Here is a 288,358-nt window from a genome sequence, read left to right as displayed (position 1 = left end):
AGATCTGTGGAAAATATTCGATGGGTGAGAGGTGATAATGGCCCTTTGTTTTCTGGTATAACCTCAACAGAATCTGTATCTTCTGCTGAATTGTTGACTAAAAGGAACCGTAAGAGGAGGAGACGTATCCAAAGTACAAAAGGGATATCCAGAGAAGATATTGATAAATCTCCTGATGTTTCTCACAGTCTATCTCACACTGGAGATTTTTTTAGAATGTCGGATATTAACTCTCTGAGCAAATTTACCGGAGAAATAAATTCCATATCAGCGGAGCGATATTTGGAAGAACTGAAAACGTCCATGGACATAATGAGAATGCCTATGCATTACAGATTAAAGGTGCTTCCTTCTGTAATGAAAGGGAAAGCTAAAGCCTGGTTTATTGCCAACGAGAGAAGGTGGAAGTCTTTTGAACAGTTTTGTGCCGCGTTTAAAAAACAGTATGCCTCTGCAGAAGCGAAGCAGAGAGAGATCCAGATTTTAAGAAACAGAAGATATTCCAAATCCTCAGGTCTTTCTATGGAGGATTATTGTTGGGACATCTACGGGTCATACTGTAACTTGGTCGAACGTGTGGACCAAACAGAAGTGTTAAGTTTAATTATTCATCAGCTCCCATGCAGAATACGGCAGCTAGTATTAACAAGGGATCCTCGAAACATTGACCAGTTGACCAATTTCTTGGGGAAGTACGAAGCCTCAGAACAGATAGACGGGTGGAGAGGCGACGTAAATAAAGCAGAAGAAAGGAGACCTAACCATGGACCTAACCAACCTCGGGTTTGCAGAGTACAGATGACGACTACTACTAGGAATCCTGGAGGATCCCGTACAGCAGAGAGCGGAAATGAGAAGGAACCAATCACCAGAGAAGGACAGCGATTCCCGGGTGGATGGTGGAAGAATAGAAACTGGACAAGTAACAGACTTTAGACTTTATAGAAGGACTACGCCGTACACAAATAGTTGGAGAACGGATCAAAGAGCTACAGAACGAAAAGAGTGTGCAATACAGACGGAAGAGCTATCTTCCAGTAATCTTAAGAGTTACAGCGTCGCCATGGGAAATTAGCTGCAATGAAGTTCTGGGTTTAGCCCAGCGCCCGTTGTAAGCGGTACTCTTACGCTTGCAATGAAGGGCATGCAAGAACAAGAAAGCGACGAGAGTGAAGACCCATTCCTAACAGAAGATCCGTTAGAAGTATTGTACTTGAATATCGAAGCCACTCCTCTAAATTATTTAAAAATTAGAAAGACAATAATGGAAGAAGATAGGGATAATGTGAAGAAACCTGAAATTTTAGTTGAGGTATTAGGATTCCAGATAAAGTGCACTCTGGACACGGGTAGCGAATGCATCCTTATGAATTATAATATTTGGCTTCAAGTACGAGAGCGATTACCTGGTCTTAAATTGCAGAAGTGTCCAGGTGTAATATTAAACGATTTTGCTGGAAAAGAAAGATCGCGGATAGCTGGTTGTAGGCGAATAAATTTTGAAATTGGAGGTTTTATATTTGAAGATTTGGTATATGTGGTCAAGTGCTTAGAAGCTGACTTATTATTTGGTTATCCTTTCCTTCGAAAATACAAAGCCACTCTGGATGCAGTCGCAGAAAAATTGTATCTGATCAATGGCGGACACACAGTAGAGCAACATTTACTTCCTAACGCTGGAGATTCAGAGAAGGGCGAGTCGCGGGAGAAGACAGCCTTAATACAGTGTACGAAAGCGGAGGAAGAAGCTTACGCTGATGAGTGGACTGCAACTGAATCAGACATAAGAGATAAAGCCTTTGCTTCAGATGTTTTGAGAGTTGAGGAAAAGGAGCAGCTATTTAATTTATTGTTGAAATATAGAAGAATATTCGCCGACAAGCCAGGATTATCTAGGAATTCTATCTGCGAAATAAATCTGGCCAGTGAAGAACCTGTTTACTCTAATCCTTATCCTGTTCCGTTGTCCAAGAGGAAAAAGTTGGAAGGAGAATTATTGAAGTGGCAAGAGAAGAAAGAAATGTTTGATCTATGGAGAAAAAGAAGGAAGAAGAAGACAGTTCAGAAAACAAAAAGAAACCGCTTGTAAAACACTTTATCAAATAAGCTTGCACGTGAAGATGTGAAGTACGTGTTATCAAATTTATATGAAAATCTATCTTTTGGTTGCATTGTGAAGGTTGCATCGTAGAAAGTAATCGTCGAGAGTCCTGCACATTCTTTGAAGAAAATGGATAAAGAAGAGTTTAAAAAGTCATCTAATTATTCAGATGATGCTTGGCTTGTGTACATGATTTGGATACAATTTGAATTTCATTTCCTGTAATGATTATTATCAAACCGAAAGAAAGCTGACGTTAGGTATAATTCCCAGAAGAATAAGAAGTTCACAATGTTGATAATATAGTTCCAGGACGCCAATCTGAGAATGAATGGCGAAGTCGAAGGGAAAGGACAGCCATAGTTGACAATGATAAAGGGCCAATAGGGAACAAATGTATAATTTTATGTGAGACTTCAATGTCAATAATTAAGTTTAAGCCCAGAACAATTTCAGAAGTTAAACGTTTGGAAATGCAAATGTTTAGGAAATGTATAGTTGTATGAAGAATAAGCTGTTAATGTTAAGAAGCTCTTAGAAGATGTGGAAAGGATGACAAAAGAAAGAAAAGAAGTTCTACACAAAGCAAGAGAACAGATATTTCGAAGATTTGTTTTTATGATTAAAAAATGTAGGATCATATGAATTTTCTTAGAGCGAGTTTGCATGCAGGTTTTAGAGTGAAGAGTTCTGAAGTAAGCTCGTAGAAGAATCAAGTTTATTCTATAAAGAAAATTTCCTTCATGTACATTGCGTCAATTTTCTTTGTTTGTATGGGAGGAGAACTTGATACGCCTTGTCTACTTTGGCGATATGTAATATGTTATTTGTTTTCTGTTAATTTCACAGAAACCTGTTTGATTTATTTGTCAGTTTCAATGCTGTTGTTTGTGTTGATTTAAATTTATAATTTTTGCTGTATATTTGTTACACGCAATATCGGAAGCGGAAGTCATTTCCGGTTTATGAACATTTGTAGAACTGTCCAATCTTTTATTGATTCCGTTGCCGGGACAACAGTGCGAAAAAAGGAAAAAGTAAGTTGAGTTGCGTGAGATGATGTTTATTTTGTGAAAAACACTGTTTTAAAGGAAAATCCGCAACTTAATTCAAATGTGATTGCGTTTGTGAATATTGTTGTTATTTTGCAGTGATTGTTTAAAGGTAAAATGGGTTATTAAATTTGTAAAATAGCAAGAAGCTATTTTTTTGTTCAAATCGTTTCGTCCTGAGAATGCTGTGTAGCATAATATTAAGGAGAGTCTCATAACTCCGCCGCACAAGGAGATTGGGTAGTTACCGTGACGTACTTTCAATTGTAAGTTTGAATCGCGGAGAACATATTTATGGAAGAGTTGCAGCAGTCTGCAAATTTTTTTTCGAAAAATGTTGGTTGTAATGAACAAGTTCTTGTGCTCTTTTCTTGTTCTTTAAAGATCACTTTATGCACACATAGGTCAATCTGTTACGAAACTATAATTTAAAATCTGAAAAATTCTGTGCATCCACCGGGTATCGAACCCGAGGCCCCTTGACTACAAGGTGACGACAGTACCGCTACACCATCGGCGAGGCATTAAACCTTATTAAAATATTAACTTGTCTACATCTACATAACACCTCTACACACACACCCACACACACACGCACACCCACCAAACCCACACACCCACAAATATATATATATATATATATATATATATATATATATATTGGAAAGCCAATATCAAATTACTAGAAATCTTGCTTGGATATTACGTACACAAGTTTCCTCAACAATAAACTAAAACAGGCATTGGTTCCTTCTGAAGAAGTTGCAGAAATCAGCGCCATAAAAAAATGCATCGGGTCCATACTACGTGAAATGATTTCTGTAGCGAAAAGGGGGAAGTCAGAATTGACACAGAACGTCAATGGTTTATGGTCACGGCTGACTATAAAAAACTGCGATAATTGTTCCAATTTCGTTCCATTAAGTTCCTTGCTACGTGAAGATTTCCGATCAACCTCAGTCGAAATGAACAAAATTGGAATCGTTGTATTTATTTTTCACTACATTCGGTACGTAAGGGTACCAGCTTGTTTTGTAATTGAATTTACCCCTTCTGTAAGGGAAAGTTTAAGTACAATTAAATCGATGATATTGCAATGGGCTATCAACGTTAAGGACTTGTTTCAAATTGCACCCTTCTTCAACAGGACTCCGAAGAAAAGTATGACGTTACTTTTTGTGGAAGCCAAGGATCGGCTACGATTACGTCACGATAGCTGCCCAATCTCCGTGCGCGGTAGAGTTATGATACTCTCCTTTAACGTAACGGCTTCTATGAACCTGCTCAGGATGTGATGTCAGAAAGATAATTTCTTACTGCTTCCGGTATTATCTTTAATAATATAACCAAAAAACTATAAATTTGATTACAACCCAAACAAAAAATATTGAAGCAAATAAAACGTATTAGAGGAAAGTAACAAACAAATAAAACGTATACATGTTAAAATTAAACAAAGTGTAACAAAGTATTGTGGGTAATTCAAAGATTTCTCCAGAGGAGGGGAGAAGTTAGGGAAAGCAACTAAGTTTAATATATTTTCTTTTATAACTCCATTAAGCCTTGTTTCCATGATTATGAAAAACTAAATATGCTGACCAAGGCAGTAATTTATTTTATTAAAAAACATAAACTAACGTAACGTTTCAACCTTCTAGCAAGGTCTTCTTCAGACTCTGTATCAAGTACAAAAGTAACCAGATACAACAAGAAGGGTAATATATATACACAAACATTACTCCCTCCAGACTATTTAGAAAGTTGTTTGGAACTTTCAAGCAGATGACTTTCACTTTCCAACTTTACTTTCACCTAAAAGGCTAAACACAATTACTTCCATATAGAATGTGGTTGGACTTTTTTAATCTCACGCTCTTTTCCCTTCATAGGGAAGCAGGATAGACTGGACATAAACAGAAGAAGTAAGAAAACGGGCAGGGGAGAATTGGAAGAGAAAGAAAAAGATGAGAGAAGGTTTGGAATAAGGAGTATGGGGAAGACCACAGAAAAGATATGCAAAGTGCTTAGGAAAGCAGGAATTAAAACTTACAGGAAGGGAGGGAGAAGCATCTTAGGAATAGCGAGGAATGCTAACAAGAAAAAGGAAAACAGAGAAGAGGAAGAAGAAGGGATTATCTACGAAGTAAAATGTAAAGAATGTCAGAGTGTGTACATAGGAGAAACGAAAAAAAGGCTGAAAGACAGGTTGAAACAACATAGGGATGATGTACGACTTAAGAGAGAGAGAAATGCAATATTTAAACACACGAGAGAAACAGGACATGACATAGAGTGGGATGAGGCTAAGCAGATAGGAAGGGAGAAGAGAATGCTAGTGAGAAAATGGAAGGAAGCCAAGGAAATAGAGAAGAAAGGCGAAGAAGACACAATGAACTGGAATGGGGGACTGAAGTTAAACAAAGAATGGAAGAAGATGTTGGAAAGAGTGGAAAGGACAAGAGAAAAAGAGGAGAGGAGAAGGAAGAAAAATGAAGGGAAAAGAGCGTGAGATTAAAAAAGTCCAACCACATTCTATATGGAAGTAATTGTGTTTAGCCTTTTAGGTGAAAGTAAAGTTGGAAAGTGAAAGTCATCTGCTAGAAAGTTCCAAACAACTTTCTAAATAGTCTGGAGGGAGTAATGTTTGTGTATATATATTACCCTTCTTGTTGTATCTGGTTACTTTTGTACTTGATACAGAGTCTGAAGAAGACCTTGCTAGAAGGTTGAAACGTTACGTTAGTTTATGTTTTTTAATAAAATAAATTACTGCCTTGGTCAGCATATATATTTTCTTTGTTATTCACGGCCTATAAATAGGATGCAATAAATTTAAAGAAGACGATTTCGAGTTATAACAATGAATATTCCTGCAATTATTCTATTATGCTTGGTAAGAAACCTGTAGGAAGGGAAGGACTAAGATGGAATCATAATAATGGATGGCTGTACACCCAACGGCGAAAGAAACAGTAGGCGAATTGTCCACCACCATTTTCATCCAGTCTGTATTACACAAGTGTGATGACAATAAATTGAAATAATGACTTCAATAAGCAGAGAACAATGGCTGCTTCGAACCAACATAGTTTCATTCCTTAAAACAACACAGGATGTAGAATTAAAAAGTAATGAAAATAGTGGTGGACAATTGGCCTACCATTATCTTTGCTGTTGACTGTACAATTACCTTCTCTATCTGATAGATAGTCTTGGCTGAACTCGAAGATTTGTTCTATAATTTTATACGTCACCCATAAATAGGCTGAGAATTTGCTCTAAAATACCGATTTTGTTCCTTGCGCAGAAAATGTAGGCTTTTGTATTGAAAAACAGTTTCTGGCCATTTCTGAGAGGAAGACGGGAATTTTATAGTGGCTGTTTTGCCTTATATGAACCTATATCAAAGATTACTGCTTTTTGAGTGTCTAATCCCGGAAAATGGTGATAAATTAGTCAATTTTTATTAATTTTAGTGCTTATTTTGTATTTTCGGTGCTTCTTGCCTACCTCTTTTGATATTTTTAGTACCTGTCAGTTCTCATCCTAGTTATAAGCCCTTATCGTCCCTTACTATCATAATAACGATATGACTAATGATAGTGTAAATAACGTAAGACACTATAAAAAGTATCATATTGGAGATGTAACAAATTATCAAGAAATATCTACTTTGATAACACTCAGTCAGTAATTAAATTGTGAGAATTCGTCAGGTGTATCATGATGAAATATTTTGTTTTCTAAAGCACCGGGAACTGTATTTCTAAAACAAAATATACTAACAGACAAATTATTAAGTTGCCTCGAATCCCACAAGCCCATATAAATTGGCTCCATTAGATGGGCATGAAGGAAATTGAAACGTCTACAGTAGATTTTTCTTGCTCAGAATAGAGATAGATAAAAAATAAATGCTTCATTTGCAATATATCTTCAGGTTTAGGAATGCTGAAGAGACGTTCGGGATTACGACGAATAAATGACTATGCTTCACACTTCTACAACACTAAGAATGATAAATTTCGTATTAGAATGTAATCTTCCTACTTGAACACAACGATTGAAAATAATCTTAGGCGAAAAGTGACGTAATGAACTCCAATTCGCTGATTTATTTGGAAATTCTCATATATATATATATATATCTTACTATTCTTATGGACTGTAGCAGACCTTCTTGTTCCTTCATCAATTTCATCATACCAGCACTAATCTTCGTCGTTGCGATTAGCGGAAACTGGAAGAAAGGCCACCTGAAACAACCCAATTCAATCACTCAATATATCTTATGGACCGCAGTGCACCACACCATTTGCTTTGCTCCCTTCAAATTTAATTTCCTTATCCAGTCGAAGAAAAGGCAACACTGATACCGCATATTGATCTTTCTCATAAACCATTAACCATATAGGATTGCGATAGTGTTATTGAGTTGAGAATCTTCTGAAGACGACTGGAGGAGACAGGGAAACATTACCATATGCCAAGCTGCATCACGGATAGAGAACTCGGAGATCTTTAATCAACAGAAGTTATTAACGAATGGAAGTTCAGAAATAATTTTAGACCGTCGAGATTGGATTTTTGTTTCTTTTTCATGCTGCTAGATCACACAACAGGTTCAAGGCTCGCCAATATGAAGTAACGAGAAAGTAATAAACGGGGGTGGGGAACGTACGCTGTGCTGTCTCAGAAGTACGCTTCATAATAATAAAAACAACTGCGTTCTGCTAATATACAACAACTCGCAACGACCATCAGCACGTTGTGTGCGCTCTCATGTTTGAAAATTGTAGCATGCAGTGTTGTAGTGTTAGAGGAAGAGAAACAAGTGAGTACGTTTCGCTTACTTGAAAGGTTTAGAACGTAACGTTATGCGTGTACGTGCTCTAATATTATAGGTATAAAAATACTCAAAATATTATTGTATATTTTCTAAATATTAATTGATTTAGTTTATTTTACTTCGCGTATTGTGCCTCTTGGCTAATTTTCGAAGATGGGGATGAGTGATGAAATGATGAAATTGATGAATGGACATTCACAAACAACAAAGCTAGAGCGGGATTCCAACCCGGGACCCTTGGCGTCGTAGCGCGATGTGCTAACCACTCGGCCACAGGGTCCGGCTCTTAATATTAAACTGGATAAGTAATCCCTGTTTGAAAATAGATAGATAGATGTTTTACATAAACGAATACAATAGTGACGCCTAATTATGAAATCAATAAATTGTTTTCGGCCTTCTACGCAAATTCCTATCTTGCCTCCTTAATAAATCATATCTTGAAATACCAAACATCAAGCATCACTCGCTTCGTGGGAGATAAAAACATTCTTTAGTTTTTCTGAAAACGTCCGTATGAATGACCAACAACAAACATGGCAAACACGACAGCTCTCTGGACATTTTAAAATAGCCATGATGTAGCTACGCGTATTTTCTTATTGAGTACTAATTTCTATGTAATTGTTTATGTCTGGACTGAATTTTATATAGATGTCGCTCTTGTTTGAAGCACGTTTTCTAACTAGGAATTGATTCATCTCCCATGTTATTGATCCCGTGCAATGTTACATGTGTACGTGCTCTAATATTGTACAAATAAAATATTATTGCCTATTTCTTAATAATAAACTGAGTAAATACTGTCCGTTTCACAATAGTTGGTTAGATGCTTTATGTAAACGAATGCAATTGACCTATATTCAGAAATAAGAACATTCAAATATCTCTCATTTACCGTAGTTTTTCGGAGGAAAAATAACCTTCCTTCAAGTTTCCTAGGAACTTCCGTTTCCATGGCCAACAATTGTTTTCAGACAATTTCGCGAGGGCTCGTACTGGATTTCTTTGCCTCCGGGGGTGTGGCTGGGAAAGTGTAGAAGCACAACTTATAATACTGGAGTGCCCAAAATATAATATAGAGAGAAATATACAAAACTATATGTAATTTAAATGTTCAGTTTCCAATAAATTTATCAAGTTTAGTTGTCAATCCGGATGTTCGGATGGGTTATAGGTTATTGTTTATTAACATTCTTAAGAAAGTGTAACATACAATTAATTGTAAAGGGGAACGTTTATCCTTTTGAATCTAATGTCTGTAAAATATGGGGAGAAAGACGGATATTTCAATGTAACGCAATTACCTATATTAAAATGGACAAAAACGGCTTATAAGCTGTTAGGTCGAAAATAAAATATTGAATGAATTAATTCTTTAAGGACAACATTTATGTAAGTTAGTGAGTGAGTGATGGGATTAGGGCTTTATATAAGTTGTATAAATAAGTTATCGACTGGGAAGAGAATGTGTAAGATTTTCTTTTGGCACAGCAAGCATAATGAGAATATCCAGAATTATTCTAGATAGTTCATCCATGTGCGGCAATAGTAGCACATGACATGGTACAGACATTGAACATTTCGTCATCGAACAATCACGAAAGGGAAAATTGTTGCAAGAACTTACCTCCAAGAAGATGCTTCTCCTTAGGATGCTGTTGAAGATCATCGATGTCATTAGGATGTTAGATCTTGATGGCTGATCTGCTTAGGATGAAGAATCAAAGAAAGAGGCATGCCACGTGGAACTACTGTTCCATCTTCCCACCAAGGGCCTCCCCGATGTCGTCGACTTGTAATCAAGAGGTCCCGGGTTTGATACCCGGTGGAGACACAAGTGGTTCGGATTCCACTTTAAACTGTAGGTCCAGTCCCGATTAGCCTCACTGTGAATAAAGTGGACTTAAAACATCAAATGAAACCAAAACACATGACAATTAAATATTAACAATTATCTAAAATACTTCTAAAATAATTGTTACAGAGTCATTCCACATCAAATCAACGCAAAAACTAAGATTTTGACACCCATAAATTCCGATTTCGATGAAATTTGGTATACACCCTTCCTTTATGGTTGAAAGAAACCCCTAAATTTTTTTCACTCTATCTCAAACGGTGTTCATTTTACAGCACTTTGAAATGTCATCAAATCAGTGTTGTCTGTCACTCTTGAGACCCTCGACACAAGATACCCTTGCTTGCATTTTATTTCTTTTCTCCTTAACCAATCATCAGATCTCTTTGAAATTTTACACAAAGTTCAATGAAATAATGAGGATTTCAGAAAAAAATACATCAGTACTCAAAAAATTTTACAAATGCCTATAAAAAGACTAATAATGGATTTGTAGCCTAATTTTTGTGGTGAGAAAACTAGGTTACGAAAATCTGAATTTTCATCATGTGGGTATGATGGAACCAAAAACTTTTGATGATGAAAATCATTGCAAAGACATGCTCTTTCGCTACAAAAAAGAAAAAAATGTTTTTTTTATTCCTTCCAACGAAAATTTTACGATTTTTGGAAATTGCCTAAAATTTCAGGGTCAATCCGTACCAAATGGTCCAGCACTGGTCGCTCGACCATTTTTGAAATTTTTCATTTGTTTGTCGTTGTAACCCCTGTACAAGGGTAGTTCAAAACAGGCATTATTTTTCTAAAACTAGACTTCGTTTGAAAATGGCGGCCACTTTTGTTTCATGACTCGCAACATTTTTGGCCTATGCGGACAGTTGCGATAATTATGAAAACTCAGCTAAGAAAAATTATAGAAATCTGGGGTAAGAAACATTGTTTTCAGTACATTTCAGGCTACTTTTTATGTTCCGTATCTTTTTTCACCACATCTAATGCAAATGGCTGAAATTTAGGGTCAAAACTGACTGATATTCAATTTTGAAGGGAAATCAATGTATAGGATATATTTTTTTTAGTAGGTAAGCAATGAAATATCAGAGCTATAATTTTTTTTAGAGAAAACATGTATATCCAAAGTTTCAGCAGAAAATATTTGACACACAGCCGTACACGCCTTTTCTTTGATAATAGATACTAACGGGCTTTCTATGTCTCAAATATTGTATATCCGCTAGGTGAAAAAATAACATCATTCTTAATATGCTCCCCCATTCGTATGTTGCAATTAATTAATACGTACAATAATTGTAATTGCATGATAGTTAATTAAAAGTAAATAATTATAATTGTAACTAATAACGTAAATTTGTCTGCTTTTACCAAATTTCCCCCTCTTGTAACTTTATCATATAATATCAATCTCGAAATTTTTACAGGTACCTCTTTATGCAGTAAATATCGAATTTTATTAGGTTCCCAACCAGATATTGTTTTCATTTCAGTTTTATGTTAACTTTATGCACGGAAGGCTAATCGAGACTGGACCTACAGTTTATAAAAGTGGGATCCGAACCAGTATGTGCCTCCACTGGGTATCGAACCTAGGACCCCTTGGTTACAAAACGTCGACGTAACCACTATCCCATCGGGAAGACCTTTCGAACCAGACATATATTTGGAGTCCAAATTTTGAGAAAAATGAACATTTTCAAAGAGCTTTAACTTAATGCGAAAACCAGTAACAGAGCTCAAATATTTTCTGCTGAAACTTTGGATGTACGTACATGTTTCCTCTAACAAAATTATAACTCTGATATTTCATTGCTTACCTACTAAAAAAAATATATCCTATACATTGATTTCCCTTCAAAATTAAATATCAGTCAGTTTTGACCCTAAATTTCAGCCATTTGCATTAGATGTGGTGAAAAAAGATACGGAACATAAAATGTAGCCTGAAATGTACTGAAAACAATGTTTCTTACCCCAGATTTCTATAATTTTTCTTAGCTGAGTTTTCATAATTATCGCAACTGTCCGCATAGGCCAAAAATGTTGCAAGTCATGAAACAAAAGTGGCCGCCATTTTCAAACGAAGTCTAGTTTTAGAAAAATAATGCCTGTTTTGAACTACCCTTGTACAGGGGTTACAACGACAAACAAATGAAAAATTTAAAAAATGGTCGAGCGACCAGTGCTGGACCATTTGGTACGGATTGACCCTGAAATTTTAGGCAATTTCCAAAAATCGTAAAATTTTCGTTAAAAGGAATAAAAAAAACATTTTTTTCTTTTTTGTAGCGAAAGAGCATGTCTTTGCAATGATTTTCATCATCAATAGTTTTTGGTTCCATCATACCCACATGATGAAAATTCAGATTTTCGTAACCTAGTTTTCTCACCACAAAAATTAGGCTACAAATCCATTATTAGTCTTATTATAGGCATTTGTAAACATTTGTGAGTGCTGATGTATTTTTTTCTGAAATCCTCATTATTTCATTGAACTTTGTGTAAAATTTCAAAGAGATCTGATGATTGGTTAAGGAGAAAAGAAATAAAATGCAAGCAAGGGTATCTTGTGTCGAGAGTATCAAGAGTGACAGACAACACTGATTTGATGACATTTCAAAGTGCTGTAAAATGAACACCGTTCGAGATAGAGTGAAAAAAATTAGGGGGTTTCTTTCAACCATAAAGGAAGGGTGTATAACAAATTTCATAGAAATCGGAGTTGGTGGGTGTCATGACCTCGTTGAAATGGCGTGGAATGGCCCTACAACTAGGGCTTGACCAATCATCTTTCTCTTGAACCTTGGAAACAATGCTGTCATCATTCAGTCTGTGTCACTTCAGTTAGAACCAGAAAATATTGTTTCTACTAGTATTTTGCATTTTTAGGCCTTGTTTGGCTTAGGTCATTTTTTAGTATTTCTTGCCGCTTTTTATTTCATTTTTCTTTATTTTTGTGGCTTATTTTTCTCATGCCCTGTTAAAAACATTTTCTTGTATAACTTACACATTTAAATTTCCTGACATGGTCCTTTTAACAAGTTCGTTATTAATCTAAAATACGGTCAATGGAAAATCACAAAATCATTTTTTACTTAAATGTTTGGCAATGAATTAAAAAATCAATTGTGGTAAATTTATTTTTCCTCCAGCGAACTTGTAATAATAATTTGCGTGAAGCCTACTTTAAGGATCCCTTGCTGGCCACTATCATCGTTTTAATAGTGATTTTAAAGGAAAATTAGTCACAATATTAAAAAAATACATAACCTGATGTACACGAAGCACAACTGTATTTTCAGATGCTGACAGACTACTGTAACATGCAAAGCCTGTTCTGATAGGAGGTGAATGGTACATGCAAAGAAAAAACTTGCTGTGTATTTTATGTAACCTTCAAGCAAAAATAAAGAAAACTACATTAGCATTTAATTCATTTTACCCACTGCTTCAGTAGTCCGAACCACCAAACAACGGGAATTATTCAAATACTCTCTTGTAATTTATGAAAAATCAAGTTTTCATTTTAAGAGCGAAAATTATTTTTGGTCATTTTTTTAATATTGAGGTTATTTTTTCATAATTTTAGGCTCATTTTGTTGGTTATTTCTTCATACTTTTCAACTTCGAGCTCTACGTATAATAATAACCAAGGAATCTTATTCAACCCCGGGTTCGATACCCCGTTGAGGCACATTTTGGTTCGGATCTCACTGAAAACTGTAGATGCAGTTCCCATTAGCCTATATGTTTTTATTTTTATTTATTTTTCATTCATTTTATTTTATTTTTATGTAGTTGTCTTTTCACAATTTTTGTATCATTTTATTCATACATTTATTTTTTATTTTTATGTAGTTGTCTTTTCACAATTTTTGTATCATTTTATTCATACATTTATTACAATTATTTTATCAACAGATTTTGTAACTAAATCATACAGTTTATTGCACACTGTATTAATTCTGTAATAACGTATGTATAAGAAATGTAAATTTAAATGTAATCGATGACACGGGTTAGGTGGCAGAACAGCCTCAGGCTGAACCTCGCCCACGTAAATAAAGAATTTGAATTTGAATTTGAATTTGAATATGTGCATAAAATTGACTTAAAACTTCTTCAAAAATAATAAACTTTATTCAGCACTTTCCAATCGATAAGAGGACATGACAATATCGCACACAAAATTTTCGTCGTAAAGATTTGAATTAGTCGTCTTTAATTGGGAATTTGGACATTATGCTAAATTTAAAATTCCCCGAGAAATTTTGCTTATGCACAGTTTTCCACACAATGCTAATTTTGCTAAAATTATTGTTTCGTTTAAAATAGGATTTTTACCTCACAATTTCTTGGTGAAAATGCAAAGAAGATGGGAAATTATAGTCTCTCCCAGCAATTTGTGGAAGAACGCCGCGCAGAACGATAGAGAAAGGGAAGAAGGGAATGAACGGAGCAAAGCAGCTAGATGCAGTTGAGTTGTCCCCTCCATACACTCACTTCCTCTTGCACTTGTTCATTGTTGGAGCACTCTCCAGTCACTTCTTGCTCTACAGATCTTCGGGACAAAGCAATTATATTATCACGTGTCCTCCACCTTTCCTGTTGGTATGGCTACTGTGGCATGTTTGTTGTGAATGCAATTTATAATCGATATTTATTGGAGTTTCCATGTGCTTATTGGTAGAATTATCATGTAGCTAATCGATCAAACCAGACAACCATATGGAAAGAATCACGAGAGCGAGTCTTGGTCATTACTAGGGCTAGGATTTTCATGACTTAGCATATTTTTTTTGGTAAGGGTGATGTGTTCCCCAAACATATGGAAATTCATATTATGAAGAAACTAATTAAGTTAAGGCGCCTTTTAAGGGCATATTTTGGCATATTTAGCCATTGTTGCGTGATATAGCATATTTTGATGAATTTTCGGTCATATTCAGCATATTTTTGCATTTTCAAGAAAGATACAGTCATTTTCTAAGTGGATTCGTTCTTACTCCCATGTTTACTCGAGCTTTATTTTTTTGACTGTAGCACAATCTTTTTCATTTTTATTTGAAAATTACTGAAAGTATTCATTGTGCATTGCAACTCAGGACCCATAAAGTGAACAAAATAGTACGTATGTGAAAATATCTCAGAATTTAGATATTGTTTGAAACAGTCCAGTTATAAGGGCATATTTTTCAAATTATAGTGCATATTTTGTAAACTTTATGGTCATAAAGTATATATACGTATATATATAAAATATAGCATATTTTATTTTGCATATTTTGGTGATTTTTAGGTCATAAAAATCCTAGTCCTAGGCATTACAGTGTTAATAGCCACGCGATTTGAGTATTTGCATTATCTTATTATATACTTTGAAACTATCTATCGTTTGGTGCTTCGAGTTTTAAGTCACATAAAAAAACGCTAGCCAATCAAACAATTCAATCGTGAAATCAAGGTGGATTCATTTAAATAACTTTAAAGAAAAAATATACAATAATGTACAAAAGGATTTTGTAGATATAAGAATCACTTTTACTGAAAGTACATTAATCTTGTAAGCATTTAATGATATTTATTAGGCTCTAAGAAAGGAAAAGAAAAAAAGAAAACAAAATACATGTACTGATGGGGTGAAGATCATACGATAGAAAATGTAATCTGTTCTTCATTTTTGATTTGATTTGAGTTGGTGTATTAAGTCTACTTTATGCACAGAAAGGCCAATTGGGACTGGACCTACAGTTTAAAGTGGGATCCGAACCACTTTGTTCCCTCACCGGGTATCGAACCCGGGACCCCTTGATTACAAGGCAACTACACTACTCCTGCGCCATCGGGGAGGCTCAATATGTAAACTGTAAACACACTTACATTTCTCTTGATTCGAAATTAAATATTTTTTGTAGACAAAAATAGCAAACATTTTGTGTGGAATAATTAAAAAAATACTAATGATGTTTAACCGTAAATAAACATGGCAGCTCATATTTTGCAAACTATCGTTAAACAATCGCCAAAATTGAGCTACAAAGACTATAAGAATATTTCAAGTTAACATTTAACAGGCCCGTTTACCAGAAAACGACTTTCTATATACAAAAACATATATCTACGTATATGTGTGGTGCCAAAAACCATGCAAGCAATTTTAGTCGTCTTTTTAAACTAAAAAATCGATTTAAATGAAAAATCCTATTTAAATTAAAAATCATCAATTTTTTTTAAAAAATAAAAATTATTATTTTTATCCACCCTGAGTGAAATTAACCTCCAATGTTTCAAGCACACAAACAATTTCATGATAAAATTTAATATCTGTGTATTTTTTCATTTAGTTGAATGATTCAAATTCCACAACGGAATTGTTGCACAAGCAATTCCGGAATGAGAAAAGGAAGACTAATATAAAATATCATAAATTGGAGGTCAACTTTTCCCATTTTTTGACATTTCTTTCCACTGCATGTAAAGTATGTGTGCATACAATAAAACCCACAACCGCATGACCCATGTGCATTACACATATGATGTTCCGCTGAATGTAAATAGTTCAAGTAGTCTGCAAAATAATTAATGGTTCAAAATAGCTACAAGAAACAAGTTCCATGTGAATAGAAAACTCGTCTAGTTTCGTTTAAACTAATCGTATGTGACAAGCCACAGCAATCCAGTTCGTGTGGTGCCTGAAACCGAAATGCTATTCGCGGCTGGACATTTCTCGGACTGTCTCTGAATAAAGTAGATCTGGGGCTTACCCAGCCTTTAATCAATGGGTACCTTGGGCCAATCCTGTAAGTTAAAGGTGGCCGGGATGTGATGCTGATCATATCATCTCTACGTGTCCACATCGAGAATGTGTGGGTGTCTTACCCAGTGTTTGGAAATAACTATTTACTTGCGATGCAGTTACAAATAAGAGTTACTTTTCGTGAAATTCTAATTGTAACTGCCCGCCTCTATGGGGAAGTGGTTAGCACAGCGCGCTACGACACCATGGGTTCCAGGATCGAATCCTGCTGTAAAAGTTCATCTGCAAGTTGGCAATCATACATGGGTGTAAAGCACGACTCGTGGTCCCAAGACAAAATGTTAAGGAAAGTAAATTTATTCGCAGGAGGAAGGCTGTACAAATTTTTAATCTCAGACACACACTCGAAATACCTACTCAGTTAATCGAGACTGCTAGAATGAATGATGAATTTACGAGAGATGGGTGATACGAGAGAGAATTTATTCTTTCGCACCCAGTCCACAGAGGAAAAATATATTTCTTGAGTGCGAAGAGAGACCGCAACACATGGTGGAAGTTGTCAAACGATTTCGTATTATCGTGGCTCGGCCAGAGGTCGAAGAAATGCCTGCGGTGTCTTTCATCGTGGAAGCAAGAGGGAACAAATACAATGACCACACGTTTGATGTGTACGGTCATTTATCACTTCAGAATTGCACTATAGAAAGGAAACGGAAAACGAAAGATGTCAGGTGGAAGGAGAAATATTTGGGGAGATCCAGATGATTTTACTTCTCGTGGAAGTGGATTTGGATTCTTTTTTTAAAATCATTAATCCAGAATTTATGGTCAAAAACAAGGATTTCCTTGCACAGTCCATTAAGGTAGGTGAGCCAAAGGTGGCCATAGTTAAGCTTCTAGAACAATTTACAAATCTCCAATGAGAGATAAATTTATGACATTTTAAGAAATAACTCTTCTAACTAATTAACAACATGCACCATATAAATATTTAGTAAAATTGCTTGTAACTTTTTTTAAAAAAAATAATTACGAAACCGTTACATCTGTTCCCAAGGTGGCCCACTGCTTAAAGTTTTGTAGAAAATGTTGGTCGTACTCAAGAAAACATATTAATTCATTTTTTATAATCTATTAGAGAAATTGTTAGTCTCAAACCTTTGATTGGTGACATACATTATGTACAGTAACGACGCATAACCGACCTCCGTGGCGGAGTGGTTACTTATTTACGGACCCTCGTATGTAAAATGATTTCCCCAAGCTTTCATCTCTTGTCATTTATGGATTTGAGTTGTCCTAACATTGGAGAACATTCTTGGATAAAATATTTTCTGTAGTACATAATTCCGGGTTGCAGCAAAATTTTAGCTAATTTCACCCAACTAAACCCAACATATTAATAACATTTAGTGATTCATGGAAGTCTATGCGAATTTAACAGTATTAGGTAATCTTTAACAATAAAATGTATTTTAATGTGAAAAAAGTGTAAATTCCAGAGGCGAGTGTAACCTGTTCCCACGGTAGCCCGCCATGGACCACCTATGGAACTCGCCCCTGGACCAAGTTTCTCAACAAATAAGTAGAGGCACTTGGCCGGTTGACAATAATCTTTTGAGGCTCGAATCATCATTTGAGGCTACCCTAACCTACCCTAACCTACCCTAACTAACCTACCCTAACTAACCTACCCTAACCTAACTAACCTACCCTAACTAACCTACCCTAACCTAACTAACCTACCCTAACTAACCTACCCTAACCTAACTAACCTACCCTAACCAAACCCAACCCAACCTAACCTAACTAACCTACCCTAACCAAACCCAACCCAACCTAACCTAACCAAACCCAACCCAACCTAACCTACCCTAACCAAACCCAACCCAACCTAACCTAACCTAACCTAACCAACCTAACCTAACCTAACCTATCAAAGGGCCTGAGGGGTCCATGTATTTTTTATGTCTGGCAACACTGCTGGGGGCCTAGTGTTGGCAATACTGTGGGCCCTTACTGTAGCCTTTTATGAGGGGACTTATTGTCCCCTTTTTTACATTTGGCAACTCTATTGGATGTTCCTCCTTTGAGGCTTGGGTTTTGCCAACCCATCCGAAGAAAATTCTACTATATGATCTTTCACAGGCTAAGCTAACCTACAAATAGGAGTTGGCAGCACCGACTTATAAACCCACTAGCAGTGTTTCCAACTCGTCGTAGTGCAATAAGCCCGGTTCACAAACCGAAAGTGGAGCTCGGTGGAGCTCGCCTTAATGGTTTTCTCTTGTAAGGCATGAGCTCCATTTTCTTGCAGTGTTGCCAACTCCTACCTACACCCCCTTTTTTTACTTGGCAAGGGCTAGAGAAAGAAAAAGATGGATGGATGGCAACACAGTATATGTGTGCGTGTGCGTGTGCGTGTATAATATGTAGCATTATTAACTAGAGAGTGTTAGCAACCCACCTACAACTAAAAAAAAAAGAGAGATGCCAACGTTGCTGTAAGATGAAGAGAGAGAGAGAGACCTATAGCTGGCAACAGTGGTGAGCGAATGCGCCATATCGTAATTTTCCAAGTCCCGGTCAAATGTTTGTATATCGTGACCTTTGTAAACCTCTCTTTTTTTTCGGGAACGATGTGCCACACTCACATACACACACGCGCGCGTGCCTGTATTGTGACGCAAGCAAAAAAAAAAAATAATAATAATAATTGTTTTTTTTTTTTAGGATTTCTGGCCTCTATAACCCCGCCAGGAGTGCGTGGTGCCCAACACCAAAAAAGTTCTATATAATGGTCGTGGGGCTATCAAAGCCGCCAACAATGCCTCTGTAGAGAGTTTTGTGAATTATTATTTTTTTTTTTATTTGCGCACCGAACTAACTTACATTGTATTTTATATAACTTTGTTGATTTTTTTAGTATGTGGCAATTATTTTACGAATTATTTTTTAAAACTGCTCTGTGACCCTCTCGTTCTTCACGTCGTGGACGAAGGACTTCTCTGCGACCAGGATGACGCTGCATAGAGTATCGGCGGGCAGCGGACTGTTGAACTCGCAGACGATCTTGATGTTGGTGCGATCGTTGACCACCACCTGCTTTCTCTTAGATGTGTTGATGACGAACATCGGCCTGTGGGTTTTGAATTCGCTGGGCGTGTAGTACATGTCTACGTTTCCCTCGGTCACGCGTTTGTAAGCCGAGAACGCTTCGTAAAGTTTGAGGTAATCGTCTTTGGTCATGTCGAGGTTGTAATTTTCGCGCGGGAACACTTCGTTCCTACCATTCTTCAGATAAATGTTCTTGATCTTGCAGTCGTCGAACTTGCTGGAATCTTTTTCCTGGTTATTATCGCGCCCGGTCTGAAAGAGCACCACGACGAAATCTGGCATGTCGAACTGTATGTTGTTGAACTGCGTCGTCACGTCGAATTCCATGTGACTTCCGGACGCTAACTTCTGCACGCACTGGTAACCGTGAAAGTGAATCGACACCTGGGGACTTTTCAAGATCTCCGCTTTGTACTTGAGGGCGTAGTTCGTTTCGTATTCCACGATCGGCATTCTCAATTCCATGCTCCGGATGACGCATTTCGCCGCTTCGGGTAATGTGTTGGCTATCGGCGTGCCGTCGGCGTTCAAGTTGGTGTATCGCATCAGTGCGTCGTTGTCGTTGGCCGCTCTTCGAAACGTGACGCGCAGTCCTCCCTTCCACATGATCTCCTTATAGTCGGAGAAGAAACCGGGCAGCAGACGCATGGGAAAGAGCGCCGTGTGACTTGTCGTCGATATTTTGGTTCCTGCTTCGAAGCCCCCGGCCTGATAGTACGCTGCGTCCGTTTTGGATAATTTCAATGTTCCCACTGCCGTCGACGTGATGCCTGGATAATCGATTCTGTCGATGACGGTACCGTGTTTCCTCACCTCCACCTGCGAGAACAGGTGAGGCACGAAGTTGTCCACGAGTATCAAATTGGCATTGGGCGGAAAGGCTTCTCCGCTTTCTTTCTTCACCACGTCGAATTGAAGGTAGAGGTCCGCTCTGTGAGGATGAACGAACCCGTCGCCTACGTCCACATCGTATTCGATCTCCCTGTTCGCCTCGTTGAGATTGGCGAACGTGCGACGGTTGGGAGGGAAAGATTGCAATTCGTAACTTTCGATTTGCTCCATTCTCACTATGTGTGTTATTTATTATACGCTGATCTCCACGATGGCAGTGGTCGTTGCACCTGCGAAATCCACCACCTCTCCTTTCTCGTTCGTCACCACCAACTCTATGTCGTCTATGCGGTTACGACATACTGGAAAATAGATCGGCGAAGAGGGCGTGTAGATGATCGGTTCCATGAACTCGGAACTTGGTTTGAACGTGGCTATGATTCCCGTCTGCTTGTGACTTCCTAACAATCCGTCCGAGGATTTCGTGATCATTCCTTCCGCCACGTTGCAGTGTACGTTCAGAGTCTCTATGGCTAGAAATTTAGGAATATTGACTGCTACGTGCTTGATGCCAGCTTCGAGTTTCGTGTCGTTGTCGAAACCTAAAAGTTCTCCCATGGTGCCAAGGTCCACGGTCTCCGTCGCGGATAGGATTTCCACTCTGTGCGTGACCGAATTTTGAGAAAGGTACGTGCCTTTGGGTAACTGAGCTTGCAAAGTGGAAAGATTGTATTGGCCTGGCGTGACGACGATGTGTTCGCTTCCGACACTAATTTTGTTGTTGTGATGCGTGACGTTAGGTATGAGGTACATGCTGTAGAATGCACGCAGAGCCACGGATTTAGGATAGACGATGTCGTCGTGCAGCGTGAGTTTCAAGATTGAAGATTCGCTCGTGAGATGGAACAGGCCCATCGTGTTTCAGGTTCCACAGTGCTTTCTGGAAATCTTCGATCGTAGGGTTATTTATTTTAGAGAGAAACGCGAGCACGGAGAGGCAGAGATGACCGCAGTTCACGTCTCCGAAATCTTGAATGCGTTCGTCGTTGTAGTATATAGAGGTTTTGTTCGTTTTCAGATAATGGGCTAAATTTGTAGGTGGAACGCCTCCGAAAGAATCGAAAACGAATGCTTTGTTATTGTCATCGTTTTTGTGGTAACATATCCAATGCGTGCCAGGATTTTCTTGATTGTCCAAGTTGACTACTCCACATTCTCTTCTTTTGACGGTTGAAGGTAACGAGTCGGACATGAAAACTCCTCTGAAGTGTTTGATTCGTAACGGTTCGATCAGAGATTCAATGTCTCGGTTGGTGAGTGCTGCTGTTTCTTTTTTTTAAACTTTTTCACCACGCCCTTTCCTCCTTTCTTCTCCATGGCCAGGTTGTGACGTTTCTGTTCTTCCAACTCGGCCTTGTTCTTCTTCGAGTCGATGACGGTTTTCGCGATGGCGGCACTTCCGCCGGCCAAACTTCCAACGGCCCCCAATGCTGCCAGGATGGCCGGGATGCTGAATATGAAACCTCCGATCTTTTGCTGTTTCCGCGAACGCTGCAATCTTTTCAATTGAGGTATGCTGAGCAGCAATTTCATTCCGTGTCCTTTCGACAAGCAAGAACGTTTCTTCTCGCGTTGTTTCTTGGTGAGTAACCCATCGAGGGCACCTAGATTTTTTAAATTGGAGTATGGTATCTGGTACACGACACCCTTGGGCTTCATGTTGATGCTCTATGTGTTATTTTCACGGTATGTTATTTATATATAAATGTTCTGAGATTTTTTTTTTCAATGGATGTTATTTTATATATACTCCGCGTAGCCCCGTTACACAAATTCTATTACATGCTTTGTTTTCTTACCAAGAAGTTCCTTTGTCCCCTTGTACACGATTCGAGTTTTGTTCTCGATTAAGATAGCTAGCTTCTCGTCGGATAACATGCTGGCGTATCGATCTGGTAAAAATAGACTGTATTGTCCGTTGAGCAACAGACGCACCTTGGGACCATACTGGGTAGAAACGATTGAACCAGAAGTTATCGTGTAAGGTTTGTCGACTTCCAATTCCTGAATTTTTACATACTCGACTGACAAATTTAGCATTTGTTTTAATGCTTGGAGGTCACTCATTTTTTCACTCGTCATATCAAAGAGAAATTTCAGGGTGTTAAAGAATTTTTAATTTTTCACAATGTGTGTTATTTATATATATTTTTTTTTCACGAGATTTTTTTTTGTATCGAATATTTTTTTAACAGAGGAAGAAAGTTCGTGCTTCCGAAAACGCGATGATGTGCGTGATGATTTCTTCCGTCTCCTGCTTAGATTTTCTCCAATCATCGGTGCCCCGTCTTCTCCCCTGCCTCGCCTCGTGCAGTTCGTCCAACCTCTCGTTCAATTTTTCCCCTGCAGCCGACAGAAGTGTGTCGAGATCGCCACACCTCATTCCACTGATCTCCCGAAGACGGTCCTTGAGAACTATTTCGCATCCCATGTGAAATGCCGGCTATGATCACAAGTTTATTAACATCTCCGTTAACTACCTTTTTGAATATTTTAGATAGTAGTTCGTGCGGCAAATCAGTTATGCAAGCCATGTTGTTGTTTTTTTTTACTGTATGTTATTTATATACCCCACCCCAATTTTTGTTTTGTGTTCATGGCGATGGTGGTACCCAGTGCGGCGACCCGTTCACCCAACGATGCGTCTCTGCTCACGAACCTTTCGAAAGCTGCATGTTCCAATTTCTTGTCTGCTTCGTGACGTGCGTCCAGATTCGTCTGCGTGGTGTTGTAGGCGATGTCGTGATCTTTGCATGCCGCGTCCAACGGATTCACACCCTTGTCTCCTCTCTCCAATCTTTTCTCGAGTTTGGTACCCGGTCCGCAGTACTGGTAGCCAGGTAGATGCATCTCGAAAGGTAACTTGTTGATGATGTCGTTCACGAGTCCCTTTCCTTCAGCCACGTTCCAAAATTTCGGAGGCAGCGTGTTGATGATTTTGATCAGGTAACCTATGCCCTTGTCGTCGTTCACGATGAAGTTGGAAAGTTTCGTGCTGATCATGTCCACGATGCCAACCTTCTCGTTGTAGAAATTACGATTGCCTGCATTCTCTTCGCCGGCTATCACCAACAATCGGTCCACGAGTTTCCTAACGTCGTCCACCCAAACGAATTCTTTGGGTAACGTGTTGTAGCGTTTGACGGCGCTGCCTGTTTTGACCTGGTTCCAAATCGGTTTGATGAGATTCCTGTACTTCTCGCCGCTGCTCGATTTCACCCTATTCTGCGAGGCGTCGTTGTTCTGGTACAAGGCATCCGTCATGATCAGAATTTCCTTGTAACTTTGGTAATCTTCGTCGGTGTAATCTTTCGGCTGCTTTTTGGCGAAGAGTTCCCACAGTCCCACAGTGCCGGGATACCTGTTCCAACTATCCTTGTCGCCTAAATTGACTTTAATGTCGTTGCCTTCGAAGGTCACCTTCGATTTCCCAATCTTCCACACCACACCGCCGCCTTCGTTGCTTTCCATGCTCGGATACAATCCGAACACTTCATCCTTGTCGAACTTCCCCGTGCTCAGGTAGTCTCGTGCCAAAGGTCCCAACTCGATCTTATCCGAAGACGACGTGCTGCCTATGGCTCGACGTCGTGCCGGTACGTCCTTCAGTTCGAACGGCGTCGAAGGAATGCTCGAAATGGGCGTGGGTACAGCGTAACTTTTAGCTGCGAGTGGTACGAGTTCGTTGATCAAATTTTTATTTTGTTCCGTAACACTTTTAATTTCTTTACCTAGACCGCTGATGGCATCGATCACGGGTTGATCCTGGCGTTTCTTCTCTTCGTAGAATCCGCGATTCTCGGATTTCCAACCTTTGAAGCGTTTCGCGAGGTATTTTCGCAACTTGAGATTTTCGTCTTCGATTTTTCGTTTCGTCATGACGTTATTTATACACGTCGTTTCTCACAACGTTGCAACGTTTAGAAAGTCGTTGATTTTGTTTCTGTATTTTCCGTCGATGGGTTTCCTCGTCATGTCGATCGTCGCGAATCCGAAATCGTCACTGTTCCAGCAAGAAGAGCAGCGTTCCGAAAATTGATTGTAGTTCATGTCTCCGCCTACGTAGTCATCGTACGCGTGCTTGAGGTTGGTGTGATCTTGACGAAACAAACATATGAAATTAGCGTTGTCGCGTAGTAACTGTTTTGGAATTTTGGAAAACGTTTGAGTTAGGTAAAAGCAATCCATTTCTTTGTGACGACCTTGCGTGAAAAAGTTGCGAATTTCATTTTGATTTTCCAGGATGACGTCGTCGAACACAACGACTGAATTTTCACGACAATCGTCGAGTGGTTTTATTTCCGAAGCGAACGTTGCAATGTCCAGACCATCGTACACTTTCATCAGTTGCTGGTATTTGGATTGCTCCAAACTTTTCGAGAACACGTACAGGTGCCTGTTCTTCCAATCTAACCAATTCGGTGCGAGGAGAAAATTGTCCACGAGCAGTGTCGTTTTCCCACACCCCGAAGGACCTACGATCAGACAGCGGATGCTGTCGGGAAGCAACTCGCCGTTCTTTTTTTTTCTCGTTTGACTTTCCGGATCCGGTAGACGCTTCACCACATTCCACGTACTCACAAGATCACTTCGCTCGCGTCGATCCAACTCTTTTCCGGAAGTCCCAGCCATTTGACAAGCAGTTTGTTACCTTTCCTGCGTAATACTTTCTCGATGAGGTACGTGTCGGGGTGTTTCGTTTTAGAGAGTTCCTCTTCGTAAAATCTTCCTTTCAAAATCTCGCCGCTACTATCTTTTATTATATACGTGTGTCGGTTTCCGGGTAGAACTCGAACCACCGTAAAAAGTTCCGTGCTCCAATTTTTTGTGAATCCCTTCTCGAAGGTGCGTTTGAATTTGCTGATCCTCACCTGGTCTCCAATTTTGTATTTAGCTTTTTTTGTCGTGGGTGTGTACTTTGGACAGTAAACTGTAGAAATTAAGCGCTGCTCGTCAGATTTCGTAACGTCAGCTGGCTTCATGCCTATCGTTCTGTGTACCGTATGATTATAGGTGTCGACGAGTTCCGGCAGGATGTCGACCCATTTGTAATTTCCCTTAAGCGTGAATCGTTTCCACATGTGTGTTTTCAAGGTTCGATTGAATCTTTCCACGATGCTGGCTTTGATGTGACTGAAGGTCGAATAATGTCGAATATCATGTTTTTGAATAAACTTTTGGAATACAGCGTTGTAAAATTCCTTCCCCTTGTCCGTTTGCAGAAACCGTGGTTGTCTGCCGCCGCTTTCGCGAAAAATTGTCTTGAATGCTTCCGTGACGCATGTTCCCGTTTTCACCTTCAAAGGTAGAGCCCATGCGAATTTCGAAAACGTGTCTATGACGGTGAGGAGGTACTTGTTGCCCTTGTTCAATTTATGTACGTTTTTCAAATTGCCGCTGCTCATCTCCACGAGGTCGCTTTGCCAGAGGTCGTCGATGCCCTTGGTTACCACAGCCAAACGTTCGTAGTTGCGGCGTGCAGGTTTATGCAATTCTTCGACGATGGCTTGCCTAGACATTTTTTTTAGAGATTACGTTTCAAAAGAAGCACCAGCGTGATGGGATTCAAAGAGGGTGGCACCTCGCTCGTGTTTTGAATGATCAGCTTATCGCCGGCACTCACGTCGAAAACGGTAAGATCTTCGTCTTCGTGTATTTCATATATGTTGCGCGCTTCGTTCCAACGTGCCAGAGGAATGTTTCCTGCTTTCTGGACACCGCGATTCGATATCAAAGTCATGGTGGGAACGCTAGCTTTTCTGCCGTGAGACCAGTACGAGAATTCGTTTATCTGAATCGTGCCATCGAGGAGAAACTTGTAGTACGGATGATAAGGATGCAACATGTACAGTTTGTTACCTTCGACGAACGTGGAGATTCTCTGTTGATTGGGTACGCTGTTGATTTCGATGGCCTGCAGAGAATGCAGTTTAGCGAATTTAGTGTCGACGCCGAGCAGATTACTGTGAACGTGTCCGAGTTTATTTTCGATGGGCAGCAAATGCTCGACTATGGTATCCGTTACGGCAGACAACGACGGTTTGATTTTCACTTCCACGTTCAACTGCTTGTAGTTTTCGTTGAGTTCTTGTAACTTGGCACCGAAAGAAGCCAGCGTCGATTACTGCGTGGATTCCAGCACTCCGACTTGATCTCTGATGTTGACGACGATGTTCTGAAGGTTCTCAACTTGATTCAATTTCGAGCTCTTCTCGGTAAGATCGTTCACGATGCTTCGCATCTCTGTAAACTGCGTGTGAAGATCGGCGACGCTCTGCGAAGTGGGCAGCGTCGAAACCAGCGAACTGATTTCGTCTCGAATCTGTTCCACGTTCGCCGTTTCCGTTTCCAGTCGTTTCAGCATACGTGATATGTTCCTTTTCAAAGCGTGCAATTCTTTGGAGGTGGGGAGATTGGCCACCCTACTCTCGAGATCGCTCAAAGAAATTTTGATGTCGCTCGATTCGGATAGTGCCGTCACCGCCGTTTTCAATTTTTCCAAATCTTCGCTCGAAGGCACGCTCGTCCGTAACGATTCCAAGTCACCCTGTATGTTGTCCAGTACGTGATGAAAATGAGCGAGATTGGATTCGACGTTCAAATTTTCTAAATATTCGATCTTCTGCTGAACCGTGCTCAACGTGTCTTGAATGCTCGTCAACGCTTTCGCTTCAGCGTGAATATTTTTAATTTCCTCGTTGATCAATTCCAAGGACGCCTGAAGCGTAGCGATGGTGGTTTGAATGTGATCGAAATCTCGATAGGCCTCCAATTGAATTTTTATGTTCGCGACGCTTTTACCGATGACCTGCAGTTCGTCCGACGATGGTAGGTTCGTCATGGTATCTTCCAAAGTCTGTAACTTGGATTTAATTTCTTCCAACGTGCCGGTGAATTCTTCTTGTAATTTGGAAACGACGACCTGCAAGCGTTCTACGTCAATATCGTTCACGACGGTTTGAAGTTCGGAGAAATTTTTTTCGATTGCGGAAGTTCGTTCTTCGATTTCGAGTTTCAATTTTTCCAAATCTTCATTTTTCGCTTGAAATTGCTGTAATTTGGCCAAATCATTTTGAAGCGAATCCACGCTCAACTGTATATTTTGAACGTTGTCGTAAGAAGGTACGTCGACATAATTTTTTATGAGCGTTTTCAGTTCGGAATCGATTTTCAGAATGGGGTCGAGACATTGAGTTTGGAGCGTAGCGATTTCCGACTCTAAACTTTTGTTTAAGGTCTCCTGCAAAGCGATCAAATCGGTCCTCAACTTCTTAACACGAACGTCCAACATGAGAATCTCTTCTGCATGGTCTACACGCTTGGTGTTGCCGAAAATGTCGTTAGGCATTTTTGGTTAATGGTTATTTATAATAGGATAGACGATTCGTAATTCTACGAAGAGAGGAATGAGTTTGTCGTAATCTCCGAGGAGTTCTATGTAAAAATAATCTCCTGCTGAAACATCGTATGCAATGTTAGAAAGCATCTTGTCGTGTTTGATTCGAAAAATGTTCTTGCCGTTAGAAATTTTGATTTCGCCTACGTTTTCCGGATTCACAGTGATTTGAAGTTTCCCACCGATCGGAATTTCGTAGAAATGTAAATTGTTATTGAAGACGTAAAAAGTTTTGCCGACGTCCTCATCCAATTTCGTCCAAATGCTGTTGAGGTGAATGATCAACAGACCGTTGAGTTTAGGTAACATGGAAGGTAAGACTTCATGATCTGGTATGGTTTCCATGATGATCTGTTTTTTGAAACCGAACAAATTCATAGGCATGCTGGTTATTTAAGACTACGGTCAAAGTTTTATTTTGTAATGACAGTCAAAGTGTTTTTTTTTTTACTGAGTAACAAAATGTTTTTTTTTTTGAGTTAGTGAAAATTCTTGTGTGTGGCCGTGAGTGCTAATTATTTGCACTGTGCGCAATTCTTATTTATTTCTAAACGACGATGCCCCCAAGGCAATGTGTGAATACCACATTCAAGAATACACCTCTTGTCGTCGTGTGCATCTAGAGCAACTTTCCTAACAATATTAGTTGTAAGCACATGATCAACGCTTTGGATACGATGCTCTTTTTGTAGAATGGGCGATTTTGTTCTGAGGCACTCGAGGTAATCCTCAAACTTGAGGTGCTCCCGAACCACTTGCCTGCTTACACCCTTTGCCTTTTTTGTTACAGAACCCTCAGCCCGGATCGCATAGGCTTTGGCCCGAAGTCCAGCAAACTCCACAATCACATCCCCGTCTTTCTCGTCCTTGAGTTTGCCGGGTATTTTTTTGTTTCGGGGCAGAATTCCATACCGGTTTGGCTGGGGATAGCCCGATGTGTCGAAGAGCTTGACAAGAGCTGGAACTTTGGCTATATCACCATACGCATCGGCCGTGCGAACATGGTACACCAAGCTGTCTGTGTCTGTGTAGAGGAGCGAGATATTGTGGTTGTAGTGTGCACGTAGTACGTCGTAATATGTCTCGAACATGCACAACTTGCTCAGATCCAAAACTGCAGCTCCCACATAGATGGGCTTCTTGAGTAACACCTCGCCCCGGTTCATGTGAACCAGAGACATCTGTTCCTTGTAAATTGTTCGAGATCTGAACAGCGGGCTTGCAACAAGTCGACGACACTGTGTTTTCTTCGTCACCAACCTCACATCAACGCGATTTCGCACATTCTCCATGGTCTTCCCAAATACCGCATTGTTCATTAATTTGAAAAAATCACGATCAAGTTCCGAAATGGCGGCAGTGCGATGTTCGGTGTTCAGTTCGATGTACGACTTCAACCATGGAGACTGCCTGAACAAGAGCACGCGGTGAACTGCTTTGACCGAGACCCCTTGCTGCATTAACCACTGGAGGTTCCGGTAGTGTAGCACATAACGTTTTTTGGGCTCCAAGTCCATGACGAGCTTTGGTTGATCCGAGCCAGGTGGACATTTGAATTCCGGAGCAGGCGAAAGGTCACAGAATGTATCCTGCAGCTTCTCGGGGAAGTCAAGGTCCACCTCGGTAAAAAACCCAAACTTGTCGCACTCTTTAACGATGTCGTGGTATAAAGGATCAACCCACTCAAACTGTCCTGTTGGGAGTGGCTGCATCATGGAGTGCCCGTAAAGGTTGTTCACGTCAGTGTACATGATGTAGCTTGATGGTTGGGAGGGGTCGTAACCAGTGGCCATGTGGTGATTGTTGGCGTGTGCGAAGCGTTGCGACACTTGGACCATGCCGCCCCGGATAGCTCTCTCGATGAAAAGCATGATATCAACATCGAAGATAAGTGAAAGTTTAACTTTAGTCAGCAGGAGCATGGCCGACCATGCCAGTCCAGGAAGGCTGTAAAAATATACAGGGTCCAGGTTGTAAATGTTTATCGCAGTCGCCCGAAACACCTGGAACACATCGGCAAGAAGCGTCACATCAAGCTTCAGGTATGCATCGTGGTAATCACCGAAAGTTCGGCAACCCAACTTGACCCACATAGACTGAGCATGCTTGTACTCCTCGTCGGTAATACCTGAACCTCTCAGCTGGCTGTAGAACTTATCCTGGGGAGGCAGCAACTTTTCTTCGAACTTGGAAGGGTCGGTGACGTATTCGTAGGGGTAGACCCCTTTACGTCTGATGAGTGCGACATCTAAGTTCGGGAAACTTGATGTGGTAATGGCTAGTTGGTCGTCTCTGAGCTTCCCAGCAAGAGCATCCAGGCTTGCCTGGAGGAACCTCAGAGAGTCGAGGAACCGAAGCTCGATGCTGCTGTCTTTTAAGTCGGGGATCGGCACCCACTTGCTGATGCTAATATAACGCTCCTCGTTCTGTGCCAGGACCTTGATTCTCGCATTGTCGTACCCTAGATGTGTGACCAAGTGATGGAAATCATATCCCGAGCCATTGTGAAAAAAGACCGGTATGAAGCGCGGGTCCCTGGCTCTCAAGTTACATCTGTTGCACCACGGGCCAATGTAGCTTCCGGTCTCATAATGGTCATGGTGGTGGACCTTTTTGTTATCGTCAGTGAAGACTGAGTTGCAAACAGGACAATTTAGAGCTATTTCGTGCTGATGCTTGTCTTTGGGAGACAGAGGCAGCATGGGCTTGGGGGCCAACAGCACCTTCCCTATCTTGATGGCTTCCTGTTGCATTCTCTCCAGGAAGTGTTTGACCGGGTCGGGACCGCGATACACATAGGGCTCGGAGGCAATATGTTGGTCTCGCCACACCACAACATAGGAGTAACTCGAGGCCTCGTGGATTTGGAAAGGAATGGTAGAGGATGTTTCGGGGTTGGGCTCGCAGTTAGACAGAGGTTGAAGAAAGGCCTCGAAGTCTGCTACAATAAAGGCAGGATGCTTCACCATAGCACTGTGCATGCGAAAGCTCTCTACTGCACCAGGTTCGGGCAGGATAGTTCGTGCAGGCTTGTTGGTACCACAGTAGAGCATGTGGCGAGCTAGCTTCTCAGCAGCAATGTTGGGTCCTCGAGAGTGTTTGAATTTATATTGTTTTCGGTTGTCGAAAGTGGACAGGCACCTGCGACACACCTCAACATGGTGACTATGACTGCTCCGTTGGCTCGAAACAAGCCGAGAGAGGGAACGGATAAGGGTGTAATGGTGATGGGTTTCGTTTTTGATGAGTAGGAGGTCAATTCGCTGTGCACTATCATCATCTACATCACTTACCCGAATAGGGTAGACGTTGTTTGCCTCGGTGAGACCGTAAACATTGATGGCTAATTGCAGGCCCAACAAGTCACGAGCACGAACCTCAAACTTGCGAATATGCGAGACTTCTACAGGGTAGGCAATCCCGGTCATTGCATCCTCCAGTTCCGACTCATACTGCTTGTAGTGTGCAACATAGCGTGGACTGTTTTCCCAAGGTATAGGGTGCAATGCTGCCAGCACCGACCAGAGGAAGCATTTGGTGTCTTTGTTCTGAATATTGAGAACCGCTTTCCTTGCTTCAACCTCGGGTGGCAGGGCAATATAGCTAGACCCTGCCAGTGGCAGGAATTTGTTAAGTTTCAGACAAAGTTCGTGGGGGTCGCCACACAGCGAACCGCCCGAGCCTTCAGCCTGATGCTCCTCGTGCTTTGCCACAAGCTCCTCGACAAACTTGTCGTAGATGCTGTCGAGGTCAGTGACATCTGCCTGATGCAGTGTTTTTGCTTTTGTGGCATGGAAGAATTTATATATTTCATCAGTCGGTTTCTTATACTTGCAGCATAGCACAGCATAGAATTTAGTGGAGTGTGTGGCCAATACATCGTTGAGGATGGATATTATCTTAGCTCGCTCGCTCTCCAGAAAACTACGCACATCGCAGAAGCTGTCTGATGTTATGTCAAAATCTTCTAATAAATACTCAAACGCAAATCGGTCTGCTTTCTTCGCCAGCTTGACGCGTTTGGCAGGTGGCGATGCATCGAGAGAGGTTACTTCTACCTTTCGCTTGGAAGGTTGCGGTAGAGATGTTTCAGTGCTCTTGCAAGTAAGCTGGTGTCGCTTGAAGTTGGCAATAGTAATATTTTTTCCACACTTAGAGCACAGTTTGGTCGCACATATTCGCTTTCCCGGCACACAAGTACGACAGTGTCTTTGAAAATTTTTACTTGACACAGCAGTTTGGCACGTAGGGCAATTTTTTACAGAACGCATAATGCAGAGATTTTTTTTGGGGTATGTTATTTAATACCGAATGCCGTGCAATGCAAAATATAATTGTTAACTTTTTTTTTTAAAAAAATCTATTTTTGAAATATTCTCTATGACCTTACTTGGTTTTTTTCCGCCAAATTATATGCTTCTAGTCTCCTATACTTTGGTAGAGCCCGTTCAGGTTCTATCCCCAGATTTTTTGGGGGTATGTTATTTAATACCGAATGCTGTGCAATGCAAAATATAATTGTTAACTTTTTTTAAAAAAAATCTATTTTTGAAATATTCTCTATGACCTTACTTGGGTTTTTTCCGCCAAATTATATGCTTCTAGTCTCCTATACTTTGGTGGAGTCCGTTCAGGTTCTATCCCCCGCCACGTGGGTTCCTCTGCCAATCCAGCAGAGGTGAGAAATCAGCGCTGTGCTCCGGCTTATATAGAATTAGACGGCCAATAGAAATCTTGCTTACTTAAACCAATCAGAAAACACCACATATAAATTATTAGCCAATCAAAATCTCTGTTTTTTTAGTCGAGACACTAAGCCAATCAGAAAACAACACGACTGATATGACATCATTATATTACGTAATAACTTGTTGCTACACACTACAACTTACAGGTTGGCAAAATCTGACATGAAAGTAGATAATACGCTTAAGTCTTATTTATATATAATTTTCACGGGCGTACAATATTGTCAACAGTATCATATTTGAGCAGGTCGCTTGTCACCTAAACACTACAGCTCACAGGTTGGCTAAATCTGACATGAAAGCAGATAATACGCTTAAGTCTTATTTATATATAATTTTCACGGGCGTACAATATTGTCAACAGTATCATATTTGAGCAGGTCGCTTGTCACCTAAACACTACAGCTCACAGGTTGGCTAAATCTGACATGAAAGCAGATAATACGCTTAAGTCTTATTTATATATAATTTTCACGGGCGTACAATATTGTCAACAGTATCATATTTGAGCAGGTCGCTTGTCACCTAAACACTACAGCTCACAGGTTGGCTAAATCTGACATGAAAGCAGATAATACGCTTAAGTCTTATTTATATATAATTTTCACGGGCGTACAATATTGTCAACAGTATCATATTTGAGCAGGTCGCTTGTCACCTAAACACTACAGCTCACAGGTTGGCTAAATCTGACATGAAAGCAGATAATACGCTTAAGTCTTATTTATATATAATTTTCACGGGCGTACAATATTGTCAACAGTATCATATTTGAGCAGGTCGCTTGTCACCTAAACACTACAGCTCACAGGTTGGCTAAATCTGACATGAAAGCAGATAATACGCTTAAGTCTTATTTATATATAATTTTCACGGGCGTACAACATTGTCAACAGTATCATATTTGAGCAGGTCGCTTGTCACCTAAACACTACAGTTTATAGGTTGGCTAAATCTGACATGAAAGCAGATAATACGCTTAAGTCTTATTTATATATAATTTTCACGGGCGTACAATATTGTCAACAGTATCATATTTGAGCAGGTCGCTTGTCACCTAAACACTACAGCTCACAGGTTGGCTAAATCTGACATGAAAGCAGATAATACGCTTAAGTCTTATTTATATATAATTTTCACGGGCGTACAACATTGTCAACAGTATCATATTTGAGCAGGTCGCTTGTCACCTAAACACTACAGTTTATAGGTTGGCTAAATCTGTCATGAAAGCAGATAATACGCTTAAGTCTTATTTATATATAATTTTCACGGGCGTACAACATTGTCAACAGTATCATATTTGAGCAGGTCGCTTGTCACCTAAACACTACAGTTTATAGGTTGGCTAAATCTGACATGAAAGCAGATAATACGCTTAAGTCTTATTTATATATAATTTTCACGGGCGTACAATATTGTCAACAGTATCATATTTGAGCAGGTCGCTTGTCACCTAAACACTACAGCTCACAGGTTGGCTAAATCTGACATGAAAGCAGATAATACGCTTAAGTCTTATTTATATATAATTTTCACGGGCGTACAACATTGTCAACAGTATCATATTTGAGCAGGTCGCTTGTCACCTAAACACTACAGTTTATAGGTTGGCTAAATCTGTCATGAAAGCAGATAATACGCTTAAGTCTTATTTATATATAATTTTCACGGGCGTACAACATTGTCAACAGTATCATATTTGAGCAGGTCGCTTGTCACCTAAACACTACAGTTTATAGGTTGGCTAAATCTGACATGAAAGCAGATAATACGCTTAAGTCTTATTTATATATAATTTTCACGGGCGTACAACATTGTCAACAGTATCATATTTGAGCAGGTCGCTTGTCACCTAAACACTACAGTTTATAGGTTGGCTAAATCTGACATGAAAGCAGATAATACGCTTAAGTCTTATTTATATATAATTTTCACGGGCGTACAATATTGTCAACAGTATCATATTTGAGCAGGTCGCTTGTCACCTAAACACTACAGCTCACAGGTTGGCTAAATCTGACATGAAAGCAGATAATACGCTTAAGTGTTATTTATATATAATTTTCACGGGCGTACAACATTGTCAACAGTATCATATTTGAGCAGGTCGCTTGTCACCTAAACACTACAGCTCACAGTTTGGCTAAATCTGACATGAAAGCAGATAATACGCTTAAGTCTTATTTATATATAATTTTCACGGGCGTACAACATTGTCAACAGTATCATATTTGAGCAGGTCGCTTGTCACCTAAACACTACAGTTTATAGGTTGGCTAAATCTGACATGAAAGCAGATAATACGCTTAAGTCTTATTTATATATAATTTTCACGGGCGTACAATATTGTCAACAGTATCATATTTGAGCAGGTTGCTTGTCACCTAAACACTACAGCTCACAGGTTGGCTAAATCTGACATGAGAGCAGATAATACGCTTAAGTGTTATTTATATATAATTTTCACGGGCGTACAATATTGTCAGTTTCCGTAGAGCTCTCTTTTTCCATTCTCCCTCTATACAGTAAAGCTGTAAAAAAAAAAACGCAATTAGCTAACCTAGCATACAACATACCTTCCTAATTAATATGGATATTGTCACACATGCCTCTTATTTTATACTGTTGTAAATGGAAAAAGTAGTACAGGTTGACCGGTTCACAGCCCTCATTTGGAGCTCGAATCATCATGTGGAGCTCGCCGTAACCTACCCTAACCTACCCTAACCTACCCTACCCTAACCTACCCTAACCTACTCTAATCTACCCTAACCTACCCTAACCTACTCTAACCTAACCTAACCTAACCTAACCCAACCTAACCTACTCTAATCTAACCTAACCTAACCTAACCTAACCTAACCTACTCTAATCTAACCTAACCTAACCTAACCTAACCTAAACCAACCCAACCTAAACCAACCCAACCTAACCTAACCTAACCTAACCTAACCTACTCTAATCTAACCTAACCTAACCTAACCAACCTAACCTAACCCAACCCAACCCAACCTAACCTAACCTAACCTAACCTAATCTAACCTATCAAAGGGCCTGAGGGGTCCATGTACCCTTTATGTTTGGCAACACTGCTGGGGGCCTAGTGTTGGCAATACTGTGGGCTCTTACTGTAGCCTTTTATGAGGGGGGACCTATTGTCCTCTTTTTACATTTGGCAACTCTATTGGATGTTCCTCCTTTGAGGCTTGGGTTTTGCCAACCCATCCGAAGAAAATTCTACTATATGATCTTTCACAGGCTAAGCTAACCTACAAATAGGAGTTGGCAGCACCGACTTATAAACCCACTAGCAGTGTTTCCAACTCGTCGTAGTGCAATAAGCCCGGTTCACAAACCGAAAGTGGAGCTCGGTGGAGCTCGCCGAATTATTTTTTAAAACTGCTCTGTGACCCTCTCGTTCTTCACGTCGTGGACGAAGGACTTCTCTGCGACCAGGATGACGCTGCATAGAGTATCGGCGGGCAGCGGACTGTTGAACTCGCAGACGACCTTGATGTTGGTGCGATCGTTGACCACCACCTTTTTTCTTTTCGTGGTATTGATGACGGACATGGGTCTGTGGGTTTTGAATTCGCTGGGCGTGTAGTACATGTCCACGTTTCCCTCGGTCACGCGTTTGTAAGCCGAGAACGCTTCGTAAAGTTTGAGGTAATCGTCTTTGGTCATGTCGAGGTTGTAATTCTCGCGCGGGAACACTTCGTTACGTCCATTTTTGAGATAAACGTTCTTGATCTTGCAGTCGTCGAATTCGCAAACAGATTTTTTCTAAGTCTTGCCGTTTCCAAGATAACCTACTTCCGGTCGCCATTTTGGATTTTCGAGCATAGGTTCTATTTATATTTTACTTACATATAGGCGTACATGATGAATTCGCAAACAGATTTTTCCTAAGTCTTACTGTTTCCAAGATAACCCCACTTCCGGTCGCCATTTTGGATTTCCGAACATAGGTTCTATTCATATTTTACTTACATATAGGCGTACATGACGAATTCGCAAACAGATTTTTCCTAAGTCTTACCGTTTCCAAGATAATCCCACTTCCGGTCGCCATTTTGGATTTCCGAACATAGGTTCTATTCATACTTTTTCTCACATATAGGCGTACGTGATGAATTCGCAAACAGATTTTTCCTAAGTCTTACCGTTTCCAAGATAACCCCACTTCCGGTCACCATTTTGGATTTACGAACATAGGTTCTATTCATACTTTTTCTCACGTATAGGCGTACATGACGAATCCGCAAACAGATTTTTCCTAAGTCTTACCGTTTCCAAGATAACCCCACTTCCGGTCGCCATTTTGGATTTCCGAACATAGGTTCTATTCATACTTTTTCTCACGTATAGGCGTACATGATGAATCCGCAAACAGATTTTTCCTAAGTCTTACCGTTTCCAAGATAACCCCACTTCCGGTCGCCATTTTGGATTTCCGAACATAGGTTCTATTCATACTTTTTCTCACGTATAGGTGTACATGATGAATCCGCAAACAGATTTTTCCTAAGTCATGAATTGGAGGGTTCTATGACAACCTATATAAATTCTCGTAAGAGAACAGAAAACACACAAAAAAAAAAAAAACAATACTGTGGTCATTACAACAAATAGTCTTCTTCAACCCCAATCCAACAACCCAAAAATCACCATCCTAACTAGAACCATGTAACTATCTGCCATCTGTTAGAGGTTTTGTGAACTAAGTGGTGCTTTGTTTGTGTGTAAAAAAAATGCAATGCTTTTTGCACTTGGTTATCATCACCTAACATGTTATTAATTGTTTTTTAAAATTAATTACAACTGAAAACTAATAATTAATATTATCTAAAGTTACTAATTAATATTATACAAGTAATTGATATATTTTTTTTTGTTCATGTTGCTAGTGTTGGGTAATTATAGTTGTTGCAAAATATTAGCTCTCGCGTATGACAGTTTCTGAGTTTTGTTGGGTATATATAGACGAATCGAAATTTTACATGGTATGTTAAATTGTATGTTAGGGTACATGGTAGGAGAAATCATTGTATATTAGAGCGCTCTTTTAATGATTTGCCTATAACTGCATACATGCAGCCGTAAATTTAGCATAAAATATCCTGATCCTGTTTCTTCTAGCATGTGCGACGTTTGTTGTGGTGGGATCATTGGGGGAAATGTGATTCTCCCATGATGTCATCTGACTTACTAGCATATGCGATACGAAGAACAGGTGTGTATGTGGCTTACTAGGATTAGGCTCATGGTAATGAGGTCCTAGTAGCTGAAACGTTGTCGGGGTATTTTGCAAAAAATTTCCTTAAACAGTTAACAAATATAATATATATTTTTTTAAATTCACCTAACCTAACCTAACTTAACCTAACCTAACCTAACCCAACCTATCCTAACCTAACCCAACCTAACCCAACCTAACCTAACTTAACCCAACCTAACCTAACCTAACCTAACCTATCCTAACCTAACCTAACCTAACTTATCCTAACCTAACCTAACCTAACCTAACCTCAGACATTAGATGGATTATATAAATATATTTAAAAAAATAGGTTAGGTAATTGTGGCTTCTACAGCTCGTCGCCAAGCGGGGTGCTCTTACATAAGCTCTTATCAGTCTGTAAGTTAGCAACAAGCAACCTGCGCTAGAGGTAGATGCTCTTGACATTATGAAAAATAAAAGCTTGAGTAAATTTAGCTAATTGCGTTTTTTTTTTTTTACAGCTTCACTGTATAGAGGGAGGATGGAAAAAGAGAGCTCTACGGAAACTGACGCTCTTAACAATATTGTACGCCCGTGAAAATTACATATAAATAAGATTTAAGCGTATTATCTGCCTTCATGTCAGATTTTACCAACCTGTGAGCTGTAGTGTTTAGGAGACATGCGACCTGCTCAAATATGATACTGTTGACAATATTGTACGCCCGTGAAAATTACATAAAAATAAGACTTAAGCATATTATCTGCTTTCATGTCAGATTTTACCAACCTGTGAGCTGTAGTGTTTAGGTGACAAGCGACCTGCTCAAATATGATACTGTTGACAATATTGTACGCCCGTGAAAATTATATATAAATAAGACTTAAGCATATTATCTGCTTTCATGTCAGATTTTACCAACCTGTGAGCTGTAGTGTTTAGGTGACAAGCGACCTGCTCAAATATGATACTGTTGACAATATTGTACGCCCGTGAAAAAAACATATAAATAAGACTTAAGCATATTATCTGCTTTCATGTCAGATTTTACCAACCTGTGAGCTGTAGTGTTTAGGTGACAAGCGACTTGCTCAAATATGATATTGTTGACAATATTGTACGCCCGTGAAAATTATATATAAATAAGACTTAAGCATATTATCTGCCTTCATGTCAGATTTTACCAACCTGTGAGCTGTAGTGTTTAGGAGACATGCGACCTGCTCAAATATGATACTGTTGACAATATTGTACGTATATTGTATTGTATAGGAGACTAGAAGCATATAATTTGACGAAAAAAAAACCCAAGTAAGGTCATAGAGAATAGTTAAAAAAAGTTAACAATTATATTTTGCATTGCACGGCATTCGGTATTAAATAACATACCCCCAAAAAATCTCTGCATTATGCGTTCTGTAAAAAATTGCCCTACGTGCCAAACTGCTGTGTCAAGTGTACATTTTCAAAGACACTGTCGTACTTGTGTGCCGGGAAAGCGAATATGTGCGACCAAACTGTGCTCTAAGTGTGGAAAAAATATTACTATTGCCAACTTCAAGCGACACCAGCTTACTTGCAAGAGCACTGAAACATCTCTACCGCAACCTTCCAAGCGAAAGGTAGAAGTAACCTCTCTCGATGCATCGCCACCTGCCAAACGCGTCAAGCTGGCGAAGAAAGCAGACCGATTTGCGTTTGAGTATTTATTAGAAGATTTTGACATAACATCAGACAGCTTCTGCGATGTGCGTAGTTTTCTGGAGAGCGAGCGAGCTAAGATAATATCCATCCTCAACGATGTATTGGCCACACACTCCACTAAATTCTATGCTGTGCTATGCTGCAAGTATAAGAAACCGACTGATGAAATATATAAATTCTTCCATGCCACAAAAGCAAAAACACTGCATCAGGCAGATGTCACTGACCTCGACAGCATCTACGACAAGTTTGTCGAGGAGCTTGTGGCAAAGCACGAGGAGCATCAGGCTGAAGGCTCGGGCGGTTCGCTGTGTGGCGACCCCCACGAACTTTGTCTGAAACTTAACAAATTCCTGCCACTGGCAGGGTCTAGCTATATTGCCCTGCCACCCGAGGTTGAAGCAAGGAAAGCGGTTCTCAATATTCAGAACAAAGACACCAAATGCTTCCTCTGGTCGGTGCTGGCAGCATTGCACCCTGTTCACTGGGAAAACCACTCGTACCGTGTTAACCACTACACGCAGTATGAGTCGGAACTGGAGGATGCAATGGCCGGGATTGCCTACCCTGTAGAAGTCTCGCATATTCGCAAGTTTGAGGTTCGTGCTCGTGACTTGTTGGGCCTGCAATTAGCCATCAATGTTTACGGTCTCACCGAGGCAAACAACGTCCACCCCATCCGGGTGAGCAACGTGAGCAACAACAACGAGGCACGAGAAATCAACCTCCTGCTCATCAAGGACGAAACCCATCACCATTACACCCTTATCCGTTCCCTCTCTCGGCTTGTTTCGAGCCAACGGAGCAGTGATAGTCACCATGTCGAGGTGTGTCGCAGGTGCCTGTCCACTTTCGACAACCGAAAACAATATAAATTCAAACACTCTCGAGGACCCAACATTGCTGCTGAGAAGCTAGCTCGCCACATGCTCTACTGTGGTACCAACAAGCCTGCACGAACTATCCTGCCCGAACCTGGTCCAGTAGAGTGCTCTCGCATGCACAGTGCTATGGTGAAGCATCCTGCCTTTATTGTAGCAGACTTCGAGGCCTTTCTTCAACCTCTGTCTAACTGCGAGCCCAACCCCGAAACATCCTCTACCATTCCTTTCCAAATCCACGAGGCCTCGAGTTACTCCTATGTTGTGGTGTGGCGAGACCAACATATTGCCTCCGAGCCCTATGTGTATCGCGGTCCCGACCCGGTCAAACACTTCCTGGAGAGAATGCAACAGGAAGCCATCAAGATAGGGAAGATGCTGTTGGCCCCCAAGCCCATGCTGCCACTGTCTCCCAAAGACAAGCATCAGCACGAAATAGCTCTAAATTGTCCTGTTTGCAACTCGGTCTTCACTGACGATAACAAAAAGGTCCACCACCATGACCATTATGGGACCGGAAGCTACATTGGCCCATAGTGCAACAGGTGTAACTTGAGTGCCAAAGACCCGCGCTTCATACCGGTCTTTTTTCACAATGGCTCGGGATATGATTTCCATCACTTGGTCACACATCTAGGGTACGACAATGCAAGAATCAATGTCCTGGCACAAAACGAGGAGCGTTATATTAGCATCAGCAAGAGGGTGCCGATCCCCAACTCAAAAAAACAGGAGCATCGAGCTTCGGTTCCTCGACTCTCTGAGGTTCCTCCAGGCAAGCCTGGATGCTCTTGCTGGGAAGCTCAGAGACGACCAACTAGCCATTACCACATCAAGTTTCCCGAACTTAGATGTCGCACTCATCAGACGTAAAGGGGTCTACCCCTACGAATACGTCACAGACCCTTCCAAGTTCGAAGAAGAGTTGCTGCCTCCCCAGGATAAGTTCTACAGCCAGCTGAGAGGTTCAGGTATTACCGACGAGGAGTACAAGCATGCTCAGTCTATGTGGGTCAAGTTGGGTTGCCGAACTTTCGGTGATTACCACGATGCATACCTGAAGCTTGATGTGACGCTTCTTGCTGATGTGTTCCAGGCGTTTCGGGCGACTGCGATAAACATTTACAACCTGGACCCTGTATATTTTTACAGCCTTCCTGGACTGGCATGGTCGGCCATGCTTCTGCTGACTAAAATTAAACTTTCACTTATCTCCGATATTGATATCATGCTTTTCATCGAGAGAGCTATCCGGGGCGGCATGGTCCAAGTGTCGCAACGCTTCGCACACGCCAACAATCACCACATGGCCACTGGTTACGACCCCTCCCAACCATCAAGCTACATCATGTACACCGATGTGAATAACCTTTACGGGCACTCCATGATGCAGCCACTCCCAACAGGACAGTTTGAGTGGGTTGATCCTTTATACCACGACATCGAAAAAGAGTGCGACAAGTTTGGGTTTTTTGCCGAGGTGGACCTTGACTTCCCCGAGAAGCTGCAGGATACATTATGTGACCTTTCGCCTGCTCCGGAATTCAAGTGTCCACCTGGCTCGGATCAACCGAAGCTCGTCATGGACTTGGAGCCCAAAAAACGTTATGTGCTACACTACCGGAACCTCCAGTGGTTAATGCAGCAAGGGGTCTCGGTCAAAGCAGTTCACCGCGTGCTCTTGTTCAGGCAGTCTCCATGGTTGAAGCCGTACATCGAACTGAACACCAAACATCGCACTGCTGCCACTTCGGAACTTGATCGCGATTTTTTCAAATTAATGAACAATGCGGTATTTGGGAAGACTATGGAGAATGTGCGAAATCGCGTTGATGTGAGGTTGGTGACGAAGAAAACACAGTGTCGTCGACTTGTTGCAAGCTCGCTGTTCAGATCTCGAACAATTTACAACGAACAGATGTCTCTGATTCACATGAACCGGGGCGAGGTGCTACTCGACAAGCCCATCTATGTGGGAGCTGCAGTTTTGGATCTGAGCAAGTTGTGCATGTTCGAGACATATTACGACATACTACGTGCACACTACAACCACAATATCTCGCTCCTCTACACAGACACAGACAGCCTGGTGTACCATGTTCGCACGGCCGATGCATATGGTGATATAGCCAAAGTTCCAGCTCTTGTCAGGCTCTTCGACACATCGGGCTATCCCCAGCTAAACCGGTATGGAATTCTGCCCCGGAACAAAAAAATACCCGGCAAACTCAAGGACGGGAAAGACGGGGATGTGATTGTGGAGTTTGCTGGACTTCGTGCCAAAGCCTATGCAATTCGGGCCGAGGGCAGCGTTACCAAGAAGGCAAAGGGTGTAAGCAGGCAAGTGGTTCGGGAGCACCTCAAGTTTGAGGATTACCTCGAGTGCCTCAGAACAAAATCGCCCATTCTACAAAAAGAGCATCGTATCCAAAGCGTCGATCATGTGCTTACAACTAATATTGTCAGGAAAGTTGCTCTGGATGCACACGACGACAAGAGGTGTATTCTTGAATGTGGGGTCCACACACTTCCGTGGGGCCACTATCGCCTCCAAACTAGTAAGGCCTGCCCAGAGTGCAACAAAAAGTAATAGGCAATGCAAAATGAAAAAAAAAATCAATTTTAATTTACTTCAACTTCCTCGATTACATGCATGGCACAGCAAAATTAAACTTCTGGGAAACTGCTTATTGTAGTTTGTACTTGTGTATATAAAATTCCACATTTCTTATTGTGTGCTATTTTTTTAATTTTTTTTTTTGTATCTAAAACTGTTCAGTTACTCTTTCATTCTTGACGTCATACACAAATGTTTTCTCTGCAATAAGAATGACGCTGCACAGAGTATCTGCAGGCAAGGCGTCGTGGAACTCGCATACGATCTTTATGTTGGTGCGATCGTTAACAACCACCTGTTTTCTTTTAGATGTGTTGATGACGAACATGGGTCTGCGAGCTATGAACTCGCTGGGGTTGTAGTACACGTCCATATTGCCGGAGGTCACTCTCTTGTAAGCTGTGTACGCCTCGTAAAGTTTAAGGTAATCGTTGTTCATAATGTTTAGATTGTAGTTCTCGCGTGGGAAAACTTCATTCCTGCCATTTTTGAGGTAAACATTCTTAATTTTGCAATTATCGAACTGGCTAGAATCTTTCTCTTGGTTATTATCTTTCCCCGTCTGGAAGAGCACGACGGTAAACTCTGGCATATCGTACCGGATGCTGTTGAACTGCGTAGTAACATCAAATTCAAAATGGTTGCCGGAAGCAGGTTTCTGCACGCACTGGTAGCCGTAAAATTGGATGGGTACTTGGGGGTTCTTCAAGATGTCGGCTTTGTACTTGAGACCGTAATTAGATTCGTATTCTACCACAGGCATGCGCAGCTCCATGGACTGGATGACGCACTTGGCAGCGTCGGGTAGTGTGTTGGCAAGTGCTGCACCGTCTGTACCCAAGGTGCTGTAACGCATCAGCACATCGTTGTCGTTGGCGCTTCTGCGAAAAGTGACGCGTAAACCACCTTTCCACATGATCTCCGTGTAGTCGGAGAAAAAGCCTGGAAGCAAGCGCATGGGAAACAGTACTGTGTGGCTTCGAGTTTTGATTTTTATACCTGCTTCGAATCCCCCTGCCTGGTAGTATGCTGCATCGGTCTTGGAGAGCTTCAGTGTTCCCACAGCTGTAGAAGTAATCCCGGGGTAGTCAACCCTATCGATGACGGTGCCATGCTTTCTAACTTCCACTTGCGAGAACAGATGCGGTACAAAATTGTCCACAAGTTTTAAATTTGCATTGGCGTTAAAAGCTTCCCCGTTGTCTCTCTTCACCACATCAAACTTGATATACAAATCAGCTCTGTGAGGGTGAATGAACCCATCCCCGACGTCCACATCGTATTCAATCTCCCTGTTCGGTTCGTTCAAATTGGCGAAAGTGCGACGCTTGGGTGGGAAGGACTGCAACTCGTAACTTTCGATTTGCTCCATGATTGTTATTTATTATACGTTAATCTCCACGACGGCGGTGGTAGTAGCTCCGGCAAAATTCACCACCTCCCCCTTCTCGTTTGTCACTGCCAATTCTATGTTGTCTATGCGATTACGAGATATGGGGAAGTATATCGGTGGTGAGGGTGTGTATATAATCGGTTCCATGAATTCAGAGTTTGGTTTGAACGTAGCGATGATACCTGTCTGCTTGTGGCTGCCTGGGATGCCATCCAAGGATTTGGTGATCATGCCTTCTGCCACGTTGCAATGTATGTTCAGAGTCTCGATAGCTAGAAATTTAGGAATGTTGGCACCGATGTGCTTGATGCCAGGTTCGAGCTTTGTGTTGTTCTCGAATCCCAGAAGCTCTCCAACAGTGCCTAGGTCTACTGTTTCCGTAGCAGACACAATTTCAACTCTGTGAGTTACAGAATTTTGAGATAGCAGTATATTTCTTGGCAATTGGGCTTGCAAGGTAGACAGATTGTACTGTCCTGGCATGATAACTATTTTTTCATTTCCAACAGTAATTTTGTTATTGTGCTCCGTGACATTGGGTATCAAGTACATGCTGTAGAATGCACGAAGAGCAATAGATTTATGATAGATGATGTCGTCATGCAACGCGAGTTTCAAGACCGAAGTCTCGCTGGTGAGATGGAACACTCCCATAGTGTTTTAGGTACCACAATGCTTTCTGAAAATGCTCCACTGAGGGGTTATTTATTTTAGACATGTATGCGAGAACGGAAAGGCATAGGTGGCCGCAGTTAACATTGGTGAAACCCTGGATGCGTTCGTCATTGTAGTAGAGGTTGGCAACACTGAGATACTTCACCAACCTGGCAGGCGGTGTGCCACCGAACGAATCGAAAACAAATGCTTTGTCATCGTCAATTTTGAGGTAGCATATCCAATGTGTACCAGGATTTTTGTAGCTGTCCAGGTTGACCACGCCATACTCCTTTTTCTTCACAGCAGAGGGTAGAGAATCGGACATGAAAACACCCCTAAAGTTCCTTATTCCCAACAGTTCGATCAGAGATTCAATATCGAAGTTGGACAGGGCTTCTTCTTTTTTTTATATTTCTTCAAAGCATCGAGGTTGTTTTTTCGCTTTTTGGTCACACCTTTCCCCTTCTTTTCCATAGCCAGGTTGTGACGTTTCTGTTCTTCCAGCTCGGCCTTGTTCTTTTTTGCATCGATGACGGTTTTGGCAATGGCAGCACTGCCTCCTGCCAAGCTGCCCACTGCACCCAAAGCTGCCAAGATGGCCGGAATGCTGAATATGAAACCTCCAATCTTCTGCTGCTTCCGCGAATGCTGCAACTTTTTCAATTGTGGAGTGCTGAGCAGCAATTTCATTCCGTGTCCTTTAGACAAGCATGAACGTTTCTTCTCGCGTTGTTTCTTGGTGAGTAACCCATCGAGGGCACCCAGTGTTTTCAGATTCGAATATGGTATCTGGTACACGACGCCCTTGGCCTTCATGATGTAATTTTTTTTTTACGGTATGTTATTTTATATATGTTCAGAGATTTTTTGTTTTCCCTCCCGTGTAATTTTTTTACGGTATGTTATTTATATATACTTTGCAGCTATTAAACAAATTCGATTATGTGCTTTGTTTTCTTACCAAGAAGTTCTTTTGTCCCCTTGTACACGATTCGAGTTGTGTTCTCGATTAAAATGGATAGCTTCTCGTCGGATAACATGCTAGCGTATCGATCTGGTAAAAATAGACTGTATTGTCCGTTGAGCAACAGACGTACTTTAGGACCAAACTGGGTTGCAACAATTGAACCAGAAGTTATTGCGTAAGGTTTGTCCACTTCCAATTCCTGAATTTTTATATATTCGACTGACAAATTTAGCATTTGTTTTAATGCCTGGACGTCACTAATTTTTTCACTCATATCGAAGAAATATTTTTTTTGGTCTCGTAGATTTTTTACAGTGTGTTATTTATAGAAAAAAATTTCGGCATTGCCTAATGCGATCAAGTGATCGATGATCCTGCTGGTTTCAGCATTTGAAGCATACCAGTCGTCTGTATATCGTCTCCTCCCCTGTCTCCACTCGTGAAGTTTGTCCATCTTATCAGCCGATTTTTCATCAGCAGCCCGAAAAAAAAAAAAAAGCATAGGGAGAAGAAGAAGATTTTACACCGCTTATTTTTCTCAGATGATCAGAAGTATCATTTCACAGGGCAAGCGAAATTGTGGTGTTATTTTAACTAAATCAATAAGCTTTTAACATCCTCGTGACTATCGTCGAAAGTAAATATAAATATTTTGTATAACACTTCTGTTGGTAAGTCTGTTATATGCGTAGACATTTTTTTTTTTACTGTATGTTATTTAATTACAGCCCCCACCCCAATTTTTGTTTTGTGTTCATGGCGATGGTGGTACCCAGTGCGGCGACCCGTTCACCCAACGATGCGTCTCTGCTCACGAACCTTTCGAAAGCTGCATGTTCCAATTTTTTGTCTGCTTCGTGACGTGCGTCCAGATTCGTCTGCGTGGTGTTGTAGGCGATGTCGTGATCTTTGCATGCCACGTCCAACGGATTCACACCCTTGTCTCCTCTCTCCAATCTTTTCTCGAGTTTGGTACCCGGTCCGCAGTATTGGTAGCCAGGTAGATGCATCTCGAAAGGTAACTTGTTGATGATGTCGTTCACGAGTCCCTTTCCTTCGGCCACATTCCAGAATTTGGGAGGCAGGGTGTTGATGATTTTGATCAGGTAACCTATGCCCTTGTCGTCGTTCACGATGAAGTTGGAAAGTTTCGTGCTGATCATGTCCACGATGCCAACCTTCTCGTTGTAGAAATTACGATTGCCTGCATTCTCTTCGCCGGCTATCACCAACAATCGGTCCACGAGTTTCCTAACGTCGTCCACCCAAACGAATTCTTTGGGTAACGTGTTGTAGCGTTTGACGCCGCTGCCTGTTTTGACCTGGTTCCAAATCGGTTTGATGAGATTCCTGTACTTCTCGCCGCTGCTCGATTTCACCCTATTTTGCGAGGCGTCGTTGTTCTGGTACAAGGCATCCGTCATGATCAGAATTTCCTTGTAACTTTGGTAATCTTCGTCGGTGTAATCTTTCGGCTGCTTTTTGGCGACGAGTTCCCACAGTCCCACCGTACCCGGATACCTGTTCCAACTATCCTTGTCGCCCAAATTGACTTTAATGTCGTTGCCTTCGAAGGTCACCTTCGATTTCCCAATCTTCCACACCACACCGCCGCCTTCGTTGCTTTCCATGCTGGGATACAATCCGAACACTTCATCCTTGTCGAACTTCCCCGTGCTCAGGTAGTCTCGTGCCAAAGGTCCCAACTCGATTTTATCCGAAGACGACGTGCTGCCTATGGCTCGACGTCGTGCCGGTACGTCCTTCAGTTCGAACGGCGTCGAAGGAATGCTCGAAATGGGCGTGGGTACAGCGTAACTTTTAGCTGCGAGTGGTACGAGTTCGTTGATCAAATTTTTATTTTGTTCCGTGACACTTTTAATTTCTTTACCTAGACCGCTGATGGCATCGATCACGGGTTGATCCTGACGTTTCTTCTCTTCGTAGAATCCGCGATTCTCGGATTTCCAACCTTTGAAGCGTTTCGCGAGGTATTTTCGCAACTTGAGATTTTCGTCTTCGATTTTTCGTTTCGTCATGACGTTATTTATACACGTCGTTTCTCACAACGTTGCAACGTTTAGAAAGTCGTTGATTTTGTTTCTGTATTTTCCGTCGATGGGTTTCCTCGTCATGTCGATCGTCGCGAATCCGAAATCGTCACTGTTCCAGCAAGAAGAGCAGCGTTCCGAAAATTGATTGTAGTTCATGTCTCCGCCTACGTAGTCATCGTACGCGTGCTTGAGGTTGGTGTGATCTTGACGAAACAAACATATGAAATTAGCGTTGTCGCGTAGTAACTGTTTTGGAATTTTGGAAAACGTTTGAGTTAGGTAAAAGCAATCCATTTCTTTGTGACGACCTTGCGTGAAAAAGTTGCGAATTTCATTTTGATTTTCCAGGATGACGTCGTCGAACACAACGACTGAATTTTCACGACAATCGTCGAGTGGTTTTATTTCCGAAGCGAACGTTGCAATGTCCAGACCATCGTACACTTTCATCAGTTGCTGGTATTTGGATTGCTCCAAACTTTTCGAGAACACGTACAGGTGCCTGTTCTTCCAATCTAACCAATTCGGTGCGAGGAGAAAATTGTCCACGAGCAGTGTCGTTTTCCCACACCCTGAAGGACCTACGATCAGACAGCGGATGCTGTCGGGAAGCAACTCGCCGTTCTTTTTTTTTCTCGTTTGACTTTCCGGATCCGGTAGACGCTTCACCACATTCCACGTACTCACAAGATCACTTCGTTCGCGTCGATCCAACTCTTTTCCGGAAGTCCCAGCCATTTGACAAGCAGTTTGTCACCTTTCCTGCGTAATACTTTCTCGATGAGGTACGTGTCGGGGTGTTTCGTTTTAGAGAGTTCCTCTTCGTAAAATCTTCCTTTCAAAATCTCGCCGCTACTATCTTTTATTATATACGTGTGTCGGTTTCCGGGTAGAACTCGAACCACCGTAAAAAGTTCCGTGCTCCAATTTTTTGTGAATCCCTTCTCGAAGGTGCGTTTGAATTTGCTGATCCTCACCTGGTCTCCAATTTTGTATTTAGCTTTCTTTGTCGTGGGTGTGTACTTTGGACAGTAAACGGTAGAAATTAAACGCTGCTCGTCAGATTTCGTAACGTCGCCTGGCTTCATGCCTATCGTTCTGTGTACCGTATCATTATAGGTGTCGACGAGTTCCGGCAGGATGTCGACCCATTTGTAATTTCCCTTAAGCGTGAATCGTTTCCACATGTGTGTTTTCAAGGTTCGATTGAATCTTTCCACGATGCTGGCTTTGATGTGACTGAAGGTCGAATAATGTCGAATCTTGTGTTTTTGAATAAACTTTTGGAATACGGCGTTGTAAAATTCCTTCCCCTTGTCCGTTTGCAGAAACCGCGGTCGTCTGCCGCCGCTTTCGCGAAAAATTGTCTTGAATGCTTCCGTGACGCATGTTCCCGTTTTCGCCTTCAAAGGTAGAGCCCATGCGAATTTCGAAAATGTGTCTATGACGGTGAGGAGGTACTTGTTGCTCTTGTTCAATTTATGTACGTTTTTCAAATTGCCGCTGCTCATCTCCACGAGGTCGCTTTGCCAGAGGTCGTCGATGCCCTTGGTTACCACAGTCAAACGTTCGTAGTTGCGGCGTGCAGGTTTATGCAATTCTTCGACAATGGCTTGCCTAGACATTTTTTTAGAGATTACGTTTCAAAAGAAGCACCAGCGTGATGGGATTCAAAGAGGGTGGCACCTCGCTCGTGTTTTGAATGATCAGCTTATCGCCGGCACTCACGTCGAAAACGGTAAGATCTTCGTCTTCGTGTATTTCATATATGTTGCGCGCTTCGTTCCAACGTGCCAGAGGAATGTTTCCTGCTTTCTGGACACCACGATTCGATATCAAAGTCATGGTGGGAACGCTAGCTTTTCTGCCGTGAGACCAGTACGAGAATTCGTTTATCTGAATCGTGTCATCGAGGAGAAACTTGTAGTACGGATGATAAGGATGCAACATGTACAGTTTGTTACCTTCGACGAACGTGGAGATTCTCTGTTGATTGGGTACGCTGTTGATTTCGATGGCCTGCAGAGAATGCAGTTTAGCGAATTTAGTGTCGACGCCGAGCAGATTACTGTGAACGTGTCCGAGTTTATTTTCGATGGGCAGCAAATGCTCGACTATGGTATCCGTTACGGCAGACAACGACGGTTTGATTTTCACTTCCACGTTCAACTGCTTGTAGTTTTCGTTGAGTTCTTGTAACTTGGCACCGAAAGAAGCCAGCGTCGATTACTGCGTGGATTCCAGCACTCCGACTTGATCTCTGATGTTGACGACGATGTTCTGAAGGTTCTCGACTTGATTCAATTTCGAGCTCTTCTCGGTAAGATCGTTCACGATGCTTCGCATCTCTGTAAACTGCGTGTGAAGATCGGCGACGCTCTGCGAAGTGGGCAGCGTCGACACCAGCGAACTGATTTCGTCTCGAATCTGTTGCACGTTCGCCGTTTCCGTTTCCAGTCGTTTCAGCATACGTGATATGTTCCTTTTCAAAGCGTGCAATTCTTTGGAGGTGGGGAGATTGGCCACCCTACTCTCGAGATCGCTCAAAGAAATTTTGATGTCGCTCGATTCGGATAGTGCCGTCACCGCTGTTTTCAATTTTTCCAAATCTTCGCTCGAAGGTACGCTCGTCCGTAACGATTCCAAGTCACCCTGTATGTTGTCCAGTACGTGATGAAAATGAGCGAGATTGGATTCGACGTTCAAATTTTCTAAATATTCGATCTTCTGCTGAACCGTGCTTAACGTGTCTTGAATGCTCGTCAACGCTTTCGCTTCAGCGTGAATATTTTTAATTTCTTCGTTGATCAATTCCAAGGACGCCTGAAGCGTAGCGATGGTGGTTTGAATGTGTTCGAAATCTTGATAGGCCTCCAATTGAATTTTTATGTTCGCGACGCTTTTACCGATGACCTGCAGTTCGTCCGACGATGGTAGGTTCGTCATGGTATCTTCCAAAGTCTGTAACTTGGATTTAATTTCTTCCAACGTGCCGGTGAATTCTTCTTGTAATTTGGAAACGACGACGTGCAAGCGTTCTACATCAATATCGTTCACCACGGTTTGAAGTTCGGAGAAATTCTTTTCGATTGTGGAAGTTCGTTCTTCGATTTCGAGTTTCAATTTTTCCAAATCTTCATTTTTCGATTGAAATTGCTGTAATTTGGCCAAATCATTTTGAAGCGAATCCACGCTCAACTGTATATTTTGAACGTTGTCGTAAGAAGGTACGTCGACATAATTTTTTATGAGCGTTTTCAGTTCGGAATCGATTTTCAGAATGGGGTCGAGACATTGCGTTTGGAGCGTAGCGATTTCCGACTCTAAACTTTTGTTTAAGGTCTCCTGCAAAGCGATCAAATCGGTCCTCAACTTCTTAACACGAACGTCCAACATGAGAATCTCTTCTGCATGGTCTACACGCTTGGTGTTGCCGAAAATGTCGTTAGGCATTTTTGGTTAACGGTTATTTATAATAGGATAGACGATTCGTAATTCTACGAAGAGAGGAATGAGTTTGTCGTAATCTCCGAGGAGTTCTATGTAAAAATAATCTCCTGCTGAAACATCGTACGCAATGTTAGAAAGCATTTTGTCATGCTTGATTCGAAAAATGTTCTTGCCGGTAGAAATTTTGATTTCGCCTACGTTTTCCGGATTCACGGCGATTTGAAGTTTCCCACTGATCGGAATTTCGTAAAAATGTAAATTGTTGTTGAAGACGTAAAAGGTTTTGCCCACGTCCTCATCCAATTTCGTCCAAATGCTGTTGAGGTGAATGATCAACAGACCATTGAGTTTAGGTAACACTGGAGGTAAGACTTCATGATCTGGTATGGTTTCCATGATGATCTGTTTTTTGAAACCGAACAAGTTCATAGGCATGTTGGTTATTTAAGGATACGGTCAAATTTTTTTTTTGTAATGACAGTCAAAGTGTTTTTTTTGTAATGACTAACAAAATGATTTTTTTTTTTTTTTTTTTTTTTTTATGAATCTTCTTCTGTTGAAGATGGGCATATGTTGCAGGTTTTGTTTTCTGCTAAGCGATAGTGCCCCCCACGGCAGTGTGTGAATTCCACACTTCAGAATACACCTCTTATCATCGTGCGCATCCAAAGCAATCTTCCTGACAATATTGGTTGCCAATTTATGGTTGACGCTCTGGATTCGATACTCTTTTCGTAGAATAACCTCTCTCCGAGAACTGACCCCGAGCGTCCATTTTCAGCGAGTTTAGTGTTTTGTAGAGCGAGTTGGCAACACTGCCAGTGAGGTTAACATACATTATCAAAAACACATCGTGAAAGGCTACGTTTTGTTCGGGCACACGTACACTCACACACACACACACACACAAAAAACTAAAAAAATTATACACCATGAAAGGCTACGATGAGTTGGAAACACTGCTGGTGGGGTTAACATACACCATAAAAGGCTACGCCTCGCCCCGAGTTGGCAACACTGCTTGTGAGGTTAACATACACCGTGAAAAACTTCAAAATATCATATTGCAGAATTTTTGTAGAGTGGGTTGGCAACACCGACGAGCATCAAATAATGATTTCGAGCCTCAAATGATGATTCGAGTCTCAAATGATGATTCGAGCCTCAAATGATAATTCGAGCCTCGTCGGTGTTGCCAATTCCTATTTGTAGGTTAGCTTAGCCAGTGAAAGATCATATAGTGGAATTTTCTTCGCATAGGTTGGCAAAACCCAAGCCTCAAAAAAAAAAAAAAAAAAAAAAAAACATCCAATAGAGTTGCCAAATGTAAAAAGAGGACAATAGGTCCCCCCTCATAAAAGGCTACAGTAAGAGCCCACAGTATTGCCAACACTAGGCCCCCAGCAGTGTTGCCAAACATAAAGGGTACATGGACCCCTCAGGCCCTTTGATAGGTTAGATTAGGTTAGGTTAGGTTAGGTTAGGTTGGGTTGGGTTGGGTTGGGTTGGGTTGGGTTGGGTTAGGTTAGGTTGGTTAGGTTAGGTTAGGTTAGATTAGAGTAGGTTAGGTTAGGTTAGGTTAGGTTGGGTTGGTTTAGGTTAGGTTGGTTAGGTTAGGTTAGGTTAGGTTAGATTAGAGTAGGTTAGGTTAGGTTAGGTTAGGTTAGGTTAGGTTAGGTTAGGTTAGATTAGAGTAGGTTAGGTTGGGTTAGGTTAGGTTAGGTTAGGTTAGAGTAGGTTAGGGTAGGTTAGGGTAGATTAGAGTAGGTTAGGGTAGGTTAGGGTAGGGTAGGTTAGGGTAGGTTAGGGTAGGTTACGGCGAGCTCCACATGATGATTCGAGCTCCAAATGAGGGCTGTGAACCGGTCAACCTGTACTACTGGAAAAGATTATGTACGGTAAATGTTTTGTACATTATAGGGAAAAAATGCAAAATATCCCCTGATATTAATTCGATCCACCTCTGAATCGAATTATTACATATCCTCACGCCGGTCCGTATGTTGTTCTATTTTGCTTCTTTTACTTGCCTTGCTTAATTAACTCTCGCTAATTAGCATTTTTTTGGAAGAAGTCAACTAGAACAACATATGGCGGTATGAGAATATGTAAATTAAAGAATATTTTAGTAATATAAGGGCCCTAGCAATTAGCTACGTCGACTAAGAGTACTCTTTTAAACATCTTCAGCTAATCGTATTACTACGTAAAGACGTTTAAAATGTTTGGGTGTTGAAAAAGTTTGACGGCGAATGTTGTGTGCATATGGAAATAGTTCTATTGTTTGTTAATAGATGGCGCTGATAGTACTTCCCCTCTCTCCCCCTCTCCTCCTCTGCTGTATGACAAATAGCACAAACATAAAATCAAGATTTTGGAGAGCAAAACATAAAATTTGCATGCATCTGATGTCGAACCAGGAACTTTATCTTTCGGGGAGTCAACATTATTTTTTTACTCAGTCGTCATATAACATGAACACACGCAAACATTCACATGTGCTTTTATTATTTTGTGTTCGGTAAGTCCAAGTATATTCTTACATAAATTATTGTTTAATTTAATAAATTGTAAACTCGGAGCCTGCTATACTAACATTCCTTCCGTGTTTCATTCGAATGTTGCGTGCATACGGAAATAACACGGAAAAAAAAAGCGAATGGAAGCAATTTAAAATTAGTGGAGCAAGGTTACTATTACGAGAACGTAAAAACATGTGCTTTCATTCAACTTCAAAAAATAAGAATAAATGTGTACATACAGAACACATATGCTTTCTTTTTACAGTTGTAAAATCATATAAATTGTACATGAAGTAAGTTGCGGGAAGGCTCTCTCTTTTATGTCTGTGTATATGTATGTTGTACAATTAGGTACAAGTATTGTACAATTAGGTACAAATTGTTGTACAATTATTTCCCCCAGTTCCCCAGTTGGAGTTGGGGGCACAACACTGGTACTATTTGTACCCACAGTGCTTACTCATGTATTTTGTTTAATATTTTATTTCAAATTCACTGTCAGAAACTAGTGTTGCCAGTTCCTGGATGTAGGTTTACCTATTCTGTTGGTTCTCACTGTCAAGCTCCCAGTATTCGTACAGCATAAAAAGCCATAACCCCCCTCAAAATATATACATTGTATACGCCAAGATGCCCAATAGCCTAGCAACACATCATGAAAAAACATGCCAAGAGGACCCAGTGGGTTTATAAGTCAGTGCTGCCAACTCCTATTTGTAGGTTAGCTTAGCCTGTGAAATATCATATTGCAGAATTTTTGTAGAGTGGGTTGGCAACACCGACGAGCATCAAATGATGATTCGAGCCTCAAATGATGATTCGAGCCTCAAATGATGATTCGAGTCTCAAAATGATGATTCGAGCCTCAAATGATGATTCGAGCCTCAAATGATGATTCGAGTCTCAAAATAATGATTCGAGCCTCGTCGGTGCTGCCAACTCCTATTTGTAGGTTAGCTTAGCCTGTGAAAGATCATATAGTAGAATTTTCTTCGGATGGGTTGGCAAAACCCAAGCCTCAAAGGAGGAACATCCAATAGAGTTGCCAAATGTAAAAAAGGGGACAATAAGTCCCCTCATAAAAGGCTACAGTAAGGGCCCACAGTATTGCCAACACTAGGCCCCCAGCAGTGTTGCCAGACATAAAAAATACATGGACCCCTCAGGCCCTTTGATAGGTTAGGTTAGGTTAGGTTAGGTTGGTTAGGTTAGGTTAGGTTAGGTTGGGTTGGGTTGGGTTTGGTTAGGGTAGGTTAGGTTGGGTTGGGTTTGGTTAGGTTAGGTTAGGTTGGGTTGGGTTTGGTTAGGGTAGGTTAGTTAGGTTAGGTTGGGTTGGGTTTGGTTAGGGTAGGTTAGTTAGGTTAGGGTAGGTTAGTTAGGGTAGGTTAGTTAGGTTAGGGTAGGTTAGTTAGGGTAGGTTAGGGTAGGTTAGTAAGGTTAGTTAGGGTAGGTTAGTTAGGGTAGGTTAGGGTAGGTTAGTTAGGGTAGGTTAGGGTAGGTTAGGGTAGCCTCAAATGATGATTCGAGCCTCAAAAGATTATTGTCAACCGGCCAAGTGCCTCTACTCAAATATATGTACATTTTTACAATGTGATCAAAAAGATAATTAAACGAGCTTTCAAAATATGTATAAAATATTAACATTCGTTAATTTCAAGGACGTACACACACACATTTCTTACATACCTTGAAATAACGAGAACTAATCTGCTCGATCCCTGATACAGTAACTTACATAAAATGGCTGCTGACAGCCCGAGACAGCTCATTTTCTGCATAGTGCACCAGAGGGGGACTGGGTACATTGATGTAGTGCCATTTGTTATCTATGTTAAATGTAATATGATTTTCGTGAAGTGGGCCACCTTGGAAACTATGGTCTCTTTTGGTTCATCTACCTTATAAGTGTCTCATGTGAGCGTTGCTTTGAATAGATTTTAGGAGCTGGATACAAAATACCTACATCCACCAATATTGATTGCATCATGCAAAAGAAAAGGAAAATATATTTGAATAACGTTATCTTCAAACACATTTGTTATAGTGCATTTAATCTTCCTACGAATGCCTCTACAGTTTTAGATTTGGATCGAACCAAGGTAATTGCTTTCTCAACGGAAATCGAACACGAGATAGTTAATCGGGACTGGACCTACAGTTTAAAGTGGAATACTAATCTGTATGTGCCTTTACCGAGTATCGAGTACTACATGATTACAATGCAACAACCTTACCATTACTCCATGGGAAATGTACTGACTCACAATCTAGACACTGAAAGGCGATATTAACTCACTATAAAGCCTACCAAACTGAAGAAATATGTTCAAGTCAAGTTTATGAGCTGTAATACGAATAATCTTTGTATCAAATAAATCAATTCGGTTTTGTCACACCAAAAGTGACAGAAAAGCTACACTAAATAACACAAATACAATGGAGCTTTTCTGCAATTACGCACCTAATGAACATGGAAGAAGTTAACACAGTAGGAAACACAAACAAACAATCCAAAATGCACATGAGACCATGTATGGCAACAATGAAATCACAGCAATTGTTCCTATAGTTTACAGTTGAATACGAGAAAACAAACTTCCGTCTAACATGCTTCCCTTGTAAAACGTATTTGGTATTAACTTTAAGGCTTCGTTGGATAAGTAGATGAAAGTATGACTGGTAGGCATGAGCGTACATATAGTTCACGTAAAGGGGGGGGGGGGGGTTCAACTTTTGGTATGATTAGGGTTGCTATATTTCATAAGTGGTGAAAATCAGGAACACTACTGACCGGAAGCTTGTTGGGGAGCAAGGGGGTGCTGGACCCGACAAAGTTTTGTGTATGTGCATATCCATTATCATATTCTTTATATTTCTTTAAAAAGAACAACAGAAATCCACTTCGAAGTACAGTAAAACCTCGTTAATCCGAACCCCGATAAGCCGGACTTCGCTTAATCCGGACAGGCAAATAATACTAATAATAAAAAGCAGAATGCAAGGTTTTAAATGTGGCTAGAAGTCAACAGAATTTCCCAAAGAAAAGGTAGTAAACCACTGATGAAATTCTGTTTCCCCGCAGACTTTGTACTGTACTGCATAGTGTACACACATCAAAAAAAGTTTGGAAACCTCCACAGAGTACCGGGTATTAGAGAAAGAAAACGAGGTATAGGCGTCATGAAAAATGAATAGTGTATTTGTGGAAACCTTTGACCACAGTACAGTGAAAGACATGACAATCCCAGTCAATTGACAGACGAAAAAACAAAATATGCCATTATGGCGAAAATGGAATAAAACGAGACAGCACATGACCTGATCTCTGCAAAGCACATGGTCCATCTCAGTAGCGAGTAACGCCCCCTCGTACACTTCTCAGTTCACTTACACGTCGTGGCATAATATCGATGAGACTGTCAATGCACTCTTGGTCCATCCTCTCCCACTTGTCTTCTGCCGCTCGTCGGAGGTCGTTTAGTGTTGAGAGAGGTGGTACACGCTTCCGGACAGCCCTTTTCAGCTTGCCCCATACATGTTCGATGGGGTTCATGTCTGGGGAAAATGGTGGCCAGTCCGTTCGAGTGATACCTGCATTGTCGATGAACGCTCCTACAATCCGCGCCCTGTGACGACGAGCATTGTCATCCTGCAACACGAAAGCATCTCCCACAGCAGCACGAAAAGGCGCAACAAAACGTTCCAAAATACAGTCCCGATATTTGACAGCATTCGTAGGCCCTTGGACAGCAACCAGTGGCGTGCGACGTCCCATCATGATGCCACCCCAAAACATGACCGAGCCACCTCCCTGTTGATGCCGCTCCACCACGTACCGAGCTCGAGCTTGGACTCTCGCCACACACGTATTCGACCATTATCAGCTCGCAAACACAGGCGGTATTCATCAGTAAAGAAAACACTGGACCATCGCTGAATGTCCCGGTCGTGGTGTTGTTGAGTCCACCGATATCGCACACTACGGCGTGTCATGGTTAACGGGGTCGCTATCCAGGGACGTCGCGCATGCAACCGTGCATTTGTAGCCGATTGCGAATGGTTTGTGGGGTCACGTGTACACCTGTAGCTCCGAACATGTCATTCCTGAGGTCTGCAGCAGTGCGTTCGGGGTTTCTCCGGGCAAGAATTCGGACATAGCGACCCTGTGCTAGGGTGGACGAAGGGGGACGACCACTGTGAGGACGATCGACAACGCCTCCAGTCCCCACATACCATTTCCATGTTTTGGACACGGCAGATACACTCACACCCACTCGCTGAGCAACCTGACAATAAGAATAACCTTCCTCCACTAAGGCGACAATTCGAACACGATTGTATTCTGATATCGTTACTGGAGGCATTTTTCTACCCAGGCAGGTGCGTTTCACTCACTGCAACACACGGAAACACAATGCATCTTACCGTACTGACAGCTCGGAGTGGTTGTGAGTTGCACTATTCCCACCCACGCCGCACGATGGTTCTGCTATTTCTGTCTGCTCTGCTGGTAACGTCTCGACTGACATCTACCATGAGTCACATGCCAGGCACCGTTCAATATTTCACTGTTTCACTAGTCAACTGGGGTGTTTCCAAACTTTTTTTGATGCCTATGCCCTTTAAATACACCATAATAAACGTGTTTTGTTGCTATAAACGGAGTTTTAATGCACTTTCTGCTGTTCTCTTAGGTTATTTAAGTTAATCCGGACTTTCGTTACACCGCTCAACTTATCCCTCCATTAGTCCGTTTTAACGAGGTTTTACTGTATATCATTAATCTTGCAATTCCTTTTCGGTGCCATAATGAACTAAGCTGCTATGTCACAATATTGAATCTTTATTTGAGAACTTCGGACTGAACAGTGCGGGCACAGTAACAGTAAGCTGTTATGCAACGGAAGCGATTTGCAACTGAAATGAAGTGCTGCTATAGCTCTTTTCAGTTCTTACGGCGGGCGCTCTAGAAGCTGGAAGGGGAAGTGGGGAGCGGGAAAGCGACCAATCCAGGACGATAAGAAACGTAGCGGCCAGTAGAACGAGTTTCACGCAGTACTTTTTCCGGCCGCGTCGTGTGTCTAGGCGCCACTGCTGTTGTCTGGTTGGTCTGGTTGGTCTGTTGCATAATCCCCGCTCCCCACTTCCCCTGCCAGCTTCTAGAGCGCCCGCCGCAAGAACTGAAAAGAGCTATAGCAGACGGCGGCGCTATCGTCAAGTCAAATATCTTTGCAGCATCTTCTTGTAACTCGATAACTCTTGTATTATCGAGAGGGAGCGGTTCAATGTACGTACAGTTAGATTGTTTAGTAAAATGAGCATTTTAATATTACGCATTTAAATATAAACAAAGTTGAGGAAAGTATGGTCTTAATCATTTCTTCTTTCCCATACGATTCTAGGACATTTGTGCATCACGAAGAAACTATTTGGGATACCAGGACAAATGATATCATTCCGGGATTGTCCTGGAAAATTCAGGACCTATAGTATAGGAGATTTTTCACACTCCCCACAGGTTACACAGTGAAGAAAATTCTGAAATATTTCTCTTCTACTAGTAAATTGTAAAGTCTGGAAAGTTAGTACAATTAGTGAATAGAATTCCACAAGTTTATTTAGTATTAGTATTGATACTTTTCTGTTCATTTTGTGTCAAACAACTTGAGAATTTTACGGTGTTTTCCTGGTTTTCTTAAAAACCATATTTCTTTAAGAAGACTCGAGGGGAAAAAATTGCAACTGATTTGACAGTCCGAATACAGTTTCTTATCGCAGAAATCCCGAAACTATCAGGAAATTGTAGACATGTGGTCTGCAGTCCCACCTGGTGTGTGAAATTACGTAATTTCCTTCTCATCAATATCTCATCCTATACGTCTATAATTTAGGAAAATAATATAAGTCCGAAGAATTTTTTTATGAACAGTGGATAGAACAGGTAATCTGGTAATTTTACTGAACCAAAAAGGGAAGGGGGTTGGCCCCATTGAACCACCCCCCTTAAATACGCCCATGCTGGTAGGTCTCGTAAGACAATGCTCACTGAAGCCAGTTTCTGCTTGCAGAATTTGTCAAACGAATTGTGGACGTACAATACAATACCTAGATCACATCCGGGTATAGAACACCAAGTTTACTTTGATATTATGCTTTAATGAAGGATTTTGCAACGTTTGAATTTGAATTTAAAATTTTGGGTGCGTCAGCACTAAGGCTATTTTGCACCCATCACAATATACGGGGTCCAGCCCCTTAGCGTTACGCATAACAACTCTAACGTTGCAGAACTAAAATCATAAAATATTAAAATCTTCTGACTTTCGTTAAAAGCTGAGGCTATAAAGGAGCACTCAGTACGAAGAAGGACAAAACACAGGACAACACAAACAAAATTATACTGGCCATGGGGCCAGTCGCCAGAGCCTAGTTAGTCTGCAGTCCAGGGTGTACTACGTGGAAGTGAGGTTGACTATTGGGTGCACTACGTGGAAGGAGCATCCCTTACACCCCGATTTTGCAACGTTTTCTTAAGTTCAAGTAGGTATTGCAAACCTAAGGTCCCTGTATAATCATATTAACTTAATTATTCTAAACGAAAAAGAGGGCATCTAGACAGACTAAAAAATTTGATAGGGTTTAATGTTATAAAAACTTAATTCAAACCTGCTGACCTAAGGTCCCTGTATAATCATATTAACTTAATTATTCTAAACGAAAAAGAGAGCATCTAGACAGACTAAAAAATTTGATAGGCTTTAATGTTATAAAAACTTAATTCAAACCTGCTGAGAATTTCAATTTGAATTTTCTTGGGTTAATAATTATTGTAACTATGAACTCCGATATATAAGGGAGGGTGGGTTAATTGCAAACACTTAAGGGGAATGGTGTGTTTGGGGTACTTTTTAACAACTAATTTGTTTCGAATTATGCTTTACTTTTTCAGTATTTGGTGATGAATAGTTTTACTGCTCACAGACAATGCTACATTGAATTCTGGTTTAGGAATATTACATTATATGAAATGTGGCAATGTTCGTCATTACCAAATGTCATGGGATAATGGCGAACACATTTGATATTATATAAAACATTATAATATGTATGCAGTTTGATTAATTTCTAAGAGGTCGATTTAACTTATTTAAAGACCAAGAAAACCTAAATATCATTCCTAAAGAACATTTTTGTAACCTTGAAAATGATACGAAACATAATAAAAGCCAAAATATAAACAAAATATAAAACTAACAAAAGTTCAAACAATTCAAACAGTTATACATTTACATAATCATTAATGTCTATCAATGAACATGCTATATAATTATTGCACATTTTTAATAGAGAAATTGATAGTATTATGTCATTTTACAGCGCTAGATAATAGCGAATTGTTGGTCGTTACCTTAAAACTCACCATTTATTTTATCCAGTAATACTGAAGTGACAACCTTCTGTATTCAACGCAAAAAATACACAAACACTACTCTGGCTTCCTACTTTTTAATTCATATGTGAATTCTAGAATGGCGTTAATGTTAATAACATTTACCTCCTTGCAAAATGTATCTTCTACTAACACCAAATCGCAATCACAAAAAAACTGTTCCACTACCGAACAACAGCTTCTACAGTAATGGCGATACAAGGAAGATGGCAGCACCAAACAAGCCTTCTTGAAACTTGACGGAAGCTTTATACACTTGTGTGTTTGCAAATACTCCGCGTTCAGTATTACCCTACTCTCACTTAAGAGCTTAGTAACTTCCACGAATGCTTAGAAGCACATTAAACGAATGCGTGTAATTAACTTGTTATGGTTTTTAACGAATCATGCATCAACTAATGCTTGGAATGAATAACTTGCAGAATCATAATTCCTCTCAGTTTGTGTTCTGTTTACATGAAAACAGCAGCAGGCCTCCTTTAAAGGATTGCCCATGCAATAATATATTGTTCATTTCTCCAGGATAAAGTGACGTCGTGCTGTGCTCATAAAAACTTCGCTTTGTTTTCTTCCGGTGGCCAGAAACGCTGAGAGATCTTTCGCATACCCTTAATGGGAAAAGATGGTCTGCAAGAGAAGAAGGAGCAAGTCAGGCGTGAGGATATCCGAATATCCCTTCGACTCTACCCCTCCCTGCTAGGCAACCCGCGATGCTGCAAATTATTATTAATAGCCATTTACGTTTCTGTTTCGAGGACGGGTAAAGCATGAATATATTTCTCATACGTGAAAAATTTCAGCTCGTCTTCACAACTGCAACTTTAAGTTTTTATTTTCAGAACTGGACGTGAGAGCATATACTTTAATCAGACATAGTAATAATTGTGGATATTACAAGTTTGTGGTTTAAGCTTTTGTTGTTTTCAGATAGGGTGGGCTGCTTATTGTGCACGCGCGATACGTTTCAAGCATTTCACGCCGATCACCATGGCGGAGTCGTTAGCGCAACGCTCTACGACACCAGGTTTCCAGTCTTCGATTCCCGGCTTGGTTATGGATGTTCCTTATGAGTGTCTGTTCATCAATTATTATCATCACTCATACTCATCGTAGCGATTAGCCAAAAGTGGCAGAACAGCGACGTTAAAAAACTTGTTGTTGTTGTTGATTTGTTTTATTTTACTTCGCTTTTCTTTCATTTTTGGCAAATCGCGACGATGATGATGATGACCGATGATATGATGAAATTAATGAATAAACACTAATAAAGAACACGCATGGCCAGGCCGGGATTCCAAGCAGGAACCCGTGGAGTCGTAACGCGAGCGCTATGCTAGCCACTCCTCCACAAAAATCAAACCAAGAGTGTCACAATGAGGGTGGAAGTGATCATAATTATAAGATCATAAATCGAAAAAAATATAAAGATTTGTAAAATTATAAGTACAATATTACAACATTCCGGGAAGACGAATGGGTATCTTTTCCATCCTTACGAAGACATGCAAGACTTGCCAAGTGCCAAAACAAGAAAGTATGTTTGTGAACAAGTATAAAGTCACCCCCACCCCGTTCTAAACCCTAATATGTCTTTCTGTGTGACGGAGTGGTACGCACAGCGCGCTACGACTCCAGGGGTGCCAGGTTCGAATCCCGGCCTGCGCACGGGCGTTCTTTGCGAGTGTCACTTCATCAATTTCATCATATCATAACTCATCGTCGTCGTCGTGATTAGCCAAAAGTAACAGAAAAACCATGGCAAATAAATCAATCATGTGTCTTCCTGGACAGAAGGCACTAAAGCACTCGTCATGCTGGAACCAGACTCAATTGCAGAGTGGTTAGCATCGCCCTCTACGAAGCAAGAGTCCTAGGTTCGAATCCTGAGTGTAGCGTAGACCTCTGTGCTTCGTTATCAGCATCATTATTCAATGAAAGTCCTCAATGTCACGATTATCCTACACAGATAGAAGAGTGGAGTAAAATAACCAAAGTCAAAAAGAAAAAAAAAACCTTATTGAATCCCCAACACAAACATGTTTATAGGAAATAGGAACTCTGTTTCACATATGGAAGCTAAATATATGCACATTCACGCCCAATATCTTTAGTTCTTCACCATAAAGACTGATGATCTTAAACATAAAGAAATATAGTTATTTCAGAGCGGATTAGATATCTACTCACTTTTCGTCAAACCACTACAAAAAAGATAATCTTTTCGATCTTGTATCTTTGTGGCTTCTGTTGTTAAGTTCTTGTGTTAAGTTGTAAATCTGTCAAATGAATTCGTCGTTTAGATCGAAATATAACTAACTCGCTTGCTCACATTGGATAAAGTGAATGCAGTGAAAATTGTTTGAAAGCTCTCTCCGGGTAAGGTATTTCTGGGTAACCTATTTTGTGTGAAAAACGGAGAAGCATTGAAATGTCCATTGTAACAGAAAAAAGGGAATCATTTGTTACAACAAATACTACTAAAAATAAATACGCGTCTGGGACTATTTAAAAATTCCGCACTAACAATGAAAAACAGGATAACATTATTTAATGTGATGGTTAGGACAATTATTACACATTACATGTATGCGTAGTGTGACAACACAATGCACCATCTTACCAGAAATCATTACAAAGCGTGCAAAACAAAGACATGAGAATAATATCTGGAGCAGACAGATGCGTCCCCAACATCCAAATTAGATCGTACATGACTTCATAGAAAGGGTAAAAACTCAAATTCTGGACAAAACAACCCCATCATCCGAATCCTATCATTCACAACTTCGGCCAACGGGATCCTAGAAGAAGGACTTATAAAATGCGAAGACTTAAAACACCGATTACATACAGTAAAACCATGCACGAAAAGTCAAGCAGCGTCACCGTTGATCATCGAATCAGAACAGAGCCCACATACGGTGAAATATAAGTTTATAATTACCAAATTAATAGATTATAATCAGATCTAGATACCTATATCCTGTCTCAGGTATCTCTGTAGCAAGGCCGCGCATAACGGCAGAGAAGGTTGGAAATCGAGTGGACATAGCGAAGCAGTACACCCTGCTGGAAAGACTGGTAACTGCAGTCGCTCCCCCTCCCCCCACGCAATCCTGTTCCGCTCAAGTGTTCATTGATGGAGTGTCACTACTTGCACAGATACTTGTTTACGTTCGCCTGCTCCAGAGATAAATGGGACAAAGTGTAGCCATATATAAGCAAGCCCTAATTCATAATTATAATCTCATTTGCCCAGTATACCAAGACAGTTGTGCGAATGGGAAAATCGACATATAGCAATGAAAACACAAAACAGGACATGAAAAACGACCATTAAAACAAAATAAGAAGGCAGGGCAACAAATGTTACGGACACTTCCAAACATGCAAAAGCGCCAAGATCACGGATCGGATCGAAACAATTCAATCTACATAAAATGCTGTGAATTATCAGATCCAAAGATTCAATTGACTTGCAAAATCATCATCTTTTAAAAACATAATAAATAAATAACCGTAAAAACTGCACCATGACGTCTGTCGTCTCATTGCTACAAAGAAAGTTCGCCACAGAAGCAACAATCACCAGGTTCTGCAGAGAGCAAAATGTCAATCCAACAGGAAATTAGCTTCTTGGTTTCCATCCAACAACCAGGGATTCGAACAATAGAAACTGCAACAATTGAAATCTCCAACTAAAACCCAAGCAATGCCAAGACATTCACCAAGTGAGTCAGAATTTTTATTTCCCAAGAAACTGTGTTAACAGGTCGATTTCTTTTAGTAACACCATGCAATCTATATGGGTCTTTTAAAGCTAAGTTGATTCGAAAACATAGAAATGCACTTAATTATCTTGGTTCCCTCTGCTAAGCGTTCTTCGCAGGATTCTCAGTGGGTGTTAGTTTATTTTACAAAGAACTGAAATTCTTCTCGGATATTCACTGAACGTGTCGAACTGATACTGAATGTGGTTGCCATGGCAACAATGAATGTTGCTTCATGAGGCAAGATGAAAATTTGTTTCATACCATCAATTCAATTTCTGAGCAATATACCAGTTCGAAGGGTGTTAGAGAAATGGACTGTTTTTACATATTCTCTATTGGTTTAATTATTTTACGTCGCTCAACGTTTATTTTTTGAGAAAATTCCAGCTATAGCACAGATGGTCAATTTACACTGAATTTGTCAACAATATGAAAAAGTAATAATAAAATAACACAAACTTGAACAAACTTTTTTACAGATTTACAAACATTTCTTCTGATGGAAGATCGTTTGGCTACACCGCTCGCAATCCCAACATGGCGGCTGGGAAACAACGAATCAGCGATCAGTTGAATTCTCTTCGACTGAAATCGGGCAATTTGGAGTCACAAGGCACCGAAAGTTCCTGGCGGGACAAAACAAATGAGTGTCGGATATGCAGCATGTTGCCAAATGTACTGTCAACCAGGGAGGGAGAGATAGATTTGATCAGCATAGTTACTGGATGAAAGTTGTAAAATAGTACACAAAGCACGAAAAATTAGTACACAAAACACCCAAATACTGTACAAACAAGCCAATAAAAACAGACGCACGCTTGAACGTTGTAACGGGAAAGCGATGTTACCCCTGCAGCTTTTACTTGCCAACTGAGGTTGATGACACTCATCGAGGCACACACCCCCGAGAATGATTAGTGGACAGATACACCTATGTAGCAAAAACTAGGTCAGCCGCCAGTTGGGCTTGCGATCAGTATAATCGCGACGATGAGGATAAATTGAGATGGTCACAAGCAAATATGGGCAAGACACAGAAGATTATACTGGCTGTGTCCAGACGCCACAGCCTCTTTAGTCTGCAAGAATGAGGTCCAGGGTGTACTACACGGAAAAGAGGTCGTCATTTGGGTTCATGGCGAAAGTCATCCCTTCCACCCTCTCTATTCAAATTCCAGTTCTTAATATTGAAGGAATGAGGTTGATATAATATCAACAGGTAGTATGCACTTGGGTGTTGCTTGTGGATGTTATTCAACATAATGCATTTTCTAATGGTACAGTCACGGACAATTCTCGGTTGTAACATTCCATGTCAATGGGGTTATTACAACCCACAAGTGTCCGTGACTGTACGTCTCAACAATAGTACGTAACAAAATATATCTCTGGACAAATTTAAGACGAACAGCGCTACTTAGAGAGGCATATATGGACAGAAGAAATAAATATGGGTTGAAAAGCACAATCTAAGTTGTTCTACCATCTACTCCCTCTGTCCCATAATTACAGTCCCGTATGCCAAAATGGTAGTACAGGAATGACAGACGAAGAGGAAGATGAAAAGCACAATTTGTACTGATCCTTGAGTAATAAAGTTGTATGACTCATTTCCGTGTTTCATGTTCTTCTTAGGGCCTCCTCCATGGCGCAGTGGTAGCGCCATTGCCTTGTAATCAAGGGGTCCCGGGTTCGATACCCGGTGGAGGCACAAGTGGTTCGGATCCTACTTTAAACTGTAGGTCCAGTCCCGATAAGCCTTACTGTGCATAAAGTGGACTTAAAAACAGCAACTCATGTTCTTCTTCTGTATACACCAATGTCACAGTTTGAATATCGGGCAAATATTATGAGACATCCAACAAAGGTGTACCGGACAATAATTATGGGACAGAGGGAGTACAATTTTTCAGATTTTTGCACGTTCCCGCTTTGCCTTACTTTAAATGCTTGCGCACACTCTCCGTTTTCCCCATGTTATTAGAAATTTCCTTGTGCATTCCAATAGCCACTGGCTAATGTAACAAGTTGGATAAAGGGATTCCACTATACTTTCCGCTGTTCATGATATATTATTGCAAAATAATAGAGCAATTTAAGTAGTGTTGTACGAGGGTCAGTCACAATGTGAGCTTCACTGATGTAAATCTCGCGAAAGGTGAGAGAATTTCGTGTATTTTGAAGATGTTTTGTTTGGTCGTTGCGAAAAAAAACTGCAGCCTGAAACCTGAAGAATTTGTCAAAGTTTGTTTTAAGTGCATTTCACGATCAGATTGACTAATCGGGACTCAATCTACAGTTTCAGGTGGGATGCGAAACACCAGGGGTCGAATCCGAGGCCCCCTTGATTACAAGGTGACAGCGGTAACGGCACACCATCGGAGAAACTCCTTATGAAGTGTTGGTGATTCAATAGTGTCCACACGCTTGTCACTCGTTTCTAACTCTCGTGATATTACTCGAAAGGTAAAACGAACGACGCTGATATCCGTGCTGAAATGGTGAAAATTGTATGTGCTGAAATGGTTTCCGTGTATCGTACTCACGCTACACGTTGGTCACAGGAACATCTGCGGAAATGTGAATGCAAGGTTAATATTTTGAACATCGATCGCTGTGTCATGACTTTAGCCCTTAGTGATTTGCACCTTTTTATTAAGCTGGAAATTCATCTAGGACAAAAGACCTTCAAGAGCGAATGACAAAATATGTGAGAAGTCTATTGTGATTTGATTTGATCGCGAAGATGAGGATGAGTGATGATATTATGCACATCATAACGGACGCTCACAAAGAGCAGCAACGTTCAGGCCGGGAATCGAACACGGGACCCCTGCCATCGTAGCACACTCTTCTAACCACTCCTACAAAGGGGTCTTATGCTAGCGTTACAAGCCATTCTAAATATACTGGAGAATTTACTACAATTCTAAAAAAAACTAAATACAAATTTACTTCATTTGCATCAATCAACGTTTTCCTATTCTTCCTTTAATCAAGGTGTCCCGGTGGAGGCATATAGTTGTCCGGACCCCATTTCAACTGTAGGTCCAGTCAAGATTAGCATTACTGTACAAGTGGACTGAAAACACACACTGAATCAATCAAATTCAACCTATTCTTCCTAGATCGGCAGTTGTATTTAACACAGACACAGCATAAAAATATGGGATGAATGTACGATTCCGGTGACATCAATTGCTCAGGTTTGTAAGTCAAGCGCGCATGCAGTGTATCAACGATAAAACATTTTCCCACTGTATCGATTTTCAACTCTCCCCAGTGCAGGCAATTCGTTTGAATAATATTTTGCAATAAGAAATCAACTAACTTCATTTCGCATAGTCTAATTTTACTACTCACACCATATTACATCACCTTGACAACAATGACAAAACGAAAGAATATCAATATTTTACTGTGTCAAGATTTTTTTCAATCTTTACCACACGCACATCATTATATGCACGAGGAGACGCTTGATCAGTCGACAAAGTTTGTTTGAAGTTCGCTTTGTGTACAGATAGGCTAATCGGCACTGGAACTACAGTTTAAATTGGGACTCGAATCACGATGCGCTTCCACCTGGAATCGAACCCGGGATCCCTTGATTACAAAGCGACAGCGATACCGTTACACCCTTGGGTTTTCCCTAGGAATCGCTTGATGTCCTTAGTTTAGTCTAAGGGTGCCAAAAACATTATTTTATTCGTCAGAGAACCTTTCGCATCTTGGTGCTCTGGTCATTTTAAGTGTCTGAGAATAGAATAGAAAAGTCTTTTCCTTTGCTACAGAGCGAGGTTCAGCCTTAGGCTGCTCTACCATTTAACTCTGGAAATTAAAAGTTACAGTACATATGCTTATAACACTACAATCAAACATGAATGAATATAACGTAAATGAGAAAAAATAAATTAAGACAGAATACCATGAAAGACACATTAACACACACACACACGAACACACGTGCACAGGGTGAGCCAAAAGTCCCATTACCCCCTATGTATTTTCCGACGAGGGAAGGTTATGGATATGAAGTAAATAGAGTATGATAAGAAACGAGACATGTTAGTTGAGGAGGTTACAGACAACAATTTAGTCCAGAATGTGTGTGTGGACACCATCATTTTCATAACAGAGAATTATGCGCCTCCAGGTACGGTGTGAAATTCTACGCAGCATTGTGCGAGTGATCGTGGCAAATGCATGCCGAACGGCTTCTTTCATTGTGTGGTAACGCGTGCCGGCAACTTGCTGTTTGATATAACCCCACAATGCATTATTACACGATGAAAGATCGGGACTTCTCGGAGGTCAGTTCAGAGGTGCTGGTAACTGTGGGGAGAACCACGTCCAATCCATCTGTTACGAAACACCATTAAGATATTCTCGCACGGCAATCGAACAATGGGCTGAAACCAGATGAGATCGATAAGTCCTTCGGCTTGCAGTTGAGGGACAAACCAGTCTCGTAACATGGTGAGATAGGTTTCACCGTTGACAGGACCCTGAAAGAAATATGGACCGAAAAGTGATGTTGCTGACATTGCAGCCCAAAGCATAACATGGGGAGGGTTCTTTTCCACCTCCTCAAATACGTGGAGATTTTCTATACTCCACAGGTATCTGCACACTACTACTACTACTTTTTAGAAATACAACCACTAAGTACCTGCGAGGCAATGGGACTTTTGGCTCACCCTGTACATAACACACTTTCCAAATAACACACTTTCCAAATCGAGACAAAAATAACTTACACACAATTTGAAATTCGTCTGACTACCACACTAAAGGTCCCGGGTTCGACCCCCGGCCGGTTCAAATCCGGGAACTTTTCTAACATTGGAAGCGGCCCCGGCGCCCACCCAGCGTCGAATAACATGGATACCTGGGGGAAACCGTACCTTGAGGGGTAAAGGCGGTCAGGGGCGTGATGCTGATCACATCACCCCCACTCACGACCGGATCAAGAAAAAACAATCAAGAAAGTATGGGGTGTTACCCCCAAACCCCCTATACGCCTTCATGGCGTGATGCTATGCACAGGGGAGCACAATTTGAAATGTTCGTTGTGTCAAGTAAATGTTCGCAAAATACAGAGTTTCACCTAGATAAAGGTGTAATGATACGTTTATCTGTAGCTTCACCGCATAGAAATTTGTTTTACTTGTTTTTCCCAAGTTAATCCCGAAGATGAAGATGAATAATGATGACATGATGCATAATTTAGTGGCCAAGACTCTCACCGATACGGTTTATATAATATTACATATTATTCAGATTCAAAAAAGGGAAAATTTTTCAACTGCGTCTAATCAAACATAGCTAAAGATGGCAACTAGTTGAATCGAACTGAAACACTTTGAAAACTCTTCGCAATTTAAGGTTTTACTGTAGTCTCTAATATTAGTAGACACAGAAACGGTGTTATTTATTTATATTTTTCCTTGTTAAGAATAAATTAATTCATGAACCCTGACGTACGTCAGATGTGTTTTGTTCATCTAAAGCCAAAATCTGGGCTTAAAATACGCAAAAATGCACACAAGTGAGAGCTATACGAAGGTATATTTCACAAACAGTCAAGTCGAAAGAACAAAGTAACGTTTGTCATATGATCAAACGTGCGTACATTCTGTCGTGGTAATTCCAGCAAAAATAAACGTGTGTTGAAAATTTCATGTTGTCACAATGTGTAGTTATCCACAGCCTACAGTGTTTGTGTACTGTGCATGTTTTCTAAAAATAGAGATATACACAGCCATAGCACAGAAATCAATATAATGTCCATTTCAGCACAGTTCGCATAATCAAGACTTAAAATTCACTAGCTCACAAGATTCCTCAAGGATTTTTGATCCATAAACTAACACAATTTCAGATTGTTTTACGTTAAATCATGATGTCAAATTTGTTTCACAGCATAAATGATTTTCTGACATATTGATACGGTCTAGGTATTAAGCATATGGCTACAAGGTATGGTCTTTACGGCCAGAAGAAGATAAATCATAAGCAGATGTATTCTGTGTACTGCTTGCTATATCATGGGTTCAATGTATTTGAATGTTTCGGACATAACGTCCAGTTTATATTAAATATGTTAATTGTTCACCGTCTGGTTTTTATCTTGTGCAACTTATATTAATCTATATTATCATGTCCTTCACTCCGAACCTATCAATTTGGCGCTGCGGACAGTGAACAGAGGATTGACAGTGAATAGAATATTTGATGGATTCTAGTCATATCGTCAGGATAACTTCATGACTTTATCGGCACGGGATAGTGACAAGTACGATTTCATGTAGCAAATCAACAAGACGGTGTTTTACAGGTAACATTCAGTTTGCTAATTTTGTTCACGCTTAAGCGAAAGCAAGTTTCAGTTACACATCGTAACTTTTATATTTTCCAGTTATTTCTATCAGTTAATGTAATTTGAAGTTTCGATAACATGGCTCTCAACATTACATTCAGCGAATTTGCTGAAGAAAATGAAGATATCGAGAGTTATTTCATGCGTTTTGATCAACACTGTCTCGCCCAGAATGTGGCAAATGAAAGAAAGTCATCATCGGAGGTGAAACATTGCTAGAATGCTTCACACGCACGTGTGATGTCCTGAATCGTCTGGCCAAACACAATGTCAAAGCGAGCGCCAGCAAAAGCCAATTCCTAACCTCATCTATCGAGTACCTAGGATACAAGATTGACATCAATGGTATACGGCCGTCAGACAAGAACTTGGAGGCCATCCTAAATTCTCCACCCCCTCAAGACAAATCACAATTACGTTCCTTCATCGGGATGATCAACTTTCATCGAACGTTTGTACCCAACTTAGCTTCGAAACTTCACTTTTTGCTTTCTTTACTCAAGAAAAACGTCTCTTGGAACTGGGAGGAGAACTGTCAACACGAGTTCGACAGCATCATGGCGGAACTTTGACAGGTAAATCCTTAAATCCTATTGTGCCTTTCGACCCAACGAAGCCAGTTGTACTTATCACTGATGGCTCTCCTTTCGGCTGTGGCGCGCAATTGTGTCATCGAGTTGAAAGGGGTCTACAGACTATCGCCTGCTCTTCTACCACCTTCAGTGAGACGGAGCGGAGATACTCCCAGGTAGAGAGAGAAGCTCTAGCCATAGTTCACGGTATCAAGCGATTTCACAAATTTTTACTCGGATCCAAGTTCGAGATTGTTACAGACGCACGTGCTGTAAAGTTTATATTTTCTCCGGATCGAGCCATTTCAAAACATTCATCCAATAGATTGATGAGATGGGCTCTACTTTTATCTTCATACCGATATAATATAATTCATTCCAGCAAGGTGGAAGTAGCTGACATGCTAAGCAGGTTGCCTACGCAAACACGTGACGCAATACCAGCTGGGGAAGAAGAACTTCATGCATATTTCGGGTCCATTGAAGACGTTGTAGCTCCTCTTTCTCGAGACTCAATACAGAACGCCACTTCAGAAGACCCACTGCTCTCATTAGTTGTGTCCTGTGTAGTAAATGGTTGGTCGGATCAACTCGACACGTCTACCGAACGGAAGAAGCTCGCACCTTTCTTCGAAAGAAGAGCTCACCTAACGTACGAGCAGGGAACGCTCATGTGGTCGGGTAGACTTATCATTCCCACAGTTAAACGGAATGAAGTTCTTAGAGCTTTACACGATGGACACATAGGTTCAACTCGTATGAAAGAGTTGTGTCTTTCCAGATTTTGGTGGCCAGGCATGTCAACAGAGATTACGGATTTTGTAGCGAGCTGCAATACATGCCGAGCTAATGCTCCTAAGGTCCGCAACGGACCCGATTCTTCATGGCCTCTTGCTTCGTACGTGAACGAGAGATGGCATATAGACAATTTTTTCTTTGCAGGGCGTAAGTTCCTACTGATAGTAGACGCCTTCAGCAAGTGGACAGAAGTATGGCCTGTACACACATTGGACACAAAGGAAACTATCCGCTGGCTTATGCAATCTTGCGCCACGCTAGGGATACCAAATACTATCGTATCCGACAACGGCCCAACGTTCACTTCTCTCGAATTTCGTAACTTTTGCCTTAAGAATGGTATCAAACATGTTACTTCACCACCTTATCACAGCCCTAGCAACGGCTTAGCCGAACGATACGTTCGTACTGTCAAAACCGCTCTTGTCAAGCTTATAACTGACAAACCCAATCTGAGCACGCTTGAACTTGATATGGGGATCGCCAACCTTCTTTTCATCCTTCGGAACACGCGACTGGGTGGAAAAGGAAGCCTGCCAGCACTTTCGGTCTTGAAACACTGACCCAGATTTTGGTGGGAACCAAACAATCTGCCTCTGTCGAGTGAATCTCCGTTCAAGCCGAGGAAGTCAGCAAAGTTTCAGAACGATTCTTCATCGAGATATGGTACTTTCGCCATCAACTCAGCAGTTTGGGTTCAATCACCTAAGCACGGTACTCCAAATTACATCCCAGGAGTTGTCATTCGTCGAATTGGAGATAGTATCCTCTACGAGATAATGTTGGAAGATGGAATCAAACGAGTGGTACATCCCAGGTGGTTGAAGAGACGTGTTTCACGTGACACTGCAGATAACGACGACTTCAACGTTACAATACCAAATAGAAATTCAACAAATCCCGGTGGGACAGTACCAGAACCTACCCCAGGCAGAGCCGGATACCCAGGACCAGGTCCTAGCACACCTCACTCGTCTCCGAGAAGGTCTACCAGGATTCGCCGCCCACCAGATCGATACGGTCATCAGCATACCTGATTTTTTTTTTTAATGGGACACCTGGAGGGATGATACGGTCTAGGTATTAAGCATATGGCTACAAGGTATGGTCTTTACGGCCAGAAGAAGATAAATCATAAGCAGATGTATTCTGTGTGCTGCTTGCTACATCATGGGCTCAATGTATTTGAATGTTTCGGACATAACGTCCAGTTTATATTAAATATGTTAATTGTTCACCGTCTGGTTTTTATCTTGTGCAACTTATATTAATCTACATTACCATGTCCTTCACTCCGAACCTATCACATATGATTTCTTCAATAAGCCTTAAGCAACAATCTTTTATATAACAGGTTTTAACGCGTATCTTTTTATATCTAATCCATTCTCATTAATGTTTGCTGTTATTCTTGAAATTATTATCTGTAATAATTTTGTAATTGTTTCTCTATTCCCCATTGCCATTTAATACCTATAAAGTTTTAATATCTTTTAATGGTAATAAAGCATTGTCACATTATACATGTCTCATTTCGCATCTTGAGGCAATATGTACGTACACTGATCTTTATTAATTTACGTCTTTAGAAACATATAGTTTACCTATTCAGTATCATTGTACAAATTGTAGTTGTGTAATGTCTGACTAAGCGGAAATAAAGCAATCAATGAATACATGTTGTAAATGTATATGATGGTTTTAGCTTCTGCAATTCGATACTTGTCTCAGCTCTGGGTCAGTAAATAAATAAACATTAAAAAAGTCCACTCTTTACGAAACACCCTGTGTTGTAGTAGAATACAGATAAGCGAGAAACAAACCAAACATGATTTATCGATTCGGTAATGGATGCGGGATAAGTCTTAACACCGCTGCATTTTGGTTGTTAAGATAATATTTGGTTGACTCAGCGCAAACACAAATAATCCGAATCGTTTCGTGCGCAAACACAACCGTGAGTCAAAATAGACACGCGGAGAGAACGATATTACCTCTCTATTACAAACTTCACATCCGCTGGCACTTGTTGCACTTGGGGAAGCGACAACCATTTTGCATTAAGGCGACAGATGTTCGTGATGCATTTAAGCGCTCCTTATCTCACTAAGAACACACCAAGTGCCATGATTATCATATGAAGTCCAACCGTGAAGATAATAAACTTCAGTTATTTGGAATATTTCTGATCACTCCCCAAAACAAAAGCAGTTCACAAACGAATATTTTATTTTTGGAAATTAACGGCAGTTTGTGACAGAAAATACAGGGTGTCCGGGCTAGAGGTATACAAAAATACACACATATATTTTAGCATCTGTGGAGTTTATTCACATTCTTGTCCCGGTTTTGTACAACGTAACTCGGAAAGTTTTAATGCATGCTTGTACAGATACACCTCAATGTGGGCACCATTTTTAGCTTGACAGATATCCAAACGATACGCAAGCTTGTGCCAAGGGTTGAGCATTTGAGGCGCTTCAGCGATACGATGTCTGATGTCTCAAATCAAGCAAATCGTAAACTTTCCTCCTGTGCACAACATCTTTAATGAAGCCCCATGCAAAAAGTCTAATGTTGTCAAATCTGGGGATCTCGGTGGACAGGCAGTTTCTGCGATGTGTGACTCGACATCGTCCAAGTGGACTACTGAAACGTAGGAACGATGGTCCATCGACATAGCTTCAACGACACAATACAGTATAAGGATAATTTTTCGCATTTTAAGCAGTTATTTTGTGTACCTCTATCCCTTTATTTATTTCATGGCTACATAAGTGAGACTGTTGCTGTTTATTTCCTTCTACTAACAAGACATTTTTATGTGTAAAGTACAGCGAATTAGTTGCTAACTTGATTACTAGCATTCAGAAGCGCCAACTTAAGATAAATTGGCGGTGGGGGGCAAGTTAAATTGTTTGGGAGTAAGATCGGCATAAACATTTCTACGTGATTTTTGGGGTGGGGGCAGAAAGTGCCTTGCTCCCCCGACGCAAGTCGTCGCATCTGCGAGCATTCATAGCCAAGTGTAATGTAGTACAAGGCAAATTAGACATTCCTATTTTCAATCTATTTCATTCTTTATTTTATGTGTTTTCAGGAAATTGAATTTTGCTTCATTTGCAGCAGAGGTTTCAATTCTTCAACCACACGTTGCGGAAAACAGAATGAGTGAAAATGGAGACAATTTACCCACTGTACAGAAATGTTGATCTGTCTAAGTTATTTTCTGCTTTCAATACGTTCCAACGTAAAATGGCTAACGCTGTATTTGGAATCTTTTATTAAATAAAAATAAAGAAATAAATAAAAAGTGTCGCTAAGTTGGAAACTATGCGATAGAAAACTTTATCTATTTATTTATTTATTTATACCCTTGACCCTCTGTACGACAAATAACATATATACAATCGCAATAGCACCACATAAAACTACACATTGCTTCACTGTAACATATTCCCACGAGCTAAAAACAACTGAAAACGTTCGTAAACAATATAATTTTCATAAGTCATACAAAAAATGTCCACTTCCTAGCGGCAGTAGTGAGAGAGAGGCATGGGTACAGAAATTTCGCACATTCGCAATCATGCACAATAACACGTTTGTAAAATGGAATATTTCTCTATATAAAAATGGAAGTATGTGTGTATGTGTGTGTGTGTGTGTTCAGCAATAACTCTCGAACACCTGGAGCGTTTCAACCAAACTTGGTACGCGTATCACTTGGAACCTGGAAATAAGGTAAAGTGCCCGAAATCCGTCCCCTGCCCTAAATTCGTCCCCCTCTTTAACTTGCATGGAAAGTGTTGCCATCTTGTGAGAGCAGCAGGAAAATCTTCAGAACCATTCAGTTGCCTACTGGCAGTGACGTAGTTGCTTTGTTCTGTTCATTCACGCTTTAATTTTTCAAAAATAGTTTGTCTGAAAGCTTGCCACAGTGTGAAATCAAGTTGAAACAGTTATATTGACGCCTCGCGGTACGTTTTTCATCATTTAGTGATTAATAATTATAGATTAGTACTTTACCATTGAGTTCCAGTTGTCACAGCCACGCAGCTGTAGTCGTTTGGTCAGGAGCATTCGCTATTGTTGTTATAACTGGAGTCCTAAATCCGTCCCCTTTGAGATTCTCAAATCCGTCCCGGGGACGGATTTAGGACCCACATTACGTATCTATCTTGTGATATATTTTATTTTTTCCCTGACCACTTAGACTAGTTTCGATTGATGTATGATCACTTGTCGACCTTTTTATAATGTGTTTAACACTTCTATGCCTTATTTTTGAAAATAAAATTAATGCTAATTAATAAAAAGTATATATTAATCTTAAAGTTCTATGAAGAAAATAAGAAGTCTAAGAATAACATCAAGGGTGGCGCCAGCGGGGGTCCGAGGGGGCACGTGCCTCCTCCTCACTCAACAGACAAGCTACAGCCTTTGGATGTAGCATTTATGTTTCCTCTGAAAACTCTATATGCAAAGGCTATAGAGCAATGGTTGGCCTCTAACCCAAACAGAATTCTGAGGAAACTACAAGTATCCAGTTTGTTCTGTGAAGCGTACCTTCGTGCTGCTACTCTTGAAACGCCGTCAATGGATTTAGGAAAACTGGAATTCATCCGTTTGATCCCGATGTCTTTTAGGAGCATGACTTCATAGCCAGACAACTTGAAAAGCCAGAGGTGCCTGACAATGGTGGGAATGATGACAACCAGAATGCTCGAGCTCCACCTCAAGTGGTCAGTACAAGAGACATCCAGGAAGTTCCAGTAATCCACCACTATCATTATAGCAAGCAATTACGCTAAAAAATGTTTGAGCTTTCCATATTATTCTCTGCTTTTAAATTCTCTATCTCTATCTTCAAATTTTTGCAGAGTTCAAAAAGATTTACGGAGACTTTGCAGAGTTGTTTAATTGTGCAGCTGGCAAGAGAAGTAATAAATTTACACATCTTCTAGAGCCGGGATCTCGTTCTTGGTAACAGGAAGTCCACATAAGATGTCTCTAAAAGCATGTATGGAAAAGAAACAATGGCGGAAGAGCGTCAGAAGAAACAGTCCCAATCAAAGGCCAAGAAACGTCTCATCATTGAAGATAAAGATCAGCTTGGAACATCATCGACAAAATCCTCCCAAAAAGAAAACAAAGAAATATGACTCAAGTTAAAGCGACTCTGGGGATGAAACGCATGTTTCACTGGTGTCCACCGATTACGAGGATAGTTCAAGCGATGAAGATGCGTCATGTCCCAATTGTGGAAAGCGTTTTTCCCAAGACAAGCGAGGGGAGAAATGGGCAAAGTGTTCGAAATGCTTCCAGTGGTGCCACGAGATGTGTTCATCTTCAAGAAAAGTCAAAACCTTTGGTTGCGATTTTTGTCTGGATGGGTAAAAATATGTAACTTAAGTATAAAAATGTATAAACATGATATCATCTCAACAAATTTATTACAAGAGACTTTAACACTATTTTAATCAAATTCCATATAAAATAAATGAGTAGATAATAACTGGAAAGGGAGGACGGAATTTGGACACCTTTTTTGAAAAATCAAAATTTGCATTCCTTTCATTATTTATTTAGTAGAATCACACCATCAGCACTAGTAGGTATGGAGTTGAGTTGCTTCAATCAGTTGTTGAATTATTTCTAACTTTAAACAAATTTTCAGAATTGAAGATTTGGCTTAGGGGGACGGTATTTGGACACTTTGCCTTAATGTGGGGGTAAGACACCCCTGGCACCCCTAGGGGTGTCTTTGCCTTACTGGGGGGTAAGACACCCCTGGTATCTCTAGGGATGTGGGTGGGAAGGCGTGACATGTAAAAATAATCGAGAACCACCGATATTAAATTCCGCACAAACAGTCATCAGTGACTCTATGAAATCCGCACAACGATAGTGTTTCTCGGGTTGTCTAACTTTGAGGCTGTGTTGCGAATGGAATCCATAATTTTCGTGACACTCCCAATGCGGTTCAACTTCAAGTTCATCACCTATCAGCATTGGGGGTGGGGGGCGGTGAGAGGGGGTGAAAAAAAATGCCACAAATGACCTAGATCAGTGTCGAATCCATAGTTTTCGGAGTCGCTAGGCTAATTGGTGACATTCACGATCACATTTAATATTAATTACATTTTACACTATAGTTAGAATTCATAATTTTCATGTCTAATACAAGATATAAAATAAAGCAATAATAATAATATACAAGAAATAAATACCCGGGCAACGCCGGGTAATCAGCTAGTTTTTTTTTTAATATAAGCGACATTAACTGTTGAATTTGCCCCACACAGTGGAATTGTGCACATAGAACATTATGGGGGGGGGGGATCCTCACGGCCTCCACATTCCGATGGTGGGAGAAGGTTATTCATTGTTATTTAAAAATAGGTTTCACAGAATTTAAGTATGGGCAAAGTGGTGAACAGGCCTGCAAGTGTTTGAAGCAATAGGATTCGGATTAACTATTTGATACATGGAAGTAAAGAGTTAATAAATGTTATGTTTAAGCCTCCCCGATGGCGCAGTAGTAGCGTTATCGCCATGTAATCAAGGGGTCCCGGGTTCGATACCCGGTGGAGACACATAGTGGTTCGAAACCCACTTTAAACTGTAGTTCCAGTCCCAATTAGCCTTTCTGTGTATAAACTGGACTTAAAACACCAAAACAAACAACGAACCAAATATTATTTTGAATAATTTCTTCCAAGATAATCTAGGTGTCTCATCTGCTTATTCTGCCCACCCCAACTACGAAACAAATCTAGCAATTCCACCGGTCTGCTCCACCCAAATCTACCGTAACATAATCAAGACTTTGGTCTAAAATGTTCGGGTTGGCAACAGTTAAACGTTCGCACGCCAGCTGCTCGACGATGCCGGATTTCATATTGATTTTGCTCAATTTTACATAAAACAAGTAACAATTCCTTAGTGTTTAGCAGCGACATGCGAAGTGATGACAACATCATGTACCCGGTTACATTTCGTAATTTCACTTGCGATGTTTCTTGCAATTGGCTACAAACGTATGCCAACCCTAGCATCATGTTGCAAAACAAGCATAATTTAACCCTTGCTGGCACCTAGCACTCTGTGTTTGATATAACAGGCAAATCTAGCACAATCTCCAGTCGCCCCTTCTACAAATAGTAATGGTTGAACTAAAAGGAAAAAGGTGCTGATAAAGTAAAAATATAAGTTCCCATATCTCTATTTCAGCAATGGACGCATTTCAAACCTAAGAGCAAACTGAACCAGGGACACTACGATCTCATAAACGCATCTTCCTATAGTAAAACCGAAGCATTTTCGCGAGAAGCGTTTTTATGATAGACAAACTTTCTACTTACAACAATGTTCATCAAAGTAAACTTAACATGGAAACAATTAATTGTTTGAATATCATTGCTATGGTTTAGTTTTGATTCTAGTGTAATATGAAGTTAATCATTACAAATCTACAAAAAAGGCATTGCATTCAGAAATATTAGATGCTTCAGAAATCTGGACCTGCAATGGTGCGAGTATAATAACTTTACCATTAAGTCAATTAAGCACTGTTGTAGAACGTAGAAAAATTCAGTATGGTCACATGAGCAGACATCACAATTATCCCAACGAAATGTACACATGGATAATATTAATTTAAACTAAAAATGCTTTATATATGAAGCCGATTCAATTAATAATCCGTCAAATGCAAATCCCTGATGAGTGCCTCACGTATTTTAATGACAAATTCCCGTGTTTGACCCAAAGAGTTAGCCTGATATTTACTTTATATATTATTCGTCATCTTCCATCAGTATGATTATTGTGATTCATTTAAGGAACAAAAAAAGTTTGAATAACCCAAGAAGAAAGAAAAAAATATAGTTCCTAGATCTTTTACTAAATCTCTGTCTTGAATCTCCAAATGCAGTGCTGCTAGCGGTGTTGATACACTAGTGAGAGGTGTTGGGACGCTATCGAAGTTTTACCAACAGTTCTTCATTCGCCCTCATCGTCATAATTAGCGCACGATGCACAAAAGCGACGTAAAACCAAAAATAGAAATAGATTTTGGGGCGGGGTACAATACAACCATCTGAAAATAGTAACATAATAATAGTAAGTACTAGCACAATTGAGCATTTTTGGCATAATTTCACGATTTGAAAAACACTTTTCGTAGCTGACAAGTTAGCAACGCTGCTGAACACACAACGAGGTTCTTTTCAAATGTAGTCTACAACTAAATGTGTATTGTGTGACGATAACATTTCACTAGAATAGCACGCAGTATACACATTATACGTTTGTTCGTCAGAAGTAGCAACAAACTCAATAAACGAAGACTAAATGCATTCTAATAATTTACATGTAAACAATATCAGAATGTTCGTTCGTACTTACCTTCCCAGCAGTTGATCCTCGTAGCAAGATAGAACAGACAAAAAACGAGCGAGGCAGTGTTGCCAGCGACTTAACCACGAAATACACCGAAGGCACACACTCAAATTGAAAAAGTTCCCATACTCCGCACGTTAAACGACAATATGGTTAGTGGGATACTGTCGATTAATTGATTGATTGATTTACTTTATTTTATTTCGCTCTTCTGTCAATTTTGGCTAATCGCGAAGTTGAGGATGAATGGTGATAACATGAGATGGATGAAGCGACAGTCACAAACACATACGGGAAACACACAACACGGATCCAACGGAGGATTATACTGATCGTGAGTCCAGACGCCAGAGTCTCGCTAGTCTGCAAAATGTAGTCTATGGTATACTACGAGGAAGGGGGGTTTGACATTGGGTGTCTTTGGAAAAGGGTCACCCTTTACATACCAGGATGGCTGTTGAGGTGAGGCTTAATTTCCAGAAGCAAGGATTGGATTGATTTGCTGTTTTAAGACCACTTTATGCAAAGTAAGGATAATCGGGACCGGACCTACAGTTTAAAGTGGGATCCGAACCACCATGTGCCTCCACCCGGGACCCCTTGATTATAAGGCTACGACGCTACCACTGCGCCATCGGGGAGGCCCCAGAAGCAAGGAAAGGAATTTCCATTCTAAAATTAGGAGAAAATAGGGCATTTAAATAATTCAAATTTGGGAAAGAATTCTTGCATTTTTACCGCGGTAATTGTTTCTAGTTTTTTCAGGAAGTCTTAAAGGGGTATGTGGAAGTTAAGTAGAGATGTTAAATCCCAGTAATTCAAAGCTGACATGTGCTAGGCTCTCTGACGGAGTGGTTAGCGCAATGCACTATCAATTACAAGGGTCCCAAGTGCATATCCTTCAGAAAACATGCATTATTACATTTGTATAATTCTTATTTTATGTCGCTTCTCTGCACTTCCATGGCACTCAATCGCCAAGATGAGAATGCATGCCGAGTAGGTGGTAAAATACTCTGAAATGTTATCGAGTTTAACTCTCGAGATTTTACGAAATTGGAAGTTTGATCTCACGATGTTTGCAGGGCCGATTCAAGATGAGATTTTCACCACCACCCCAACCTAAACTTTCTACCCTCGTACCCCTACTTTTCACGTTCCTCCAATAAAAACATGGCCATGTTATATATTTTATTGACAAAAAATAGCCTTATTTTTTAAATACTTCAAGTGCTACTGTTAAAGAACACATTTATTGTAGGCATATGTTTATTTAATAAATACATAAAAGACATGAAAATAAGAGTAATCACTTAGCTTAAATTGCTACATGATATTGCAATATACTTGCTATTGTTATGCACCAGTAACTTCAATTAATTCTTTTCCACACAAATCTCTTTTTAAAACGAATGGTCACGCTTAACCAGAAATAAAGTTTTGGCGCTGCTCAAGGAATACACCGCACAGTGGTCCAAGTGAATGCAAAACCTAGCCACACAATAAGTCCTCCTCCGTAGTCGAGCGGGTTAAGGCGTTCACTCGTCTTGAGATCGTTCGAACCGTAGGTTCGAATCCGGCTCTGGTCGGAATTTATTCGGCCTACGTATTCGGCCTACATCATCGTGAGGAAATTGGGGAGCTCCGAATGAGTGAGCGTAATCCGGTCGAGAAGACCTACTATAACGGCTGGGGATACGTCGGGCTGACCCCCCGACTATTCCAATACTGGTTGAAGATCTCCACGCTTAGAGGTGACGCACGTCAAGCGTGGGAGGGAGACTGGCAGTCGGTAGGTATGCCTTGGCCCTTCATGGGCTGTTGCGCAACGGATTATTATTATTATTATTATTTGTTACACAATAAGTGTCGCCGTCAGTTGCCTAGCAACCCTTGAAGTGTGGCTATGATGTTCGTTTGTTGCAGAAAGGACTTTTCCACGTAGTCACATTTATCGGATGCCAATTGAGGTTTGAAACTAATTTTTTGTTAGTTTTAAGCTCTAATTATGAGGAGATACTTTTGTCATCTGGTTTAATCAAGTATTAAATTGTTAATGTGCCGGAACTCAAGTTGGTGCTAAAAGCCATAGATTTCTTCTATTTCGATACTTCTCGTTGAGTTACAAAACGACTCAAACAAGCTAAAGTTAAGATTCAACCATCTTATGTTAGAATAATGTTTCTAGTTTCAGGATCCAAAAGTAGTTTTTGCCCGTTCTTGGGATGGACATCTTGGCAATTTCAATTAAGCAGAGGGCCAAAGAAGAGGGATTTCAAGATACAGACAATTTCTTCACGTCCCTTGTGCAGCTCAAGATACACTATGAATGTAAGAAACTTGAAAAAGTTTATATTTGACAAAATCTTTGACTTTCACCGACAAATTTTGCTGCCCGATCAGACTTCAATTCAAAAGGGATATCACGGCTCTCACAGAAAAGTGTTATATGCGCTTATGCACTATCCTATAGGCCTTTATCCTATAGGCACTATCTTATGGGCTGGGCCTAGACGTGGTGAAATTTGAGATGGGAACCAAGCAGGAAATTGAGCTGCACTTCTCGCTCTATCAACATGCCAGCTTCAATTCACAAGATACTTGTCCATGGTCCAGCGATTATTTCGACTGCTGAAGATGCCGGAAACAAGCATATAAAGAAGTATTATCCGTAAAACCATACTCGGACCCATTCTCGGTGGTAGGGGAGGGGAGATGATGCATGTAATCCTTCGACTCTTTAAATCCAGTCATCTCCACAGAGCAGTGTGAGATAGACACTTCAGAGCGACGCATTAGACTTCCTTAAAAGTCTCCTCCAGTCACTGGCTGATGTTGAAACCGATCGAGATGGAAATTGTAAATACGTTGAACAACGCATAAGTCGTGGTTTACTGTATGGTGAGTGCAATTGGCATTAAAACATCATAATACTGTCCAATATTGTGTTGCTTCCCTAAAATAATAGAATATGTTTAATAAAAAAAATCTGCATTCTGAGGTCATAGACCAAAAAGTAAATTTTGACCATGTTTTCCATGCATTTGGACCACTGTGCACCGCAGTAAATCTCTCCTAGTTCTTTGTGAAATTGTGCAGTTGAAGTTGCCTGCGCTATTTACGTCAACATCTGTTGCTTTGCGCAAGCTAAATTAGTAATTTAGAAACGACAGAAAGAAGCCTATTATTCTGAGAGAGAGAAGTAGGAAACGAATATTGTACATGTTTCGTAGAAGATTTCTAATTATGTGAAAAATATTTAGATCGGTAAAAGAGAAAAATAACATTGAATGTAGAATTTTATAGATTTTTGTATTTTTAAGCAATCTGCAAAAACCCACACATCGTTCCATTACTCACAAAATAACAGGCACCGAAATTGCAAACATTTTGTGTAATTACACACACACTGGCAACGCTGGAGCGAAAGGAAACTGCGACCGTAATGCCACCATGTAGCAGTTCCGTAAAGTGTTTCGAATTCGTTCAGCAGAAGCGAAAAGCAAAGCTTTCGTCGAACTTCCGGTATAATGGGATGGGATCACATCGTTATGTTGTGAAGTGGGACGGACATTTATTAAAAACCGTTTGGCGTCAATTATGGATCATCGTAATTTACAAATGTTCTGACCGTTGTAATAAAAAGCGAGTCCTTCAAATGTTAAAGGAAAATGATACAAAAAAACTACTAAACTACAGTATCAGCCGACATCCGTGGCGGCCTGCATTTTTTCACATGCAAAATGGTTTTGCGTGTCATTTTATCCACTTATAACCAATTTCGGGAAACTATTAATATTTTTTTACAATTTCAAAAAATGAGTTTCCCACATAAGGGGCATGCTATACAATATGTGTCATTCCATGACAACAAGAACGGATCAATAAAAGTTTGTCATTTTCGTTGTACGGAACGCATTATTTTAATAAAACTGCTACAACTGCTCTGTACAAGAATCCTAGAGCAGAGTAATTTGGCAAAATTTCAAGTGTAGTTGGTTGTGCGTGCCCAGTGAGTTCATGCATAGCTACGCCATGGCTAAGAAAGAAGCAACAGTTGGAAGTAAGCTGTTATTTACAACACAATTATAAATAATAATAACAGTTACTTTTTCGAGTTATCAGTTGCTATTGAAATGTGGAAATGCAACTCAGTTACATTTTGAAATGAGGAACTTCAACTCAGTTACATTTCGAAATGAGGAACTACAACTTGGTTACATTTTCAAATAAGGAACTACATCTTGGTTACATTTCGAAATGAGGAACTGCAACTCGATTACATCTTGAAATGAAAAACTGCAACTCTGTTACATATCGAAATGAGGAACTGCAACTCGGTTACATTTCGAAATGAACTGCAGCTCGGTTACTCGCTTAAAATGAGAAACTGCAACATTGTTACATTTCGAAATGAGAAACTGCAACTTGGTTACACTTTGAAATGAGAAACTGCAACTCGGTTACTTGCTTGAAATGAGGAATTGCAACTCGGTTATATTCGAAATGAGGAACTGCAACTCGGTTACATTTGGAAATGAGGAACTGCAACTCGATTACATTTCGAAATGAGGAACTGCAACTCGATTACATCTTGAAATGAGGAACTGTAGCTCAGATACTTGCTTGAATTGAGGAACTACAACTCGATTACATTTGGAAATGAGGAACTGCAACTCGATTACATCTTGAAATGAGGAACTGTAGCTCAGATACTTGCTTGAATTGAGGAACTGCAACTCGATTACATTTCGAAATGAGGAAATGCAACTCGTTTACATTTCGAAATGAGGAACTGCAACTCGGTTACATTTCGAAATGAGAAACTGCAACTCGGTTACATTTCGAAATGAGGAACTGGAGCTCGGTTACTTGCTTTGAGGAACTGCAACTCGGTTACACTTCGAAATGAGGAACTGCAACTCGGTTACATTTCGAAATGAGGAACTGCAACTCGATTACATCTTGACATTAGGAACTGCAGTTCGGTTACTTGCTTGAATTGAGAAACTTCAACTCTGTTACATTTCTAAATGAGGAACTGCAACAGCCGATTCAGCAGCTTTGTGGAGGACGACAAATGCATGCGAGAGCTCTCACTCTAGATTCAATGCTTCGTGCAATTCTCCTCACCCGAACATACGTATATAACTTCTTGAGGAGCTTGAAGTCAGCCCAGACAGACACTTACGTCCTTGTTAATAGGTGCGAGAAAGAAATGTTCCATAGACTGAGAAAAAAAAAAGCAAACCAGGCATTCATCAAAAATAAATTAGCACAGCTTAGAAATAATAATATTGATCGTTTGAGTTTTTCAAATGTGTATCTTACAAGGTATCTTGTTAACTAGAAGTGAATGGCTTAATCATAATAAATTTGTTAATGTCTATATTAAAATGTAGTTGTTAAGTACATGTGACTCGTTTGGATGTCTATATTAAAATGTAATTTGTTATATGATTACTGACAATTTTGCACAAATCTGAAATAAAATTCTTATTCTTATTGTTAGTTTCCTTAATTGTTACATGCTTTGAATTTGTTCCATTTCTGTCCATTTGTTCCATTTCTGTATGTATTTCCAGAAACTTCCGCTTGGTGCGCAGTTTGTGCTCGGTGCGACACCTGCACCACGGTAGATGCGCAATTCGTGCGAGCCCTTTCTGATTGGACACAGAAGTTCCCTGGTTTGAATCCCGGCCTGGTCATGGGTGTTACTTGCCTCTCTTCATCGCTTTCATCTCATCACTCGTCCTCATCGTGGCGATTAGCCAAAAGTGGCATAAAAGCGACGCTAAATAACAATAACAAAGCAAACAAATGCAAATACATAACTCCACTGAATACAACGTCGTGGTCTTGTAAACAAGGTTTGATGTGCGGTGAAGGCACAAGTGGTTCGGATCTAACTTTAAACTGTAGGACCAGTCCCGATTAGCCTATCTGGACTTAAAATAAATAGTAAAAAAGACACTGAATACAAGTATAATACACACAACAAGAAACATACAGGAGAAAAAGAGAGAGAAAAATCATAAGAATACAAAAAATCAACGAAAGCAACTTACACAACAGATATAGATTGAAGCTTCCCATGACGTACCCTTCCATCAGACTCGAAATGGAGCAGAAGTAGAGGTGTGTGGGCGAAGTAAATTATTCCGTGTGTCCCAGACATGACCTTCTCCCGTACGCAGTGGGTGTGTAATTAAAAAAAAACGGGTTTTCGGCTAGAGGAAGGGAAGTGGCGTGGGGGAGATAGGATATCGGAGATGCTCGTTTTTCAAAGGGTCGATGCACGTCGTAATTATAAGCAGACATGCGAATCTCAAAAGTTAAATCTTTCATTCCAAACCAATCTCAAAAGCTCTCGAAGCTGTCATTTTCTCATTTCTCTTTTTCCTTAAACTGAGACTTGATTTGGTGACGTCAAACTTATTTCACGGAGGCATATCGAGACTCGGAACACTTCGCTATTTCTTCCCCCTAACTTATTTACTCCACAGCTTCAGAAGAAATAATAATGTTTTACAAAAATGTTTAAAACGTTACAACTATTCTGAGCAATATAACACGTTCATAGTTACATTTAAACTGTATATCTCTAATTGTAATGTTATTTAAACTAAAAATTACACCAACATTAGAATTTTCAACTATTATTTGAAACTGGAATTGTACTAAGGGTTATACTCAAATATAAATCTAACGTTTTCTGTACACTTTGCAACGAACCCGTGGGTCTTGCATTTTATTGAGAAAGCAAAAACGCTGTTGGTACCACTTGGGTTTGTCAGCCTGAAAATTTATAGTGGCAGATTGACATGGGTGATTGTTGAAGAACGGCTCTGAGTGTATTTGATTTCATTGTTGATTGGTTTATCTTATGTTGTCTGCGTTTGTCAGTTCCCATTGTTGTTTTATAACTTAGCAAATGCTTTTCGATTTATAACATGTACATTTGGTTATTTCTTGGTTTGGTGTTTTTGACGGTACTATAAAGGGTAAATTAAATATGTTTAGATGGAAACGTGTAAATATTGGAGGTTTGCTACGCGTACCCGATAGTTTCGATTTCGGCCACCATGTTAGAGCGCCACCTTTATATAAGTAGCGTGTCAGGGTCGAGGAGCTTAGTTGATTCCGGGATGACAACTGCGAAGGACCTGGTTCCTGGGGTGCAAGCTCCAGATGAACTTCCCCAACCGGGTTACTAATATGGATGTGTCCCTCCTCAAGGTCTGGTTCCCGGGTTCAAATCCTGGATGAATTTCCCCAGCCAGATCTTCCCGTCCGTTCCCAACTATGGGCGCTCCAACGGGCAAACCCATTCCTCTGTCCGCTCCTGAATACATGCGCACCAACGGACAAACCCATTCCTCCGTCCGTTCCTGAATCCAGGCGTACCGACGGGCATTCCTATTTCTATAACTCCTCTCTATTTCTTGTAAATAAAAACGTTCTTGGTTGGGTTTTCTTTTTAAATTATAGTGGCATCTTGGTTCAAGCCCCATTGCATGTATTAGGTGTTTATATTGCTTTAACAGTAGAATTATTTTAACTCGGATGCAGACCTCTTTCAATCTTAAGAGCGGAAATAATTATTAACTAAGCCTAGGAAGGTGTTTACTGTCAGATATTGATTGTTTTAAGAATAAACAGATAATGTTTATACAGTCAGATGCTTCTGTAGTCCAACGAAAAAGTTGAATGTAAAAATTCCTGTTTTATAGGGTGAAAGTACTGATTTCTCTTTTAAGAACTTTTCGAACATTGTGCATACATCATATATTTCTTGTCTTACCTGTGCAATAAATTTGTTAAATCGAGTTCTGCTTATTGTTCTCACCCAGCAAGCCCTGAGATAAATATGAGAGTTTTCATGCTGCTGAACCCAGCTAGCATTTATGGGTAAACTATGCAACGGCGTCCTCTTTGTTAAAGTATTAACTTTTCTCTTAAAAAAGTTGTAAATAGCTCTGCGCAGCCGGAATTATTATATTGGTTGTGGTGTTGTTAAGGGCGATAAATAAACATATATTCCAATCTATATTGTCCCCATTTGACTGCTATCGAGGGATGTTGCAACTTTCTAACTCTTATAAAGTGTACAGAAAACGTTAATTTATTTATTTTCAATTTAAATTATTTATTCTTTATTATGACTACGCATATACGGTATACATAGATTGAACCTCAGGTTATTATCAGATACATGTAATCTTGAAATCAACTTTATAGATAATATTTTGAATGTCAAAATATATGCCCAATATTCTTATGAAATTGGGCCTAAAAATCCCAGTATGTGGTGTACGAAATTATAGAACAGTAAGATTAATGGATAAAAATAATGGGAAGTAATCGTTTTTACATAATCTAATAACTCAATATAATGTCATTAAGAATAGCTGAGTGTATACGTGTTTTGTTTTGATTTTCTGTTCTTTGTCATACGTGTTTAACAGTGGACTCTTTCACATTACTGTTCAGATTTTTATATCTTACTTGTCCTTGTCAAACATTTTGTATTTTATTGTTATGTTCGTTTTCTTCTTTTACTAAATGACATATGATTATGAGTATATGTGTAAAAGTGCAGTACTTTGAAATTTTCTGTACTCCTTACTATAAATACTGTTTGAAATTATTAAATAAATAAATAAATATTGATGAAAATAATGAAATAATATGTTACTTTTATTCTATGACTTCTATAACAAAGAAATTTCAAAATTCTTTATTTTTTTAAAAAACTACTGGTCATGCAAGTTTAAATTATTGGAGAAGCTCATAGTGTATACTTCAACTGCATCAAACGTTCACATATTACAATTACAATTGGTAAGGGTTGTAATGATGTGTGATACGCACTGATTATTGTCATTTAGTGTCGCTTTCATGCCACTTTTGGCAAACCGCGACGATGGAGAAGTGTGATTATAGGATAAAATTGATGAAGGAACATTCACAAATAACACCCATGCCCAGACTGGGATTCGAACCCGGGAAAACCTGGCGTCGTGGTACCCTGTTATAACCGCTCTGCCACGGAGGTGACTTCCGTGCACACAGAAAACAGAATGCATCGAATTCATCTTATTCACTACAAATGCATCAACTGATGTAACAGTACGCTGCTTTCTTCGTTCGTTGTTGACCTAATCTTTTGAGCATTCAGAGAAAATGAAGTTTTAAAATGAATCCACAGACACGTTGGAATGCATTTTCCAACTTGAATCAACATTTAATGCATTTTCAAGTATTTATGCGTTTCATTACAACGTTAATTTACATGACTGATTTACTTTCCATATATTTTTCTATTTATCGTAATATTTCTTATTAATGTAATTTTTGTTAATTTGTTGGTAAAGATCTGAAAATTAAAGTTCGGAAAAATAGCAAGTTCCAATATCTAATATTTAATGTATTATTCAATATAATTTCCTGCATTCCAAAAAGGAAACATTATTATAACCATCAGGGGAGACTAATTATATTTTAAGAAATTAAAATTACTTAGCTTTGTTTTTAAGTAAATCAAAAATACATTTGACACATTTGACACGGTATTCAAAATTAAAGTACTGTAGAAGTTCAACTACATGAATATCCAACGACATTTACAATATTGGAGTGACTGAATATATAAAAATTGATGTATGAACAGAAGTTAAAGGCGTGGTGTAGTGTTTAGAGTTCTCGACGGGGCGTTTAGCGGTCCCAAGGTTCGAGTCCCCACATGACGTTTTTTTTTAATTCGCCGTTTATTAAACAAGAGCATTGTAACATTATTTGTAATACCAGTGTAAAGTAGCTACATTGTTCTGCATCTGGAATTTACTAAATTATAGAAATAAATGAACTGACACATGTTCAATGCGATATTTTTACGTATAAGATCGTGAATTATGATACACTAATGATAATTGTGTACTGCTTCAAATACATTGACAAATATTAATGAAATAACTATTAATATTTGTGGTAATTACAACTAATTTTATCCCTTTACCCACTCCAGTTCAATGCAAGGATACCTCCGCAAATATCGAATTAAAAGTTTCCATCATGTGCAATTCTCCATTAAATGTTTGCGCCGATTCGTACTACCTTCGTTTTCTTTGTTACAAACAAGTATTCTTTGCACATTACATGTAGGAGGAGTGTTGCATCTACATTTCACATTGGTCAGCTCCTCCTAGCTATTCTCAAGAACGACAGTTTGTAGGGGAGTGGTTACCGTTGTAGATTGTCAACCTTATGTTCGTAGGTTCAAACCCCTCCGGTGGCAGAAAATTTTCGTACGTGTTAAATATATCCCATTGTGTTCATTGTCCACGCAGTGTGAAACGGAATGATTCTGTTTGGAATTAACGATGGGGGAGGAAAAATGTTAAATAACATTTCATAAAAAGAAAGAGAGAGATAGAGAGAAAAAAAGAGAGAGAAGTAAACGCACTAAATAACGTGAATAAAGGCTATAACTTCAAGCAAACGTTTGAATCCATCAGACGTTGAATACGCACTACTCAACTCAATGTATCGATTCTCTTTCCTTCAGAAAGTATTTCTTATTTGCGACAAATGTAATACTGATATTTTTTTTTTGGAGTTTTATACAATAATACTTGGTTTTATTCCTTTCGCGTATTTCATAAATATCTATTGTGCATATGGCAACCCTGAAATTGAGCCTAACTCTACACGCAACCCACCAGCGCCTTACGTGATTTGGGTTGCCTAGTTTAAAATGTCGTTGTTCTAAAATTTTTTAGAGACACTGTACAACTATAGCTCGTTTATAAGCTTAAGGAATCTTCTATAACTTTTATTTTGAACATATTTCCCAATCTCGTCCCTCAAAATTTGCATTCCACCTAGAATTGAAAACGCGTCTAAAAACTTCCCTACTTTTCGTCCTTGAAAGTACGTATACAGCTTTAGTATTATGTAGCATATAGAGTAGGGTCACATTAGGCCCACTAAGGTTTCTTATGTGGTTTGTCAGTACTGATAAAATGTATAATTTTATTTTGAGGAATTATTTTTAGTTTATCCTACATATGTAAAAAAGTTTGGACATCCATCGTGTTCATCTGTATGTTAGAAATAAAACAAACAAATATTGTTCCGAAATACAGGGTGTTTTGTAATACCCCGCGATTTCGGAAGTCGGTTGCTCAAAGGCCAACTCACCCATGGGCATGAGAGCATGTCCGTGAAGAGAGTAAAGATCGAAGGTTGTAACCCAAGTTACAAATATTCGATATGTCCTCCCTTGATGACTTGGCAAACTTAAAACGAACAGGTTGGCCGGGTCCATCGCCTGAGAGTATGGACCGCATACGAGCAAGATACAGAGTTGACGTTTGTTGGGTCACCAAGGAAGGACATATCGAACATTTGTAACGTGGGTTAAAAACTTTGGTAATTAATCTGTTCACTGACATGCTCTCATCACTGCGGGTGAGTTTGCCTCGGAGCAACCGACTTCCGAAATTCCGGAGGTACTTACGAAACACCCGGTATCTATTCGTTCGGGAGTTATAAGCAAATTTCTAAGAGATTGAAATGTTGATCTTGGACGGGGAAGGGGAGGGGGGCGTGCTCAGGGAGGAACCAGCGTCGGACGAGGGGGAGAATTTTGAACACTCTCTTACTAAAGAAGTTTTCACCATAAAAATTCAGCTGATTACTAATTTGTCGCGGCTCAATCTCTCCCTCTACTGGACTATGTTTCAAGTTTCGAGTTAGAATCCTCAGACAAAGATCTCTTTGCTGTTTGTTAACACAAATTTCGCTTCCAATTTCTCTCCGCGTCTGAGAAATCCTTCACAGGACATTAATCACATTGCTGAACAACACGACATCTGAAATCTCTCCTAACGACTGCAGTGCAACGCACCAACAGTGGAAAAACAAGAGATGCTTTAAGGGAATACCAGGTTAGAGGAAACCAAGGTAACACACGGCTCTGTGCAAATGAGATGTAATAGACATCCATCACCAGGTGATAAACAAGGCGAATATGCTAACGAATCCCGAAGCGGAGTAAATGTCATTTGGCCTCTCTGATGGAGTACTGGTAACATCGTCACCTTGTAATCAAAGGGTCCCGGATTCGATACCCGATTGAGCCACATAGTGGTTCGGATTCCACTTTAAACTGCAAGTTCAGTCTATCTGTTCATAAAGTGCCTAAACTCAAAACTCAAATGCGCTTTCATGATTATGGCTCCATCCGGTCCAGTTCATAGCCACGATGATGATGAATGATGATTTGAGACCCATTTATCCCTTAACCGTGATTCTAACTCGTGCTATCATGACGTGATACTCTAACCTCACCGCCAAAAAGAGCGTTTTAAATGTCCATATCGAAACGAACAGATGGTGAAAAGAATTAAATATATTAAGTCTGTCTTGAATATCCAACCACCACATATTCGTCGCGAACTAGCAGACATGACACTGAAATTCTTGCATAAAATCATCAACGGTAAAATTAAAATCGAATTCCTAATCAATCAATTTCATATGTGAGTACCCAATTGGCCAACTCGCAACGTAAAGTCCCACTGCAAGGCTGACCCTTCCACAGCGGTCTCTTTTCTACAGGCTTCTTCGCTTATACAGGGTGTCTGAATTGAAACACCCTAATTTCAACTGTCTGTAACTCCACATGCATTATTTGATGTATCCAAATGAATTATACGGTACATAAATGAATATACACAGTCATAAAATTTCTGTGAGTAAAGTAGTAGGCTAATTAGTACATTTAGTAAATTTAGTACATTTAGTGCACATAGTACATTTCTACATGCGCCCCACGAGTCGCACGGAGGATACCCAGTGTATTACTAGGATAGTCAAACCACACATGCTACAGGCAGCCTGGTGGGAAAACTAGTATCGACTGGGCATCTTCCGTGCGACTCGTGGGGCGCATATAGAAATGTACTAAATGTACTAAAATGTATTAAATTTACTAAATGTACTAATTACTACTTTACTCACAAAAACTTTATGACTATGTATATTCATTGATGTATAATTCATTTGGATACATCAAATCCACGTGGAGTTTCAGACAGTTGCCATTAGGACGTTACAATTCAGACATCCTGTATAATAACTTGCCTCCAAATGTTAACATATTCTTGCAAGAATGCAGCTTCCAACAATTGTTAAGAATGTATGTATTTTTTTCTGTGCCACCTTGAACTTTATTGTTTTGTTGTTCTTATTGTTTCTGCCTGAGAAAATATTGAAGTCCCTTTAAAATATTTCTGTCAGCTGGAACGTAAAATTCAAGTGCTCAAATATCCTTATTTAGCTCCTGTAATGTCCTACAAGAGAGAGGAGTATGTGACTGTTTGAGGCTGATAGAAGGGATATTCTACCAACCTCCTGCGCAGACCAGTGACCTTGGTGACACTGGAAGCACGTTAGCCTAGGATCACTTTACCATTTAAGCCAGGCACACACAACGTGCTCTAAAGATTCAGTCCTGTCTTATTTCAGGTGCAACGCTCGTGTGTGCCTATTTCCGTCTCAAGAAGAGGTCTATTAATGCGTTAAAATCGATTTTCTGTGTCTGGTTCCTGAAGCGTAACACTTAATGCCAAACCTTGGGCCAACCCCTTTCTCTTCTCTTTGTCAATCGCTGGACGTTGGCCTAATCGATTGGAAGTAGCAAGTTTCTTAAGTGACCAAGAGAAGAGCGTCTTCTTGCAAAGGGGTTTCCATTGTGTTCCATTCAACCGTCAAAGAAGCAGTTCAATGAATGTCATAATGTAAGCTTAAGGGGTGTCGTGATCACTGGGGAAAATCAATCTGCAGCGTCATTTTAGACGAGATTAGCTACCGTCAATTTCCAAACTGCTAATGATATGCACGTCCGTTAGCTCTTGATAGGGAGGATGCAAAACAGTGGACATGAAGGTCAAAATTACTCCAATTAAATTATCTTCTGGAAACTACTGTACCTTCAAATCAACTAGATGGATAAGTGATTAGTCTGCCTCTTAAGTATTTTTTTAAATTTTTTTAAGGTAACTGCATTTCTTGTTCAAATGGAGCAGACCCTTACCCGCTTCCATATCGATTTACAGACCTTCTATGCGATCAGTGGTTTGGATTTCAAACAGCAAGTCTTTCAGCTAGACGGAGCCACTCCACACATCGCAATTGTAATCTTGCGTTCATCGTTCATCGAGGAACTCTTTCCGAATAGGGTCGTTTTCAGGGGATCTTATCTTCCTTATCTCACCAGAAGCCCGTACCTCACGTCATGTGATGGTGGAGCATGGTAAAGGAACAGTGTTTCAGCCCGGTACCACATACCCTTCATGAACTGCGTGCAAACATTGAGTCTGTGACAACTTCTGTAACTCCAGATCAGTGTGTTACAATGATTGCACGGATCATTGACCGCATGGAGTACGTAGTGAATAAAGTCGGACACCATGTGGAGCATGTACTAGGTCATCAAATATAACCGGGACTGATTTTTGTTTTACCAAATCCTTTATTGCAAAATATTTATTTGCACATGTCACCCTTCAAAGTACTCCCCTCCAGAGTCCATACATTTTTTCCAACGTTCTGGAAGCCTTTTTGCGTTCCGCAAACCGCATGCCTTCCAAGTCTGTTTTAAGCCTTCCAAACAGGTAGAAATCACTTGGGACCAAATCGGGACTGTATGACGGGTGTGACAGGTCCCATTTCAATTTGCTGAGAGTTGCCATAGTTGTTTTGGCTGTATGAGGCCGTGAATTGTCTTGAAGGAAGGCTACCCGCTTTCCACCTCTCTTCCGCTTGGATCGGATCTTTTCCTTCCCTTCTGTTGCCAGGAGCTCCGAGTAATACGCTGCAGTGACTGTTCTGGCATCTGTAAGAAAGTCTACATGGATAACCCCCTGCCAGTCCCAAGAAAACGTTGCCATCACTTTTCCTACCGAACGGGTCCTTCGCACTTTCTTGGGTCTGGGTGACGGATGCTCGCGGTCGACGATCATACGGTTCATTCTCCACGCGCTCTCTTACAGCACTCAAACATACGGGATCGTGAGAGACACACTTCCCCATACTGTTGCCCGAGCCTCTGCAAAATTTCAGATGACTGGACGTTTTCTCCAACGAGAAATTTGATCACAATGCGTTGTTCCACGCTCCGCGGCACCTTCTGTTCGCTCATCACTCTAGCAACACTCAGGCACGACTGAGCAGGTTCTAACCTGCGCGGGAGGGAGGGTGGGGGTTGTGTCTCCATTCTCCCAAGGACGCACAACTGCTGTGCATGGCAGGTTGTTTTAAAGAAAAATCAGTCCCGCTCATATTTGAATGACCTAGTAGTTGTGCAAGACCGGGCAGAATAAAGTTTTGGTTTGAGTTCTGAGGTTCAATTACTCTTTTTTAAACACCCGGTACTAATTGAATTAAGCAAAGATATATTTCTATTCAATTGTTGCAACGATCGTTTCGTAACCATATTATGTCATTTCAGTTACTTCATTGGTTCATAAATACCTTTAAAGAAAACAGGAAGTTGAAGATATTACTCCTGTGAGTTTACGTATTAGAAATAAGACAATGCAAAATGCACTTCACTTGGGACTCATTTTCGTAACATATACGTACATGTCTGTTGATTTTATTCACTGTAGCAATAGCAAAATTCAAAATATTACATCATTTATACAGCGTTTATCGGAAATGAATAATATAAATCTAATCAACGTTGAACAAAAAGTAATTATTGCACAAATTTTCAACTTTTAATAGACATTTGATTGCTTAATATAAATTAACAATTTTAATATACATACGAGTATAATCATATTATGAGGATCCACAGGACAGTCACATTGTTTTATTGTCGTTCAGTTGTTTCTTAGGTCCATAAAGTTCCAGACAGATATTTATATTTTCCTTCTTCTATCACTATTATTTCGTTTCGCTTTCATTTTCTTTATTTTCCTTCATCATGTTACTCTTAATCTCCTTATACCCTACAATACGGCAAGGTACACTCGCAAGAAGAGTAAATTACGTTTCAATATAAACGAAAATATTTTGTGTGTAAGCTTACACTTCAGTCTTACATTCTGTAGTGTGTTTCATATAACAGCTTATTTCCTTAACTTTTACAAGCATATGTATGCATTAACATGTTTATGTAGTTGTTTAAGCTGTTCTACCTTTATCTTTGGGATTTGGCTACGGGTTGAAATTTCTAAGAAATGCATAAAATGCATCTGGTTATTTGCTCAGTGCTTGTGTCACCTGCGCTAACCAATGGGGAACTACCAAATGACAGATGGTCGCACGGGACGTACACATATGCTATGAGCAAAACAAATAGCAAAGTGACTAAAGTCTGTAAATCAAGCATCGATCTTCACACACGTTTTATCAGAATTATTGCAGTCGTTATCAACATTGTTCTTTCGTTGAAATAGTGACGCAACTCTGGTGAATTAATGTATTTTGCAGTTAAGCAGGAAGCAATCAAACAAGAAGTCATAGGTTATTAATGTGTCTGTTTTGTATGTGTGTGCGTGGTCTCCTAATTCGTGAGCACAAAACATTTTTGAGTACGTGAATTTACACAATCTTCCAACTTCAATCGTCTTAATTTAAAACAGTAAATCTTCAATAAAGACATCTACAGGTTACAGACTGACTGTTCTGGGCATGTTGAGTGGTCGACTCAATATCTCGCCACCGAAGCTTCCGGGTTAGAATCCCTCATCCATTCCCATCGTCACCAAAGAGCTATTGGTTTATTTTACTTCGCATTTCTGCCACTTTTGGCTAATTACGAAGATGAGGATGAGTGATGACATGATGGAATTGATGGACACACAAAGAACAGTCAAGCCAAGGCCGGGATTCGAACCAGGGAATTCTGGCGATGTATCGCGGTGTGCTAGCCACTCCGCCACCGCGGCCGGCTGAATAGCCAGTATAGGACAAAAAGAAAGAATACAAATGCATACATTTAAAACAAGGAATTTATTAAATGTGTATGTAGGATGTTTCCAGTATCGTATTCAGATAATGATTAATTGCCAGATAATCTTAATTCTTAAACGGGAGACAATTTCTATATCTGCTCTGGATGACAAATTTATCTTATTATCCGAATTTGATTGATTGATTTATTTTATTTTACCTTCGCGTTTTGTACCTCTTGGCTAATTTGCGAAGATGGGGATGAGTGATGATATGATGAAATTGATGAATGGACGCTCACAAACATCCATGCCCAGACCGGCATTCGAACCCGGGGCCCCTGACGCCGTAGCGCGTTGTGCTATCCACTTCGCCACGGGGGGCGGCTAAAAATCTTTAGAAATGACTTTTAGAATGACCTTAAAATTATTAAAACATGAGCTAAAAATTTTAAAAATTATCTAAAAAGTGATAATTTCATAAACAACAACAGAAAAGTTGATTTATTCGATAAAACCCGTTATTTGGTGCTTTAAACTACCTCTTTATTTTTACTTAAAATTCACCACATCACCTCCTTTCAGAATGGGACTTCCACGATACAGCAGTCTGTCAGTATCTGAAAATACAGTCCCTAATAGACGTTATAATCTGTTCTAAAAAGACAAAGGTTTTATACATAAATCAACAGTCATTGCCAGGTATATCTGATCATGATACAGTGTATGCAGTATTTGAAGTTTATAATAGTGTAAAAAAATCGAAAACGAAATTTGTCCGTTACCGTGACTTCAAACAACTAGATATCAGCAAGTTCAATGAGGATGCAAAAAATTCAGCCTGGGAGGATATAAAGGGATGTGAGGACGTAAACAGCCAGGTCGAAATGATAAACGATGAAATACTATTGCTGGTGAACAAACACATCCCTGTTAAAACGCGCAGAGTGACAAAGCCTCCCGCGCCATGGATAAACAATACCGCTCGTGAATTTTGGAAGCTTAGGGACTACTATCATTTGAAATACGTAAACACCGGCGATAACGATAGCCTTCTTAGCTACAAATACTTTAAAAACAGAGCTAAAAAGATAGTGCGAAATAGCAAGATTCACTATTATAAATCTGCAATCGATAAGAACATAAATAATGCAAAACAAATGTGGGCGAACCTGCGTAAACATGACCTAATAGGTAGCAAATATGTCAGTCAAGATATTCCCGAAAAAATACTAGATCCAAATAGCATTAATGACTATTTTATACAAGCTTCGCAAAGTGAAGCGGACCAGGATGGCCTGGAAAAAATTTGCAAAACATTTTTGACCCTCAAACCCCTAAATTCATTTACCTTTACTAGAGTGACATCTCAAGATATACGGAAGGCATTCAGCAGGATACGTAGTAAAGCATGTGGAGACGATGGCATAAACTTAACCATTTTAAAATTATTACTTCCATTTTGCCTAAATACTATAACCGTCATAATAAATAACTCCCTAGCACAGGGTATCTTCCCGGAAGCGTGGAAAAAGGCAATCGTTTTACCGCTCGCAAAATGCAAGCCTGTTAAAAATGTGAATGACTTGCGCCCAATAAGTATACTGCCCATAATGTCGAAAATTTTAGAGCGTATTGTACACGAGCAGCTATTCACACACGTAACAGCTCCATCTAGTTTTCCAAAGCATCAATCTGGTTTTCGGCCAAATCACAGCACCACAACAGCCATTCTGAAAGTTGCTGATGATGTACAAAAAGCTATCGATGAAAGCAAAATCACCTTACTTGTATGCCTTGATTTCTCGAAAGCATTCGATTGCGTCAACCATGAAGTTCTACTCGCTAAATTACACAGCATTGGGGTTAACGGCATAAGCCATGATTGGTTTGCATCGTACCTTCCTGGCAGGAAGCAGCGTGTACAAATCAGAGGCAAAAATAACTCTTCCTCTGGGTGGTTAAACATTCGAAATGGAGTTCCCCAAGGAAGCATTCTTGGACCTCTCCGTTTCTCCATTTATGTAATGGACTTACATAAGAACCTCTCGCACGCGCAGTATCACCAATATGCTGATGATACTCACATATAAATACATACAAGGATAGAAGAGTTCTCAAATGCAGCATCACAACTACAAAAAGACCTGAACGCCATAAGTGAATGGGCACAAACTAACTTCCTAAAATTAAACCCAACCAAGTCAAAATTTGTCATAATGGGAACGAAATTTCTGGTAAAAAGGCTTAGCCAAAACACAGATAACATGATTCTCCCCAAATTGAATAGCCATCCGTTAAACTTAGAAAATACTGTGAATAACCTTGGCGTTGTCATGGATTCCCACATAGAATGGTCAGGTCATATTTCGGAGCAGATGAAAAAAGCCAACAAATCTCTTCGAGCACTACATCACTTGAAAAATATTGTAGGCATTGAGGTTAAAAAAAATTGTGCGAGAGTCTAGTTTTATCACGATTAATCTACGGAGCCACTGTTGCTTACAATGCAAGCAGCTCTAAAACTAATAAGCTACAAAAGCTACAAGATGCATGCATAACATTCATTTACAAGCTGAAAAAAAGGAACCACATTTCGAAATACTTATTCAATTTGAATTGGCTTAACACCAAGAATCTCGCGAAATACCAATTATTAACTTTAACAAACAAAGTACTAGGCAACAAACAGCATGCATATCTCTTTGAAAAACTGAACACAAATTCGAGCAGACATGAACATGTAACACGACGAAAAAAATTATTGTCAGTCCCAGTACATAATACGACCACCTATGGAAAATCATTTACCGTAACTGCCACTAAAGAATGGAATTCCCTCCCAACCTCCCTAACATCCATCAACAGCCATAAGCTATTTAAAAAGAATCTCAAACAGTATCTACTGGCAAGGCAGCGAAATACCTAATCACGAGCAACTTTTCATTCATAAAAATACGCACTGTAACATTTAGCAACTGTGTGCACATAAATCTTATAATTTCATAATTTTATTTCACTTCATTATTATTATTATATTTTTCATTGTTCCAGATTACTGAATATATATGAATATGTACTAAAACAAAAGCAAAAAACATTAGATACCTATGTTCAACAATTTATAGGTAAATCTGTTTTTCTTTTTCATTATACATATAAGCGTATATACCTATATATTTAATTGTTCTTATTTGTATTGATATGTAATCCTTTTCATGTTTTATTATTATTATTATTATTATTATTATTATTATTATTATTCTCAATGTATACTCTTTATTCCATTGTATTAATCTCCCAGACAAAGGTCTGTTGTAAGAACGGCCCTAGAGGCCGAAACACGCCCGCTCCAATAGAGGCGATTTTATTATTATTATTATTATTATCAGTTGATGCACCTTCCTGCATCTTTATGTAGCTCAGACAAAACGTTTAAGTGCATCATCAAAAAAGATGCATGCTGGTGCTCGTTTACAGCCTCACCTTTTAACCCAGGTATGGATATTTTAGTCCTCTGACAAGTTTATTTTAGTTATGATAAGGAGATAGGCCCCGTATAATGTGGCGGGTGCAAAATAACAAGTCCTGACGCACAAACAATTACAATTCAATGAATCAATTAACCGATTAACCTTTCTTCGCATAAAGTGAGCTTAAAACCAAACCAAACTACTCATAACACAATAATATTTTTCTTCTCGTGATCCATGAAAAATTCACCGAGGTATTTCAATTTATGAAAAATTCATATTTTGAATTATTTCCAACCCTGCCATTGTGTCATAATGCCAATACATGTCGCATCATTAAGAACACAAAAACGGGTGTGTGTAATTGAGAAGGATGATTATATTCCTTCTAAGATTACGATCCGTTTCGCCTTATCCCGTTTCGCCTTATTACGTTTTCAACCTCCCCCCCAATACAATTTCGCGTGATTTATGTGACACGAACTTTCTAAGGCGAAACGGGGCATCCCATTTCGCCTTATCCTGTTTCGCCTTACACACAAAATATTTCCCACCAGGGAATATTATCGACATGAAGGATCATTATTATTAATGTAATAAAACACCAAGCTACATTGATATACGTGAATTTATCGCGTGTTTCTTGGACTCATACTACAAGTATAATTTACTTCAATTTTCTAGTTGGATGCAGTATGATGCAGCATCTAAATACGCCATTAGGTGCATGTCTCCTCTTGTAAACAATTCTTTCAAACGCTGAAGTATCTGGTTGAGACGCCTTCTAACCTAACCTAACCTAACCGAACCGAACCGAACCGCACGGAGGGAGATTGGCCGAGGTCGGTGCTCCTGGAGGTCTTGGTGGGGAGCTCTTCCCTCCCATTATGAATTACCCTTCAAGTCGATAATATCTTCAGGTGGAAATTTTTTTGTGTAAGGCGAAACAGGATAATGCGAAATGGGATGTCCCGTTTCGCCTTACAAAGTTTGTGTCACATAAATCATTTGAAATTGTATTGGGGGAGGTGAAAACCCAATAAAGCGAAATATGATAAGGCGAAACGGGAGGACACACCTTCTAGACGCGAGACTGAAGTGCACACCCTGCTTGAAGGCTCAGAAAAAAAAACATGGTTATTCATCAACTTCCTAATCCTAGTCCTTGGCTTTTCTCTCTCTCTCTCTCTCTCTCTCTCTCTCTCTCTCTCTCTCTCTCTCTCTCCCTTCCCTCTCTCTCTTTCTATCTTTCCTGCTTTTCGTTATTTCTACAGTTTATGCATTACATGCATCATTGACTTCGAACTTCACTGCTCCCTCTCGCAAAAAATTAACATTTTATCATACATCTCCTTACATAGTCAGAGGAGAATATTCATTAAAATAAAAAAAAAAAACACTATGAAATATTAGATACACAGCGATATCAGTGCATCGCATATAAACATTTACATTAAGCAAGAACTTCACACAAGCAATAGCGTTCGTAATATCCTAGCAGTTGGATAAAACAACGCCTTGTTTTCCTGCCAGTGAATACGATTATCAGGGGAAAAAATATTTTACATTACATGATAACCTAAGCCGAGGTTTACATATAAAAGTTCTTGTAATGCCTTAACACCAGGCTGCTGATTGATATTGCATTAGTGCCTTGTTTGCAAATATATGGGCGCGTACCTGGGAACACATACGTGTGTATACGTAAGCATACCACAGAAGGCTTAAATGAAACAAAAGGATATTCTTGTACGTGTGAGCTAATGAACGTGGATTGTGTTTAAATTTTAATTTGACATGTGCAGGTACAGGTAATACTGTATAGTATATTCAAATTTGTTGGCATAAGAATAATTGTGTGGTTATATCTAGCATAGAAATATATATTTTAGAAAACTAAAAATAAAGAAGTTAGTAAAATGTGATATGCAGTACACCGGGTGTTTTATAAATACTTGAGGGGTTGCAAATATTTATTGCAAGTAAACTATTGAACTTACGTTAATGTAACCAGTCCAGAACGAACGAGGAATTCAAGCAGTTTTTTGTAACACCTACAAATGTTCAATGTGTGGACCACGAGTGACACGGCACGCATCGACACGATAGTCTACTTCTTACCACACTCGCATCATGGGGCTTTCGATAGTGTCTATTTCTGCGATGATACGCTCACTTAGGGTTGCGATATCACGCGGCAACGGTGAGACGAATATCCTGTTTTTCATGAAACCCCACAAAAGGAAGTCGCACGGTGTAAGATCCGGTGATCTTGGGGACCAAAACATTGCACAAAACACTATGAGTGATGTGGGTGATTTGAGTGTCGCCTAGCGGCAAGGATACGAACCCTCAGCTTAACAAAACACACACGCACAAACTGTTTGCGTTCCTTGATCGTTCTGGACTGGTTTCATTAACGTAAGTTCAATAGTTAGTTCAATAGTTGCAATAAATATTTGTAACCCCTCAATTATTTATGAAACAATCGGTATAATATCATGTTGATTGTTTGATGCTTATAATTGTTTGTGTGTCATGTCTACCAAAGTGTGAAGTGGTTACGTCGTCGCCTTGTAATCAAGGGGTCCCGTGTTCGATACCGGTGGTGGGGGCACATAGTGGTTCGTATTTCACTTTCAACTGTAGGTCTAGTCCCGATTAGCCTTTCAGTCTATAAATTGTACTTAAGAACACAAACAAAATTGTGGTCATGATAATACGCTACTTGCATTCGTCACCCAATAAGGGTAGGAGGAGCTTATCAAAAATAAAACGACGGACAGAGCTTTAAACTTTGTTCACTCACCCATAAAAACAGCTTGAGAGATCAGCTCCTTCGCCGCGACTGAAAACAAAGAATACATCTCATGAAAACGTCTGCTTCAAAAGTAAAGGGTGACTCATAGATATGGTTACACGTCTGAAGTAAATGTAGTGTGTTGCTGTACGTACAATGTAGAAGGAAATAGTGAATGGTGTGGCGCTGAACATGCAGCAGCAAGTTACAGCTGCAGAGTGGCCAATTGCATACCAGAATGATCGTGAGACTGGTGAGACGTGATTTGAACATAACATTGTTGCCGCAGACTATGGGAAAGTGGAGAAAACGACTGCTTACATCAAATTGTTGTTTAGTTTAAGTTCACTGCTGTGCACGCTGCAACTGTAACTTGCTGCATTCTCAGCGCCACCTTGGATAATGACGTAAGCTCGGGCACTTGACTCCTATCTGAAATGATAAAATGAAGTTTCAAGTTTAATATACTATTCACCATTTCCCTCCACAATGTACACACCACTTCGAACGTGTAGCCATATTTCTAACTCACCCTGTATATAGGAACACTCAGCAAATATCTGGATAAAAAAATAGAAAAATACGCAACCCTACACATGGTTATATTGATTATAATACAGGAGCTACAACGTTGTCAGCTTCAAAGCATGCAATTGAAGGGTGTAAAGGGGTAAAGAGGGGTTGACTTTTGAGTACTCTTGCAGAAAGAGTAGTAGTATTTACACCGAAACCAGTGCCAGAAAGGATGAGCCCCCCTCAAGCAGATTTGGCTATACTTAAAACTAGCTCAACATGTCCATATGAGTTTTTTACTCAAGTGTGGAACCCTGCCTAATCCAAGATTTTTGTAAAAATGCCCTCGGGAATTTCCCTCAGAAAGGAAGAGCCCCCTCGGATTGATGTGCCTATACTTACAAAAGGCACTTCTGAGAGATTGTTGTCCATAAACTTGTAAAAAATATGCCCCTCTTGATGGCCACACTTAAAACTAGGCCAAAAATGCTCATATAAGCCATCCACACCCACACCCACCCACTTACACCCACCCACACCCACACATATTTACTTCCGGCCCGGATGAGTCAGCTCCGCCACTTCTGTAAGTAGAGTAGATGGAAAATGGCGGAGCTGACTCATCCGGAAGAGTCGTAGTTTTTTATGCTGTATATTTTAAGGCACCTTCATGATAAAGAGATTTTGCATTACATATCAGCCAGTATTGTGAGAGTGGCTGAAAAGTGTGGGTATGTTGTTGCAGTGCTCCTCATATTTTTTAAAATATAGCAGATTTGTATAAATTGAATTTGTTTGATTTAATATACAGAATATTTTATTATTCATATCAAACATATTTACACACACACACACACACACACACACAGCACACACACACACAGCACACAGCACACACACAGCACACAGCACACAGCACACAGCACACACACACACACACCCCCATGCACATGCACACACACATGTAATGCAAGAGCTATTGCATCATGCTTTGCAACACCAGCGACAAAACACGATGCAGCGCCACGGAGTTGTGGGATCAATATTCGGTGCAATTTCTCGGCGCGGCAGGCAACAGGTGGGATCTGATCGATATTGCGAGCAGAACAATTTAGATCCAGACAAATCCGCTCGCCTCAGCATGGAGGCGCTGCGGTCTCGATTGCATGTACGCTCAGCAGAAAAACGGGATGTGCACTCAGGAGACAAAAATATAAGAAAAGGTCTCATGTTTCTGAATGCACCCCCAACCCACCTCCACACACGCACACACCCACACAGCACATACACACACAGCACACAGCACACAGCACACAGCACACACACACACACACACATACACATATTTACTTCCGGTCCACTTCCAGTTTGAGTTCAATTGGGCACCAGGCCCAACTTGCATATCTAGTACTAAGACAATGTAATATGCAGAGGCTTTTTAGAATTGCTCTGTGACCCTCTCATTTCTTACATCATAAACATATGATTTTTCTCCTATGAGAATAACACTACATATGGTGTCATCGGGGAGTGTATCGTGGAATTCACAGATAATTTTAATGTTCGTCCTGTCATTCACCACAACTTGTTTTCTTTTCGAGGTGTTAATGACAAACATGGGTCTCTGTGCTTTGAATTCATCTGGTGTGTAATACATGTCAGTATTGCCTGTAGTGACACGTTTGAAGGATGAAAATGCCTCATATAATTTGAGGAAATCATCCTTGGACATGTCTAAATTATAATTTTCTCTAGGAAAGACCTCATTTCTGCCATTTTTAAGATAAATGTTCTTGATGTTGCAGTTATCAAACTTGCTTGAATTTTTTTCCTGATTATTGTGTCTCCCAGTCTGAAACAGTACCACCACAAAATCAGGCATGTCATATTGAATACTGGAGAATGAATTTGTAGCATCAAACTCATAATAGGTACCAGTGGCGGGCTTCTGTACGCATTGATATGTATAAAATTGCAGAGGAATCTGTGGATTTTTTAGGATATCAGCTTTGTGTTTAAGAGCATAACTGGCCTCGTATTCAACAACAGGGATTCTTAGCTCCATAGTCTGAATAATGCATTTCCCTGCATCAGGTAAGGTATTAGGCAGAGCTTCTCCTGCAGAGTTTAATGTGCTGTACCTCATCAATGCATTATTATCATTTGCAGCTCTTCTAAATGTGATTCTTAAACCACCCTTCCACATAATATCTTTGTAATCCGAGAAGAATCCTGGCAACAGACGCATGGGGAACAGCACTGTGTGGTTCTTGGTTAATATTTTCTCACCAGCTTCAAATCCTCCTATTTTGTAGTATGAAGCCTCGGTTTTGGATAATTTTAATGTGGCCAAAGCTGTGGAGGTAATGCCGGGATAATCCACTCTGTTTATAACAACGCCATGTTTTCTGATCTCAATTTCAGAGAACAGATGCGGCACAAAATTGTCTACCAATCTTATATTTGAATTTGCCGGATAATCTGTACCATCGAGCTTTACAACATCAAATTTGATGTATAGATCTGCTCTGTGGGGGTGTATAAAGCCATCCCCTACATCAAGATCAACCTCAATCTCTGTGTTGGGTTGATTTAAATTTGCAAATGTCCTCCTGTTTGGAGGGAATGACTGCAGCTCATAACTCTCAATATTTTCCATTGTATGTATTTTTATTTAAATGTTAATCTCTATGATTGCAGTTGTTGTGGCTCCAGCAAAATCAACTAATTCTTCTTTTTCGTTAGTGACCATCAATTCGATGTAATTTATTCTGTTGTGACACACAGGAAAATATAATGTAGGGGATGGATTGTAGATGATTGGCTCCATGAATTCAGAATTAGGTTTGAATGTTGCAATGATCCCGGTTTGTTTGTGAGTGCCTATGCCATTTGATTTGGTGATCATACCCTCGGCCACATTGCAGTGAATATTCAGAGTTTCTATGGCTAAGAATTTAGGTATATTCATAGCAGTGTGTTTGATGCCTGCTTCAAGTTTTGTGTTGTTCTCAAAGCCCAACAGCTCTCCTATAGTACCCAGATGCACTGTTTCTGTGGCAGATACAATCTCTACTCTGTGAGTGACAGAATTTTGACTTAACACCACACCTCTGGGTAACTGAGCATTTAGAGTGGAGAGATTATATTGCCCTGGAGTAATGACAATTTTTTCATCCCCTACTGCAATTTTGTTGTTGTGGTGTGTAATATTAGGGATTAGGTACATGCCGTAAAATGCTCTGAGGGCTATTGTTTTGGGATACACTATGTCGTCATGCAATTTGAGTTTCAATATTGAATTTTGGCTGGTGAGATGGAATACCCCCATGATGTTTCAGATACCACAAGGCTTTTTGAAAATCTTCAATTGATGGTTTATTTATTTGAGACATATATCTAAGAACAGATAAACACAAATGTCCGCAATTAACATCTTTGAAGTTTTGAACACGGGTATTATTGTAATAAAGATTAGCTGATTTTAGATATTTTACTAAATTTTCAGGTGGAACACCTCCAAATGAATCAAACACAAATGCCTCATTTTTTAAATATTTAAGATAACAGATCCAGTGAGTGCCCTGATTTTTGTACTCATCCAAATTAACAATGCCACACTCTTTGTTGAGTGGTTGTTCTGGTAAAGAATCAGACATGTACACACCTCTAAAATTTTTGATGCCCAGTGGCCTGATTAAAGCTTCAATATCTTGGTTTGTAAGCGGCTCTTGTTTTTTTTAAACTTATTCATGGCTCTCTTAACACCTTTGCCTTGTTTCTCCATTGCCAGGTTATGTCGCCTCTGCTCATCTAATTCTGCCCTATTTTTCTTGGCATCTATTACTGTTTTTGCTATGGCGGCTGATCCCCCAGCAAAGCTCCCAACAGCCCCGAGAGCAGCTAAGATGGCAGGGATGGTAAATATAAATCCCCCCACACGTGATTTTTTTCTTGATTGCTGTAATTTTTTTAATTGGGGGGTACTAAGCAACAATTTCATACCATGACCCTTTGCAAGACAAGAATTTTTTTTCTTCCGCTGCTTTTTGGTTAAAAGACTATCAATAGTTTTAAGAGATTTGAGACCTGCATAAGGTATTTGATACATAACACCCTTGGCCTTCATTGTAGGTTTATTATATACATATTCACAACCCCCACCCCAGTTTTTGTTTGGTGCTCATAGCTATGGTGGTCCCCAATGCTGATATTCTCTCACTCAAAGAAGCATCTTTGCTTACAAATCTACCAAATGCAGCCTCTTCTAATTTCTTGTCTGCAACATGTCTCTTGTCAAGATCAGAATATGTGTTGTATGCTATGTCATGGTCTCTACAAGCAGCATCTAAAGGATTAACACCAGGATCACCTCTGTTTAATCTATGGTCCAATTTTGTGCCTGGACCACAATACTGATAACCTGGAATGTGTAGTTCAAATGGCAGCTTGTTTATGATGTCATTAACAAGGCCCCGACCCTCAGAAATATTCCAAAATTTAGGTGGTAGAGTATTAATAATTTTTATGAGATATCCAATCCCCTTAGTGTCATTCACTATAAAATTAGACAATTTTGTGCTTATCATGTCCATAATTCCAACCTTTTCATTGTAAAAATTGTGGTTCCCAGCATTTTCCTCCCCAGCTATCACCAATAACCTATCTACAAGTTTCCTGACATCATCAACCCACACAAATTCTTTGGGCAGGGTGTTGTATTGTTTGATCCCACTGCCAGTCTTCATTTGTGACCATATGGGCTTGATTAAATTATTGTATTTTGCTCCACTGCTCGACTTGACTCTTTTTTGTGTGGGATCATTGTTCTGGTATAGAGCATCTGATTTTATTAATATTTCTTTGTAATCCTCATAATCTTGATCTGTATAGCTGCCAGGCCTTTTCCTGGTCATCAATTCCCACAATCCAGGTGTTCCGGGGTACTTAACAAAAGCACCTTTTTCTCCAAGTCGAGATTCTGAATATACAATTATATCATCTCCCATAAATGTTACTCTGAAATTGCCAATTCTATGAATGATGCTACCATCAAGCTCTGTGTCGGCATATAAGCCAAAAACCTCATCTTTATTGTCTTTAGGTGTTGTTAAATATTTTTGAGCAAGAAGACCCAATTCAATAGGATCCTGACTAGCCTCAATTCTTCTAGGAGCAACAGGACTAGGTGTATGAATACTTGAAAGTGGGGTGAATGGATAATCTAATATGTTCCTTGCAGCTACAGGTACAAGCTCTGTGATCAAATTTTGATTTTGTTCTGTAACAGTTTTGATATTCTTACCTAATTCACCAATAGCATCAATTATAGGCTGTTCTGTTTGTTTGTGTTTTTCATAAATTCCACGGTTCTCTGATTTCCATCCCTTAAATCTTTTTACAAGATAATCTCTTAACTTAAGATCATCAATAACTGGCCTTTTCATGGTTATTTATTTATGTTTCAATGTCTAGAAAATTGTTGATTTTATTTCTATATTTACCACTATTGGGTGTTCTTGTCATATCAATTGTGACAAACCCATAGCTGTCCTGATTCCAGCACCCACTGCAAATCTTGGAAAAATAATTGTAGCTCAGGTCCCCACCTACATATTCATCATGTATGTGTTTGAGGTTGGTATGGTCTTGATGAAACACACATATAAAATTGCTGTTGTCACGGATCAGTTGCTTGGGTATTTTTGAAAAAGTCTGTGCCAGGTAGAAGCAATCAATGTTTTTGTGCCGGCCCTGTGTAAAAAAATTTCTAACCTTGTTTTGATTATCCAGTATAATGTCATCAAACACAACAACAGAATTATCGAGACATTCATGAAGTGGCTTAACATCTGGTTCAAAAGTGGCTATATCCAGTCCATCATATAATTTTATCAACTGCTGATATTTTAATTGTTCCAAGCTCTTAGAGAATACATACAAGTGCCTGTTTTTCCAGTCTAGCCAGTTGGGTGCCAATAAAAAATTATCAACCATTAGTGTAGTTTTACCACAAGCGGATGGCCCAACGATAAGACACCTAATATTATCAGGCAGCAGCTGGCCATTTCTCTTATTTTGGTGTTCAGGTTCTGGCAGCCTTTTTATAACATCCCAGGTGCTCATATTATCACTTTGTTTGCATCGATCCAGCTGTTTTCCGGATGACCCAGCCATTTGACAAATAACTTGTTGCCTTTTCTGCGGATGATTTTTTCTATGAGATATGTGTCAGGCTGTTTAGTTTTGCTGAGTTCTTGTTCATAGAACCTGCCTTTGAGAATTTCTCCTCGGTGATCTTTTATTATATATGTGTTAATTGTCCCAGGTTTAACTTGAGCCACCGTAAATAATTCAGTGCTCCAGTTTCTTGTAAAGCCTCTTTTGAATAAGTGCTTATATTTGCTGATTCTTACTTGATCACCCACCTTGTATTTGGCCTTTCTTGTTGTTGGCTGGTATCTAGGATAATAAACAGTTCTGATCAATTTTTGCTCATCAGATGAAGTTACTTCAGAGGGTTTCATGTTGATTGTGGAATGGACCGAGTTGTTATATTTATGTAGAAGTTCTGGAAGAATATTAATCCATTTATAATTACCTTGAAGTGTAAATTGTTTATACATAAGATTTTTTAAGGTTCTGTTGAATCTCTCTACAATTGAGGCTTTGAGGTCACTGTAACTCGAATAATGTTTTATTGCCTGGCTTTTAATAAATTGTTGAAACACTGACTTATAAAATTCTTTGCCATTATCTGTTTGCAAATAGCGCGGGGATCTTCCACTCTGATTGATGATTGTCCTGAGGGCTTCTGTAACACATTTTCCAGTCTTGGATTTGAGTGGCACAGCCCAGGCAAATTTTGAAAATGTGTCTATCACAGTGAGTAGATACTTGTAGCCCTTGTTGATTTTGTCTAAGTTTTTCAACTGTCCACTTGCCATTTCAATCAAGTCGCTTTGCCATAAATCATCTATGCCCTTTGTGACTACTGGGAGTCTCTTAAAATTATGTCTGGCCTGTCTGTGTAATTCATCAACAACTAGACATAATATGTAAACAAGAATATTGCAACTATAGGGTGTTCAGCAGCTGAGACTGCAGGATTTTCTAAATATAATTTGTCCCCTATTTGTATTTTAAATTCCAAAGAGCCATCATCTTCAGCATAAGATGTTTCTAATGTATTGGGATCTGTAAAATCCTCCAACTCTACACTGGTGATTTTTACTTTGTTATCAGCATTTGTTATTGATAATGTAGGGTAGTGGTGTGCCTGTGGCTGATGCCAATATTTGATCTTGATTGGTCTCATTGTGCCCCCAACAAAAAACTGGTAATAAAATTGTGCAGGGGACAGCATATATATTTTGCATCCTGGTGTAAATGGAGAATCATATTCTTTGTTGGGGATGCTGTACAATTCAAGAATTACTGAATGTTTAGGATTCTCGATTATGCCTGTTATTTCCTTTTCTGCTGTGAGCAATCTGCTTGTTACAGATTCAAGATGCTCATTGATGGTCCTAACAATCTCATCGTGCCCAGGCTTGATTCTTATGTCCACAGCAAGTTTCTTGTATTGTTGCACAATTTCTTGTAGCTGGGTGGCAAAAACAGACAGGGCATTTGCTTGATTGGATTCCATGGTCCCCAGCTGTTGCTTGATATTAGCTACAATTTGTTGCAAATTTTCAACAATTGCCAATTTTGAATTTTGAGCAGTAAGATCATGGACCTGTCTTCTGATATCCTCAAACAGGGCATGCAGTTCATTAATATGTTGATTGGTTGGTAGAGTGGCCACTGTCTGAGTGAGTTGTTTGATCTCTGCCTGGATATTTTTGATATCTTCTGATTTCAATATCCTATTCACAGCCCTCTTAATATTTTTAAGTTCCTGTGATGTAGGAAGATTTGACACTGTATTTTGCAAAAATTCAAGTGCCAATTTCACATTGTGTAATTCAGAAGCATCAGCCACATTTTGCATAGCATTTTGGAGCAGGGCTATATCTGCCTGAGAGGGTGTTGAATGTTGTAAAATTTCAAGCTTTGTTTGGATATCATCGATCAAATGATGGAAATGAGATAGTTCAGATTCAGTGTTGAGGTTTTCAAGCTTTGTGATTTGGTGCTGGACACTTACAAGGGTATCTACAATCCCAGGCAATCTGGATTCTAGTACATTTGCCAAATCACTTTGCACTGCTGCTATTGTACCTTCAAGATGGGTTATGGAACTTTGAATTTTTCCAAAATCTTCATATGTTTCAAGTTGCAGCTTAATATTTGCAACACTCCGAGTTATTGCATTCAAAGCATCAGAAGATGGCAAATTGTTCATAAAATTTTCAAGTGTCTCAATTTTTTCTTTAACCTCGGCTATGGCATTGTTCAGAGGGTCCAGATTAGGTATCTGGAGTGACTGAATCTGTTCCTTTAGAGTGGAAATCACTAGATCAAAATCTTCTTGTGATTTTATGCTTTTGACAATTGTTTGGAGCTGTGCCTGAATATTATTTATTTGCACTTCCAATTGTTGTTTCAATTGTTCAGAGTTGGTGGCCTGGGTCTTAAATTTGGCTTGAAGAGCTGCTACAGCTTCTTCCAAACTTTGAAAATTATCTAATGTGGCCAGGTCAGTATATTTCTGAAGCAATAATTTGAGTTCAGAATCAATTTTAAGAAGAGGGTCCATGCATTGTGATTGTAAATTTGTAATTTCTAATTGAAGACTGGCATTGAGTGTAGTTTGTAAAGCTTGTAAATCACTTCTTAATTTCTTGACTCTGACATCAAGCATCAGAATCTCATCACTGTGATCTTCATGTCTTGTATGGCCAAAAATATCATTAGGCATTTTTGATTTAGTGGTTATTTATTATTGAATACCTAATTCTTAATTCTATAAAAAAGGGTATAAGCTTGTCATATGATCCAGGGACCTCAATATATAAGCAGTCACCAGCAGAAACAGTATATACAGTGCCAGAAATCATGTTTGAGTGCTTAATTCTGTAAATATTTCTCCCTACTGAAATTTTAACATCACCCTCAGGGGTTGTAATAAATTGCAATTGCCCACCTACAGGTAATTGGTAATGATTTAAATTATTGTTAAATATGTACAATGTTTTACCTGTTTTATCATCAATATCTGTAAGTATGCTGTTCAGATGAATAATTAACAAGCCACTCAGTTTAGACATTACAGATTGTAAATCAGGAGAGGGTTGTGGTGTTGGCAGGTCCATAATAGCCTGTTTTTTGAACCCAAATAAGTTCATGGGCATGTTTATTTATTCATGCTCTGTAATTGGGCATTGATTCCCATTTTTCAAATAACAATGACCCCATGGTAGAGTATGTATGCCACATGATAAAATGCATCTCTTATCATCATGTGGGTCCAGAGCCACTTTTCTTACAACATTTGAAGCCACTGAGTGATCCACACTCTGAATTCTGCATTCTGATGTTTTGATTGAACTCTGGGTTTTGAGGCAATTTTCATAATCTTCAATTTGGAGATCTTTGTCAACAGTCACTCTGCCAACGCCCTTAGCTTTTTTGGCAACAGCACCACTACATGTCTCAAAACTGTACGTCTTGGCACTTAACCCAGCAAATTTCACAATAGCATCACCAAGTGTCTCATCTTTTAACATGCCGGGTACTTTTTTGTTGTGGGGTTGAATCCTTGTATGCTCGCTGGTATCAAAATATTGAAGCAATTCAGGTTGTGCCATATCTTGATAAACATCTTCTGTCTGAATATCAAGAATAAAACTATCCGTGTCCATGTACATCAGTTTTACACGATCACCATAAAAAGGTTTCAGCACATCATAATACAATGTTAACATATGTAATTTGGACAAATCCAATATTGCAGCCCCTACATAAATAGGTTTATCAAACTTAATCTTTGTTTTTTTCATGTTGAAAAGTGCCATGTGCTCATCATAAATTCTTCTGTAATTGAAGTTGGGCTTTGCAACCAATTTTTTGCTCCGGCTGGGGTCAGTAATTATTTTAACATCGGTATGTTTTCTGACATTTTCTATTGTTTTGCCATATACAGAATTAACCATCAATTTAAACAAGGCCTTATCAAATTGGCTCTTTGCAAATGTTCGAAGCTCTGTGTTTGTATCAATGTATGGTTTCAACCATCTTGAGTGCCTGAACCTCAAAACTTTTCCAACTTTGGTTACTTGAACACCATGTTTCATCAGGAACTGGAGGTTTTTGTAATATATGACATAGCCCTGTTTCGGCTCCAGGGTCATCATGAGCTTCTTCTGTTTAGAGCCAGGTGAGCACTGAACCTCAGGATTTGGGGGCAGATCAGAAAATTTGTTGTGCAAATCATCAGGAAATATCAGATCAACCTCTAAGAATAGACCATAATGACTGTCATCAAAGTCCTTAAGATCCTCAATATTGAAATCTTCAACCCATTCAAGCCCTGCATATGGCAGTTTTTGCATCATGGCAGAACCATAGAGGCTGTTGGCATCTACATACAATATATAATTTGATGGCCGTGCTGGATCATAATCAGGCATATATTTATTATTTGCTCTGGCATATCTCTGAGAACATTGCACCATCCCCCCTCTTATACCTTTCTCTATAAACAGATATGTATCTTGATCTTGGATCAGATCCAATTGCATTTTGGTGTTGAAAAACATTGCAGCCCATGCTAGGCCCGGGGCACTGTAAAAATACACTGGGTCCAATCCATAATTTTGCATAGAAGATTTTCTGATTACCTGCATTACATCAGCTAAGAGGGTCACATCAAGTTTCAAATAAGCGATGTGATAATCACCAAATGTCTGGCATTTTAAATTGTTCCACATCAATTGGGCATGGCGATAATCTTCATCAGTGATTCCAGATCCTCTGATTTTGCTGTAAAATGCTTCTTGTGGTGGCAGAGAACACTCATCAAATTTAGAAAAATCTGTAACATAGTTATACGGATATACACCCTTCCGCCTAATTAATTTCAGGTCCAGATTTGGAAACATGGCACGTGTGATTATGAATTGCTCATCAGATAATTGAGAGGCCAGTGTGGCCAGGCTAGCAGGTAAAATTCTGTAAGAATCAAGAAATCTCATTTGAATAGAAACACCATCAACTTTAATTTTCTTGCTAATGGCAATATATTTCTCGTCATTTTCAGCTAAAATATTTAAATTCTGCTTGTCAAACCCCTCGTACCTGATCAGATGATGGAAATCATAATTGGATGCTCCATGGCAGAATATGGGGATAAATTTTGGTCTCTTGATCTTAATATTACAGCTACTACACAGGGCCTTTAAGAATTTACCATCTGTATGAGAATGGTGTTTCACCTTGATATTTGTATCTGAAAATTCAGAATCACATACCGGGCATTTTTCTGCTTTGTTAAAATCTTCAATCTGATCCTCTGTTAAAGGCAACATAGGCTCTGATTTTAATAAGATGTTAGATGCTATGTCGCGGCACTCATTTTCTATTTCATCTGCAAATATTTTGATGGCATTTGGTCCCAAGTATGAGCGTGGCTCACTAGCTACACCGTCCCGTATAACTATATAACAAAAACTGGAAGGTTCATGTAGCTGGTATGGCGTAATTGAGGAATCTTCAGGATCTGGGCTACAAAATGCAATAGGTTTGAGGTTCAATTCAAAATCACAGACAATATATGATGGGTGTTCCAACGAGGCTTCAAACTTTTTGAATTTGCAATTTTCACTTGGATTAGGCATCACCATATGAACAGGTTTATGATTTTTACAGTATTTTAGATGCTCAATTAACTTGTTTTTGGCAATTTCTGCATTCACTTCACGAACCCCATTCACCATTTTTTGACCATCAAATTCAGTCATGCATCGTCTGCACAACCTGAATACATTGGATTTATGTAGTTGTGTTCTCACCAAAGCTTCAAGATTTTTTATCAGAGTGTAATGGCATGTGTCATCCCCTTCAATTAAGAGCAGATCAATCGGAACGGCGGAATCATCGTCAATTGTACTGATTCTGAGAGGTGCTATCGGGCAATTGTCACGACCAGTGGAACAAATAAATACGTTAATAGATAATTGTTTGATATGTTTGGTCCTTTTTTCAAATTTATCGATATTCTGAACAGACATTGGATATTCTAAGCCCTCCATTGCATCGTCAAATTGATGTTCATGCTGTTTGTAATAAGTTATTCTCTCAGGATGGCTTGAAACTGGATACAAAGCAGCTAAAATACACCACAAAAAGCATTTCTGGTCGGTGTTTTGTATATTGACCACGGCTTGTTTGTTTTTGATATTGTCAGGTAATGGAAGATATGTAGATCCTTGTAATGGGCTGAATTCGGAAATGTTGACATAGAGCTTGTGTGGGGAGCCGCATAAGCTCCAGCCACTCTCTTTCGCAGCAAATTCAGAGTGTTTGATGTTCAATTGATCCATCAGACTGCTTATTATTGTGTCTGAATTTGCATTTGAATGTACAGGTACAGTTTCTGTTATGTGGGGCTGTGTAAATTTTGTGCCGTTTGGCTTCTTATATTGTGCAAACAATTTGAGGGACAGCTTATAAGAGCCATTTTGTGCATTGAGAATTGCCTGCAGATCAGGATTTACACTGTTCAAAAAATTCTGAATACCACATTTTGGCTCTGATACAAACGGGTAATCTCTTAATTGGCCATTAAAACTGCTACGGATGAGTGGTGCTTTGCGTGGTTGCTTTGCAGGTCCAGCATTAACAGGTGCTTCGTGCTTCCTTTTCGGAGCAGATGTGGATGGTTGTGTTGATGACTGTGCAGAGCAAGTATCTTTATGTATATTTATGAAGTATTTCATGTTGTATTTTTTATGGCATTTAGGGCATATTACTGTGGGAGTTCTGTATTTGTCCGGGTTGCAAATCTTTTGGTGTCTGGCCCAATTAGAGCTAAATATATTCTTTTTGCATTGATTACAATGTTTTTGATTCGGCATTTTTGTTGTTGTTTATTATATACAATTTCCTGGGATTCAATTCAAAATTCTATGCTGGATAAAATATATCAGTTGGGTTCAGCACTGTGCTTTGTGTGTGTGTGTGTGTGTATGTGTGTACACACTTAATATTTTTGGCATTGGTATTTATATAAAATTTCTTGGGGTTCAAATCAAAACTCTATGCTGGATCAGTTGGGTTCAGCAGTGTGTGTGTGTGTGTGTGTGTGTGTGTGTGTGTGTGTATGTGTATGTGTATATGTGTGTGTGTGTGTGTGTGTGTGTGTGTGTGTGTGTGTGTAAATATGTTTGATATGAATAATAAAATATTCTGTATATTAAATCAAACAAATTCAATTTATACAAATCTGCTATATTTTAAAAAATATGAGGAGCACTGCAACAACATACCCACACTTTTCAGCCACTCTCACAATACTGGCTGATATGTAATGCAAAATCTCTTTATCATGAAGGTGCCTTAAAATATACAGCATAAAAAACTACGACTCTTCCGGATGAGTCAGCTCCGCCATTTTCCATCTACTCTACTTACAGAAGTGGCGGAGCTGACTCATCCGGGCCGGAAGTAAATATGTGTGGGTGTGGGTGGGTGTAAGTGGGTGGGTGTGGGTGTGGATGGCTTATATGAGCATTTTTGGCCTAGTTTTAAGTGTGGCCATCAAGAGGGGCATATTTTTTACAAGTTTATGGACAACAATCTCTCAGAAGTGCCTTTTGTAAGTATAGGCACATCAATCCGAGGGGGCTCTTCCTTTCTGAGGGAAATTCCCGAGGGCATTTTTACAAAAATCTTGGATTAGGCAGGGTTCCACACTTGAGTAAAAAACTCATATGGACATGTTGAGCTAGTTTTAAGTATAGCCAAATCTGCTTGAGGGGGGCTCATCCTTTCTGGCACTGGTTTCGGTGTAAATACTACTACTAGAAAGTTACCCTTTTTGATGTACATCTACATACATAGGTATATTAAAATGAAACTATCCCCTGTCCGTCAAATTGTGCAACGAGGCTTTGTTACATAACTTTCAGTCTAACCAGGAATTTACCCTTCACTCCCCACGTTATTGTCAAAAGACTCCTCTAATCACATGGCGTGGAAAACAAAACTTACTATTTCATCTTAATAAAAGGTTGATTTTTAGATAAACGCACTTAACTGCACTTTATAAACGTTAAACCACATATTCACGACATTTTTCTACCACTATTATCTCGTTGTTATGATATTTTTTGCTTGTTGATAAATCTCTCAGTTTGTTAAATGTTGCCAGGTTCTTGCACATCAAGGTTAGTATATCTGTCCATCTGACGCTAGTTGTCTATGGCATCATAAATATTTGCAAACTTAAAGAAACGAACAAATACAATATTTGAACTAAATAACAAAGAATTACAATGTAATGTCCAGGGCATTACAGCTTACACACACATCGAAGTAATGAAATATAATTAATATAATTACCATTGGTAAAAGAGTACAAACCAAAATTCATAGAACTATGAGTTTAATGTGGAGAGTGACGACCAGCAAGTGGAGATACTGCGATGTAGCTCTTTTCTCATTCTTCCATTGAATTTTTTATTTGAATATTTGTTTTAAGTTCACTTTATGCACAGATAGGCTAATCGGAACTGGATCTACAGTTCAAAGTGGAATCCGAACCTCTAAGTGCCTCCACCAGGTATCGAACCCGGACCCCTCGATTAGAAGGTGACGTCACAACTATGCCATCGGGATGATGTTGTTGAATGGATGTTGGAATGTTGATGAACAAGAGAAAAGCTTCAGGAGGAACAAAATGAAATTACTTCTGACATACATGCAATATGAATCTATTCTGTCTACCCCTTCAGTTATGAGATGTGTGCTTCACCGCATTCCTTTACTCGATGGGGGGAGGGGATATGAATATGTGTGTGGTCGTATGTGCTTGCTTGGAGGCTGCCATCGCTCCTTGTTTTCTAACGAACAAACATGTCCTTTAGAGATGGATCTCCATAACAAGATCCACAAATTCCGTACCATGCCTAGGCGCTCTGCACTCGTTCTGGGTTCCAGAACTTGGACTAGACAAAGTATTTTCATTTCTGATTCGTAGTTTTTTGTTTTATTTTATGTATTTTTTACATCAGAGCTAATGTTGGGCCCTTCCTTTCCCAGAAGTGGTAAACACATAAATATAACATATATACGAATGTAATTGGATATAATTACTTGCTTTTTCATGTGGTTTCTACGTATCACAATGTCATTCTAAGACACCTGGAGCAGGCAATCTGGATCTTGTTATGTAGACACTGCTGGCATGGATGTTAGGTAGAGAGGCATCCCACCAACAACTGGCTTTCGTTACCCTTTGGCACCTCTTTCTATTTATACTCCTCTCTCTTTCTCTCTCTGTCTCATTTTCTTTCTTTCTTCTTAGTTTCTCTACATCTTTGTTACTCTTATCTTTCTTCTCTCTCTATCATTTTCTTGCTCTTTATTTCCGTCTTGATTTCATTTTCTCTCTCTCTCTCTCTCTCTCTCTCTCTCATGTTATCTTTCTTTCTTTTCTTTTCCTAACGTCTTTCTCCCCCTCTATTTACAAGATCCCGGGTTCAATACCCGGTGGGGATGCACTGAACAGTTTCGGATCCCACTTTAAACTGTTCATCTCGTCCCGATTAGCCTATCTGTGCAAAAAATGGACTTAAAACAACAATTTAAAGAGAACAAACAAACAATTCCCCTTCTACATAGTTTTCCTTTCTCTATTTTCGCTCTTCTCTCTCTTTTTATGCTCCTCTCTCTCTCTCTCTCTCCTTCTTTCCTTCTCTCTCTTTCTCTCTCCTTCTTTCCTTCTCTCTCTCTCTCTCTGTATCTCTCTTTCTCTTTATACATATATTAATCTCTTTCTGTCTTCTCTGTTCCTCCCACGTCTTTATTTCCCTCCACACTCTTTCTTCTATATCTCTCTCTCTCTTTATACATCTTTTTCTTCCTTCTGTTTCTTCTTCCATTTCCTCTATTTATCGCTCTTTACGAGTGGTGGCTGCTGAAAAGTTCTGAGTCCAACTAAGAAGGAAATGATCCAGAGGCACGAAATTGCAATTCCACATATTCGTGGGAGTTGTCAGGGGAATCGAACAGGTCCGTCGATCCCCCTGGAAATTGGCATTATTCATTTCAAGTTACAACAGAGCAGAAAACATGTTATCTTTAATAGTTAATGACATAAATAAAGTTAAGTTTATTAGTATTCGAACAGAATAACTATGGTTAAAGAAAGTGTGTTTCATCGAAAAAATTGAGTGTAAAATGAAGGTGATTTTTCAAAATTCCAGAAATGAGATTTTTCTCACCAGTCAGAGAGTAAACTTTGTGACTAAACTCGTAATTCTTAATAAAGCTTTTTGTGAACGAAGTGCGTAAAACTTAACACAACTTAACACCTATCCACTATACTAAATAAACGTAGTAAATAATGATCTTATGTTAGCCTACGTGAAACCGCTATACTGATATAACATAGACACTTTTCTCTCCAACTAAATAAGAGTTTTTCAATGTTTTCTGACAAAGGTTTGGAGCGAGGGATACTTCTGGCTGTAAACAGGGCGTTTCGAGCTATCGAAATAGAAACGCCAGTAATTGACCCTCCGATAAATTATTTGTTAGTAAAAATTAGCGAATGCATATTTGTGTAGTCTATTTCCCCCCCAAATACGAATCGATCTGTATACAGTTCCTTCTATCAAACTTTAGAATCACTTTATGAGCAGGGGTCTTCCCTTATTATTGCAGAGGATTTTAATTTCCCTCAGATATCAGAGGCGCATCGCAATCTCTTATTCTCAAACGAAGCTTGCGTAAAATTGAGTCATTTCATGTCACTCCACCTACTAAACAGCTTCAATGACATAAAAAATTATAACGAACGAACGTCAGATTTGGTTTTAAGTAACGTTAATAGCATGACAGTCGCAAGGGAATCCGATACTCTCGTGCCAGAAGACATTCATCACCCAGCTTTAAATATTGACACTTCTATGACTAAATTTAAATCTATCACGAAAAATCCAATTCAAGCAGAATATAACTATAAGTTTAGGAATGCAGATTTTTAAAAAATGTATAATCTCTTGAGAGCTGTAAATTGGAATGATCTGAAGAAATACACTAATATTAATTCCGCTATTGTTAAGTTCTATGAAATGGTGTGTGACATATTTAACAAATACGTACCTTCAACGAAAACTCAACCAAATAAATTTCCGAGCTGGTTCTCATGGGAAATTATAAAGAATATCAGGAAAAAAGCATATCACGAAAAATGGAGAAATAACGCTCCCCACGCTGAACATCATTATGAGAAATTTAAAGAACTTCGGAATATTGTTAAACGAGGGATTAAACAAGCATATACGCATTATATTTCAAGCACAGAGTATAACATACTTCATACCCCTAATTTCATTTTCAGCTTTGCCAAAAAAAGAGCAGAACATTTTCAATATCAAGGTAAAGTACTTTCTGATACTCTAGAAGTAACAACAGCGTTTGCTAAATATTTTCAATCGGTGTACCGGCAGGATAATGGAAAAAATAAGACTTTGAATATTCAAACTTACAGTGAAATCGATAAACCCAACCTATCAGATATTAGTCTTAAAGAAATCGAAGATGGCATAAAAAATCATAAACCGAAAAAAAACTATTGGTCCCGATAAAATTCAACCTTACATACTTAAAGGATGCGGCGAGATACTCAAATACTCCCAGGACACGCTGTTCTATCTTGTGCTCTCAACATCAACATTTCCAGACATTTGGAAAATATCAAAAATTATCCCGATACCTAAAACAATTAAGCAAAATGATGTAGAGAATTACAGGCCGATAGCAGTCCTGGCAGCACCTGCCAAGCAAGCAAGCTCTTAAGAAATGTGCTTGTAAAGAATTTGCTCTATCACATACGATCAGTGATCTCTCCTTATCAACATGGTTTCTTATGTAAAAAGTCTGTCTGTACCAAACTATCAGAAATCACTCATTTTATCGCAACTGCGATGGATAGCCGAGCTCAAGTAGATGTAATATATACAGATTTTTCGAAAGCGTTTGATACCGTAAACCATAGAATCATAATAGAAAAACTGAAATCATACAATCTATCGAATCCGATGTTACAATTGTGTCAATCCTACTTAACAAACCGCAAACAGTACGTCACGTTTCAGGGAAATACTTCCGATGAATTTGAAGCTACATCCGGAGTTCCCCAAGGCTCTAACCTTGGTCCCTTATTCCATTTCATGTACATAAATGATCTTCATGAACATCTGAATCAATCGGATAAATTACGTTTTGCGGACGATTTAAAAATATACAAAAAATTTGCAGTTACAGTGACTGCACCGAGTTACAAGTTGACATAAAGTCTTGTAGAATGGTGCGAAAGCAACAAGCTAATCTTAAATAGCAAAAAATGTTACCAAAAGTTTTATACTCGAAACACTACATCAATAAAATACGAATATTGTATAAATAAACAAAAATTAAATCGGGTAGAAACAATCAAAGATCTAGGAGTTCTGTTTGATTCTAAACTTACATTTCACGCGAACGTTAACTTTGTAACAAAGGAGGCTTAAAGACTTCTGGGATTTATAATGCGACATGCAAAGAGTTCAAAAATGTCGGAAGCTTAATGATGCTCTATAATGCTTACGTTAGAGCGACAATTGAATACGCAAGCATAGTGTGGCACCCTCAAACCCAGCAAGATATAAACAACAACAAATTCAAAGTAAATGCTTAAGACACGTAAAGTACAAACTAGATGGTATTTACGCTCAAATGGAATCCCGTGAGAGCCTTCCAGATATTTTAACCTAACAACTCTCAACAACAGACGCATCATGCATCAGCTCATTTTCCTCCACAAAATTTTAAATAATCTCATTGAAGCTCCTTTCGCCCTGTCACAGCTCGATTTCTACGTCCCCTCAAGCAAATTACGACCAAGAACGCAACTCTTCAGCCTCCGTCGTAATAGAACCAACGCTCTGGCAATATCCCCAATTTGGAATATGTGTAAAACATTTAATGATATCATCAAAAGTGAAAACAGAGTGGACTTACTTTGCCCGACGCAATTATGAAAAGGAATATACTAAAATTACGATAGAACATAAGACTTGTATGTTTGTTAAGTGTTTTCTGTCTATATACTACATTGATCTGTGCAATAAATCAATAATGTTATCACAAAATTATTGTATAATGAACGCCATAAATGGGTAATATACATGTTACCTTCAATTTCTTAAATAAATAAATGCAAGTACCGCAATTAGAGTATTGCATGGGACCACTCTCGCTCGCTAGCACTCGTTCGAGAGTCACCCACCCTGGAGCGTTTGGGTCCACTACAACAAACAAATGACGTTATACGTGTACTTTGGGGCTTGCAGCGTATACCGCTTGTTTTGCCTGTTCGAGTGTTATTCGCTCGAGCGAAGAAGCTCTCAATTCCGTACGCTATCTAGCGTCGTCCGTGCGAACTATTTGGCTCTCGAACGAAGTCTTCTCCCTGCATCAGCACTCTAACCGCTACACATGCCGGCAGGATGAGTTGGTATGTGTTACATCATCGTGATAATGCTAATTCCTTGCTCAAGGAAAAGTCGTTTGGGCACACTGATAAGGACAACTAATGACTTTCTCCTCTGTAAAATGATAGGGGAGGAGTCGATACTGGTACAGAGATGGTCTTCCGACATAGTTTTGAGCGCAGTTCTAAGGAAACAAAGCGTTCTTGGAATTTGTTGTCCGATGTCTTGGAAACCATCTTCATCAGTCCGTTGTGTTTGGTGTTCCCTTAAGGCAGGTAACCCACTATGAACAGTAGCTAGGTTTGATCGAAATAGGTTATTTCACGTCGCTTTCTTCCACTTTTGACTAATTGTGACGATTAGTGCGCTGGGCTAACCACTCTGCCACGGAGGGTCGCTTGTCAATTCGGTTTGAAGATTCTCCGTAACTTAACGGCTTCTTTTATGCATTGGTTTTACATTATAACAATTAATGTACGATTAATGTATTGATATTACAATTCCTTCTCCAGATGCCATTATGGACGTTGAAAAACTGATAGAGGCAATTTTAGGTTCAATCTTAAAAAAAATATGATGTGGTCATGTTCTATCAATCTTCTATTCAGCAGCAAAAAGTAACATTATTTTTACATTATTTCAGTTCATAGTTTATTTTTAATTTGTTTCTGACACAGTTTACCTAATAGAATACTGTGACACAAATTGCTTTTACCATTATATGGGAATTAATGCACTCGTTGCTTATTTTAAATTCATTTGCAAATTATTTCATTATCACGATTCAGACTACTGTTTCCCCTCGTTTCTCCAATATCCGATGGTATATGGACATGTGAACACATTCCCACCAATCCGAAAATGGTGTCTGGAAAAAATATTGTTCAGTCTATGCGTATTTGAAATTATTTGTGGTGGCGACACTTGCCTCATTTGGCATCTCTTATTTGCACCGAGTTTACTGCAACCGGAAATATAAGAAAGAAAAGAGTGAGTGAAAGAAATGATAGAAGAGAGAGTAAGATAAGAAGACAGAGATGGATGAAAAGAAAGATAGAAAATTAAAGGATGGGCACAGAGAGAGAGATAAAGATAGTGAAAAGGATAAGGCAAAGAAGTAAGAGAGAGAAAAGGAAAAAGGAAGAAAAATAGAGCAAAAGAAAGATAATGGAAATATTTGAAGAGACAGAGAAAGAGTAAAAGAAAGGTTATGGAAAATAAATTAAATTAGAGAAACGAAAGAGTGAGAGAAAGCAAGAGTAAAAGAGAAAGAGAGTAGGAAAGAAATTAAGAGAATGAGGAAAGCAAGAGGGGAAGAAGCGAGAGTGAGAGTAAAAGGAAGGCAGTGGGAAAGAAATGAAGTTAGAGAAAAGGAAAAGAGTTAATGAAACATGGTTGGAAAGAAATGGAGGTAGCAAAAATTAGAGAGAGAATTAAAGAAATATAGTGAAAAGAATTAAGAGAGAGACATTAATAGAAAGATAGGGAGAAGGGATAGAGAGAGAGGAAATAAAAGAAATATAGTGGAAAATAAATGAAGAGAGAGAAAGAGGGAGAAAGAGATAGGGAAAGAACGGAAGATAAATAAAAAGGAAGAAAAATAGAGAAAACAGAAATAATGGAAGAAGAAAGAAGGAAAGAAAATGAAAGCAACTATCAGTGGATTTCCTCAATTTCTTAGAATGTGCTTGGAATGAATGAAGGAAAACCAACCGGTAGCTGGGTTCGAACGCACGACCTTCCTAATACACACGTAAAGTAATCATTCAATTCTTTCAGTTTGCAGAAAGGTGAAAATTACGTAAAGCAATGCAAAAATAAATAGTAAAATCTAATTAAACCGAAGCGAATACTTTTGAGGCTTACATAGTAATATCTTTCATTGTTCTCACAACATACGATGATTCTTTATTTCGCGTAGTAAATTCTTGCTACCATAAAATTACTGTAATTATTATTATAAATTATTAGTTTCGAAAAAAAGTACCTAAAAGCAAGCAAAAGAATGAACTTAATGAAATTAAAACTGATATATAAATTGGTTCACAATAATGAAATAAATGCAAAGTAATTGCTTGATTTATGATTTCTCTTTTCTGCCACTTTTGACTAACAGCAAAGATGAGGATGGGTGATGATGAAATAACAATCATAAAGAACACCCTTGGCGAGGTCGAGATTTGAACCTGGTCCCCCGGCGTCGTAGCGCTTTCTGATAGTCACGGATTTTAGACTAAGAATTGTGATGAAATTTATGAACATTCACAAAGAATATCCACACCCACGACTGGATTTGAACCCGGGAACTTCGGTGGCGAGAACGAAAGTCGGCCACCGAGCTGGCGCCGTAAATTATAGACAACATTTTTCCTGAAAAATAGTAGTAAAACTTCTTAATGTTTTTGACTGTTTTAAAATTGTAATTTTACGTGCTTCATTGAACGAAATAAAATGTGTGAAGAAGTGGTGATTTCTTTTACCTCCCAAATAAATATCCAAATGAAAAAATCTTTTGAAACCACCTGCTCTTGGTTTTTCACACCTAAACTCGATATCGCCTAGCAACAGAACTTCATAATACGGAGGTCACAGATAGGATTCTATGATTGAGCAAGTCCAGATCAATTTCAGTGCATAAATTGGTGCTTAAAGCCAGATTATGGTACCATAAAAAGTCGAACATTTGAACTTCACCAGTCGATAAGGTTCCGACATGTTGGTACCTTGGGTGCAGAAGATCTATTGCCGTGCGAAGAAACACAAACTTTCGTCTTCACATACTGTCCATTACCCCCCCCCCTCCGCTCCCCTCCGCACGTCACGCATAAAACAAAAGATTTACAGTCCGAGGCGGTCGATGACAGACTTAAGCGAAGACAGGTAACCTCGCAAATTGCTCCGCTAACCGTAACGGCACCGAAATTTTCCGAAACGCGAAAAAAAAGAAAATATGAAAAGGAAACGAGGTGTGACGTCACGGATGTCGGAAGCCAATGGGATACCGGACTGGGAGGGGACGGGGCGTTTCGGCGCGAATCACAATGTCGTCGGAGGCGTCCCGGCTTATATAAGTTGGCCACGGGACTTGAACCCGCTCTTTAAGTGTCATCGTGGTAGCTCCCGCCACCAACCACCCAAGCACTAATCCACGCCGAGAAGGTCCACGGTCACAAAAAAGAAAGGTAAGTGGTTGTGATTGTGTTTCAGGGAGGCGTCGCGACGCACGGCTGGGCTTTCTCGCTCGGGAGCGGAGAGCGACGCTGCCTGCATTATCGTGAGATCACCTGTTGAATCGGCAGCCTCAACTCGCCTGCGTGTTCGGGACGCTTCGCTTCAATTTCGTTCGCAGGGGACACTTTATTTCCTCTCTCTCTCTCTAGTTCGTAATTCCGTTCCTTCCTTCTCTTTCTTTAGATCTGACTTTCATATTTTATTGTATTATTTCGTTCTCTTTTCATTTTAGCGTTCTTTCTTTCGGGTCTTTTCATTTCCTTTCGTGTCCCCTCTCCTCATTTCTTTTAGCGTCTCTTCTTCCGTTATTTATTTATCTTTCTCCCCTCCTCCACCTCTCTCTCTCTCTCTCTCTCTCTCTCCATTTATTTCCTTTCGTTTTTTTCTGTTCAATTATTTTCGTCTCTCTCTTTCCGGTTCTTTCCTTTCGTCACTCTCTCTCTCTTCCTATTTTTTTCTTTTCGCATTTCTTTGTATTTATTTCTTTTCGTTTTCCTCTGTTCGTTTATTTTTGTGTCTCTCTTTCCAGTTGTTTCCTTTCGTCTCTCTCCCTTCTTATTTCTTTTAGTATTTCTTTCTCTCCATTTATCTCTTTTCGTTTTTCCTCTGTTCATTTATTTTCATGTCTCTTTCTAGTTCTTTCCGTTCGTGTCTCTCTCTCTCTCTCTCTCTCTCTCCCCTATTTATATCTTCTCGTAGCTTTCCTCTTAATTAATTTTCGTGTGTGTTATTACCCTTATTTATTTTCTCTCTCCATTAATTTTCATCTCTCCCTCTTTCTCTCTCTCATCCATTTATTTTCGACTCTACATTTTTCCTTTCTTTCTAATTTCTTTTGTTTTCCTCCTCTGTCTAAAATTTTTGTCTCCCCATCCTCTCTCTATCTCTCTCTCTTTCGCCCATCCCTACACAAAATATCTCCCCCCTCTTTCTCTGTCTCTAACCTTTTCGTGTGTTTCTGCGTATCTCATGCCAGACAAACATAAACTAAATTTATTTTCTATCACTTTACCTATCGTCAGACCATTACCATCATTCATCATTTCTAATGCACTTCAGTTAAAATTCCAGTACCAGAATGCATGAACAGTTTATATTTTATACAGATAACACGAATTGCGCTAATGAAATCAAACAAATCAATATTAATTGTACCCAATATGATCAGGATGTTTGTTCTCTGCTATGCATATTCTTTGGAGCAATTTCTCCTTAATTGATCTGTCTTTTTTTTATTTTGCTGGGAAATTAAATCGCTGGGGAAGTAAGGTGTAAATCCTTTAAGTACTGATTTCATACGTCATCAGAAAATAGTTCCTGTTCACAACAGGCTACCAGGTTATCGTGTGGACGGTCTTGGGAATCAAAAGGTGTGAATTTGTGAAAATTATGACTTTGTATTATTGAATTGGGGAGGGCGAGGAACGACTACTTCATTGAAACTGTAAAACTAGCCCACTCTTCAACCAATTGCGGAAGGATTGGAATATGAAAGTAACTTTACAAGGTGAATCGACTGAAAAATTGCCCAGTCCTTGTAATAATTACATCACAACATGATAGATTTTTATTAGTATATCTTCATGTTAAATATTATTGTTTATTGTCAGTGTAATATCTTTCTAATAAAGATTTTAGTATGGCTTGCTATATCGCTGTGCTACATGAGTGCAGAAGCAAGCTGCTTGAAACGAGTAAAAAGTAAAGTGCTCCCCTGTGCTTTGCACTACACCATAAAGGCGTAAGAGGGTGTGGAGTTAGCACCCCACACTTTCTTGATCACAGCCGAAGTTGGGGGTGATGTGATCAGCACCACGCCCCTGGCCGCCTCTACCCCCAGAGTTAACTCCAGGCACCCACTTTATACGACGCTTGGTTGGCGTCGCTTGAACAGGTGGAGAAAAAAATCCTGGTTCTCCTCCGTCGGGGATCGAACCCGGGTCTCTTGCATGGTAGTCAGACGAAAACGAGTAACTTTTAAAATCTGATCTTTTCAACCCGTTAGGGGGTGGAAAATTCACGATTACTTGTCACCGGAAAAGCACTGGTCTCAGAAGGTCCGCACCACATTTTGGTCAGCGTTTAACATCAGTGGTGTTAACTCCACTGAGATTAAACATTAACCAACATTTGTTGTGGACCCCCTGGGAACACTGTTTGTGTCGCATTAACACCATGTTTACAGTTTAAACGAAGAACCCGGCTGAGTAGCAGAGGTCGGCATTCTTACGTTTCGTGGACAAGAGGAGAACTTGAAGGTTCTCTTGGCGTCCGTTTGGTGTGGTTTAGTCTAGTCTTACGGCTAGTGGTCGGTTAGTTTTCGTAAAAATGCAGAGATAGTTCACGATAATTTCTTGCTAAAGAGAGAACTTTTACTTTCTCGCGGTATGTTGTTATTTTTGAGAATATCTTCTTTAGAACCGCCAACGGAGTTGTTTCTTAATCTGAAAGCAAGAAGATTAAGATACGTGAATTGCAATTAACACTATCCGTTCGCGAGGAGCTCGGAATTATCGGTTAACATTGTAGATCCAACACTGTCAGCGTGTTACGTTATTTAATCTGGGATTATAGGAAAAGTGGCAATGGGCTAGGCACAACAGTTCCAATAAGTTCAAGAAGTGCACATAATTCATGAGTGTTTTTCTTGTCATATTTTCAAACCAAGTTTCATTTCTTCTTTCGTGATTGTTCTTAATCAAGGAAAGACCAGCTGCCGTGGCGGAGTGGTTAGCACATCCCGCTACGACGACAGGGGTACCGGGTTGGAATCCTGACCTGGGCATGGATGTTTGTGAGTGTCATTCATCAATTTCATCATATCATCATTCATACTAATCTTCGCTAATTAGCCAAAAGTGGCACAAGAAGCGAAGTAAAATAAAGCAAATCAATCTAATCAAGGAAGCAAGGATAAGAGAACCAAATGTATGAGAGTGTAAATCTCATATACATGAAAAGAGTAATACTGATCTAGGAAATTGTACAGTAACGGACACTTCTGAGTTTTAACAATTCCATTGGAAGCAAATGTGTTGTTACAACCAGCAGTGTCCGTGTCTGTACAAACCATTTTTCTATTGCAGACAAAATTTCATTGAATTAATAAAATATGATCATATACGCTCTTTTATTACGTAGAAATGTCAGAACCCGCGTCTCTGGCATACCGTGCCATTGCTCTACTAACTGAGCTACCGAGCCATCCTCGGTTTTGTCTGATTTTTCGCTGTCGCTGTTTTATCTGTGTGAAATTGTCTCTGGTGCCTTTGAAACACTGATGACGTTGTGCCTGAACCAAGCTAAAGCCCGACCGGCCAAAGGATGAACTTCAGGAAACCCCAGACTTTTCGCCTCCAGTTGTTGGAGTTTCAAGGGGGGAAGTGTAACACGCGCGATTTTTGTCCGGTCGTACACAACACCTTTTGCTGTCCACATTCACCCTTCGCTCGCATTTCAGGGAGAGACAGGGAATCGGAGACTCAATCATTTGCTACGCGGCGGCAACCATTAGGCATCGCCGTGCTTGGCCTTGTTGAGAGTGCCACCTGTTTCGAAAACTACTCGAAACGAAATCTTTGGCAACACAGAAGACCACGAGGATTTCCCTTCACCACGGCAACTGGACAAAGCCGATTGGTTCATCGGTTCATGTGACTCTCCCATTCCCTTACTCTTAGTTGTTCCCTTAATGTTGTCCTTCTTTGACAACAGGCTAATATTTCTACACCCTCTGTTTCCTCCGATTCCCACACCCACTCCATGCCACTCTTGGTCAATAGATTCTTTATTTCCCATGTAAAGTGTCGAACATTTTCCTGTCTGATTTCCATTTTTAGTGACCTCTCAGCGTGGTGCTTCCCTCGTGTGACAGTTGAAAAATAAGACTTCATCTGTATACTGTCTCTCTATTTAGCCCCAGCTCTTTAAGTATCACGCAGTTAGCTGTCCCCCTACTTACGCCCATTACTTTCTGCTTTAGCGGACGGAAGTCTCTCCCGCGTGTTAAACTTAACGCCCACTGAGACGCTGGGAAACGTGGCAACAGAACTTCTATTGGCTGGTTCTATTTGAAATCAAATGGTGTAACGTCCACAACAGCGAAACGTGAGAAACTGAAGCGCAGAAGTTCCGTGCGAGAAGTCTGCAGGTTTCTAGATTGGACAATTTCCGTTTGTTGGGTCTCCAAATGCCCTCTCGTGTAATTCCGCGTCTCTTCGTTTACCTCCGGCAAGCGTCATGCTCAACCCCGCTGTATCCGAGCATGAAAAACTCCGCGAGGCGACGTGGTTCGGAGCGTGGCGATGCGGTACATGGGCAGACTACCCTCGGAAAGGCACACGGAATTTTTTACTCGGAAGTGTGCAATAACCTTCCAAACGGGCACTTTACAGGCGCGCGCTTTCCAAATTGTCAAGAAGCACCGAAAATAATGGTTGCTAGAGATTTAACTTTCGTATAGAGATGAAATCATTTTGTTCTTCGGAATGACGGTGCTTTTAGTGGAGGTAAAATTTATGCATTTTACCTGTCAATAATAAAAGTTAAGAAAAAGAAAAAAAATCGAAATTTAGTCTGCAATCATTACGTTTAAAATCGGCTTTTACTTCTTGAGCGAAAAAAAATAATAAGTATGTATAAGCAAAGCACCAGCCCTGTGGACGTTGGATGGACCAAATTTTCAGGGATGAACGACAAAAGACCACTCTTAGAGGACGTGTAATACCAGTCCCCAACTTTGAACAAAAACAGAAAATTTGCAAAATGTTAGAAAAATGTAATTTTCGAGAAATATTGAAAATTGGATGTTTCAACTGCACCCCATTTGTCGCACATAATAAACATTTTTGTTTTGTTTTCATTATTACATTTGAAAGTAAAATGTATTAGTAAAAAGCTTTGGTTGAAAAGTAACTACCCTATTTATAAAATCTATCCCATAGTATGTTCTGGTATTTTATTTAAATTTCAATATAAAAACTGAAAGCCTAATTAAAATTTCCACGGAACTTGATCTGACGGTGGTTGTTAATGCGAGTGGGAACGACGGAAATGTTGGAAAATTAACAACAAAAGGAAACTACTTTTTCGTGACACTGAGGACAATGTTTCGGCAGTTTCGATCGAGAATTGAAAAACAACGGAAATCAAATGAACAGGAAATCGATTGATGTAGGCAACATTGAGTTTCTAGGGAAAATTAACCCTAAGGTTAGCATGAACAACCTTATGATCAAACCGAGGTTTATTTACGAAATTTCATTATGGATCATGACAGTTAAAAAGTTTGACATTGCATTGGATTTTCAGGAAGGATGTTGGAGCCTGGAAAATTCAGATGTGTTATATGCATTTGGAAAAAAAATAAGAAAAAGGAAGTATCATATCTTACAGCCTCAATTGTGAAATGTACTTCTATAGTAACTAGAGAATGTAAGCAGTTTAGGAAACTGTTTATTGGGATACGTATTTACAGAACAAAACAAAATTCTCTAAATGATTGAGTGATTGATTTTTGTATTATGGGCACATTACCATATAGGCTATTTTTACCCGTCACGCATTACGGGGATGAGACCCATAAGAAAACAAAATTGAGAACAGACTCCAACGAAGAAAATAAAATATGTCTGTAAAAAACTTCTAATTTTTATAAATAATTTATTCATTCATTCATTCCTTAACAAGTTCGACAACTGTCTCTGAGCACTAAAATCTTCGTTTCTAGGTTAAAACTACAGCGCCTTCAATGTGTAGTGTGGTAAACGGGACGGTTCTGCGCTCTCAGGCGGTTCCTCTGAATTATGATCCGCTAGAGGCGCTGGTGTCGCTCTCGCTACGTGGTATTTGTCTGCTTATAATGGAAGTAAATGGAGTTTTCGCTGCAACGTCTGATTCTTTTACATGAAGCATTTCTGTTAATGTCATAATTGCTATGATATTTGGTACAGTGGATGTGGAGATATGAACGGACATTCTAGACAGTCGACCACGTCCTGTTATTGTGACTTTTATTAATAATACGGGAGAAAATATACGCGTGGAATGCTCTTGGTAACTAAAATTTTTGTGTATGAATTAGGTTTATTGTTATCATTAATATTATCATCATCATCATTTCTTTTAAAGAAATACACACTGAAACTAATAAGTAAATAGGGTTCGGATTCGTAACGTATTCACGTGCTCAGATGGTTGACAATGAATAGGCGGTGAGACTACACAGGGTGGATGGCAGAAAAGTCGAAACCAAATGAAGCAATTCTACGGCAAGGTATAGGAAAGACAGGGATAGGCGTAACGGTTAAGAAAGTGTTCGTAGTTTGCTTGAGACTATTTTTTGGAACTTTGGCAACATTGTTGCAGTTAAAGTTGTCACAGACAAGGTGTATCAGAAGCGGGGATTCGGTTTTGCGAAGTTTGATGATTATGATCTTTTGGACAAAACGGTTATGCAGAATAAGTGGAAAGAGGATTGATGCGAATAAAGCCGTCAGAAAAGCTGAAGTGGCAAATCTTGTGTAGAGGTAACACAGGCAAGGTGTCGCAGTCTCGAGAGAAGGCAGCGGTGGTGCTAGTGACCTTTGGCAGGCAAGAGTGGTGTCGGCAATCGAACCCAGAACCACCAGCATCAAAGAAGGAAGCGATGTCTTAGAGCAACCAGGACGCATAAGCGACACTGACGGGTCAGGAAAAGAACGTCAGGGCTGAGCTGGCATAGGCGGCGACACTGAGGTTCGAATCCAACCTGCTTACAACTGAAGGTAACGACACTATATCAATTTATAATATCCTTGAAAGAGTGTTGCAAACTGCAATTTCATTGAAACATGCTGTTTGTTTCAGGTGAATTTACGATTATTGTTAACATTCAATCAGCACGGAATAACAACTTACATACCTAAAAGGACAAATTTGAGACACTTATTTGATAGTTTCTTTAGTCAGTTTCACCTGTAACAGTGGCGGCGATAAGGGTGCGAGTCAACCCCCACTTTTCACCACTTTTGCACCTTCACTATGCTAAATCTTATCTACAAAGGGAAATATACTGTCTTTGCCCCCCCCCCCACCAGTTTTGGCACCTTGCCCACCCCGGTTTTGGAACCCAATCGCCGCCACTGACCTGTAACATACACATAGGGCGGATTATACGAATTTAATCACTCGTGCGAGTCTCCAAACTGTTTCTTACTTATCAATAACTGTTGTTGTTTTTTTTTTCAAAGAAAAATATACGTATTCTGTTTTTACACATTAATTCATTCTTACAAGAAGTATTTTTACAGAAGATACTTCAACTCCGTATGCATGTGCAAAATATGTTAATTTATAGAATTCACAGCATTTTGAATTTTAAAAAAATACAGTCTGCATTCAATATTTGAACTCAAGTGTTTTATCCTAGGATACCTCTTCCGAATTTTCCCCTCTAGATAAGCCAATCCTTGAGTTGCTGTCGAAGTTTCTAAAGTCACTTAATGCTCAGGTAGGAAGGATACGGGACTGGGTCCATAGTTTATAGCGTACTCCGAACCATGATGCAATTAACCTCCACTGGGGATCGAACCCGGAACGCCTTATTGCAAGGCGATAGCGATATCACTGTCATAGGGGAGACCAGGACGTTCCTGTCGGAATGGGCAAAAGTAAAAGCGGGAAACAGAGGAACGTGAGGGAATTTCTGACAAAGAATTCACACGAGTATGACGAATCCTTCTGAGTTAACATCTGTTGTAAAAGTGGAAGAAGGAGATAGAGAAAGACGTTGAGATGCTAAGGGAGAAAGTCAGAAGGAACGTTCGAAGCCATGGTCCACTTGAAAATATCTCCTCCACTCCTGATCCCCCACACACGAAATTGCCTGGCGAACCACTGACACTTACTCTTTTCGACTCCTTTAAACGTCCTCCGTTTTTCCCCAATCGGAGGGAGGATCGCCGAAACAACCACGAAATGCATTAAGCGCGAAAGTGAAATTGTCGCAGTTAATCTGTTTCGTGGTTGTACCTTTCGCCCTTATTCCTTCGTGGTTATTCCCCTCGCGTTCAATCCGCTCTTGTTCCGTTCACACTTTACTTTCGCTCTTATATTTAGCGCGTCCGTGCAGACTAATCAAAGCCAACCCCCAAAGAAGTTTCTATAAAATCACCCACATCTAAACCCTAATGGCTGTCATACCTATTTATAACATACCCAAAATAACAACAGTTAGATAACTAAAACTAACCACAAACTAACATAAAAAACTCAAAATGATACTACAATACTAATAGTTTAACTAATTACTAAATAAACTAAAATTCTTACATAAATAAAAATAACTTTACCAAAGACCTGTTCCGGTCACCAGAACGGGTCACTCGTATAAGTTTGAAGTCGTCCGATTTCCAGGAACGGCAGCTTACAATTACCTGGCCGAGTCGAAGGCTGCTACCATCATCCTAATAGTGAAACCTATTGTTGACTGCTTAGGTTTACAGTGCGATAAGGTCTATTGTCAGCGCCAGCCAGGACTGCGTGCCCTCTTAAATTGGCACCTACCTCTATGAAAATAGAGGTGGGCCTGCCATGCACGACAGGGGGTCATAAGTGACCCATGGACCCGCACTGATAATCTATGGATATTTTAAGTTATTTTTAGAATATTTAAAATGCTTAACAGCTCCATGGAGTTACCGCACTCGGCAGCTGTCGCTTTGTCAGTTAGTTGATATAAATATAATAATAATCGTTTATTTTAAGTGTTGAGCACAGCATGAAACCTTATACAGCACTAAGTCAAATACAAATACAAAAGCACAAAGTTACACGAATAAAATACATAAGCTGCAGAATAACATAACATAACAAGTTAGCATATCCACACCTCAAGTTACAGTTTTCAATGAGATCCATTATATCTGTGATACTAATAATTGTTTATTGTTATATAATATTGTGCAATTAACTGTGTATTGTTCTAATAATAATAATAATCATATTTATTGAAGTGATGATCACGATTAAACAACCACTATGTTATACAAAATTAAAAAATTGAATACATAATTATAAAATAAAACAGTGGATCCTACAATTTTATACATCAACATAAATTCAAATTGTAGGTTTCAACAACATCAGCTACTAAACCTCTTGCCTTGTTTAGGCATGTGAGAATTGAGATATACCTATGGGAATATCTGGGAATTTTATAAGCTATATTATTCATAAAGTATTCACTGTCAACTTGGAAATTTAATATCTTCTCTACAAAATTTAACCTTCTCATTTTTCTTCTTTCTTCTAAGGAAAACATATTCAACTGTGATAACCATTCAGAGTAATGTTGGTCATAGTAATTTTTTTTTAAACTTTGTGCATAATAACCTGATAAAAAGTTTTTGAACTGATTCAACTTTTTGAAGGTGACTGGTTGCAGTCAAAAACCATAATTCATTTGCATATTCAAGAATAGGACGAACTATCGTTTTATACAGGAATATTAAGGTATCTTCCTTTTTAAAAACTTTCCATGAGAAAAATATATAACCAAGCATTCTCTTTGCTCTTTTGCAAATTTCTGAAATGTGCTCATCAAAAATGAGAGAGGAGTCTATTACTATTCCTAAGTCTTTATGACTGTCGCACACTTGGATTTTATTTTCATAAATAAAATAGTTTGAGACTATATAATGAACTTTCTTAGTACATCTTAAAACTTTACACTTTCTCAAGTTAATTTCCATTTCATTAATCTTGCACCAATATGTCATTCTATCGAGATCAGCCTGAAGTTGAGCGACATCATTATTATTTAAAATACTCTTAAAAATTTTTATATCATCTGCATATAGTAAACATGTGCTAGATTCAAAACATAATGTAACATCATTGATAAAAACAGCGAACAGAATTGGGCCAAGTGGCGACCCTTGAGGTACTCCACAAAGTATTTCTTTTATAGAAGAAGTTGTTTCACCAATCTTAACAGAGAAACTTCTATTTACTAAAAAGTTGGAAAACCATTTCAGAAATCGTGGTGATAATCCCATTTGGTCGAGTTTGTAAATTAATAGCTGATGGCTGACACTATCAAAGGCTTTAGCCAAGTCAATAAATAAAATATCGGTCTGGGATTGCTTCCTAATGTTAGATTTAAGAGAGTCTATTAAAACCAATAAATTGGTGATAGTAGACCTTTTTCTAAAAAATCCATGCTGATTTCCATCAATATATTGTTTAAAAGAAAAAGACAAATAGTCAGCAATTATGTGTTCAAAAACCTTTGCCATGGAATTTAATATAGTAATTGGTCTATAATTATTAAGATCATTGGCTTTTCCATCTTTGTTTTTAGTTACAGGTACAATAAACACATTTTTCCAGATATCTGGAAATATTCCAGAAGTAAGTGACGTGTTGTAAATTTTAGTTAACAATGGTACAAAAACATCCTTGTTTGCTTTCAAAATAAAATTAGGTATGCCATCAGGACCTATAGAAGACCTGCCTTTTAGTTTGTTAATTGTATCACTTACATCCTTTTCCAAGATAACAGGTACATCAATTAGGTTGGTGTATGAATGAAGATTAATATTTTTAAAATTTACATGACTTCTTTTTGAGAAAGATTTGTGAAAAAGCTCACTAAAAGCATTAGCAATATCATATTCATTGAACAGTACATCATTATCATAAATAATTTCAGTGATAGTATTTTCTCTCTTCTTTCTATTAAAGTGACACCAAAAAGCATTCTTGTCACCATTAACATTGTTTTCTAAGGAGTAGTAGTAATGCTCCTTTACATTAGAATATTCCTTTTTAACATCTTTCCTTAATTGGGAATAAGTACTGTAATATTCACACTTATTTGTAAGTTTAAATTTATCATGATATCTTCTCTTTTTATTGATCATTCTCTTTAGTTTCCTTGTCATCCAAGGCAGTTGATTGTTTGTTCTTTTAACTTTTGAAGGAATATTGTTCTTTAATATTGCATACACATTTCTAGTCAGTTCCATAACAGATTGTTGTACATCATTAGATATTTCAACCATATATGGTAAATGCAACAATTCATTATAAACATTCACATAATCACCTCTGGCGAAATTAAGACATCTATAAATATTATTTTCCCTTGTATCTATATTGTCTTTTTTAGACCTATCCAATTCAAAATAAAATGAAAACGGTGGATGAAACTTATCAATTTTAGATAAAGGATGTTCATTAAAACTAATGTTACAAGTGGAAATGTTAGTAAGTAGAAGATCTAAAACATTAAAAGGCAGTGAAGGGTCATACGATACATTGTGCTGAATTAGATTTGAAAGTGTTGCGATTTCAACAATTTTTTCAGCCTTTCTTTTAACATAATAATTAGAACAATACAAATTTCCAGTAGCCCAGTCAATTCCACCAGCATTAAAATCTCCAACTAAAATTATTTTATTGTGTTTCATTAACATTTCTTGAACTACCCAATCCAAGTAGTTTGCAAACAAGTCACAGTTTAAATCAGGTGGCAAGTAATGCAATCCTATTATGGTTGGATCAGAATTATTTGACATTAATTTTACCCAAATTACATCCAATTCTGTAAAAGGTGATTCCAAGATCATAAACTGAACCTTGTTTTTGATAAATAAAAGACAACCACCACCACCAGATTTCTGTTTGTTTAAATCCAGATTTCTATCTTTTCTTATCACCCTGTACATTGGATCTAAATCTATAAAATAATCTCTATCTTGTTTACACCAACTTTCTGTAAGAAAAATTATGTCATAATTTTCAATATTTATATTTGGTGTTAATTCCTCTAACATTCTGATAAAAACATTTAATCATATTATTACTAAGGAAAGAACTACTTAGTTTTTTGAAGTTGATTACATCTTAATAATAAACTATAATCTCAAGGTATTTTAATCCATTTGGATACAGAAAGAGACATTTCTTTACAATTTGGCTATGTATCCTGACTGCTCCATTGCTTCAGTGGCTCTTAAAATTCTATTGTCCATCGAGACATATTTCTTCTTCATTTTCACCCCTTCTAAATTCAGCTCAATTCTTACAATCTTAGCATTTGAATGTTCTGCTTCTTTCTTCAAATACATAAACAAATCTTTCACTCGGGGTGTGGGTTTACCCACGACAGAGTTCAATCGGTGGTTCCACCCTTCAACCGCGTTGTTTGTCCTGTATCTCCTTTGGTGGCAGTTCCACATGTTAATTGAGACCTGTGGATTTTCCAACCACTGGTTCACAAAGTAGTCGAACAATTCTGTAAATTATTCATTTTCTTCTGCCTCACTGTGGATATGAATCCATCCTTCCTCCACTTCCGTTGGCTTTAAGAATGCTAAGGCAGCACACATCCTGATGGAGTTCCGAACTTCCTGATTGGATTGTACATACTCGTAAACCCAGTGTCCTGTACCTTCCTCCACAGACTTTGTGAAAAATGGAATAAACAACCTTGTACTTTAGCTCTTGGAAAGACATGTTTGACTGCTTCCATAGCTCCTGCCTCGAAATCAATGTTCACCGTTTCAGGAATCCATTCCTGTACTACTTTAAGGATAGCTTCAAATAGGCGAATGTAGGTAACCTTTTTCTTGTCGGGAAGCAACGCAAAAACTGCAGGCGTAACATTTGTCTCTTCTCTAGTGTTTCCTAAATCTACGTGAACTGTGTACAAGTGAGCAAACTGTTTGTTAACACTCTTAAATGTTCCATCCAAGAAAATATTTTTCCTTTTTGGTTTTAATATTTATTTCCCTCTGGAACTTGCAAATATTAATAACCTCTTACCTTCACCGTCGTCAGCTAGTGAGAAAGTGTTGCCATCTGCCATGACTAAAATTTCTGGATCCAAGCTCGGACGAAACGCAACTCATTAAACCATCGCGGACAAACTGTAGCATTTTTCTACGAATTTCGCTTTCGGACGAACTGTAACTCTGACGAAACGCTACTGAACCGTTTGAAGTTACCAATGTATATGTAGAATACTATACTTTTTCTTATTATATTTATGTATTAAATATGTAACGTGCCCGCAGTTACAATATATTTTTCATGAAACGCACTGTTTTGGTTTTGTCAGCGAAGATTTGATAACTCCTTTTTTCTGATTGTTGAAATGCTGCATAATCGTTCATTGTCGTGTTATCTTATCTGATCTGCGCTCTGCCGAGGCTCATTGTTGTCTAAAAAGTTTGGTAAATGCTTTATATCAGCTGTGTTTCATTAACATGTATATTTTCTGACGTTTAGGGTTTTTAACAGTAAGGATTTGGGTAATCTAATTTATCACAGTTTGCAATATGTAAATATATGAGGTTTGCTACGTGTAAATTTGTGACGTAGTTGGGTACATCAGCGCCACCTGCTTTACCTATATAAGTAGCTCACACGGCCCGAAAAATCAGTCTCTCTATGGCTCCCTGATGTCAACTGGCAGACATCCAGGAAACTGCCTACTTGCCAGAGAAGCCCAGTAGCAGCAATGGAGGACTTGGTTCCCAGGTTCAAAACCCGGGAAGCCCCCGGCCAGGTCCCTCCTCAAAATATGAAGCCCTTAATGACCCGGTTCCCAGGAGCAATCCTCGGGAAGTCCCCGGCTGGGTCCCCCAAGGTTTCTGGTTCCCAGGTTCAAACCCCGGGTGGTCCCCGACCAGAGACCCGTAATAGATGTGGTCCAGTAAAGTTCCGGTTCCCAGGTTCAACACCAGGGTAGTCCCCGGCCGGTTCTTTTCTTTCCTCCCCTCTTTTTGCTTTGTATTTTGTGATGGAACCGACTCCCAGGTTCAATCCCCGGGAAGTCCCCTGGTCGGTTTCCTTTCCCCTCCGTTTTTCCTTTCCTTAAATAAGCATATGTTCGGAAGGTAGGGGAGGGGGGAAAGGTTTATTTTTAATTTAACCTAGTTTTATTTAGTTCAGGAACCGACTCCCAGGTTCGGGCCTCCGCGATGGCGCAGTGGTAGCGTCGTCACTTTGTAATCAAGGTGTCCCGGGTTCGATACCCGGTGGAGGCACATAGTGGTTCGGATCCCACTTTAAACTGTAGGTCCAGTCCCGATTAGCCTTACTGTGCATAAAGTGGACTTAAAACAACAAATCAAACCGACTCCCAGGTTCAAACCCCAGGAAGTCCCCGGTCGGTTTCTTTCCTTTCCCTTTTTAGATTTTAAGCATATGCACATGAAAGAAAGAGAAGTTTTGTTATTATATTAACCGGCAAACGTTTCAAGTAAGTCTGGAAACCTAACTGAAATAAACATGTTTAAATTTAATATGAGATTGGCTCATCTAGGTGGCTAACTGAGATAAAAAGGTTTATTTAGGATCTAACCCGTTAAAAATTGTTATAGAAAGATGTATATTGTTGTCACCGGGTTAGTGAAGAGCCCGGATATCACAGAAAGGAAGAAAATCCCTTTTGTATTTATTTTGTTAAATTTCGAGAATTTGTGTTAAATAAGTAATAAATATCTCTTATCTCTTGTAATTTCCTTTTCTCACTTTGTAACGGGTCACCCTCATCCTGGTCACCTGGTTGGTCCTATACACACACCCCGCAAGCCCTGAGGTATTTTAGAATCTTGTGTTCTCCGGCTGATTAGGCTAGTATTCATGGGTAAACTTTGCAATGCCGCCCACTTTGTGAAGTGTTAGAGTGATGTAAACGGCTCTGCGCAGCCGGTGAATATCCATAACGTGTGCTAACATAACTGTTTGTTGGTTACCAGTTATTATGGCGTCCATATCAGTGGGTGTTGTTGTAAACTGACTGTGCGTTGAAAATAGAAAATAAAGATGTAAAAAAAAGAGAATAAAAAGTCGGAGGAACCGTTAAATTCAGAGAAACTGACGTCCTGGTTTATTTAAAGACACCAGGATATTAAGCGCATACCCTCGAATGTATGCGGGTGGAGGCGAGCTTACTTCGGGGATTCCTCCTTTCCTTTAGCGCTTAAAATCCGTCTCACGGTTGTTCCTTTCGCGCTTACTCCGGCACTGAATTATGGTTCTTGCGATTAATACGTTTCGCAATAATTCCTTTCGCGCTAATTCCTTCGCGTCTATTCCGTTCGCACTAAATCCGTTTCGCTTTTAATCTTTTCGAACTTGTTCCTTCCCTATTATTCCGTTCGAGCTTGTTGTTCTCGCGCTTAATCCTGTGTTACGTTTTGCGGTTAGTCCGTTTCACGCTTAATCCCTCTCGCGGTTATTCCACCACCCAGCATGGAAAACCACAACCATAAATCATTGAATGTACTACACACCGACAAAGAAGGCTAATTGAGAGTTGCCAAGCGTCTTGTCGTTTCATTAAACAGAACAGGGGGAGTATGACGAAAGCGGGCTTTCTTCCCTTGTCGCCTTGCTTGTTATTTTCAAGGGTGGCGAAAGATTCGGTACAGTCCCTTTCAAGTGACGAGAAGATGGAAAAGATGTGGCAACGCTTTCGATTGTCAACATCGGCATGTTTAATGTTTGTATGCCATTCAACGCATACACTTACAACTGCCTAATTAACTAGTAGTATTCTTCGTTTAAACATTCTGGTTCTGATTGAAAAGTGTTGTAGGTCTTCTCTATGCAAGGCGCAAATGTTACTATTTTAGAAGCATATTCACGCACTCCATCACCAGAGATTAAAATGTGATGTTATTCATGCATAGGTGAATAAATTGTTCCGTTGGGTATTTCAAAGCAAAGAAAACATACTCGGATTTAACTCTTACCGTTTAGGAATTACCTTTAAGATTTCTGATGAGGCGATTCTGTGTGTAACGTGTTGTTTCCTTTTAAACTCCTCTTCAAGATCCGTATGTGTATAGTTAAAGTAATACTAAACCAAAGAAGAGAAGATCGCTGTATGCAATGGCATATCGTACCGTTCAAGGAGTTAACAATTGGTGCCAATGTCAATGTTTGCTATCGACACATTAGAGTTCCGGTATGGATATAGCATTTTTTGTAAGTACAGTATCATTCCATCAGTTTCATGTAATCAGTGAATTACACACACACACCTCCGAATTTTCGCGACAACCTTAAAATTTCTCAACAAAGTAATAATTTATCTCACTTATGGTGCTAATTTTGTCGTTATAAACAGCTAAAAAGGCAATTATACCTCTTGAAACTTAAAATATAAAATACATTACTCTGGTTATGTATGCAGTCATTAACGAACCATTACTTTTGTACATTTAAATGATAACTATTTGCATATGAGAGCGTTAAAAAAGATTTGATTCCATTATTCAGTTCTGCAGGGGGGAGGTCAACGTTGGCATCGCAGACACTACCTAAGCTACAGAGTTACAATTATTATGACGACAGATGTTCGTAAGGACAAGAATCCATTCACAAGTAGTTAATTTGTTTTAATAGACACATCTTCCATTACTATCTCTCCTATCTGAAATTACTGCCAACTATAGCAGCTAAATTATGAAAACATGTTACGCCGAAAGAGAACAGGAAAAGACAGAACCACCTGTGATACTAATAGAACTGACCACTAAAATAAAAAATACACGCATGTGAAGATAGGAACTCCCTGATTTGTTATGCAACCAGATATACGAAAATCTGCAATGTGGGATGCATACGTTTAAGGTTTCTTGACTGGTCATTTTCTCTTAACAATATTTAGGGTTTCAGCACCTATGCTGTACTCTATCCCGAGAATCTCTGGAGGAATTTCGCTCATAATGGTAGAGAAGGGGAGAAATCAAGTGAGCAGAGCGATGCAGTATACGCTACAGTCGCTTTTCTGCCCTCTACGCAATCCCGTTCACTCTCACGCGTTCACTGACCGAGCTCTGTTTTCGATCGCTTGTTTCAGAGATTCTCGAGACACAGTATAGAATCTGAATGTAGCAGCTACACCTGAAATCATTAAATACTTACACTTGTAAATTTAAGAGAAATGAAGACAGTGACAGTTTGCGTCGAGTTTCGATAAAGGCAGGTGGATGCACGTAAAATTAATGTGTCTCAATGCTCATTTCACAATAGTTGAAGACAGTTGCACAAATGTATTGTATTAACGTTGATGAGAATTTTCGGAACACTGTAATTGTAATTCTTGTTAAAAGACATAAGTATGATTTATGAGCAAGCTGGACATCAGCTCAGAATAAATACGAGATACGAGGAGTTTGACCATGATAAACGTCGTCATACAGTAAAACGCATATTGAACTAAAAATTATATTGATCTTACATCAAATATTGTCTACATTATCTTATTGTTTACGTCACCTTTTTCCACTTTTGACAAATCGCGATGACGAATCTGAAGAGACGATTGCATGGAACTGATGAAGGGGAACTCACAAAGAAACACTTGTTTTCGGACTCGAACCTGAAACCTTCGAGATCGTGAGTCGAGTGCTCAACGTGATCGGCCATCAAAGTAGCATCTAGGATTTTCCCTTCCGATGTGAATCCTCGTCCCGTTCACAAGATGTGAGATGACCCAACATTGTCGCCATGTATTCAAGAGTATCATTCACGGTGAAGTAACATTGAACAGTTGTTCGAATCCCAGTTTAAAGTTGTCTAGTCGGTAGAGCGTCTGGCTGCTACTCGGAAAACCCGGGGTGGGTGATCTAAGGTCGGAATTTTCCCGCCCTTGTTCCCTTGGGGGATAAAGCCGGCAGAAGCGTGGTGCTGATCACATCACCTCCAAAGTTGCCGAGATCGTGGCCCTCCTAAATGTGCCTTAATGGCACGGTGCTATATGCACGGGGAACTCTACCTTTTAGCTACAACTTTAAAGTAAAGTAACGGTCTCGGTTAGGCCATCTCAGCATAAAGTGAACTCGAAAATAACTTTGCGAAAACTCTTTCATTGAGTGTCCGCTTCCTTCAAAATTCCCTTTACTACTTTCTGACTGCAGATGTAAGAAATCGAGGTCATTGGTGTGACCTTCGTTAAATCATACAATTCCGAATGAATCTGGTAAAAGTACATATACCATGCGTTGAGTGACTGAATCTGCAATCAGCCGGCCCCGTGGCGGAGTGATTATCACATCGCGCTATGACGCGAGGGGTCCTGGGTTCGAATCCTGGCCTGAGCTTGGATGTTTGTGAGTGTCCATTCATCAATTTGATCACACCATCACTCATCCCCATCTTCACAAATTAGCCAAAAGTGGCACAAAAAGCGAAGTAAAATAAAGCAATCAATGAATCTGCAATCTAATTCTTCGCTTCTTCCAGTGCTCGAAATGGAAATGTTTACGACACGGAACTCCTAACTTTCCTTAAGAAGGTGGTGTTATGTCTATGCTTACCACAGCGACGAGATTAACGGCCAGTCAAATTACTAGCATTACTATAAACTGTATTGCAGTTAATGATGGTTACTATTGCAATATTTACTTAAACATCAAATAATATAAAATATATTGGACACGAGTCTTTTGGATTTTTCTTGCGTCTTTCAAATTTAATTCACGACATCAGCAATACATGTCCTCAGTTTAGTATCAAAAATATAAAAAGCATGCGGCAAGAACGATTTTATTGGAATTTGATTAGGGATGCGTAAAACACATTATACCGTTAAGTTAATTAAGGAAAATATAAAATACAAAAGTGTGAAGAAAAAAAGAATACTTATAAAAAGTGGAGCCGAATTTGTGTAAAGATCTTGTCAGAATAATCGAATCCACAAGACACGACAATAATTAACAAATAAAAAGTAATGGACAAAAGGATGAAGGCAACATAGACGTCACTAAAACACTAATGCACCATGATACGCCATGGTATGGGAACTTCTCTCCTATCGCGTGTGGTGTCGGAGTCGTCTTTTAATCCAGGAGAACGGGGTTCGATACTCGGCGTTGTTCGGATCCCACTTCAAACTACAGATCAAGTTCCGATTAGCTTATCCGTGCACAAAGTGGACTCCAAAACAAGCTTCAAAGAAAAGAAAACTACTGGGTATTCCGAAAAATATGCCGGAAATATCAAAACGTTCTCTAGCGCCAGGTTATTATTCTCGCAAGAGCCACTTTCTGTACAAAAATAGTCCAGATTGTATCTGTTTTTAGCGCCAGTCATTCTGCAAGGTGGGCGTATTCTCTTCGTGCACTAAAGCGACGAACTCAAAAGTCGAGGAACACCGAAAAGAATCCGTTAACAAATCCTATTCTTCCAATGCCATAATCCTCAGGGGGGGAAACAAACCTAATTCCCTTTCCCCCTTTGTTGTTCTCCATTCTTAGCACCTGGTCCGGCGCTGCAAAGAACAGATATATAGTACATTATTGATTTCCGCGTCACCTGATTCCAGCATTTATACCGCCAACAAGTTCTGGTAACGGACCTGTTGCTGGGTGTAACAAAACACGCGCGAGATGAATTCTTGGCTCCTATATCGAAATGAAGCAAAAATAAAATTATAAAAGAGTAACCCAAACTAATTTGAAATTCAAGTAGCCTTTCCAGCATGTTGAAAGAATGAAGTGGAATACGTAACATGGGAAATACATACAGTCACATTCCAGGAATATAAAGAAATGTTTGAATCAGAGTGTGAGAAATTTGTAGGTCAGAGTATCAGAGTACTGATTAAATTGCGTATATCCGTTATTTCCACTTGTCTGTAAGTATCATTTTCAAAGAAAATGACGTTTTCATTCATGGGTGTTATATCTTAATAAAGAGTGTATCAAAAAGTTGGGATATTTTGAAACGGAGAGACAGAAAAGAGAACAATAGTTGCAAGAGAGTTAATCATTTAAATAAATAGTGTAGTACACCATTACATAGATTACATACCGCTGAAGAGATGGATAGGTTTATGTCTTGAATATGACGTAGATGACCATTTCTAAAGGCCGAATCACACGGAACTGGCTTTCCAGTAGGAATGCCCTAGTTGGCTACCTGGGTGGAAATCATGGCCGCCCAGCTGGCTGCTTGACAGGTTTTAAGGAATAGGTCAAATTCAACTGGCTTTCCTAGACTGGATTCTGTGGAACAGCCAATCAGTGCCAAGTTTAGCCGTGTGAAAGATACTCTGCGAGTTTGCCAATGGAAAGTTTTTTGTCTGTGGTTTCCGAGTGTTGGTTGTTTTTGTTCGCTTGTCGGTGATGTGCATTCGTGTTCATTTCATTAACATTTAGGTATTTATGCAAAGTAATGAGATTTGAAAGTGACAAATATGATTATCCGATAATGAAAATACATTAAATGTTTGATACGTATGTTTAGTTGAACAATATTTTCTTATGAATGAATCCTGGGAAAGCTTGTTCAGTATTCATTGATTACTATATTTTCTTTCGAGACAATTTCTAGTCCATTCCTTTCTTTCTTAATTTTATAGTAACAGCAGTAATTCTCCTACAACGTTCTTCAAATCGCTCGTCCATCTTTTTAGATTGTCTGCTCTGCGCAGTGTCTTATAGGAACAAAACTAGACCGACAAGGACGATAACAAGTACCGCGTGAGGCGAAAGCTAGCAGATGGGTAGCCAGTCCAGCGCCAACTAGGGCATTCCTACTGGAAATCCAATTCCGTGCAATTCGGCCTTAAGCAACCATTCTTCCAGTCATCGAGGGACATCCTGCAAAGCTCGACATAACATGCCCACAGGAATTTGAGACACCCTATACTACCGAGTGTATTGTTACCAGTTGGTATTACGGCGCTACTGGTGAAGAAAGTTTCTGCTTATACGACAAATGAAGAATATCGCATGATCCCTGGAACAATGCTGAAAGGACTGGATCCTCGAATGTGTCGTGTATGTAATGTTATTTTAAATTTTCATCTTCCCAAGTATTTATCATCCATGTTGGGAGATGACCTTCTTTCAGCAAATGTTCTTGGATTTTTGAGAAGAGCGGGCCTCTTACTCTGTCTCTGAGGAAATTTTTAGTCTATCCTTACCTTTTAATGTGTTTTGTTTGTCCTGTGCAAGGGTCTTTATTTATTTATTGAACTCAACAGGTACATACCTAATTACAGAGCCAATCTGAAGGGTACATAGTGAATATAATTACATATATTTCTGTAATATATATATATATATATGTTATACACACACACACACACACACACATATATCCACATATTAAAATACATTTAAAATTATTTTCTATGTGTATATATATACACTTCATCACATAATTTCATTAGAAAATTGTGTGTTTAAACCTAGGTCATTGTGTTAATAGTAGCTTCACCGAGGTCCCTTGGGTTCATAGAAAAGATGTCAATGGCGTTATTCTAGGTTAGCAATTTATTGTAACTGGTGGAGATTCCTTATTTATAAGAAAAACTTCATTCTTGAGTCTAGTTTTCGACGACGGGATTCGAAAATGAATCTGGCAGAGTAAATGTTCAGCATCTACTTCGTGGTTTAACAAATTCTACAAGAATACTATTTCCTATAACGTTCTTCTATGACATAGCTTTGTAAACCGACTTTAATATATTAGGTTGTCGTAGTGTTCAAATGTTGGATAAACTTTCTGAAATTTGTATTTTAAAAATACCAAGAAATCTTGATTGGACTCCTTCAATTAATTCACTGTACTTTGCTGTGTCTGTATTCCATATAACAGATGCATATTCGAGTTTTGGTCTTACATATGAATAATACAAAACTTTTAGTGTCTCTATACTCTTGAAATCCCTCCCCATTCTAAGAATATACCGAAGGTTCTTGAACGCTTCACTAGTTATTTGTTCTACGTGTTTGTTGAAAGTAAGATTTGAATAAAAAATAACCCCTAAATCCTTGACTACAAAATTTCTTGCTAGAGTATGGTTGTATATTTGATACTGAAATTCAACTGGGTTTTTCTTTCGAGTATATGTTACAAAATGGCATTTATTGATGTTTAGTGTTAAATCATCGTTTGTTTTCCATGTTTCTAACTTTGTAATATAATTTTGAAGTTGAACACTGTCATCTTGTTTGCTTATTTTCCTGTAAAAGTTCAGGTCATCTGCAAACAGCAGTTTGTGTGAGTTTTCAAATTAATCAGGCAAATCGTTTATAAGTGAAAAGTAGTGGCCCAAGGTTAGACCCCTGAGGTACTCCAGAGGTGACTCTTATCTCTGAAGATATGTGGCCTTTATACGTCACGTACTGCTTACGGTTCTGCAAATAGGAAGCGAAGAATTGGCGCAGTGGTTCAGAAATATTGAAGCATGCTAATTTACTTAATAGGATATCGTGGATAACCAAGTCGAACGCTTTGCAGAAGTCTGTATATATTGCGTCAACTTGACCTCCTTCGTCCATGGTTGAACTTATACAATTTGAAATATCGGAGAGATTGGTCAACACTGATCTACGTGGTACAAAACCAGATGCCAGAGGTCCCCGGTTCGAATCTCGGCCTAGGCATGGGTGTTCTTTGTGAATGTCCCTTCATAAATTTCATCATTTAATCATTCCCCATCTTCGCGATTACCCAAAAGTGGAAGAAAAGCGGAGTCAAATAACCAAAATCAATCAATCAATCAATGAGACTGAAAACATTCTTAATTTTTAAACGTGGAACAAAATATATATTACAGAAAAGTATAGTAATAACAGTAATAATAATAACAATAAAAACTTAATTCTAACTTTCGTGACTCAGTATTTCATCTCCAGCTAACACTGAATATGATTATCCCGTAAATTATGATTCAACGTGATGCGATTACCACATTTGGGAGCAAAGAGAAAAATGAATTACTTTCTGTAAATCATTTTTAAAATGCAGCATCCTCATAGAGCAGAAATAACCAAAAAAATAGTACAGGTCAATGAATTTTGCTGAGAAAAAGATATCTGAAAAAAAGTTTTCAACACCGCTTCCTAAATGATATGGTAATCGAGTTTATATTCAGTGATAATCAGATTGTTTTTGTATATCCGAAGGGTAAGTGATTTTTCTCCGCTGATGTACGTACGAATAACAATTTGCATTGCAATGAGGGTTGCCTTCGAGAATTTTAATGCAATGCATTTAAGTGTTACAGGCGATATACTCGGGAAGGTGCGCTGAATGTTGACGAATGTCCATGAGCTTTCTTTACTTCTTTATTCATTGGCCGATTTGGTGTATTTTCCTTTGCATTTCTGCCACTTTTGGCTAATCGCGAAGATGAGGATGAGTGATGATATGATAAAAGTAATTAATGGATACTTACAAAGAATATCCATGTCCAGGACGGGATTGGAAATGGGATGGATCTTTGGCGTCGTAGTGCGGTGTGATAACCGAAGATGATGCCAAGGTATGAACTTTTGTTTACATGTACATTTTTAAGAAAAATATATACATGTTCAATTGTATTATTATTTGAAGGGAAAAATCCTCCCAAAGAAATTTTGATGGTGTGGTCCGTGCAATTTATCCCTCCCCCCTGTTCTTTGGATTTTACCGGAAGTGCTGACACATCTTCTGGTACTAGATGTGCTAATATATGTTTTGAATGATTAATTCATTCAAATACTATGAAAGATATTCATATTGGTAAAGCTAGTACCTTGCTCGAATTTCTAATATTTCTAGGAAGAATATTAGTACTTTTCATTTATACAACGAATCTGCCACGAAGTCAAATGGGAAGATAATGTGAACGTAGGGCTCCATATATTCTGGATCTAGTCCATAATATAGGTGATTTCTCCAAATACCCGGGTACTATTGACAGAAGCTTGGTGAGCCATAAGGTTGCTTATGCAGGACCACTCTAAGAAAAAATTCCCGCCTCAGATCTTTGTGCCGTCCAAATGGTGTGTAGATGTGGCCGATGGGATTACGTGGTACACTTCCTATCTCGTGACCGAACTTCTCAGGTTCGAGGCTTGGACAAAGATTTTCTTTGAGAGCCTGAGCACTCATCGTGTCGATTATCCAAAAGTGGAAGAAAAGGGAAGTAAAATAAGAAACAAAATACAAATATTATCGCAAGCCATGTTAAAAGTTCAAAAGTATGTTTAGCGCAAGTTAAGATTAGCATGTGAAAGGTAAACCTACTCCTATACACTTCAAGATGCCATAAAGGCACAATTACGACCTCGTGATGTGATCAGCAACGACCTCTGGCCATCTTTACCGCTCAGAGTTGCCCCAAGGCAGAGGTTGGGTGAGCCACAGAATCTCTCTAAGCAGGGACATTGTCGGAACAATTCGCACCTGAAATTATCCGGTGTGGGAATTGAACCCATGTCTTCCTCCATTTTATCAGACACCCTACCGATTGGACCATCACGGCTCTAAGATCAGCATCTTGGTCTCAGATTTAAAGGTTTGGTCATATTCTCTACTGGTCCTTGCTGTCGTCTGCCACAAAATTCGACAGCTAGTAGATTACGAGAGGGTCTTGGCAAAGTGTACTTTCATTCATGGCAAGGCGGAAGCAAAAAAAAGAGGCCCCGTAAAGAGAAGTTTAAAATCATTACCAACCAACGCGCAAATTCAATCTAATTGCAAATTCTGACTCGTGCCTGGAGGACAGTAAATCCCAAAGCTCAGCATCTTTTTTTTTTTAAACATCTTCCTTTTTTTCCTATTCGATCCCTTGGTGGCCAAATTAGCATTGACATGGAAGGAACTACCTACTGGGATGCTCGATATTTATTTATGGTAACTTTTTAGTATATCTCTTCAAAGTTATTTTTGACAACGTTAAAAAATCATTAGTTCATAGACACCCACATCCACTGACATCCCTCCAGATTTCTGCTCAACGTGTTTAAAGTTTTGCAAGAATATGTATTTTGAGTGATGTTTTACTGAAATCTTTAAGGGACTTTTGGCATTGATGTCAACTATATCAGTCTAATGAACATTTCTCCGTTTGAACAGTTACGTCTCTTTGACAAAATGCTCAGATGCGTGTCTACACACAGGAGGTTGGGGAGGGGCGGCATTTCCAGCATTCATTGTAGCAGACACGCTTGTACAGGATGTCCAAAAATCACGTAACCGAGACTTTGAACTACCGTAGAGCCATGGAACTTAACTGGGTATTAACGTTGCCTATGTGGATAGTTTCTTAAACGTTAAACATAGAAATCATGCTCTACGTGAACGTTCAGTATGCGGAAAGGTTATTAAGGTGTACAGAATTTTTCTACGGAATAAAAACAGCATTGACAAAATACTCCTGTGGAGTCGCTTACAAAACTTTTCGATCTGTATCGATGGTCTCTGCGGGTATTTATCAAACTGATAAAAACTACTATAAATTTTTAGGTATTTTATACAATACAGACGATTTGTGAGGTTAACTGTGACATATTCACAAAATAAATATATTTTTTTAAAAAAATTATAGAGTGTACTGACAACATTGGTCGTTTCAGAAGGCAGTAAAAGAGATGTAGTTATGTTATTCAATCAATGCCCAGATGAAATAAATGATTTCAAATTTATCGTACAATAACATAGGTAGGTTAGATTTTTCTACTATAAACGTTAATAAATAAACAAAAGGTAATAATTATTATACTGACATCAAAGTTCGTTTCAAGGGAAGCAATTCAAAACTAACAGCTTCCTTTTTGGCCAGATACAGGAATCCAATATGGCAAATTTATGTTTTAATTGTTTGATTTGTTTTATTTCACTTCGCTTTTCTGCCACCTTGGCAAATCGCGAAGATGAGAATCAATGGTGATCAGATGAAGGAACAGTCACAAACATACAAGGACGACGCAACACTAGCCCCACAAAGGAATAGACTGGCTGGCTGTGAGTCCAGACGCCAAAGCCTCGCTAAGAAGTCGACGTTTGGCCAAATTTCTTTTTTAATTGGTGGCAAACGCGCGGACGGATTTGTGCCACTTTCTTCCGGATGAACATAAAGCAATCAGTTCCTCTTTGTTATCTTGAATTTCAATCTCAAATAACTACGAGTTAAATTGTGAAAAACTTTATTTTTAACTCGTTTAGGTTTTCAAACAAATAGAATGAAAACTGCCACAGGTACGATGAAATTATTAAACCTTTCTGAAAGAGAATGTCTTGAACCAGAGCTTGAAGTGGACCGGAGTGGACCGCAACGGAGTCAGAAACGGCAACGAACCGTTCCGGCCCGTATAATATTTTTTTTTAAATATTTTTCACTACATTTTCAGAAAGAACCAAATTGGTAATGCTCCTTAGCAGTACATATCGTCCCTACCGAGGCAAAGAGGCGTTACTCAGTTTTCTTGATTTTTCAGGAGAGTAGAGTTTGTGATCATATGTTCATTATCATTGATTGTACGTACTTTTGTTTTCAGGGGTATTAAAATGTGTCGAAGTATACAGATAGCTAAAGGGCCGTGCTTTGTGGTGAGTGTGTTTGCATTTTTGCAAATCATTAATATTGGCTTTCTTGGCCGTTTGAAACAGAGACGCCCATTTGTCTTGTGAGAAAAACATGTTCCAGTGGAGATATTTTGAGTTATTCCACAGATACGCCTTTTTGCCTCGTAACTGGAGATCACTTAAAGTATGCCCTGAAGTAGGGAATAAGTGAGTTACGTCTAAAGTAGTCACAGCATCTTGAAGATGAAGAGTACAGAAAGTCTTCCTTTGTATGATAATGTTTGGCGGAAGTTTGGTAATTAAGTGAAACAGGCCGTTCAGATTATGGAGCATTAGACTTAATGCTTACAAAATAGTTTTAAAAGGTAGAAATGGAAGTAGCAACGTGGTAAACTGTTTAATGGTAGGTAAATGAAAATAAACATTTGGTAGTATCAGAAAAATAATTTAAAGAAATCTGGAAACACACCGAAGAACATTAAATACAAGAAAGCATTACATGAGACTTACTTACAATATGCACTTAGCTAGTGCGTAATATTCCATTGTGGAAAGTATTGTACTATAGATCGCATACCCATTAACAAAATAATACTGGAACATGTTTGGTATTGCCATAACGATATTGATATTAAGGTAAACAACATACATGCAGAACTATATGGACTCCTGTCGCAAATACTATGAAGTGACATAATCATAAACTGTCAGAACATCATATTTTGACCCTTAGATACAAATAGTCACATCTAAGTGGTGATTTGACATGATCCTCTTTTCCCCTATCCTTCATGCCACGTAAATCAGTGACAGATCTTAGTTTTGAGGTCGTAAATAGTAAAGTTGTAGTTAGAGTAACTCGAGTCACGCCCTTCTGTCTTGCGACAAATGCTTACTTTTTGAGATGCGTCGTCACTCATGGAGACCCTATCTTCGCATCCGTTGACGTTTGCGACACGCCACTACGACAGGTTGTAGATGTCACAAAGAGGAAAGCCCCGGTGGACTTATCTCAATTTACCCTTCTTTTTTTTAGATACGCCTCTTTGTCTCGGTAGGGACGATATTATAGCATTCATATAAACTTTCATGGATATATGTTATTGTTGCGAGAGGGCTAAGCAGAGTAATGTTATGACGGCCAAAGTTGAAGAACGCTGGAACTGCAACACAATTTGCAGTATTTTTTTTCGTTAAAATTTCCCTTTGTCAGTGCTCTTCTGTCGTCCTTTATTCTTTGCCGCAATTAACCCAAGATTAAAATTTCAAGTCAGTTAAACAATAAATCCAATCCTTGATCACATATAAAATAACAATATGCAAATAACTTTCACTTGCAGAAGTTGATTTTTTAAATAAGTATTATTAAGACAAATTATTGAGGATATGTATATTTAATTTTTTTAAAAAATCCCCATCTTGGGCAAGCTATCATTCACGATTTCCACCTGTTTAAATTTTAAAAGGAAGAAAATTTAGGAAGCCTCGTGCCTAATGTATTTTATATTATTTGATGCTTATGTAAATATTTATATTAATTTTAATGCAGTATATTTTTTCGTTAGTCGTTAATATCGTCGCTGTAGTAATCAGAGACAGAAAATACACCACTATGTTAACGAAAGCAAAGAATTCCGTTTAGTGAAAATTGTGCGTAAAAATCATAGATCATTGCGTTTGCAGAACGCACTGTTTTGTGCAAATATTTGACATCTATTAAAAACTTTCAAAGCTGAAAAAGAGAAAACCAGCAAAATAAAAGCTTCATGGCCTTGTGAATTTAAGTTCAAAAAATCTCCCCAAGGGTATTACTCCATCGAATGGATTTACATGAACCTGTAGGTGCGGTGACGTGTTTTATTTTGTACGTGGGCATGAACGTAATTTGGAAAAAGTATGTATACGCATCATGCTGAAAATAGATTTTTAATAGCAAATGCAAAAATGTACCCAGTACCTCGCTTTCCCTTCGTCAAGTTACTAATTACATTTTATTCAAATATCCCACCGGTATTAGATGTTTCAAGAGAATCACATCTCTGTTTTTGCAGGGTAGAGAAACCAATGTTATCCTACGCACAAGATACTGGAATCTAATGCAACAAGTATACTTCAACGCACAATCTCCAGAGCTTACAATAGCCTCTCAAGCCTACACAAAGATCGATCCAATCCTACTAACCGCGTGTGTGCGTGTGACAATCCAGAGAAACGAGTGCGCACGCATGCATGCAAAGTTGGACTTAAGCAGAAGTTTTTTTTATTCGTATTTCACTAATTCGCAAATATTCGCCTTCTAATGATAATCCTCCCCGATGGCTTAGAGGCGACGTCGTCCCATTGTAAACAAAGGGGGCTATTGAAGGAGCTATTGTTTGGTAGGCAATTGCACAATAATGCTCAGAGAAAGAACAAAAAAGATGATAGCATCATTTGGCATCAAATTGAAAGGCCATCACTAGAAAAGGTTTCAGAGGATTACTTTTAATAATTTCCTTGAAATTCAGTTTACTGCATAAAATGTTCTTGACCTCTATTTTCAGCTTAAATAACGGCCTCTTTTGCATAAAATATAACGAACCAAATCCCCCTTCCTTGGATTTTGTGCACTCCTACACACATGCTAGCGACCCGACGCATGTCTTCGCCTACGTTCTATTATATTCATTTGCAGTGGGGGCGTGAGGGAGCAGTTGCCCCCACCTTTTGCCACTTTTTGTCCCCGCACTATGGCCTCTTATCGCTGAGCCTTATCTACAAAGAGAAAGTAAACTGTCCTTTCACCCCCACCCCCAAGTAATCGCCGCTTCTGTTTAATGCTTGTTCGTCAGATGCGAGAAACGGCAAAAGTAATGATCCAAAACCAAATCGTTAAATTTAGGGCACGTTGTCAAGATAGAATGAACGAATAGCACATAATTTGGTACCAGAAATTAGCATTCATAAGAATACAGTAATCCGATTATGGAGATCTCCATAAAACACAACCATATCTAGACACTACGTAGGATGTTTTATCGGAGGGGGCTGAAATTGAGATAGGCGGATATCACATAGCTGCTTTCTAGGTAAGGGTTGGTGGTAAAGGATAATATAGTTTGCAATTATAGTGCTTAGCCTTCGTTTTAGAAGTTGTTCAAAGACAAAATTGATAATCTGGAGGTCATTGTTAAAGGGAGTTTGAATTTACAGCTTTGGATTTTACACAGTTCTTTATTGCTTTCCTTTGAAAATTTTGATTTTCTCAATTTTTCGGGAGGACCTGTAGACTTATCAGCTCCCCCCCCTTGTGTACGTCAGTGTATCCAGATTTACAATACACACAGCGCTATCTGCTGAAAACATTTTGTTTATAATATAAGTATTTCAATTTTCTAAGTCCAGGGACTAAGACCTGGAGTCCGGACTAAGGCCTTTCTTCTAAGTCCTTTCTTCCACCTTTAGAGGTTGAATTTCGAAAATTCCCTTCTTAGCGAGTGCTTACGTCATACACTTTCAGATTTCTATGTTCATGGATTTGGATTGTACGTTTATAAGTCAGGAGGATATGTAAGGACATGTATGGCTTGGCATCAAAGTTGTCCTCTCAAAGCTCATATATACCAGCAAGATATGGCGTAAAGCATTCTTTAGTTGCGAGGCGGCTGGTGTTGGTTATGAATGGAAAAAATCGAAAATTTCGCAAGAAAAGAGGACGAAGAATGGTGAACGAATGTCTAATGAGTAAAGGGTAGATCAGTATTCTTCCAGAGTTAAGGGACACCACGTCAAGTCTATACAGGTCATCCGTTACCTGCCCATGTCGGACTGACCGGTTACGATCCTGAGATAAGGGCTTGTAAAATAAATGGGCGAGAAAACAATGCTGCTGATTATTCTGCCGCACGGATTCCCATAGTACAGTCACCGACAATAATATTCACTTCCCTGCAAGGCATGTGGGTTGCCTACGGCGATAAGTGGATGTTGTGACTGTTCTCCATTACAGCACAAGTTTGTACAATTGTAATTACTATGTATTTTAAACTATAAATGTATATGTTAAATTTGATGTTCAATAAAGTTTGTTTTCTATCCACGTTGAGTTGTATTACGTTAGTGTGCTTGGCAACATTGACGTTGCCTTAGTAACAAAAATAACAGTTGTGGAAGATTGTGATAAAAGTTTCTATCAAAAAGGAATCAGCAGATAGAAGTTTAGCTTCAAGTTCGCAAATAACAGTACAGGCATAATTATTCATCGACGGAAACAGCACAATTTCAATGGTAACTTCTACCAGCGCCGTAGAGTTAGGCAACACACATAACGTCTTGCAGGGAAACGAGCATTTGAGGATCTAGGTGTCCCACTTTTATTGCCGCTGACTGTACATCACCAAGGTGTAGCGTTAAGCAGCAAGCAGAGACCTTTAACAACATAATCTTAAAAAATTATTGTTAGGTACTGGAAAGAAATGGAATATTTACTTGCAATTGGTTAGATAGTAAATTTAGTAGATTTAAGATATAGTTCCATGACATTAAATACATGTTTGCATGTAACATTCCTGTATCTTAACATGAAGCAATGTTAACTATATGAGGATAGAGACCGTGAATTCGTGGCTCGATATAAACCGTTGTGAGTGTGTTCCATGTTTACGAAACAATAATGAAAGGCATACCAAAGTGATATACTTAATTTATTCCATATATTACTTACTCGTTGTTTAGTTAAGTATAGAAGAACAATAGCTTTGTTCCTCGGTGGTAATATGACACCTATATCGCGTAGGAATGTTGGTAGAGAGCTATCGGATATTAATGAGTTTGTTTCTCTGTCATTGATCTTTAATTCCATTCGACTTTCTTGTTTACGTCATCTCCAATTACTCTAATCGCAACAAATAGCCTTGGTAAGTACATAAACAAATAAATAACAGTTCGTAGTGTGTGAGAACGACAGGAAAAAAGAGTAGCTCTTCTAAGCGGTACATTTATTAGTATTAAATATCACCGCCATATTCTACACGATCATATGCATTTTGTTTTATTTCTGGTTGGTACGATGACTTAATGTAAAGCCAAGGATTAAAATATGATGAGATCTTTCTTCCGTTTTACTGATTTACGACCAACGAGTTGTTTCTCGCTCTCCTACGCTCGGCAACGTATCTTCATTACAAGAGCTTCTCTGTTCGTTCCACCTATACGTTTACATCGCATAAAGCATTCAAATGCATCTTTCGTTTGTTTTCCAGCGCAGCATTTACAACTATCTAACTAAATTTAGATTCCACGACGAATTGCTGGCAAATTATGCCTTGCGACTGTGTTTTGCTCAGCCTGGAAGCTTTCTGTTTGAAAAAGTAAACTTTCTGCTGCTTCTGTCGACCCTCTTCTAGCACATGGGATGTAAACGATTCCGATTCCCGCCAAATCCTCACTGGCTAGTGCGCGCGTAGATGGAAGAGCCAATCCGCCAGCAATGAGGATCTGGAGCTGATTGGCTGTTAGATTCCCGCGTAAATTATTGCAAGTATTATTTGGCGGGAAGAACATTTTCTGTAATTTCTCTTATGTTGCGGGGGCCTCCTGTTCGGGGGCCACTGTGCATAAAGTGGACTTAAAACATCAATTCAATCAATCTTATGTTTCGCCTCTTTTCTATCACGTTTGGCTAATAGCGATGAAGGTGCACCATGATTGAATGAAGCCGATCAAAGAACGTTTACATAAAACGCCAATGCCCGGGACTCTGAGGCTTGATTCATATCTGGGCTCAAGCAAAACTGAGGTCATTCTCCCGTAACGCTCCGCTCACGGTCAGGGGGTATCCACACTAGCTGTCAAGCTTCGCCCCGGTCAACGTGAGTCTGGTGTTGGTTTCTTCACAGAGTACACCGATTTTTCTATATAAAAAGTCTGCCGATTGTGCTAACTGCAATGTTTAAGAGATTTGCAACGACGGACTTGGCTGTTGCAGACATTGGCTTTAATTAGACGAAAATGACAAAGAACAATAATTGCGAAAGCGGTGATTCATTGACTTGGTTGATTTACTTCACTTTTTATGATACTTTTGACTAAGTGTGAGGTTCAGAATGAGTGGTAATATGATTAAATTGATGAAGGAGCATCACAATGGACATCCATGCCCAGTCCAGGATTCGAACGTGGTGTCGTAGCACGCTGTGCTATAGACTCTGACAGGAGGTCGGCTATTATAAATATAATGTTGTTTATTGATGTTATACTTCTGGTTTGAAAGCGGCAAACGTAAATTTACAACTACAATGTGCAAAACTGTAAATGTCAACAATGCAAAATTTCGGACTCAACTTTTCATATCGACATTGTTGACCATTTCCGATACAGCACGTGGCAAATATCAGGTTGTAAGCCTAGTTTCAAGGACCCGATTGTTACGCACTTCGTGTGAAACTTGGCCTCCCTAGACTTAAAGAAAATAAGAAAAATAGGGAGTATTTTTGTATCGTTTTCCGTAAACGAAGAACAAGTTCGTTGTTAATCTTGATTCTGGGCTAGATATCAAGAATGATTTTTCCCGTGGCAGAGGGTCGACCACCACGTCTTTCCATTTGCACACACAAAAATGACAATTTGGTTGCCCGGCAAAATATGACCGCCAAAAGGTTAGATTTTTGATTTAAGGATTTTAATTGATGCAAAGGGTTGGAAAAAGGTCGTTATGAGTAGTGTTTATGGATCATATTTGTGGTTAGTCCTCTACTTAACTTTTTCATTGGCTACAATTGCAAATTGGATGTTTCGGTCAGGTTTTTTTTTCTTAAATTTGTTTTACTCGGATTCATGCATATTTTGATCGATGTTTTACAAACAGAATTGAGAGGAAAATATTGTATGATTTCTTTGCTCAATGCTTCCATCAATCAATTGTATCATTTTCTGTGTTTCAATACGTCTTTGCTTTCTGACGGCTCATCTTCTACCACAAAACTGGATTACGTACCCTCTGCAACGGGGCTGAAGGCTGCTACTGAACCTTATCAGAAGTTCACATCAACGATCGACCTTCGCAAAGTCAAGCTCCGCTCTCTCACGCTCCGGTCAAATATTCTTTCCACCCGATCGTGACCGGACCCCGAGCTGAGCGCGATTGGACGAACCTTAATCGGAGAGCCAGGTGTGAATGATTCTCTTTAAAAAAAATATTCAACTATATTAGACCTGTCCATGGGGGGAGGATGATCTGAGCGTTACTGGAGTGTAGATGTGAATCAAGCTTAACTCGAAACCTTCAGTGAAGAAATCGTGACATGTTCAAACACGCTCGGCCACCATACTATTAGCAGGAACAGCAGTTCTATGGTATGCAGTAGTAAAGTCGTACTATCCCCCGTGGTTTCATGTATCCATTTCAAGAGAGAGACAGTTGAATAGTTTTTATATAAAATGTATTACCAGAAAATGAACACGTATTTTAAGATTTAGATATTGCTATTCAACCTCCCTGAACATTACAGTGTTAATGTGAAGAGAAATCAGTCAAGGTTAACTTTAAAACAAACATTACAATAATTCCGACAAAGGAAACAGGGTACCTATGTTGCGATAAGTTGTCATATCCGAATAAGTGTTCTTGAGTTACCATTTAGGTTGATCCGATGTTGATTGATTGGTTGATTTGTTTTATTTTACTTCGCGTTTTGTGCCTCTTGGCTAATTTGCGAAGATGGGGATGAGTGATGAAATGATGAAATTGATGAATGGACATTTACAAACAATCAAGCCCGAGCGGGATTCGAACCCGGGACCCCTGGAGTCGCAGCGCGATGTGCTAACCACTCGGCCACAGGGTAGGGCGATTTAGTGTTTTAAGTCCACTTTATGCACAGTAAGACTAATCGGTACTAGACCTAATAAAGTGGGATCCGAACCACTATATGCCTCCAACAAGTATCGAACCCGGAACCCCTTGATTACAAGGCGATGACGCTACCACTGCGCCATCGGGGAGGCCGATCCGATGTTAGCGTCCAATGTTTCGAGCGCATACATTGCTCTCATCATCAAGGTATGTTGAATTGGAGACAAAGTATAAGGTCATATATGTGAGTGTAAAGCGGCGGAGCTTCGACTCTGTCTTGTGATTGGTTGTAGACTTCCATGAACTAACCATTTTCAATGTGGAATAAGTAGATAGAATGACATGAAAAGCTTTTTGCAGTACTTGGAAGAAATTAGATGAATATGTTCATATCTTGAGTTGAATGCACATGCTCAAAGATAACAAAATAATGTCTCTACTTATATAAACTTCATTATTGTAATTTCATTCTACTGCTACTGACGGCGCAAATTATAGAATTAAAAGAAAGAAATGCGTCGCACGTTGTTGCTGTGGTAACACTCATAATCTCATCACTTTTATTTACACTTCAGTACATTTTGAGATTAAAAGAGTTTGTTCTATCAAACTCCACAACGCGAAAAAAGTTTTACTTTTAATTAAAAGTAAATATAGACGCCTACAAAAAAGTTAAGATACAGAAGACATTCGAAGTGATGTATTAATTCCAAAAAAATGAACGCACGTGTGCTTTGTAAGAAAATGGAGAATGCGTTTCATTTGTCTATCTTGAGAGGAAAGGGTTATAATGTTTTACCGAAAGGAAATAATCGTATACTCGGTGCTCATCTTCGCATTTACATTATAAGATGACATACGTATTAGTAAACAATCATCTTATGAGAAGCTGCATTTTCTCCTTGGTTCACGGAGCAGTCAGTTTAAATTACAAAACGTTTATTTCTCGTTATTTTGATTACACTTAAGTTCTCTCCAATATGATATGTGCGATAGTTATAGAAAAAAATGCAATGCATGGTAGCAGTGCACAGAGATCAAACCAATAACTTGTACAGAATAACAAACCTTGATTTTCATGGAATGTGTGCATAAATATTTACGTATATAAAGCATTTGGGAAACTGATAATTATATCCCTAACTTAATTTCCGAAAATAATGCATAAAGAAACTAAATATTTCTTCTTGGTAGGTTACTTGAAAATAACGTTTTGTTTCGGTTCATAATGAGTACAGTGTTAGAATTTTACATGCACACACAAACACACACACATACACTCCATAGAAAAAATTGGTGTTGCAACAGAGAAAGTGCTCCCGAGAGGTACACAACACATTTTGATCGACGTTTGACTTCAGTGGTGTTAAGCAGGTCTTGATTATAACAATTTATTTGTGTTATTTAGCACCACTGAAGTTAAAACATTGAACAAAGGATGGTATGGACCTCCTGGGATCACTGTCTCTGTCGTTTTCACAACATTTATGTGCATGCATACATACATATAAAACAATAATTTGCTGGCTATAATTTTCCACAAACGTACGCAATTTTCCAGTGAATGAATAAACCAAATGTACTGTAACATCCAAGAATATCGTTTTTTTAATTATATGTTACAGTTATTTGTAGCATTCTTCTCTATAAGAGTTAGTTATTTATTTTTAATTCCGACAATTTTTATTCGCCGAGAACACTTTAAAATTGTTGCCAGTAAATCACCGTTGTTTGTATATAGTATGTGAACATTTTGCAGTGTGTTAATTTACGTATCAACACATTCACAAGATTATTGATACTTATCACAGACATGTTTTTAAATTAAGCAATAATCATCTATTTTTGGCATTACGTTAAACACCTGACAAAAGATTTGGAAACTGATATTTAAAAATAACCGGAAATATTTTCTTCAACTAATGTGTCGCCACAGCTTCATTACCTAAATAAAAAGATGAAACTCTTGTAAAACATTTTGTTGAACAACACAAAAATAATCCCAATTCTTGAACAGTTAACGAAGCTTTACAAAGATAGAAATTGATTTATTAAAACGTAAATTTATACATGTTTTTTGGAAGACATTCACTTCAACCAGCTTCTAGTTCCAACTAACGGATCAGGAGTTTTACTCAGAAAGGAATGAAACTCGTTATATTTATTTTAAAATTGTGGCAAACTTGTAGATCTTGCCTAGAGTGCAGTGCCGAGTGATAGAGAGGTGGTTGTTGTTACTTTCTCGAAGATAACCACTGCCTGCGATCGTTCTTGTTTCTGGAAATATCAGAGCCACTTTCTGAGACAGCTCTTCCAGTTTCGCCTTGTATTTTCTTTTTTAATATTTGTCGGCCTCGCGGCTTTCGTATTTTAGAACCCGCGAATTGATCTTCGATCAATAGAGAAGCGAAGAAAAAAACCGTTATGAAAAGTTTCATGCGAACAAGAAGGTTAGGTGCTTCTTTTCTCGCTTCGACCTGGCGTAGTTGCTATTTCATACAAGGATACCGAAATGGCGGAAACGGTTTTTACCTGAAATGTGAAACATCTTAACATTGCATATATGTTCTTCCGACATGTTGTGAAGAGTACATCGTAGTAATTTCAAATACATAGTCTTATTTTTAACATTTTAATGTATTAATATTTCAATCGGCAGCTTAACAGATGCACTTTGAAAACAACGTATTGCTACATTAAAAACGTTTTGCAGAGCTTATGACTTGAAACGAAAACTATGCGATCTCTTAGAAATGAAAATGGAAGATAGCAATCCAAATTTACTTATAAATTATTCGGATCATGAATAAATGAATATGTAAAAAGTGTCTGTAGAAGCTAATTTATTTCACCTATATATTTAATGGAAACATGGTCTGCACTTAGGGTTTCAAGAAAACTTAGCGCGTACCCTAAGCGACTACAGCATTGCTGACGATTAAGTGTCAAGCGATCTGCACATTAGTCCCTCATATTGTGATGCAAGCCTTGGGTGGTTTTTGGCCCATGGTACAGTGGGATCCATGAGTATTACCGTGCAAATTGTCCATCACCATGTTCGTGCGGTTTATTTGACCCAATAACAGCTTCAAGAATGAAAAAAAGACTCAAAACAACCTTTTGATAACTTCTGCACCAGCGTACATAAAAATCCATCGCTTAAAACACAGAGGATGTAATAGAAAAATTAATGAAAATAGTCACGGACAATTTGCCGAGCAATGCTAGTGGATCCCACTGTACTACACCTTCAGACCACAAACCAGGGACCACCACATGCTGTTTTTCTCCCGTGGAAAGGAGAGTGTCGAGGCCATGTTTACTTAGCAACAACAAGAAAAAGAATATGAACAACAACAAATACAATTATATTGATATGCTCGAGCGGAAAGCAGTACAACTAATCTAAAGAAATTGAGGAAAAAGCACAAATAATTATTGACTGGCCCTCGTATGTAGAGTATATTCCATAAGCATTCAGCACTTGGCATTTGAGTTGTAATAACGTCGGGCAACATTCCTACCAAAAAAATACACTGCTGTTTGTGAAAATTGCAACACCAAGAAGGATACATGTGATTGAAATGAACTTTATACCACAGATTAGGTACATGACAATACACAAATGATTAGGATTACAGAATTGTTCATGATCTCTGACCTTGAGAATTCAGTATGGTGTGAAACCCCCACGTGCTGCAAACAGAGCCTCTACACGTTGTGGCATGGAATCAAAGACGGCCTGGATATGTTCCTGGGGAATCTCCCTCCACGCGGTTTGTATGAGAGTCCACAAAGCATTAACAGTGGTTTCTGGAGGACCGTGACGAACAAGTTGTCGACCAACCATATTCCAGACATGTTCGATGGGTGATATGTTAGGCGAACGTGAAGGCCAGGGAAGCAGTGGTACCCGTCGTTCTTCGAAGACGGCTTGCACATTCTTTGCCACATATGGCCGGGCATTGTCCTGCTGAAATATGGCATGTGTAGTTGCCTGAAGGAGGGGCAGTACCTCGGGCTCTAAAACCTCCCTGATGTAGCGGTTGCTGTTCAGATTGTCTTCAATACGTAGGAGGCGAGATCGCATGTTGTATCCAATGGCGCCCCAAACCATCACACTTGGCGTTTGTCCGCTATGCAGCTCAACAATGCAGGCTGCCAGATTGCATTCACCACGGTAGCGTCTAACTCGTATGCGGCTATCACTGTGGGACAAGTTGAAGCGGGACTCGTCCGAAAACACTACATTTTGCCACTCAGCACGCCAGCGACGGCGTTCGTGTGACCACTGCAGTCTGAGGGGTTAGTGGTTTCTGGACAATGGAAGTTGACGCAATGGAATATGTGCCACCAGCTCAGCCCGCAGCAGACGGCATCGAACCGTCGACTGCAGACAGGTCCACAGCCGTTGCTCCAGCGTCGAGCCAACACTGTGGACAAAGCTGTAAGGTCCGTTACAGCCATGCGGACAAGATGGAGGTCATCCCGAGCTGTGGTCATATTGCGTAGTCCAGTACCTGCCCGTCGCCAAGTAAGATCCTCTTCTATCCATTGGTTCCACACACGCATCACTGTCATAGCAGCATGCCCTGTAAAAAAATGCTTTCACATTTCCACTTCGTTTGACGGCTCTTTACTGACTGAGCTTGGCGTAACACTGACCTTTCTGCTCACACAAGAGAGGGCGCTGCTCGACCTGCGTGTACGCTATCTTTCTGCAATCCTAATCACTTATTGCTGGTACACTGTTCAACACATCCTATGAGTTTTGATTCATTCGGGCCATTCTTTCTGGTTGTTGCAATTTTCACAAACAGCAGTGTAGTTTCTGTAGTATTAAATTCCGGGTTATGCCAAAATTTTCGCTAGTTCCAGTCTACGATCAAATGTACCTGGTACGTCTCCTTTGACTTATCCTGACATATTTGTACAGTCACGTACACTTCTGGCTTGTAGCGCTACCATTAGCTGCCAATGGGACTGTTACAACCCAGAAGTGTCCGTGACTGTACGAGAAGAGGAAAAGAGAAAACAAAATCTTGTTTGCATTACTGTTATAAGCATGGTTTTTCTAAACGCTGGTCAAATATTAAAAAAAAACTAAAATGAAGAAAACTATATTTTTGTACAATGTTTCGGCTAAAATATGACCTTAAGCTAAAATATAGTAAATACTGTATATGGGGCACTCCATTGTCACGGGTGGGACACGCGGACTACATTTTTTATATTAAAGAAACTATTCTGCTGCTAGTTAAGTAACATTTTTCTTACAGTTTCCCTGCAATGAATTATGAAACTGAACACTCTTGATTAAGCATAACTACCCTTAAAATATATACTTTCCCAGATTTATAGCTAAAAGTGAATAATTTTGTTTCACGGGTGGGACAGATAAAGCATTGCCTCTTTACTTAATAAAAAAATATTTTTTGTGAATTTTCAAATTACGAAAGACAAAAAAGAAGGCAATTCGCCTTGTAGCGGAGTTGAAGGAGAAACGTAACAGTTAAAGGAGAAGTTAAATGTTTTTTGGTGTCAGGCGTGGGACACGACATAGACGTAACTTGGCGGGGCCAAGGGGGAAGGGAGGGCACTTGCCGCCTCAAGATGTTCAGGTTTATAAAGATTTACAAGTTAGGGAACCTGAGGAACAAACTAATAAAGAGTGATATTTGTGATTTTGCAAACGCCACAGTTATTTAGCATATAATCCTGGACGTTACTGTTAGTAGATGGAAAACTTTTCGTGTCCCTTCCCCCAAAGTTAGGCTGTCCCCTCAAAATTAGGCCCCATGTCTGATTCTGTCCCTGAAAATTTGGCCTCAAGTCTGATTCTGCTCACTCCAAATTAGGCCCCAAGTTTGATTTGTCACCTCAAAATTAGGACCTAAGTTACGCACAATACAAAACAATAGTAAATCAGAAAGTTAAAATAAGCTGACGATATGTAAAATACGTCCTAGCGTCTAACTTAATTATGTATAATACTTGACTTTTTATCCAAATAACAAGTCTAGATAGAATAAAGTTACACCATTTAATTTATTTTTAAAAATTGAGAATCAGGGTACCTTTTACATATGCATTTATGTGTCAAATAAAACCAGCGTACCTTTCTGTGGGACACCCTGCACTTCTTCAACTGAATCTTAGTCACGTGTATTACAATACACGAAGCGGAAACATTTAACGATAACTTCCACTGGACACAATGTGTAGCAATGGGTCAGCAACATGTGACATTGTAATTTTTGTGGCTGAAATGGTCATCTACTAAATTAGAAAAAGGCCGGAGGTCACACGTTGCCTCTCTGCCTCAGCTGGTAAGACGAGAAGCATCAAGCAGATGCTTCAACAGCCCCCAAGGTCACGGGGGCCAATGGCAATCGCGAAGAAGCAAAACAAACAGCAAGCAACTTGCAATCAGACACAGTCTATCTACTTACTTTCAACCTGTTTTGCTACCGTTAACTTGCACGCTGAATTACACTATCATGGCTGTGGTGAGTGCATGTTGATAACCTCTACACCAACACACCGATAAGGTTTCTCAAGAAATTGTTCATAATTTCTTCTTAAAGTCACTGAATCATGTACATGGGTGATTGCAAGTGGCGCGCGATTACGTGATAGTCAATCAGCAACCAGGATATGATTGTTTAAAGGCATATTATGTTTCTGGCACCAAGGCAAAAAGGATGATCTTTTGCTTTGTGTGTGTCACGTGTCTTGGGGTCGTGCGTCCATAGTCTGAACTGTGTTGAGCAACTTGCTTGGAGATGTCCTCGCATTCCAATACAGAAGAAGTTTAAAAGAATAACTATACTATTTTTTATAGTTTAGTAAGATAACAAAAACGAAACTACAAGAGGAAAAATAATGACATGAAAAAGCGTAAAGGTCGTTCGGAATTTGTCCTTGCAGGCGTCTGTTGGTCTGCGAAAAGACTTCACTCAAACGAGATTATGGAAACAACCAGTCTTCAGTGACACTGAGGTAGGATATAGATTGACTGATTCCCTTATTTTACTTCGTTTTTCTGCATTTTTTTAGATAATCGCGAAGATGAGGATGAGTGATGATATGATGAAGGGACACTAACGAAGAACAACCAAACCTAGGTCAGTATTCGAACCTGAGACCCCTGGCGTCGTAGCGGGCTGTGTTAACTAACCACTCCGTCACGAGGACGGCTAGGATGTAGAGAAAGGAACAATATTATGGCAATCGTCTCAGCTGTGTGCAGATATAAGTGTCCATACACACTTTAGGCATCGGTTGCAGGTGGAAATTGTATTTAAGGAACACTCTACACGTGATTCGACGGAGCATTCGCCTCATGCCTTATAGTTGAACACGACAATAATGAGAAACAATACTTAGGACAAACATTGTCGAACAATTTCTCTTCTTGATTCTGAATCCCTCTTCCTCTGAAAGTTATATTTCCGGTATGACAAAATATAAACGTTTTAGGTTGTAATATAAGGAAAATAAGATAATTTTGGGTTCCAGGAGAGATTTCAGTCACACTTTCAAAAAAGGTTTTACATACCCCAGTTACCTTTCTCATAATATTCACTTAATTCTCCAGAAAACGGATCTTCAATAATTTGTAACCTCGTTATGAAACTTTAAATCTTCAAAATATCCAAAATTAGTGAAATCATATTCTAAACAAAGTACTACATAATAAGTAACATGCACTATTATATTAATTAATATGCAAGTAAAGATATTATTTTATTTGAAACCATGCAAATTCACTACAACGTCAAAATTGAATAAAAAGAGAATTATGATAGATAATGTTATTGGATATGATTAAAAATTGTACTTTGTTAGGTAGACTAATAGTATGATATTGAACACACTCCAAGTTTTGTAATTAAATATCATGAACGTCACATACTAGCACATCAATTTAGAATATTTTATTTGCCTTCCATAATTGTTGGATTTAACCTTCTGCTATGTATCACAACATGACACTTCTAATATATTGTATTATTATGCACGGTGAACTGGCAGCTATGAGCAAGTGTAATAGTCTATGCATAGTAGCTATTTCGGACCTTGTTTATGTGTATTATGTGTGTTTCAAATCCACTTCTATTATAAGTTAAAATATATTATGAAGTTCCACTCTTGACATGCATATTTCTGTTTATGTCATAAAAGATTAAGACATAACACCTTCAACATGTTCTTCTTATTGTTTTAGGTAATAATACGAAATATGCAAAAATTAATTGGTCATTAATTGGAACTATATTTATATTGTGATTATATAGGACACCTGTTGACTAAGGAACAAAAATGAGATTTTTTTCAGATCTCTGAAAATTTTTGGTTATAGGTAGGTCCCAAGTATATTGTATGTCCCGGGCCCGGGGCCGGATTAACCTATGGGCAACTGGGGCAATTGCCGCGGGGCTCCTACCAAAAGGAAGCTGTGAAGGGCCTCCACCCAAAAAATCTTTTAAGCAACTGGCTATGCTTGTGAAAAATTACATAAGAAGTTGTATTTTAAAAATAAAAAAATACTTCAATATTGTCGTATGTCTACACTCTTCTGGACCCAATTGTAGCACAGCTCTCAGTCGATCTATTTGTACATATCTGAAGCTTAGTATACTTTATACCATGGATTGATTTGGCTCGGGTGTGGAAATAAGGCACACTTATTCAAGCAATCAATTCTCATATATGATTAAGATAATAAATAATCCTACGAAGTACATAACTTTCTTTCGTTAATAACATCGTACTAGAACTGTGAGTTCTAAGCAGTAGCAATGTCAAACATATGGAAGACATCGCAATGGAACTGTCTATGTATAATATTGTATGTAAGGACCCGTTCCGCAGTACATTTCTCAATGTCGAAATTCTCTTTAAATTGTATTTGGTCTTAATGGTAACAAACTGCAGCGAAGAAAGATGTTTCTCAAAAATGAAATTAGTGAAAAACAGGCTTCGTGCTGCCGTGGGACAATCTTTGTTTATTAAGCAATGAACATGATCTTCTTTGTGAATTGGGCTTTGATGATATATTAGATGAATTTTCGGTGAAAAAGGCAAGAAAAGTGTGTCTACTATAAGTGTTTGCTTTTGGGAATTTTATTGAAGAAAGTGTAGTTACTACAATTTCCACAATGAACCTGTCGATTATTGTCCAGTAGATTTTTACTCTTAATTGAAAATAATATCATTTATAATAAATTATGTACGTAAGTACAGTCTACTGCTCAGTTCTCTGTTTCCGTCTGAACCCCCTTAGTATTTACTACATATTGTAGTTACGGTGTTCACTCTTCATAATACTCGTATACTGTGGACATTTAGACGCAGAATTTTACTGTTGCTATAGCGTTACAATTTTCGTCCTGTAACTTTATTTTACTGCGCTATTCTCCCTGCAAACCTATCTGCGATATGTTCGATTGTGAATGACTACTGATTCTAAAATCAGGTCTACCATTTCAACTGCTGAAAATTGGTGGTTAACATATTGAGCTAATAAAGCTCCTAGTAAAAAATAAAAAAATGGGGGCTCCCACAAAACATTTTGTCCAGGGGCCTCCACAAACCTTGATACGGCCCTGCCCGGGTCCCACACCCAATTAGGACCGGCCCTGCTAAGAAGTGGCGTAAATTAAAGCTCTTGACAACAATATTTCCTTACAGCAACACGGGGCTTCTAAATAGACAAGTCTAGTTCAACATTCTATAAGAATAGGTAGAATCACGCGCCGAGAACATGGCGAGTAATTGCAATACTTCAGCCGAAAGCAGACGTCGATAAAATCAAGAAAAAGAAGCAAGTTTAAGATCTACAATAGAAAACACAGTTCGTGCGAACCATTATCCCATGCACTCGCACATACATAGAGATACATCTTCAGCGTTTAACAAAGGCCCTCAAACACCATAGATATCCGATCACTCGGCTTGCCACAATTTAAGGAACTAACAGAAGGAGGTGAAAGAACGATTGTGAGGCCGAACAAATATTTCCTCCATGGTTTTTATCCTCGCGCATCGATTTTATGTCTGCTTCGACATAACTAGTATCAAGTTCGGAACGGTAAACGTCAGTAGTGGAAAGGTTCCGATAAATTGTCCCTCGACATTGGAAAGTTCTTTCGTACTTGGCTTGTGGAGCAATGGGGTCAGGAGCAATATAAATTCCTCCAGTAAAAACCTTAATGTCTTTTCATATAACTCACTAGGTCAGCGAAAGTTTCTTTAAATGTGTTTTTCAATGATCTTATAAAACATAATTGCAAGGAACTGGCTGATCCGTTAACCTAAAGTAGTGTTTTCAAAGTCATCGTGTAAAACCTTAAAAACAGGTGGATGTAATGAAAATATCAATGTTGGCCAACAACCATGTAAAGGGTCTCCCCGATGGCGTAGCGGTGACGTCGTCGCATTGTAATCAAGGGGTCCTGGGTTCGATACCGGGACATATTGGTTAGGATCCCACTTTACACTGTACGTCCAGTCCCTATTAGCCTTTCTGTGCACAAGGTGTACTTAAAAACAAAACTCAAACAACAATGCAAAGAATGATGGGAATATGGTACTCTCTCGCCAACAACAGATTGTGACAAGAATATTGTTCCGGCATTCGTAACAATCGGACTCACATTCAAACACGATGAAGATAAAAATAAATTGCATGACTATGTTCTAAATTTCTAAATGAGCCGGCTTTTGTGTAGCAGAGATTTTAGCACAACGCATTTGAAAGCTAGAGTTCCTAGGTTCGAATCCTAGGAAGGCATCGTCTTTGGTTCATCATAAGTTCAAATCTTCATAATTGCCTTTAACCTAAGATGCGTATTAGCGCCGTTAAACAATAGAAATAAGACTGCTGCTTTAACGAATTCTATCATGCCTACACATAATGGTAATTATATTCAAATAATAGCAATAATAATGACAACAACAGCAACAACTATGCCCTTCACAGGTCAGGCAAAATTTATCTGGAGAATCCGCCATTGTCTATCACCATATATTGTTTGTGCAGACACGTTCAAATATTTACAGTGCAGTGCATTTTTATTCTCAGAATTCTAACTAAATTAACACCCGTGCTCTATATTCCCAACTAAGCAAGAAGGAGCATTTTGAGGTCATTTCAAAATTCATAACAGAAGAAAACATTAGTGATTTCAATTAATAATGCTTTCTAAGTTGTCGTTTTAGGACATTAGTTTAGTTATTCATGGCAATTATATACAAATAAGGGCACAGTCCATTATATTTACATTTGTGGAGCTACATAAACTATTAGATCTATTAGATCGGGTCTTGGTAAACATGAATTATCTTTCATTTCTTGCATATTAACAGTGGAAAATTTCCCACATTTTGTTACATTAACGGTTAACTTAAAAAAAAAAAACTTGCAACATTTTTTTATATTATTATATTTTTCATATTAACGGTGGACTTTTTACATACTATATACGGTGTTCCAAAAGGAACTGTTACCACATTTTTCGAGAACGTACATATCTAGAGAGCGAGGTTTTTAAGGATTAGGTCCATATGTTACTATACTAGGATGCACGAGTGTTTCTGGGCTAATTATTATTATTATCATTATTTTCTCTTCTCTATCCTACGTGTTTTATATTGATTTGAGTTTGATTTATTTCAGTTATTTAGCGTAGCTTTTCTGCCACTTCTAACTATTCGCGACGACGATGATGATATGAAGATATTGATGAAGGGACACTTACAAAAATTACCCATGCCCTGGCCAGGATTCAAACTCTGTACCACTGGCGTCGTAGCGCACCGTGCTAACCACTACGTCATACAGCTCGGTATGTGTTTTTAGGGAATGTATTTTTAAGTATACTGGAGCAGAGGATGTCAGCGGCGTTAGTTCCATTCTTGAGCTCTCATTTGGCAAAACAAAGAGAGCAAACATGATGATGGATAATTTGCTTTGATAATACTTATGCATCTCACTCTACAACCGTACCCGCTGGGAAACCAAAATCGAATAGAGCGCAAGATAAACTTTTAGTTTCTATATCACACTTTTCGATCTGCAATCAACTTCCATAGGGAGATTTGAGTTTTTAGTCCACTCCATACACAGTAAGGCTAATTGGGACTAGACCTACAACTTAAAGTGAAATCGGAACCACTATGTGCTTCCATCGGGTATCGAACGCGGGATCCCTTAATTACAAGGCAACGACATTACCACTACGCCTTCGGAGATGCCCGACAGGGAGACTTCTACCTATGGTTAGTATACTACTTTCCGGCCGAAAGTACACAGGGAGGGGGCCATTGTAGCCATGACCCCCCTCGAACCATCAAATATTTAAAGGTATGACAATAACATCGATGATTTTACAAATTTGTAGAAAATTCAATTTTTTCCTTTGCCTAAATGAATGTGTTTGTTGTGTAGTCTGCAATATTGGGTAGTTTTAGTTATACAGGGTGTTTCATAAAGGACTTTACAACTTTGTAATTATACAGGGTGTACCAAAAGTCCAATTACCCCACCCCCTTTGAATTGTAGACAAACCTGCAAAATGTTATTTTAACAGCATGCGTATGATGAGAGGATGGTATACCATTAAATCAGACCAATGATTAACCATTTACTCCAGAGGATCTGTGTGCAAACCGCCATTTTCATGGCACAGTATTATTCGCCTGCAGGTGCGATGTGAAATCCTCCGTAACATGGTGAGGGAAGCAAACGCACTGCGAACAGCTTCTTGAAGTTCCCCAGTTGTCTGATAACGATTATGGGCGACTTTCTGTTTGATGGGTCCCCATAGGGCATTATCACAAGATGTGAGATTTTGACTTTGGGGTGGCCATTTTAGAGATGCTGGTAAATTTGGCGATCCTCGTCCAATCCATTTGTCTCTGAACACATCATTGAGGTATTCTCTTAAAATGGCCACCTGAAATCCAGATCTGACATCTTATGTTACGAAGGATTTCACATCGCACCTGGAGGCGAATAATACTGTGCCTTCATTATCTGGAGTAAATGGTGGTCATTGGTCTGATTTAATGGTATACCTTCCTCTCATCATACGCATGCTGTTAAAATAACATTTTGCAAGTTTGTCTACAATTCAAAGGGGGGTAATGGGACTTTTGGTACACCCTATATATAAATTTATTCACAAGCCTCACAGAGCTGGTTTTGGTGTCATTTTGTAGCAAAATACATCAAGTTTCGACTCACGTAGTAGCTTAGTTTCGAATCACACCACCGCTAGTGCTAGCGACAGTTGCACAAAAATGGCTGCCTTCACTGGTTTCCAGTGAGTGTTTGCAGAGTTTGCAAATTCACATCCAGCAACACGGCGCACCCACGCACTACCTCAACGACGTCCGGAATGTCCTCGGTAACCGCTTTCCAAATCAGTGGATAGGTCGAGATGGGCCGATTGCATGGCCACCTCGTTTACAAGAGCTAGACCTGACACCTCTTGATTTTTACTTCTGGGGATTTATCAAGGATAAAGTTTTCAGACCACCCCTACCTGCTACACTCGCTGATCTCAGAGCTAGAATCTAGGCTGCAGTTGAAGTTAAGCCTGACATGCTGCAGCGAGTTTGGCAAGAAATCGACTTCAGATGGGATGTTTGCCAAATTACCAATGGAAGTCACATTGAACCTTACTAACTTATACAAGAAAAACTTGATGTATCTTTTGCTACAAAATGACACCAAAACCAGCTCTGTAAGTCTATGAATAAATTTATATATAATTCTTCTTCTTCTTCCTCTAGTCCCCTTCTGCCATCATAGCGTAGGGTTGGTTGCCTCGATCCATCTCCTCCATTCCTGTCTGTTTCTCATCATTCTCTTCATCATATTTATTGTCTTATTCCTTTCTCTTCCAATCTTTTCCATTCTGTCTTCAAACATTATCCTTGGTCTTCCTTTACCTCTCCTACCTTGCACCTTTACTTCTAGAATTTGCTTTACCTTTTTTTCTTCATTCATTCTGAATACATGTCCCCACCACTTTAGCTGTCTCCTTTCAATTATTTTCTCTAGCGAATCCTGTTCCACTTCTCTTCTTATTCTTTCATTCCTCACTTTATCTCTCCTAGTCTTATTAACAGCTCTTCTCAGATATTTCATTTCACTAGCCTGAATTTTACTCAGATGTTTATCTTGTAGTGGTAAACTTTCCATTTCATATGTTAATGTAGGGACCAATACTGATTTGTATAGCTGCATTTTTGTCTTTACTGCCACTTCTTTCTTTCCCATTATTGTTTTACTGAACTGATAATATACTGTATTTGCTTTTCTTTTCCTTTTTAGGATTTCTTCATCACACCTAAAATCACTTGATATGATGGTTCCTAAATATTCATATCCATCTACTTCCTCCAAGTTCTCGTTTCCATATCTAATTGCTATTTATATATAATTATATATAATTACAAAGTTGTAAAGTTCATTATGAAACACACTGTATAATCATTTATGAAGGCTACCACCGTGGTAGAGGTTAGCAAAACACGCTGCAACGTCAGGGATTCCGGGTTCGAGTCCCGGGTAAGGCATGGGTATTTGTGTTTGTCCAAACGTGATAAATTGAGAATACTGTAAAAATTGACAAAGTGTAAAAGTTGAAAAAGTGTGAATGACGGGAAATACCACCGCGTATTCCTTTAAAAAAAAAAAGTGGTTATCACATCGCGCTGCGACGCCAAGGATCCCCGGTTCGAATCCCGCTCGGGCTAGGTTGTTTGTGAATGTCCATTCATCAATTTCATCACTCATCAATAAACAAGAAACAATAGGATGCAGGGAAATTCCTGAATGCAATCTCAGCCTGGGCAGGCGTTCTTTGTGAGTGTGTTCCTTCATCAATTTCATCATATCATCGCTCATCCTCATCGTCGCGATTAGACAAACTTGGTAGAAAAGCAACCTAAAATAACCTAATTCAATCAACCTCACAGCATTTCTGATCTTCTCTTTGTTCCACAAATTCCCCCTTGAAGAAATCCTGGTTAGGGGCCTTAGCAACATATACAAAATAACGATAGAACACGAATACAGGGCTTCCCCGATGGCGCAGTTGTAGCGTCATTGCCTTGTAATCAAGGGATCGCAGGTTCGATACCCGGTGGAGGCACAAGTGGTTCGGATCCCACTTTAAACTGTAGGTCCTGTCCCGATTAACCTTACTGTGCATAAAGTGGACTTAAAACACCAACTCAAACCAAACCAAGAACACGAATACAAGACTAATATAAGTAAGAAATCTTATTGATAATTATTAACATAAAGCAAGAATTAAATAAAATCTAACACTTAAAAAACTTAAACATTTCAATTATTTTGTAATCTCTCTCTCTCTCTCTCATATGTGTATATAACACATTTTCGGATATGGCCTCTCCCTCAAACAAATCCTAGATACGGGCTTGTGGGCTCACATGTGTGTTCTCTATTAGGCGCTTGATCCATATACTAGAAGCTAAAAGCGTCATAGCTCTATGAAAGCTTGGAGGAAACCTTTGTCCATGTCGGAAGTAGCCCGTGCCTGGACCCTTTTAGCAGAGAAGGACAATTAGACAGACCTCGGTTTGAAAAGGAAGTGTCACGAGCAGATCTTCCCGTTGACAATCTCGAAGGTAGCAAGTCCCTCGACATGAAAGTTCTTGGGGAATTTCACACGTAATGAAACATTGTGGCGGACGGTTTACTGTTATTTCGTATAAAGTTTCCCAAGGTTGAGGAACCGTGGTGGTCTAGTGGATAGGGCGGCTGACTGCCACACGGGAGACCCGGGATCGATTAATTAATGTGATCTCAGGTTTTCCGGCCTTGTCCCCGCATGAATCGGCTCTGGGGCTCATCAACCTCATATAAATGGGTATCTGGGAAGTAAAGGGGACCGGAGTGCGGTGCTAATCACATCACCTTCAAAATGCCGGAGATCTAAGAATATATATGTGCCCCTTATGTATGCCGGTACAAATTGCACTGGGAACTTTGCTTTTCCAAGATTTGTTACTGTAGTTTTAAAATCCACCATGATGAGACGCCTCCATTGATGCAGCACCAGACCCATGCTCCAAAGTAACTATCTGGTATGACATCGGCAGTTGATGTCGTCAAAATATTGGAAACGAACCAATCAACAGCAGCGTTTCACACCGTGGCGGCATGATACGCTGCACAAGTCTGCATTCGATTGGTGAAATCCTCAAGTGACATGCGACACGTTTGTCGTTTCGTGTGTAATCACTGTAGTAAATTAATCCACGCAGTAGAAACTGTCAACTATAATGAAATATGTAACTTGATTATGAACCCTGTCTCGAGAATCTGTGGAGCAATGCCGCGCATAACGGTAGAAAAGAGGAGAAAGCGAGTGAGAGGAGCACAGTAGTGTACGCTGCTGCAAATGACTAGTAGCTGTAACCACGTTTTCCTCTCAATGCACTCACCTCCTCTCTCACTCTGTTGAATTGCTGAATTGGTGTTTTAAGTCCACTTTATGAACAGTAAGGCTAATCGAGACTGGATACAAGGCGATGACGCTACTACTAGGCCATCGGGGAGGCACCCCCTTTCACGCGTGCATTGCGCGAACCTTATCGAGCCACTGATTGCGCAGAGACTTATCTTCCTTCAGATTCCCGGGACACTTACACACAGGACTTTCTTTTGTTCGCTTGCTCCAGACATTCCCGGGAGCTGACGTGCGTCAGGAATTCAATTCAAGCCGCTTTGGATACATCTGCAAGTTGTTGAAAATTTCAAAATATCGGCATACTCTTAGCATAAAACTATACATGTTGTGAAACTCCACGTGAGACATAAGCTTTGGAATTACGTTTCCCGTAAACAATAGAAGACTGGAATAAGGTTAACAAGGACTATCAATTCTTAAATCTTTGTAGACCTCGAACGTTCCTTAAAGCAGGTAACTTGCTCTCCTTTCGTTTTCTGTTCGAGAGTCGGATGACGCCATGTAAATGTAAGGCAACAAATTTCACCCTTTTGCGTCATCGAGAGTCGTCGGTCGGACACATTGTATCAATTCCTTTCACAGGCGACGGCGACGACCTCATCAGAGTTTGATCTAAAAAAGATAGGCCGCCCGTCACCTGTGGCCCAGCCGCACTGAAAAGGCAATGAGAAGAGACACGGGCTCTGAGTTGGTTCCGAGGAAGGGAGCGAGTGGAAAGGTGAAACGTATTGACGTAACAGTAAGTACATATGTTTCCAGGGGTAGAAGATTTATATGAACGTGATAAATTTGACTTCATGTGAGGAGTTTGTTAATGACTTCCCCCTCCCTTCTCTCTATATGATCCAGGTAGGAAAATTTGTAACCATTGTCTTTAATCTTGTCTGTCTGCTGTGACCGAGCGCTTTAAGTGGTCAACTGTCGAAGTTCTCGGGCTCGAATCCCGCCCTTAACACGCATGGTCATTAATTTCGTCTAATTACCATTCATCCTCATCGTCGCGATTAGCCAAAAGTGGGAGAAAAGCAGTTTAAAATAAGAAAAGCACAAAAACAGATTTTGAGTTTTTTTTAAGTCTGCTTTATGCACAGAAAGGCTATCGGTACTGGACCTACAGTTTAAAGTGGGAACCGAACCATTATGTGCCTCCACCGGGGTATCGAACCCGGACTTCTTGATTACAAAGCGACGACGTTGCCACTACTTCATCGGGGAGACCACAATCAGATTTTCTTGGCTCTGTGTCCCAAGCTTCCACCAACTTTCCTTCACGAATTCTTCTGATTAAAGATCTTTCGTCCGTCTTTAAGATTTATCCATACGGTGTCGTGTTACTCCCGCTTTGTCAATCCTGCATCGGGGTCTTATCGGTTCAATCCCGCAGTGACATGTGTTATGGTTATTGACTGGTTTTCCTGGTTCACACTACGTTTCCTCCCATCCAGCCGCCCCCGTGCCGGAGTGGTTAACACATCGCGATACGACGCAAGGGGTCCCGGGTTCGAATCCTGACTTGGGCATGGATGCTTGTAAGTATCCATTCATCACTTTGTCACGAACGCAAAATGATCGATCGCAAAAACGACAGGATCGCAAATTGTCACGAACGCAATGGCAGTGCCAATTGCCAAGGACGACGTGACTTCCGGTCGCACGTAAGTTTGTATACCCAAATATACTGTAGACAAATGAGGCACAGGCGAAGAAAAACGCACAACCACTGATCGGTCGCACGGCAGCTGCTTAACTGGACGCGACGAACGTCTCGACGCTACTGTCAACTCAACCTCTTTCACAGCGGGCGCGGCTCTGCTCGTCTTACCTACCTGCGAGACTTACTATGGCCGTTACGCGCGCTTATTCACGCATGAGGGTTGACCTTAGCTTTATGTAAGACGCAATTCATCTGCGTAATATATATATGTATGTTCATATAACTATAACTGTGTGTTATTTCACTCTCCACTATAGATAGCCTTTCAGTAACACACACAGAGAGCTGCAAATTATGGTAATCGTAGCCTGCCTCAATCTTCCAAATACCTTATGTTCTAATTTCACCTCGGCTAAAACTCAGACGGCTAAATGGGATACTCTGACCCCTCTCAGGTACGGGCTTGGTGAATAAAGCATTGAGAACTTAAGGGTGTTGTTGGTGAACAGTGACGTGCGGTGACGTCGACACTTGGGGTAGCAGTCAGTGGCGTGCTCAAGGGGGGGGGGGTTGGTGTGGGTCACACCCCTCCTCCCTTTAGGGCCAGTATTCCTACAAAAAAACAAGAATTTCAATAACAGGAAAATATTGAAAAATTATGAATGAGTACTAGAAAAAAAGTACACGTAACCCCCACCCACATTCAAAAATAAAAAAAACCTATTTGATTTGACTCTAAGCCAGAGATCCTGGGTTCGAATCTCGGATTGGCCATTTGTGTTCTTTGTGTGTGTCCCTTCATCAATTTTGTCGTACCAAAGGTGGCGGAAAAGCGAAGTAAAATAAACCAAATTGAGCAATCAATCAATGATTTGATTTCATTTTTGTTACTTAGCGTCGCCTTTTTCTCACATTTGGTTAATTGCGAAGATGATACGATGAAATTGATGAAGGGACGAGCACCGGGAACGCCCATGCCCGGGTCGGGGTTCGAACCCGGGACTCCTGGTGTCGTAGCGTGCTGTGATAACCACTCCCCCACGCTTGGTTGATTTGGTGACAGGTAACAAAACACAACACACTTTTTTGTAGTTTCTTCAATGATATTCATTTGACTTTTTGAGTTCTGAGATACATTTTTCATTCCAAATTATTTCATTATTCACTGCAACACATAGGACAAGAATGCGCACTCATCACGGGTTCGAATCCTGGCCTGGATTGTTCATATGAGGTCCCTTAACCAATTTCATCATATTATCACTCAATCCTCATTTTCGCGATAACCAAATGTGGCAGAAAAGCGAAGTAAAATAAACCAAACCAACAACAATATGAACACGCGTTCTCTTGCCCAAATAAATACATCCGTATTTATGACTGTTAGAGGCCAAGAGTAGTATATTTAAATAAAACACTACTAAAACGAGAGTCAGAGAGAGCCTGAGCACATATTTGTAATTTAATCATTATATATTCCATATTTGAAAAGAAAAAGAAAGAAAGAAAACATAACATTATTGTCTGCACATAACACGTTCCCATTTCATAAATAATAAAACTACATCCCATATTATACATACGCACATATTGTACAACGTGTAAAAGGCTGTGTAAATACAGAGAACATAAGTACTGCAGAAAATTTTGCCCTGTGTTCTTTAGAGGATTTACAAAAAAATTATGAGAAACCAATCCCCTATCTGTCCTATAGGAGATAGACTGGGGGACCTGAAAGCCTGGGCTTTCAACCATTGTAGCGGGGGGCGAGGGGACAATTGAGGTAGAGGTAGAAATCTTCCTTTTCTTTGGGCCGGCCGTTTCTACCTGGAAACTGGTCAGGCGGAAGAAGAGCGAGCTAGGGTATCCAGCCAGCTTTGCCCACGGAGAAAACCGATGGACGAGAAGCACGTGGAAAAGAAGGTGTTGCATATGAACTGTGGCTTTAATAAGATAATAAATATTGTGATTTGAATATAATTCGAGATGTGAGATTGATTGATCTATCTCTGCTAGACTAGCTACTCCTCAGTGCACGTCACTGTTGGTGAATCATAAAATAAATGAACGACTCTTCCTAAATTTTAAGATTGGCAACTGCATCTTCTGGGAGGTTACTTTGACCTTTCTTTTCCTTCATTTTTTATCCAGGAGATGGTTTATTTCCAAGACATACGAAAGCTTACATTACACTCAAGTTACAATTTACAGTCCATGAATATCCTTAAATTTAAAATAAATACAGAATCCCCTGTTCGTTAATATTAGATTCGATGAATCCAGAATTCTAATTTGCTGCATGTCTCCATGGGAAAAATCCAAATATGTATATGTGCAGGGAATAGTTACGTGTGTATGTGCGTCGCTAGGAGGAAGCCGTACCAGGGAAGAGAACCCTGTCGTTTTTGCAACCGTAGACGAAGCTTACGGCCTACCATTCAGTAGCAGACAAAAACTTTCGTACGTGCCCCTTCCTACAGTATTGCGACCAAAATGTGTCACGAGTGTCGATGTTAATACGGGCAGGATTTAGGCAAAATAGAATCTACGGGCTCCACTGAGTACTTGGGATCGAGAAACGTTAATAGGCAGAGCTTGCATCAAGATACACGCCAATGATGACATTTCCATTGAAAAACGAGAGACATTGCATTACATGTCTAGTCTTGCTTCCTTGCCCAAATAAGTCTGGGTTGAATAAATTTTGAAGAAAGCCAAAATAAAGTTCGAAGATTTGAAATTCTATCATTTATCCGTAAGAATGAGAATATATGGGTCGACAGTGACAAATACATGTCCAATAGGTAGGCGTCATTAACCTCAGAGGATTTCGGCCGATCCTAACCTGTCGTCCCATAACATTATAAATTTCGAAGTATAAATTGTGCTTGGTGAAATACAGGTATCTTTATTCCAAAGTGTCATTAGATGTTTATATCGTAGAGCCGACGCTGATGGAATGCGTGCAAACTAAGCTCCGCATTTACTTATATACCTTTCCAATCGATGCTCATTTGTTAAGCATTACGTAATTTGCACAGCGCGACTTGCGACATTTCCAAAAACTAAATACTCATCAATGTCTATATTCACAATCTCAATATCAAAGTTTAACTAATTTCCACGTTGCAGCAAAACCAAATAAAATTGTATAAGGGGAACGATTCATCTCTGATAATAAAGACTAAACTCGAATCATTCCTCGTTGCAACTTGAACCTTATTGAATACATTAAACTTAAAAGAACAGATTCGATCTTCCCATTGTTGCTAAACGAAATCTATGTCAATCTAAATCATAAACCTTTTTCTGCCGTGAAAGAACACAGATTTACATATCCAATATTAAAGATTCGGTCAGAAAATTAACATACAGATTATTACATTAGGCCGCGTTTACACTTATTGTTACAATAAAGGAAATATTAGTGGATTATATAAGTCTAGTAATAATCTTTCTATTTATCAAAAATTATGAAATATAAAAGATTACAAATACGGAATATTAACGATCAAGTAATAAGAACCAACTAATATAAAATAACCAAGAATAATTAACGGCACATGGATATATGAGCCGTGAGGTTCATATCATATGGCCCCCACTTTGAATATCGTTTCTTGGACAAAATATATTTCGTCCCCTGTCGTGTTCATAATTTCGTCCACGAGATCCGCTGCATAAATGTTTCATATGGTTCCACGAAACATTCTCCGGCGCCAAAAACTGTGTGCAATTTATTTGTGATACTTGCTTGGAAGGCTAAAGTCTCATCTTACAAATAAATAATAACTTAAATTTATTGTTTTTCTTTTCAAGTAAACATATTATTGTTTCCGAGTTGTGCTTAATGTTTTTCAGGTCGCCCCATTCGACTATACCCCTGTTCCAGCTAAATGTAGAGCAGGGCCGCGCATATCGACAGAGGAGGAGGAGGAAAATCGAGTGGGGAATGCGCAGCTTTGCCAACCGTACGGTCCTCTCCGTACATGTACGGACGTACGGTCGGTACGCTAAATGCACGGCTTGTCAAAATTTGCTCTTGCAGTTTTTTCCGTAATATTTCCCTAAGAAATTTTTAAACCAATAGTACGGGCCTGGAGCCAAAAATAAGGTACGTTTGCCACGTGCGTTCGGTATTATCCTTTTCAAAAGTTTACAACTGCATTGGAAATCGGGTAACTACCGTCGCTCATTACACAATCCCGTTTCTCTCACTGTTCACTGGTGGAGGAGTCTCGCGTCACTACTTGCGCAGAGACTTGTTCTCGTTCACCTGGTCTACACTTAGCTGGTACGGATAAAACTTATGTTCATTATGTTACTTTTGTACTGATCTTTTATAAGTAACATGAATACCTTGGAAAATTATTATTACCCTCTTTCTCCGAACTCTTGGTTTTGCGATATGCGAGTACTTTTCACATTAATCTTTTTGGTACTAACAATTGATTATACAGGCGCTTTGGCTTGGTTTGCAGGTAAAGAGACAGTTGACGAAGGTGATATAAAATTGTCATTTAATACGGTCTCCAGGTGGGCAAAAGTTACTAGGGACGATAGCTGGCCCCCCTACCTTAAGTATTAAATACCTAAACAATATTTGACTAAAGTGACAAAAATCTGATTCAAACTGTGTGTATTATGCCGTAGATTTCCGTAAGAGACTTCTGGCATCACTGCGCGTGGATACAATATTTTCAATGCAACACACATTTTTTACCAGGTACAACATTTCTTTATCATGAAAGATTTACAGATGCATACACTGCAAATAATTTTATCACTGCTGAATAGATTTTATTTAGACCTCTTTGTTAATGTCTTGATATTTGTCTCCATCAAGATAAACCCTTATTTATTTCATTTAAAGATAGAGTAGGCTGCACCGAAATCATGTCCCATCCATTGTGTTATGATGAGTTTATGCAACCAGTTCTTATGTATAATCTTTATTACCACAATAGTACCGATTTTCAACATGTGAAGTGGCTTTTCCGAAGAACACCTATAGCTACATTCTAAAGGGTTAAATCTTAACTAATGTACAGGGATGAGCATAATTAGCTGACGGTTTTAAAATACCAGAAATAAAACGAACACGTTTCACTAGAGCATAGTATGTACTAGGGCAGATCAAAAATTATCCGCATTTTTCACCATAACGTTTTAAGGTTGGTCACACTACCATCATCGCTCGCGTGCTGAAAGGTGGTGCTTTTGTAGTTTCGAGGCCGAGGTTTCATATTAATAGCTCTATTTTTCTTTCTTTTATAAACGAATAAACATGGCCGCTCTGCTGGCATTGTTCACCAAGGAAGAACGGAAATCAGTGAGGATTTCACTGGTCTGATGGTGTGTCAAGGGCTGAAATTCATTGCACGCTTTTAGTACTCGTAAATGGAATAAATTCTAAACTTCTTGGAGATTATCCACCACCATAATATGAGATAATCTGTTAAAAAGTTTGCACGCATTGATTTGAAAATATGAAATTAATTGTAGAGGGAGTTTATTGTAGCTATTAGTTTTCACAACAAGCTGTAAAATAATTGGTTTGTTGTTTTATGATTAGTTTATTGAGTGCTCTTGGAATTTTTGTCAAATCTGCTGTATCACAATAGGCTCAATATGGTCCTTGATGTGTCACATGATTATAAATTTAACAGCAATAATATGCTATTAATAAATAGCATATTATTGCTAAAAAAGTTTGAGCCCATGTTCCAAGGAAAACAATTCAATTTTCTCATACGTTGTTGTTCTACCTCTAGAGGCCTATATGCTATTTTATAGATACTTATTTACACAGGCAAATGTGAGGGTGTAGTGTGCGTCACAGTGTGTCGCCTTCCGCCATCTGCATATCTACTAAGAAGCAGTCGAAAGGCCATGACTTCCCTGGAAATTTCCGGAAGTGACGTTGCTTTGGCAACGGACGTATCTGGATGGCACCCACTAGCCATATCTTTAAAACGAGTTTCTCTTCAAATCATCTCTGACAGGCGAGGTGACAACAGACACAGGGAGGATAGATAAAGCAATATCGTGTCTCAGTTTTTGAGCAATACGTGAGTGTGTCCGAATTATACCACCTAGAAAATTTTTCAAGAAACTTGCTTGTAAATGCGAAACAATGGTCAACAACAGTGATCTATACTTACCAGCAAGGTAATGTCTCATTTGGGGGTGAGAGTAGAAAGTTTACTCAATATTATACACACACACACACTAACAGACAACAATATACACATACGTGAACATGTTTTCTTAATAATGTTCCGCTCCTAATGCCTCATTGCAACGTGACGAGTGTACGCTGCGACGCCAGACGTCCCGGGTTTGAATCCCAGCCTTCACATGAGTGTTCTTTGTGAGTGTCCCTTCATCAATTATATCATATCATTACGCATCCTCATCTTCGCGATTAGAAAAAAGTGGTAGAAAAGCGAAGTAAAATAAACCAATTCAATCAACGTGATATTTTTCATCCTGTACGAGTACATATGCAACACGTAGCACACATTCACGGTTAACATTCGTGGTCACTTTTCTGTTGATAAACGTATCTAAGATGAAAATCATTTGCGACACTGTCGGTTTGTAATCAAGTGGTCATATTATTCTTACTAAACATTGTCTTTTTATGCAACACGACACACTGGAAAATATATTGCAAAATAAATATACACTTCTACGTTCCATGTTTGTATTGATTACCCACCCGCTCATTGTATGATAAACTCACATGGTAGGGAAATCCATTTTATGTTAACCAAATTAACAGACGCTTTCAGAACAGAATGTACCAAAATGTTGTCGGTAAGATTTTATTGCCTCTCTACCCTTTTAACGTGCTGTATATGTCTTGTGCAGGTCTCTTGAAAACCTTGTACTTCTAACTTTTCTCAAGAGGTTCTTGCGCCCCATTTTAAATTTTCAGGTAAGGATTTTAGATAAGGTTTTTTTTATCCTCCTTTACTTTGATTAATTGATTTCATTTATTTTACATCGCTTTTTGTGCCACTTTTGGCTAATTTGCGAAGATGGGGATGAGTGATGATATGATGGAATTGATGAATGGACACTCACAAACGTCCATGTCCAGGCCGAGATTCGAACCCAGGACCCCTGGCGTTTTAGCGCGCTCTGTTAACCACTCCGCCACGGGGGCCGGCCCTTCTTTACTTTGAAGGATTATGGCCCGTTTCGCCTTATTGCGTTTTCACCTCCCCCAATACAATTTATTTGACACTAACTTTCTAAGGCGAAACGGGACATCCCATTTCGCCTTACCTTGTTTCGCCTTACACACAAAAAATTTCCCGCCACGGAATTTTATCAACATGAAGGGTCATTATTATTAATGTATTATCGTATATTATTAACCTAACCTAACCTAACCGACAGGACAATTGGAGCCAAGGTAGGCAACATCACAAGCTCTGCGCTCCCATTATGAATTTCCCTTCAAGTCGATAATATTCCCAGGTGGGACATTTTTTGTGTGTAAAGCGAAACAGGATAAGGCGAAATGGGATAAGGCGAAATGGGATGTCCCGTTTCACCTTAGAAAGTTCGTGTCACATAAATCATTTGAAATTCTATTGCGGAGGTGAAAACGGAATAAGGTGAAACAAGAGGACACGCTTTGGAGTGTACATTTAAGCACAAATAGGCTAATGGAGACTGGACCTACAGTTTAAACTGGGATCCGATTCACAATGTGCCTCCACCGGGTATCGAACCAGAGACCCCTTGATTACAAGCTACCCAGAAATTTTATCTCATTCATTCTTTCATTGTAATGACAAGGAAATGGATGTAGTAAGCAACGTTCTTGATACTCATGTGTTGTCCACTGGACGTTTTGATTTTGGTGGACATGAATGGTCCATGTCCAGGACAGGATTCGAACCAGGGATCCATGGAGTCGTACCGCGTTGTGTGGCTAATTGCAACGTGGAGGAAGACTGATGATTACATTAAATTGATGAAAGATGCCCTGTCCGGGACTCAAACCCGGTAACTTCGGTGGCGATATCGAAAGTAGACCACTTTACGCGCTCGGCCACTAGATATTTCATAATAGTAGAAAGGGAAGAAAGAAGATGCTTGACGTGTAGACTCTAAAGCGTGTTTGCACAACAGAATAAAAAAATGTGAGAGGGAACGAATTTTATTCAGGTCGTGACGTGGTTGATGTCTACCGATAGAGTCCCCAATGCCTGTTTGCAGACAACTGGATGGAAAACAAGGTTGACTTCCGGCTTGACGCCTCAGGAAATTGTACGTTGCTGACAATAACAGTCCCTCCGGTTTTTAACCCGCAAATGTCGAACTCTTGCGAGATATCATCTGCATATAGTGCCACAATGGATCTTCCGGGGTTGTTCTAACAGGAAGCCTCGTATGGCTTAAGTCCCCATAAGAAACGCATAGCCATTTCAATCAACGATCTTCGGACCAAATAACGGTTTGCAAATGCAGGAATTCTGCAATCGCGCTTCTGTCCACAATCAAGATCCTTGCCATGCGGAAATGACGTTGCGAAACGCCCACTCCTCCTCCCACATATACGTTGCTGGCACGTGTGATGTTGTTAAATTCTGATACCTTTATGTCGCAACCAATATAAACTCTATTGAAGGTGCTTGGTTCGAATGCGTTTGTCTCCTCATTAAAAGGTAAAGTTATACCCTGTTCATTACACCGTTAATGAACGCACATAGGAAGTTGTCGGAGAATGGTTTCACACACTTTCCATCCTGACTATAGTGTAGGTGATGTTATTAACACCACGCTCCGTCTGTCCGAACGCTTCAGGTTTATCCCCATGAACCCATTGGCTAGAGGCTGGGTGAATCCCAGAGCCACTTTATGCAAATACATTGTCGGAGAAGTTCATACTTTAAATCACTAGGGCAGAGGCTATTATATATACTCATAGATATATGCGTTATCTATCATACGTTTTGCTTTATGAAGCATGTTACGATGCTACAAATTGACAAAAAGTTTCTTTACAGTCCTCATTACCCGCAGGCAGGCTAATCACGACTGGATATACAGTATAATATGGAATCCGATCCGCTATGTGGCTCCACTATGGATCACACTCGGGACCTTTTTGTTCTTAGTCCACTTTATGATAATACATAGGTTAATCGGGATTGGGCCTACAGTTTAAAGTGAGGATTCGAACCACTATGGCTCCTTGATAACAAGGCGACGATGTTTACCATTACGCCATTGAAGAGACCCCTAGCAACCACCTACGCGGATATACGTGTGTGTGTGTGTGTGTGTTTGTGTATGAATGTATATACACACGCGCGGACGTATGTATAATTGCGCATTCCTACATGTAGTGAAAGTATATGTAGGGGGATATGGAGTTAGGGGAGCCACACATTCAATTATATCTCTCCTTCGAAGGATCTGAGTTAGGATACGTTTGTTTCTTCATTCAAAGGTAATTTTATGCCTTGTTCATTATACCGTGCCATGAAAGCACGAAGTTTGATCATACGTTGTCGAGGAAATGCCCAACACACCCTCCATCCTGACTATAGTGATGTTATCAGCACCACGCTCTGCGTTCCGTTACCTCCAAGGTACCCAGTTACTAGGAGGTGGATGAACCCCAGAACCACTGTATTTCTGAATAAAAAACCGAACCCGGAAATCGAACCTAGACCTCCCGCATGACAGTCATGTTCCCTGCAACTGGTCCACCGCGGGTCATATAGGCTTCAAGCGGAAAATATAATATATAACTAATAAGCCGTTTTATTACTACATCACCCCGAAATGTAATATAATGTCATTTACAAGAAGGAGCTTTTTTCCATTTGTGATTCTCACATACCATTGACCTTTCTTATTCGCCAACCATCACCATGGTGATGAGTGCAAGCGGGATTATCGAGTTGTTGAAAAGAGCTCATAATCCATCAGCCAGTGAAGTCTTTTGTGTTATTCAGCGTTAAATTTGCTATCTCTGCGGTTCTCAGAAACAAAAAAAGGGAGGGGCTGATTGTTGTTCTGAAGTTTGAGTAGCCCTCGAGCAGAGAACAATGATTCGTAGATATTATGCGTGGTTTAAAGTTCTCAAAGATCCTAATTAGAGGGAGGTGGAAGTTCTCCTGCTTCCGCTGGTTACTTCCGAACGTCAGGGAGTGCCTTCGTCGTATACATGCGGGCGGGTTGGAAGAGCGGGGGAAGGGAGCGATGTGAGGATGCTAATCCGATGCTTTTTCCGTATTTAAATCGCTGAAAGGTCAGGATGAATCTATACTCTGTTCCAACTATCTCTGGAGCAAGGTCGCGCATAGCGGTAGAGAATGGGGAAACCGAGTGGGCAGAGCGAAGCAGTAGACGCTGATGGGAAGGCTTGTAACTTCCGTCGCTTCCCCCCCTCCACGCAATCCAGTTCCTCTCACATGTTCAATGGTGGAGTCGTCTCTCGTCACTACTTGCGCAGAGACTTGTTTTCGTTTGCTTGCTCCAGAAATTACTGGGACAGACTGTAGCACTAAAAATAGTAATAGCATAAACAAATGTGTGCTATCCCCTTGAAATTCGTACTTTGTTAGGCAAATTTGCGTATTTTAATGTCATGATAAGCGAGGATGATCTATTTATTTTCTATTCTATTTTGGGTTATTTTCCGTTGCGCTTATACCTCTTGGGTTAATCGCGCCGATGAGGATGAGTGATGAGCAGACGAAATGGATGATGGAAGAAACGCAGTGTGTTGACTATGATTCGACTGAGTGCGTTACACTAACCATTATGCTCGAGTTGAGTATATTTATAAGTCCACTTTGTGCACAGAAGGTTAATTGAGACCTGACCTACAGTTTAAAGTGAAATCCGAACCATTATGTGTACCCGAAACCCCTTCATTACAAGGGGACGACGTTACCACTACGCCATCGGGAAGGCCCTGTAAACATTCGTATTGAAGTCTGCTATCTTAATGCTCTTTCTGATTGAACCTTGTACGAAACTAGTAGTCACGTAGAATCGAGCGAGGATCTTTAATTAGGGTACAATCTGATGGAGTTCACAATAATGTTAGTAAACACATGTCTATTGATCCTGAAATCATAAACTAAAGAGCTAGAATATTTTAACTTTATGCCATTAACTACGTTGAAGCAACTCACTTGCACAAGTGGAGGCCAGCGAACGTTTCCATGCTGCGTGAACTTCCCGCCTGCACGCTGCAGGAACGAGACCGTCGAAGCCTCTTGCCTTGTTCCCCCCTCCCTCCTACAACGTCCCAGTACCGCTGCACGCTCTGCAGTCCACACGTGCATACTTGGGCGCCCTTCCGCGAAAACCGCAGCTCGAACAAGCATTAAACTAAGTCACGATAACAATATGATACAGTACTTATTTCTGAAAATATATCTCCTGACTTTTTCACATGTTCCTTTTTGCGCGTGAATGCATGTGTGGTGGGTGTGTGGGAGTTAACATTTTAAATCGCTCCTCTACCGCAAATTACGAGCTGAATAAGCTTCTTTAGAAAAACTGATACGACTAACTTTGTCTTTTATGAAATAATTAATATAAATTACTGCCACGTTTATGGAAGTTGAGGTCGAAATATGATGTGTAAAATTCATATGAGCGATTAAGCATGTCTAAACGGAAATTAACGTGCCTCGTAATGGAGCTTAAACGAGTGAGTGGGTCGGCCGTACTACAAAGTTGCGCAATAATCCCATAAAAAGGTAATTATCATGTTACAATGTGAATACCAAACATCATAACAAACTTCGCACTCGTAGTCTTGAATGATAAACTGAGCCACATTTTTACATGGTGAAAATGGTGTATGATATATATGTATGTGAGGAAAAACATTATTCTGATTCCTAAAATCCCGCCTCTTTTTCTCTATATATTTCAAGGCCCGAGATGACATTGAGAACGATACAGCAGTTACAACTCGAGACAGATATTGTCTCGTCTTGCAAGGGCTGGACCTTCCAATGTGTCGTGTCTGTAATGTCATTTTAAGTGTTCACATGGTATCTGCCAAAATAACAAATTCAAAATTCTTGACTTTTTCATGACCTTTCATCCCTTTTTCTTAACCTTTTTCTCTTCTTCTTAACATGCATTTAATCGCCTCCTACTTTAGATATTGGAAATTAAAAATATATATATTTCTATTCAATGAAAAACCATTACCACAAGGTTGGTTAAGATGAAAACTGAAGCTGTACTTTAACAAGAGATTTAGACTTGCTTTAATTAATAATTATTGATGCATGTAAATATTAATGCTTCAGACTTCATCCTGGATAGGGAATTGCTACATTACTTTAATATTTTTACAAAACTTTATGCATATAAGAATGTAATTCTTAAGAAACAAAGCAAAAAAAATTAACCACAGCTCAATACAATTTCTTCTTCTTTTCCATCTTAGGACTTCCGCCATTGTTTTCCCTTTCTTCTTTCCTATCTTTTCCACATACTCTTCCCATTGAACTCTTGGTCGTCCTCTTGCCTTCTGGTCTGGCCTCCAGTACCTGTCTAGGCTTGAGATCCTCCTCCATTCTTGTAACATGTTCAAACCATCGCAGTGCCTTTCTCTCTATTGTTTCCAATAGTGGTTTTTGCTGTAACTGGTCTCTAATGGTGGTATTTCTAATGCTATCTCTTCTAGTCTTTCCTACTAGTTTCGTAGGTACCTCATCTCTGCTGCTTGAAATCTGCTATTCTGTTTTGGTAATAATGTTAAGCTCTCTGTTCCGGCTCTCTGTTCCATACAGCAATGTAGGAATGTACTTGTAGATTGTCTTGAAAATCATCATCTTCGTTTGTTCACTTCGTAGTACACTTGGTTTGACTTTTGTACCCTATTATTCACTTCTTCATCCATTCTTCCATCTGACGTTATGATTGTTCCTAGGTATGTGTAACAATGTAAATTCACGGTACTGTAAAAAATTGCAAAAATTCTTGACCTACCTGTTGATTTCGTGACTTTTTCTTGACTTATAGACACCCTGGCTCAACATATTCTTATGGAATGAGCCGATTTTACCTTAAAGAAAAAGTGTCCTTTGAAATTTTAATTTTCCCAACTGTTTATCGGAGTGTAAGAAGCGACCTTCTGGTAAGGCCCCTAAGAATCAACCTCACTTCCACGTAGTATCCCGGGAACTGCTTCTTGCAGGTAAACGAGGCTCTGTTGTCTGGCCCTATGGCCAGTAGCTATACCGTCAAACGGGGTAACTTCATCATGAGACCGATAGATGTCGGTAGGAGTCACATGATGGTGGAACAAAGGGTGTGTGAAGCCACACACGTGCAGTTGTGTAGCGGACATCAAGGGAGAAAGTGCATTGTGCTTTGGCGCTGTTTGCGGCATTTTCTCGTGCACAATGCCAATGACATATAAGAAGGTCGTTGGTGGTCTGAAATATCAGAACTTGACCTCCGATCAGGTGCAGGAGGCTTTACGACTGATCGGAAAGGGGAAAACGGTCGCGCAAGCGTGACGATCTTACCTCTTCATGGGGGTAATTTTCACCTGCTAGGAACGTAAGCAGAGATGACGAAGTTACGCCATTTTCTGGGGTAACTTCGTTACGAAAATGCTGACGTATTTGCCCCGCCTAATATTTTGGAATTTCTTTGGTATTCCTTCAGTACATTTATAAAGGACAAAGTGTTCCTCGCGTATAATTTTCGTGTTGTCACTCGCCACGGATTTTGCAGGGCACATTAGAATATGCCAAAATCTTTACGAAGTTTCCCCGTTTGACGGTAATCTTCGTAGGACTGTGCAGGTATTGTCCTGTGTCTGTCCTTCTGTGTGCTGAACATCCCTTTGCAGCCTCAGCTTTTAATTAGGTAATGAAATTTTAGTCCTCAGAGACAGATGTTGTTGATTTTAGTTACGATAAGGGCTGTACCCCGTATAATGTGACGGGTGCAAAATAGCCTAAGCGCTGACGTACCCAACCTTTTCTATTCAATCAACCAACCAACTGTTTATCATCCATGTTGGGTGGTGATGGACAGTGTTTTAACAAATGTTTTTTAGTTTTTTTACACTGTTACTGAGGACGTTTTTACTATTCTTACCTTTTTAATGTGTTTTTCTGTGCGTTCTTTTATAACCTTGCTCTTGTAACATTTCTCAAAGGGCTCTTTGCTTATTTTTAACTTGAGATAAGGGTTTTAGATAAGAGGAGTTTTCCTTGTATACTTTGACGCGTTCATAAAGGCTCCACGTGAAGACGCACCAAAAAAATTAACTCATTCATTCAATCATTCGTCTTCTACCGCCCCTTTACAACGTAATACAATTTCTTTTTCCAATAACATACAACCATAGACGTGCGCACTGGGATGCGAAGGGTGCATGGGAATCTCCTAATGTGTCCTCAAGGAAAATATTCCATTAAAATAATGAAAATACGTAATAGCTATGTTAGAAAAGAAAGGCAATTCGTTTAATTTGAGATGCCCCTCTCTCCGTCTGTCTCTCTCCAAAACAATGTGTTATTGTTTACTATAACAATCAGTAATCACGGAGTAATTAAGATGTTATTCACTTTATAAATCGTACAGAACTCCTCCACAAATCAGCCCGAAGTCATTCCTCTCCCTAGCACAGCCTCGATTGTTAATGGAACCTTCTTCAACTCAGAGATTATAATGCTAAATTTTATCTTCATATGCCTAATTGTTTGTGGAAAAAAGGAACATGAAACTATGACAATTAAGCTAACATTGTTCAGATTGGCAATTGAAATTCCTCTTAATATATTAGTCTGCGGACGCCTATGCCTATAGCACGATTATTAGAACTGAAGATTGGAATATAAGACTGGATTGTCAAGAACACCATACAGTCAAAGTTCTTCTAGCGCCCCAGTAAGAATAACAACATTCAAAGCTATGTGAAATACGTGCAAAAATTGCTCTCTTTTTCCGAGCTTAAGTTACACGAATCATCCAGTTCACAATTCACGTAAACACCAGATACGCGATTGATGTCTCTAAACCCAATGAAACCAATATACCGCCTCCTGTCCGGGCACTAAACGCACAAAGCAAAAACTCCGATCACGCTGCGAATGAAGTCATTTGTTAATGTCACACTGATCCTGCTATCATCCGCTGTTTCAAAAATCAAGAAAATGACAGCTCGCTGTTCTCGAAAACGAAATCAAAAGGATTTTGCACCTGTCATTCCCTCGGTGATGGGATTTAAACATGTTCAGCAAATCCGAAGCTAATAATGATCAGCATCACAGTTGGTGTTAGTTGTGTTGAATATTACAAACAAAATTAAACGTTTAAAGGTAACAGTGTCTAGTGGAGTTTTGGATTTGCGAGTAAGATGAGAAAAAATATGGTGATGAATTATTTTTTTTGTGTGTGTGTGACGGCGCATATGTCAATTTTGTACCCTTCAATGTTTACGTGGAAATATCCTCTTATCTAAAAGCCATACCAGAGAGTTAGAAAGGGGTGTAAAAAGCCCGTCGAGAAAGGTTAAAAGTGCAAGGCTGTAAAAGGTCCTGCACCGGAAAAACACAAAACATGAAAAGCGTAGGATGCACTAAAACAAACTTTCTCAGAATAAGTGTAAGAGGCTCGCTCTTCGCAAAAAGCAAGAAACATTAGATTATACACTGTCTTCGTCCCCCAACGTGCATGTTATGATAAGTCATGTGGAAGTTTAAAAAATACTACCCCTATTTTTATAAACTATTAAACTAAATGGAGTGGCCTTTGCAATCGAATCAGGGACCCCCCTAAAATGCAGAACGCTGCATTATCATTCACTCAACTACAAGCTTAGTCAGGAAATATACTCACACCCTATTCTTTCAAGGAATTGGGTGTACAGGACTACTCCAGAAACTAAATATGCTGACCAAGGCAGAAATTTATTTTGTTATAAAACATAAACTAAACGTAACGTTTCAACCTTCTAGCATGTGTATATATATCGTCCTGTTGTGTACCTGGTTACATTTGTACTTGATACAGAGTCTGAAGAAGACCTTGCTAGAAGGTTGACACGTTACGTTTAGTTTATGTTTTATAATAAAATAAATTTCTGCCTTGATCAGCATATTTAGTTTTTATATCATGGAAACAAGGCTTAATGGTGTTATAACTACTCCAGTTACAGCCTACTTTCCGGATCGGACCAAGTAATGAAAAAGGCTAACTACAAATTAATTTCACCACATTAGATAATTGTCAGAGTGCGATTTGATTGATGATACGAAAACCGACACACCCAAGAAAGGCGGTGACCATACCTTACGTGCATTCATTCTTTGATCTTTGTCGGTGGTCGAGCGCGTTGAATAACTCATCATCTAATCACTGAAGGTTCCGGGTTTGGCCCCAGGCACGGTTATTTCGCGAGTATCCCTTCGTCACTTTTATCTGATCGCCTTTCATTCTTTGCCAAGATTAGTGCAATGTGAAAGAAAAGTAATGGAAAATAAGAACAATAGGAATATTAATTCTATCTGTGGACTCGACCCCAATACTGAAGATATGTTTTTATTAAGCTCTTGGACAGAACACAATGCTGAAATTCACATGCTGGAAATATGCCATTATAATGTTTGTTCAAATATTTTTGCAGCGACAGAACTTGCAACTTTTACGCAATTTTATGTATTTCCATTCTCGGAAGATTTTGACGCTGGTTACATAGTCGATACTTTCTACCTATCTTCAAACTGCATTGTGCGAAAAAATAGTCTCTTCATAGGCGATTTCAATATTTCTTGCATATCTACATTGTCGAGTATCTTTTGAAAAACCCTGTAATGTAATTGGCCGGCGACTGCATTTTCTTGAATAATCACACTGGGAATATTTGCAGAACCAAATAAGTCAATTCATGCTTAAAATCTATAACTTCGACTGGATTCAAATATTGTTTAGTAGAATCATTGTTGGTGTGATACCTTGGAGCAAATTTCACACTCCATGCAACAATTTGAATGTACAGGAGAGAAAACCCACTGCGTTGGCGGGAAAATTGACCCGTGAATATCTACTGAGTGGCAACACATGTTCGTAGAAACAACAGCTTCCGGTGGTATTGTGTGCAACCTCGCTATTCATCCCGGTCCACAGCGAATTTGTAATGTTCCTGTGGATAATTTATTAAAGATAACATATTGTGCAACGTTCGTAAACGGCAACCTGGTGCAGGCGAACGGTGCGCCAATGGCCGCCGCTGTTGCATTACCCATTATTGCTACTCACTTCTGACGGGAGTATGAGAACTCTTATACACACTCAGGGCTTGCTGGGTGAAAATATGGGAAACTCGATTACATTGCATAACTATTTATTTAAATAAAGGCTCTTTGAACATGCTTTTGCCAAAACTTGCTTACAATTTTTATAATTTACAAAGTCCAAATTATAATAAAAATTCCTTTGCATAAAACTACACTCGTTTACAATGGCAGAATGAGAAATTTTGCATAAACCAAAATTAATAACAACTCTTAAACAATTAAAATTTGCCCCTTATTAATTCTAAAGTTTCCCTACTTTGGCGCTACTAACTTTGAATCATGTGCCAATGACATTGATACTAAAATTTACTTATCCTGATTATAGTCATGGCCTTCGTTAAAGAATATATCATATCTCTCTCAGAGCGAGGAGTAGGGGGTGGGTATATATATATATATATATATATATATAACCAAAAGAGAAACGTTCTGGCACTTTTACTTTCAGTATATACATACTGGTACGAACTTACGTTCGGGTGCCTTCCCACGGTACGCGGTGACAACACCGGGGGTCGAACCAGTCGGTATGACGAGAGACTCCTCACAGCACGAAGCCGGGATCGAATCTGGTTCGATTACCTACCGCTCAGTTAAAGACTTTGGGACGAGCCAACTAAGGGTCGGGTACCTTGTTCCTCAGCACGAGGCTGGGGTCGAACCAAGGTTCGGATACCTCTCCTCAGTCTTAACCGGGTTCAGACCAAGGGCTGGAGGTGGACCTCTCAGCCTAAGCTGAGGAGCCAGCCCTCGATTTGCTCCAGTCAGTGTCCACAAACCAACTGATTCTAGGGCCACATTCAGGCTTCATTTATAGCATTGGGAGCCCCGATCGCAGCGTAAGCATGTGGCGATTATAGGAACTACTTAGATTTACTATGGTTGCGCTGAACAGCTGCGCACAGTAATAACTACTAGCGAGGCGCCTCTAGTGGCATACATATGAACTCGGTGCTTAAGGTATATTGAATACAGCCAAAGTTACCAACTTAGGGTATTAATTAACATACAGATCAGAAATGCCATTACAAAATCAACTAATGAAAATACAACCTTAATAATTTATAAAGTTACAATCCAGGCTGGCAGCCGGGGACGTTACAATCGTACGTATTAGAACTGGCCATACACACTTTAAAATGACAAGTTGTGTTGAATGCAGTAACGAACAATGCCAGTTCAGTAAGGGTGCTTCCGATAAAAATCTGTACTGCATTTCACACGGATTTAACGGATAATGTGATAACCAAAGAAGTGAACATTCATATATGCATTATGTTTATCTTTAATCAGTAATGTTAGTTGTGGGGTTAAATGAAAAATGGTTACAGTAAGCAGAAAAATGTATGTTACCTATTCATTTTCTTCCGATTAATTTTCTGATTTTGATTACAAATATGTTCAATGCTTTTCTGTAATGCCGAAACTTTACAAAAAATTCTTAGATATTCATATCTGATAATAGGTTGTTAACTGGTTGATTTGGTTTATTTTACTTCGCTTTTCTGCCATTTTCGGCTAATCGCGAGGGTGAGGATGAGTGATGATATGACGAAGGGACAATCGCAAAGAACACCAATACCCAGGCCGGGATTCGATCCCTGGACCTCTGGCGTCGTACCGTGCTGTGCTAACCACTCCGCCACGGAGGCCAGCACCTTCACAACAATTCAAACCAGTAAGCATACGCAAGAAGTCTTGCCTAAAGGTCGAAGCACACGGAACTGGATATTAAGTTAGTTGGAGCTGAACTGGCTACCTACCTGCCCGGATGTGATGGCTGACTGCTAGACTGGTTTGGAGGAATAGGACATGTTCTAATTGCTACCGACTTTCCTCGACTGGATTCTGAGGAACAGCCAATCAGAGCAAAGTTTGGGCATGTGAAGATGATCTGTGAGTTTGCAAAGGGGAATTTGTTGTCTGTGGTTTCCGAGTGTTGGCTGTGCAGTGATGACGTGCAATGCATTCGTGTTCAGTTCATTAATATTTAGGTATTTATGCGAAGCGATGAGATGTGTACGTGACAAATAAAATAGCCGAAAATGAAAATCCTTATTATTACAAGTGTATTAAATTAATGTTTCATTTTCTTAGAATTTGTGAATGAATCCTGCGAATCTCGTGTATGAATATTGATATGCATACCAGAGTTCTCTTTCGAGCTAATCTCTAGTGCATACTTTTCTTTTTTTTAATTTTTGATAAAAGCAAACATTTTTCAAATTGCTCGTCCATCTTTACCGGCTTTAGAAGAAAGCATTTCCTTTTAACATTTTTGCTAGCATAAATGCTATGAATTACACCATCTACGCTGAGTGCACGGTGATTACAATTGAAACAACTAAAATATTGTTCCATACGTCTACAGTAACCATTATAAAGTATGTATTTAAGCAGCGCCATTGTTTTATACCTAATAACGTTTAATACGAAACGTTATTCCTCTCGGTTGAATAGTTATCGGCTTTTAAAAATGTGAAGTGATACATTGTTTACATCTCACGCGGCCGCCATTATATTTTCACTCGTCTATCGACAAATACGATAACAAGTGTCGTGTGAGGCGAAAACTAGCAAATGGGTAGCCAGTCCAGCGCCAACTAAATGGGTAGCCAGTCCAGCACCAACTAGGGCATTCCTACTGGAAATCCAATTCCGTGTGATTCAGGCTTAAGCTCAGGCTCCTCTCTATCAAGTACTTTGATAATAAGTAAGTTCCCTTCCATTGGTTGGTCACTGGAAAATTACGAACCGAGAGGTAACCAAGCTCCACACAAAAATTCTAAGCTTTCAAAGACAAGAGCTCGGTCCCTCTTTCCAATTGGCTTTTAGAGTGCGGCTGCGATTCAATGGTGAACGGTCTGATTTTACTACACCTAACCTTCGAGCGTGTTTATCGGCAAGTCTATGGTCTCATAGACCTCGTTTTCGTCACGAATTCCAAACCGAGAATCATGCACAAAAACCGAACCAATCATTCAGACGCAGTTGCTTGGAGTTTCTTCTAGCTGCCGCATCCTGGTCGACGATTTTCGGCGAAATATCTACAATTGAATTGAATTATCAACACCGAATGATCCATCTCCCCTTCTATTCTCTATAGTTCTGATGTAACATTAATACCATCATCGTCGTCCAAATGAGGTTTAACTTCGCACAGAATGTTTACATAAAGAGATAAACGTTAGACTAAGTTTTCACTTAGTGTTGCAACCAATGATTTTGGTGTAAACAAACACATGCGCAATGATGAACACATTATGCAATAATAAACTTTTAAGAAGAAGAAAATTAATCGGCCAACAACTCTTTAAGAGTCAAGGTCTGACTGAACTGTTTGAAGCTACTCTAAAAATTTTTTGGGCCTCCCCGATAGAGCAGTGGTAGCGTGCTCGCCTTGTAATCAAGGGGTTCCGGGTTCGATACCCGGTGGAGGCACATAGTGGTTCGGATTCCACTTTAAACTGTAGGTTCAGTCCAGATTAGCCTTACTGTGCATAAAGTGGACTTAAAACACCAATTCAATCAATTCAATACCCTAATATATGCAATAAGCATTCTACCAATAAAATTCAACAGTTTGCCTGCTATTATTTTTTTCTTAAACGACACTACAGTTTTTTTTAAATTTCAATTTGAAAACTTTGTCATTCCAAAAGATAGATGGTCATTATAAATTGCAGAGTTGCGTGCAGTATCGTATATTTCAGAAACTGAATCATTAAAATATATATATAAATTATGTTCAGTGCTCGATCTGAGGAAAGGGTGTACAGGGGATGGTATCCTCCGGATTAGCAAAATTTTCGCATAGCTTCTCCCCAGCTGTCTCGTGCTTAGTATGTAAAACTATAGGAGCAGTCCCCCCGCGACCGGCCCCCTTCAACTGCTGAAATCCAACGAATAACACGAAGATAGCATCCTCATCAGCAGTTGAGGGATCCACCCTGCCAATTGGAAGGCTTTGGTGAGCAGAAGAGGCCGGGCGGAACCAGACTGGCGCCCTGGTGGGGGGGGAGCCGCTCCTCGGGCTTTTTAAAGTGTTGTGATTGTTTATGTAATGTAATGGACAGCCCGGGGTAGTTTTAGTGTGTTGTTGCCAAGAGGCACACCAGATATTTTGATTTTTTAATGATATGTAATGTTTGATGGTGGATAAGGTGAGTTGGTAAAGGATGGACTCAGGAAAGAAAAAACGGGTGGCTTCCAGTTTGGAAAATTCTTCACCCAAAAGAACTAGAGAAGACAGGATGAACAGCACAAATGAAGTAAATGATGAGAACTGTCGGCTTACCCTGGAACAATTTCCCCTTAACCCTTTTAGGTTTCTAATTAATGAACTGCAAATGGGAGTTGCTAGGGAAAAGCTGACCGTTCCTACCAAAACTTTATTCACAGAACTTATTACAAGAATAGCAGCATACTACGAGGATTTGGCGCGTGAAAATGAGGTTCTAAAGACATTAAATGAAGAACTCAAAAATGATAAAATCTTCTTACAAAATGAACTAACACAAAGAGGAGTGGAAGAGGCACAGGACAATAGATACAATGACTATAGCACGTATGCAGGGAAAGTTAAGAGAGTAATGAATATTAAGGAACCTCCAAGACCCAGCAGAACCTCCAAACCCACTCTGTTCATTAAGGCAAATAGTAAATCTCCAAGGGAAATTCAACAAATCATTACAAGCAATATTAAACCTAGCAGAGATAAGATAAGGGTGACAGATATAAGAGCCACATCTGAAACCCTAATAGTGGAACTGGCGTCAGATCAGGAGCTGCACAAACTGGCCACAAATGAAAATTTGATTAATAAGGGCTTGAGAATGGAAACCATCAAGAAGAGGAACCCTAAAATCATCATTTATGATGTGCCTAGTTACTACCAAGAAGAAGACCTAATGGAAGAATTATACGAACTTAACTTTGAGGATTCCATGACAAAGGATGAGATGAAAGCTCGCCTAAAAATAGGGTTTAAAACAGGGAAAAGAAATGATAAATCATCTCATGTTGTATTTGAAGTTTCACCCGCCATGAGAAACATCATTATTAGCAGAGAAAAACTGTACTTAAATTATATGACAGTAAAAGTTAAGGACTTTATTTCTCTACCAAGATGCTTCAACTGCCATGATTTAGGGCACGTAAATAAACATTGCAAAAGAGCTAAGAGATGCAAGAAATGTGGGGAGGAGCACGAGGAGCAACAGTGTCTTTCAACAATATATATATGTGTACCATGTAAAACCAGAAAAAGAGACTGCAACCGTGATCAATGTCCAACCTATAGGGAACTATATGACAGACTGGTATCCAGAATCAATTATGAATAATACAAACACAAATGTTTATAGGCAAAAAACTGATAAATTAAGAATCATGCAGTTAAATACACAAGGAGCAAAACTGGTCATAGAAGAGGTTATCAAATACATTGAAAATAATAATATCGACATAGCTCTGATTCAGGAGCCTTATAGTCATAGGGGTAGACTCCCAGGTATGCCAAAAAAGATGAGATGCTTTGCCACCTCGGAGAATCCGAAAGTGGCAATAATAGTTAACAATATAGAAATAGACACACTGTGGCATCAGAATCTATCAACTTCGCACTGTGCTGTTTTGGAAATTAGCATCGGAGGTGATATCTGGACTTTGATAAACTGTTATTGTCAGTTTAAGGATCCAATTGATCCATACATCGATATCATGGACAAAGCTCTCACAAGTGCGACCAATAGTAAGATACTAATCGCGATGGACTCCAATGCAAATTCAGAACTGTGGTTTAGTAACAAAACGGATGATAGAGGATTAGCAATGGAGGAGTTCATTGCTTCGAGGAACTTGTTTGTTGTAAATTGTCAAACAAAAACCCCAACCTACTGTAATAAATATGGTTGCTCATCTAATATAGACGTGACACTTGTAGATCAAAACGGGCGGTTGTATATAGACAACTGGTGAGTGAAAAATCTGACAGAAAGTGATCATAATACTATTGGATTTAATATTACCAGATACAATTACAACAATAACGGCATCCACACTAGTACTCGAAGTTTGAGGAAAATCAATAAGAGAAACTGGAGTCCCAATGAGCAAAATCTGATGAGGAAACATTTTGAAAACAAGCTCCTTTATAATCAGATTAGCACTGGGAAAAGTTTAGAGGAGAATCTCCAAAGTGTTACATCGGCATTGAAATATGCAATAGAAATAACAACAGGAAACCCACAAAACACTAAGCCCAAACAATGGCCTATATATATATTAAGGCGTAGAACGGTTACGCGAAAACTGAGGAAGTTATATCAAAAATCACGAAATGAACGTGAACGCATGTATTATCTTGGGAAATACAGGAAATCTAAATGGATGTATTCCAATCTCATCAAACAGTATCGTGTTAGCTCATGGGCAAGATTCCTTGAGAAGGAGCTAGCCAGGAGTCCTTGGGGAATACCCTATAAGATTATTACAAATAAACTAAGAACAAAAACGACTCTAACAACGTTTAGAAAGCAAGATAATACTTACACAGAATCTTGGAGGGACACAATAGAATACCTCATGGAAGTAATACTCCCGGAGGACAAGATAGCAGAAGATTCTCCAACTCAGACTGGAATCAGGGAAAAGATGGAGATTGGATATGAGAATAGTACCCTGGTAATTCCCTTCGCGGTTGAAGAAATAGCTAATATCATAGATTCCCTAAAGTGTGGAAAAGCCCCTGGACCAGACAGAATAACCAATGAGGTTCTCAAAATACTTAAAAATGAACTTCTCCAGGCCCTGCAAGTTATATATAATCAATGTCTGGCTGGTGGCCGGTTCCCCGATCAATGGAAGCTAGCTAAGCTGATAATTATACCTAAAGATGCTAGAAGAGACCCGACTGAAGTAAAGACATATCGGCCCATATGCTTATTAGATAACATAAGCAAGGTACTAGAGAGACTAATAGCTAAAAGACTAGATTAAAGGCTATCATTAGTGGAAAATTCTGGAAGACAATTTGGCTTCAAACGTGGACTATCGGCAGAGGATGCTTTAAACGATGTAATTAAAACAGTCCAATTGAATCCAATGAAATATGTCTTGGGAATAGCGCTTGATATTGGTGGAGCATTTGACAACCTTTGGTGGCCCTATGTCCTAAAAGTACTAAGGGACCTGCAAATACCTGGATCTCTCTACAACATCATTAAGGACTACCTCAACAACAGGACTGCTTACTACGAATATGGTGAAGAAGAAATTTCTAAAAACTTAAATAAAGGATGCCCACAAGGCTCTGTCCTTGGACCATTATTATGGAATATTGCAATTGAGCCACTTCTCGGAAACCTTCAAAGGGAGGAATCAGTCCTTCAGGTCACTGCGTATGCGGATGACGTTCTAATTTTAGTAGATGCATCTAATAGATTGGAATTGGAAAGGAAAGCCTTGCAGACGTTAGGTATAGTGAGACACTGGGCTCAAGAATCCAAAATGGAAATAGCTAAAAACAAAAGCCATCACATATTGCTAAAGGGCAAGTTACAAAGAAATCCTACGGTGAAATATAATAACTCTAATATTGGCAGCTCTACTATAATAAAATACCTGGGTGTTGTAATAGATGTAGGGTTAAACTTCAGAACGCACATTACTGAAGTGATAGCCAAAGCCAAGACTGCCCTGCATAATGTGCTTAGCATGGGGAATGATGCTAAGAAGATAGGATTTAAACTTTCCATCTTGTACTATAAGGCGATATTTATTTCGAGAATTTGTTATGCCGCATCTGTATGGACTCGGTTGGTTGGACAGGTCGGCATTAAGAATCAATTAAGAACTGCACAAAGAAATGTGCTGTTACGTATCCTAGGTGCCTTCAAAACAACGTCAACCAATGCTTTAATAGTGCTTGCAGGAGTGCTTCCGCTAGACCTGGAAGTTACTCGGTCATCGGCAAGATATTGGCTAAAGAAAAGAAGATTTGATAAAGTGCAGGAAGTATTGGGACAAACAGCAAATACAAACGACGAAATTGAAAAGTACATTTGGATGCTTTGGCAAAAAGAATGGACACAATCACCAACTGCAGCTCGTGTCAAGGAATACTTGCCTAAGGTGGATTGGAAATACCGACGGGAGAATCTACATCCAACGAGTGGTTTAGTTCACTATATTACTGGACATGGCCCATACGGAGTGTACCTCAAACGATTCAACCTTCGTTCAGAAGACATATGTGAGGTGTGCAGCGTGAGAGATACTCCCGAACATGCAGTTATGGAATGTAAGCAGCACGTGTGCAATATTATCACCAAGTGTGGGAAAATATTACGAGGAGTGGAATGGCGTGAGGGGATTAAGGATATGGGAGCCTTCCAAGCTCTGAACAAACTCGCGGATCTCATCTCAAAAAATGAAGAACAACTCTACAGTCAAAATCCAGGTCAAGTGCTACTATAGAAATTCAACCACCAAAACAAAGGAACATAAGCATCAGACGCAGCTCGAGACAAGCAACAATTAGACGAAGTGGAGTGGATAGTGTAGTGAATAAGAAAACAGAAAAGGAGTTAAAGTTTTATGAGAAAGGATTAACGTCCATCAACAGAAGACACTTCTATATTAAATCGCTGAGGGGAAGCGGTTCATTCATATAAACCACCAGCAGATGCGTGTGTGCTGCAAATTAAGTTCTGCAAGAAGAAGATAAGAAGAAGATGCCACGTCCTTCCAGTCCATCACTCAGCTTTGAACCTGTCTGAAGAAAGAAGAAGAAGTCTAGGAACATCCATTATTGGTGGTTCTCAATTGGAAGATTCCTTACCACTTTTAAGGAACAACTAGTCTAAGGACTTTATACAAGACTGAGCCTCTTCTAATGGCAATCTCAACAAATCTAGTTTTCTCACAATGGCCGTACCTGGCCATGGTCTAAGGACCTGATATACACATTTTTTATCTTAATGTATCAATTCCTTCTTTTAATTGCTCTATAGTATTCGTTGTATAGTATATGCTATTTTGTATTGTCTTATTCATATTTCTATTTAATTGTTTATAATCATTTTATTATTTCTTAATTCATATTTTTATTATATTTCTATTATTATTATTATTCATATTTTAACAGGATACTTCAAAAATTTTTTATCCTCCTCAATAATAAGGAAACACACCTTGGGTTAGTTTTAGGTACCAAGGTTCTTATGACCTCTCCCTTTCCCAAACGTATCCTAATCCTTAGAAGGGGCACAACCGCTCCCAGCCAAACTTGCAAGCAAGAAATGCAATCTACGGAAACTACGCTGGGAGAGAGGGTATGTTTGTGTGCGAGGTGAGAGGTGGCTGGAAATTGAAACAACTAAAATATTGTTCCATACGTCTACAGTAACCATTATAAAGTATGTATTTAAGCAGCGCCATTGTTTTATACCTAATAACGTTTAATACGAAACGTTATTCCTCTCGGTTGAATAGTTATCGGCTTTTAAAAATGTGAAGTGATACATTGTTTACATCTCACGCGGCCGCCATTATATTTTCACTCGTCTATCGACAAATACGATAACAAGTGTCGTGTGAGGCGAAAACTAGCAAATGGGTAGCCAGTCCAGCGCCAACTAAATGGGTAGCCAGTCCAGCACCAACTAGGGCATTCCTACTGGAAATCCAATTCCGTGTGATTCAGGCTTAAGCTCAGGCTCCTCTCTATCAAAGTACTTTGATAATAAGTAAGTTCCCTTCCATTGGTTGGTCACTGGAAAATTACGAACCGAGAGGTAACCAAGCTCCACACAAAAATTCTAAGCTTTCAAAGACAAGAGCTCGGTCCCTCTTTCCAATTGGCTTTTAGAGTGCGGCTGCGATTCAATGGTGAACGGTCTGATTTTACTACACCTAACCTTCGAGCGTGTTTATCGGCAAGTCTATGGTCTCATAGACCTCGTTTTCGTCACGAATTCCAAACCGAGAATCATGCACAAAAACCGAACCAATCATTCAGACGCAGTTGCTTGGAGTTTCTTCTAGCTGCCGCATCCTGGTCGACGATTTTCGGCGAAATATCTACAATTGAATTGAATTATCAACACCGAATGATCCATCTCCCCTTCTATTCTCTATAGTTCTGATGTAACATTAATACCATCATCGTCGTCCAAATGAGGTTTAACTTCGCACAGAATGTTTACATAAAGAGATAAACGTTAGACTAAGTTTTCACTTAGTGTTGCAACCAATGATTTTGGTGTAAACAAACACATGCGCAATGATGAACACATTATGCAATAATAAACTTTTAAGAAGAAGAAAATTAATCGGCCAACAACTCTTTAAGAGTCAAGGTCTGACTGAACTGTTTGAAGCTACTCTAAAAATTTTTTGGGCCTCCCCGATAGAGCAGTGGTAGCGTGCTCGCCTTGTAATCAAGGGGTTCCGGGTTCGATACCCGGTGGAGGCACATAGTGGTTCGGATTCCACTTTAAACTGTAGGTTCAGTCCAGATTAGCCTTACTGTGCATAAAGTGGACTTAAAACACCAATTCAATCAATTCAATACCCTAATATTTGCAATAAGCATTCTACCAATAAAATTCAACAGTTTGCCTGCTATTATTTTTTTCTTAAACGACACTACAGTTTTTTTTAAATTTCAATTTGAAAACTTTGTCATTCCAAAAGATAGATGGTCATTATAAATTGCAGAGTTGCGTGCAGTATCGTATATTTCAGAAACTGAATCATTAAAATATATATATAAATTATGTTCAGTGCTCGATCTGAGGAAAGGGTGTACAGGGGATGGTATCCTCCGGATTAGCAAAATTTTCGCATAGCTTCTCCCCAGCTGTCTCGTGCTTAGTATGTAAAACTATAGGAGCAGTCCCTCAGCTAACCCCAAGGTTCGACCAAACAACTCCACTTGCATATTTAAGAGTGTCTCATGAATTTCATCATATCATCGCTCATCCTCATCTTGAGGGCTTCCCCGATGGCGCAGTGGTAGCGTCGTCGCCTTGTAATCAAGGAGTCCCGGTTTCGATACCCGGTGGGGCACATAGTGATTCGGATTTTGCTTTAAACTGTACGTCCAGTCCCGATTAGCCTATCTGTGCATAAAGTGGACTTAATATAACAACTCAGCTCATAATCATATTTTTGATTAACCAAAATCGGAAGAAGAGCGAAGTAAATAAACAAAATTAATCAATAATCAAATGGAATAAGTCGATAACAAAGAAAGTCAAGCAACTATACTATGTTCCTGGAATGTCTGCAGCGAGCGAACGAAAACAAGTTCCTGCGCAAGTAGAAATGACGGGATTGTGCGTAAAGGAAAAGCGACTGCAGCTACCAAGCAGCGCTCACTGCCTTCGGCCCGCCCATTCCCGTTTTCCCTTTCTCTGCCGTTATGCGTGTCGTTGCTTCATATATTCCAGAAATAGTGTATAATCTGTGGAGGCTATCAAATAAATAAACAAGTGTTGTCCCTCTGCTGAATGCTATTAACCAGACCACCATGGAATTTAACACAGCGCGCTACGACGCCAGAAGTCCCGGGTTCGAATCTCGGCCTGGGCATACGTGTTCTTTGTAAGTGTAACTTCACCATTCATTCTCATGGTTGCGATTAGCCAAAAGTGGCAGAAAAGCGACGCAAAATAACAAAAATGAGATCAAAATCAAACCGAACGCTCTTGTTATTAAAAACAGCTACGAATCAACAAATGAAGACGCCGCAAAGTCTACAAGTATCACAAAACTCGCTCCCAGCTTACGCAACGCGATAATTGCTTGCGTGAGGGGGCCTTTGCACTTGCGTAAGGCGATCCATGCCCAGCTGCCGTCGTGGGATGCTGACCTTTGGAGCGAAAGGATCGGTTTCCAAGTTCAGGTCATCAAGATTGTGGGAACCAGAATAAGAAATAAAGAATAAAATCTGTTACTTTGTACGCGACGGAGAAAGACAGTGGTACGTGGAAGTTTCGTTCGTTGAACATGGAGGCTGCTTAAGCTTGTGATACGGTGATGAAGGAGTCACAGGAAACGGGGAGGTGATATGATGACGTGCAAAATCACAGTAGCTCATAAAAGTAAGTAGCGCAAACGTGACTCTGTCTATGTACGAAGTACATAACCGCTGTACTTGTTTATATATAGGGAACCAATTTATGTATACATACATATTTATGTATGAAGCTGAAATCAGTTATATTTTGTATTATTTTTGTGCATCATGGCAAATAGACTAAAAAAAATCAGTTTTTATTTTTCATATTTGTACATATATTATGCGTTGTCTCATATTTTACATATTGTACTTGTTTTTACATATTATTTCCATTTTTTAGAACATTTCTCAAAATATAGGGTGTTCCTTATAGGACGCCGATTAGAAAATTAAATAAAAATTGGGAAAATATCATGAAATAGTTATATTTCACATATCGTCGATGTTTTCACGAACTGGCGAATATGTCAACTCCCCTGCATCACGAACCGGCGAATGTGCAAAATTTGACATTTTGAGTTTTTGACGCTGTATATGTTGGAACAACTTGTACTTTGCTCTCACAAAGTTTCAAGTTTCTATTAAATATTGCTTAGGAGATAAAGATGGACATCGTTTTGACGAATATGAAAACTAGTATTGTGATAATTTCACGAACCGACGAATATTAAATTCGCCGCTTCGTAGAGAAAAACATGATATCATTTTACAATCCATTCAGGATGTGTCAGTTCGACTACATTTTGCGTAACAGATGCCGCTGTAATAAAACGTTTTATAATTATTTTTTTTCATAAGAAATATAATCCATTTGTAAGATATCAGAAAACATGTAAAGCACAGTTATTTGTGTTTCTATTGGAACAATGTACAGTCTATGTTTTGAGACTTTCAATGAAATTGGCAATCATCTGGTTTACTTCTCGCAACTAAATTATTTCGAATGGTTTATAAAAGAAATGCCATATTTCTTTGATATTATTTTGAAGAATAGCCTTCTAGTGGTGTGGCTCGTTGTGTAATTATTCAGAAAATATGAATAAGGACGTGCTTGTGAAGTGGATTGATGGCAGTACTAACATCGTCAGAAGCCAAGAACTTACACTTCCCCATGGAATGAAGAAGTTGCAATATGGAGCGAAAGTAAAAATGTGGTGGGATCCTGAGAACATTTATTATGAAGGTGTTGTGATCGGGATGGAAGAAGATTCTGAAAGTGGTGATACAGGTGATGAACTTCCTCTGTCAGTGCCAAAGAAGAGCTCAGGTGGTGTGATCAATGACTCGAGTGCAGTAGTTAGTGACGTTGACAGTTCTTCAGAAACGTTAGCGGATGATGAGGACAAGGATCCTGATTTTCTTATATCTTCCAGGGATAATGAATCGTCCGTACATTCCTCACCGAGGAATGTTCACGTTGTATTGTGAAGAAGAAATATTTGCTATATAACGTGTCAGGATTTGGTTTGTTACAATCACTTCATATTGGATTGCGCCGAGCGCAACAGACGTGTTAGTGTACAAGAGAACAACAACCCTCCGGGATCAAGCCACACAGATTTTAAAGTAGATGGTTCTCAAAAGGAGGATGTTACTCCAGTAAAGCGAATGGTTTCCGAAAAGGAAAAAGTAAGAAAAAATGTAAAATTTCGTTCTCCAAAAAAAGATCTTTGTGGTTTGTGTAAGACGTACAACTCATTTAAATCAGCTAATTGTTTATCTAATCATTCTGACTTGATTGAAAAATATAACAGGCACATACAGGAAAAACAGAATGTGAGGATAATTAAAGGTGCGATGAAAGATACAGCTATACAAAATCCACAGGAGTTCGTGGCTGCTTGCTTTGACATGGAGCAAGTCATAAATCTACCACAGAGCAAACAAACTGAACTGCATTACAAAAGAAAATTATCAGCCTACAATTTTACAATTTATGAATTAGCTAGTAAAAGCGGTCATCGCTACATTTAGCACGAAGGATTAGCGAAAGGTCCGAATGAAGTTGCAACATAGTTAAGGAAGTTTCTGCTGATGAAAGATGATCAAGGTGTAAAACAGGTAGCATTCTTCGCCGATGGATGTGCATCTCAGAAGAAAAACAGTATCCTGCATTCTATGTTCGTTTATTTTCAAAACATCAACACCATACATGTTTTCTTCTTCGAAACGAGTCACGGACAAAGTGAAGGTGATGCTATTCACAGTACAATTGAAAACGCACTTCGACGGAGTGAAGATATCGTCATCCCTGCCCAACTCATCCCGGTAATCAGGATGGCAAGAAAGAAACAACCATATGCTGTTCATGAGTTGCATGCTAAAGACGTCTTAGATTGGAAACAATATTCGCAGTACCTGCGTATCCTAAAAGTTAGAACAACAAATGAGGGTGAACCCGTGGACTGGACAAAAGTCATGCAAATTCAAGTGCGCAAGGGTTGTCCCAATATATTTCTAAAAACATCGCATAACCTAAACAGACACTCAAGTATATCACTTCCTAATCCACGCAGTGCTAAAGAGGACAATTTACCACCAAGTACTTTTACTTCAAAGCCAAAACTGCCTATGAAAAAATACCAGGACTTGCTGTCATTATGTCAAGGAGTAATACCAGTAATTTCTCATCCTGATTATAGAGATTACTATGTGAGATTACCTCACTAATTGTACAACCATTTTACGTCTAATAACTTTGCATTTGATAACAGACTAGTGTTGGTCAATGTATTACTATTTTGTTCCTTACATTTTATTTCCTGAATTTTATTATTCTTGAAATTTATTTGCGGGTACGTCTAGTGTTGTGTGAATTTCTCTATTTCTCACTGTTACGTATTAAACTGTTATGGTGTATGTTATGATTAGTGTATTAAGGATTTGCCTAATATTTAACTCTGTATAAATATCCAATAAATAAGTTGAAAGTTTTAGCCTTGAACTGTAGAATTCGCAGTTTTAGTGAAAATTACAATGACGAATCAAGCTAAAAATATTCCAAATTTCTTTTTTTGTTTTCACGAACTGACGAATAGATACAATGAAATCCTTTGTTCATTTATTGTTCATTAAAATTCTTTCTACGGTGTTCTTTCTCATGTGAACTACCTTCTCACACAACATTTATTGTTATCTCAAAATGTAGTTTAGCTCGAATATTTTTTTCAATGGTTCGCAAGTAACGCAAAATTGGCTACTTTCAACTTTGAAATATTTCAAAATCAATATTTTGCACATTCGCCGGTTCGTGATGCAGGGGAGTTGACACATTCGCCAGTTCGTGAAAACATCGACGATATATGTAAGCAGTAACATCTCCCATTTACGTATGAAAGACAATGTCAGGCATATGTCCACCCCTACTGAGTCTGCATGCATTTATACGCTCCACAAAATTGTTGATAACCCTCTCTCAGATATCTGTCCCGATGCCTCCAATCACCCGTATGATTTCCGCCTTCAGTTCCAAAAGATTTCGTGGTTTGTTGGCGTACACCTGTGATTTCACAAACCCCCATAAGAAGAAATCACAGGGTGTAAGATCACACTCCACCTGCCAAAACCCACACCACACAGTCGTTCTCAGCGGATGGATGGATTTCATGCTACTGGATTATTCGAGGATTTTCGGAAGGAAACCACAACAAACGAGTCAAAACAATTGAAGATACATTAATCATCATTACGACGGATGCCAACATGGGTAAGAATAGGTCCGTCAACCTCGAAACAATACCCGGACCCTGTGGCCGAGTGGTTAGCACATCGCGCTGCGACGCTAAGGGTCCCGGGTTCAAATCCCGGTCGGGCTTGGTTGTTTGTGAATGTCCATTCATCAATTTCATCATTTCATCACTCATCCCCATCTTCGCAAATTAGCCAAGAGGCACAAAACGCGAAGTAAAATAAACTAAATAAATCAATCAATCAATCGAAACAATACAATAGCACTCGATTCAAATTCGGCGTCCTATACGGAACATCCTACCCTTTATAATACATATTCGAGTAATTACTACATGTCCCCGTGTGAGCGAATTTGTAGGGAATAACTGACAAAGTCCAAAGCGACGTTAAACAGATTGAAGTTTACCACCTTTTTTATCCCCTCCATTTGCGTTAATTACAACTTTTCTGTCATCCGAACATTTTTTTAAAAATTTACCCCTCCCAACTGTTTGCCATTTGTTCTTGTAAAGCACTTGATATTCCTGTTTATTTACAATTGAAGATTAAAATTGGTAAAAGCTATAAGTGCCACATTAGCTCAAACACCTTTTTCCAGGTTAAAGTGTGAAATGTGCCATGCTTTATCATGTGGTAAACGTGAAAAGTGGCTGGTAGCCCTCTAAGTAGTTCAAAGAGTGTGCACGATCTTACGGGCTGATGTGCGGAACGATGCGATTCCCCAACACTTTCGCTTTGGGTACTTACTTAAAACGTTTACCACTTATAGTCCTCAATTGTTGTCAACAATAGAGAACGACGGCTGAAGTATCGACTCCTGATTGTTAAATATCAAACGTTATTTTGGCAACGTTGAAATAGAGTCCCAAGTCCAGCAGCCCATTGCTAACCCCACCCTCGCTACTAGTTGCGCACCCGACAACAGCCCCAGATGAAAAGATTCGCTTTTGGTTTCTCTTCAAGACTTGAAGACAGTCACTGTAATAACTACAATGCCGAAACTGTATTTTATGTAGCTCGTATAGTGTCATTAAAAGAAGGGTAAACTTTTATAATTTTAATTCCATATTTTACTCCATAGTATTTTGGTGAAAATAACAAAACATGTATTTATATGTAACACATTTTTACTACATATAAATACGTTCCCTTGTTATATACGTATAACAGTTACTTCTCATGAGTAAATGTAAATGTAACTAGCTACTTTTAAAAGTATGTAAGCTGCAACTGTAATTAGTTATTTTTTTCCAATGGAAGAAACTACTACTTTACGTCTTCATAACGTGGGAGAAAAGCAGAATTGGGCATTTACAGTTATGTGTCTCCTCTGGATACTAAGGCGAAAGGATTTTCATTGAATCACCTAAGGCAAGGATTCTATGCTTCGATACAAGCTAAATTTGGAACACCCACGCTTTATTTCAATTCATCATTTCTAATTGCGCGCGAAACCTTCATTGTTTTGGATGGATTTCATTCTTTTGAAGCGTGGTGGTCGAGCTACAACGAAATCATTGGCTTTTTACCAGGATTGCTAAAGGTCCAGTGACCCATAGATTCTATTGGGTTTCGCTGCAGGAACGGAACCTTTTTATAGTACAATTTAAATTCGGTCCAAGTTGCGTATTGTTTCATTGAAAAAAGGATCCTGGACCGAATTTAAATCAATCCGGAAAAAAATTTACTGGACCGAATTTAAATTGATCCAGAAAAACAAATTCATGAACCGTATATAAATTGAGCCAGAAAAAAGGTTCCTGTACCGTATTTAAATTCATCCTGAAAAAGGTTCCTGGATCGAATTGAAATACTTTATACATAAAAAGGTTTACGGCCTAAAATCCATTTACACTTTGTGATTTCCTCTTCCGGACGAAATTGAACTTATTTACAATTCCTAGAAATTAACAACCCTGAGGTTATGAAAGATCCAGAAATCCATACATTTTAATATGTTCTATTTGGTTCCGTAACATGACCGGAACCTTTTTCCTCGCCCAATTTAAATTCCATACAAGTTGCTTTTTGTTTAATTGAAAAATGGTTCCTGGACTTTATTTAAATTGATCTGGTAAAAAGATTCCTGGACCAAATTTAAATTGATCTGGTAAAAAGGTTCCTGGACCAAATTTAAATTGATCTGGTAAAAAGGTTCCTGGACCAAATTTAAATTGATCTGGTAAAAAGGTTCCTGGACCGAATTTAAATTGATCTGCTAAAAAGGTTCCTGGACCAAATTTAAATTGATCTGGTAAAAAGGTTCCTGGACCGAATTTAAATTGATCTGGTAAAAAGGTTCCTGGACCGAATTTAAATTGATCTGGTAAAAAGGTTCCTGGACCAAATTTAAATTGATCTGGTAAAAAGGTTCCTGGACCGAATTTAAATTGATCTGGTAAAAAGGTTCCTGGACCGAATTTAAATTGATCAGGTAAAAAAGTTCCTGGACCGAATTTAAATTGATCTGGTAAAAAGGTTCCTGGACCAAATTTAAATTGATCTGGTAAAAAGGTTCCTGGACCAAATTTAAATTGATCTGTTAAAAAGGTTCCTGGACCAAATTTAAATTGATCTGGTAAAAAGGTTCCTGGAACGAATTTAAATTGATCTGCTAAAAAGGTTCCTGGACCAAATTTAAATTGATCTGGTAAAAAGGTTCCTGGACCGAATTTAAATTGATCTGGTAAAAAGGTTCCTGGACCAAATTTAAATTGATCTGGTAAAAAGGTTCCTGGACCGAATTTAAATTGATCTGGTAAAAAGGTTCCTGGACCGAATTTAAATTGATCTGGTAAAAAGGTTCCTGGACCGAATTTAAATTGATCTGGTAAAAAGGTTCCTGGACCAAATTTAAATTGATCTGGTAAAAAGATTCCTGGACCAAATTTAAATTGATCTGGTAAAAAGGTTCCTGGACCAAATTTAAATTGATCTGGTAAAAAGGTTCCTGGACCGAATTTAAATTGATCTGGTAAAAAGGTTCCTGGACCGAATTTAAATTGATCTGCTAAAAAGGATCCTGGACCAAATTTAAATTGATCTGCTAAAAAGGTTCCTGGACCAAATTTAAATTGATCTGGTAAAAAGGTTCCTGGACCGAATTTAAATTGATCTGGTAAAAAGGTTCCTGGACCGAATTTAAATTGATCTGGTAAAAAGGTTCCTGGACCAAATTTAAATTGATCTGGTAAAAAGGTTCCTAAACCAAATTTAAATTGATCTGGTAAAAAGGTTCCTGGACCGAATTTAAATTGATCTGGTAAAAAGGTTCCTGGACCAAATTTAAATTGATCTGGTAAAAAGTTTCCTGGACCAAATTTAAATTGATCTGCTAAAAAGGTTCCTGGACCAAATTTAAATTGATCTGGTAAAAAGGTTCCTGGACCAAATTTAAATTGATCTGGTAAAAAGGTTCCTGGACCGAATTTAAATTGATCTGGTAAAAAGGTTCCTGGACCGAATTTAAATTGATCTGGTAAAAAAGTTCCTGGACCGAATTTAAATTGATCTGGTAAAAAGGTTCCTGGACCAAATTTAAATTGATCTGGTAAAAGGTTCCTGGACCAAATTTAAATTGATCTGGGAAAAAGGTTCCTGGACAGAATATAAATACTTTGCGGATAAAAATGTTCTTTACGGTCCAGAACCCATTTACGCTTGCTGATTTTCTCTCCAGGACCGGAATTGACGTTATTTAAAATTCGTGGACCTTTAACAACCCTACTTTTTACCCCCCCCCCTTTTATAACTCAGGTAAAGATTTTAGATAAGGGGATTTTCTCCCGAATACATTGAAAGGTACAGACTCACCATAGGTGCCGACGTGCTATTCCATTCATATCATTGTGCTCCTATCTGACTAGAAACAAGCTAAAACGGATCTTGGTTTTGGTGTTTCAACATTTAGACTGACAATTCCTTCTGTATAGTGGACCCACTTGCAAAAGAGCCTCCTCAGATCCGCGACTCCTGTGCATCGCACTCTCTCGTGGAGGGGAGGGGCAGAGTGGAACCGATTGAGGGGAAGATGCGCGGAGACTTTTGGCCGAAGGTTCTTTTCCTTGTGGTCGCTGTTCAGTAACATTATCATCGATGTACGGCGATGAACTACGACAAAAATAAAGTGTGACACTGAAATATAGTAGCAATAGCAAAAACAACGTGTCAACAAGCACAGAGAGATGTAAAATTGGTTTATAATTAAACCGGCAGAACTATGTACGAAAACATTTCGTAGTTACAACCAGGGTTGTTAAAAGACCAATAACCCCATACATTCTATTGGGTTCTATTGTGTTCCGTTCCAGAATCGGAACCTTTTAACTCTCACAATTTCAATTCGGTACAAGTTGCGTATTGTTTAATTGAAAAAGGTTCCTGGACCGTTTTTAAATTCACCCTGTAAAAAGGCTCCTACACCGTATTTAAATTAATCTGCAAAAAAGTTCCTGGACCGTAATTAAAATTATTCCGAAAAAGGTTCCTGGACCGTATTTAAATTGATCCGGGGGAAAAGGTTCCTGGACCGTATTTAAATTGATCCGGGGGAAAAGGTTCCTGGACCGTATTTAAATTGATCCGGGGGAAAAGGTTCCTGGACCTTATTTAAATTGATTCGGGGGGGAAAAGGTTCCTGGACCGTGTTTAAATTGATCCGGGGGAAAAGGTTCCTGGACCGTATTTAAATTGATCCGGGGGAAAAGGTTCCTGGACCGTATTTAAATTGATCCGGGGAAAAGGTTCCTGGACCGTGTTTAAATTGATGCGGGGGAAAATGTTCCTGGACCGTATTTAAATTGATCCGGGGAAAAGGTTCCTGGACCGTGTTTAAATTGATCCGGGGGAAAAGGTTCCTGGACCGTATTTAAATTGATCCGGGGAAAAGGTTCCTGGACCGTGTTTAAATTGATCCGGGGAAAAGGTTCCTGGACCGTGTTTAAATTGATCCCGGGGGAAAAGGTTCCTGGACCGTATTTAAATTGATCCGGGGGAAAAGTTCCTGGACCGTATTTAAATTGATCCGGGGGAAAAAGGTTCCTGGACCGTATTTAAATTGATCCGGGGGAAAAGGTTCCTGGACCGTATTAAAATTGATCCGGGGAAAAGGTTCCTGGACCGTGTTTAAATTGATCCGGGGAAAAGGTTCCTGGACCGTGTTTAAATTGGTACAAGGAAGAGGTTCCTGGACAATATTTAATTTCATTCGGAAAGAAATATTCCTGGACCGAATTGAAATGCTTTACAGATAAAAAGGTTCTTTACGATCCAGAACCCACTTACGCTTGCTGATTTTCTCTCCTGGACCGGATTTGAATGTATTTAAAATTCTTGGACCCTTAACAACCCTAATTACAACCGCTTTTGGTGTTCATCCCCGATGTAACAGAGACCAAGGTGAAGAGCAGAACTTTTTTCAAGGTTAATAAGGGCACCAGTAAATTGACCTTGCAGAGTAAAGTACGAAGTTATTTGCTTGCCATTACCACCTACTTACTTTTCTGCGAGGGGTAACACATTCTGCACGAGAATCCCTTCATTTGTTGGACGAGGAAAGTGACATACTGAGGTTTTTCGTTACACAAACTGTGAATTGCCATATGGAAGCTGACAGGATGCGACCCTGCATGTAATTTTCCTGCTGTAGAAGATTCTTTCGCACGCGTGTAACCGCGAGGAAATTAGTGAATCTGGGAAGTTCGCACACAACTGTGGAGCGTCGAGCAGATGCTCTGTGCTGTGACGTCAACAGACTCCACTTTATTGTTTTATGCTTGTTTATTTTCAGTTGTGTCGCCAAAGAATGTGTTTTTCGGGAGGGCTCAAGGATGAGTGTTTTCAGGTGGGCTTCTTCAATAATCATGGTCACTAAAATTCTTTATATCCTTTTTCTGTTTTTCATTATATCTTTTTTACTCACTTTCATCGTCCGTTTTCTTATATGTCTTTCATTCCTTCCTTGTTCTCTTTTCACCTTTCTATACTCTCTCTCTCTCTCTGCCGACCTCCTCGGCAGAATGATTAGAACAGCGCACTACGACGCCTGGGATTCCGATTTCGAATGTCGGTCTAGACAAAAAAAATATGACACTAAATAACAAAAAAAATTACTGTCTTTGTCTGCCTGTTCCCTGTCACGTGCCAGTTCCGACGACACAATGAAAAATGCAAGGAAGAAATGTTTCCCGAGAGCGACGATAGATGGCAGCACGCCATATAAAGAAGACCAGAGTTTATTGTAGAAACTAGGAGCGGAGAAGAGTGATTATATATATTATAGTAAATGCAAAGTATATAAAGGAAGAGTATAAAACTTATAGAAGGAGTGTATAAAATGTTGAAAATAGCCAATTAAGATAATTAAGAATATGCTCATATATGAAACAATTAGGAAAGTGAATAAGTGAGTAAATGAATTCAGAAATGTATTCTTTTTTATCCTAGTGATCAAAATTTGATGTAATACTTCTGACGAGGAGTATATCGTCAGCTTTTGTGGTTGTCCGTCCCTGGGTGGCGCTGTGTCAAATTAGAGGCCCCGAAGCACTTACGGTTGCGCTCCTTATTAGACGCACTGGGCCATAGGCAGCGCTTGCTGTTAGCGATCCTGGGCTATTCCCCTTTTGGTCGTTACATAGGAGGTGGCGCTACTGTCAGATTAGACGCCCCTAATCTTTGTATAAGTATAGCTTGTGTTGCTGTATAATGCAAAAAACGGGGAAAGCTTTAAAAAGGAAAGAAAATAAAGTAGAAGAAAGAAAGAAGTATTTTCACTAATCAACGATAGAAAGGAAGAAGAAGCATTTTCCCAGAATAGAAGGAAGAAAAGAAGAAGAAGCCTTTTCACTAATCAACGATAGAAAGGAAGAAGCCTTTTCCCAAAATAGAAGGAAGAAAAGAAGAAGAAGCCTTTTCACTAATCAACGATAGAAAGGAAGAAGCCTTTTCCCAAAATAGAAGGAAGAAAAGAAGAAGAAGCCTTTAGCCAAAATAGAAGGAAAAAGAAGAAGAATCATTTTCACTAATCAACGATAGAAAGGAAGAAGAAGCCTTTTCCCAAAATAGAATGAAGATGAAGCCTTTTCACTAATCAACGATAGAAAGGAAGGAGAAGCCTTTTCCCCAAAATTTGGAGAAGAAGAAGATTTTTTGAATCAACATATATATATATATATATATATATGTAATTCAATGTATATACAAGCTTCTCTCTATATTTTCTCTGTATTGTGCAGTTTTCAGAATATAGATCCGCATTTAACTATATCCTCTTGGCTGTAAAACGCTTTCTTATTTGGAATTATCGAATAAAGAACCTATCCCCTGAGATTAAGATTTCTGTAGCCGTGGTATAAATAGTATAGTCAAGTACGTACCTCCAGGGTGTTAGCATCCCTGCTTCTCATTTTTGCAACTTTCTTCCTATGTTTTAACTCTTCTCTCTCTCTCCCCTTTTTCCTCTGCTTCTATCTTAAATTAATGTCTCCCCGATGGCGTAGTGGTAACGTCGTCACCCTGTAATCAAGGGCTCACGGGTTTGATACCAGATGAGCAGGCATGTATCTAAAAATATATTTCGGGGGTGTCCGAACCAAGTGTCTCAAAATAATAATAATAGCAATAAATAATAATAATGATTAAACAATAATATTCAAAATTAAATAATATTATATTTTTATTACATGATTAGCTAAAAGGACGATATAAGAATAGTGATTTAAGAGTACGTATTCATCATCTAGCTTACGTATAGTTAAGGTCGGCAAAATTTGTAAAAAAAAAAAAAGATAAGAAAAACTGCCGTGACAAGGAAATTAATGTCAAATAGATAAAGAATTGAATATTTATTAAATATATTAAAAAAAAATGTTAGATCCAGTTGTCGGAAAATAAAGTTCCTGGTGATATTTTATGTATGCCTCGTTGTAAGTATATCTTATCTTTGGTACTGTCATTTAAAGTCGTATGATCCCAATATAATCATTGCCCTCCAATAAGTTTGGCAGAAATAAATAACTCTTGATTAAACAACAAGTATATTTTCATTATTTAATTTTAGTAATTTTATTATTTCATTATTTATTTTTGTATTAGTTAGTCTTTTGTAGGTCCGGACCCCCCGGACCCTCCCTAAATACGTCCTTGCCGGTGGAGTCACATTACACAGTGGTTCGGATCCCGCTATAAACTATAAGTCCAGTCGCGATCAGTCTATCTGTACATAAAATGAACTTAAAACCAGTCTCTTAAATTCCTCTGTCTTTCCTCATTTGTTTGTCTCTTAGTTTACCCTGTTTCTTTCTATTTCTCTATTCTTGCTTTCTAATATTTCTTCCCATCTCTCTCTGCCACTGTTCAGTTAACCAGAATACGTACAATTTATTTGTACGTGTGATGTTACGATATCATCTCAGATGAATAAGTTATTGACAAAATATTTATTTGTTTTAAAAATCTGGTTCCGTCAACACTTTAGGAGGACAGGTCTTTTATTAACAATAATAGCAAGAAGAGGGATCATGAATTAAAACAAAGAATATTTTGATTAAGATGTTGGAACTTCATATCAAAGACTGTTTTATCTCCGTGCGTGTTCTTCAGCAAGACGGTTAGTGTTCTGTCAATTGCGTTACAAAGAGCTGAGACTGTATATTCTTGTTATTCAGCGTCGGCTTTCTTCCACATTTGGTTACTCGTGATGATGATGATGAGTGATGATTTGATGAAATTGATGAAGGGACACTCACAAAGAACATGCATGCCCACACCGTGACTCGAACCTGGAAACTTCGATGTCGAATCGAAACGCGCTCTGTCATGGGACGGACAGCTGAAACTGTAGAAGGTCATTCTGGAGAAATACAATACAATCTCAGAGATTGATTGCTTGATTTGCATAATTTTACTTCGCTATTATGTCTAATCGCGAATAACAACCTCAGAGAGAGAGAGAATACTAACTTGAGTTGCTGGTTTGAGTTGGTGTTTTAAGTCCACTTTATGCACAGCAAGGCTAATCGGGACTGGACCTACGGTTTAAAGTTGGATCCGAACCTGTGAGCCATGTGCCACCGGGTATCGAACCCGGGACCCCTTGATTACAAGGATACGACGCTACCACTGCGCCATCTGGGAGGCCTAGTACTAACTCAATATTTTGAGAATGAAACATTAAAATTACGTTTATATCCTTGTTTGTAAACTCTTCAGCTTCTATATCCAAAGATTTAATTGTATGTTTTCGTAACCGTAGCAGATGTTCACTGTCAAAATAAAATCAAACAGAATTTTAATGCTCAGGAATGATCAAAGAAAACAGTCAGAACATTGCACTTCGACATTTGGCTTATTTACGGTATAATTCCTCCGTAGGAATTGTGACAGCTGCTTTCGCGAACTGCAGATGTGACGAATGACGGAATAATTAATGCCAAGCATCCACTTACCGTAATCAAAGTGCGCGAGGCAACAAAAGTTTTATTTATAGCGTGAAAAGTGTTCTTCCACCTGCGTTCCATATCGATTCTGTGCATTTGTCGAATCAACGGATGGTAAGGTCGAAATTAATTACAGCCCACTTGGTGGCCGAACGCGCTGTGAGCGTCGACTTAGGTCTCTATAGCGCAGGTTCCGGGTTCGAGTCTGGATCAGAAGTTCCTTTCTCAGAGTCCTCTCATCATTTTCACTCGATCATCGCTCCTTCGCGATTAGACAAAAGTGGCGGAAAAGGGGACGCTAAGTAATAAAATTTAAACATACCTACCAACATTGATTGATTGATTGATTTGGTGTTTTAAGTTCACTTTATGCACAGTAAGGCTAATCGGGACTAGACCTACAATTTAAAGTGGGATCCGAGCCACTTGTGCCTCTACCGGGTATCGAACCCGGAACCCCTTGATTATAAGGTGACGACGCTACCACTGCGCCATCGGGGAAGCCCTACCTACCAACATCGTGAAACCCATTTGTATTCTACATAATTCCAATTATAACTTCTAACCCAAGTTATGCTAGATGTTTAGGGATGTCGTCTTTGCTGCGAGCGGTCCCGGGTTCGATTCTCAGTTGCACCCCAATATTTCGGCACCTCTGTCTCGAAAGCCATAAAACAGCTGCAAGGGGACTCAATCCGCTGACCACACGTCGCCCAATGAAAAAGCCGCTCTGGTAAGCCCGGCCCCTTAAAGAGCTGTTCCGCCATGGAGTTTAACATACCTGATGATTAATTATAATTTTTACCACATTTGAAATACAGTGGAACCTCGATAACTCGAACCTCAACATCTCGAATTCCTTGATAAGTCGAATCTTTTGTAATCCCCTTGAATTGTCCATAACACTCAATACTAATTTTACCACAACAACTCTAATACAACCTTAATAAGACGAAATTTTGTACAGTGTATGGGATGCCGTTCGAACTCAATAACTCGAAGGTAGAGTATGAAAAACCTCTATGAGTCGAAGTTAAATTCTATCACCTCTATAATCTCACGAACCTCAATAAGTCGATGTGTAGGGTGCGTACGTACAATGGAAGGTGATCAACAATGGTGTCGGGACTTGAACTCCCCCACCCTGCCGTGTATGTAACCATCACTGTTAATCTGTTTAGACCTCTATAACTCGAAGTCGGCGATTTTGGCCCTCAATAATTCGAACCTTGGTAAATCGAAATCCTTGATACCTCGATTTTTTTCTTGTTCCCCTCAGGTTCGAGTTATCAAGGTTATACTGTATATTTTTTTTAAATTTTGCGATCTTGTTCAGAGCAATTTTTTCCTTCAGAAGTCCCTTTGCTGATGGAGATTGGGGTTGTGGCCCTCACCAAATTCGTATCTGGTCATGGTCTAGCATTGGGTCGTACATAAATTCTTATCGGTAAAAGTAAAAGAAAAGATACAGCTACCCTTTGCGCATTGCAACATGGGCGGGGGCGGGGGGTTAAGGCCCGTATAATGTCAGCTATTTGTGGAGGTGATGTGGTCATCAGTACCCTCCGGCCGCCTTCCTCCCCCAACCTTCCAAGGTACCCATTTATTAGGGCCCGATACATGCAGGAACATGAAATCACCCACATGAGAATCGAACCCGGGTCTCTTGCGTGGCAGTCAAACGCTCTACCGGTTGGGTCGGTAGAGAAAGGAAAATTTTCACCCTCTTTTTGGAATACTTTAATTGAACTTACCATAGTAAAAGTAAGGAAGATTTCAGACCGAAGCGACAGGCGTCACGTGTAGCTTGCCATGCCTCTACGGTGTGAAACGTTGCTGCTGATTGGTTCGTTCCCAAGCGACATGTGTCGCGTGCCGCTTCGGTCTGAAATCTCCCTTGGGAGAATGGTATTAGCGTTCGGGCCTCGTGGATACGACCCCATTGCCTCCAGCCTTTGAAGTAAATCGGACAGTGTTATGCGTCTATTGATAACGCAGTCAGCATTAACTGGAAAATATGTTCAAAGTCGGGGGATTTTCGCTATTTCTACACATGACGTTCTCTCTCGGACACTGACGTCACGGGCACCTCTGACCTGACGTTGAGCAATTCAAGACATCATTAAAGCCGCTTTGATTGAAATTAAATCATCCATAAACTACCATAATTATTTCACTTTGAGATTTCCGACGAGCGTGCACGTGTGCAGGGTCTTATAAATTTTATGACGGTGATTATTTGCACAAATTGCTTCACCATGAGGTCAAGCACCGAGAAAGGATTGTTTATTAGTGCTTTCAATAGGCTTATACTATTTGCTGAGCCAAATTTATCATGCCAAACACCGCAAAAAGAATCAGTATATTCATGGAAGTCCGCAGGATTTTTTCCAAGGAGGGGCAAACAAGGTATTTTTTTACAGGGGGAGCAAATAATTAACATAAAATTACTGTGGCTGAAATGAAATTATGTGTGAAATATATAATTTTCAGATGGACTTTAATTTTCCTGGTGGGAGGGCACGGCCCCCGACCTTCCGAACGACCATGAGTATATTTTGTGGAAAGAAATTCAGCACGTAATCACAACACAATAAGTCCTTTTAAAGCATGGTGCTGACTACAACACCTATGGAAGAGAGGAAGTCTCCACGTCTCCTTTCTGTCTTCATGATACCGTGCTATTCAGGTATCTTTTAAAACACGAAAGAAACCTGTAAAGTAACGTAGCTTCAAGCGTTTAGGTTTGGACTCGCCGCAGCATATCTCAGCTTCACATCCTGGTGTATACATGGATAATCATTTATCTACACACCCGCAACACTCTCCCACAATTTCCTCAAAAACCCCTACAATTTTTCACAAAGGCCTATTTTATGATCACTTTGACTAAATTTACCCTCACACCCTCTAAATACGAGTTTGATCGAACATTTTGGATAAGCCCCTGCACATCGATGTCAGCCCCGGCGCCCACCCAGCGTCGAATAACATGGCTACCTGGGGGAAACCCTGGGGGGTAAAGGCGGTCAGGGGCGTGATGCTGATCACATCATCCCCACTCACGACCGGATCAAGAAAGTGTGTGGCGTTACCCCCACACCCCCTATACGCCTTCATGGCGTGGTGCTATGCACAGGGGAGCACTTTACCTTTACCTTTTTTACATCGATGTCCCTTTCTTAATGTCCCTTCGTTAGTTTCATATCATTGTCATACTTAACCTACCGTAAGGAGGAAGAAAAGCAAAATAAAAATAGAAAATGGGAAATGTTAGCAATAACACTATAGAGGATTGATTTCCTTATGCCGAGACCTTGAGCTACATATCTGCTACTTTCAAGGCCAGGTCATTGACATCAACAACCAAAGAGAAGAATTAAATAAGAAAATGAGCTAATCTCCACAAAGGTTTACGTTACAAGGTTACAGACACAATCGTTGTGTCTGAATGCCTTGAATTATCAGATGCATCCCGCTTATACGAGCACTATACCACACACACACACACAAACACACATTACCAATTCGTCTCTAGAAATTTATGTTTTCTTATTTGAGCATAATTTTGTCCAGACGTTATTAGAATAATTAAATCAAGAAGACTTAGACTGGAAAGCCATGTGACACGAATGGGAGAGGAAAGAAGAGTTTACAGGATTCTTGTTGGGAAACCTAATGGTAAGAGACCTGTAGGAAGGCCAAGATGAAGATGGGGAGCCATAACGTTGAGATTGACCTACAGGAAATCGGCAAGGATGGAAAAGATTGGATTGATCTTGCCCAGGATAGGGACAGATGGAAGGCTTGCGTTGCTGCAGCCATAAACCTTCATGTTTAAGAAGGCTAGTGTTAGTTAATTCTTATTTGAACGACAACGAACACTTGTCACCTTGCGTGGTGAAGTAGTTAGAGCAGACATGATACCAGTTGATCTAGGTCCGAATCTTAAACATTATTCAATAACTGTTGTATTTACAGCAAAATGTGTACTTTTCCTTCAGATGAAACATTAGGCTTTAAAATAAGACCACCTTTATCAAAATCCGTTCAGTAGTTTCAAAAACATTCGACTTTTAAAGAATCTGCTGGGCTGCCATTTTGATGACGTCACTGTTAGTGACTTATCATTTCTCAGGTTGTTTTCCGGCTGATTTACAGTGTTTGATATGTATTTAGGCAACCTCCAAATCATAGTGCTGGTATCCGAAAGGGAAATATTTGTAGGGAATATGCTCCTTGTTCCATGCATGCATGCTGCTTTCAGTATTATCTCTCTCATATCTATCATCAACTCATCATTCATCGTCATCGCCGAGATTGATCTAGAGATGTAGAAAAGTGACGTAGGAGTAAACTAAAAATACAAACAAAATATATCACTAGTGAGTATTTACAGATGAAACAATATGTGTCCGGGAATATGCGGTAATTACAAGTAGAAATATACTAAAAATGGAAACGGACTTAAGCCAAGCGTCAGGTTAACCTTGCAGCAGGTTTTATGTATCAATCCGCGCGAGAACTGAGCTCAGAATCTTCCGTGCCAGTCTTTCCTCAACCGCCGAGCTGCTTACATCGGAGACACTGAGAAAATCTACAGTATTGCCAACCGCACAACACATCAAAACCCGCATGCATGTCAAGTGGATTGTATTTTTGCTTCTCTTTGTCTCCTGAAACATAACATTTTAAAAGTACTTTCTGCGCATATATTATTTAATAAATGTGTCATTAATATAAGAGCGAAACAACTTCTAAACATGAGAGCATGTGTGTATATTTCGAGCACGCAAAAATAAAAATAAACAAAGATAAAAGTAAACAACGATAGGCCCCTCTTGAATTTAATGACAAATTATTGTTTTTGGTTTAGAAAGAAATAGATTTATGAAAAACTTGGTTGCTTCGTTCGCAATACATCCGTTACTGTAAGACACACGCACTTCAAGTTGTACCACCAAAAAAGCATGATTTGTTATTGGTGATATATACAATCAGGTGCATTGTCTGTCGCTATTACTCTGGTTTCAATTTATGAATCACTTCACTAAACCAGGATTCAAATCTTGGTCTGTCTATTTGTTGCTGATAATCACCCTTCCCTTTCTTTGCGCTGAAAAGTAAATATGCGCCTTCAACAAAGCTTTCATTGCCGCCAGTGGGTGAAACAATAAGCCTCCCCCTTCCCCTCATCGGGGGTTTCTTCAGCCCTGGCGGTGGTTTTGCATGGTGGTATCCTTCCATGGTTTATTCCCCCTTCCCCCACTCACCGAGTTGAAGGACGTCTCGTCCAAATAATAAACATGTTTCTTCTCACTGCGATATATTTTAATACCGCGGAGATTCTTTTGTCGTCAAACAACAAACAATCGTTTCCTCTTGCTAAACTCAAACCGCAAATCATTCAACACCCGTGATACAATTCGTGTGCACATTGACGGCAAATCACCTCACGCCCTGTTTTACTTTGATCTTGTTGCCGCAAGGAGGATTATGCATTTAAAACAACTTGCTTGACTTTGAAGAACATTTCCTTTCGGATGAAGCCCAAAATAACATTCGGGTAAAACCGCGCGCTGAACAGTAGATTCAGCCATTCTCGCCGCTCTACAATAAACATAGGGTTAAAATAGTGGGATGTGCAACACTGGTATCAGCGATTTCACGCGCTCTGCAACGCATTCAGTCTCGCTCGACTCGCTCTAAAGTTTCAATGTCTCTTCAACGCAATACAGATTCGAGTTGGCGAATCTGCGGTTCTAAGTTCGTCTGCACAGTGATTGCAACCAATTAAGTCCATACCTGCTAATCAATGTATTATTTTGTCTGTATATTACAAATTAAATAACTGTTTTCTTGCAAGTATGCAGTTGTGTCGGAATAGAACCCGTCTCAGTGGAACTATATTCTTGCGCGCACGTTTGGATCTACATATGCTAAAACCTGCTGCAAGGTTGACCTGACGCTTAGCTTAGGCTTATATTATTGCTATTTAGGTATCCAAAAGAACATGTTCTTCAATTCACCAATCTGCGCTATATTTTACTAATCATTCCTTACAAATCTCTCCGAACTCCAACATACATACCTCTACTTTAAAAAATCTCTCGATCAAATTAAATTTAAATTAAATAGCGCTATTGAATTGGTCTTTTAACTTTACTAAATCTACTCTACAAGTTTCGAAATCCCTCTTAACTTTAAGAAATCTCTCTCTCAAATTTAACAATTAACCCTTCTAACTTAAACAAATATCTATCGTAACTTCACCAATATCAATCATAACATAACTTCAAAAATATTAACCTTAACTTCAACAAATTTATCTCCTAACTTGAATAAAGTCTCTCTCCTAACTCTAACAATAATCCATTCTAACATCAACAAATATATATTCTAACTTCAAAAAGCCTCTCTCCCTCATATCATTAACATATTTCTATCCTTACAAATAACCCCCAAATTAAAAAAAAATATCCCTCCTAACTTTTTTAAATATCCCACATAACTTCAACAAACAACTCTCCTAACTTAAATGTCTCTAAACACGTGCTAAAGCGTGGCTATCTCACATTTGTCACAACCATCCTGGCATTGGAATTTGTTGCTAACAGCAACTCATTCCACAGAACTAAAATTGTCCCACTCCATTAACAAAGAGAGGAGCGGGAAGGGGAGCGTATTAGTGCATTCCGTAGCAAATTCGAGTGTTGGATGAACCGAAGCTGTGCAAACACAGATGGCGCACGTTACAATTGATTTTCCACTTGGCAGTAGTCCGGAAGAAGGCTCGAGTATTATCAATCATACACTGCGCATACAACAGCTTCCGTGGTTCTTTGCAATCTTGTTTCTTCCAAATGCCGTTCGTTAATCAGGAGCCTTATCTTCATCCTCTCATAATATTTTGCAATTTGGTTATATTCCTTACAAAGCAACCCACGCATTTCGTGTTCGATTCAAGGTTGCATTCCTTCACTTCCATTCGATAACTACATGTTATACCTGTTACGTCATTGAAACCTGTTAACAAACCACACAAGACGTAGATGCAACCAGTTCAATTATTACAACTTTATTTAATCATTTGTCAGGGGCCCCGGGTTCGAATCCCTGCCTGAGCATGGATGTTTGTGAGTGTCCATTCATGAACTTCATATCATCACTCATCCTCATCTTCGCAATTAGCCAAAAGTGGCAGAAAAGCGAAGTAAAACAAAGGAAATCAATCATTTGTATTTTGCTCGTTTTAGTCGCTTTTTGCCCCATGGCGGCTTTTGCCCCTTGGCTACCACCGATGGCGCAGTGGTGGCGTCGTCGCCTAGTAATCAAGGGGTCCCGGGTTCGATACCCGGTGAAGGCACATAGCGGTTCGGATCCCACTCTAAACTGTAGGTCCAGTCCCGATTAGCCTTACTGTGCATAAAGTGGACTTAAAACACCAAATCAATCAATCACTGGTGAATCGACCACGGAACCGCTCGTCTACCGAGGTAGCTATATTGAAAGGTAGTTGATCCGCATATACGCTTCTTTCAAAAGAGCAGGTATGCCTAAAACCCCTCCACAGATGTCATCATGTGTATTATACCTCTCACATCGGCGGCGCCAGGATTAACCATCTAGGGGTGCTCAAGGGGTGCGGAATAAAATTTATGGGATGCAATGTTAAAAATAAAGACAAAATGAAACATGAATATATGCTTTAGCCACTACATCAAATACCAATCAACTTTTAATAGTCTTCTATGAAAATATGCTAATGACTTGATTCTCTTCTGCTTGCTTGCTTTGACCCCAACATGTACAAAGAAGTAACTGTGGCTTCCCTTTCATATTAGTATGAATGGCTTGCTTGTAGTACACACTAATAATGGTCTCTCTTCAATACTCAATATTGTAATCTCACCACGACATTGGCGCCGTCCTTGGGGATGGGGGGTTGCAAGGCACTTTCTGTCGTCCACCCCAAAATTCACATGGATTACATGTATTTACATATAAACATATTTTTGATGCCAACCTTGCACCCCCCCAAATTTATTTTAAGTTTGCGCTTCTGCATGACGACATGATTTTAGTGAGTCATAATGTTAATACCACTGCAACGCAAAAAAAGTGATTTGGTTGAATTAACTAAACACGTTTAGTTGAATTATTTGGTTATCTGCAAACAGTAAACACAGTACCATTTACTAAATTTGGTTATATTGAACAAAATTATTTGGTAACAATAACAACATGTGCTCGATTACTAAAGAGCATTTAATACTGGTCAATAATCATTTGTTTCTCGCTTGTTTAAACAAGTGTTTGGTTGCCAGAAATTATTTTGGTTATTCCAAACTCTTTCCTCCGTGAATAGTTAACAGTACTTTCGGTTAAAAATTGGTTTTGAAAAAGGGGTGCTAAAGGGGGTGCGGAAGAAAAATTAAGGGGTGCGCCAGCACACTCCCCTGGCGCCGCCCCTACTTCTCGAGGTTTTTCTTCGGAAATCTATATTAACACGCCTATTATAATTTTTATTAATTATATTTTCTGATACCAACTGGTACTGTACTAAAATAATGCTTGATATTATTGATTTGAATGCTAATTTGATAGTACTGATATTGCACTAAATTGATTGTTTGTTTTATTTTACTTCGTTTTTTGTGCCACTGTTGCTTATTTTGCGAAGATGGGGATGAGTCATATGATGAAACTGATGAATGGACACTCACAAACGTCCATGCCCAGGTCGAGATTTGAAACCAAGACCCCTGGCCAAGTAGCGCAATGTGCTAACCACTCTGCCACGGGGCCAGTCATTGCATTAAATTAATGCTTCACATTTATGTGATAGTCATTCATTCATTTTATTTCGACAATGTGGCTTGAATTTGACGGTTTGGTTTGGAATTATTTATGCATACGTTTTCTATCGCCTGGTGAAGAAACATATTAATATATTATTACAGCATGGGCAATAGTTAGAGCTACATCATAGAAGTAAAAGTTCACAAATATAGTTAAACGCAGTATGCGAATTAACGGGGGGATGTCGAGGATTTCCCCCCACATGAAATTATCTAGGCAAAATAATTTTATTCTTATCCCTTCGAGAGATGTTTTTATCGCCTTCAATGAAAATGGAACTGAAAGAATTTAGTACAATTTTTTTTAACTATGGAACAAATACCGCTGAAAAATAATTCGGGAATCAGTTATTTAATATTTAAAACTTTTGCATCCTACTTCTGGTCTGAAGTTCTATTTTTTGGATTGGATTGATTTGTTGTTTTAAATCCACTTTATGCACAGTAAGGCTAATCGGGACTGGACCTACAGTTTAAAGTGGGATCCGAACCACTATGTGCCTCCATCGGGAATCGAACCCGGGACCCCTTGATTACAAGGCGACGACGACTGCGCCATCGGGGAGGCCGAAGTTCTATTTTTAAATAGCATATTGTTTACTTGGTAACAGTGTCATAGGGAGCAGAGATTTTACAGAAAACAAAAAATAATGAAGGTAGGTTAGTTGGAAATTAAATTTGAACTTGGACAAAAGAAATTTAGTCAAGTTTTCTCAGTGCTACTACTTCAATAGCATCTTTTGTGTATGGGTTTGGATTTTCTTAGAATGTTAATACAACTGTTTCTAAGAAGCCTGTAAAGATTATCGTAAGATTTAATGTTAGAAGCACTGTTCTAATGTGCTTAGAACCACAAGGCAATAGTTTACTTTACTCTCAACCTTAAAAGTCAGTATGGGTTAAATGGAGCGGGGCGTTGCCAGATCAACAAACGGAGTCGCATCTAGTCGCTGTTAATCGCTAATGATTGCGACAAATTTACTTCCTTAATATTGTATAGGAATCATCAAAATCTATGTATTTGATGCATTTTGGAAAAAGAAACGATAGTTACCTCAAGATTTGCATGTAAATCTTTATATTTCGACATAACTATTTACCATTTTACATTTGCATTATATGTGTAATGCACGCAACTATTGTTACTTCTTTCGTTAAATGTTGTATCTTTTACATAAACAGAATTAAATAAATGCAAAAGCAAACATTAAGATACATTTTTTACAGAAAATAAAGCACACTGCACTTCTACAAACCGGGACACCTGCCTGCAACTGAATTGTAACCTCGGTGGCGCGCAATGAATTTGATACGCGAGACAGCTTGCATAAACAAACTACGATTGCGGAATAAATAACGGTGCTGAGAAGTAACAATGCATTCTAAAAATAACTTGAAACAATGGTCAACACTTTTCTCGCTTGGTCTGCATGTGTATCGCGACAAATCGAAAAGTTTCTCGCTAACCAACTTTTTCGTGTTACGGTCTGATGATTTACACAAAATATCGAATATATATATATATATATATATATATATATATATATATATATATATATATATATATATATATATCCATTTACTTCCATACTGACTTTTAAGGTTGAGACACTCTTTAGTAACATATACAAGTTTGCACCCCTAATAATAATAATAATAATAATAATAATAATAATAATAATAAAACTACCCCCCTTCGAAATGAAATCACAAATACTCTCAAAGGAAAAAGCTTAGTTCGCACAGTGGTTTAACATCAAGAAACGCTGGTTGCAACAATTTTGCCTATTCAGTCATAGTTCAAGTCGGATGTTGAGGTCGCCCGCCATATCGGTTGTCCCCTCGGCAAAAGTGCGCAGATGTGTCGCTACGATTTCTGGTTAGTTTGAGCTCTTGCTTCATCGTTATCGCGGAAATATTAACACCGTGGTCATCCTTTCATCAACTGATGGTCGACATTCGAGGTTAGATCAACGCTTAGTACGTGCTATGCGCGCCAACGGTGGCTAAATGCTTTCGTAGTGTCTACGATGTCCACCTCGGCAAAGGACTGGTTCCCGTAATCTTTCCTAAGGTGGAATACAGGTAGGAATGTGATCGTTTGCACGCTTTGCATGTGGTAAATGCACTTACATACACATGCATGGACCTTCCCGATGGCGTAGTTGCAACGTGCGCAGTGGTAGTGTCTTCGCCTTGCCTTCTTATCAAGAGGTCCAAGGTTCGATACTTGGTGGAGGCACAAGTGGTTCGGATCCCACTTTAAACTGTAGGTCCAGCCCCGATTAGCCTGACTGTGCATAAAGTGCACTTAAAACACCAAATCAATCAATCAATTTTAATCAACGTGTCCTGAGTTGGATATCCTGTGGAGGCACGTAGTGGTTCGGATTTAAACTGCAGGTCCAGTCCCGGTTAGCCTATCTGTGAATAAAGTGGAGTTAATGATTGATTTGCTTTATTTTACTTCTCTTCTTGTGCCACGTTTGGCTTTTTAGTCTAATCACAAAGATGAGGGTGAACGATTAGACGAAACTGACGAAGAGATAGTTGCCAAAGCAGCACCTATGCTCTGCTGAGACCGAAACTCGAACCCAAGATGATATGTGATGAAATCGCAATCGACGAGGTAAACTCAACGAGGCCGGCAGCGTATGCGTTAAACTAAATACGAGGACTGTACCGAAAGTAATACAAAAGTGGGCCTAAAGTTTTAATTAACTTACATAAGTCGTTCCAATCGGGGGGAAAAGTAGGTGAATTTGCAACACTTTTGATCAAGATAGAAGAACATGGCTAAATGTTTTAAGAAGCCAGGCCAAATTTGAAAAAATAGGTTCATATGCTGTAACTTAGCTCTTAGTATGAAATGGTGTGTGTGTGTGTGTGTGTGTGTATATATATATATATATATATATATATATATATATATATATAAACTTATATTAACAATTGAATGTTTTTACGTGGCTTGGAATGATGAACTTAAAGAGTATTACCTTAACCAGGATGCAAAATCAGAACTTCTGACTTTGCAGTCCTTTTCGACAGCGCCTACGAGTACCAAGCAATAAAATATGTGGTATCATGAATGCTCATATGGCGCTTGTATTCTCAACATTTTCTTACTAATGCCTCACCAACACCACACCAGATGTATCTTTACCACGTGACTCTTTTCTTTACAGCACAAATGAAGAAAAGGCAAAATGCACTCCTTTTCTATTCAGCTGACCCCCCACCCACTCCCTCCAGCACTGAAGGACTTCCTGTTAATATTCTCGACTAACAAAAGGGGCTTTTGTATGTTTAAGTGAACTATTCCCAAGGTTTTAAGAACAACGCTTCCGCAAAATTAGTATTCTCAGCGGGAGAACACCGCGAGAGTAACAAGATCCCAGCTTGAAATTGGACTCCTGTTTCCATCCGTTCCGTATGTAGGTGGCGAAAAAAAAAGAATATATAGATTAAGTTGCATTTTGGCCCCATTACGTGGATCCATAAAAGAGATTTATTCATTCATTTCAGGTCGCGATGTTCGTTTGCTATTCTAACGCTTGAAGTTGCCTTCTTTTTTCGAATATGAGAAAACGACCGATCCCGGCTTTATATTCCTCGGTTTTCGGTGCGACGAAATGACATCTCTAAAATTGCTTATTGGCTGCAAAGGCATCTGTCATGGGGGCTACGAGAAAGAATAATCGAAAAAAAATTTCTGACGAACCTGAGTGGAAAAAATAAACGCTGGGCTCTTTTTATTTAGATTGTGGAATCAATTGTTATGCACTCGTAAACGTCGCCTACTCTTTTCCCCCCTCGACGAGGTATGTCTACACCCAGGCAGTTTTATCAGAGGAGTTAAATGAAAAACAGAATCCAATTTTTGTCTCTTCGGCTTTGCCTTGTTTCTCATTCGATGTTCGGTGTTATGACGCGGCACCGTGAAAGGTCGCCGTTTATGCGCGTCATATTACACCGAGGATGATTGACTCGATTTTGGATCATTTCCTATCTGCACTTGTTATGTCGAATTCCTGTCACCGTTTCACTGAAACATGGCTCATCGAACATGGAAGCCAATATTGCTTTTGTCGCGGGAAGTTGTTAAAAAATTCTCGATATGCACATACGTACATGAGCAATTTGGATAGACTGTGTTTTGTTTAATTAAATACACAATAATTCTTTATGGAATATTTAGATATGCAGAGAAGCATTTTTGAGGTAATGGTATACTATACGTAACATCAAATGTCTCCAGACAGGTAGACCCTGATGGTTTTTACAAAAACATGTATTTGTATTGTATTTTTTTCACTTTACGTCACTTTTCTGCCTCTTTAGGCGGAAGCGACGCAAAGAACATGTACAGTCACGGACACTTCTGAGTTGTAACAATCCCATTAACTTGCAATAAAATCGTACCAACCCAGAAGTGTCCATGACTGTACAAAATATTCATTGCCGAAGAGCTAAGTGGACACTTTGTATTGCTGTCGACCACCGTGCCGGAATGTTTATCACAGCGTGCCTCAAAGCCAAAGGTTCTGGGTTCGAATCCCGGTCTGGGCATGGGTGTTCCTTGTGATTGTCCCTTCATTATTTTCATATCATCACTTATCCTCATCGCCGCGATTAGCCAAAAGTTGCAGAAAAGCGACGCTAAATAACATAGCTATATCAAATCAAACAAACAATTGTACTGCTGAACAACACACAGAGAAAGTCGTTGTGTATTTAGTAACCGGAAACTAATCGTTTTCAAGAAAACACAGACACTCTCAAAGAGAAAGCCGTCTTTGTAGATAAACTGACAGAACGACATGATGTAGAACCAGTGGCGGCGATTGGGTTTCAAAACAGGGAGTGGCAAAGAGACAAAACTGGGGGGGGCAAAGACAGTATATTTCCCTTTGTAGATATGGTTTAGCATAGTGCGGGGGCAAAAGTGGCGTAAAGTGGGGTGGCAATTGCCCCTCTCGCCCCCCTAATCACCACCACTGGTAGAACACAGAGAGAACAAACATTTTTCCTTAAGAATTTAATGAAACAATAATTGCTCTAAAAAGGTTGGGTGTTTAGTTTCCTCTATTCCTAACGTTAGGTGTGTTATAATGTCACACATGGTTCAGCCGCCTCTGTGATCAAATGCGCCTCCAGTTCGAGAGGTTTCGAGTTCGAGTCTCGACTTAACCATGAGCAGTCATGACCATGAGTTTACTTCATCATTTAAACCTAATCACCATTCATCTTCATAAAAGTAACAGAAAAGCAACGCAAAATAAGATCATAAGTAGTACACTGAAAAAGCACTAAACGCACGGCCATGAAATTAGGCGGGTGGCAGAAGTTCGCGCTGTTGCCACGTTCCGAAGTTTAAGAGAATGAGTTGGTCTTTGTAATCCATGTGATACAAACTCACAGTATTTGCTCGAATGGACTTGGATGACGCAAAAGTGCCCCGGTGAGAGGATGGTCTGACACTGGAACTAGGCAACGCAGCCCGGTCAACGTTGCCACACAGTGCGCGGGAACCAGCTACTTTTGTCCCGCTTTCGCTTCGCTTTTCCCACATGTGGCACCAGCGCAGTTCTGCCCAGCCGCCTATTTTCACCGTGCGTTTAGTTGTCGACCCATACAGTGCTTGCAGGAGGTTCATACTACATTTTGGTTCAACCTCAGCAGGGCCGGATTAAGACGAAATTGGACATGATGCTGTCACGTCAAAACCTAACAATGTACAACTAACTTGCAAGGTGAAAAATTTACTACGTCGCACTTACCGAACAATAATAAAGTGGCGACAATCGCCAAGATATTGCAAAAAACGCAGCTTGGAAAATTCTCGTTCGTTTTCATCTGGGCCTATTTCAGGAAAGGGCCTAATGCTGCAGCATCAATAGCACCCACCTTATCAGTCACTGAAACTCAGTGGTGTTATAATAGCACACACACAAATTCGTAATCAACACCATTTTAACACCATTAAGGTTAAACGCTGACTAAAATCCAATGAGGACATCCTGGGACCACTGCTGCGTAGCTTCAACACGCATTGTTCAATATTCTGTGCAAGAATATAAGGTTCAGCTTGATAACATTAAACAAATATATTTTTGGAGATTTCCAGTCCATTGTTTATATTGTGTTAATTGGAACGAACGCTAACAATGTGTTTCCAAGCCATGCGTAGATTCCATTTGTATAATAAACAAACAAGACTATTGTTTGTATAATATTTCAAAAGCATTCAGAAATGAAGCGGGTCGTCAAAATATGAAGTTGAAAGTATCATCACAAGTAATATGAAACCGTGGGCGTCGTGACAAAAAGTGCTACCAGTCAGTCGACCCACGACCCCATCAACACACACAAATCTAAATGCATCATATCGTTGAAGGAACAAGAAGGCATCGCATGCACTAAAGTGTTTTATGGCCTCTGCGAAGAATCAGATTCACATTTGATACATTTTTGTATGTCTCAAAAGAAACACCGAAGTGCATCATATGACATAAGTGAAGATTTCTTTCAGTCGAGATTCACTTTAATGCATCAGTTGATGCGTTTTGATGCAAGTTCCTGTAGTTTTTCGATGATGCAGGAAGGTGCATCAAAACGCATCAACTGATGCATTAAAGTGCATCTCGACTGAAAAATCTTCACTTACGTCATATGATGCACTTCGGTGTTTCTTTTACGACATACAAAAGTGCATCAAATGTGAATCTGATTCTTCGCAGAGGCCATAAAACACTTAAGTGCATAATCGATGCATTCTTTTTCCTTTAAGCGATATGATGCATTTAGTTTTGTGTGTACTTTTTTGTAAATTGCCATCCTTCACTTGATTATAGAAAAATGCATAAATCGTAATTTATGATAGTAGACAAAGAGCAACAAAACTGGCATTCGCGGAGATTATGTGTGGGAATGAATGTGTTGGTTCGCCATCTTGATGGCCGATTGGATTAAGTGATCGACTTTCGATCCGACTACCGAAGATCCTGAGTTCGAGTTCCGTTCTGGACATGTGTGTTTCTTGTGAGTTTTCCTTCATCAATTTCATCCAATAATCATCCCTCCTCGTCGACACGATTAGCCAAAATGGCAGAAAAGCGACGTAAAATAACAAAAATACGAACAGGAATGTGTTAGCTCGAATTCTTATGTGGAAGGTTACACGAAAGAAACTTAGTGCTTAAAACTTCCCCCTAACGATCAACGAATTTCCTTAATTGAGGCGAGTAAAAGTTAAAAAGTTATTACAAAATCGGGAAAACGATAATGTATTTCAGTATAATAGTTTGAAATCTGAGAAACACATTTAAACAACATTTAAATCAGGTATTTGCTCCTCTGAAGTTATCGAGTGAAAGTTTATTGTTAATCTTTAATTATGTTAATGGATATACTACTTTTGTAAAATTTGAGGAACAAATTAAAACTTTTCGTTTTGCCGCTGGATGAAAATAGGTGATCATTAATAAATCTGGTGCGCTGATTTCAAAAATCATAACAAAAATGCTGTATCACGTACCATTTCCGGCGGAAACCATTTTGAAAATTTTTCACCGCACATTAAAAGAAGGGTAAAATATAGCATTTTGCTCCAAACCTTAATGTGATAGTGTGAATTTTAGTAATACATTGGGTTCATAGAAAACCAATATGATTGTAAATGATGTAGTTATGACATGCACTAAAATTTGCAATTGCAGTAAAATAGTAAACAATAAAGTAAACAGAAAATGTAACGCACCTTCAAAACGTATTTCTGTATGATTCCCGCTTATAGCAGGCGTGTTGAACATTTGAGACTGTGTTCCAGCAGTAATCCGCTAGTAAACTGGGAGACCATCTGCCTTTATAACGTTTTTCCAGAAAGTGTATCTTGAGAGACATATTGCATCACATTTCTTTGTATGTTGCCAGCATACGTTCTACAAGTTCAGAGTAATTGTGAGCCCTATGGTTGCCAAGAAAATTGCGACACACACCCTTGAACACACCCCATGCTGCTTTCTCACATTCACTTAACAATTCTTCAAAATTGGGATTGTTCATTACCTCCCGGATTTGAGGGCCAACAAAAATCTCTTCTTTTATTTTAGCATCACTTACACCAGGAAATTTGCTTCGTAAGTACTCAAACCCTTTTCCTTCTTGATGTGCAGTGGGGGGAATAACACATTGTTGGCGTCGAGAAGAGGTTTGTGAGAGACACTTTTTTCTGCAGGTGTGTAACACTCTCTTGGAGGCCAGTGTTTAGTTTTGTAATGCATGTCCTTTGCTCTGCTGTCCCATGGACAGAGGAAACAACAGAATTTCGTGAAACCTGATTACATTCCCTTCAGATCAGCACAGATTTTTTACTGGTGTTTGTCGTAGCAAACACGTGTGAAAATCAAAGCAATGTTTTCATATGTGTCCTTCATTTCACTCGCATAAGCAACTGGCACTGAAGGTTTCTCATTTCCATTATGCAGGAGGACCGCCTTCAAGCTAGTTTTTGACGCATCGATGAACAACCTTCATTCGTCTGATTTATAGTTTTCTCCCAACTCCTGCATTAATCCAGTGACATTGTTTCAGTATACCAGGGACCCATTCATAGAAAAAAGTAAGAAAATTTTAATTGACATTTTCTTAATGTAATACTTGTCCCTGGTTCCAGCAGGTTCCACCCTTGCAGTCTTGAACCCAGCAATTCTGCTTCTTTCTTTGTAAGGTTCAAATCACATACTAAATCATTTAATTCTGGCTGGGTGATAAGATGCGGTGTCTTCCGTGACTCTTGAAAGTTAGGATCATATTCGAGAGAAGATATAGTTTCATCTGAGGAAGTTTCTGTTTCCTCTTCCAAAGACCATTCCAATGGTGGCTTTGGAACAGGTAATGTCTCATCATGTTGCACTGGTCTTATCGCAGAAGGTAAATTTGGATACTGTAGGATATATTTGGACTTTTTTGAGAATCCCGTAACATTAGTTAAACAAAAGTAACAATCAGTAATGTGATCTCGAGGTTCGCGCCATACCATAGGAACAGCAAAGGGCGTGGATAGATGGGTACCATGTAACCACCCTCGTAAATATCGCGAGCATCTACTGCAACATATATGAGGAGCCCACCCTTTATCTTGGTCTCCGATTTTGCGCATCCGAAATATAGCTCGTAACCTTTCTTCACTATTGGTGTCATTGAGTTTCGTTGGAATTTTGTCGTGAAGTCACCACACACATAGCAAAACAGATTGGGTGAATTTACACAGTTACGAGGCACCACTGCACTATTTTCAAATACCACACAAAACAATTGCGATGAAGCACACAACCTAACACACAACCTGCACTTCCAGCAAACAGAACGCAACTGATAAAGACACAGTACAATGCATCACCTTGCCTCTTTAACAAAGACTTTTCTCTACTCTTCTCGGGTAACAAAATAAACAACAATGTTCGCCATTTTTGTTGTTGTTACAATGCTTTCTTCATATTATGCAAGAAAACAGCCACACGTGTTCTCTTGAAGAATCCTTGTATATCATATGGCGAAAAAAAGCTTTGTTATATTTATTTCAATTTCGTGTTATTTCAAAAACTAGACGTGTTGGAGAAAAAAGAACATCATTTTCGTGTTCAGCAAGTTAAAAAACATGGAAATAGGTTGTTTTCCGGTCGCGGCAAATTTCATTGTTCCTCAGTGTTACTAATTACTTTTGTATCAATTGTATGACACTCTGCCCACAAAATGTTTGGCGATTCCCTTGCCAGTATTTCAAACTTATATTTGAGATATCTCTGTAGTTGGGAAATTTCTTTGAGGTTTGTTCCGGAAGAAATGCTGAGACGAGCTATAATGTAGGCACATCAAAGAGATTGAATAGTGACAAGTCGGCTGTATAAAATAAAAGTTAGTCTACTGTGGCGAAATGGGAAGAATGATAGATTCTTCAGTTGGATTCCAAAAATCACAACCAACATTTGCTACGATTACTACTGCAATTTACTGCCAAATCGTCAAAGGTTTCTTGCTGGTCGCTAAGGTCTGTAGACCCAAAGTGTCTCCGGAAGAATCTTTCAACTTACGTTACAATGCGGGTCACAAACACAAAGATGGAAAGTACAATGCAAAGAATAGAACAGAGCGGAACAAGCAAGCACTGGGGATAGAGTACACCTAGAGAAACTGAAGTAATGAGGAGAGGAAGGGGGAAAAAGAGAACGTTGGTGTCGTGGACAAAAACAAAATTGGTTCGACGTCCCACGAAACATCCGTAGCGAAAGATAATGAAGTGTTAGTCTATTGTGGCCGGTAACCAGAAGACAATCAGCTGCTGGATGCCGTCGGTAACGTGCGAGGTTCCAGAATGAACCCGCCGAGGAGGCGATTACGTGGAGATTGTGCAGCGTTAAAAGTTAAACTGCCACGTAATGAGGGTTAGAGAAAGAGTTAGCGGGGCTTTGCTCCTGCATCAGATTCAATTTGCAATGAGCAAGTTACAATTTTTAAAACGAGAAGCCGTGGCATCGTCAAAATTCTGCACACTTCATGAGATTCAACCGGGTCATCTCTTTCCGACAAAACGTTTTATGTCGCCTCGGTGGCTGAGCGTATTAAGTGCATCGACGGTCTCAGGTTCGAATCCTGGCTCTAGCATGGGGTGTTTCTTTTGAGTGTCCCTTCATCGATTTCATCTAGTCATCATTCTCATCATCGTCGCGATTATCCACGAAGGTCGACTCACTAAGTTTCTTTTCACGTCCTCTATATTTCGTTCTTGAAGTTCTTGTAAAATGGCTATAGATTTCTAAAGAATTACTAACGATGACTCAATTAGCACTTCAATATGATTATACAAAATTTTATCTTTGTAATATTTATAACACTTGACCAGGATCTACCTACCGACTGTCGGCCTCACTCCCACCTGCTGAGGTGGGAGATCATCTAACCAGTTATGGTGTGACGTGTGGTCAGCACGACGAGCCTCCAGTCGTTGATGTAGGTTTCCATGATCGTGTTACGCTACTCATTCGTAGCTTCCCAATTTCCTGACGATGGTGGGTGGTCACCGGCCCCATACACAGGCCGAAATCTCATGAGAAAAGTTGTTACTCTTCACCAAGGAGACTCGACCCACGCCCGTCCCGTAGAAGGAGCCCAAAGCATGACGCCTTAGACAGCACGGCTTGTAGTATTTATAGTAACCTAAATTATCACATCTTCATTTTACCAACAACAGATATGTGTCTACTTTTATTGGTCACGGATAGGTGGCCACAATGCCGATTAATGTCAGATCTTGACTCACATTAACAGGCAGACTGACAATAAACATTCCACCACTGCACCAGTTCACAAAATTATATATGTGTAAGCAAATGGTTTGGCTGTTGACATAAAAACGCTAATGAAAAGATCAATCTGAATCTGAAAAGATTTCCTTTTTTCAGAATTGAAACTTTACATGTCTTTCGGTGCACCAAATTGCATATTGAATGATTGATTTGCTTTATTTTACTTCGCTTCTTGTGCCGCTAATTTGCGAAGATGTGTATGAGTGAAAATGATGAATGGACACTTACAAACATCCATGCCCAGACCGGGAATCAAACCCGAGACCGCTGGCGTCCTAGCGCCACAGGGGCCGGCACCAAATTGCATGTGTGTAGCTTTATTTAGCTCCCAGATATCGAAAGTTGTATCGATTGTTTGACTGCCACAAACAGAAAATCAGATCAATATATACGTACCTAAGGTAGATGTTTGAATCCACTGAAAGTTTTGTAATCACTATTAACAAAGCCAAAGAAGAAACGGTACCAAGCGAATTGAATGTGAACCCGATGTAGGATGTTAAGCACCGTTGGGATAGTGGTAACGTCGTCGCCTTGTAATCAAGGAGTCCCGGGTTCGATACGGTGGAGGCACATAGTGGTTCGGATCCCACTTTAAACTGTAGGCCCAGTCCAAATTAGTCTATCTGTGCACAAAAGTGGACTTCAAACAAAATCGATGGTACCGAAACAGGTAGGATTTTAAAGTCCAACGTGTGAACAATTGAATATCATCTTCTTACTTCCGTGTGTGCGTTCTAAATAAAACTGACCAGGAGCAACAGTAAACGACACACAAATAAATTCTAGACCCATTCAAATGCATTCAATGTACGACTTGCTACGGAATTTTTTTTGAGAAATTATTATATTCACTATTTCTGGGTTTTGGAAATCGGACGAATATTACATTTTGAAATGCTCAATGGATCGTTATTGGCAAAATGCCTATTCCTCCCTTTTTTTCTAAAAAAAAATGTGCTATTGATTACTTTTGCAAACTGAAAAAGTTGACTATAACTGACATTGTACAAAATCATTTAGAGTTCCTCCGCCAAACGATTTCATGCCTTGTTTATTATTCAGTTGATGTAAAAAAAAGCTTTGTTGGTATTACGCAATGCGTGGGAATATCACTATATATCTTCCGTCTATGAAATCTTTAAACATTTTTATTATTCAATGAAATAAACACCTTGTAATGGATACACAGTGTCCTGGAGAAAGATATGAACAACATTTTGAATTATTGCACTACTACGATTAACAGGAGTTAAGAGAGAATATTGTACTTAATATGTTGTAATTAAAATATTTTGTAATAAAATGGATTGTAAAACAAATCTTGAAACCTGTCTATCCCGGAACATGATGGTTCCGAGCAAAATTTCCTATACAGGGTTGACTTTAAATACAGTATAGAGCGCGCAGGAAATAATGGAAAGACAGATTTACATTTCGCATTACTTATAATGTAAAGTACTAATGCATGGACGTAGCCTACATGAATAAAAATGCGATACAGTCGCAATAAGCATAGCAGAGATTACAATTATGAAACTACACAACATGTTGGTACACTTTTTACAGTATTTTACAAGAACGTACAGTACGTACTTATGTATCTTTTCCCCACAGCTGCTTCAAAGTTGGTTGACATGTTGTGCTGAAAACACGACCAAGTACATTTACATAGTTCTCTACATCTTTCAAGAGTTGTATCAATTCAGAGTCGTTGCGAGAAGCAGCTAATTCTTGTAGTTCGTTGACATTGAAAAGTGCATGTTTGTAACTGGATATCTTCAACTCGCGTGGCATTTCTTCTTTCCCTCCGTGATCCTCTTCTTACAACATCGTCGTCTTTTTCTTCAATGTGCTGCAGATGTAATGAATCGACAGCTTTCTCTACGTCCTGTCCTGTTGCCAATTCGCTGTCGAAATGTATTATGTCCTCAGCTGCAATTGATAAATTAGCCTGTTTACAAATGTCGGCAATGCAACGTAAGTTCTCCTCGAATTGATCATGTTCTACAGTTGTGTCCTCGCAAGGAAAACCTGCTTTTACGAAGCATTTCTTTACTGTTTCTGGGGTGACTTTCTTCATGCTTGGTGAATCCATTCATCAATTTCATCATATCATCACTCATCCCCATCTTCGCAAATTAGCCAAAAGTTGCACAAAAAGCGAAGTAAAATGGACACTCACAAACATCCATGCCAGGATTCGAACCCGGGACCCCTGGCGTCGTAGCGCGATGTGTATAGAGGGAAAGAGAAAGATTTAAAGATGGAATAAGAGAGGTGAAGAAAGATTGAGATAAAAGTGAAGAATAAAGAAAGAAACAAAGAGAGATAACAAGAAAAATAGAAAGATGACGAAAGAACAGAGGAGAAATAGACAAAGAAAGGTGGAGAAAGAGTGTAAGAGATGAAAGAAAGAAACGGAATCGTAACAGCTATGAGTATTGAAACGCATTCTTTCATATCGACAATGTTACCGATAAGCGAGTGACAACAGAGGCGGCGTGTTCCACTTACAGTATTGCATTGTTTTCTTGCGAGCGAAAAAAAAATAAAGGAAGAAATTTCAGTCTTACTGAGAATAAAAACATCTAATTGGTCTTTAAATGGTGTTCCGTTTTCGCGTTAAGGAGGTCATTTTCAGGTATAAAATCGGTCCGTTCTGGGGACTTTTTGTTCCGTATTTACACGTTTCCTTCTTATAGAGGTTCCGGGACATGCAGTTTTTACTGTATATGAGTTCACCTGTACAACACCAGAAGGTATCATAATTTAATTACAACATAATTATGAAGTCTTAGATTATTAAGTTGGTAATCCTAATGGATGAATTACAATGTTTAGTTTTATTTTTATTTCTAACCTATTAATTTAAAGTAAGTCTCTCTCATATAACTAACTCAATAATTATGAATAATGAATATTAGCCCATATGTGCTGTGCATGTATTTTGTGTACCCAGTGTTGTATAAAGAAGTTAATCTGTTCACAATACTACAGTAACTATATTTCAAAATTCAAATATTAAAGATATAATTTTAGGATGTTTCCTACTCGTTTTTCAATTTCTTTGACATTATATGAATTAAATGTAAATATAATATTTGCATTGTTCTTTTAGTGTTCAGTACGACAATTTACACATTCATATGCTTATTTTGTGTTAGATACAAACAAACGGTCCAAACTTGTTCATTGTTATACTTCCTACTTAACGTGAGAATTGACAGTGTTAAATTTTTAGAGCTTCAAAAAAGGATTCATTTTTAGTATTATTGTTGTCATCTAATGAAGAATTGATTTTCTGCTGCAATTTAAAGTCATGAATGCTATCATTAGATTATCAAAAACTATGGGAACAACAGCACTTGATGATGTTAAGAAACTAAAAAGAAATACAAAGAACCTTTCTAATACGATCAAAATATAGATGAACAAGCTATCAAATACCATTTTTCAACATATGCCGTACTTGAACTTCCGATAACAAACTACATTAAGTGAACACATCATTTGTGTACTCGCAATAGAAATAATACGTACGTACATATTATTATATAATTGGACTACTTTGCCAGCCAATTTTTCTGCAACGCAATTGTATCTACATAATATACTATCTAATGGTTGGCAGTAATGTAATGGCATTGTGAAATAGTTCATGGCAAGAACCTGAACAGTGACGTTACAGCACACGATGCAGATTTTATATCTCCTATTCGGAAATAATGTAAATATTAGGAAGAAAGCAAACCACGTTTCTCACTCGTTCCTTGCGATGTTTTCTAAACACCATGAAATTATTTTCATCTCTGATCTGCTTGCAGTTTTCGTATGTGCAAACAGTATGCAAATAATGTTTGCCGGACTGAATGGCATCTTACATTACAAATGTTTTCTATGAATATATACAGTGGTTGAGGGAGAATTTCAACCTGCATCAGGGTACATCGTTTGCACATCGTCGTATTCTTCTGAGCCTTTCCATATTATATATTTTCTGGAATTTGTAAAATATATAAGGCTACCAAAAGCCTGTAAAAAATATACACCGCTTTTTTATTACCAGAGCTCTAAATTTGCTCTAAATGACTATTTTGTGAACAGGTTCGTAGTGAACTTCGGATATAGCGAACGAATTCTCAAACCGTAAAGGTTCGTTGTTAAGAGGAGTTAACTGTACTTTGAATTGGGTTAATAATGTCCTAAATGTAAAGCAATTTGATATTTATTCAGTGAACCTATTTAAAGATGTCTTCTTTTTCCATTCGCAGACATGCAAATGTCCATTTCATCTATGCACGCCTTCTGGATAATAGTCGCCGCCCTCTTGGGAGCCGAAGTGACGTCAGCGATCGTAGGCTCCGAAGTCATGAAGGAAGGAATTCAAAGAGAGGACTACCCTCAATTAACCGTAGAACAAGGGCAAATAGACTACCTCCCTAAGCTGGAACCGGTAGGTGGTAAAACTATTATACAAAGACGTTCTTGGTATTGTAGTGTACGAAAGATTTATTCAAGAGAACAGAAAAAAACGTTCTCATCCTTTCACTTATCACGGACTACCAGTGCTTATTTTCATATTTAAAGTCCAAATAATCCAAACCTATGATTATAATCAAAGGTTTTTTAAAGTTGCTGATCAATAATTTTTCATATTATACAATACAATTTATTAACAATACTCATCATGGCCGTATATACACACAGAAATTCGTGATTTAAATTAACCGATGTGCTATCTGGTGGGATTTTCAGGAACTACTCTATGTAGGATACGTTGTGTTGAAGTCGTTTAAATCATGGGGAATATGCGAAAGAGTAAGGTCTCCTATTCAGTTTTTCTTCTCTAAATCGTTTTATGGGTCAGAAAAAATGAAAAGTTTTCATGTGTTTCCAATCCGTGGAATCAACGAAATGAAATTTGTAAATATACGAGGGAAAACGTAATTGATTGACAAAAGACTGGCACGTAACACTGTAATTCGGCAAGGAAATTACGAAGAATGCACGAGTCTGCTCACTTTATTTTTAGAGAGATAAATATATATTACCATGAAAGTTAAGTTTTAAATTGAATTTTCTAAATAAAACTTTTTTTTAAAAAAAAAGTCATGAAGCATCTTACTCTATGCATCCATGAATTATGTATGTGTGAAATTTGGAACAGGTGCAAGCCGATTAAGAGAGATGAAAATAGTTTGAGAATGAATTAATGTCAGAAAAAGAAAATGGAAAAATGGACATGTTGCTAATGTTGCTGTATCATTCAGTACTATGTCCTTTTTCAGTGAGGACAGCCTGGTCATGAAATCGTGAATATTATTATTAAACCAACTATTCTCTTTTGAGAAAGAACGTCAACGATATGTTCGCAAATTTCTCCTACCACAGCTTTTCAAGTACAGGTTAATTTCAATTGCTTTATTTTCAAATAATTTCCGAGAACCCCAGTTAAAACATGAGGTGCAGATGATACAGCAGTGCTTTGAAGAACCAGTGCGTATACATTAGTTTCGTCTGCGTTTTCCGTGTTATTTTAGTCTCTCATAACTCATATCGCATTCGCAATATTTAAAAATATCGCGTAATTTAAACGTTTCTTCCATACCAGCCATGACAACACGATGCTATTGCGTGCTGGTGCTACTATGAATGTAAACAAATATTTATCCTACATAGAGCGACCATATTGGAAGCGACACTAGCGCTCAAGTGGTAATTTTAATCGCGAATAGTGGAAGCCCAAAGATAGTTAAATTTTAATGCAAGTAGTTATAAACCGTTAATAATAATATATATTGCATGATGTTAAGTATTACATTTGTAAAAGAGGTTATTATTATTATTATTATTATTATAAGTTTACAATTAATAATATATTTCCTTAAACATTCTTTGTATATATCAATGTGTACCAATTAACAACATTATTATGCTTGTTGCAGGAGTGCATTCATATTTATATTTTTAAACTTTTGAAAATTCTGTCAAAATATCCCTGAATTTTCACTCTTTGAGACTACATACAATTAATTATTGACAACAGTATATTGGTTCCATAGCAAATTTTGAAACATGGTTAGATCATGAAGAAAATAACATAATTATAATTGAGGAATATGTGGTCACCCACTAAATAAACAATACTTTATTTATTCAAAAAATGTAGTAATACAAATAAAATGATTAATTATTGATTTGAATGTGTAATTAACGCAAAATGTTTGTTAAACCAAGGAGAGAGGTTTGGGCCCGTTAACACTCCTCTTACATACGGCCATGATACCTATATTGTTACTTACTTACTTACTTAGTCGATCCTCTTCTACCGTCAGGTGTAGAGGTTTTGCAAAGAGCTCTCCATCCTTCTCGGTCTCTGGCTAACATTTTTGCCCTGTTGGTATCCAATCCTCTTCTCCTCAAAACTTCTTCCATCCAGCCGTCCCAGGTCTGCCTTGGTCTTCCCTTTGGTCTCTTTCCATCTACTTTAGCTTGCCATATCTTTTTAGGTATCCTACCTATATTGTTATGTAATAATAATTATTATTATAATTATTATATTGAACAATGAAAGATTTACTAATATTTTATGTAAATGTTAAGACAATTGATATTATTGTTATTATTATTATTAAATACTATATTAAATTATATTAGTAAACACGATAAAGAATACGTACACGTTTTTATATCTAGCATCACAGTTTCCTCAATAACGACACTGTTTTCCTAGAACCATCACAAGTATAAAATCTCGTAACATTTCTTCAAGACTTCACGGACCCCTTTTGGAGGTCACAGCGACCGCTTGAGGTTCTTGAATCACAGATTAATAACCATTGAACTAAATCTTTAAGTGTTATGTCGAAGTACGTCAAGATCTTGTTTTTTTTATGGAATGATTCCACGGGCCACTGAACAGAACTACGATGTTACTTGACTTTGACAAACGAACAACATTGACAGGCCAGGGGGGTCAGTTTCATTTTTAAAATAGAAAGGAGAAGTGCAAATGGAGAAACTTTATGGTTTCTGGTACTCTGTGCCACTGACCTACTTAACTAACAGCGGAAGCGAAAACACGGGCAAGACCAGAGCAGGGTCGGTAGTTTAGTTCAAGGAGCAAAGGCACGCTATGTCAGAGACTGAGGTTCGAATCCTGGCTTAGCCTGTATTTTCACCAACATTTATTTCGAAAAAGTCCCCCTTTAGTGTTGTTGAAGATAATGAGGTTCCACATTTCCTCAATATCGGCTGTATCCCTCAGGTTTGCTCTCAGGCAGTGACGGAGGATAGGGAGGGAGCGTAAGTGGGCAGTTGCCCCCCTCAAACTTTTTGCCCTTGCACTATGGGCTCTTAATGCTAAGCCTTGTCTGCCAAGAAAAATAACTTGGCACACAATGGCCGCTACTCCTCCCAGGTATCTATCTGTTGATGACAGGCGGGGTGAAACCCGGAGCCGCGATAAATTTGGATAATGGATAATGGATAACATTCTCATTATTACTACATTTCCGGGTCCACCGTCTCTCCCTCTGTCTGTTTCTTTGAATTGTTGTTTTCGTTCCACTGTATGCAAATCTAGGCTAATCGGGACTGGACCTACAGTTTAAAGTGAAATCCGAACCACTGTGCAATGTGCCTCCACCGGGTATCGAACCCAGGATCCCTTGAGGACGTTACCACTACGCCATCGGGGAAGCCTCTCCCTCTCTGCGTCTGTCTATCCACCTCAACTATCAGCAAGTACAATACAATTTCTTTAAAATGAGTAGGCCGCCCTCACACTCCTTACGCAAGCACGCACACGCACGTTACCATCAGATCTCCTTACATGAATCATTAAGACTTTCCACCTCACTAGTGGCAGTCAACATTCTCATGAAAATCACTACGGTTTTTTAGAAACCTAATTGTGCTACATCATTCAAGAGGACGTTCACAATATTTTGAACTTTATGATTATTAAAATTTTCAAGATGCATGCACTGTTTCCCTTCGGATGTTGTTCTGTTCCTATACCCTGTCCCAGCTGGAGCAATCCAACGAAAACAAGGATCTGTGCAAGTAGTGACGCGAGACGGTTCCACCAAAGAACACGTGAGAGGAACAGGATTGCGTGGAGGGGGAGAGGCTGCAGTTACCAACCTTCGAGCAGCGCTCTGCCCACTCAATTTCCTCCCCTTCTCTGACGCTATACACGGCCTTGCTCCAGAGATATATGGGACAGGGTATAGATGTGATTATTCTCTTTCAAGACAGTGTTCTCAATTTTGTCACAGGAAATAATGATCTGAAATTTGATCTGGTGGCACTGCTGGCCAACAAAATTGTACACCAAATACCCTTAACACCACTAGGAAACAGATTTTCGCTCATAAGTGAACCACATGATAACTGAGTCTTTGTACATAATAGCACGATTTAGTTGAAAACATAACTGATTATGAAATTTACGTAGTTCTCGTAAGCATAAAAATCATCCCCTTGACTTCCGGTTTTCCTACCCATGATATTCTCTCATAACCCGAAACCGCTGCTAGTTGTGGTTGTTTAAATAGTGTAAATATTGCGCTATTCCTCAAGAATATAACAAAATCTAAATATATTTTGCTCTGTGTGATCAAACATTCACTATTCTTACTTGTATGGAACACAGGTTCTGCACACACGTCCGTTTTGCGGACTAATTGAAAAAGTTTTCAGTGAATTTGAAACCTTTAGTATAAACAACATATTAAAAAACAAAACTTTTTGGGCGTCTATTCACGGGCACATTTCACTTTTGAATTATCGGCACTTTTTATGACAATGCTATTGTAAAGGGTCATTAACGCGATTTCCATAGATTGTCTCTCATAATTTTACATTCAATTAGCTTTATTTTCTCATAATTAAAGAAACCTATCAAAAACATTATTTCATTTAACACTCCCTTAGTGAATAAAAACACGATTTATTTTTGTTATCAAGCAGTGATTTCCTGACACTTTGATAAGGATATATCATTGTCTTTTCTGAAAAGTTTAACTTCCATATTCCCAAAGTCAGCATTCCAAGTAAGATAAAATAGATTTTCAAATTACACTGAAGCAGGACCCTTGCTAAGGTTTACTATAAAATTGGTAACTTACAATGTTGAGGTAACGGTTGTTCATGTAACGTCCCGATCTGCCATTGTTAGATAATCGCTACGGTTGAGATAAACAAAAACTATTTTCATACATTCATATCTTGTTACACGAAATTGACGAATGTTACACGTATTGCAGAAGAAAAATATGAAATTTGTACAATATTATACCCCTACATAAACACATCCATTACATATACTAAACAGCAGAATTAGTAGAATCGTTTTTTAAAAGACAATGTGTTTCGTGATTGAGATCCTCATCAGTCATCACTTTAGTAAGAAAAGTTTTCAAATTTGTATAAAAATGGCAAACTAGAATGGTTTTCCATGTAAATCTTATGAACTAATAAGTTTTTAGTTGTAATGAAAATTTTGTTATATTCATAAGCTATATTCATATCTCCTTAAACAAAGTAATTTGAGTGGAAATATTTTCAGTACATTGGAAGGTTGTTCCAGTCAAATGTTTTTGGCATACTTTCCAAGACAACAATACAGCTTGTCATATACGATGGCCGATAGCTGCGCAGTCAGAGATTGAAACACTGCTGGAAACAGGCCAGTGCCTTTGAAAGAATTCCTGGTGGGCGTGCTTTCGCCAGAAGCAGCTTCACTATAAGCGAAGCCTATTGGCTTTCGCAGTCACGTGACTCTCCGCTGTGTGCTGCGCATGCGACTTCATCGGCCATCATATATGGCGAGCTGTATAACCATACAGCTGAAAAGATAAATTACATAATGCTTATCAACTTTATCATTGCAGCAGGACAGAGAAAGCAAACTACGGGAAATGTCGAATTTGTATCAGATGTTGCAAGACGTGGCGTCGCAGAGGGACATGGAGTACAGGCTCCCCCAGGGCCCCGTCTTCAGCCCCGATGACTACAGAGACCCCGAAGACGACGGAACGGCCAAGGGAAAGAGAGGAAGCTGTGAGTTTAATTTAAATAAACTTTAAAATTAATGCCAGTTCAATCGCTGCAATACTGTGTATATTGCAAGCACTATCAGAGGATGAGAAATTATATTAATACTACAGGGAAAGAGGCATAAATCTACTAATATTCGTCCCGTCAGACATCCAACCGCAGAATCAATGCTGTTAGATGTTTCAAACTCATACAGTATGTACGTATTCTGAGTCTGACGCATTTGACATTAATTTTACAAAACCGTTACAGTGATATGTAGACGCTCATTAATAATGTACAAAAAATATTAATATTTTATAAGTACTTTATGAGTAACAATGAATATATTGAAAGATACTTGTGAAAGAGGGATTACTCATGCGATGAAACGATAACACTGTTGTAATCTCGGATTACATATCTGCACGTATCCTATTCTTTAAAGAATATGCAATGTTAAAGAAATCAACAAATCTTGCCTATATCAACAAAACTATTTAGCCGGCCCCTGTGGTGGAGTGGTTAGCACATCGCGCTACGACGCCAGGGCTCCCGGGTTCGAATCCCGGCATGGACATGGATGTTTGCGAGTGTCCATTTGTCAATTTCATCATATCATCACTCATAAGTGGCACAAAAAGTGAAGTAAAATAAAGCAAAATCAATGAAACAAAGGTATTTTTAAAAATTGAAAGAAAGAAATGAAAAACTTATTTTTTTATTTTAAAAAGTATAAAAATAGTTAAATTTTATGCTGAACACGAACTAGCGTGATAGATTTTCATTAACTGCTATTTTGTGGAAATCATTAAAACATAACAAGGGATATAATAGTTTCATTTTGTACCGCCATTGAGTAAAAGGGGAGAGAAAAGGATATAGCAAAATCACTGATTACACTGGGGATCACAGTTTTTGACACATGAAACATATATTGTGTTCCTAATGTAAAATGTTACGTTGAATTCAAATACACCCACAGTTTGTTTTCAATGGCATTTTTTAAGTTTTTTTTTTAATTTTTGGTATTTTTTCTGTAATGATTTTGAACAGAAGGTAGGCACAAACAATTTAACCTTTACGAAAGCACAATGACGCACGCAGGATTTTACTTCAGGAGTGAGCTATATCACATTGAGGGAGGGGGGGAGGCGAATCTCGTATTTGATGGGACTTCATTGGAAATGAAATGGTTCGGCTTGAACCACGAGATCACTCATCGGACTGATATTTATGTATGGCGAAGAAAAAAAGAAATAAGTAATAAATGCAAATACACAGTAAAGTTCCAAAATTTACCATCTGCTATGAGGCTAGTACCTTACAGTGATAATTTAACCCCTGTACCACATCCCCTTACACATCATACTGTAGAAGATGAATGGGAACATGAGGCAGCTTCCGAAGTTCAAAATGAGAAGCAAGATCATTCTACTTTAGAAGCCTCTTCCTGTGAACCTCATCTGTTAACACAAGCTGCAATTTCTTGTTCGGATTTTGAAAGAAACAGGCATAATTGTTGAGGGCTGAAAGGTTGGAATCTTCTTCAGAAAAACACCAAAGTGTGTCCGACAGGAAGAGTTTGAAGATTTGTATTCTAAAGAAAACTATTTAGTCTATTGTAATAATATTTGCGCTGTGATGGATTTACCTGATAATGAACATGAAACAATATAGTGGAGACTGTTCATTGATTCCTCGAAAACTAGTTTGAAGGCTGTCTTTTGTACACAATGGGAATAAATTTACTTCTGTGCCGTTAGTTTGTGCAACTAACATGAAACATATGAAGATATGAAAATGCTGTTAGAAAAAAAAATAGTATGACAAGTATTGTTGGATCATATGTTGCGATTTAAAAGTGATTGCCTTGTTAAACGGTTTGCAGCTAGGCTATTCTAAATTTTGCTGTTTCTTGTGCGAATGGGACTGCAGGGACATTCAATTCAATTCAATTCAATGGTCTTTATTCTCGGGCGAGGTTCAGCAAATGCTGATCTACCACCTAACCCGACAAAGAAAAATGTAGCAAAGTACCTAGGTACATTATTATACATGAAGATTATAAGACACATAAGTAAAATAACATAAAATAAACTATAAAAAAACTACTACTACACAAAGAAAATCACAAAAAGAAAACAGATGACAAAATATATACAGTGCGTGTGTGCTAATAAATGAAAAGATAATAATATACATGTATTATTACTTAGTTTCGGTCCAGTTCTTTCAATAATTCACAGGAAACAGTTTTTAATCATATGTGGTCTTACTTTGCTTCTGATCATCAATCAGTGAATCATATACCTACTGCCCTACGAAAGTGTTTGTAGTTCAGTTGTTTTATTTCGTTCGGGAGTGCATTCCACATTTTAGGTGGCACTTAACTGAATGAAGATTGCGAAACGGAAGTTCTGCAGCGAGATATATGGAGATTAGCGGCGCTTCTGGTTATCACAAGAAAGAATGGCAAAAACGTGAATCACATACGCCTGAACAGAAGAATGTTGTGCATCCCTCACTAGTCAACTCTGATATGATTCTTCTTCCTCCACTTTATATCAAGTTAGGGCCTTTCAAAAACTTTGTTAAGGCGATGGACAAAAATGCTGCTGAGTTTCATTATTTGAAGGAAACATTTTCTCGTGTTAGTGACGCTAAAAGCAAGGAAGGCATTTTTGTGCACTTCCAAATTAGAGCTTTGATAAGGGATAAAAAAATCGAAGGTCTGTTTAGCGAAGATGAAAGATCAGCGTGGAGTTTATTTAAAAGAGTTGTGGAGCTACAAAGAGGTTTTAGGAAATCGTAAAGCTCGAACTACCGTGAGATTGTGGGTGAACTGCAACAGTCATACAAAGATATGGGGTGTAATATGTCCCTCAAAATGCATTTCTTGGAATCTCTTCTGGATTTCTTCCCTGACAATCTTGGTACCGTCAATAACGAACAGGGCGACAGTTTCCAGTTCCTCTGTCATGGAAAAGAGGTGCCAAGGACAGTGGAATACAAGAATTCTTGCTAATTACTGTTGGATGCTGAAGAGGGATGTCGAGTTGCAAAATACAGAAGGAAATCAACAACTCTCACATTTTAGTTAAGTTGAATAGTGTCATGTACAGTCACTGACCCTGCCGGCTTGTAACGATTCCATTGAAAGTCAATGTATTCATTACAAGCCAGCAGTGTCCGTGACTGTACGTATGTCAAGATACACAGAACTATTTCACACTTAACCTGGATGCCACAAAAAAAATGCAGCTGATGGAGAAAAACTACTTATATATTTGAATTCAGTGTGAAAAGTTCTATTGGAATCAGGTGCGCCAGAAAAAAGTTCAATTTTGTACCCCAGTGTTATGAACAAGAATAAATTAATATGAGAAAGATGCTCTCATCTTGTTTGAACATTAAAAGTTTGAACTTTACCTCAACGTGTTCGTAAAGCATGTTTTAAATCGCTTTTGTGGTCTTCAACAGACGATCTCGCTTGTTTATGTACAGTCACGGACACTTCAAGTGGCCCTGGTTCACTTCACTGAAACACACAAGTCAATAAACCATTTCAGGTATAAGTACCTTAATCGACTTAAGTGCTTATCCCATCATAACTTGAACAAAAAAATATATGGTTGAATATGATAATTTCATATTTACACCATTTTAACTGAATACTGACTAATATTGTTAAGAAAAATGTTAAGAAATATGATTTGTAAATTCCATATCTGCAAAAAACAGAAGATTGCATTTTCTGACTTAAGTGCTTTTTTCAGTTCACACTAGAAATTATAGAACAAGGAATCGGCTTAATTTAAGCAACTGTAAAGTAACTGTTGAACTGGTTGATTGATTTGGTATTTTAAGTCCATTTCATGCACAGTAAGGCTCATCGGAACTGGACCTACAGTTTAAAGTGGGATCCGAACCACTATGTGCCTTCACCGGGTATCGACCATCATCTTGATTACAAAAGTAATTGTTGAAAACGTTACATCTATTGCAATGAACTAATTATGTTACAATAACAGTTGCTTAATTGGAAAAGTAAATACTTAGTTAGAATTGTTCAAAAAGTAACTGTTACTTGAAATTTCGTTACTAGTAACTTCCAAACACTGATTATTGTAATCTTATATTTCGTTTCAGATATGTCTCTGTGCCACTTCAAGATCTGCAATATGGGTCGAAAACGGAATCTACGCTTCAACCCCCTCCTCAGACTGTGAACGCGCTCACCCTGAACGTTGTTTTCCCAACCCGATCTCTGCAATCAAGAGTCGACATCAATGAAACAGTGAAGCATTTGAAATAACTGTACAAGAAGAAATTAAAAAGCCTTCCTTATAAATTCTATTATGCAGCAACTTGCATCTGATTACTGGCATAAAATATGTTGAAAGCTTAATATGTCGACTCTTTCCTTCGTTGATTATGATGAAAAAAGAATCATAGGTATTATTAATTTATTAATGATGAAAGCTTTTTATGAAGGTCTGGCATGATAGTGAATCACTTCCTTTTAATTTGTTCGTTTAGTTTAATTTAATATGTGGATAACTTCGTAGGAGTTTATCTGTGATTGCATCTTTACCTCATGTGTTTGCTTGTTTTAGTGTTAAACTAAATACTTTTTGTTTCCGAAAGCATCAAATTCAGAATGTACCATATACATTAGGTGTGCAAATCTTCAACCTATGTAACATTTCAATAACGATGGCGCCACAATAAATCTTACGTGTTTCAATTGTTTAAAATATTTTGTGGTGTTTACTAACTAAGCTATTTAACCATAACACAACTACATGGTACTTTTTCTTCATTAATGTAGTATTTTTGTTTTACTGCTTGAAATGTGTTCCTGTAGGTGCTTATTACTTTGTGGCATACCCTCCGTTTTACGAGATAAAATTACTTCAAACGTCTTTAAGAAAGTTCTTTAATTTTAGAAGTAATCTATATCGAAATGTAAAGTATTACCTTGCACTAGTTCATGCTTTTTTCATAAAGGCAAACAATAAATAATAACAATTTCTCAGACGATACAAAGCAGCCCATAATCTTGCATTCTGTGATCGATTCATTTTGATATTTCTCATTGAGCTATAATTTGTCACATTGTGCCCCCTCATATCTTTGTTTATTTATGGTAATTTATGCTACTGATGTGTCTTAGTTTCGTTTCGTGTTTATTTAAAAACTGTATTGTGAAGGAGATACCTATTTTCATAACTCTCCTCGTTAGCTATCACAGCAGACCTTATTCTGTTGCAAGTACGTGATTCTTCAACGTGGTACGAATTGTTTTTTTTTTCTTGTGTGAATGAGTGTGCGAGTAAGATATACAGAGACATGCATATCGTCAAAATATTTGCTGTCTCAATCTGTCCGACTATATATATTACACCTTTGTCCAGAATTATGAAATTACAATAATAAATATTATTATATGTTCAAAAGCATTAACATTTTATTTTCTTTAACTAGAAAAAAAAATCAATGTCACTCAACCTACTCTCTGAGGTATATAAGTAATTCTACCAAGGGCATGGCGATACGGAAGGAGGTTAGAGGTTCACCCCCAGATGTAACTTTGAACTTTATCTTTTCTTCATCTCTCCCTCCTCCTCCTCCTCTCTCTCTTAGCTTCCTTCTTTCCTCAAAGTTGAAGGAGAGAGAGAGAGACAGATATATATATATATATATATATATATATATAGAGAGAGAGAGAGAGAGAGAGAGAGAGAGATATATACAGGGTGTCCAAAAAGTCACGCAACCGAGATTTTGAACGTACGCAACTTTGGTACAAACAAAAGCATATTCATAGAAAAAAGTATGTTTTTCTTTTCGGAATTATAGGGTGTACTTTAGCCTGACAAGTTAAGTCTCGATATGCGCAGATCGCTGCGGAGCACTTCCAATTACGTCATGATACCCACCACTCTTCTCCGTACTGGTCTGGCCTTGAGAGTACGAGTGGTGCCAACTCAGCAAAATTAAGCTAAAACAAATATGACAAACAATTTTTACTGTGTGGATTTACGGTGCCGGCTCATATCAGTTTATCAGTGGTTCATTTGCTTTAATCCGGTCTTTTAAAATGCGTGCGGTGCGCGGATCGTAAACTGTAGTATTACGCACGCACGTTAAGGTTTATAACGAAGAGAAACTTCTGGGCGAATGACTTCATTTTCTGAATGCGACATCGACCAGTGACCTGTTTTTTTTTTTTTTTTTAAAAAAAGCCGAGTGGATGGGGTGGGGGTTCTCTTGTTTATCGTACAACAATTACTACGAGAAGGCAATCTGATAACACGCTTGCCTGTGTTCTTTTTTAAAGCATTGAAATCTTCTTGCTCTTTACTATTGGCTGCATATTTTTGAAATGCAAAATTCAAATCATGCCGGGTTCAACGAAATACACAATCTGCTCTGGAAAGCCCCTTAGAGGACAGGCCAGATAAATTGTTTACAATGTCGCAACATATTTGCGAAATGAGAAGGAGTTACATAGACATAAGTATAATCTTGTCGAGTCCACCAGCGCCGCCACGGGAGTATCTAAATGGATGGTTTCTCAAGTTTTAAAATAATTGGATTGCTTTGTTGTTTTAAGTCCACTTTATGCACAGTAAGGCTAATCGGGACTGGACCTACAGTTTAAAGTGGGATTCGAACCACTATGTGCCTCCACCGGGAATCGAACCCGGGATCCCTTGGTTACAAGGCGACGACGCTACCACTGCGCCATCGGGAAGGCCAAGTTTTAAAAGAAGGAAAAGAGTCGTTGGCGAAAGGTGAGCTGAATTCCTGTACTCCGACAGGTAGAAAACAGCCCAGGAAAAAGCGAATACAAATTTCGTTGAAAATCCTCGGACCATTCAGCTCCCTCCAGATTGCAACACTGCGAACCAACGTCGCTGCAGAGAATGGAGAGGGGAAATGTTGTTCGAGATGCGCAACAGTTATTTGCAGCGTCTTGTTTTTAAACTTGTTAAGTTATATTAACATTGCTCATGTCAGAGGGTAGTCCTAGATGTGCCAGACATGTGGCTATGTTATTCAATCAGTGCCTTGATGAAATAAAAGATTTGAAATCTTTCCGTACAAAAACATAACCTAACTAACCCACTATTTTATTAATATGCCATAATTAATTAACCCCATAAATCGTCGTCAATAATGCATAAAATGTGTAAAAGTTTATTGTTCTTTCATCAATTCGACGAATGCCCACAGAGACCATCCATGTTTGTTCTATTTTTAGCAAAAACTTTTTTTTACACCCTAGTAAGTTTTCCACATACTGAAGGTTCAGCTGTAGCATGATTTTCTTGTTTAATTTTAAAAATATCCACATAGACAAAGTTAATAGCCAGAGTAAGTTTCATGTCTCTATAGCTTTTTATTTTTTAAATTTTTTTTTACAAAATTTACGCACGTTCAAAGTCTCGATTTTGTGACATTTCAGACACCCTGTATAGATAGATTCTCTGTTCTCTCTCTCTCTCTCTCTCTCTCTCTCTCTCTCTCTCTCTCCTCTTTCGCAAGACCCTCTGTCCCTCCTCTTATTCTTCTACATTGTGCTAGTGTCGTAGAGGCTTGAGCATTTTACTTTATGCTCATGAAATCACTATTCTACTTCACAGCAAATTATGAAATAAGAGTAATGTAAATAGTTCAAAATCACAACACCGTTCTCTGGTGAATATATTTGTTATTTGCACTAAAAGAATACATTAGTTTATGCTCGATTTGAAGCGATTGGAACTACTCACAAACGTTCTTGTTATCTCCTTAAATTGTTTTCAAAAACTGGTTGCTAAGCAACAAAACACTATACTATAACATTCTATTTTTTTCTTTTACACAAGAAGTGATTATACATGTAATAATTTGAAAACAGTCACAACATTCTCCCTTCTTCGGAGAAAAATTTTAGAACATTCGTTTTAAAATTTTTAGATCACATGAAAAATTACAAAGAAAACAAACTTGCTCATGACATACATATTGTCATTAATTAACACAGAAAATATTGAAAACATATCATAATTATTTAAAACAAAAAAACATTTCTTAATAAAACGCTGTTCAAATCTTTTGAAAGTACTTAAGTTTACATAATTCGACCTTTCTTTCCTGACTACAATTGAATTTCTTTAAATTTGATACATTGTGTGTTTGTACAGTTCCCTTTCCATCCAACGATAACAGTTCCCAACAGTTACCATTGACTTCTTTAACTAAATATGGACCAAGCCACAAATCCATAAATGTGTGTATTCGTTTACACTCAGCACTGCTTTGTCCATGTTTTTTTACTAATACTATATCATTTCATTCTCTTTCCTTGTGTATCTATCACTAGTTTCCTTAGGCTTAATTTTGTATTTTCCCTTCAAACGAGATTTGGCAATTAAACATTTATATTTCCAAGGAACTGCTTTCAATGTCTCAGGCCAATCAATTTGGTTTAAAACATGATCTCTTATTTCGTAATGCAAAAATAATCCATTTGGATTACTTCAGATACGGACTTATTTAATAGTCCTAAAACAAAACTGAAATATTTTGACCAATGTTCATGATTTTTGCTAATGTACAGTCTTAATAATCTAATGAATTATTTGTTGTATCGTTCACTAGGATTCGCAAACGGAGAATAAACTGAAGTTGTGATATGCCTTATTTTAAATTCTTCCACAAAAGTTTTCCATTCTTGTGACTTGAATTGCGAACTATCATCAGACAGTAGAATATTACATATAGGATAATGATAAAAATATTGAAGTTTAAATTTACTAATTACTTCTCTAGATGTTGCTTTCATTAAAGGATATGCCTTAAGAAACTTAGACATTACATCTACTACCTTGAGATTTCGGAAGTGGTCCTATCAAATCAACTGAAATCAAATAATGTGGACTGGTAGAATAAACGTGTAAATCATCCTTTTCATTTTTTAAAACAGCTTGTTTAGTTCTGGCGCAAGTTAAACAATTATTCAAATACTGTTTAATACTGTAGTTCATCTTTGGCCAATAATATAATTTCTTACATTTACTGGAAACCTTTCTATATCCAAAATGTCCTTGCAAATCATGCAGTTTATGTAAGATTTTCGGTATTAATGAAACTGGCACAACAAATCTCCAAATATCTTCAGAAACACATTTTAAAAATAAAATTCTATCTTGGAAAGCATACTGAGTCGTAAGACTTGGGAAGATTTCCGTTCTCAATCTTCTGAATTGAAGCACTACAATATGCGTCACGATGTTGACACTCCTTCCAGAACTCAAAGGTATCTTCTTCAATAGTATCCAATTTCGAGTTATTAATAAAGAACTCGCATAACGAAATATTTCCTGTAGTAGTATCGGGATATCGACTTAATGTGTCAGCCGCTTGATTGTTTACTCCCGAAACATGGTGGATATCATAATCAAAACCTTGCAGCTTTAAACACCATCTACTTAAACGTGGATTTAAAGTTCTTGCTAACTCCAGCCAAAAAAAGAGATTTATGATCTGTGAACATATAAATTTTAGTTCCGGCTACATAAATATAAAATTTCTCAAAGGCAAAAATAATTGCTAAACATTCGCTTTCATGTGTACTGTAAGATAACTCATTACCACGAAGAACTCTACTTGCATATTGAATTATTCTGGGATTGTCTTTTGATGCCTCTCCATTTTGCCATAAAACACCTCCAATACCTTTCTTTGAACAATCTATATATATGTTAAAAGGTTAGAACAATTAGGTTGTGCTAAAGCTTCTGGAGATATAACCAAATCACATAACCTTTCAAAAGCTTCTACATGCACTTCCTTCCACGTCCAGAGAATATTCTACTTTAGAAGTTCATAAAGTGGATGTGCAATTTCTGCAAATTTATTCACGAATTTTCTTCTCCAATTGACTGACTAAACCCAAGAATTTTCCAAGTGACCTTTTGTTATTTGGTGTTGGAAAATTTATTATAGCAGAATTCTTGCTACTATCTACCTTAATTTCATTTCCAGAAACAATGTGTCCAATGTGCTTCAATATCTAACATATGTACATATTTTAACATCCTACATGACTGGAATTCATTCTCCGTTATGTCAGTATCATGCTTCACACCAGATATAAGCTTATCAGATTCAACACTTATCGAACTAGAATCCTTATTATTTAATGTTGTGCAAACTTGCCTTCCTGATGAGTTATTAAACTTATATTCTGATTCCTAAAATCAATTGCTTTGTACTTTCGTAAGAAAGGAGCACCTAAAATAATGTCTGCATTAAGTTCTTTTAAAATGAAAAATTCCATTGGAAAGTATTCACTGTTAATTTGAATATTTATGGTCTTACATCCAACAATTTTCCACTTCTTATTGCCAGCAAATCCAGTTAATCGAATGTCGTCAACCTTGTCCAACGTAAGATTGCCAATACATGATGATATCTTACACCAAACTTCATAATTCATAACATTTGCTTGGCTACCACAATCTATTATACAAATGATAGGCAATTGACATATAATTCCATGTACAATTGGAACATCTGTTAAAGGTACAGGAATATCTTCTTCGTTAATAACCCAGTCGGGTTCTTCCTCAAACCATTCTAACAAAAAAATAATTTGCAAGTTACATAATGCATTTTCATTCGAAATGATAATTAATGATAATTTAGACACAATTGTGCTTCACGCAGGATTCGAAACACTAACCACTAACATCTTACGCTCGCCACTCCGCCGGAAACTCTAGTCGTTGTGCGGGTAGGTTGTACAGTCATGCACATACCTGTTTGTGATCGTTACAACTGTAAAGTTCGACCATTGTGAGTTGTCCTGATATCAATCTTACAGCTATTCTTGTCCTATTTCACACATTAATGTTTCTTGTTCAGTTCAGTACAGTTTCTACATTCATTGCCGCATTTTCTTTAACAAAAATAATATTATATCAATATCTGATCGTGACTTTTGAACCATCCTGTATAGTTATTTAATATTCAGGCACATATAATAATCAATAAGTAATGAACTGACTCTTAACGTTGACAGTTAGAAAATACACAAGGTTTTAGTAAATGTATTACGAAGATAATAAAGTCGGCTGTAATATACAGAAATATAATAAATTCTAGTTACAGTATGTATCAGTGGCGACAATTGGGTTCCAAAGTGGGGGGCAAAGACAGAATATTTCCCTTTGTAGATAAGGTTTAGCATAGTGTGGGGACAAAGCTGGCGAAAAGTGCGAGAACTGCGCCCTCGCTCCTCTAATCGCCACAACTGGTGAGTATGCTTCATCTCACTGCTAAGACCAAAGCATTTTGCCATGTCATGTTTTATAAGCTAGCAATCAAGACCATGAACTGCTGCTTGTTTATCTCGAACCTTGGAGAAACGCAACGGGATTGTTTTCACGCTAATCTTCCCACACTCTATAAATAAATACATATTAGACGTAGAAGCATTCTGAACTGACCCTAGATTTCATTCATTAGAAAAATAGTTGTGCTTCAATGGATTGATAAGTTCAGGCGAATGTCAAATGTCATTCAAAATCGCACAAGAATTTCATCAGTTATCAACAAAAAATTTCATTAATGAAACCTATCCGAAATATTGAAGATATACTTAACACATTTTCGTGCCTGGAGACCGTATGAAATAACTCATGAGCTCCAAAATTTGATTTTACCTTCGTTAACTATCTCTTTACCTGAAAACCAAGCCAAATTGCCTGTATAATCAATTTAGAAAAACAAATTAAATAAAAAATGTATCTGTTGTCGGTAATACCAAAAAGATGTTTCCCATTTCGTCGCTCTGCAAAATTCCGAAAGAATGAAGTAATTATGAATTTTCAAATTTGTTTTATTCAGCTTTAATATTCATATTATTTACAAGAAGTTATTACAAAAGTGAACAAAATTAGTAGGATGTAGTGAATTTATACAAATGTAATACTTATAGAAAATTAAAAACCAAAATTTAACGATCTTAAGAAAGAATATTAGGTTTACTTGAAAAATAAATAACCTTATCATTATTTCTTTGAGATCCCATGTTTCCAGGGGTCGTCTTAACCGAAAACGAAAAGTATGACAGGACGAAATTAAGAACAGCAAGGTGGACGAGATTAGGAACAGAAAGGTGGACGAGATTAGAAACAGAAAGGTGGACGAGATTAAAAACAGAAAGGTGGACGAGATTAGGAACAGAAAGGTGGACGAGATTAAGAACAGAAAGGTGGACGAGATTAGGAACAGAAAGATTAGGAACAGAAAGGTGGACGTGATTAGGAACAGAAAGGTGGACGTGATTAGGAACAGAAAGGTGGACGAGATTAGGAACAGCAAGGTGGACGAGATTAGGAACAGAAAGGTGGGCCAAATTAGGAACAGCAAGGTGGACGAGATTAGGAACAGCAAGGTGGACGAGATTAGGAACAGAAAGGTGGACGAGATTAGGAACAGAAAGGTGGACGAGATTAGGAACAGAAAGGTGGACGAGATTAGGAACAGAAAGGTGGACGAGATTAGGAAGAAGGCCCCCAGATTCTCGACAAGTGAACCTTACGACATACGACTCACACATTCTTCTTTCGACAAAGTACCCAAGCCAATGACATGCAGAGAATATAAAAAAAAACAACGATTACGCTAGACATAAAGTACTTGTAATTATGAAATTACAATAACCCATCTTGCCAAGAAAATGAAAAATCTTCGTAAAACCGGAACAGGAGCTTCCTTGTTCACTAGGAAGTACGCAACTAGCTCTGCTTGCCTTCTCCTACACACACCTGCTGGCGCCGATAGCATTCTGAAGGTGGCGAAATTTAGGTCCGCTACCTTACAAACTAGTAAAACCTACGTGTTCAAGGACATTGACTTTAAAACACTTTTTATTCTTGTAAACATCATGATGATGAAATAATTTGATTTATGGTTACACTATGCTTTTCTCTAACTCTAAGTTTATCACCCCGAAGATTGATTGATTGATTTGGTTTATTTTACTTCGCTTTTGGCTAATCGCGAAGATGTGGATGAGTGATGATATTGGTGAAGAGACACTCACAAAGAACATCCATGCCCAGGCCGGAATTCGAACCCGAGACCAGGGTTGTTAAAAGTCCAGGGATTTTAAATAAATTCAATTCAGGTCCAGGAGAGAAAATCTGCGAGAGTAAATGGGTTATGGACCGCAAAGAACGTTTTTATCTGTAAAGTATTTCAATTCGGTCCAGGAACCTTTCTTTCGGATCATTTTAAATACGGTCCAGGAAACATTTTTCCTTATCAGTTTGAATACGGTCCAAGTTCCGTATGGAAATGAAACAATCCGCAACTTGGACAGAATTTAAATTGTGCGAGAAAAAAGGTTCCGATCCCGTTACGGAATCAAATAGAACTCAATAGAATTTTTGGCTTCCTGGACCTTTACCAACCCTGCCCGAGACCCCTGGCATCCTAGCGCTCTTCCAACCACTCAACCATGGAGGTCTGCTATCACGTCGAAGAGAATGAGGACCCCTCTGCCCCCGATGACGTAACGGAAACGTTGTTGCCTTATAATCAAGGGCTTCGGTGTTCGATCCGCGGTAGAGGCACATACCGATTTGGATCTTACTTTTAGGCTACAGGTCCATTCACGATTAACCATTGTGTGCATAAAGTGCACTTAAAACAATCAAACTGCGAAAGGGATAAATGGCGAATTTATCAAGAAATATCCGTTCCTCACCTAGATTTGAACCTAGAATTCTTGACTTCGCGGCGCTTGTGAGTTTACTATTTAACCCACGGAGGCAAACTTTCACCAAAAAATGATGTGAAGGTCAAATATACACTAAAATAATGACAAATGCACACTCCATGTTTATTTTTTATATTATGTCATCTCTCTTTCACTTTTGGGGGGGTAATCCAAACAATGAGGATGATATAATAATTTATGAAGGGACACAAAAACATCCATGCCTTTGCCTGGATTTGAACCCGGCGACTTCGAGCTGTATAGGTGACATTCCACCCATAAAAAGTGGAAAATTATTGCTTTATTTAATTGCATGAAGGCTTAAATATTTGTCAATGCATATAAATTGCATATTTTTACAAGAAAAACTAATAGCATCTGTAGTCTAAATGCTTCACAGACAAATTAAGTCAAAATTTGCTACACACCTTCATGCATTCAAGCTACATCATACACAAGTACAGTGTGTCCGTAAAATAATGGTGGGGTTTTGAACAGTCATAGTTTTTGAACAAAGCATCGTAGAGAGAAAAATAGAGTCAAAGCAAAGAGAAACTCTCCAAGTTTCTTACCTGTTCAGTAGACCTCGATGTGTGAACCCATAGTTGCCCTGCAGACGTCAAGACGATATTCAGTCTCTTCCCATACACGGCAGAGAACATCCGGCCTGATAGACGAAACAGCTTCAGTGATCCTTGCTTTCAAATGGTCCAGATTTCGAACTTGACAGGAAAATACTTGTGCTTTTACATAACCACACTACAAATTCATGGGTGTAAGGTCTGGAGACCGTGGGGGCCACGCAAGAACTCTCCTCGTTCGACCCATCGCTGAGGAAATGTTTCGTTAAGAAAATCTCCACGATTGTCAAAAATGGAGAGGAGAACCATCTAACTGGAAAATGGAATTCTCTGGTATTTGGGGCACTGCATACCCCTTGTAACGTATCCAGGAAGGTAGTCCCCGTTATTGTTTGTTCAGCAAACACACATTGAACCTTCCTTTGCACCGCAAACAGGATGACTCAGTAGCTCGTGCAGCTTGCGTGTCCTTGAAACACCATGCGCATTCGCTACCCTTCGTGCCTGTAGGTGTCAGCGCGTAAGCTTTCGCATACATAAACTTGGAGAGTTTCTCTTTGCTTTGACGTACCGTTCATATTTTTACCATGCTTTGTTCCTTTGTTAAACTATGGCTGTTTAAAACCCCACCATTATTCTATGGACACACTACACTGTATATTTTTCTTATTTTTGTTATCATTCACCATAAAGTACTTCATAATTCTATGAAATCGGTTCATTATCTATATTATAGGCCATTCGCATGTCTGGAACCTCATATTCTGTATGAAATGTCACACAAGTAATGCTGGAATGACCTATATATAATATAATACTAATAACTACATATTTTATAGATGACTGAGGGGATGCGTTCCCCCTATCCCTCGATAATGACGGCAGGCAGCCTTTTACGAAGGATTTTTCGAGAGGTTCTGAAATTCTAAAGGTTGGTAGTACATAGCTGCTTTATAGGGGATGGCATATTTTTAGAACTTTCCACTCTCAAAAATGGCCGTCGTCGCATTGTAATCAAAGGGTCCCGGGTTCTATACCCGGTGGAGGCACATAGTGGTTCGGATCCCACTTTAAACTGTAGGTCCAGTCCGATTAGCCTTCCTGTGCATAAAGTAAACTTAAAGCACCAAATCAATCAATCAAAATAAAAAATGGCAACCGAGGCTCATTTTAAGGGGAGGTTGCCTTTACTCTAGTTTTCCTAGAGTTAATCAACATTTTCAAATAAAAACAGTGAAGTTCTCAAAATTTCGGAAGGGGCTGTAGCCCCATCAGCTCTCCTCTGCGTACGCCAGTGATGGCAGGGTATGATTTGAACCTGATAAAATTGGGCCATGAACTGGGAAATTAGGAGGGAAGATTTAATGCATCTTTCGTCTAATTGTGCCACGTCGCATTCAGCGAAATAACATGCGATGTCCGTTATAATGAATTCTGGCACGATTTCGTCATTGTATTCCCAGAAGAAAATATATGAAACATGAAATATGGTATCATGCAAAAATTAGAGACTTTGGATAGAATTCAACAACATCTCAAATATTCTGATAATGTTAAGGTAACTTTAGTATTAAGAAGGTACTTAGAAGGGTCGATTTAAGGTTTATTCACACAGACATAACCATTAATAGTGTGTGTGTGTTGATAATCTTATACACTGATTAAGTTATATTGTTGTGTTTCGCGTATATCATATTATATTTTTAATAATATTGGGACTATTTTTACTTTAAAACCACAGATTTAAAACGGTAACAGAGTCCAGCAAGACAACCTCAAAGTAGGCCTTACACAAATTATTTCAAGTTTGCTGAAGGAAAAATAAATTTACCACAAGTAATTACTAAATCCATTGCCAAACATTCCAGTTAAAAATATTGTGCTATTCCATTGACTGCATATTCGATTAATGGCGAACTTGCTAAAAGGACCACCTCAGGAAATTGAAATATGTGAGTTATGCTTGCAAATGCATTTAAAATTCACGAAGCAACAAGGAAGGAGAAAAAAATTCAAAATGAATAAAAATGAAAAAAGAAAGGGAAAAATACTAAAAACTTATCTAAAAGCCATGTTTCCTGGTTCTAATAATATCATGTTTAGCATTGTTTTCAAGACTCAGAAAGCAATATTACTTTTCATCAACATCGGAGCCCAATTAATAACACTTATTAACGCTCAACACTTATCGCCTTATCTCTTATCACCGTAGCAAACTGCATAGAAGCGAATATAAATTCTTCAACACGACACATGTGCTCGTATGAAAGCAAATATTGACATTCACGGCAGAAGAAAAGCTAGCACTGGCATGGATCTGTTCTCGATAGCATGTTAGTCACGAGTCACTCTACGAGTGCAGTGTGTTTGACGGAGACAAACTTCACCGAACCTTCGACCTCGAAAGCCACCAAATGCGCTTGAGTTGAGGGGATACATACTCGTACATCTGATTCCGACGGCAAGCGGCGAGCTTCTAGCGGCTATGTGAGCCTCGTTCTGGGAACACAATAATCAAATAAAGGCACTGAATGTGTGTGTGTGGGGGGGGGAGGGGGGAGATGCTATTTGCCTGCCTATTTGAGGGGTCTCGTGCCTATAAATCCGCACCCTACTTATCACCTTAGCAAACTTGCCATAATCCCTGGAACGTCGCTGCTAGGGGGTGGGGCCGGCCCCTGTGGCGGAGTGGTTAACACATCGCGCTACGACGCCAGGGGTCCCGGGTTCGAATCCTGGCCTGGGTATGGATATTTGTGAGTGGCACAAAAAGCGAAGTAAAATAAAGCAAATCAAAGCAAATAGAGGGGTGGGCTCCAGCCCACCGTAAACTAATCTTTGCCCAAGCTCCAACTCACTCACACGTAGAGGGATAAAAGAGAGTTATCATTAGAATGAATTAATAAATCCATTAGTTTAATTTACTTCGCGCTTCTGTCACTTTTGGCTTTGCAAAAACGAATATGAATGCTGATAAGATGATGTGATGAAGGGATTACTTACAAACACACATGGACAGCACGCAAGTCCCACAGCAAGGAGTCCCGGGTTCGAATCCGTCCTCAGTATTCTTTGTGATTGTCCCTTCATCAATTTCATCTTATTGTCACTTATTCTTATCTTCGAGATCAACCAAAACTGGCAGAAATGAGAAGTAGAATAAAACAAATCAACTAATCAATCTTCGATGTGATGAATTTAGAGTTTGAAAAGGCCTAAATAAACCATAATGCAAATTCTTTCTATAGAATATACAGAACTCGTATTTTCTGTGAATTCAACCCCCTATGTTTACAAGAATAATAAGAGTTTTACAGTAAGAGTTTTACAGTCATTGAACACGTAGATCTTACTAGTTTGTAAGGCAGGGGGAACAAATTTCGTTCCCTTCAGTTTCTCGGTCTTGCCGCTAGGGAATGCTATCTACACCAGCATGTGTGTGTAGGGGAAGTCAAATAGAGCTAGTTGTGAACCTTTAGTGATCCAGGAAGCCCGATAGGCGCGTGCACTCAGACGTTCTTGCCACATTTTCTTTACATTTCTTGTCGTTGCAAGGCGCCTCTCGTTATTTTTGGGCATAACCACGTGCGGGGTTGATTTTTATTAACTAGTTGTGTTGTGTTATTTCTTTGTTGTGGTATGATGCTGTTTTGTTGCTTTGTTATAGTGTTGTGCTTTTAGTTTTTTCCTTAGATTTTGCATGATGCAAGTTATCACTCACGGCTGCTAGTGAAAATCCCAAGTATGAAGACAACATTGCAGGATATTATTTCCTTCATGGAGAGCAGAGGTGCCCATCCCCCCCCCCCCAAAGCCAATGGCGCATTCCCCCCAAAAATCATGTCATGCGTCCCCCCAGATCATATCATGTGATGTGTCCCCCCCCAAAAAACATTCGCGCCCTCAAACCATATCGTAATCTCCACAAAGTATTTAATTACGACAGTGTGTCTACCGAAAGTAACTTTTTCCTTAGCTTTACAGAACACTATACTTGATCTGCCCTTATTCCCTACACAGGGGTGCCCATCACTCAAGACCACCCCTAAAATCCTTCATCATAATCACCCGAAAATAGTTTGGATGAATGTGTAATAGTTGATGTCTATTTGAATGAAATACCATGTTACATTGTCCATATTTTTTGATTGTTCGATTTTCGAAAAAAACGTAAAGCTAGTACATTGATTGGTTAAATGTAGTAAATTAAAATATGTAAATATGCATATAAATAGTATTATTGAGTGGGTTTATAAAACTCCATTTATTTGAGTATTTTACATAAATTGTTACACAACTTAAGATAAAGATAGAATAATTCAACTTTGGCAAACCAAATAATATACTCCAGCCGTATGGCAGATTCAATTTGTTTCACGAGACAGTACTGAATCGTAGCTAGATATTCTTAACCTCAGGGCGATAATATAACAGGGTTTCTCTTTCAAAGAACTCACCCCCACCCCCCGTTTTCCTGGGGTAAATATAATTATTTTAGTAACATCCATAACAATATTTACTTGGATTTTATCTTCAGTGCAAATTTAAAATTTTCCTGTGACAAGTTAAAAATGCGGATTCGATATATTTTTGTCCCAAATGATGCACCTGCTTTAAATTAAGCAGTATACTAACACTAAGCATTATATTTTAAGAAGTGATGTTATTAATGAATATCGCTTAAGTCTTGTAATGCAGCTATAGTATAAAACTTCATTCACCTCAGTAAAGCGCCAAACACGCATTCTCGCAACACATGATTGCGAGTGAAGCAAGCAAGAAAATGTTTACACCCATTTCTTTGCAGACTTTCAAGAATATTAATTTAATGGGGGTGTCAATACTTCCTTAAGATCCCGAGATATTTTGTCTTTTCCAGCTTCTTTTAGCACGTTTGGGGTCGAAAACGTGTACATACAATATCGCTAAATACAGTCTCCAAAATTTAATGTTCGAACTCTCTCTCCACTACAGAAATCTCTCGACAATCTAAGATTTAACACTTTATCAAGAGCTTCCTATTTCCTCCTTTAAATTTAATACTAAATCCAACCACCAAAATTTCCATGCTAATTTTAGACAGCATTGCCTCCTCCAAAAAAAAAATTCTCAGTCTCCACACCAGAATTTCCGTAACAGTCTAAGATAATAGTAATGCACAAGAATTGGATAACTCCCTCAATTTAATGTTCAATCCCCTCTAACTAAAATACCAGCCATAATGTAAGACCTAGAGTTGGATACTGCCCCCCCACGTTTAATTCAGAATCCCCCCCCAGAACCCTCGTGTCAATTAAGGCCTAATATGTAAGAGTTGGATATTTCTCCCCCCCCCCCCCTTCGATAATACCCTTAAACACTTCCTTTTTAATCTTTATCTGCATTTCTTTTCCCTTTCCACATTCTTTAATTTTGTTTCTCTTTCCTTTTCTTTTTTCCTTACCATTTCCTTCTGCTTTTCCTCTTTATCTCTTCTTCAATTTGGCAACATCGCTTTCCTACTCCAGTTTGTTGCTTCTACTTCAAGAGAAAACCGCCAGCTCTCTATCTCATTGGTACATAAAAAGTGGCAGAAGTAAATAAACCAAATCAAATAAGTTTCATGTATGATTATACTGGCGATGGGTCACACGATAGAACCTCACTAGTCTGCCAAATGCAGTCCAAGTTGTTTTACGTGGAAATACAAGTGAGGTTGACATTTGGATGCCTTCCAAAAGGGTTAAAGCCCTAGATTGAAACATATAGAGAGAAGTAGAGGAAGAAAAAGAAATAGAATGAAAGAGAAAGATAGAAAGCTCAACAAAGAGAGGACGAATTAACATAAAAAGAAAGAGAAATGGATGAAAACCAAAAAGAAATAAAGAGAGAAAAAGAAGGGAAAAATGGAAGAAGGGAGGAAAGGGAAGAAATAGAGACAAAGAAGAGGACTAGAAAGAAAAAGGAGTTAAAAAGATGAAGAGAAAAAGAAAGGAACACAGAAAAAGAAGAGAAAAAGGAAAGAAGGAAATAAAGCGAAGAAATAGAGAAAAAGAAGGAGTTAGAAAGATGAAAAGACAAAGAAAGGAAGAGAGAAAAAGAAGAGAAAAGGGAAAGAAGGAAAGAAAGGGAAGAAATAGAGAAAAAGAAGAAGAGGAATTGAGAGAAAAGGAGTTAAAAAGATGAAAAGATAAAGAAAGGAAGAGAGAAAAAGAAGAGAAAAAGGAAAGAAGGAGAGAAAGGGAAGAAATAGAGAAAAATGAAGAAGAAGAATAGAAAGAAAAAGGAGAGAAAAGACTGAAGATATAAAGAAAGAAAGAGTGATGAAGAAAGAAAGTGAGAATCGATGAGAGAGGAAGATATGAAGATAGAGAGAAAGAAACAAAGAACCAGTAGCCATGATCACCGAAGCTGACTTCACCTGCAAATATTTCATCCACTTTTGACCACACCCGACAAAAACATAAACATTCGTTATGTTGTTTACGTGGACATCCCTCACTTACATGTTTGTTTACACGATGTTGTTTGCTCAAGCAACAAGAGGAAAAATAATGAAGGAAACCTTTCTTACCCATGTGTAATTCGTCCACACGATTGTCCTTTGTGTACTGTAACTCTATCGTCTACGCTGAATCTCTACAGCGAGACTTCAACTTTTTAAAAAATTAACAGGAACCTTGCTCCAAAGCTGTGAAACGGGAAAATGTACAAGGCAACTGTAAAGTTCAAACAAAGTGTAAAGCTACGTATGTTCTTTCAATCCACAGGAACGTATCGCGGGAAGCCATTCGAAAATTGACTAACTAGGGAGGAAGTTTTGAAAGCAAGGAGCAGCAGGGGAGAGAGGCCACTTAATCTCATACCAGTCCGCTTGGAGGAAGCGTTCTTATCACGTGTTCCTCTGCTCGGATCTGCTGTTTCCGCGAGTTACGGACTGTTTGACGTTTTGGTAGGTCTTCCGCCTGAATGCAAGCCGAGCGGTGTAGGCAAATTACTTCCTCCGAGAAACACAATGTCCTTACAATCCTTTGGCAGCTACCAACGCCATCTTCCGGCAATATTGACGCAATCAAGAAGAGAAAATTAACGATATTTGCGACAAATCTCTGTTGATTTGAACATCTATGCCACTGATTATGTTCATTACATCCGAACAATGGTTCTATCGTCAGCGACCGTAGGCTGATCTAGATTTTTTTTCTATCAGAGAGGGGCACATAATGTGGTGTAGCATATACCATTGGATATAAGGAGTGCCTCAGAAATATTTTCGTTTTTGAATCCGCCCTCTGGGGCAATTCGAACATTACGGAGAAATGAGAGAGATCGGAAACGATTAGCAACATTGTTAATATTTAGTTGCCATGGAGCGCTCTTTGGCTCTTTGTGTTCGTGCGTTTTATAACAATAACGATTGTTATGTTGTTGCGCCTCGTTTGTACCGGCATCATTATAACCTGGCAGGAATGAGAGACGTCCCAAGAGCAAATTTAATTAAGTATGGGTGAGAAAACCTTATGGGTAAGGTACACCCCAATGCCACAATATTTGAGAGAATTGGGGCAAAGATGAAATCAATGCTATTCCTCGTGCAATGCTTCGGCGAGTGATCCAAAACTTTAATTCAAGAATAATTGAATGTGAAAACATGAACGGTCACCATTTGTCCAATACTCTTTTCCACAAATAATCATTTAATGTTTAAGCTTTCTTTTGGTAATAAATTTAGCTTTATACAAAAAAAAAAGTATTTATTTTAATAGTTTTAAAAACGAAAATATTTCTGTAGATTTTTCGACGGAGGTGGCACAACTTGTTCTTGAAAATTTGCTACGAGAATTAGGTCATACGTCATGGCAAGCATTGCTTTTTTTTCGCTAGAATCCGAAATGCACAAATGTATTGCTTTATTTTACTTCGCTTTTTGTGCCCTTTTGGCTAATTTGCAAAGATGGGGATGAGTGATAACATGATGAAATTGATGAATGGACACTCGCAAATATCCACGCCCAGGCCGAGATTCGAACCCGGTACCCCTGGCGTCGTAGCGTGATGTGCAAACCATTCCGCCACGGAGGCCGGCATTTACAGTCACGGACACTCCTGGGTTGTAACAACACCATTGACTATCAATTAAATCATTACTACCCATAAGTGTCCGTGACTGTGCAAATGCAAGAGGACAGGGTGTATATATATATATATTATTTTGGAATGTATGACCACGTGTGCTAAGTGAATAGGATAGAGAAGCGAGCAAAACATCCTTAAAGACAATACCGTGCCACATATGCTTACAAGTCAGGAATCATAGCTACATTAGTATTACAGGAACAAAGGAGGCGCATAGTAGGGTAGGACAGTATGTCCAACATTTTCCACCAGCTACCTGTGAAATTCTCTGGCACTTCTCCCCCGAAGAACGGCTATTTTGATACAAAGGAAAAAGGGGGAACCCCCGGAATATGTCCGCCTCCAGCCGCATACATTCGAGGATATGTGCTTAAATTCTGGTACCTAAAAAGACTAGAACGTCTTTTCCACGGAATATCGATCAGTTCCCCCGTTTTCATTTTGTCGTGACTTTATTTGGTGCAAAGAATATACATACATTCCTGCAAGTTACAATGTAATCCGCAGGGTCTGGAACCGGAATTGTTAGGTAGTCTAGAACAAACCCGGTTTACTTGTTTTGTGGTCGTTTTCTTAGGTATGTAATGTGTTTCATTACGTCTATTTGACTGAGATATGTCAGGAGTGTAGTGGGTTGATGCGACGTTGTGTGGTCGTGTTCGCATGTTGTATTGTTGTTTGGTGAGTTTATGGGTGTGTAGTTTTTGTTTATGTGGTAGTGTGCTTTACAGGGAAAAAGGATGCGCATACTACAGTAGAACCACAGATAGACGTATTATAAGTAGATATGGAACTCGGGTAGTAAACCTTCTGCGCTTTAAATTACTGCCTGCAAGAAGTTCTAGTATCGACCGCTGAGAGGCGCCACTCACACTTTTTACTTTCACTTCTGGAATAAACTATTTAAAACAGTTTGCGAGGATCTTCGAAGAGAAACCTATTTTCTGTTGTAGCTATTCCTTGCTCCCTGGTGTGAGGAGGGTGATCCATTCGTTGACCTGTGCTGAATATCAGCCTGAGCAAAAAGCACGAGTGGCGCCTCTCAGCGGTCGGTACTAGAACTTCTTGCAGGCAGTAATTTAAAGCGCAGAAGGTTTACTGCCTGAGTTCCATATCTGCTTATAATACGTTTATCTTTGGTAGAACACTATTCCTCACAATTGCCACCAGCTCCCTGTGGCATTCTCTGGCATTTCTCCCCCCGAAGAACTGCTATTTTGATACACGAACGCGGTTCACGCCGTTGCAGGACGATTGACTCAATATTGAATTACCACTGTCCTCTGTATACTAACCGTTCATCACACTGGCATCTAGCAACGTGTCTGCATACTACGGGTGTCAATCATCGCCATAGAGTTAGGCAACACACATAACGCCTTACAGGGGAGCTAGTATTTGAGGATCTAGATGTATCATTTCTATTGCCGATGACTGTACATTCACCAGGAAACTAATCCAGGACCATTGATTATAAGGTGATAGCATTAGTAGATTTTGTGAAATAGAAGTAGTTATTTGTCTATTTGTATTAACAACGATTGCATAGAGAAAGAGCTAAGCTTCGAAATTCATTTCTTGAGAGAAAACTGTCACAAACATCAGGAATGTCTTACCTAAAGTCAAATGCTATCGCTATGTGTCAGCAGTTAAGCAGTTAACGTTATTGACTGGTAATCCATAAGTACCGGATTCGGTTTCAGGTGTCATACTTGTACGTGTCTATTATATCTAGTCCCGTTTAATGTACGTATTTGCGTGAGACTTTTGTTACCATTTAACTATCTGTAAAATAATTGTTCGAACATTTGTTGTTCGTTGGTATCAATGCTTTTGGTAATATGCTTAGTTATCCCTCTAAGAGAGGCACGAGCCTCCGCGCCCCGCCCGATAGCTTCTTCCATGTAAGCAACCAATCATCAGTTCTGTTCTAAACCATTCACATTTATTAATTTCGTATTAATTACTTTTAAGCAAGGTGGATTGATATAAATCGCGATTTAAATAAGGAGATTTTTTAAAAAAAATCTACAGATTTAAATCTCTCTAAATACATAATTTATAGAATAATGTACGTAAGGATTTTGTAGATACCAGAATCCCTTTTGGTGAAAGTGCATTAATCTCGAAATCATTTAACAGTGTTTATTAGGCTCTAAGAAAGGAAACTGAAAGGAAACAAAATATATGTACTGATGCGGTGAAGCTCATACGAATGTAGTTGTTGTTGTTGATTTGTTGTTTTAAGTCCACGTTATGCACAGTAAGGCTAATCGGGACTGGACCTACAGTTTAAAGTGGGATCCGAACCACTTGTGCCTCCACCGGGTATCGAACCCGGGACACCTTGATTGCAAGGCAACAACGCTACCACTGCTCCATCGGGGAGGCCCTCATACGAATGGAAATACAATATGTAAACTTAAATTTCTCATCATTTTAAGTTAAAAAAAATTTATAGGCAAAAGTAGCAAATATGTTGTGTAGAGAAAAAATACAAAATTTTATTCATGTTATACCGTAAATAGTGTTCATTATCATTAAGCTGTAAATAAACATGGTTGCTAATATTTTGCAACTATCATTTAAAAAAGGGCCAAAATTCAGCTACAAAGACTTTTAAAAATATTTTAAGTTACAATTATATGGTACGTACATCCAGAATATTTTATTTCCACTGGAAGAAGATTGATTGATTGATTTCCTTTATTTTACTTCGCTTTTTGTGCCACTTCTGGCAAATTTGCGAAAAGATTAAATTGATGAATGGACACTCACAAAAATCCATGCCCAGGCCAGGATTCGAACACGAGATCCCTGGCCACTGGAAGAGGAGTAACTTAAACTATATATTATAGTTTCATTAACACATTCAACAAAAATTTCCATATTAGGTTCAGAAACAAACATATATATATATATATATATATTTACATATAATTTCTTATTTGCTTTAATCAAACTGTTCATATATTTTACAGGGCCGTTTACCAGAAAAAAAGCATTTCTATATAAAAAAATATATCTATATGTATTAGTCCTCCTCCGTAGTCGAGCGGGTTAAGGCGTTCACTCGTCTTGAGATCGTTCGCTGCGGGACGGCGTAGGTTCGAATCCGGCTCTGGTCGGAATTTATTCGGCCTACGTATAGGGCCGGTGGCAACCCACCATCGTGAGGAAATTGGGAAGCTCCGAGTGAGTGAGCGTAACCCGGTCGAGAAGACCTACAGTAAACGGCTGGGGGTTCGTCGGGCTGATCACCCGTCCCCCTTTACTGGTCTAAGAACTCCACGCTCCAACTAGGTGACGGCGGAACAGTGTGGGAGGGAGACCAGCAGTCGGTAGGTAAGCCAAGGCCCTTCAAGGTGCTGTAGAGCTGTGGGTTATGTTATCTATATGTATTGTGTCAAAAATAAAAAAAACCATCAAAATTCATTCTTTTAAATAAAAGTAATGATTTTTTTTATTCACCCTCAGCAATCCTCAGTTCTGATGTAAACCATTCACATTTGCTAATTTCGTATTAATTACTTTTAAGAATATATCGAAATTCATTCATTTTTTACTTTATTTAACGTCAGACAAAAAAAATTAGGGTTTGGTTTGGAGAATTCCCACGGTTGCGCATTTAAAAAATGCCCATTCATAATAATGGTGATTGAGTATGTATAAAAGAAGAAAATTAACGTTAGAAAATGCGACGAATACAAAACAATCAGCCTGATATTGCAGCAGGCGAAAATTCTCCTGCGGGTACTCAACAGGGGCTTATATGCTAATGTTGATGATGAGTTACTGCATACTCTATCCCCGGAATCTCTGGAGCTAGGGAACGAAAACAAACCTCGGCGCAAGAAGTGACTCGAAAGGGCTCGACCAATGAACGCGTGAGAGGGGAAGTGAGCGCACGAAGAGAAAATTACGGCTGCAGCTACCAGAGCAGCACTGCTTCGCTCCTCCAACTCGTTTACTCCTCTTCTCTACCGTTAGGCCCGGCCATGCTCCACAGATTCCCGGAACAGAGAATAGCAGAATGGTTAGGTACCAGGAAGGCATGGGCGTCGCCAGGAATTTTTGTAGGGGTGGTCAGGCAATTGATAAACTTTAATATTAGAAATAATATTATATTATTATTATTGTCATCATCATCGTTATATACTTGGGGACATTTTTTACTCGATCCACGAAATATTGAATATCCAGCACAACTGCGTTTCCTATTTTATTACATTTCACACAGTTGGTGTCCTGCATAGTTATTATATGTCTTTTGTTATTAACTTTTGCACACATCGTTCAAAATAGCTTTAAAAGTTAGTAGCCATAGCGTTATTTTGTGTGCCTTTTGGATTTTTTTGAAAACTGTAAAACCACATAATTTATTGTTTCGTTTAAATAAACTGGTCCTTGTATTATACACTAAATTTGTAGATTTAACGCATTTTTCTACTTAGTTCTTATATTCGATTGGAGCCGCGGTGGTATAGTCGATACGGTAGGACGCCTGACTGCCACGTGGGAGACCCGGGTTCGATTCCCGGGTCGGGCGGTCTAAGGTCGGAAGGTCGCATAAAGCGGCTCTGAGGCTCACCCAACGTGAACTAAATGGGTACCTAGGGAGCAAATCTGGGAGGTAAAGGAGGACGGAGCGTGGTGCTGATCACAACACCCAACATGGTCGAGAACTATAGAATGTGTACGGCCTATCCACACATCCTTCTATATATGCCTCATGGCATTGTACAAAATGCACGGGGTACTTTACCTACCTTGTCTATTCTATTCGAGTTGCTGTTGTAAGTCCACTTTATGCACAGTAAGGCTAATCGGGACTGGACCTACAGTTTAAAGTGGGATCCGAACCACTTGTGCCTCCACCGGGTATCGAACCCGGGACCCCTCGATTACAAGGCAATGACGCTACCACTGCGCCATGGGGGAGGCCCTCTATTCTATTCGAATAATAACTGTTATTGCTACAATATTATATGTTACAACTACGTGTAACCAGCTACAACTATTCGTATTACATGCTACAATAAAAGTAACAAGCTTTAGGTTTTTGTTAACTTGAGATGATCTCTGAGTTTCTAGACGAGTGTCCACTACTTCTCTCAAAGTGACTGTCCAAATGTCCTCGCGACGCTGTGTCCCAGCGAACCCAGGACAGCTCGCACCGAAGGTGAGAGCGCTAACCATTAAACTACGCGAGAGTTCTAATGGTTGATACCATAAAGAGAAGGAGTTAATTTTTTTTTTGCAGAATGAGAAAACAACTAACTTACGTCAAAAGTTAAAATCCGAGAGAGTCTGCAGTGAAAAATAGGCTACATTTGTGTGAAGAAATAAGTACGTTTTATGCAGATGCAGTAACAGTTACTCATTTGATAAACCAACTCAATTACGGTTAAATTTATATTTACCTTATTTCAAATAAGATGGATCAAGTATAAATTCCACGTTTCCCGTTCGCGGAAATCTGAATCTCCTGTAGCGCCGCCAGTGTAAGTGGCAGGATGAGGAGATACGTGCTCAAACGGGGAAAGCGAACTGGACACAAACGCCACGTGCGGCTGTTACCGGAACTACGAACTACGATCACTACACTTGCAAGGCTTTACTGTCTCTCGTGGCTTATCGTCAAGAGGACACTCGCAAAGAAGCACACAACTCGCAGTGTTCGGATCAAGTTCCCTCAAAAACACTTTCGAAGTAATATTACTATTTATATTTAGCTTCCTTTTTCCACTTGTATCCAGGGTGTAAAATCCTGGGGGGACAGGGAGGATTTCTCCCATCAACAGCCTTGGCCTCAAAAATGCCCCCACCAAAAATTTCCGGGGGAAAAGTTTACGTTATAACAACATAAGATAAGCAATTATACCCTGTCCCAACTAACTATGGAGCAAGGCCGAGAGAGAAATCTAATGGCCAGGGCGAAGCAGTAGACGCTGATGAGAAGGCTGGTAACTTCGGTCACTTTCCCCCACTCCACGCAATTCCGTTCATCTCACGTGTTCATTGGTGGAGCCGTCTCGCGTCACTACTTGCGCAGACATTTGCTCCACAGTTAGCTGGGACGGAGTATAGTTTTAACTTCAGATATACTTTACTAAGGATAATATCGAAAATACACACAAAGTAGTGTGGTCGTCAGTGTTGACTATTTATCTAAGGAAGAATTCACACCGAAGCGACATGCGACAACGCTGCAAGAGACACGTGTAATCAATTGTACCTTTCGAACCGAAGAAACACGACAAGATGCACGTGTCGCCTAAGTTTGTTGTTCACGAATGAGCAATGAATACGTCACCCCAACGAACTATTTTCAGAGAGCCGAACCAGAGGCCTTACAACATGTTTGAACTTCTAATCGAAATGTTCAGTAACAGACACTGCTGGGCTGTAACGATTTCATTGAAAATGTATTCGTTACAACCCAGAAGTGTCCATGACTGTACAATGTTTTAAGATTTAAACACAACGTTCTTTTCTCTATATCAAGTTTTTGATGCAGTTGTCGGCTGCAATTTGCCTTGAATATCGTGTAAAGAGGATATGTTCCGGTAATTTAGGGCGTGACTGTTTTATTTTAAAATGTCAGCACATAGAGGCACTTCAGTCCAAAATAGATTAGTCAAGGTGGTAAAGTACTCTAGTGCATTATTTCTTAACCGCCGGGCCCTCGTATCAACTATACTGAGCTGCGAAAGGTTCTGATGAAATTGTTAGACAAATAACACAATCCCATTATCATATTTGAGTTGTGAGTTTTCGTTTTATAAGTACATTTTATGCATAATTAGAGGTCTATTTATCGGGTATCACTTAATTACAAGGAGACGACGTTATCACTTCGTCATCCATATTTTTATATTTGCCAACAATGCTACACGTAATCCAACTACGTATTATTACTATATTTTAGAATTTATTTATCAATATTTAATTTCATGGGTACATGTTAATTCATGCATAAAATCTCAATACTGGAAAGGTATTTACGAGGAAAATTCTTGGGACTAAGGGCACTGATTTAAAAAAAAAATACAGGGACATGATTTCACGAAGGTTGAGAACAATTTCTCTAGTGTTTAAGTCTTCGCCTTATCCAGGCTGGAAAGTATAGCGTACATTTGAGGTCAGTGCGTATTAAGAATAATAACACGTATATTCAAAAACTTGGCAGTTGGAAGGGGCGATTGCCCCGCCCCTATCGCCCTCCCCGTGGCTCCGCGCCTGAATACTCACCCCTCCGAAAAAAAAAAATTGCATACGCCAGTGGATTAGATGAAGTGTAAACGAACAAACTTAAACGTCCTGGGTCGAATCTAGAGTCTATACAGTGAGAAAAAAGGTTTCCACATTTGAAAGCGTATCTGAGAGTTAATATTGGTAGTTCTTAAGCCCCGCTTCCAAAAGACTGGATTGGATTGATTTGGTGTTTTCAGTCCACTTTATGCACAGTAAGGCTAATCGGGACTGGACCTACAGTTTAAAGTGGAATCCGAGCCACTATGTGCCTCCACCGGGTATCGAACCCAGGACCCCTTGATTACAAGGCAACGACCCTACCACTGCGCCATCGGGGAGGCCGCCCGCTTCCCAAAGGCTTGGTGGTATAACGAGTTTTACCCCAAGTAGGAAGTTTGTTGATTATGACTAACCCCACAAAACATTCTCGACTCTTCATTCTTCTAACAGTGTAATTTCTACTTGTATTTTGTTATTTTATGTGGCTTTTCTTCCATTTTTAGCTAATCGCGACGATGATGATAAGTGATGATGAGATGAAATTGATGAGAGGACACGGAGAAATAATACCCACAACCAGGCTGTTTTCGAACTAGTGTGGAGAAAAGTTTAGCATGTGGACTTAATGTTTTTGTCGAAATCAAACCAAATTATTAAAATATTCGTTTGTGTTATGTCATCTGAACATCTCTAGTGTAAACTACGTATATTTGTGGACATGGAGGGAGTATTTACTGAGTTTGGGAACCGTCTCTCCCCCGATAACGACGCCATTGTTTATAGATACTTGTAAATAAAAGTTTAAGCAGTATCGAAAGAAGAGAAACATGTTAACATATTTACATTGTGAGGAAAGGAAGGGGAATTATGACAATAAATGTAAAATGATAAAATCGTTGGAAATTGTCGGATTACTAATCGAAAAAAATTCGGTAACAATTTAATTCCCAATCTCTCTGTTCATTCTTATTGTCTAGGATTTCAGCAGAGCAGCGCCATAGCAGAAGTGCGGTGGGAAGGCGAACTTCTTTCACGAGTCGGTTCAAGCATCTCCCTGCACAACAGCGCTCTCACGGGTTAGAGCGGTGATTTGTGTAACCACGCAGTACTCTGTTGTATACCATCTGTTGCTGTTTACAGAAACGAGCGAAAGTTGAAGAAAATCATATTTGCGATCAAGTGCATGCATGAACTAAATAGGCCTTAGTGTAACCCGAGGAATCAGTTCATCGCAAAAGAAGTTACATAAATTGCCATAAGATGGTGCTAAAGTGTCTATACCCGAAATGCATGATCTTCGATCGGTTACATAACGACTCGGTCCTGACGATGACATATTTACGAAGCAAAATTAAAACTTATTTAGTAATTGTAATACTCTAAGGAAATATTATTGATCATGCTGAAATAGAATGTAAGCATACCAGTGAACCGAATAGATTTATTCTTATAAATTCAAAGAATGAAAAATGAAATGCATTTGATATGAGTGCGTCCTGTAGTTCAGTAAATACTTATATATTGCATTAATTACAAATGCTTGATGTTGGTTACTTAAATTCGGAACCGGGTTAATATACATATATGTAGAACGGAGCTGTCTACATTATGACCTCCCCCCCCCTGCCCCGCCTTCGGGACCAATTTATGTTAGGTAGTTAGTTATTTCTAGGACCCGGATAGTTATTCACTAAGATACCTGACATGTGCACTAATAAGATGCAAATAAATATGAACCTTAGAAAAACAGCTTACCTTTATTAAATGATTTATTTCAGTTACAGCATAAACCTTGCATACAAAGAGATATTTGCTCTCTTTTTCACCTCATACGATTTAACATTTCATAAATGCAAAAGTTGCAGTTCTGAATTCTTGCATACCACACACTATTGTTTACTTTACTGCCGTTTTATAAATGAGTAAAAAATTACATTCATTACAGATGATGATTGTACTTGATTACAACACGATATCTGAAATATTCAACTTTTCTACTCAGAAAAAAACTCGCTCTAATTGACAAGCTACAATTATCTGACACGTCAAGTTCAAGATTATTTATACAAGGTTCACCCATAAAGAAACCCAACTGTCAAAAAAAGAGAACCAAACCAAATAAGAAGGTACCGTATTCTGGCAACACTTCAAAGAGCTATATCTAAACTTAAGTGCATGTTTCAACCTGTTACAGGCAGTCTGTATCGGGGCAAGCGTGCGTCAGATGCAGGTCGTGTGCAGGCGGCGTGCAAAATACGCGCACCAAGATGGAACAACGTTACAGGACAAAAGGAAAGAGTGCTGTGAGGATTTGGTGGCAACTGCGGACCAGGACAACAACATCCTAAAGTGCATCGTGGCGGGAGATGAAACCTGGTGTTTACAATATGACCCCGAACAAAAAGACAGAGTGCACGGTGGAAAGGAAGAAAAAAGCACGGATGTCGAAATCGAAGACAAAGGTGCTGCTGATAGCATTTTTTGATTCCAAAGGACTGATCCACCATGAATTTGTCCCTGAAAACCAATCAATCAGTGGTATTACAAGGAAGTGCTTGGTCGACTCAGAAACAGGATGAAGAGGGTGAGGAAGGACCTGTGCGATTCTGGCCAATGGTTTCTGTTACACGATAATGCTCGGTCTCATACCTCATTGTCTGTACAACAATACCTTGCTAAGCATTCAGTGACAGTGATCAATCACCCTCCATATTCTCCGGATTTATTGCCTGCTGATTTTTTCCTTTTTCCCAAGCTTAGGATGGCTATAAAAGGGCGAAGATTTGACGACGTTGCGTACATTAAATTAAATGTTACGCGTATTTTGCGAACACTTACTGTCAATGACTCTCAACAGTGTTTCCAAGACCTGTACAAACGCTGATCAAATTGTATTGCCTCCTCTGGTGATTATTTTGAAGGTGATAAAGTCCTAAAATAAAAAGTTCTGTTTTTTTATGGGCGTACCTTGTATACTATCCATTCCATCAGTGGCTGCGATTAGGGGAGGGGGACAGTCCCCCCCCCACACACTTCTTGCTAAATTTTGCTCCTTCATTATTCCCTCTTAATGGTAACCTTGTCTATCAAGAGAAAGTAAACTGCCCCCCCCCCCACCCGAAGTTTTGGCACCCCTCCATTCCATTGATGTCGTTTCTCTCTCAATGCACTCAATACAGAGTAGTTGTTGAATGTTCCCGTGAGGACGATGAAAGATGTCTTATCCTTGGTTTGTAAAATAAAGTAGGGAATAAACAGCAGTGACGTAAGGAAACAGGAAGTTATTTTATTAAGAAGACAATACGATCAACGCACAGACGTATAATACAATTTTAGTAGTTGTTGTTGGCTCTAAAATATGCATTATTCGCATATGCATTTATCAAAATCGTTCAAAATATGCATTTTCATATGCAATATGCACAACTATCCTGGTCGTGATTATTTATATGAAAACAAATCGCCACATTTAAAATATATTTTCATTTCGCGGCGTCTTTTAAGCATTTTCTTTAGTAGAGGCCCGGATATGTAGCCCCCTTCCCTACTTTACAATTGCGTCCGCTTAAACCTTCTTTAGTATTAATTATTGCTTATGAAACGATAAACTCTAACATGGCTGCGTCTCAATGCCTCGGAACATCTGCAGAAGTTATTGAATGCAGCAAATATATTCATTTTTCCGTTCAGAGACGTAACAGCTAAACCTTACTTGTTCAGTTCAACGAAGCCAATAAAATAGAAAGCTTTTTCAGATCCCGATGACATCATACTGAAGAGGCCATTTCAAAATCAATGGAAACGGGATACCGCTGCCGGATTGGATGGTTACCCGCGTATATAACCTAAGGTGTGCAGAATCGTTGAAGTGAGGGATATGCCCAGAACAAGGGAAATATTTTAAGGGTATGGAATTACCCGTATAAAATGAGATGCCACTGAAGAGGACAGATACGTCGACCGACCACCTGGAAATTGACATCATTCAAGTTGCAAGAGAACAGAAACCATATTAATTTTATAGTTAACAACATAAATAAAGTTCAGTTATAGGTCTTTTCAGTTCTTACGGCAGGCGCTCTACAAGCTAGCAAGGGAAGTGGGGAACGGGGAAGCGACCAATCCAGCGCAATAAGAAACGCAGCCGCCTGAAGAACGAGGTTCACGTAGTACATATTTCCGCCACGTCGTATCCACAGCTGCTGTCTGGTTGGTCTGCAGCGAATTCCCCGCAGTTAGTATTCGGAAGGAAAAACCAAAGTAAAGAAGAAGAACGAAAAAAATAGTGTAAAATACAAAAAAACAATAAGTATGCATATCAGTACACTAATTGCATTAAATGTAAAAAAAACATTAATGAAAAACAGATGTGCTGGATCCATGGATTTCAAAAAAGAATATGATTCGGTCAAAAGAGATACATTATATAATATGTATATTAGTCGAGTTTGGAATACCTAAGAAGCTTGTTAGTATGATAAAAGTATGCACCAGTGACACAGAAAGTAAAATTTGTGTGGGTATTAATATGTCTGACAAATTTACAATTCATGATGGGTTAAAACAAGGAGATGCATTATCTCCATTGCTCTTTAATTTTGCCTTAGAATATGCTGTTAGGAAGGTAAAAGAAACTAACGAAGGACTAACATTAAATGGTGTGACTCAGTTGTTAGCATATGCAGATGATGTAGACTTATTAGGGGATTATATAAATACAATTAAGAATAATGCTAAAATATTTTTCAAAACTGCTAAAGAGATAGGTTTGGAAGTTAACAGAGAGAAAACTAAATATATGCTTACAGGCCGAAACTAAGTGTTAGGTAATAATCAAAATCTAATTATTGATAACAACTCGTTTGAACCAGTTTCCAAATTCAAACACTTAGGAGTAATATTAACAAATGAAAATTATATTAAAGAGGAAATAAAAAGTAGGCTTAATTCAGGAAATACATGTTACTTCTCTCTTCATAAACTTTTGTCTTCTCGTTTAATATCTAAGAAACTAAAAGTTAAAATATACAAAACAGTAATTTTGCCTGTAGTATTATATGGGTGTGAAACTTGGTCCGCTACATTGAAAGAGGAACATAAATTGAGAGTATTTGAAAATAAGATCCTTAGGAAAATATTTGGACCTAAAAGGGATGAGGAGACAGGTGAGTGGAGAAGGTTACATAATTTAGAACTACATAATTTGTATTCATGTCCAGATATTATTAGAATAATTAAATCAAGAAGACTTAGGTGGGCAGGCCATGTGGCACGAATGGGAGAGGA

The 288,358-nt window shown here is 39.1% G+C and overlaps 2 protein-coding genes across 5 annotated transcripts; one reads left to right on the top strand and one right to left on the bottom strand.

The window, feature by feature from the left end:
• Positions 1-58,270: 58,270 nt before the first annotated feature.
• Positions 58,271-58,627, bottom strand: LOC145986826 (uncharacterized). Its single transcript, XM_083121298.1, has one exon. The coding sequence runs from the start codon at positions 58,625-58,627 to the stop codon at positions 58,271-58,273; it is 357 nt and encodes a 118-aa protein (XP_082977424.1).
• A 69,524-nt stretch (positions 58,628-128,151) lies between these two features.
• On the top strand, positions 128,152-258,338 carry CNMa (CNMamide). 4 transcript variants are annotated; one of them, XM_083121545.1, is made up of 4 exons: positions 128,152-128,225; positions 247,561-247,742; positions 253,189-253,357; positions 257,486-258,338. In XM_083121545.1, exons 2-4 carry the CDS (start codon positions 247,563-247,565, stop codon positions 257,563-257,565), a joined length of 429 nt encoding a protein of 142 aa, XP_082977671.1. In that variant the 5' UTR covers positions 128,152-128,225; positions 247,561-247,562; the 3' UTR covers positions 257,566-258,338. The 4 variants fall into 4 exon arrangements, with proteins under 4 accessions (XP_082977671.1, XP_082977669.1, XP_082977668.1 ...); XM_083121543.1 differs by lacking the exon at positions 128,152-128,225 and adding an exon at positions 209,876-210,014 and having other exon boundaries at positions 253,192-253,357; XM_083121542.1 differs by lacking the exon at positions 128,152-128,225 and adding an exon at positions 209,876-210,014.
• The last annotated feature ends 30,020 nt before the right edge of the window (positions 258,339-288,358 follow it).

This window comes from Lepisma saccharinum, chromosome 4 (genome assembly GCF_977018435.1).
Source record: "Lepisma saccharinum chromosome 4, izLepSacc3.1, whole genome shotgun sequence".
Classification (NCBI taxonomy): domain Eukaryota; kingdom Metazoa; phylum Arthropoda; class Insecta; order Zygentoma; family Lepismatidae; genus Lepisma; species Lepisma saccharinum.
This window is presented reverse-complemented; position numbering and strand designations above follow the sequence as displayed.

What these genes read in the sequence shown, in the direction of transcription:
- LOC145986826 (XM_083121298.1), bottom strand. Translation starts at nt 58,627, where the DNA reads ATGCCTCCAGTAACGATATCAGAATACAATCGTGTTCGAATTGTCGCC.
- CNMa (XM_083121542.1), top strand. Translation starts at nt 209,981, where the DNA reads ATGATGACGTGCAAAATCACAGTAGCTCATAAAA. An exon ending in ACCTCCCTAAGCTGGAACCG is followed by an intron (nt 247,743 to 253,188) that starts GTAGGTGGTAAA and finishes TTATCATTGCAG; the next exon opens with CAGGACAGAGAAAGCAAACT. An exon ending in CAAGGGAAAGAGAGGAAGCT is followed by an intron (nt 253,358 to 257,485) that starts GTGAGTTTAATT and finishes ATTTCGTTTCAG; the next exon opens with ATATGTCTCTGTGCCACTTC.